The sequence below is a fragment of the Acinonyx jubatus genome, chromosome C1 (assembly GCF_027475565.1).
Source record: "Acinonyx jubatus isolate Ajub_Pintada_27869175 chromosome C1, VMU_Ajub_asm_v1.0, whole genome shotgun sequence".
NCBI lineage: Eukaryota > Metazoa > Chordata > Mammalia > Carnivora > Felidae > Acinonyx > Acinonyx jubatus.
In genome coordinates this window covers 52411320-52664500 of record NC_069381.1, presented here as the reverse complement: position 1 = coordinate 52664500, position 253181 = coordinate 52411320, and the positions used below count along the sequence as shown (strand labels likewise).

At 41.5% G+C, this 253181-nt stretch overlaps 1 protein-coding gene across 2 annotated transcripts; it reads right to left on the bottom strand.

Annotated features, from left to right (window-relative positions):
* Window positions 1-36402: 36402 nt before the first annotated feature.
* Window positions 36403-244913, bottom strand: CACHD1 (cache domain containing 1). Of its 2 annotated transcripts, XM_027058991.2 has the most exons (27): window positions 244276-244913; window positions 158720-158782; window positions 132176-132324; window positions 111433-111539; window positions 93681-93807; window positions 90671-90815; window positions 89564-89780; window positions 82690-82839; window positions 78398-78631; window positions 74008-74157; window positions 72996-73119; window positions 72066-72183; window positions 67239-67407; window positions 63934-64076; window positions 63070-63251; window positions 62485-62595; window positions 56934-57056; window positions 55444-55543; window positions 55235-55351; window positions 52736-52896; window positions 52315-52401; window positions 51382-51498; window positions 49794-49945; window positions 48313-48474; window positions 46928-47005; window positions 46160-46261; window positions 36403-38158 (listed from the first exon to the last, which is right to left on the bottom strand). In XM_027058991.2, exons 1-27 carry the CDS (start codon window positions 244519-244521, stop codon window positions 37920-37922), a joined length of 3873 nt encoding a protein of 1290 aa, XP_026914792.2. In that variant the 5' UTR covers window positions 244522-244913; the 3' UTR covers window positions 36403-37919. The 2 variants fall into 2 exon arrangements, with proteins under 2 accessions (XP_026914792.2, XP_026914793.2); XM_027058992.2 differs by lacking the exons at window positions 132176-132324; window positions 158720-158782; window positions 244276-244913 and adding an exon at window positions 115456-118621.
* Window positions 244914-253181: the final 8268 nt, after the last annotated feature.

Sequence of the window (253181 nt, the reverse complement as noted above, 5' to 3'; positions counted from 1 at the left end):
AGCTTACTATCCAGCTGAAACGCCATCTTGGAAGCAATACTCTGCAAGCACAGGATGACATCATTCAGGATACAGTATATACATTAACTCAAAGACCTCTATATAGCACCCAGTCTCCAAATGAAAGAATACCTGGGCACAAAAACCCAAGGGTAGAAGCAGTTATGGCCCACTTACCATCACTGCTAATGATCCAATGGAAGACATTTTCCTTCTCATCCCTACAACTCTGAGCTCAGAGTGGGTGAGGTTCTCATCCCCAAAAGGAACATACTCTTGCTAGGGGTCAGCAAAGCTTCCATTTAACTCAAACTAGGGCTGCTGCTTGAGCATTTTGGACTCCTTGTATCCATAACCAGCAGCAGGAAGACAAGTCACCATCATTGTTAGGGTAACAGACCCAGAACAGCAGGAGGAGGCAAGGTTGCATTTCCACACGTGATCCATTGGGGTATCTCTTAGTACTCCCTCGACCAATTTAACCATGAATGGACCCATGTAGCAATGTTAGCCTGAAAAAGGATGAGTACCAAGGAATCTGGTCTGTCAGGAATGAAGGTTTGGGTCGCACCACCCAGGTAAGCCAAGAGGTACAACAGAGGTGATAGGTAAGGGTGAGGGGAATTTAGAAGGGACAGAGCAGGAAGGAAACAATGCATACCCACCATTTATAGTTCTGAGACCAACTCTAGCATCTGGAGATGTAGTTTCGTTTCCCATTAATCCCCCTCTTTGAGGTTTCCCAGGAACTGTGGAAGAGCTGCTCCCCAGATGTATGTGGAGAAGTATATCTGTGTGGCATTAAGAGTGCACTGTAGCAGCCATACAGGTATGCTACTCAGATTTCTCTTCTAAAGAACTTGCTGTGAGAAGTATAGTTGGCTGACCATCTCCAACTGCTGCTTTTTGTGACCCAACACATCATTCATCACTGAGGCCAGGCTGCCCCCAAACTGCTTCCAGTTAATGACTGAGCACAGTGGTACTCTCAGAGCTGGGCCATTTCTCCCCAGTGCATAAGTGGTCCGGAGTCGGGGTGGGGGAGGGGGAATCGTTCCTAGGGCACTTGCCACTGACCTTGCTGCCATACAGCTCTTTCTACAAGATTCCCCTTCCTTTCCTCTCTCTTTTCACAGAGGTCAGAGCTCTACTGCGGCCTGAGAGCCCACCTCACCCACTCCTGCCTCCTTCCCCCTTTATCCTTCATAGGTATTTCCCTAAATGAATTTCTTGCCTATCTCATTCTATCTTGGTATCTTGCTTCTGAGAGGACCCAAGATGAGACAAATTGTTCTCTGAATTTTGATATTTAGAATTCCCCACAAGCTTTGACATATGCTCATTGTTCTTGGTTAGTCTTCTGCCATTTTGCATAATTCCGTCAGTCTCATCCCTTTAGTCTTCAGCCCCTGGCACATTTCCGTGTTATGTTTGTCAATCTTTACTAGAATCTGGCATTTGAGCACATTTTGAAGACCATATCTAATTAGCACAGTCCTGACAACAGTCTTATCACTAATTAGTAATGTATTGCAGTCCTTGGACAATTACTGCTTTTGAAGCCAAATTAACAGGTGCTTCACATCATCAATGCATAAATTATCTGATCTCACTTAGCAGACAGTTAAAAAAAACATATTAAACTTCCCTTCACAGATTCTACATTCCTACCTCTCCTCTGAGCCAACCGAGGTATGGGTTTTCAAGCTAATTCCCCTGGTTCCTTGGCAAATATATTGCTGGATCTAAATTCCTAGGATTCTCTAGTTAAAGGCTAAATTTCTTGTAGAATCATTAGCATTTGAGCGGCCCACTCAAAAGGAGCCTTCCTACAACTGCCTCTGTTTTCAGCTAATTTTACATCCCTCCATTTTGCTGTATTCCAATTCTCTTGCCAGGGCTTCCATTTCTTTTTCAGTTGCAATATTCCATTACCCCTTCTGCTTTTGCACTCAGTTGTCCATTTATGGGCAGCATTTTGCTTTTCTTCATCCAGTAACAGAAACCCAACCTTTGAAGTTGTACTATTCTAGAATAGTTTTCACATGAGCACAGATCTTTTTCCTAATGCACTTTGCAGCTGGTGAACTTATTCTTTACAAAGAAAAAGATCCCAAGATAAGGCATGCTAAAGAAAACCTTAGTAAAGTAGGTTAGTGCTAATTCCATACATACTGTTGAACGCTTCCCAGGTACCCATAATCACAGGAACCTATATGTTTGGTGCACATTTAATGCAATGATAAATATTTCACTTACAGAATGTCCATTCAGAAAGCTCATCAAGTGTCTGCTGAATTGTGTCTAACATAATACAGGTGTATCTATGCCAGCTTCACACTGACCACCTTACAGTCATATGCCTAAAGAAGTTTTACAAATGGGCTCTGTTGTAGTCGGGCAGAATTGTTCATAAATAACCAAGATATGAATGACAAGCACCCAAGAAAGCGTTAATAACCAGTTAACTCTAGTTTAACAATGAGCAGTCAGGAATTGCTTCTTTGAATATTAAAAATCTGTTATAGCTTAAATCCATTTTTAATTATATGCCTTATATAGAGTTTAAAAGACACACATGATTTCTTTTTAAAGAATGAGTAATATATGCCCCAAGTTGTAATTGTTTATTTCTTGTAGTAAACACTTTCATGAAAATGACCACTGTTTTTTTTTAAATAGTGGGTTTTTTTAAGTTTATTTTTTATTTATTTTGAGAAAGAGGGAGAGATGGAGCGAAAGAGAGTAAGAGCAAGGGAGGGGCAGAGAGAGAGATAACTCTAAGCAGGCTCCATGCTGTCAGCACAGAGCCCGACATGGGGCTTAAACACATGAACCGTGAGATCACGACTTGAGTCAAAATCAAGAGTCGGATGCTTAAGCGACTGAGCCACCCAGGTGCCCAGTAAATGACCACTTTCTATTTTAATCAAAGTACAACTCATTCATTCATTCAATAAATAAATACTTCTGAATCTCAAATCATCCTTTTGGCAATATTTTAAATCCCTTATGCCCTTTGTAAATTACCACAGACTCAGGTCTCCTTTGACAGACTCATCTTCCAATTATTGTGATCATTTTTAATATCAAATTTGTCACCTTTGTCCAGTGACTACTCTCCCTTGCCAGGACTGTTTCTAACATTTATTTAGGCATTTGCAAAAACATCTTTAGTTTTTGGGGGGCATCTGGCTAGCTCAGTCAGAAGAGCACATGACTCAATCTTGGCGTCATGAGTTTGAGCCCCACACTGGGTGTAGAGATCACTAAAAATAAATAAACTTAAAAAACACTTTAGTTTCTGACTAAAGATGTCTCAGACTCTTCTTGCTCTCCCCTCCCCTAAGATCTATTACCACATACTTTCCAAGGAGTCCTACTTCTTTACTGAAGAATTTTATAAGGAGAGAAACTATGGACACCAGGGGCTCACGTTCTATTTTTCCTCATTACTAATGTAATCTGAGCTAAGACTGATAGGATAAGTAGGAGTTCGCCAGAGGAAGTAGAGAGGCAAGTATGCTTTAGGCAGCAAGGAAAGATCTAATAACAACAATTAAACAAGAAGTAAAATCACGTATACTAGTTGAAATGAAAAAAGGTTGTATAGGCACAATGGAAGCATATCAAACCAACAGCTTACCTAGAAGTGGCAAGTGTTGTTGAAGAAAGGCTTTCTGAACAAAGCGACTTTGATTTATGTAGTAGACATTACCAATATCCACTTCTCCTTTCCTTCCTCAGCATATGGAAAGCTTCGCTTAAAAAAAAAAGAAAGGAAAAGCTTCACTTCCTGGATCTCCTTTAAATAATATAGGCCATCTGTGGGGTGGCTGGGTGGCTCAACTGGTTAAGTGTCCAACTTCGGCTCAGGTCATGATGTCACTGCTCATGGGTTCGAGCCCCGCGTCGGGCTCTGTGCTGACAGCTCAGAGCCTGAAGCCTGCTTCAGATTCTGTGTCTCCCTCTCTCTCTGCCCCTCCCCTGCTCACACTCTGTTTCTCTCTCTCAAAAATAAATAAACATTAAAAAAATAAAAAAAAATAATATAGGCCATCTAGCTAATATAAGCTAATGTAATGTGAGCAGAAATAATGTTTGTCACTTCCTGGCTGAGGCAGCTGAAAATCCTCCAATAGCTTTCTCTTCCCATGGCAAGCTGGCCAACATTCTAGATGGTGGAATCCCACTACCCGGGTCTGTGAATGACTATGTGGAACGGAACACCTCTTTCTCAGCCTACAACAGCATTGGTGTGAGTGACAAAAAATCTGTTAAGTATTGAGTCACCGATATTTGGAGAATGTTGGCTGTTGGTTGCTGTACAGTGGCTAACACAACCTCGTATCTTCCTTACTTCCCTTGGGGAAGTTTGACACTTCTTGGGTTGCCACCAGCAGGCAGAGCAATCAGGCATCAAGATACAACTTACAAGTGAAGCTAATTCACAAAGCCATCAGGAATGTAAGGTTTTGTGTGACCTAATCCAAGGTTCCTTCTAGGAAGTGATGCTACTAGGCAAATCAGTAGATTTAAAAAACACCTAGTCTGTTTATACTAGTTATGATCAAATCTGCGGGAGACAAAATAGGTCTTCAATCCCCAGAAACTTCTGGAGATAACTCCACTCTAATTATATTCTAATTCATTTGAACGTGGCTCTTCTCACTATGATATCATTAATCTGAGGTAAGGAGAAGAGAGAAATATGAGGACTGTAACAGAGGCAAATGGAAATGGTCCCAACACCATCGAGCTTCAGCAGACTTCTCGTTCCACATTGTCAAATTCCCACTCTTAGTTTGTCTCCCTTGTGTGGTTGCCAAAGTGTGGACAATTGATAGTCTATTAATCTTGTCTAGTCCAAACATATTCTCCTAGACCCACTAAACTGTTATCATTCTCTTAGTGTAACACACACGTAATATATAGACAAGTTCCTAGTATACTTAACTGCGTAATTACAGCTTTTAAAATCCTTTGTTGAGCACTGTTATAGGTCACTTTGCTTGTTTAATATTTGCCTTCCTCCCATGAAACATAAAGTCTCCACAAAGGAAAGACTCTGACTATATTGGGCTCTGCTGCTATATCCAGAGCCTGGCACAGGTCCTGGCACATGGTAGACATGCAATACATAATTGTTGAATGAATGCCTTCTTTTGTAAGGATCATTTTAGCATGATAAAAAGAATACATTGGAATTCAATGAGACTAGAAGCAGAGAGGCCAGATGGAGGCCACTGTGGCTCTTCAGATGAGAGGTGAAGATGCTTCAGACCGATGCAGTTGCAGAGGACGTGGAAAGAAATGAACAGATTTAAGACGTATTGAGAAGACAGAGAGGACAGGACTTGGTGACGGATTGGATATTAGGAGCTGTGCAGGGGGAAAAGTCAAGCTTTCCACCATGGCAATGAAATGAGCAATGGAAACCTGAGGAGGAATGGGTTAGGAGGGCATAAGGCAGATGGTGATGAGGTCAGGTAGTATAGGTTCTTATAAGCTATCTGAGTGTCAGTGCCTAGTGAGCAATCATGTATCTCAGTTTTATAACTCAGGAGAGTAGCTTCTATCTGAAAAACAGGTTTGGGGAAAAAGCATAGCCATAGAATTTTTCAGCCATGTAAATATATGAAAGTAGAGTATGAGAACAGGACTTAGAATAAAACCCTGAGAATTACCCACAATTAAGATCATTTAAGATTTTTTTAAAAAAGGAATCTGAGTGTGTTCAGGGAGCCTGGGTGGCTCAGTGGGTTGAGCATCTGACTTTGGCTCAGGTCATGATCTCACGGTTTGTGAGTTCAAGCCTTGGATTGGGCTCTGTGTGGACAGCTCAGAGCCTGGAGCCTGCTTTGGATTCTCTCTGCCTCTCCCCCTCTTGCTCTCTCTCTCTCTCTCTCTCAAAAATGAATAAACATTAAAAAAAATTTTTTAAGGAATCTGAGTGTTTATTGAATTAGTTGGACTGGGTAAAATGCACTCAGATAATAGCTTCATTTTCCCCCATCATTACTTTTAAGCCATTCTACTCAGGGGCACCGGGGGGACTCAGTGAATTAGGCATCCATCTCTTAATTTTGGCTCAGGTCATGATCTCAAGATTCTTGTGTTTGAGCCCCATGTTGGGTTCTGCATTGGCAGCATGGAGCCTGCTTGGGGTTCTCTCTCTCTCTCTCTCTCTCTCTCTCTCTCTCTCTCCCCCGACCCTTCTCCCACTCATGCTCTTTCTCTCTCTCAAAATAAACATTAAAAAAACCTATTCTACTCTGGACAATATCTTGAGCATCTTCCATTAGTTTTTGTTAAATTCTTAGTATTCAAATAGTCCTACTTTCATATACTAAAATTCTCAGACCAATCTAAATTATAACTTCCATCTAAAAGCTTCCACCAGTTCAAGCTTGCCTCTGTCCTCCAATTCTAGCTTCACACAGGTTCCTAGTCATGGAGTTGAGAAAGAGTTTTGTCTGTTCTTTTGCTCTTTTTGTGCCATATTTGCCCTATTCCTTCTCTGGCTTTTGGTTCCTTCTAGGTTAATGTAATAAGGTGGAATAAGAACAAAAAGTGGCAAAAATATCTCTTTTGTAGTTGGCTGTCAAGTGCCCTCTCCCATGACAGGTGTTAAAATGCTCTTCCTGCTGCAGGGAACTTTGTGAACTCTCTAAAGGCCATTATCCCTCATCTCCCCGCAAACATCTGGGGGCCTCTACAGAGTACTGTTCCTTGACTCAGAAAATGCATTATCCAACTAACCTGTCACAATTCCTCTCCATGTTCATCTTTTTTTCTGCTGGGGGGTTTTCAACCCCCCACTTCTTGAGTTGGATCCTTGCAAGATCATGCTGCCCTCCCATATTAGTCAAGATAGGTAGGTTATGCTACAGCAGCTTCTAAATCTCAGTAGAAATGTGCTCCTACCCACGTGACGTGTCCATTGTGAGTTAGTAGGGGGCTCTGCTTGTCAGAGCCATTCAGGAGCCCAGAGTGATAAAGACTCCCTCTTGATTCATGCTTCTATGGAGCATGATCACCACAACAAGAGGGAAAAAACATGGCAAATTCTGGGCTGACTCTTCAAGCTCCAACCTAGAAGGGACACCTCTCTTCTGCCCATATTTCTTGGGCCAAAGCAAGGTATATACCCAAGTCTCACTTGAAGGAGAATGAGGATATACAATCCACATGCCCAGATGGAGAGAAGAACAGGAATATTTTTAACCAGCACTAATGACTACCACATCTTCACATGGTCCAGTTGGCCTGGCAGAAATATTCCAAACCCTGGTAGCGTAGGCTGCTCCCACTGTCTCTCCCCATCTTTCCCACTCCCTCTGCTGACGAAGCCTTTCTGTTAGCCAGCTCCTGTTTTATCATGTAGGATCTTAAACTCTTTGAAGCCTATGTCAGACTCTCAAGAAAGAAAGAAAGAAAGAAAGGAAAAGAAAAGAAAAGAAAAGAAAAGAAAAGAAAAGAAAAGAAAAGAAAAGAAAAGAAAAAAAAGAAAAGAAAACTGTGCTTGGCTCTGCTATTGAGCCTGGAAGTGGAACATCCATTGAGCATCCAGTGGAGAACATGAGGCCAGTGTTCGTTTCTGGGACTATTTCACCCTGCATTTCTCTGAGTGTTCACTTACTGCCTCCCTGCATGTCCCTCACCTCCTTCATGGGAGGAGAAAAACTGTTGCCGCATTCTCCAGTTGGCCAGCAACTTCGAAGACATCCTCTTCCTCTAGTGAATCCCTAGATGAGTTAAGGGGCACAGGACAAGGTCTGTCCACTCTTAGCAGGTTATAATACTTGTGTTTTGAATAGGGGGTGCATGTCATTTGTTTTCAGCTTTGGGTTTCGGCTGAAATTTGAGACATTAAGGACAGTCCCATTTAGTATATTATTCCATCTGTAAGTGGACGAGGGACAAACCACCAAAGAGATAGGAGAAAACCAAGAGAATGTATGGTTCTGGTAGCCAAAGGTTGTTCAAAAAGGAAAAAGTGCTCAACGGTTTTGAATCTGTTGAGAAACCAAGAAAAATAAGGACACAAAAATGTCCATTGGATACGAGAGGAAGTGTGATGACCTCACCAAGGATGGTTTGTGAAGGGTGGGGAAGGAGTCACTTAACAGTGGCTGAGGAGGGAGAGGGAAGTGAGGAGGTGGGAACAGTCCTCACAGCAAGCACACATCAAAAAGTGTGGCTGTGGGGTGCCTGGGTGGCTCAGTCGGTTAAGCGACCGACTTCAGCTCAGGTCACCATATCGCGGTCCGTGAGTTCGAGCCCCGCGTCAGGCTCTGGGCTGATGGCTCGGAGCCTGGAGCCTGCTTCCGATTCTGTGTCCCCCTCTCCCTGCCCCTCCCCCATTCATGCTCTGTCTCTCTCCGTCTCAAAAATAAATAAACGTTAAAAAAAATTTAAAAAAAAGTGTGGCTGTGGAGGGAAGAGAGGGGTAAGGTGGTGTTTGGTGGGGGAACACGGGCATAGGAGGAAGGTTCATTTTCTAAAATGAAAGACTTGGTCATGTTTAAGTGCTAATAAAAAAGGAACTAGTTGAGAATGGAGAAGGAGACATTAGGGGTCCCTGGGTGGCTCAGTGTTAAGTGCTGGACTCCTCATTTCAGCTCAGGTCATGATCCCAGGATCATGGGATCGATCCCCACGTCAGGTTCCATGCTGAGTGTGGAGCCTGCTTGAGATTTTCTCCCTCTCTCTACCTCTGCCCCTCCCTGGCTTGGGCGTGCATTCTCCCTCTCAAAAACAAACAAACAAACAAACCAGCACAATCTTTAAAAAGAGAGAGTAAGAAATTAAATGGATGGTGAAATGGTTTTCGATCAGTAATTTTTCATCTTCAAAGGAAAATAAATCCACATCACGGATATTATAATTCATTGTAGAGATGCTGAGAGGCAGTGGGATGCTGTTCTATGTCTTGGTGGTGGTGGCAGGGAAAAGACAAGAAGAACGGGAATGTTTTTTCCGGGTGAAAAATAATGGTACTTGGGCAGCTGTAGCTTTTCATTCAACAGAATAGGTATGTTCACAGGGCTCTAAAATGTTTTAAACTTCTCTGCATCCTCAAATACATACTTTTATTCTCTTGGGGTTGAACAAGAGTCTTAACTTGCTCCTCTGGTGCTGTTTACACAACTCATTAAAGTAAATTTTTATTTATATCATTGTTTATCATAGGAAACCCCCTTAAGGGTTAGCATTTGTAAGGAACTAATCTGCTAAGTGCTTTTATGTCTTCCAGCTCCCACTCAAGTACTTTGCTACAGCAACAACCATCTCTCCCTTCTGGATGTGTAAATCTTTTGATTTCTACACATTTTAAATTATTCATTTTGGGATGAGTTAAAAAAAAAAAAACAACAACCAACTTCCTATGGTATGTGTAAAAAAGAAGTGTTTCCACAGCTCCGTTTCAAACATTTCCAAATTTAGTTATGTGGATTACTAAGTTTTATGTGGAAGTGTTCATAGATCATAATTAAAAACCAGGTCATTACTTTCATCTCAGCCCCTGATATGCCTGTACCACAACCATCTAGTACCTTGCCTGGAAACAGGAGTTCAATCAGTGTCAGATGAAAGAACAAATGAATAGATGAGTGGAAGAATAGATGACAGAATAAGTGAATATTGTGCGAGCCACGGATAATGTAGACCATCTCACTTGATTCCATTCCAATCCCTTTGTAAAGTATCTTGATGGGCAATCGAGTCTAGGAAGCTCAAAACTACATGAACCAGACTTCCTCGCAGATCATTTTCCACATATAACCTCACTTTCACTGTGTAGAAACTTTTATGTAAACATCAGGAGATGGAGGTGACCATTGTGAGATGGAAAGCATATGTCTGCCAATTCTTTCTGAAGCCTTTGATTTTTCTATGGCAAAGGTACCTGAGGTTCTAATATCTGGTCCTTAACTCTGAGAGTATTTGGAGGTTAAGGATGTGCCTTGAAAGCACAAGAAAGAGGGTGTTTCAAAAAGAGTCTGGCTGAGGGAGTGTGGTCCTAGAGTCAGCTGTCATGGATACAGCTTCCCAATCTTGTCAGAGGCAACAGCACTCTCGACTGATAGGTTTTGCAGTGTTTTTCTGAGAGTCATTTGTGGAAGCTCACCTTAGATCCCCCTCCCCCAGTCCTTCCAGTGATTGAGCAATCAAGGAAGTCATTAGTGCTGTTTACCAAATACATTTCTAGTTTTCTGCTTTCTGGGCATGACTGTTCTACCCCACCCTCTTGGAGTTGGGTTTGACTGTGTGACTTGCTTGAGCTGATGCAATAAGAATATTCTTATTAGTATACGAAACTAATAACCATCCCATAATGTTTCACTAAATTATTAACTAATATATTTATAATGACAACAAGACCCTGAGAGGAAAGGCTGATTACTTGGGACCACCAAAACTTTTATTAAAATGCTTAATACAATTCTGATTTCTTATTCTAAGGTTTTAAACCTCAAATCCATCATATGTGAGAAGACAGATGGTGTACTTGCCAGGATTAGGTCCAGCTATCTGTAGCAGAGAAATCCCAAATAACATGGACTTATGCAAGACAGAAATTTGTTCCTCTTTTACACAAAAATTCAAAAAGAAATAGTCCAAAGTAGAGCAGCTTCATGAAACTGTCAGGGCTCTGGGCTCTTATCATCCTCCACATGAGTCCTCCATGTTACAATCCAAAATGGCTGCTCTGATCAAGTCACCATGTCTACTTTCCAGGAAGCAAGAAGGAGAAACAGGGGAGAAGAACATGTTCCTGCCCTTTAACTTCACCCTGTACTTCCGATTATATCTTTTTGGCCAGAACTCAGTCACAAGAGCAGACTCAGCTGTGAGACTAGGAAATGAAGCCTTTATTCTGGACAGTCCTGTGTCTAAAACTTGGATTTTATGTTAAGAAAGAAAGAAAGAAGAGATTTGGGGGATGTTTAGCAATCTATACAAAATCGGTATCAGAACCTCAGAATATGACCTTCTTTGGAAATATAGTCTCTGCAAATGCAGTTAGTTAAGAACCTTGGAATGAAATCATCCTGAGTTTAGGATGGGCCCTAAATCCAATGACTGGACAGAGACACACAGCGGAAGGCTATGTGAAGGCAGAGATTGGAGTTTTGCTACCACAAGCCAAGAAGCACCAGGAGCCACCAGAAGCTCAAGGAAGCTCACCAAAAGGCATAGAAGATATCCCCCTGAGAGCTTTCAGAGGATGAGCGGCCCTGCAAACACCTTCATTTCAGATATCCAGCCTCCAGAACTGTGAGAAAATACATTTCTGTTGTTTCAAGAGAGTAAGTTTTCAGTAATTTGTTACGGCAGCCCTAGGAAACTAATTTGAAATGTTGCTTGTAGCTATTACTGAAGTCAAGGGCTAACAGAGCATAGCTGTAATAGTAATGGTAGTAGGTCCCAAGTGCTTCACAGTCAGGCTGGACTTGTGCTTTGGCAAACAATCCATGGTTCAGTAGGTGGTCTCTTGCTATTCACATCACAGGACCATGATTTTTAGCCCCACACAGAAGAAAATAAAGATGCAGGATAAGCAATTTACATTTATTTAGCACTTCCCATGTAGCAAGCACCTAAGACACATTTTTCTGATTTAATCCTCACAAATATCCTAGATGGTTGGTATCATACCTATTTAACACATGAAGAAGACACAGGATGCTAGATTTTGTATATATATTTATATATATATTATATATATAATATGCATTATACAATATATATAATTTCTATATAATATACAATTATGTAAATATATACATAATATATAATTATATATATACATAATATATAATTATATATATAGATACATATAAAGAGCAGAGCCAATGCTTATACTCAGGTCTGTCTGCTTCTCAAGGACAGGCTCAAAGCAGTGATGAGGCTGGGGAAGATCTGACTCACGTGCCTCACAGAACGTTTTGTGCCAAAGGCCAATTAATTTATACAGGAGATAAAGCTTTCCAGTGACTATGTGTTCACTTCCAGGCATGAGTTCCCACGTCAAAGCAATTCAACTCAAATAAACTCAACAAATCTCATGTGCTGGGGCACTGAAGGGGATATAATGATAGGTAAGACAATCCTTCTTCTCAAGTTGCTTACAATTTTAGCAGTGGCTAAGGACTGGGAGTCTATAATAGGACTATACGAATGTCTTTGTGCACTGGCTTTTATACATGGTTAAACATCAGAAGCAGTTGGGCATACTTTTAGAAATCCAGATTCCTAGGTCCCACCCTGGCCTGTGGAAGCAGAATATTTGAGAGTGGGCCCTGGAACCCTACATTTAAAAAAAAAAAGCTCTTTGGGTTTATCTAGCCATTCCAGTCCTTGTTTTAGGAATAAATACTTTCCTTGTATAGTACCTTAAATACCAGTGGTAAATAAAAACACCAGCTATATCTAATATTAAAATTTTTTTTAATGTTTATTTATTTATAAAAGTTTATTTATTTATTTTGAAAGAGTGAGAGATAGAGAACTTTGAAGGGGCAGAGAGAGAGAGAAAGAGACAGGGAAAGAGAGAGACTACCAAGCAGTCTCTGCACCATCAGCACAGAGCCGGATGTGGGGCTCGAACTCACAAACTGTGAGATCATGACCTGAGCCGAAATCAAGAGTTGGTCGCTTAACTGGCTGAGCCACCCAGGCGCCCCAATGTTCATTTATTTTTGAGAGAAAGAGAGAGACAGACAGAGTATGAGCAGGGAAGGGGCAGAGAGAGAGGGAGACACAGAATCTGAAGCAGGCTCGAGGCTCTGAGCTGTCAGCACAGAGCCTGACACAGGGTTCGAACCCACAAATCGTGAGATCGCGACCTGAGCTAAAGTCAGACACTCAACCGACTGAGCCACCCAGGTGCCCCTAATATATTTTATAATTGTCTTAGTAGTAATTGCATACTACTTATATATCTGAGGAACTCTAATATAGAAGCACTATTTAGGCAATTCCTACATACATGTACTGTGCCTCTCTGGAGAAAGAACAGTGCTTCTAACTGCCTTGATAGATATGAAAATAGATTACAAAGAGGTTGTAGGATCTTATTTACATAGCCTCAAAAGCATCAAGCAATAACCTAGCTCTGTGACATCTAGATATTCCTCATGGATTAAGTATTGAAGTAAGGGAGTTTTTCACTTTCAGCCGGCCTGTGGTGAGTTCAGAATTTGGAGAGGCTCAAAGATCGGCACATCAACTGCTGTCTCGCTCGGATTCTCCACAGAAGAAATTTGAATCACAAAGTTATAATTAGACTTGAAGTTCTTGCTTACTACAATAATATCTATTCACAATGACTCCACAGCATCTTAACTTTCACTTGAATATGTGTAACCTCCTCACTCCCCAGGAGGTTAGATTAGTTTTCTTTAAAATTCTTTCCACTTAGCAGTGAATGGAACGCTCTAAAGATGCACTCTATTTAATAGGCACAACAGCTGCCAAACAAGGCTACTGGCAAACTTATCTAAATTTTTAATCATCTTGGAAGATGAACGCAGAAGGAAAGAACTATATAAATTCTCCCACTTATGTAGCAATGAAAATATCTGAACAGCACTGGAAAGACCAATTTCCATTTTGTGGAAATAAGTTTTGCTGGGCACATTGTATCCCTTTTTCCTCAGAGTCAAAAAATACTTCCAAGGCATATATATTCAATTAGGTATCACAGGATATATATTCAATTGGGTATTCTTATTAACAAAAATATCCATTTTCTTTTCTTTTTTTTTTTTCATTTTTTTTTTCAACGTTTATTTATTTTTGGGACAGAGAGAGACAGAGCATGAACGGGGGAGGGGCAGAGAGAGAGGGAGACACAGAATCGGAAACAGGCTCCAGGCTCCGAGCCATCAGCCCAGAGCCTGACGCGGGGCTCGAACTCACGTCCCACGATCTCGTGACCTGGCTGAAGTCGGACGCTTAACCGAGTGCGCCACCCAGGCGCCCCTCCATTTTCTTTTAAAAGCCATTTTCCCAGGGGTGCCTGGGTGGCTCAGTTGGTTAAGCCACTGACTCTTGATTTCAATTCAGCTCATGATCTCAAGGTTGTGACATCGAGCCCCGTGTTGGGCTCCATGCTGAGCGTGGAACCTGCTTGGGATTTTCTCTCTCCCTCTCTTTCTGCTCCTCCCCAACTTGTATGTGCATGCTCTAAATAAAAAACAAACAGACATAAAAAATCCATGTTCCAATTAATGCAAAAATTATTAAACTGAAGCAGGAATGGGGTGCCTGGGTGGCTCAGTTGGTTAAGTGTCCGACTTCCGCTCAGGTCACGATCTCACAGCTCGTGAGTTCGAGCCCCGCCTCGGCCTCTGTGCTGACGGCTCAGAGCCTGGAGCCTGCTTCAGATTCTGTGTCTCCCTCTCTCTCTGAACCTCTCCCGCTTGCACTCTCTCTCTCTCTCTCTCTCCCAAACATAAATAAACATTAAAAAATTAAAAAAACAAACTGAAGCAAAAATTTGACTTGGGAAAACAATATATTAAAGAAAATATGTGAATAATAGATGGATACTGAAAAAAATAGTTTCTCCCCTCCATCACTAAGATAAAGCAAGGAAATGTTAAAATATAGAAATAAATCTTTACTAACTTGATCTTTTAAAATTTTACAAATGGAAATAAATTCTGATTGATCTCTTAATATTTGGGGGCTGATTTCAAAAGGAGGCCATTTCCACCTTCAGCAAATATTGTTCATGCTACATCTAGCATCGAAAATCATGGACAGGCTCTCTTCCCTCAATGCATGCATTCCTGAGAGATGTAGAGAACAGCTGTGAAGACCACACATTCTGGTTCTAGATTCTTTGGGTTCAAGTGCTAACTCTTACTCTCAGAAGCTGTGTCACACTAAACAGCATCCTTAACCCTCTGTTCCTCAGCTTCCTCCTCTATAATGAGGACAATGATACATCCACCCTCATGGGTTGAAGTGAGAATCCAATGATCTATTGCTGTGATGCCCTTAGAGCAGTGTCTGACCCAGGGGTGCCTGGCTCAGTTGGTTAAGTGCCAACTCTTGGTTTTGGCTCAGGTCACGATCTCACGGTTTCGTGGGTTTGAGCCCTGTGTTGGGCTCTGTGCTGGCACTGCTTTGGATTCTCTCTCTCCCTCTCTGCCTCTCCCCTACTTGCGCTGTCTCTCTCTCTCTCTCTCTCATAATAAATAAACTTAAAAAAATTTTTTTTTAAAAGAACAGTGTCTGGCCCAGAGTAAGCACTCAGTAAATCTTCGCTGTTATCGTTACCCTAACTTACTTGAGGGTTATTATCTTTTTCCGTGTACCAGAAGAACAGGGGTCAGCATGTCGTTGACAAGTTGCTAGGGGGTGTGTATAAAATGCACCCTATTGTAATGAGGTAATTCAACAATAGATATTTACTACAAGCTAGCACCATTCTACGTACCTGCAATATATCAGCGAACAAAAATAAAAATCTCTGCCCTCACTGAGTTTATATTCCAAGAGGTGCAGGTAGAAAAGAAATAATAAACATAGCAAATAAAGAAATTACATAGTATGTTCAAAGATGACAGATATTTGGTAAGAAAAAATAGAGCAGGATACAGGGAATTAAGAGTTTGGAAGGAGGGGCCAGGTGCATTGAGAAGGTGACATGTGAGCAGACATGAAGTGCATAAGCAGAGTTGACATTGCCGGGTATCAGAAGGAAAGGTGTTCAGCAGAGGGACCGGCCAGTGTCAAGACCCCAAGGTAGAGAGCATAGAGCATGCCTGGCATGTTCAAGCCACAGCAAGGCCAGTGTGGCTGAAGGAGAGTGAGTGAGACAGGGAGTAATTGGCCATGAATGATATCAAAGGCTTACCTGGGGGTAGGGTGGTAGCATGTTTGTGGGGAAATAGATTGTGTAGGGTCAGAAAGACACGTCAGGACTTTGCCTTTCACTCAGTGTGATGGGAGTTACCACAGGGTTTGAGGCTGAAGAGTGCCCTCATCTGAGCTGTTTTACACACCCTGGATGCAACACAGGAAATCAACAGGGAAACAAGGAGAGCAGTAAGCAGTTTGTTCAAGTAATCCAGACCAGAAATGATGGTGACTTTGACTCAAGAGAGGGGAAGTGATGAGACGTGATCACATCTGGATGTGCTCTGAAAGCAGAGCCAACAGAACTTCCTGATGAAATGGAAATGGAATGTGAGAGAAAGAGAGAGCAAAGACTTATTTTTGGCCAGAAGATCAAGAAGACTGGAGTAGTCAGCATGGTAATGAAGAACGACTCCTGATGAAGTAAGTTTCAGGTGGCAGATGAGAAGTGCTGCATAATTAATTATTTCACAGTTTCGCTAGGGCAAGATTTGCCACCAGGAGTTCACGTTCAAAGAAAGACACATGCTTGATTTCATTAAAAGATCCACTATAGTGAATTATTGACAAATGATCTGTAAACACACTAAATTAACCCAGAGGTATCCTAGTGTATTAAAAAAAATTGTTTAAAAATATGGTTGCTATAGAAAAGTGACACTTTTATTACTTCTGAAGATAAGAAAACATGATTTTTAAAACCTTTTCCCTGATTATAAATAGAATGTGTATTCAAGACAATAAATTAGGAAGTAGGGAGAGTAACCTGTAGTTTTACCACTCAATTTTGTACATCTTTTCCCTTTCTCTTCCTCACAAATTCATCCACATAGCTATCCACAAATGCATATCTGCACACCTATTACAACAATGGAGTCATATTTACATATAATTTTATATACTGCTTTGTTTCCGCGCCAGTAAACAATTCTTTTATATTCTGTGGGCTCTCAACATTTTTAGATGGGTCCATACTATCTCTTCACCTGGATAACCATGATTTCCTTGTTTCAATCACTTAGTTTTCATCACAAATGAGGATTCTTCTCCCCAGCACTGAGTCCTTGATCATCTCTTCTTTATCTCCTGTTACTCTGAACTGCTCTCATGACTTTAATTATCTATGTGCTGACAGCACTCCAATTTATATTACCAACAGGAGCTTCTCTCTCCTGACCACACTGTACACCCAACTGTCTCCTCATCACAGTCTTTTTCATCTTGGTTGATGACAACTCCATCCTTCTAGTTGTTCAGCCAACATGTTGACACTCTTCTCTTTCACACTTCACGTCCAGTTTGCCAAGAAATTCTGTTGACTCAACCATTCAGATATATCCAAACTCTGATCACCTCTTGCCATCTTCACTGCCATCATCTTAGTCTGAGTGGCCATCATCTTTTGCCTGGGTTATTAAATAGTTGTCCCAATGGCTCCCTTCTTCTACTTTTGTACTCTCTTATGTGTCCTCAGCATGGATCCAGAGTTATCCTTTAAAAATCTAACTAAGGTCATGTCATTCCTCTGCTCAAAATCCTCCAATGGCTCTCCATTTCACTCACAATAAAAGCCAAAGTCCCTAAAATGGGGTGCAAGACCTGACACAGTCTGCCCTTCCCCCACCTCCAACTTCTTACCTTTCTGTCCTTGTCACTCCCTAAACTTATCAATCTTCTCCTTCATTCTTCTGTTCCAGCTGCACTATTCTAGTCTTACTCTTTCTTGAACAGCTGCACAAGATCTCATCTTAGAGCCTTTCACTGGCTATACCTCTACCTAGAAGGTTCTTCCCTTAGATACCCACATAACCCTCCTTCACCTTCAAGTCTTAGATCAAACCTCACCTTCTCAATGAGTCCCACTGGACCAGCCCATTCTTGCAACATTTTTTTCCCTTCGTACTATGTTTTTATATCTACATCATGTTTAAAAAAATTTTTAATTACATTTATTTATTGTTGATAGAGACAGAGCACAAGTTGGGGAGGGGCAGAGAGAGAAGGAGACACAGAATCCGAAGCAGGCTCCAGGCTCTGAGCCGTCAGCACAGAGCCCGACGCGGGGCTCAAACTCACAAACTGAGAGATCATGACCTGAGCCGAAGTCAGATGCTTAACCGACTGAGCCACCCAGGTGCCCCTATACTTCGCGGATTTAAAAAAAAATTTTTTTTTCTCTTTCCCACTAGAATATAAGCTCTACAGCTATCGAACTGAGATGTTTTGTTTACAATTGTATTCAAGTACCAGCACACTGCCTGGCACATGGTATGCTCAACAAATGTGTGCCACTCTATTATGTATGACATTTTTACAAGAAACGTTTTTCAGTGTTTCAAAATATTTTAGACCGTTCTTTTTTCCTAATGCAGCCAAAATATTTTAGTAGCGTGTATATTAATATTTCTCTGGGAAGTATTTATCCTGCCCAAATTTTTCAATTTTGATTATTCTATGACTTGTGAGTTAAGTACTGCTTTAAAATGTACCGGGGATTTTGTTTTTATTCAGGTTTGGTGAGGCCAACAGATCAAGAGATGACTGCCATTTCAAAGGTAATTTGATGGATGTTAACATATTGTAGTAATCATTTTGCAATATGTACATATATCGAGTCATCATTTAGTTGTACACCTAAAACTAATAACAGTGTTATTTGTCAATTATATCTCGGTAAAACGGGGGGAAGGAGGGGAGAAAGTTTGTTGCAGTTCCCAAGAGAGGGGGCTTGCCAGTCTACACAAGACGACTTGGGGAAACACCAAGGTGGGTCAGGAGGCCAAAGGAATGTGGGGAAGAAATGGGCATGAATCTTTATTTTCGTTTCTGTGGAAAAGGCAAGGAAAGGCAGGGTAAGCAGATTTAGGATTGGCTAGTTTGAATAATTTCACAGGCACTAGGCTACAGGGGTGATCCTCAATTGTTCCATGACCTTGGGGGGTTAGGCCAGGATGCCTGGACTGCAGGAGCCTCATAAAAGCAGGTGGGTGGAGATAAGGAAGGACTCAGGATTGGTGGTTTACATATGAAAAGTCATGTTTGCAATCTCTAGGAATTAGCTAATCCGGGGAGTGGCAGTCCCTTCCTGTGTCTGCAAGGCCTCAAGATACCAAAACATCATAAAATACAGAAAATAAAAACTATGATGGGGCACCTGGGTGGCTCAGTCAATTAAGCAGTTAAGCAACTGACTCTTGGTTTTGGCTCAGGTCATGATCTCATGGTTTCATTGGTTTGAGCCCCCCATCAGGCTCTGCGCTGTCAGCACTGAGCCTGCTTGGGATTCTCTGTCTTTGTCTCACTCTGCCCCTCCCCCACTTGCACTGTCTCTCACTCAAAATAAGTTTTAAAAAATCTACTCTAAAAAAAGATAATGAAAACTACGATTAATACAGGTACATTTTTTTTTTTTTTTAACATTTTACTTCTAAGGAATCTCTACACCCAACATGGGGCTTGAACTCACAACCCTGACACTAAGAGCCACATGCTCTACCAACTGAGTCAGCCAGGAGCCCCAACACAGGTACATTTTTAAAACTATAACTTCAGTTTCATTCAAGCCTTCTAATATGCTTGAAGGCTTCCTTGCCTGAACACCTTCCCTTTCCTTGTTCACATGACTATTACTCACCCTTCAGATTCTAACTTGAAGGTCATTTGTCAGGTTGGCCTTATAAGAGCAGAAGTTGTTCTTTTCATTCCTCACCACATCCCCAGTGCTCAGCACAGTGCCTGGCATGTGGTGGAGGCTCCTTGAACATCTTCATGCTTCTAGAGAGGAATTTAACACAAAGTATTAGCCCTCAAATTATATAAGGCTCTGTTTGAGTGAAAATTACAAGTCTATTTCCCGAAGAGTCAAAGCAGAGGCATTTGAAATATTTGGATGGCTGGGATTCAGCTTCTTTTTTCTTGCTGTTGACCCTACCAACTCTTCCCTTCTGGGGTACCAGCTTCTAGAAGCCACAGATGTGGGAGAAGAGTTTTGAATTATCAGTTGAATACGTCAATTAACCGTCTGACGTGGCAATGTGAGGGGAGTGCGTTACACAATTTCTAGAACCTTTTAAACCTCCCGTTTAAATTTAGTAGGTCAGACAACTTCTTAAAGACTTCACACTGGTAACAACATTCAGTAGGTGCTATTAATGCAAGTGCTTTCTCAGCTTTGAAACATATGCTCCTATTTCCAAAGTAGGATTTTGGAGTTGGTAGAAACTTCAGAAATTTGACCTGGTTTCATGATTTCAAAAAACCCCAAACTTTACAAGTCACACTATTTATATACCATACATATTTTGTCCTATTAACTTGGGAGAAAAGACTCAATTCAAATGATTCTGTACTTTCTCCCTCTAACTCACCATAATGTTTAAAATAGAGAATGGCCTGGCAGGAAGTTGCACACTGTGACTGGTCTTAAATGTCTGTCCAAGGAATAATAAATTGTGAAAAGTGCCATTTGATGACATCATACATCAGTTTGCCTTCTTTTCCTTTGATGAGAAACTTTCTGTATTTTCCAAATGAAGCTTTTTGCCCCTGAGCAAGGAAGGAGAAGTTTTTACCTATGCCTAGCCTGTACTTACAAGTGACTTTGAATGCCAATAGAATTATTGTGGAATTTAATAAAAGATGACATTTCCTATACCACATATATTTAGTATTTTTCCCATAGAAAGGAGGGGAGGGGGACTCAGAAATGTCCTTTTCATGACCCCCAATACATTTTGCCAATTATTAAATAGGAATGTGGGGTGAGTGGGAGTAATGAAAGGCAGAGCACATCATTCATTCTTCTAGGCCGCCAGTCAGGAAGCACGCATGCCCAGTGGGCTCAGTGATGGAAACCTGAGCTGAGAAGTGCAGTCCCTGACCTCACAGAAGAGAAGCATCATGAAGCTCTCTTAGAAGCTTGGCTTCTCTTATGCTCTCAAAGATATTTGTTTAGACAGACCTCTAAGTTTCAAGAAACAAAAGATTAAGCAAAAAAGGAAAACATTCTTATAAAGCATATGGATATCTCATGGATGTCTCATGGAATTTAAGGTACTGAGGACCTCAGGAAGAATGGGAAGTGGGACCAGCTCTGTCACGGGAATCAGACAACACCTCTTCCTTCTCTTCCTTTCTGCACCTTGCCAAGGTTCTCTTTTTCTCTGAGACTATTTTTCTCTACTCCTGAGTACAAAAAGTTGGAAAGATGGTCACTTCCCCAGCTCTCAAGTTGATACTTTTTCCATTCAAAAGGACTTGATTTGGGAATCTTTTTAATCTCTAAATTTTTAGAGAATGTATTCTGATTGGACTAGCCTGGGCCAGATGCCCATCCATGGACCAATTGACTGTAGCCAAGAGGACAGGATTATTTTGTACACTCGTGTATGATAGGGAAAAATAGGACAAAATAGTCGGAGGGGAAAAAGTTAGGATCTGAGGTCCCTGTGTAGGGAAAAACACATATTTTGGAACAACGCTTTGAGTGTCTGACCACAGCAAACTCTCTTGGGGCGTAAGATTCCTCCTAAGAGGAGGTGTCCTAACAGACACCACCTACTCCCCCTCAGGTTTCCCTCAGGAATTTGACAAAATACTTGACTAAAAATAAGCAGTAGACCATAAAATGTAAGACCCACAAGGAAGAGTATGGCCATAGACCACCCCTCATACAATGGAATCTAGCCAGTCAGGAATGGACAACCTAGCACCTAGATTATCCAGCCAGTAAGGGTAGAGCCTGAGAAGGAACGAGGGGGAAGGGAAGGGAAGGACTGACCAGAACCTTACAAAACAAGGACCCTTGCTTATTGTCATCGGCATTCACTTTATAATGTCCCCTCTCTGCAAAGAGAGATTTCATACTGTTCTTACTTTATCATTTTATACTCTAATAAACTTTTGCCTGCTGTTCATTTTGTGTCCACCTCTTCATTCTTCAAAGCAGGGAGACAAGGAATCCTGAGTATTGAGGTAAAAAATCCTGCAATATAGAGTCACCTGTATATATAACTTTGTGGACTTAGAACAGGAGTTTGGGGACATTTCCCAGACAAGTATGGCTGTACAAATAACTCAATATGTGTCATAGAAACAGACACTCAGATCAATGGAACAGAATAAAGAACCCAGAAATGGACCCACAAACATATGGCCAACTAATCTCTGAAAAAGCAGGAAAGATTATCCAATGGAATAAAGACAGTCTCTTCAGCAAATGGTGCTGGGAAAACTGGACAGCGACATGCAGAAGAATCAACCTGGACCACTTTGTTACACCAGACACAAAAATAAACAAAATGGATAAAAGACCTAAATGTAAGACAGGAAGCCATCAAAATCCTTGAGAAGAAAGCAGGCAACAACCTCTTTGACCTCGGCCACAGCAACTTCTTACTCAACACATCTCCAGACGCAAGGGAAACAAAAGCAAAAATGAACTATTGGGACCTCATCAAAATAAAAAGCTTCTCACAGCAAAGGAAACAATCAACAAAACTAAAAGGCAACCAACAGAATGGGAGGAGATATTTGCAAATGACATATCAGAGAAAGGGTTAGTATCCAAAGTCTATAAAGAACTTATCAAACTCAACACCCAAAAAACAAATAATCCAGTGAAGAAATGGGCAAAAGACATGAATAGACCCTTCTCCAAAGAAGACATCCAGATGGCCAACTGACACATGAAAAAATGCTCAACATCACTCATCATCAGGGAATTACTCAAAACCACAATGAGATACCACCTTATACCTGTCAAAATGGCTGACATTAACAACTCAGGCAACAAAAGATGTTGGCGAGGATGCGGAGAAAGAGGATCTCTTTTGCATTGCTGGTGGGAATGCAAGCTGGTACAGCCACTCTGAAAAACAGTATGGAGGTTCCTCAAAATATTAAAAATAGAACTACCCTATGACCCAGCAATTGCACTACTAGGTATTTATCCAAGGGATTCAGGTATGCTGTTTCGAAGGGACACTGCACCTCAATGTTTATAGCAGCACTATCAACAATAACCAAAGTATGGAAAGAGCCCAAATGTCCATCAATGGGTGAATGGATAAAGAAGATGTGGTATGTATATACAATGGAGTATTACTCAGCAATCAAAAAGAATGAAATCATGCCATTTGCAACTACGTGGCTGGAACTGGAGGGTATTACTCTAAGTGAAATTAGTCACAGAAAGACAAACATCACATGACTTCACTCATATGAGGACTTTAAGATACAGAACAGATGAACACAAGGGAAGGGAAGCAAAAATAATATAAAAACAGGGAGGGGGATGAAACATAAGAGACTCTTAAATATGGAGCACAAACAGAGGGCTACTGGAGGGGTTGTGGGAGGGGAGATGGGGTAAATGGGTAAGAGGCATTAAGGAATCTACTTCTGAAATCATTGTTGCACTATATGCTAACTAACTTGGATATAAATTTAAAAAAATAAATTAAATTAAATTAAAAAAACACAACTCAATATGTATCCAAAATAACATTACAACCTAATTATTATTATTTTGTAGCCAAGAAAGTAGTAGTCATTGTTAAAAGTTTGGGAAATAAATACAGAGAAAAAATGTAAATATCTGTCATTGTGACATTAAAAAAATCCAGAAATAATATTTTGGCATATTTACTTTAACTCTTTTGTCTATGCAAACTAATCTCTCTATTTTTAAATCTGGTATTAAACACACAATTTTGTATTTTTTTCAAAACATAATACTATTACATTTTGTATATTTATCCACGAAATTATATATTCTTGGGGCACCTGGCTGGCTCAGTCAGTGGACCATGCACTCTTGATGTCGGGGTTGTGAGTTCAAGCCCCACGCTGGGTGTAGTCTACTTAAAAATAAAATCTTAAAAAAGAAATTATATATTGTTAAAATGATTTTAAATGACTGCAATGTATTCTATTGCATAATGTCTTTGATTCTCTATGATTTTTTCACCTTGAATTTTTTTACTACTTAAAAAAAATGAGGGAATACAGTAGTAAATATCCTTGTAAATAAACCTTGATGTACTTCTATAGTTATTACTTTTAGTCATTAAAAAGGGGACACAACATAAGGTTTTAAAGATATCTGTAGTTTTAGGCAAGCGTAGTAAAAGGTTAATTGAGCAACGAGGCTCATCACCAATCCTGAGTAGCATTGCTAATATAGACAAGAGGAGGGTAGAATTGTAGAGTAATAATCACCATCTACCCAACCACTTCCTTCTTTTTCATCCTTTGTTTGTAATCTGTTACTGGTAAACTAGTTTTTTCTAGCACCTGTACCTTTCCCCTGAGCCTGTCAACACTCTCTGCCTGTGTCCTTGGGTTTCACTTGCACTCAGCACCATCCTTCCATAACAGTTACAACACTGTATTTTAGTTGTTGACATGAGCTTGTGAGCTCCTGGAGGTCAAAGGCTGTGTATTCCTATTCTCTGTACGTCCAATATCTAGCACAGAGCCTGGTACACAATACATAGCCAATGAGTTTGTGAATCGGTAGGGCAATGAATAAGTAAAAACGTGATTTGATTGGTCAGTTTCCTAACTTCCCACAAAACGCAAGAATTTTTTCTATAGGCTTTTCTTGAATATCTCCAGTGTTCTAGCCCGTGGAGAAAATGTGGTGGAGTGAATTCATTTATTCACATATTTATTCATGAATCCAATAAAAATGTATCCAGTGTCTATTACATGATCCCGGGGGCTCATATTTCTTGGTGATTCTTACACAGCACACCTGGATTTCTGGAAGTAAAGAGGTCTGAATAATGACTATGGCTTCCAAACATATTTTTCCCCATATAATGTTAAGACATTTTACATACAAATTTAACTCTAAATCTAAAAACTGACAATCTCTGTAGAAATAATGTTAAAGCTGGCTGCCTTAATTTAGATGGGAAGATTTATTAACTTCTTCAGGTTCTCAGATTTATTAATCTCCGTACCCAAGAAACACCTATTGAATGTTTATCTTGAGCCTATAGGTTCTGGTAGGATTTGATATTATGACCTCTGCAATAGACTAATCAGGGTAGCTAGAAATAGTAGAAATAGAATAAATAGGGTGGATGGTAGTAACAACTCCCTGGGGACTGAGCTCCTAAGAATCAAGAAATTGGGTTTGAGTTCAAGTCCTGCCATCTTCTGGCTTTGCAGCCTTGAATAACACACTTATCAGTGTTGATTTCCCCATCTATACAAATGAGACGATTGGAGATAATGCCCAAGGTCCTTCTAGCCCTAATATTGAATTATAGAATTATCATTTCACAATTCAGGGGAGGTAAAAAGTACCCACATACTGGTGTAATGAAAAGTTTTGGAAATAGATCATAGTGATGATGGTTGTACAACATTGTAGATGTACTTAATGTCACTGAATTTTATGCTTACTGTGGTTAAAATGGCAGATTTTATATGTATTTTATCATAATAAAAATATCTTTACATAAAAATAGCCAAAAACATGTATATCAATTGGGCCCAGTCCTCCAATGTTGAAGATCGGCCAGTCCATCCATTAGTGTATGAGATTCATGAAGCATTGAGGAGTGGGGAGAAGAACCTGTAATTCAGCTTTGGCTTAAAATTTAGATGGTTCTGGTGCAAAGGTGCTTTGGTCTCCATGCTTCCCTCAGCCTCTTCCCTCTGTGCTGCTTCACCATGTGCCCCAGTCTCCCTCACGTCAGGGACTGGTTGAGTCTCCAGGCTGTCCACACCCTCCATTTCTAACCCAAAGGAGGAAACTACCACACCCCCTGTCAATCTGGACCAACTTGTAAAAATGTTCTATTTTCTCTCTTGGCTTTTTTCTTCCAACTGAGATAGGTTGAAGTTCTTAAAACTAAAATTAACTAAGACATACTTGCAAAAAAGCCAAAATGGTCTGAATTTCAGTTTGCTTCATATTATTACTGCTGCAGCTGCTGCTGTTCTCTCTAGATCACATTTATGACTGCTCTTAAATGCCAGGAATTGTTCCTGATGCAACCATTCATTTAATCCTCATAACAACTCCCAAGGATTTTACTTTTTAAATCTTTCATTCATTCATTTTGTTGGAAGTATGCCTTCCTTGTCAGGAATCCCAGTCAGCAGCCTGGGAGGAGGGTCTGGCCCCCTCCTTCCCAACCCTCCAGCATAGAGTCCCCTCTTTGCTGCAATTCCACATTTGTGTCCCCCTGCTCGTAAGATCTGAGGAGAAGGCCCTTTAGGGGCCAGCAGAGAATAGCCACTCTAACGCCACACCTTTCTCTTTCAGGAGCACGTGCCCATTTGCTTTGTTTCTTTCCCCTTTCCAACGTTCCCATAATTAAAAGGCTGAACTGCTATCCTTTTCCTACTCATCTGTTCTGCTTCCCATCTCTTGTAAACTGATTCCCAAACACGAAACACATGCTGATCAGGTAGCACAGTAGATGGCTCGAGATTCTTCTCCTCCGTCCCCTCCATGGAGTGGCCACGCTGCACTCACAACACACATTCTTCACAAATAAAACACCTGCCCACCCCCACATGTCACAAATGGAACACATTCTTCTCCTCTTCAAACCAGGCTCCTATGGGGGGTCAGAGTCACCTGGCCATCCTCTTGTGGAGTCTGAGCTGAGCTTGGATGACATAATCAACAGGAGGATGGCAGAGATGGGAAAGAGAATGAGTGTGTTTCAGGAAGAATGCATTAGTGTAACGTGGGGTAAGATGAAAATTTCAGACATTGTATCATGACAATTTTATTAACTTCATTACCTTGAGGTCAACACACTGAAATGCACTGATCGCAACTGTCCAGTTTTAACAGTGGATTCACCCACATGAGCCCCATCTTTCCCTCATCCCACTACCCCTCACCAGTTTGTCTCCCCCACCCTCAGAAGAACCACAGCATTGATTTTTTTCCACTGTAGAATAATTTTGCCTGTTCTTCGTCTTCATGGATTTCATCCACGGAGAGCTTCATCTCCCTGGATTTACTCAGAGCGCACTCTTTAGTGTCTGGCTTCTTTTGGTTAGTGTATCACTAGCTCCTTTCTTCTTATTGCCCAGTAGTGTCTTCCCGTTAAGCATTTAATTTCAAATTATTGTAAAATACAAACAGTATGCAATTATATTTGTTTTGCAAAATTTGGGAACATTATACATAAGAAGTCTAATATTTTTGGGGCGCCTGGGTGGCTCAGTCAGTTAAGCATCTAACTTTGGCTCAGGTCATGATCTCCGGCTGGAGGGTTCGAGCCCTGCTTCCAGCTCTGTGCTGACAGCTCAGATCCTGGGGCCTGCTTTGCATTCTGTGTCTCCCTCCCTCTCTGCCCCTCCCCTGCTCACACTCTTTCTTTCTCTCAAAAAGTAAAAAAATTAAAAAAAAAAGGGCTAAGATTTTTTAGCCACTGTGCCACCCCTTTCTACCTCCAGCTGGAGATAATTTGTTGGAATCTGTTGTGGTTTTTAAACAGGTGTAACATTATATATATTTACCTGCAACTTGCCTTTTTTACTCAATATGTCTTGTAGATACAACCATGTTCATGCACGGAGATCTACCTTATTTTTAAAAGAGCTTCCGGGGTGCCTGGGTGGCTCAGGCAGTTAAGTATTCAACTTCGTCTCAGGTCATGATCTTGTGGTCTGTGGGTTTGAGCCCCACATGGGGCTCTGTGCTGAGGGCTCAGAGCCTGGAGCCTGCTTCGAATACTGGGTCTCCCTCTCTCTCTGCCCCTTCCCTGCTTGCATTCTGTCTCTCTCTCTCTCTCTCTCAAAAATAAACATTAAAAAATTAAAAAAAAGAGCTGCATAGTATTTCATAATACACTTATTCCACACATTATTTATTAATTCCTGAGATGCTTTCCAATTCTTTCCATTTTAACAAATGCTTCAGTAAACATATTTGTCATGTTTCTTTGTGCACACGTTTCTGTAGGATATATGTGGAGAAGTGAAGTCAGAATGTACATTTAAATTTCAATAGATTTACCAAAGTATCTACACCAATTTACATGCTCTCACCAATGCTTAGAGTGTTATACAACTTTGAAAGCTTTGCAATCTATGGATGAAAAAAACTTACCTCATTTTAATTTGTATTTTATTAATTCTAGAAACGTTGAACATTTCTTCATATGATTACTGGCTACTTGTACCTTCTTTTCACTGGAGAGGGTCTGGCTTAAGTTTGTACTGGGTTAATTTCTTATTTCATAGGTTATTCATTATTATTATTAATACATGAATTTTAATACATATTATTGTCAGAACCTTTTGTTCTATTTTCTTTAAGATTTTAAGTAATCTCTATACCCAACATGGGGCTTGAACTTACAACCCTGAGATCAAAAGTCACATGCCACACCGACTGAGCCAGCCAGGCGCCCCACCTTTGTTCTATTTTTGCAGTTAAGTTTTTTTGGTTATTTTTGTAGCATAGAGATTTTAAATTACATCAACCTTTGAGTTATGGCTTTTGCTTTTTTCAGCAGGTCCTATTTAAGAAAGTCTTCCCTACGGGGCGCCTGGGTGGTTCAGTCAGTTAAGCGTCCGACTCCTGATTTCAGCTTGGGTCATGGTCTTGCATGTGTGGAATTGAGCTCTGTGTTGTCAACAGGGAGCCCGCTTGGGATTCTCTCTCTCCCTCTCTCTGTCCCTCCCCTGCTTGTGCTCTCTCAAAATAAATAAATAAACTTAAAAACATGAAAAATCAAGAGAAAAGCCTTCCTTACTCCAAGATCATAAGCACAAGGTTTTATTTCCTTCTGATATTTTTATAGTTGGCAGGTTGATTTTGATGTGCTTATTGGACATTTTGATAAGGCAATTCCAATCTCTTCCAATCGTTTAGCAAGTAAACTTATTCCTATAATTTTAGGCATCTTAAATTTTCAACTATTTTTTCACTCTATTTCCAGTTCAGGGGAGAGAAATAAAAAAATATGAAATTACCCTATTTTACTATATTTTGTTCCTTTTTTTTTTTAATTTTTTTTTAAACGTTTATTTATTTTTGAGACAGAGAGAGACAGAGCATGAACGGGGGAGGGGCAGAGAGAGAGGGAGACACAGAACCGGAAGCAGGCTCCAGGCTCTGAGCCATCAGCCCAGAGCCCGACGTGGGGCTCGAACTCACGGACCCCGAGATCGTGACCTGAGCTGAAGTCGGATGCTTAACCGACTGAACCACCCAGGCGCCCCTATTTTTTTCCTTTCTTAATCCACCTCAAACTCTGGTCAGTACAAAGTTTATTTACTCAGCAAATATCTTTCTGTGCCTGCTTGAGAGAGGCACCAGGACACAGTGCACAGACAGACGGATGCCCGCCGACAGCACCGGGCTCAGTGTGGTGGGAAGGCAGACATAAATAGCTAGGCGTGATGACAGCAAAGAAGGACACGTCTCACGTGGGGCAATGTGATAGACCCCCGTGCCGCTGAGGTCAAACTGTGCTGGGGAATTGAAATAAAAGTGGCTTGGAGCTTTCATCCCATGCCCTGTAGTAAATCCAGTGACCTTCCCAAGACTCCTGTGAATTCCTTGGAGCTTTTGTGGCCTCTGGCCCAGGCATCTGCGTCCCTGGCCTCTTACCCTGGCAACATTACAGTCCTCATCTCTCTGCTCTGTCCTGGCCCATCGCCCTTGGTTTACTCCCCTTGATTGCCTCTGAAGTCACTCACCCAGGGCATGTGTTTGTGAATCTTCAGTGAAGCTGGGGGAGGCATGGCTGCACATGTAGCAGCCAGACAAGTGGATATCTGACACTCCTCTAGCCTCCTTGCCACCTGATGCCTGGCGCGTTCTCACTGGTCACCTTTCTCTGTGGGTCCAGGCCTTTACGTCTGGACTCTTCCTTTTGCCCGGAGACTCCCCACACAAGTCCCCAGCTGCCTGCTTTCCAAGCCCCTTCAGAAGCGTCATCTACCCCTGTTTCTTATGCAGATCAGTTTCACAGGATGAAAAGTCTTATCCTTTCATAGCACAGAAAAACTGGCAGGGGATTCAGTCTCCGTCTATTTTTCCCTCTGTGAGTATAAGGACCAGTATAAAGATGGATTTTCCCATTAAGGATCATGCTACCGTCTCTGTTACCAGCCAAAAGCAGCTACAGCCCGTTTGGGGTGTAAATAACCCTGCAACAGTGGAAGCTAATGCCAGTGGGTGGTCTCCGAGGAAGTGGAGTTGAAGTTGAGATCTGATGCAGGGGGGGCAGTAGTTACCCAGGGGAGGGATGGGGCTGGGAGGGGCCGGCTTGGAGAAGTGTTCCAGGCAGCGAGCAGAGAATGCAAAGCGTATTCGAGAAATGAAGAGAAGACGGCAGCAATGAAGAGAGGGGGGTAAAACGGAGTTAGGTTGACTTTATCCTGAGGGCAGAATGAGGGTGGGGCAATGGCAAAACATTAAAGTGTGTTAAGCAAGGAGCAGGTTTTAATTTTACATTAAAAAAAAAAACTGCTCTGCTACCATGAGATATTACTTCATACCCATGGGGATGATTATCCTTCTTTTTTGAAGGAAAGTAAGTGTTGGAAGGAAATAGAGAAATTGGAACTCTTGCGCGCGGCTGGTAGGAATGTAAAATGGTGCAGCCACTCCAGAAAACAGTCTGGTGGTTCTTCAACACGTTTAACAGAAACACCGTGTGACCGAGCAATACAACCCCCAGGGATATATCCAGAAGAATTAAAAATTAGTATTCCAACAAGCACTTGTACACAAACACTCAAAACAGCACTATATGCAATTGTCAGAAGATGGAAACTACCTAAATGTCCATCAAATGATGAATGATAAACACAATGCAGGATATCCATATAATGGAACAGTACTCAGCCACACAAAGGGATCAATTACTCATTCCTGCTACAATACAGAAGAACCTCAAAAGCATTGTGCCAAGTGAAAGAAGCCACACACACAAGGTCATCTATTGTATTCATATGAAATGGTCATATTAGGTAAATTCACAGAAATCCATAGAAAGTAGATTGGTGGTTGCTAAGGGAAAGGGGAAGTGGGGAATAAGGTTTCTCCTTGGCTGGCCAAAATACTTCAGAACTAAAGGGAGGTGATGGATGGTTGCATAACATTCTGAACGCACACGTCACCGAACTACTACAAAATGACTCATTTTACAGTAGGTGACATTTCCCTCAAAGTGAGGAGTAGGTGGTCTTCTGCCTAGAGGATGAATTGGGTGGGGCAGAAGGGAGATGGGACAACAGCCCGGCAGCTCCCGCAGTAGCCCAGGGGAGAAAGCACAGGGAAGGGATGGTGGGTAACTGGTGCTGGAATGGCCTGCGAAGCCCCCACGCAACTGGACAGGGGATCAAGATTTCAGGGAAAAGAGTGGGAGTGTGGAGGGTCGGTGCAGCCTGTAGGGAGGCGGGTGCCTTGGTAGCTTCCGGATGAAGTCACAGCAACGAATGAGTGCATGGTGTGGGGCGGGGTTGCAGCAGGGGCACAGCAGGAGAGGCCGCTGAGGGCTTGAGTGAACACTGCAGCTTTGTAAAGTGGCCCAGAAAGACAAGGGGAATGTCTAAGAGTCATTGGAGGGGAGAGCCAGGGGAAGGTTTGCATTTGTAGGTGAGAGGGTAATGGAGTATGCTTCAGGCTCAGAGCAAAGGAGCACTCACTAGGGCAGTGGAGCTGAGGATATGCAGATGTGGTGCAGCTTGATTTCCCGCTGGCTCTGGGAAGGAGCTCGAACATTCCTTCCTCTGAGAACAGAGAGGGTGACATCTGAGAGCCATTTTGACATGAAAGGTGTAAAAGTCGTGGGATTTCTACCCAAAATGCCAGGGCAGAATGCAGGCAGCTGCAGAGAGGCTGTGGCATGGGGTGAGAAGACTTTCTGGAACAGTTTTGAGGAGAATGTACTAGAGAACAAACTGGGTCTGGACAAAGGATTGCCAAGGAGCCCTGAAAATCAGGGACATACTTTTGTACGAGAGCCAAGCTTCTTGTTACATAATTTTTTTTTCCCCCAAAAGCACTAGGCTGAAGTAGGAACTAAGGCAGTAATCCTGGTGGGTATATTGTTACATAAAACACTTTAATCAAGTAGCACCCCAAAATAGAATGGGAATAGTGTGAAGGAAACACGAGAAGTCTTACAAGAAGTAGGATTTGGAAAACTTCCATATTTACGTGGCTCCTTCTTCAAAATAAATGCCATTTAAACCTATATTGGATATTGGATAACTATGCATTTATTTTTGAGGGAGCCATCATTGATCTGGATAACTATATATTTAAGTTACACAATAGTAATTTTTTTCCATGTAGATGTATGTATATGTCACATGAATTAAGAGTATTTTAAAGGCATATATATATATATATACACACATATATATATGTATATATATACACACACGTATACAGAAACTGTTTCAGAAAATTGAGGATTTTTATATCAGAGCTAACATTAAAAAGCTGTTAAACATGTAACATTGTGCTAATTCTTAGTACAATGTACTAAAAAGCTGTTGCACACAAAAAAAATCGAAACAGAGTTCACGGTTATAGAGAACAGATCGGAGGTTGTCTGAGGAAGGTGGCGGGGTGGGCAAAACGAAGGTGGTCAAAAGGTACAAATTTCCAGTCACGAGAATGTAATGTACAGTGTAACGACTATCGTTAACAATACTGTACTGTACACTTGCATGTAACTAGGAGAGCAGATCTTTTCTCATCATGAGAAAAAAACCTGCAACTGCGATGGTGATGAATATTCACGGGACTTACTGACGTGATCATTTTGCAATATATACAAATACTGAGTCATTACCTTATATATGTGAAATATAATGTTATGCCAATTATACCTCAATTTAAAAAAAGTACTAATTGATTAAGGAAGTATTTTGGAGAAATAAATTTGCTTCATCTACTACTTTAAGTCGTGTAATATTATCCATTGTAACTAATCACAGTTGACCCTTGAACACCAGTTTGAACTGCATGGGTCGGTCCACTTATACAGATTTTTTAAAAATCAAGTACAGTACTATACATGTGTTTTCTCTTAAGGTTTTGAATATTTTTTCTCTAGCCTACTTTATTGTAATAACAGTAATACATACAAAAAATGTGTTCATCAACGGCTTACATTATTGGTAAGACTTCTTGGCCAACAATAGGCTATTAGAAGTTTTGGGGGGAGTCAAAAGACTGTGGGGAGTCTGGGCCCTTTACCCCTGTGATTTTCAAGGGTCAGCTGTAATTATGACTGCAGCTGACACTCTAGACGTTCAATCTTTTCAACAAACATCGAAGGCCCTCCCTGCAAAGTACAGGGTATGGTACTATGAACACTACAAAGACAATAAGAAACAGTCCTTGCCTCAGGAAGGTAGGATCTAGTTAAGGCTATAAAAAAGCTCATATAGGGGCACCAGGGTGGCTCAGTCTGCTAAGCATCTGACTTCAGTTCAGGTCATGATCTCGAGGTTCGTGGGTTTGAGGCCCAGGTCGGGTTCTGTGCTAATGGCTGAGCCTGGAGCCTGCTTCGGATTCTGTGTCTCCCTCTCTCTCTGCCCCTCCCCCGCTCACACTCACTGCCTCTCTCTCAAAAATAAACATTAAAATTTTTTTTAAAAAACTCACACTCCTAGAAACAGAAAAGTGGCTGCCAGGGGCTACCAGGGAGGGAGAAAGGGAGACGTTGGTAAAAGGGGATAAACTTTCACTCTAAGATGAACAGGTCTGAGGATCCAAGGTTGACAGTACTATATTGTACAACTGAAATCTAAGAGAACTTAAATGTTCTTACCAAAGATAACTCAGTGAAGTGTTAATGGGGGATATCTTTTCACAATGAATACATGTATCAAATCACCATGATGTAAGTTTTAAATATCTTACAATGTATATGGCACTTTAACCTCAATAAACCACACACACACATCCAAAGCATGAATAAAAAGATATAGAAGAAACTGATTTTTGTGTAGCCCTCCAAAGCTCCAACCCATCTAACAAAATCTGATTTGCTAATATCTAACTTGTTAGGGTGAATATAAATCAAAATTTTCTCCTTAGGAGGGTAGCAATGAATTTTAAAAAGACGAGGAAACACTGTAATAAGGGATGGAGAGGCCCTAATTAGCAGTATAGGACAATGAAGGAGGTTAGAGGGAAGCCTAAAAAATGTCAGATTGAAAGGGCGGGCCTACGCCAGCCGACTCCATCTTGTTCTGTGTCCTTCACCTTGACCACACCTCCTCCCCTTGAGTAACCACCCCCCCCCTCACCTGCCTAACAGGACTCGACCCTTCCCCAGGACCCTTCCCCAGCCAATCGGCTGAGGCCATAGCCATTACCTCACCAACTGCCCCCAGGCCCCAATAAAACCTTTGTCCTTTTGAAACTCGCTCTCTTTCCCTGGTATCTCACTGCTGCGTCGGTGCAGGTAGGGGATTGAGCTCGAGCTAGCTCGAATAAAGGCTCTTTGCTTTTGCATCGGACTCGGCTCCCTAGTGGTCTTTGGGGATCATGAATTCTGGGCATAACAAGATGTGTATCTATCTATATATACTGTTATATACACTTTAGCTATTAGACTATCTATCTTATAATAGCCATAGAAACAGACCTTTCAACATAGTGTTCCTTACTGAAAAATCAGAAAAAAATTTGAATACAGCATTGTATTTCAGCCAGGAAAATCACTACTTCTGTGTTCAGAAATAGACCAAAGACAACACAGATGAGAATGCGCTGACGCATTTTGATTTGATTATTCTACCAGAAATAGGTTTTTTGTTTGTTTTTTCCTGAAAGTGTAATCATTACAGCAGTCCATCCCCACAGGGAAATGAGCTCAAGTGATCTTCCGCAATTTCTCTCCATGCACCAGTCACGCTGACGGGCAAAATAAACCTGAGTCAATTTGAAAACATTTTTCACATAAAAATATTAATAAGGCTTAGTTGAGCATTCAAATTAAATCAAGAAGCAGAGGAAAAACAAACAAACAACAACAACGCTTTCTGAAGTATCTATGGGGTGCCTGGGTGGCTCAGTCCCTGGTTAAGCGTCTGCTTTTATCTCAGGTCACGATATCAGTTTGTGAGTTCAGGCCCTGAATCAGGCTCTGTGCTGACAGCTAGGAGCCTGGAGCCTGCTTCGGATTCTGTGTCTCCTTCTCTCTCTACCCCTCCTGGGCTCACGCTCTGTCTCCTTCTCTCTCAAAAATGAATAAACACTAAAAAAAAAAAATCAAAATATCTAAAATAAATATATTAGAAACGCAGATGAATGTACTCAGAGCTACGTGGGTCTGAACCAGTGTTGTTTGGGCCCCAAATAGCAAACTCCCTTTCCTAGAGGTATCAAGTGACCTGGGACACCCTTAGCTGTTGAAACTTGTCAACACTGATGTAAGTATTGGTTATAAGCATTAAGAGGTCTTAGTGAATGGGAAGGCATTGCTAGGACCTCCCCCTCTAGGATTTCAGGGAAGACTCGTGTTTAACAAGCAAAGGTATCTGAGGGGCAAGAAGAACCAACATCGGTCACCAGGATAAAAAAGTTCCTAAGCACTTAATTTTCCTTTGAAACAAGAACACAAACAACAAATGTTCAAACACACTACATGCAATGTCTAGGGAACAAAAGGGAGCTTAGAAGGGCAAAACCTCACAAACCTGTGTGCCACGTTCTACAGGGGGTGTAAAATAGTTCTGTGTTCTTATTCAGCTAGAAGGATTCAATCCCTGCCCCCCTCTCCACCTGTCCCCGTCCCCCCAAGTTCAGGACAGGGGAGATACTTAGCACAAAAGACACAAGGTGCATTTCTGTTCTTACCTTCGAGTAGGCTCTAACATGTTATTAAGCTCTTTGTTTTGTAATTCTTTCCCTGAAAATACCCAGGTTTTCTCCCATCTAGTAGGAATCCCACAAAGCTAGTGCCACCACACAAAGGTTCTCAACTTCGGCAAACAAAATGGAGAGGCTTAATTTTCTGGGAAGACAGGGAAGTCCCCATTCTCCCCAGCAGTTAGAGAATTATTTATTATTAATGGCATGAATGTAGATGCTCAGGAAGAGGGACCTATGTTCTGCACATTTTTTAATATTTGTTATCTATGTTTTTTTCAATTTTTTAAATTTTTGAGTGAGGGAGATGCAGAGCAGGAGCAGGGGAGGGGCAGAGAGAGAGGGAGACACAGAATCAGAAGCAGGCTCCAGGCTGTGAGCTGTCAGCACAGAGCCCAATGAGGGGCTCGAACCCATGAGCTGTGAGATCATGACCTGAACCGAAGTTGGATGCTTAAGTGACTTGAGCCACCCAGGCGCCCCTTAACATTTGTTCTTAATGTTATCCCCTTATATTCTTCAATTTTTTTTGCATCTTCAAGATGTGAAGAACCCCCTGACGTCGACAGTAGCACTGAGAGGAGGCCCACTCAGTTTGGTAACTGATCTGCTGGGTTACAAAGTGAACGGAATCTCCACGAGGCACAAGCAGCAGCACGTGAACGCATCACTATAAACACTAAGACTGTCCGTTCATACAGTTTATTTCACTAGACTGCAAATTTATACACAGTACGAAGGGGTTTCCTGATAGCACGCATACAGTTTACTTTCTGTACTGCTGAAGAACCAATTGTTTTTTTTTTTTTTTTTTTTTACATTATATCGTGATACCCTATCGTTAAAACGTTATTCAGTGAATTTTTTCCAACTACATATAAACGGAGATTTACCACACACATGGTGCAAGAATGTCTTTATAACATATTTGAATCACAAGATGTGAATCTAAAATACATCACTGTAATTAGAACACTACTTTAAAAATACAATGCCCCACGTTATATTAGCCAGATCGGATTAATCTCTGTATACGTCACAAAGCAGTTCAGTGGATAGCTTCTCGGATAACTGGCAGCAGCTTTGAACTAGGATATCAAAAGAAATCTTTAGGAATCAATTTTGAAGTTTAAAAACCTCTTCCTTTATGTACTCAATATTTTCAGAATCAAAATGGGACACTTAAAAATTTATAGTCTCTAACACAAGAAGAAATCCATCCCTCCCTTAGCCGAAAGGCTGGGGTTGTAATACTAGGTTTTGTAAGACATCTGAGAAAAGCATCGTACGGGGAGTGGAAATGAGTGAAAAAGAGACCTAACATTTCTTGAAAAGCATTTTGGATTCCTCTGTCTTCCCTGCCTCTGTCAAACATAAAGAATACTGCATTACAAAAAAAGATAGGTTTCCATAAGATGACGTTCTAAAGAAAATGTATGTAAACAAGTCAGAGAGAAGGATTTCTTCATTTTCCCATTTTGTAGACTGGGGCAGTGGGAGGATATCAGTTAAATAATAGAACTCCTTAGTCAACCACTTCACACACAAGACAGCTAGGGATAATTGCTGACAATTTCTCATGTGTTTCCTTTTCTTTCCCCCAAAGTTTGAGAATGTTTGAAAGTTCAATAAATAGTAGAAAAATAATCCTTTACTTAGAAATTTTGAGATGCATCATTTAGAGCTTAACAGGAGTTCCATACAGCAACTGTGGTATCTAGGTACCGCCAGAAACAAAGCGAGATCTTCCGAAAGCACACATTTCTGTCTGGATGTGCCACGTTCCCAGTCTCCGGCTGGGCACACTTGTCTCTCTTCCAGTTAAGGAGAGCCGAATGTTTCTGGCTCCTTGGGACATTCCTCTGGCTCAGCTTAACGAAGGTTCCCAACGTTTCGTTTATGGGTCTCGCCTCTGTGTTTGGAGGTTTGCCTTCTGCTCCACCCCACTGGTATTATGGCAGGTTCGTTAATCAGGCTTACTTCCCCTCCATTTCAGAACCAGCTTCGCACTTTCACAAACGTGATTTTGTTGTTGTTCCTCCTTCCGAAACACATTTGACAGGCAGCAAGTGAGTTAAACTGCTCTGGACAAAGCACGAACACAAGGGGTCTCTTGCTGTGGATTATCTGATGCTGGCTCTTCTTCCCTCCAGAACATTCTGTACCTCCCAGCTCCCATCTTCTCGTGGAGGTCAGGAGAGTGTTAGCACTCTGCATCGACGGTGTGTACTGTCACGGCCGCCTGCAAGTGGTGGCTGTGGTGCGGCGTGGGGTGGTGGGAGCGGTAGTGGTGGAATTTGTGACTTAGCAGGGCGGCCGTCTGGGGCGGGGCGTCCAGATCCAAGTCCTCGTCGTGGTTCCCCACATCCACCCCAGCTGACAAGGGGTCATTGTTGCACGGGGGGTTTTCACTATCTTCCTGTGGGCTCATGGTGCTGTAACCTAGAAAATGAACAGAACAAGCAGCTGAGAGCTTCCAGACACAGGGAGAGGTGACTGAAGATTTCTAGGGCACGGGGAGATGTTCCTATCTTTGTGTTACATGGGTGCAAACGTCCGCAGGCTGCCAGCAGACGTCAAAGTGGCTTATTTTTGAAGAGATCTTTTGTTAGCTGTTTCTCCACTGTGCCACTGCCCCCCCCCCACAATTACACAATAAAAAATTTTAGACACCTGAGAAAGTACAGATAAGAAAAAAATATATATATATAGGAAGCTTTTTCCCAAATCCCCAAATCAACACAACAAAAACTAAAATCATCGCTCTTCCCACCTGATCCACAGATAACTACCATTGACATTTGGGATTATCCTCCTACACTTTTCCCTGAGATAAGATTAACTTTATTTGAATGAATAAATGAATGAATGAATGAATGAATAAATGAAAGAAAAAAGAGAAAGAAAGAAGGGAGAAAGGGAGAAAAAGAAAAAGTAGGGAGAAAGAAAAATAAAAAAGGCAGCTTCAAAAAAAAAAAAAAGAAAAGAAAAAAGGAACACAAAGTCCTAACAGGATTCAAATCAAGTTGGGGGCTGGTGGAGAAAGCTGGGCTTCAACAGGCCTGCACGTGATCTCACAGCAAGGACAAAAACAAGTGTCTCCGTTGTGTGTATATCTGTTCTACGGCACACACCGGTGTCCTGGAATTCCTACACACAAATTATACAAGTGAGGGAAATGATGATCAGAGGTTAATGAACTTGCCCAAAGTTCCAGTACCTGATGGGGTACGAACTCCACATATACCCATAGCAACTAGCAAAGGAATCAACTATTCTCTGTGTAAGCTGGCTCACTGTATTTAAAGATTAATTTCTTTTGGTATTCTAAGTAATACACGTTTCAAAAGAAAATGCCCTTGCTGATCAAAGGATTCCATTCCAAGAACTCTGGCATGTTTTTAAATATTGCAAAAATCCCCTTTAAAATTTTTGAGAAGTGACAGCTCATTAATATTTCCACTGCATCTACAGTTAGCATCAATCAGAGCTCACCCATGGGTAGTGCTAGTCACATTTGTGGTGCAAAATTGATGTGCTTGCATACAGCCAAGCAAGAATGGGATATGGCTGAAAATGTATGCTGGGTGCAAAAATGAGAAAGGCAATTCTCTGTCCTCAATGAACCATTTTGCAAATGACAGAATTATTTAAGTCAGTCTAACTCCAGAAATATTTATTGGGCACCTACTATGTACAAGATACTGTGTTAGGCATTGCAGGAGACACCAAGGTGAAAATCTGCTCCCGGCACAAGGAGCTTAAAAGCTAGAGTTTGAGAAATAAAATGAATACAAGCATAGATCCGTTCAATTATTCATTCATTGAAGACCATTATGCAGCCAGAGAGGGAGGCTACAAAACATGAATAAGAGATGTCTCTTTTCCTTAAGGATTTCACAACCGAACAGGAGACATATTTGTGAAGCTGGGTTTATTCTAATGCAGATAATGATAAGTGCTATAGTTGAGGTATAACTGGTATCGAGAACATGGAATCACTAATTCCGGCTGGAAGAATGAGAAAGCTCCACAGAAAAACTCCTATTTCACTTGGGCTTAAAAGGATATGTAGGAGTTTGGTAAGTGGATAGGAGCAAGGGAACAGGAGCACAGCCTAGAGGTGTGGAAAGCCAAGGCCACTGCTGTACCATGTGGCTAGGACAGGTGCAGGTAGGCAGTTGGAGAACGTGGCAGGAGAGAGGTGGAAAGGTGAGTTACAGTCAGATTATAAAGGCCAAAGCAGAGAAAATGGAGGAACAATACATTTTGAACAGACTGAAAAAAAAATAGCATGACAATTTCTGTGTTTCAGAGAGAGTTCTCGTGGCAGTTTGGAAGATGAATAAAAAGGAAATAGAGGGGACAGTTGGGAGGTTATTGCAACAGCCCAGATGACAGACTAAGAATTAAAACTAGGGGTATGGGATTAGGCAGATTTAAAAGTATCTCAGAGGTGGAAACAATAGAAGTTGGCAAGCAGTTAAAAGTTAGGGGGGTTTGGGAGTGATGGCTTTGAGTCAGGATGAAAAGACTCGGAGATCCCAAGTGTCAGGGATGAAGGGGGCAGAAGAGGGTGAAGTTCATGGACATAGGCATCTATCATCACTGAGTGTCTCCTTGGTGCCAGGTGGGGGGCTCAATCAAAAAAGGAGTAAGGGGGAAGCTCCAGCTCCCAAGAAGCCCATAGTCAAGAAGGGGAAAAAAAGGTATTCAAACAGAGGCACATGGAGAGGGATACCAAAGCTGATTAACTTGGCTTAGGACACCTTACGAGGACACTTAAAGTGGCCCTCATGGGAGAGAAGGGGTTCATTAGGTAAAGAGCGGGGTGGAAAGGTACTGCAGGCTGGGAGATGAGCAAACGCCAAGACACAACAGCCCGAGAGCCTCTAGGGGCTTTGGGGATGATAACAAGCTCGGTATGGGGGAGAAAGCAGCAGGAGAGGAGACTGAACATGCAGGCTCAGACCAGATCAGGAAGTCTGGCTGAGCTAGGAGCTGGGATTTAGCAACAGGCCAGAGGTAGGGGAGGGTGCAAGGACATAACATGTGCTTGAAGATGATCACTTGTGGCAGTGAGGCGGCTGGAAAGAAGGTGGGACTGAGGCTCAGAGGACAGGAGGCTGTGGTGCTGGCCCAAGGAGATGATGAGGACCTCAAGTGGGCCAGCGGCTGTGTTACGTAGGGCAAGCGGCCGGCTTCAAGACACTGTTTGAGCTCAGAGTAGGTTGCCTTTGGTGGCCCAACTGACTTCCCTGGGGGGAAGATCCAGGTTGACATCCTTGGATAAGGTTGAGGTTTCTAGGTTCAGGGCTGGGGAAACAGTGATGCCTTTCCTCAAGAATCAGGAGCCAGAATGGGATTCTCAGCTTCAGCAGGGCTCGGTCTGGAACGTGAGACTGGATGGTAGACGCTGAAGCCCCAGTTACAGAGTGCTGCGTGTGCTTAAGCTGCCATGTGCTTCACACGTAGGGGACTCAAGTAGAAGACACACTTTTAGCAAAATCTCAGCATCTATGTTGATGATTGTTGGCCAACCTTTAGTGCTAGGCTGTCTTTATCTTGCCTCCAAGTACCTCCTGAAGGGTTTCCCATCTCCACTCATTTACAAGCACCCATAGAAACTGTTAACTCATTTTCACATTCCTGGTGTAAAATTCATGACAGGCCTTCTGCCGGGCTCACCCTCCCCGCTTCCATCATCCGGCTATTGTCCTTCATGCTTCAGTTTTTAAAGGTCTTCTCTGGGAAGCAACCCAAACCCCCAGCACCCCATCCTGCCAGCCCACGTGGGGTCTGTTGCCCCTTCTGTGAGTTTAAATGGCATTCTGTGCACATCTCTAGCTTAGATTTTTACTATGCAATAAAACTTAGGGCTGTTGTGGCCATTAGTGAATTTCCATTTATTTTTGTACTCCTAATATTCAACGCAATGCCTCACACAGAACAGGCACTTCATTTTTCAAAATCACATTACTATGCTCCCAAAGCAACGGTATTAAGAGTTTTTTGGGTATCTGTGGTTTTACCTGGTGTGACATTCTCATCTAACAATGAAGATGTTCCAGGATTCACTGGGCCCTGCCCAGGGGTTCCGACTTAACACGCCAGGGGTGCTCTGGACCTGGCTGGTCATAGGCTCAAGGGTGGTTTTAATGATGGAGCTGTTCCCACAGCACCTCAGGGGCACCCCCATTTCTCCTGCTCTTGCTTTCTGATGAGAACCCAAGCACAGGGTCTTCCAAAGTGAACCCCTTGCTCTGGGACATTCTGTTTTATTTTCTCAGTGTGGCAGTATTGCTCAGCCCCTCTGTAACTTACTCAAGCTTCCTCTTATCTCAATAATTAATGAAAATCTGGAAGGAGGGATAGCAAGCTGTGGAGAAGCAGGAGAAAGCCAAACACATGCTCTCACTTAACAAATTGAGTGTTTACTTAGCACCAGACAATTCTGTTGAGTGCTGGGAACAGTGATGAATAAGACAGATTCAGTATGACTCAAGGCAGAGGAAGCACTATTTAAAACACAAAGGATATCAGCCAATACTTTCAAAGGAAAAGTTTCTTACTATCCAAAGGTGTATGCAGTATAGTCTCTGAAAAGGCGACCTCAAGCAAAAAGTAGGCTCAGGAAGGAGACCAGGCGACCATTGAGAACAGGAGTCAAGATCAGGCTTTTTGGTATTGTGCTTACATATTTAGCTGATGGTTCCTGAAGAAACCTCTCTGGATGGGTGGGGAGGTTAGGTCACTCTGGGGACTCTCCACCTTGTGGTCACAGAGAGTAACTGTGGGAGAATATCCACGCGCCTCCAAAAAACAATGGCCCTAAGTTGCACTCTACAGTTTTTCACCAGGTTTTCAAGGCTCACCATTCACCTTTTAAGCTTTTTGGAATTTGCTTCACTAGGAGGAGGTCTCCCTTTTACAAAGAAAAAAATGTTGCTTAAATACACTTATATCCAGTTTCTAATGAGTTGGTAACTAACACGCAGATTCAAAAGGGACAAATACACATTGGTGGTTTTTAACCTAAAGATAAGCCAGTTGATGGATGGATAGAACATGAGATTTTCAGAAGAAAAAAATGGGCAGACATATAGAATTAAAGCATAAATAGGTAGTAATTGTTTTTAATTGCTACCTGCGAGTGTAACAGTAAATCGTCAAGGGCTGAAAAACAGTCATTCTAAGTGGTCTTAGAATATTGACGAAAATAATTCTACCTTTCAAAAACTATTCTTATTTTAGTATTTTTAAGGTACAAAAATTAAAATAAGATTCCTTTGAAATACAAAACTCTTTTGGCCACATGAAATACCACTGACCCCTGAGCAACTTTGAACTACATGGGTCTACTCGCAGGCTAGTTTTCCATAAATACAGGACAGGGCTGTAAATGTATTTTCTCTTATGATTTTAACATTTTCTTTTCTCTAGCTTCCTTTAAGAAAACATTATATAATACATGTAACATACAAAATGTAGACTAATCCACTGTTTATGTTCTTGGTAAGGCTTCCAGTCAACAGATTATTAGTAAAGTTTTTCTTTTGGCGGGGGTGAGAAGTTAAATGTGGATTTTTTTTAAATATATTTTTTTAATGTTTTATTTTTGAGAGTGAGAGAGAGTGGGAGAGGGGCAGTGAGAGAGGGAGACACAGAATCTGAAGCAGGCTCTAGGCTCTGAGCTGTCAGCACAGAGCCCCGTGCAGGGCTCAAACCCACGAACCGTGAGATCATGACCTGGGCCGAAGTCGGCCGCTTAACCAACTGAGCCAACCAGGCACCCCTAGATGTGGATTTTTGATTGCGCAAGGGTGGGGGTTGGTGTCCCTAATGCCCATGATGTTCAAAGGTCAACTGTATTTCTAAATAAAAATACAGCTTGAAGTCTACAAGTTTGGCCTGGTGACATTCAGTTTTAATTCTAGGTATATCACAATTCTGAACCACATCCTGAAAGTCTAGTCTGTTCAGTACTTATATATTTACGTGTTTTATTCCTTTGAGTTTCCTTTTGTGGATCAGACCCAAGGTAAAAATGCTCACCGGGTTGCAAAGAACCACGGTGGTACAATTTTACCCCGTCAAGGGCCAGCACCAACAGCACCATGATTCTCATGCAGATAAAAGTGAACTAGCTCCCTATCTTCTTTGTTCTGGTCCTTTAAGGAAGCTGTCCTATTCAGTCTTTTATCAGTCTTATGAGTACATGCATTCATTTACAGTTTTCTTCTAGATTGTACATTCCTTGAGGGCAGACTGGGTATGGAGGTGGGTAAGTCACCCTGACCTCCCACCTGCCATATGCTATTTCATTTGGTGCTCACAACTTCACCAGGGAGACATTTCTAATCTCATTTTAATTATTAGGAAACTAAGGTCCAAAGTAGCTTCACTAAGATCTCATTACCTGTGGAGGGGGAGAGGTGGGTTCCAAGTGAGCTGTGCTTGGCCCTATAATATAAGCTCTTCCATAATCACTCGGCCTCACAGAATTGAGGCCGCCCCTTCACAAGGTCCCTCCACTGTGCCTAGCAAACAGCATAAAAGAACACAGAGCTGAGAAAGAAGGGTACTGACAAAACAACGAGATTAGATTTCCTTGTTTTCATGTGAACCTACCCATGGCCTATTCTTGGCATCACAGGGACATTAACCTGATGCCACCACTTTTAGTGACCCACCATTCAGGTTCAGGGATATGACAACATGCAGTTAAATGCTATTGATTTTTGTGGTACATTTGGAATTATGTGGAATGTCAATGTCTTCCATTTCTTTTGGTGTTGCATTCTATCTGCACGAGGAACTATTTTTCATTCCTCGGGGATAACAGGGATCCAATTATTGTGAAAAATGAAAGAAAGCAAGCCCTTAGCTAGATTCCTTAGCTTTCAGATACTGACACTGCATTACTGCTTTCATCTAAGCTGTTGCTTCATACACCATTTTACTAAGACAATGGGAGAGCTAATGGAACATTGGAAATGTCACTCAGAATTCCAATTTCGTATTGAAGCAATTTCTATCTGGGGAGAAGGAAAGAGAGAGAAAGGATTCAGTATTTCTGCTGAATAAGAAATTATTTCTGTTGAACTTTAGTAGCCTCAAACCTGTTTTATTATTCAAAGGAGAAGAGGCACAGAACTGCCTGGCAGAATGAATTTATGCAGGTTCAAAGGTTTTTAGGGGAAAAAACCCCAGAAAGTCAAAGAAACTGAAAAATTTAAGTTGTGCTTTGACTCTGCACAGAAACCTGAAGTTTCTACTTAGTTGGTGGGAACAATGTCATTCAAAGCTCAAATTAGGAACCTCCAATTTACAAATCAGAGTTTTGGCTTCTGTTTTCCAAAGGGAGTTTGAATACCTGGCTGTCATGTAAAAGGCAACACTGGTTGCCTTGACGAATATCCACTCCTGCATGTTTTAGCACAGGGCTGGGAGCTCACTGTTTGTAGACTTCCTTTTTTTTTTTTTTTTTTTTTTTTCCTAGGGTAGATGTGGAGAAAGAGTCAAAAAGGTATAAATGCATTATTTATGCATTAAAAAAAGATCTGATTCTGGGAAGAAAATAAAGTTTTCTAGCAAATTAAACAAGCACATGAAAAACAAAAAGATCTTACAATTACAAAAAGTTCTTATAAGGCCCCACACTCCTGTCATGTTGTTGCGGAACACTGGCAGTGATGGCTGCAGGGCGGGACATGTCTGCTATTCCCTGTGACGACAAGCCATCCGGATGTTGGCAAGGTAAGAAGCTAGGTGGTGGCCAAGTCTTTGGTACAGCATGTGGACTTGATAATTCACAGCCCGCTCAGCCTTAGTGCCGACTCTTTCTGAGCATCTTAGAGGCATCTTCTATAACCTCCATGACTATATACACCAGTCCGCTTGCCTCTAAATCTCCTTTGCCCCAACTTTTCTTTCATCAGCCTTTAAGCCCAGTGCAAACATTGTCTCTTTGGTGAAGGCTTCTCTGAACCTTCCAGGCAAGGCTGGAGGTCAGGATGGGGAATGCCAGAAGGAAGCATGAACTCTTGTCATGTCCAAAGTGTATACGTGGCTGAGAGAGCCCTTGAGGATGCTGGTGTTGGCCAGCTAACAACAGTGGGTAGCAGAACTGATGTGGATGCCAATTACCAAGGATCACATGGAATGGTAAGCAGGTTCCATTCAGACAATGTGAACCTTTATGCATGGAGAACACTTAGATGCAATCTGTGTGCCCAAGGGTCATCTCACTTATTCCTGCAAGTGCTGAGACAAAAATCAAAACTACCCTTGGGCTCCTAGAAATGTGCCATGTTGGAATATGTCCTTTGGAAAACTATGCCCAAGTAATGAATTTGAGCACAGAACAGGAGGGAGAAGAGGGGATGTGAACACTGGCCCACAGGGAGCCCACCAGACTCTTCAGAAGGAGCTAGACCTTACCATGATCGCTTTCTGTTCCTGATCGACCCCAGTAGCGACGCCTCCTCTCTGGACTGTGTGCATGTCGTTCAATGACTGCAGCTATAAACCGAGTATTGCTGACTGTGGGGAGAAGACAGTTAATCACTCTTGTGCCAGTATCCTTATTGTATAGAGTACGTTTGCTCTGGGCAGGTTCATTCACACACTGGGGGGGGGGGGGGGGGAGCTATTCTTTGGAGAAATAGAAGAAGTAAATTATTATTATTATTATTATAATTTTTTTTAATTTTGAGGATTAAGGGCAGTGAGAAGTTCCTCATCACAGGTCTCCAACATGCATTAAGAAGACATGTTCTACACAGTTGTAGGCCAAGGTATGTATCTCACGCTAATTGAATTCTTTTTTGATAAAGAAATGCTCTTCCCCCCTGCAACTGAATTATATACATTTAATCCCCGGAGGGATTAAAACAATGTAGATCACCTGATGATTCTCTTTCTGAAATACTATGCTGGAAAGCAATGAGGAGGAGTAAGAAAAGGTAGGGTGAGGTGTTAGGACAAAGCACTTAACGAGAAAAGGAACATCAAGACTCCTTTTAAGATTTTCTAAAACAAAGCAAACACCTACACTTATTTATTCCTAATGAAAATGGGGGAGGAAAAACCCTCGCCACATTAAGATTCTTAAATCGTAATATACGCCAAAAGGGTAGAAGACAGAACATTTATTCTGGTTTAGCCTCCTGCTGACACGTTCTGCAACAAGGCAGCTTGAATACTCACTGATGCCTCTGTCCTCATGGCTGTCATCGTCCCTTTCATCTCTGTCATTCTCCAGGTTGGACATACGCACTGACATTTCTACCCATCATTAAAGAGAAAGAAACATGACTATTTAATCAAACAAAATCACCCACTTTAATACCCTGTGGAGGCCTCATTTTGACGGCTAGGTGACAGCATTCCATCAAGAACGAGTCCAAACTTGGAAAAGAATAAACTGATGTCCCATGTCCCATCCATTTTTTTTAAAGGAGGAGGTAGCAGGAATCAAATCAGAGAGGACCAGAAATGAATAATCAAGAGAGGCACCTGAAATTAACTTCTGAAGAAAGGAGAGCAAAGAAGTTGATAGAGGCTAATGGATCTTTAATCCTCTACCAATGTACCTCAAACAGAAGGAAGGGGTCTAAAGCCATGGCTGAGTGTGCCCAGAAAATGGTGTTACAAAACCCTATTAAAAGGCCAGGTATAAGGTAACACTGGATGACTGTCACATACTTACCAAGGGGAAATCTGGGTATCCAAATCTTACCACAGGGAAGGAGCTTTGTGATTAGTCCTGTTACTAAATCAGGCAGCATTATCCCAAGATGCCCCCCACACCCACCCCACTGCCCCATCAGGATTGCGGCCACAGTGAACTATTCCAACATCAATCTGTCCTTACTGCTGCAAGGATGAGCAAAGTGGCCCTGACCAAGTCCAGAACAATGAGTGAACCTTATCTCCATAAAGGTCAGGTTAATAAATCCCTGGGGCCTTTTACAAAACATGGGGAAGCCCATTAAATGGTTTCATCCTTGCAAACGGGCACAGATATCCCATTTAACTCTTGGTATGGAAGCCATGATTGCAGATTAATCATTTTGTATCTGGCTCCAATGAATTCTCCTCTTCAAGAGCTGTGATTATTGCTTTGCACATGTTCCTTCACACCACAGGATAACAGCTGCAATAGAACAGACTCATGGTCTTGCCAACAGGGACCCAGGCTATCTTTGCCTCACCTGTCTGAAACAGCAAAGACAACACATCTGAGTTGAGGGAAGAACGAAATTTCTCACTAAGCATCCCAGTTCCCCTGCCTGGCTTATTCAAGAGGCATGCCGTGGGAGGCTAATGTGTGTAAGACAAGAGAGCATTGGGGGATTTTCTGGGGAATCAAAATGAAGCTCACAGGGTTGAGACACTAAAGAATGAGCCACGGGCTAAAGGTGGCAAGTAGGCTTTGGGGACTTCGGAATCACACTCCATGAAAGCGGAAAAGGTAGTGTTCTTAGAATTACTTAGGGGCTTACACAACTGGCCACTGTCTTTTCAGCTCAGGAAGGACACAAGGGAGGCTGCTGCCTCCCAGAGGAGCTTTGGATTCATTTGGGGCTCACCTTGGGCAGCAAGAGGAGACATGTGCTGGTGACTCCGGCGATGAATCTGATGGCGGTAGGCATACACTGCAAGGACGAGGACCATGATGCATCCCATGATGCCTCCGGCCACGGGGCCCACGGGGGCACTTTTAATCATGTTCAACGTGACCACCTCGTCACCTTTATTAAAGCAAACAAATAGATGTCCTTTGTCAAGATCTCCCAAGTGTGGTAGGAAGTGGGGATGGGGGTAGTAAGATGGAGGGGCTAGAGTGGGGTGGGGTGTGTTGAAGAGAAGAGCAGGTGCTTTAAGTTTTGAAAACCTCAAAGAAGATCCACCAGAATGTGGGAGGAGTGGCTTCTGTTAATCCCTGGTTCTCAAATTAAATGTCGGCTGCTCGGCAGAGCAGGAGCATATTTGGCAAGGACTACTAAAACAAGTGAGTAGATGAGAATCACTTAAATATGTGCTGCCCAGTGCTAAGAGCCTAGCTCCCTGGGGTGTGGGCTACTCTTGGAAGAGAAGTCATGTAGCACAGAGGTGAGGGCAGCGTGGGCCTCTTGGCACAAATTTATTGTACCTGGTGTCCTTTATGGCAACGAGTCAGTTGCAGGACTCCTAAACAGGGTCACGCTTCAAAGCTTATAGGTTCCGTTTAAAACACTATTAGCACAGTCACGTAGGAAACTGCAGGTGGGTATATAAAGTGATGTTTAGAACAAGGTCACTTCAACTACGTCCTAAGCTGGTTCAGTAATAATATGTGAGCTCAGGATCCTTCCTCACATAGGAGGAGTTTTTCTTCTATAGACGGGCTAATGTGGGGAGGTGTTTAAAAAAATAAATAAATAAGGGTTTAAATATCTCACCTCCCAGGGAAGCTTTGGGACCTTGTACTAGCTCCAGAAAGATACCGAGAAAATCTCAGAGGAGGTATGCAGGTAGTAAGTATATTTGAGGTCTTGGGGCCTGATCCCAGACACTTTCTTCCCTCCAGTGTCCCTGTCCCCGACCCTAAGCTACCCATTAGATAGCTCTGGCCTCTGCTGACTCCAGGACCTGAAGTACTGACTTGTAGCCACAGAACTTCTGCCTTGCAAATATCATGAGGCAACGTTGCAGCAGGAGAGACCAATGTGCAGTGGTCACTCCACCCATCGCTGGCCCTGTTCTCCCGACAGCTGGGACTCAAATTCAAACAAACTCCATGGTTCAGCCACGCAGAAACCAGGCCTGATATTTCTCAGAACTAGCTTTATGGGAATGAATTCCAGGCGTGTAAACTTTGGCAGGATACATGGCTGCTTACTCTGCATAGAATATCTAAGCCAGCTTTGAAGGTAATTATCTGCCTTGGATTTGTAACTAAAAAACTACTGGCAAAGGAAGGAAACGGGAAACTAGGGTAGAGGATCATTTTAAGATTTTTGTCCTCGCGTAGAGGCAAAAAAAATTCGTATTCAAGAATCCAAATATTCTGGGTTCCCAACAAACATACCTATTGCTCCCAGGTCATCCACATAAGGACTTTTGGCTCCCACGATCCCCCCAAAGCATTCTTTCTGGGGTGCACAGTAGGATTTGTCCAGGTGAGTCTTTCCATCGCTGTCTACCATGCACCATTCACAATCCAGCACACCGAAGCAGTCCCTGCCAGAGAGATAATGCTGAGTGTTCTGGGAAGCTGTGCTGGACAGGGGACAGCATATGGACTTGGGCATCAGACAGCTCTCAGGAGCTCCATTACTTACTGGTGCTGTAAGTCCTTGAGCTCTAGTTTCCTTTCCTTATACAAAGAAGAATAGCAACCATCTGCCAAGACATAGCTGTTTTATGTCTCTCAACAACATGGAAATGAGAGAAATAAAACAGTTCTGTGGATCACACCATAAAATCCACACATCACAGATTAGAAGAGGATTATTCCAAATCATCTCAAAAGACCAAGTGGCCCCAAGGTTCATTAGATTTTAGCCTGACATCCCACATGTGTAGGGTCATTTAAAAAAAAGGGGGGGGGGGGAAGGAAACCTGGTCAAATCAATTTGGGAAACATGAGGCAAGTTAAACAGCTTTCTTTCCTGCCAATTTCTCAGAACTTTTAATATGTTAAGTGCATTAAGACTCTCTAAGAGGATGCGTGCAGTGTTCCTCAAATTTAGTTTTGGGGGCACCTGGGTGGCTCAGTTGGTTGAGCGTCCAACTTTGGCTCAGGTCACGATTTTGCAGTTCGTGAGTTTGAGCCCTGCGTTGGGCTCTGTGCTGACAGCTCAGAGCCTGGAGCCTGCTTCAGATTCTCTGTCTCCTTCTCTCTCTCTGCCCCTTCCCTGCTCATACTCTGTCTCTCTCTGTCTCTCAAAAATGAATAAACGTTAAAAAAAATTTAGTTTTGAGTTAGTGCCTAATATCCCAAATTATTCTATCTGATGCCCTCTCATTCCTTTGCTAAAATATGCACTAAAAGCAGAACTGGCTGCCTGTTCTACCTGCTGACCGTACAACCAAATGGCAATCGGCAGCTGTAATACACAGATTACCCCCACTCCCACCCCTACAGTCCACCACAGCCACTGCTCCCATGATGGCTAAGCCCAAACATCCTAAAGAGGAGGGAGATGCAGCAGGGGACACGTAGTTGTTGGTTTTTTGGTTCTCAAAGCTACCATGAAACCTATCTGCTTTCTAAAAAAGCAGAACTGATCAGCTATAACCCATAGAGCTGGGTTCTGTTTCAGGAACCCAAAAGCCCCTGCCCCTTGCCCTTGGCTTCTGTGTGCCATGTCCCCTCTCATTCCTTTTATCTAAAGAGTAACTTTCCCATCCACAGAGGAGGTGACTAATATATGGTACCAATGCCAAGCAGCTATAAAGAGTGAAAACTGGACAACATTACAACCAGTGGATAAAAGGCATACAGAAATCAATTCTGGGTCTGAAAAATTGGTACATATTTAGAAAACATCAAGAATGAGAGTAATAAATAACAGCTGGCAAAGCTCAATGAGGCTCCAGGTCGCTGTTCCTTACTAGACTCTACTCCTGCAGTGATCGTGTTGATACCAAGGCAAGCAATGGGCAATGCTTACCCACTTTCCATCCTCTGACTGCACCTGCTGTTGACACACTGGTGAAGGGCATCTTGTAGGCCAGGGTCAATAGCTGTGTATGTTACCGGTTCCTGGTGGACCTCGCAGCTTGGGTTTCTATGTAGGAACAAGTCTGGGGGTTAGGACCAATACCACTCATGTTCTAAACTCATCATGTCTCTGGTCCCCGACTGCCTCAGACAGAACTGGGTTTGAATTCTTGCCACCTATATGTAACTATATGTAACCTTGGGTCAGTCACTTAACCACTCTGGGCTTCAATTTGTTTGTCTTTATGTACAATAGAAACAATATATGTATAAAATGAAAATCATAAATATTCAAGTGAATGTTATCTCCCCTGACTCACCACTCTAAATCTTACTTTTCAAAGGTAACCACTATTAACAGTTTAATGAAGGTCCCTTTCGACATTTTCTCTATGACTAAATGAACATTTACTAGTATATCAGTATACACAGCATTCTTTCATTTAAGTTCTAGAGAAGGGACTTACCCCAGTTTATTTAGCTGTCGTCTTAAAACTTGTCGCTAATATAAATAATGCCATATTATGTGTAAGCACATGTGTGTATAAAAGGTAACTATAGATTTATCACAAGGTTAATTTGAAAACCAAGTGACTCAATGTGCATAAAGTATCTGACACATGGCAGACACTTCGCGAATGCTTGTTAACAGTCCCCTACTTTATATGTACAGAGCACATATACTTTGAACATTTTCACAGCGTTTAAATTTAAACCTGAAAGAGGACTTCATTGGAAGGCTTGAAATCTGGCTCAGTGAACAGTTACATCATCAGAATGAATCACTTCTTATACCACAACCCAAAACAAATCTATAAATGAGGCTCCCAGGGTGCATGTATCTGTGTATGCCACACACATTTATGTAATATGTATATTTTACCGGTTCTCTGCATTGGTGAGGTTGCCAGTGCACTCATTGACCTCTAGAGGGCACTCACAGGGACATTCACATTCATTTTGTTCCATTCTGAAAGGCAGTAAGAAAATTACTATGCAGAGGGTCAATAACAAACTATATGCTGTACATGGACCAGAAGAAGTAAAATTGAAAAAAAAATTCTGAGCTAGTTAAAAGGAAGTTATGACCAAAGGTTTACACTATGATTGGCTTCCATCCATTACTTTTGGACAAGGATGCTGCGAACCACACAGCTGTTGATGCCTCTGCTACCCGGCCTTTCCTTTTCTCCATGACACGCCCCTGTGCTTTCTACTTTGCTGATATCACTTCAAAATGACTAGCACCAGTGAGGATATTTAACAGTGTAGTAAACAGAGAATAGGACCCATGGCATTTTTACCGGTGACAGTTGAGACAGAGACGATCGACCATGCTACAAGCACAGAAGGCAAGAGAGTCGCAGGTTTCGTTGACAATGCCAACAAACGCGTTGGTTCCTGGGATCCTCGCCAGTCTGTACTTAGAACAGTGGCTGCCGTGCACAAGGTTCGTCAAATCTCCCTGGAGACGATGCAGGGGTCAGAAGTGACAGACAACAATGCAAAGAGTCAGCCCTATCATGGTGAAAACAACCCTTCAACCACCTGCTGGAAACAGTGTACAATAAAACCTAATTTTTAAAAAAAATTATTTATTGTTTAATTTACATCTAAGTTAGCATATGGTGCAACAATGATTTCAGGAATAGATTCCTTAATGCCCCTTACCCATTTAGCCCATCCCCCCTCCCACAACCCCTCCAGCAACCCTCTATTTGTTCTCTGTATTTAAGAGTCTCTTGTGTTTTGTCCCCCTCCCTGTTTTTATATTATTTTTGCTTCCCTTCCCTTATTAAAACTTTATCTGGCTACAAAATATATAGTTACTGCTGACAACTGGAAAAATAATTTTTTCCTTTTTTTTTTTTTTTAGTTTATTTATTTTGAGAGAGAGAGAGAGAGAGAGCGCAAGAGTGAGAGCCCGAGCAGTGGAGGGGCAGAGAGAGAGGGTGAGAGAGAATCCCAAGTAGGCTCCCCCCGCATCAGCACAGAGCTTGACGCAGGGCTCCATCTCACGAACCATGGGATCATGACTTGAGCCGAAATCAAGAGTTGGGCACTTAACCTACGAGCCACCCTGGCACCCCTAAACAGAATATTTAAATAACTAAAGCAAGCATCCTTTTCTTCATTCTTTACCAAGAAAATGTGATAGCCAGCTTCTTGAAATGCCAGATTTGTCTACCACATATAAAACCAAAGATTCAAAAGCAGCATTGTAAAGCATGCTCATTCTTTTTTGCATGTGTGTCCAATGTAGTAGGCCAACTATGAAATCCCTTGCTTGTTACTGTGCCAGTCGTCCCCCTCCATGTGCATGGTGAGGATAACCTACCTCTGAGACTTGTGGCACTGAATGGATTCTTAGGGGTCTGGATGGATTTTCCAGAGCCTGGAAGATGCCCGACTCTGCTCTATAAGCAATAATATAGGCTTATCATCCCGTTATAGCTCTAATACCCAGAAATGCTCCAGGTTCCATTTTGGAATAACTTGAGCTGTTAAGAAATTATCCTAATTCATATTCCACTAAAATTTGCGTTTCTGAAAAATTTCTCCCAGAGTATGCTGGCTTTGTCTGCCGAAGACTCAGGAAATCATCATACAAGTGGTAGAAGACACAGAGTACATCAGATTTTCATAGAACAACCTTACCCAGAAGCTTCCTTTGGATTATACTCAAGTGTGTCATTATCTGCTTTAAAGAGAGTATTCCTCAGAAGGGTGTGAAGTCTAAAGAGAGTAATAATGACTTCTTTTGCTTTGAATATACTGTCCTATTAATGTATTCAATTTTAAACTCTTCTATTACCCAATTTTTTTTGAGGGTAGGATTTTCTTTTTTTAAAACATATTTCAGAGTGAGAGGCAGAGAGAGAGAGAGAGAGAGAGAGAGAGAGAGAGAGAGAGAGAGAGAGAACGAACATGTGAGTGTAGGAGGGGCAGAGAGAGAGAATCCCAAGCAGGCTCCATGTTGTCAGTGAGGAGGCTGATGCAGGGCTCGAACTTGTGAACCATGAGATTGTGATCTGAGCCAAAATCAAGAGTCAGACAGATGCTTAACCACTGAGCACCCCCAGGTGCCCCGAGTAGGATTTTCAATCAACCAATACATCTTGAAAATTTTTAACTATACATTTAATGATATACATAACTATTCTAAGTAAAAAGCTTACTTCTTGTGAATAACTTTTTCAACATTGGTTCTGTCATTACCCATTTGAGGTTTCCCAGCTAAGATTATTTACAATTTAATAAGAATATTAAGATCTTTGTTTTTTCTTAAGATCTTTAATCTTACCTAGGTAAGTTTGCAGTTAAATCAAATACTTAAGAGTATTCTAAGCTACAAAAAAAGAAATTATTTTTGAATGATCTACATGAAAGCTCCCATGTAACTGGGTGGATGACCAAGAAATGACCTAATTTGGCCTTAGGAATTTAAGGAGGCTGCATGATCTCTAGAAGACAGGAAGAGGGGAACACAGGGCACCACGCATATTTATGTAAGACTGTGGGAAAGGACTTCAGCAGACATTTCAAAGGGTTTCGACTGGGTGAGTCTTTAAACAAACAAAACCAAAACAAAATACCAAGTGTGAGACCTTAAAACATTCACTGCTCCACTCTGGGCTTATTGGCCCACAATGGTCAGGCTGGTGAGCTGGACTAAAGTCCTGTCCTCTCATTCTATAATTCTCAGGCAATGAAAGAGCCAGGAATACCGTTCAGATATTAACTACTATTTCATTTCATATTCCACAGTGGGATGAGATGTGAGAACGTAAGGATCCACTTACCACAAGGCTAGTGTTGAATTTATAAAACCTTTGGACTGTTCGGTCACTGAAGCTGTTGCACAGGTTTTTCTTTACAAAGTTGGGGTGGTTCAGGATATCGTTTGCTACCAAGGGCTCCTAACAAGGCCAAGTGGACAGAAAACATAGGCCACATAATTAATGAGGCATAGGCTGTGGGCGCACTGTGCTATTGGCTTTGCAACAAGTACCTTGTGGGTAATATGCTGTTGTTCCACAGGTGCATGTCCTTTGGGGTCAATGAGGGTTGGATGTGCCACCAGATAACCCCGGTCCTCCATTATGAAGCACCTGTGTCAAAACACGGGACATCCTTCAGTAATATGAGTGGTTTTTCTATACTGTCAGCATTTATCTTGCTAGCCTTGAAACAAATTGCATTTATCTCAGTGAATAGTCCCTGAGACAAATTCACTGAATCTCAGTAAACGGTCCCTGAGAAAATTCACTGAAGGCAGGCTGGCAAACAGGTAGATAGACCCGTTCTTCTTCTTCTTTTTTAAGTTTATTTATTAATTTGAGAGCGAGCAAGCGGGACAGGGGCAGAGAAAGACAGAGAGGGAGAATCTCAAGAGGCTCGGCACCATCAGCAGCACAGAGCCTGATGTGGGGCTCGAGCCCACGAACCGTGAGATCATGACCTGAGCCGAAGTTGGGTACTTAACCAACTGAGCCACCCAGGCGCCCCAACAGATACATTATTCTTGAGGTGGTAGGTTATCTGGTATACAGTTTATGGTAAGAAAGTTACACCTGACTCTGAGGCCACCTACATAGTTCAGACGGAATGTGTCCACTTAGCCAAAGATGGACTCAAAAATCTTTTGCAAGGATATGTAAGGGGCAAGTTTATTCTTTCTTCAGAGGAGGGAGACTCTGAAGGAAGTGGCCTTGGCTATTTAGAGGCACAACGTTTAAGCAAACCATACGATTTCTTCTTTTCATGTTAAATATACATAAAATACAACCTGCAGGGACATACAAAAAATATATCTGATGGAAACACTAAATAAGCAAAGCTGGAATTGCTCTAATCAAGGCTATGTGCTGCTCTATTTTACTCTGCATTTGTTGTAACAGTTTGCTATTACAACATTCCTCATTCCTCATTAAGGGCCAATGTGAAATTTAGCAGTGATGTGAAGCATGGACCATGAGAGTGAAATAAGAAAGCTATTTTTAAAAGTGGCCTGCATTAAATCAAGGGAATACCCTTGCTTTGATGAGACATGTTCTTTTGAAATTAGGAGGTGAAGGCTTTCTTTAGTTCCACGAGACTCTTTCCGGGGAAATGTAAAAGGGAAAAGTCTAAGTGTCTGAAATCCCCACAAAGACTTTGGCTTAATAACTAAGTTGACATCAAAAGTACCCTCTGGTCTTTCTAGCACCCAAGATATGGGAAACCTTTAATTACGGACTCTGAGAGAAACAAGAGCTTTCAGGGAATTCTGTGCCACAGTCTTTCTCCTTGTTATGAGATGAATCTGTTTGTCTAAATCCTAAATGGCATGCATCTTAGAAAACAAAAAGAACAAAAACCTTCTTAATAGAACACCCAGGCGATGGACTCCATTTCTGGTCTTGACCATGACAATGTGGTTGCCATTCAACTAGAGATGTCTGACAGCACTGTCTTTGTATTTTGCGGCTAAACAGGAAATGGTGTTCCCGAAGGGCTTACCTTATTTTGTTGCCACCATCTTGGTTACAGACTGGCAGTAAGTCCATCAGAACCTTGTAGAAGTATCTAAGTGTGAAGTCAATCCCCATCACAGCCACGGTGTGCCCGGAAGACAGCTGGGTACTTCACGTGAAGAAGATCAGTGAGAACAAGAGGCACATATCTTATTTAAAGGAAAGCTATGTTCCATCACGAGGACGTTGTATGATATTAGAAACATATGCCCACTGTCCTGCCACATTTTTCATCCCTATAAAAATGATCAACTAAATGGCTGATTTAGCGTAATGGAGATTTGATAGGAGAAAACTTAAGGATAAAGGTATAACTTTCTAATAAGATGAGCCCCAAACCCAGGCAGCTGTGGAACATGGCTAGCCCTGGCTTTAGATGTTCAGACAGTGACTGGACTATTCTTTGGCAAGAATATGGGGCTGGCAGGAAGAGGCATCAGGTGGGAGGTTGGAAGCATGACTACCATAGTTCCTCCCAACAAGGAACCTGAGTGATCCCTTTAATTATTTCCCTCATTTCATAGATAAGGAAAGTGAGATCTCATGAAAGTTAACTGACTAGTGTAAGGTCAGACAAAACTACGCCTCATTTTCTTTCTAGAACACTAAGTTTGGCTCTATTCCAAACATAGCTCGGATTCTAGAACAAAACTCACTTGGTTCACAGGCCCGCTCCTTCTCCAGTCTAAAATGCTACTCTCAGAAAGAGGAGCACCCAAGAGGATAAAGTTGGGTACTATATGGTGCTTGCTAACTCTTTAGCTCTGGAATCAAGCAGATCTGGAGTCAAATCCTGGCCCTCTTGGTTCCCATCTCTGTGGTTCCTGGGAGGCTACTTAACCTTTCCAAGACCCAGTTTTCTTATGTGAAAATGGGGATAGTCTTACCTACCTTGCAAAGGCTTAAATGAGACAGTGTTTACAATGCTTAGCAAGCTGCCCAACCTATCCAAAATACCCAATAAAAAGAAGTTACTCAAAAGAAAACCCATCAGGGCTTAAAGCTCAGGCCTGGACAGAGAGTGAACTTACTATTCTTCCAGACAAATGCTAGCTATAGAAGAAGCATGGACTTCTCACTTGAAGCCTAGGTTCTTTCTAATCTGTGATCATGGGCAGTTGGAGGGGTTTGGGTTACTTGGCCAATGAGCTCCGGGACCTTTGTGGCTGGGAATTGGGTTTACCCAACTTGGGACATTACAGGTGCCCATCATTACCATCATCCACCCATCCACCCAAACACTGATGTCTTTATAAAAGAAAAATGGTGTTGTTATTGACAAAAATCTTAGAAATTTTAAATGGAAAGCTCAGAAGAAAATTCCCAAAGTAAAATCACCTTTTGGAAAATCAAAACCTGGGAGTGAAATCAGCTTTGCTATGTAGGCAACTGTCCCCCTTCTGGTTACTGTCAACATTGATACTAACTTATATAACCTCCAACTCTCTCCCGAAAAAACCACTAGCAAAAGGGACAGTGAAATTTGTCAAAGCTTTGCTGTCAAAACTGTGTTTGGCATGAGATGGAGGAGGGCCATGCTGTGCGATTATTTGAGAGGCTACTGGCTTAGTAAGAGCCTGGAGTATTGTTACCGAAGTAACTTAAATTCTACCACGGGAGAAATCCAAGACTCAGTTGCCTTACACAGGATTTATGTTTTGTAGCAAATCATGTTTTGAAGTATCAGTCAAAAGAAGTTTAAGCCTCTCTTACTTTTCCAGGAGAGAGTGAGGGATCCAAACCATAGGTACCATTATGATAATATTTACTGAGTGGTCAGAACTGATAGGCACTCTGGTGGGCGTTTCAATACATCATTTCAATTATTTCTCACAAAAACTTTATGAGGCATTATCATTTCCAGAGAACTGAAGCTTGGAAACAAAGTATTTGGCCAAAGTCACACAGCAAATAACTAGTGGAAGCAAGAATGGAAGCTCAGTGTCCTCAACCTCAGAGCACACGCTCCTAACCGGTGTGTTAATACTGCCTCCTTAGAGATGCAGTACATTCAAGAGTTTCCAAGCAATTTCACATGACGTACTCCATTTCCTGTGACAACATCGGAAAGGAATTACAGCTCCCATTCTATAAATGAAAAATTAAGCTTAGAATGGCTAAAAGACTGAAAAAGATTGACCACCTTTTACTTATGACACAGAGACCAGTATGCGATTCTGGTTCGTTCTACAATACTATAGCTGACTCAGTGAAAAATACAACTCAGGTTTTTCAGGACAAGTTGATTTTGTTCCTAAACTTCCCCTATATGATTACCATCGGCTCCGATATGATCAACATGCTGAAGGACAAGCAAGCATGCTGCCCATGTAAGTCTGGTATTCATATTTTTACCTGCATTTCAAAACTGTACAGTTACCATAGCAACACATAAAGAATGCCATAGAAAAATCACACCAAGCCTACATTTCAAGGTTCAAAGGACCATGCTGTTTGCAGCACTTCCAGGAGATTTTCACTGCCAAAGACTCACCTGACCAGTCCTTTAATCCCTGACTATACTTCATCATCTCTGCTAGCATTACCATTCTCCAAAGAATGCACGCGTAGATTCTCAGACCGCTAATAATGCTCATGGAAGAATCCCCAGTGCAGTTACTGTGAGTAACCGATGAGTGAACGCTGAGTTAGAAAAACCCCTCCCCAAATTATCAGCCAAACCAGTTCTGAAAACCAAGGCTGAAGGAGATTGCTTCCTGGCTAGTTGAATACTAGCTTAAATTCTCTTTTCTGACCTATTAAAATGCCAGAAGTTTAAAGCTGGAATAGGACATTAAAAGTAACTGTCATTTATTTGGGACTGCCCATGGTCAAGTGCAGTGCTAGACAGTTCACAGTCATCATAACTGTAATTTCTCATTATATCAGTTCAACCCTGGCATCATCACCCGTTTCATAAATGAGGCTTTGAGAACTCATGGAACATAGTAATATTACAAGTATTTAACATTTATTGAGGCCTTACCATGTGCCAGGCACCATTCTAAGGGCTTTACATATATTATTTCATGTAATCCCTAATCATCTGAGATAGGCCTTAATATCCTTTTTATTTTTGTTATTTTTAAATCTTTTTTTTTTAAGTTTATTTATTTTGAAAGAGAGAGATACAGTGTGAGTGGGAAAGGGGGCAGAGAGAGGGAGGGCAGAGAATCCCAAGCAGGCTCCACACTGTCAGTGCAGAGCCTGAGGCGGGGCTTGAACTCACGATCGTGAGATCATGACCTGAGCAGAAACCAAGAGTCAGACACATAACCAACTGAGTCACCCAGGCACCCCAACCTTAATAACCTTTTTAAAAATATATTTATCGAGAGTGAGCAAGAGACTATGCGTGTGCATGAACAGGGGACGGGCAGAGAGACAGGGAGAGAGAGAATCTCAAGCAGGTTCCAAAACGGGACTTGATTTACAACCACCAGATCATGGCCTGAGCCAAAATCAAGAGTCTGATGCTTAACCAACTGCGACACCCAGGCTATCCCATCCTTCTTTCAGAGATGAGGGAACCAAGGCAAAAAGGAACTCGTTTATAGTCATAGAAGTAGTAAATGGCAAATACACGTTACCAGAGTGGAATCACATCTTAAGAGGAGGTTAGGTTCTCAAGTTGGCCCATGAGACCAAAATCACCGGTAATCGCCTGAACAAAGTACATCCATTAAAGCTACAGTTGCTTTAGTTGAGAACCAGAAGTGGTAGTTGCCCTGTGTTCTCAACTAGGCGGAGTGAAAAATACACAGCTTTAAGTCATAAAAGCATGCTCAGCTAAGGAAGATGTTCAAATGATCAAGTCCACGGGACTGCATATTGATCAAAGCAAGAGCAGATACTCATTCCTGGAATACACTCTCAGTGAATGACTGGTGGGCAGGACCCAGGATTTCAATGGCCACTTTTCACTCTTGTTAAAGTCGAAGAACTAACCTTGGATAGGTTAAGCACATTGTGAAAAGTAGCCAATTAAGGGAATTGAAGGCTTTTCTAACTTGAAATCCCATCATATTTCCATCATGCTTCATTTGGGCTGACATCATAAATATGTATACATTAGCTAAATGAAGCTTCTTTAACCCATTCAAATTTCAACAAAAACATGTACACAAATGTAAAAGAGCATTAAAGTCTGCACCTCTCTGTGGCCACCCCCTCCCCCCGACACACACGAGAATACTGTATAGAAGAGATAATGGCCTAACGAGCAGCAGGTGGCGGAGTCCGATGGAACAGATACCAAGAAAGACACACACAGGCATTCTCTTCCTGCCACCCCTACCCCCAACATCTGAAGCCCAGTGCTGGCCCACTGTCATTGTCATCAAAGACCAAGGTGATTGCTGTCTCCTCAAGCCACCTTGTTTACTTTTTCCCAACTGATTAGAATATATGGGAGATGTCAAGTCTCGTTATTCAGACAATAGTAAGGTATGCCTGACAGATGGTCTGTTAAGGAAAACATTGAAAAGTTCTGTTCTAAATAGGTGTTTACTTGTTCATATGTGACAGAGCCAAAAAGATACCATGCCCTGCAGAACAATCACTGTTTGGCTGGCGGCAGGACCCTGCTTTCCATGGAGACACAGGTCATGATATTGAAATTCCAACACAGTACTGCTTCCCAATTCTTGCTCCCAATGAACTTGCGTTAGAAGAATTCTCCGGAATGTCAATCATTTGATACATAATGAGCACCAGCGAAAAGCATAAAGTTAAGCAAGAAAAATCTGTCTCCCATAAATTTTAAGGCATCATTATAGGTACCAGTCAAAATATGGGCTTTCTTGGTTGCTAGGGAAAAACATCTATTTGTATAATGAAGGGATTAAAACAACGTATGTGACCTGCCTTTCTACCCAATGTTTCACTGACATTTGTCGCTTAAATACTGAAACCTCAAAAGTCCGAAATACAAAGCACCCGGAATGTATTTACAGTCATGCTGACATTTAATAGCATTGTTGGAAAGTCAGTTTTCAAAATGCTTTTTCATTTTTCAAGAGACAGTATAAGGACAAAGTAACAATAACAAAAATAACAAACTCCTATATAATTCTAAGAAGTTAGACCAAAATAAAAGAGGTAATAAAATTGGGGTCTTGATACTTTTTTTTTCCTTCACTACACATGCTCCTTTGCTTGGGAAAGTGCTCTCTGGTAATAACGGTCAGGCTCTTGTTGGGATTTCTTCAATTGGTTAAGATTGGTATTTCTACAAACTGCCCTAGGGATTCTATCTTTTTCTTCTTCTAGAGGATCTTCTTCATAATAGGACTAAGAGCTTTTCATTGACTCAATCACATGATGATCTTGTGAGGTAGGTATTATCCCCATTTTACAGATAACAGGAGGAAGCTCAGGAAATCCATGAGGACACAGCTAGAGAAGACATTCAAACCCCAGACTGCTCACATCAAAGATCATGCTTTTGCCACTAATCCTTGGTTGTCTACTTCCAAATTTTCAAAATATTCTTGAGGTATTTAAAAAAATGACTAAAATATTAATTAAAATATTACCTGGATGAATGTATCGTGTGACTGATGGTTACTACATAACCAGCTCCTCCAACATCCAAATAAGGGCCAGTCAGAGAAATCAAGCCTGGATTAGCCACCGCATGGAGATACCTAACAGACAAGACAAAGTCGTGTTATTTTTAGGGTATGAAAAAACTCTCTAAATTTCAAAGAAAAGTGAACTTGTAAAAAAAATTTTCTGAATTTATATATGTTCATTTTTTCATAGGTCATATATGAGCTATAATTTGATGCCATGATCATGTGCAGTGACATTAAATATCCCCACTATGGGCATATTACATACAAGGTAAGACTGAAACAAAATACCCAAAGGAATAGAAATGGCCAAGTATAAAACATCTCAGTCTCAAAATTTCAATAAGAGATGAAAACACTGTAGACAGAGGAAACCCACAAATCTGTTAATACTGCATTAAAAAAAAAAGATTCAAAAACATGTTTTCACTGTCATAAAAGTATCTTCTTTAATGTGACTGCCTGAAGTTGCTTTATTGTATGTACTTATCATGTCTCTCCAGGATTTGGGGGGAACCTTTGATAATGGAAGCTCCTAAAACTCACCATTGTCTCCTAGTGGGATCAAATGCTTTGTCCATGAGGGAACCAGGATAAATTCTGAGGACGCCATTGGGTGTTGCTATGTAACGGCGGACAATGTACGTGTTCAGGCTACTCATTTCCATTTGTGTCATCCATTCATCTGTGACGTGGCTGGTGGCCATTACTTCATTCCTGACAGAGAACTGGGAAACAAAGGAAGACATGGCAGGGATCCTTTAAGACTCACATGAAAAGAGAGTGGGCTGCTGGCAGGGCTTCCTAAAGCTCTCTTGCAGAGAAGCCAAGCCCAATTACTTCTTAAAAATCTTTCCACAGCAGATGGATACAGCCAAACTTGGTGAAAACAAAAGCTCCCTGAAACATAGTCAGTGGATGTGTGATTTACTCAATTGTTCATCCTAGTGAGGCTTTCTGCATTTAAGAAGAAAGATCCTATAGTGAAGCATCAAACACACACACACACACACACACATGCACGCACACGCACATCCCAGCTAAATCTCTCCTCTTTAAACTTCGTCATGTTTATCTCAACAGACCATAGGGGCACTTTACTTCTTTCCCCTGGGAAAAATGGGGCTGGGAAAGTTCCACTGATCTCTAAGTCACACCCCCCTACCTAGAAAACTCCTAGTGCATCTAAGGCCTGAAAGAGATTCTTCATCTGGCCCACAGGGCTTCTTAATCCCTCGGTAGGGTCATCGCCGACCAGCCTCCCGGGGGCCACACGCTGTCTTTCTGGCTCTCCAGCTGAGAGGCACAGATCCAGAGCTGGGCTTCCCACTTCAAAGGTTCACTGACAGTGCCCCCTCCCAGGCCTGTGGAGGGGGTACGGCAGAAGTGGGGCCCCAGGCCAGCACTCACTTTGAGCCCTGGGTTAGCAATGAGGCGGGTGTTGTCACTGAGATAGGCCGTGTAGTGTTCCACCATTCGCTTTGTCTCTGGCTGGCTGAGGTGTTCGTATGGGGAGGAAAAGCTGCCAGCAGACAGCATGACAGTTGGACTTTCTGAAAGAGAAGCAAACAAAGCCAGGCCTGAGAACACGGAGACTTCATCTCAGGCCCAAACAAAAGCATCGCTAAGGCTCTGCCAATCTGTTAGTTATGGTGGCCTCAAGTCTTCCACAGGGAGAGCAAAGAACTCAACACTAGGAGCTTAGAAGGAAAAAGCCCTCATTCTCTCCCCTCAGGGAGTTTATAGTCATGAGTGAACCATAAGAGATACACGTACAAATAGATACAAGTGCCTAAAATGCAAATGCTCAAAATCTTTTAAGTCTACACATAGTATCTCACACTTACTAGGATTAAGGAACAGCATAGCACATGGAGCCAGACTAGGTAGAGTCTCAGCTCGACCATTTCCTGGCCACGTGATGGTGGGTAAGTTGTAATGTATGTGATGCTTTTGTCATCTGCAAAGTAGGCAATTATAGCACCAATACATCAGTGAATTTATGTAAAGCAAATGAGTTGATAAATGTAAAGCTTGTAGAATGGTGCCAGAGCACGTCACAAATGCCTTGTGAGTGTTAACTATGACTGTCCATATTGGTACCAATATTTCAAAGGAAGGAAAAATGGAATTGTGGAGTCAATGCAAAAAATCAAATAAAAAAATTCTTCACACAGACAGGGATAGCCAAACTTGGCATAAACAAAAGTTTATAGACTGGTTACTGTAGGTATGATTTAATTGTTGGTCCTAAGAGGAAAACCCAGTTTGATCTATTTAAGCCCCAAATCCTCACAGTGAATTACATTATGAAACAAAAACCGACGTTTCTGTGAAATTTCTTACTTCAATTTTACATTTTTAGACTCTTTAGGAAAGCACCAGTCATGTGTCCAATCTCAAATCTGTAGGTCATTTTCCATTCTTTTTGTTAGTTCTCACTCATGGTATCTTGTTTCCTTGTGGCCTGGCTACCTCTGACTGTGCAGGACATGGCATTTAAAAATAAATTTCTGGAAAGAGTTGAATCCTAACAGGATGAGGGAGTCCTTCCTACAGAGAGGACTGTTGTTTGATTCTGCCAGGTGCCACACCCCAAGATGAGGCAGGGTGGGTAGATGGAGACAGTTCTCAATAAGATGACAGGGTACCAGTCTAAGAGCTGCACTATGGGGCTTTGATATTCAACATTCAACTAGTCCATGACTAGTTAATGTGTGAGTTTCCTTAGACCACTCAGATGGTAGGAATCAAGTCAAGGGCTTCTTTAGTTTCAATTCACACTTACCCTAAAGATGGAGGGTAACAGAGGAGGGGCAGAGAGAGAGAGAGGGAGACACAGAATCTGAAGCAGGCTCCAGGCTCTGAGCTGTCAGCACACAGCCTGATGCAGGGTTTGAACTCACAAACTGTGAGATCATGACCTGCACCGAAGTCAGATGCTTAACTGACTAAGACACCCAGGCACCCCCCACTAAAGCACAGCTTAATTTCATAGTTGTTTCTCCTGGATTGGTAAATAGGTGCATTGCAAATGTGGCTTTAACAGTGGCCTCCTTCTCTGGGTTCTTCTTTTCTTCTAGACTTGGATCCAATTTCTAGCTACCATGTTAGTTCTTTGATACTTTTCAGGAAGATTTTTTTTCCCCCTCAAGTTGCTATCCATTTTCGGTTATCCTCAGTAGGACAGGTCAGAATTATGTAGTCTGCTAATATCAAAAGATACTGCTTCCAGTAATGCTAATTCTCATGATACCACCATGGCATAGCCTGGGAGATTAGTGTTATATTCCTATCGAGGAGAAGAAAACAAAAGCTTAAAAAGGTAAGTCTGCCTAGCAGTGTGCTGTGGATTCATGTGCATATGCTCATGAGGTCTTCCGGGCACAGATGCGCCAGAGAGGGAGGACTGTCCTCGAACTCAAAGAACTTAAGAGCCGGTTGGAGAGACCAGAAATTTTTTTAAAAAAGAGAAACAACAAAATAAGAATTATACAATAATAGAAAAAACACCAAAATGCTTCAGGGACAAAAGAGTAGGGCCAAAGGAGAGACACTGAAAGTGGGCCTTTCTTGTAGTGACAGAGACTGGGCATTTGCGCAAAGGCTGACGCACTTTGAGGGAGAAATGCAGATTGAGAGAGAAAACTTAAAAAAGTCCTCTTTGTGTACCGAGAAAGACAATGTCCCTCCTTCAGCCCTCTTGATGGGGGTTCTGACATATATTTAACACTTTGCCTCAAAATCCCTATCATCGATAGGGATTTGCCAGTTGTCTAAGGAGCCTTAGTCACCTTTCTGAATCCAAACAATTTCCAACAGTGAAGAAGAGACTGCTTGTTTCGCAGTACTAGGAGTCCTGCATGAATGTCCAGTATGTGCCTGGCACATGGTGGCATGCAATAAAAGGTGGCACCATGGCACAGAAGGAGCGGGAGTCACATTTCAGCCGTGCTACTTTCTGAGGGAGCTTGGGAAAATTTTGAATTCTGATAAATCCACATGTCCTCATCTACAGGAGCTAATTGCTTCCTTTGAATTATCTGCCTATTTCCTATGCTCTTTTGGAGACAGGGGCCCGCGATAGATACAGGTATGCTATGTAGATATATGGGCGTGCTACCCTTGAATCCCACTTACTATTTCTCCACGTCTTACCCTGTAGCCCTTTATCTCCTTGTCTCCATATCTTTGGGCTGGCCTCTAATGGGCCAGACTGGTGACTATCTGACCGACTGCCTTTGGGCTACAAAAACCTCTCCGCCTAGCATTAGCAGAAAGCTGAAAGATACAAAGGAATATGAAAGTCCAGCTCCCTCTCCTCAGTCTGGGCAAACTCTGCAGTGTAATTTACACTCCAAAGCCCCGCTACGGGATTAGGCTGAGGCTGGGACTTCACCGAAAATCCAACTCTTCTTGCTTTCTCCTCCTTCGCTATCCTGTTTCCCCTCACTTCTTCCCTAGTTTCTTCTTAGAGCCCATCCTTAATAAATCACCAACACACAAATCCTCATCTGCTGGAGAACCGGACCCAAGGCAAGGCCTCATATGGTTTTCACATTTGTATCCCCAAACTAGCACTGCTGTCATTCAACATCCAGGTGTTTTTTCGTTTTTGTTGTTTTAGTTTTTTTCCCTCTAAATTCAAGCAGGTATTTATCGTGAGCTGCTATGAGTAAGCCCACCAAGGAAACTGCAAAGTGCAAAGGCCTCACCTAGAGTCGCCAGCTGTTTGAAGTGAAGGCAGGCGCTAGGCTGGCCCAGGAGGTCCAGCCGGTGGTAGAGCAGCTTGCTGCTGGGGACGGTGTTGAGGTTTTTCAGTTGTTTGACGGGTATTTCCGGTTGTATCACCACAATACAGAGAATAAAGGAAGTGTCTTGTACCTGGAAAAATCAGTAAAGAATTTCTAATCCAGAAAACACAGGTTCCTAGGGGTAGTGACTTCACCTACATTATTTTCTGCTATCTCTGTCTCTATCCCACACAGAAAAATATTTGATGAGTGAATGAAAGCTACGAGGATGGGGTGAGAGAACATATCTCTGGCAAATGACTACATGTTCTATTTTCCTTTCTGATGGAGGGAAAAGAACGTGTGTAACAGAAAATCCTGGAGCTAATGAAGGGATTACAGAATAGTCCCTTTGGAACAGCAACCCTATGGCCTTTTTGCTTATTTAAGCTGACAAATACAAGTTGGAGCATGGCATGAAAATACAGCACTTACTTCTGTTTGGATTTGAAATGTATTTCAAAATATATAGTTGGTTTTGCAATGAGTATTCCAAGAATTGACTACTTCAAAAGCCAATTCTGAATTTATGTACGCAGCCCATATAGAATCTGGTTTATTCATTGTATTCCCGACTAATGCTTTCTCCTTTCCTGGTTGGAGATGGACAGGATCTCAGACTCGTGAAAAGTACAAATCCCATGGCTGCCTCACAAAGCCTGCCTGACTTATCATTTCAGACCAGAATAGGCAAATGTACCGTAGCTCAGCCTAATTTATCAAGCTCCTATGTACAAATAGGAATACTTCCAAACCCATTTGGCTCTTAGAAATGGACACATAAGTAAAGTTCTTGGGAAAAATCATCTACCAACGAATCAAAACCGAGGCAAGCTACTTAATTCTAGTTTCTTAAAGTTAAAAATACAAGACAGCCAAACTTCTGTAAGTCCATTAAAGAAGGAGACAGGCCGAATCTATCTGAAAGATGGTTTGTCAACAAATGGAAAGGGTGATAACCAGAACTAAGTTAAAACCACAGGACAATGAGAAGTAATGCAGCCCAAAGGATTAATTTCATGATCAAAGAGAAATTTAAGTAGGCAGGTTAAAGTATAATTTAGGGTTTATGAAGATGGCTGCAGAATCTCTTTAAACATGGGAGAAATTTGCATCTTCCTGGAACTGCTGTCAAGGATATTCAGTTAGATTAGCAAATTTAATTCTCTTCCTCCACCCACAAATTAGAAAATAACAGTGTTCTCAAGTGGCATTTACTATTTCCCCTCTTCCCAACGCACGCAGTCACCTTTGTGTGCTGTGTTACATGTTCCAAGGAACCAAAAGACAGACCACTTTGCCAGAAGGACCAGAATTGTAGGATCGGGTCTGTTCTATAAGAGAACAATTGGAAGTTACCCTAAGCATCTACACCTGGGTGGCTCAGTTTGTTGAGTGCCCAACTTTGGCTCAGGTCATGATCTCACGGCTCATGAGTTTGAGCCCCATGTCGGGCTCTGTGCTGACAGCTCAGAGCCTGGAGCTTGCTTCAGATTCTGTGTCTCCCTCTCTCTCTCTCTGCCCCTCTCCCACTCACTCTCTCTTTCAAAAATAAATAAAAATGTTTAAAAAAAATTTAAAAAGTTACCCTAAGCATCTAAAAGAAATACTTCAATAGTTCTTAGTTGGAAAGGAAAACCGATTCCAGTACAGGTCTTCTTATTGTGTTCTTAGCTGAAATAGTCTTTGCATTAAGGAACCATAATGTATCTAGAAGGGCTCTCCAGCACCAGGGAGTGTTTTTTTTCACTGATTGCCCACAGGACTCACGTTTTAAAGTGAGCCATTCCTGTGTCACACAGGAACACTGTAATATCTTCTGAAGTCAGTACTTTCTTCTGTCTCAGCATGCAGTCTCCTCAAATGCTCAAAGATGGACTTGAGCTGCACAGTGACAGGGTAGTAATCTCTTAATGCTAACATAATCTCTCACATTCTATTTAAATTAAGTCAGTGAAATATAATCCATAAGTATCTGCTGTATCTATGGATGCTAAGCAGTTCAAATAATTATTCTCAATATAAGCTGAATCTATTTGAATTACATTTAGTAGAAGAATCCATTTTATTCCTGAAGATGGGGGGAGTATATGTTCCCACCCCCCCCCCCAAAGATAACTTAAAATTATATGCTATTTTTGGCCGGGTAACCTGGCAAGCCTTTTTAACTTCAATCTCATTATTTATTATCTCTTTACTTTTTCACATCATAGCGATGTTCTTGACAGTTTCAGAATTCTGAGAAAGCTAACACTTCTACCTGAAGTGACTACATGATTGTATCCATTTGGCTACATAGAATGGCCAGAATTTCTTGATATCACTGAAGAAAAACTATCTTAAGATGATACTTCTTCCCAAAATGTTAACATTGGGTTTATTTACTGTGCAAAAAGGGTCTTAAAAATGCCTGTATCTCCTCCTTTCTCTCTAAAAAAAAAAATTAATTTCTTAAAGATTTTGTTTGTAAGTAATACCCACACATGGGTCTTGAACTCATAATCCCAAGAGCAAGAGTCACACACTCCACCGACTGAGACGGTCAGGTGCCCATCCTCCTTTCTCTCAATGTCAACAAAATAAGGTAGAGATTTTCTCAGGATGCAATGGAGCTGCTTTCAATTAGGATATATTAGTGGTACATAATCTCTGATTTCAAATATAAAAGTATTTTTCAGTGGAGTATTCTGGTGTATGGCTTACTCTTTCTTTAAAAAAATTTTTTTTTGATGTTTATTTATTTTTGAGAGAGACAGACACAGCACGAGCAGGGGAGGGACAGAGAGAGATACACACACACAGAATCTGAAGCAAGCTCCAGGCTCCGAGCTGTCAGCACAGAGCCCAGCATGAGACTGGAACTCATGAACTGCGAGTTCATGACCTGAGCCAAAGTTGGAATGCTTAACTGAGCTATCCAGGTGCCCCATAACTTACCCTTTCTGATGTGAAAATTAAGCCATTCATTCTTATTTACAAATGATGTAACAATAAGGGCATGTGACGCAATCATTCTCAAAAAAAATCCTGAAAATGAGCTAAGAGAATTTCAAAATACTTTGACTATCCTGAACTCTGTATTATCAAACAGTAAAATACCAGAAGAGGGGCCTGGGTGGCTTAGTCAGTTAAGCATCCGACTTCGGCTCAGGTCATGATCTCACAGTTCAAGGGTTCGAGCCCCACATCAGGCTCTGTGCTGACAGCTCAGAGCTGGGAGCCCGCTTCATATTCTGTCTCCCTCTCTCTCTGCCCCTGTCCCTGCTCACGCTCTCTCTCTCTCTCTCTCTCTCTCAAAAATAAACACTAAAACAAAAAAACAAAAAACCACTAGAATCAGGCTTGCAAACTGCGAGTTTCTCAAAAGATTTCATTTATTATTTTGTTTGCTTTTACTTCTGTCATAGAAATCAATGTTGCCACAATGATCCTTTAAGAACGGAACAAGAAGGTCGGAGGACAGTCCTGTCTAAAGGCATGTTGGCTACTTCCAATTCCTATCATTCCTATTCCAGACAGAGACACTGGGTCAAGCTGTCTGTCTGCATCCACCACTGGGCTGGATGCTCTATGAGGGCAGAGAGAGGAGCATTCCTCTATTTCCTTCTTAGCTCACAGTTAGATATTCAGTAAGTCATTCTTAAAGAGATGAATATGTAGATCCATTTAGAGTCAATGGGTTAAACACCAGATATGGCCATGTAAGGGAATTAAAGGTGGTTAAAAAAATGAAAGTCCACTCTACTTTTGGCCAACTGCAATGTCAAGAACCCCATAACAGCATTGATTCTCTGCTGGGAAGAGGTAGTAAAGGGCAGTGACAAGAGTACTGTGGGCACTGTGTGCTTGAACCCCTGACTGAGGGCCTGCTATCTGAATGAAGCTAGTCAAAGGAAGCTGAAGTGGGGGCCACAGGTGATCACTTCACTGTCCATCTGCTGGTGGTGAACATGAATAATCCAGATTCTAATCCGAAAGTTTCTTTGCCTTGGAAAATGTCAGTAGAGGGCATTTATGCTTTCATATCTTTTCTTTTCTAAGTTTATTTACTTATTTTGAGTGAGAGAGAGCATGCACAGGATGGGCAGAGAGAGAGAATCCCAAGCAGGATCCACAATGCCAGTGCAAGGAGCCCCATATGGGGCTCGAACCCACAAACCCGTGACATCATGACCTAAGCTGAAATCAAGAGTCAGATGTTTAACCGACTGCGTCGCCTATATGCCCCTCATATCTCTTTTTCAACTCCTAACTTCCACAACCTGAGTTTAAAATGATTAAACACACACACACACACACACACGCACACACACACCACAAAAAAACCTCACTGGATATAATCTAAATGTATATTGATGGACTTATTTAAAGAAATTTGGTCCATCAATTCAACATTACACTACACAGCCACTAAACGTGCATGCACATGCCCAGATATAGATCCCTGTATGTGAACATCTTCTGGAAGCTGATCAAAGTGGTGACTTCTGGGGGAATGGTAGGTCAAGGGCAGGAGAGAGGGAAGGGCAAAGTTTACTTTTTACTTTATATCCTTTTGTACGGTTTGACTCATTCAACATGAAAAATGATTGCTTTTACAAACAAAAAAGAGGACACCTGTGGAATCTCCTCTTTGTCCAACCCCTTTAAAATTGGTGAGTAACATTATGGGATCTAAGTTCCCTGGAGTTGCTGCATCAGTAGCAATGTAACCCCCAGTTCCCCTGCCAAGACGTCCTGTTAACTCACCATCTTCCAGGCGTAGCTGACATTGTAGGCCTCCTTTCCGGTGGCTCGCAGCTTGTTTATGTGCCAGGACAGGGATGAGTTCACAGGGACGGTGATTATCTGGCTGCCCAGAGGGAGGCTGTGTTGGCAACAGAATGAAATACTTCAGGCAAAAGATAAAATTAAGCTCTTAATTAAAGGCAGAGAAGAAGCTGTGAGTCAATGACCACCTCCTGATTTTGAAAAGCAATGAAGCTCATCACTTTGGAAAGAGATAATGTGAAATTTTCAATTTTGTAAAAGCATGATGTCAGCTCAGCACTAAAAATATTCCTTATGCTCTACCCCTGCCATCCCCCCTCCCATTCTAATTCTTTCCAGAGACAAACTGGTCTCGAATCACTCAGTCATTAATTTACAGCCAATGAGCACAAAGACCCGTTTCTCTATAGGTTACCATCTGCCAAAATAATGTATCACGGTTGGAAAAAATCCAATCTGTTCTTTATTTCAAAAGAAAATGTTGTATATGATTGTGCTGTCAATGGAATGGATGCTGCTTTGCCAAGCTATTTTTTGGCATGCTCTAAAGCTGGTCCTCAACTTAACCTTCTATTTTACCGTTTTTTTTCATTTTAGTACAATTGGGAGTTTTTTTTTTAAATGAGATAACATATCTGATTTTATAAATTAATGGCAATGTGAACAAAGAATCTGATTTACAAGACATTTTCCCTAATAGTTTTAAGAGGCTATCTGTTGTTCTACAAAGTTTTACCTACTATTCTTATGAAAAATTCATGGAGGATACTTTTAATAACATTAATTTTTATACTTGTTTTATATCCTATAATACACACTCATATTGGACCTCAAAAGGTCCTATTTTTTTTTCAGGGAAAAAACCAAAAAACCAAAAAACAACTACTATAACTTTCACCTTTTCCTTACCTTAGGATATTCTGCCGAACCAGCTCAAATTTGGGGATATTTTCGTAATGAATGATGTCAGTATGAAGTGGGGGTTCTGAGAGTAAATATGGCCTGGTGAGAGATGGGTGCATAAGTGTATACCCTGAAATAAAAACAACAAAGACATGAGCTATGGGAAACATGCTGGAAGAAGTGCTGATTCTAATATAAGTGCCTATCACACATCTGAAATGTGGGATACCCCGGGATGACTGCCAATACTCAACATCTGAGTGTGTAACTGGCCAGTCCGATAGAAATGGAACTTGTTTTACGTGTTCTTGTGTAAAACTTGAAGTGTAGAAAGATGCCTTAAGTTATGGAAGAAGAGTCTAATCGAGAATATCTTGGGAGGTACTAGTCACTGGGTTTTTGCTTTTATAAAGATGTTCTATCAGGGCGCCTGGGTGGCTTAGTTGGTTGAGCGTCCGACTTCAGCCCAGGTCACGATCTCGCGGTCCGTGAGTTCGAGCCCCGCGTCGGGCTCTGGGCTGATGGCTCGGAGCCTGGAGCCTGCTTCTGATTCTGTGTCTCCCTCTCTCTCTGCCCCTCCCCCGTTCATGCTCTGTCTCTCTCTGTCTCACAAATAAATAAACGTTAAAAAAAATAAATAAAAAAAAAATAAAGATGTTCTATCACCTAAACCTTAACACAAGTGAATTTAAAGATAAGGATATAGAAAAAATCCAAAGGATCACATTCTATGTGTTACTCAGTCCTGGAGTCTAATTTCCTGATGTTTTAAATAACTGTTACCTACCCCTCAGTGCAATATAGAAACAAATGTGTGTCATTTTCAGGTTCATTCTGCCATGTTTATGGTGTTCCAGAAAGAATTTGTTCCACTGCAAATGAGCAGTTCTAGTCACACTAGTTTTCTGTAAATACTATGATTTTCCTACTTTGTTAGTATCAGAATATCTACAGATTATTTTCTTCAGGTTACAAAACACAAATCATTCTTCCCTCTGATTAATTTTTAGCAGATTACCTTTGTCATCTATGAGAAAAGTATAGGAAGCCAAAGAATCTTGGTAATACGTCACGTCTTCGAGGATGTAAGCCAGGTTCACGTCCACACCTACAATTCCCAGAAGTAGGTTTCCAAAATAACAGGGTTTACTCACAGTCATTATCAAACCTATGGTTTAAAAACAAAACAAATCCAAGGGATAGCAGAGAATGTACCAAACAAAGACTGGAGTTGTGTGCTAGTGAATCCCAAAGGCTAATATCTGCCCTTTAGCATCTTCTCATCTTGAAGTGACCTGTGTGATCCAGTACCCAACCACTGCTTCCACAGATGGCATAAGTGAGCAAGACTTCAGGGGTAAGAGTCTTCTGTGGGGTTCAGACACCCCAAGTTAATTTCAGAGGCAATTTGTACATTTCCCATTATTTCCTCACCTGACCAGCCATTCCAGATCAGTGCAAATTATCAGCAGCACTTACTACATCATTCTATTTCCTCAAGTGGGGAAGATTCAACTGAATGTGAAAGACCACTAGCCAAGGAACTGAAAAATGTGGGTTCTAGCCTAGCTGTGCCCCTTCTGCATTTTCCATATGACATCGGACATAACTTCTCTGGGTCCCGCTTTCCACATCTGCTTAAGTGACACAGTGGTAACTGCTTTACTGATTTTTAGGGATTGTTAGACGAAAAGAGGTTACAAAGGAATGCTTATAAGGTACTTTATTTCATTAATATAACCTAACAAAAGACAAGAAAATGAGGTGAAAAACCTTAGAAAGATACAGAATCTAGTAAGATCTGACCACTGAGAACTCTGAGCAGCTAAGGAAGACGGTGGGTTTCCAAAGTAATGTATTTCTAGTCGTTCGGCTAAGGAGCTCCTCTACTGTTATGTAAAGGGCTAGACAGTCAGTATTTTAGGCTGTGCGGGCCATAAGGTCTCTGTTGCATATTCTGTATTTATTTTTTTAAAAAAGTTTTGAGGGCACCTGGGTGGCTCAATTAAGTATCTGACTCTTGATTTCAGCTCAGGTGATGATCTAACAGTTTGTGAGTTTGAGCCCCGTGTCGGGCTCCAAAACAGCATTGGGATTCTCTTTCTCTCTGCCCTTCCCCCACTCTCTCACTCAAAATAACAAACTTAAAAAATGCTTTAGGGGTGCTTGGGTGGCTCAGTAAGCTGAGTGTCTGACTCTGGCTCAGGTCATGATCTCGCGGTTTGTGAGTTCGAGCCCCACATCAGCCTTGGAGCCTGGAGCCTACTTCAGATTCCATGTCTCTCTCTCTCTCTCTGCTCCTCCCCCACTCATGCTCTTTAATTATAAAAGCCATTCGCAGCTCCAGGCCATATAAAAGCAACAGGATAATCAGGAAAGGGAAAAGCAAAGGCAAAGACAACGTACATGTGTTGGGGGTCAGCGCGTGGCCCTGAGCATCGGAACAGCCAGGAGAGCTCCTCCCAGCTCTCCTACTGAGCTGGGTTAAGTGGCGCCACCTCTGTTCATGTGTTGGAGACAAAATGATCTCTAGCACCCCTAGCAGTTCTACAATCCTATGGTTCCAAGTAAAACGCAAAACAAAAAGACGCATAGTTTCTCTCCATCTTACTCTTGTATTTTCCTGCACTTAATGGCAAGTTCATGCCTTAGCAGCACCATCAAAAAACTATTCTTCTATAAACACCCAGGAAAGGGAATTGGATACTTCAAGTCTTCTACAAAGAATAGACTCCCACATATAGAAACCCGTGTGAGGCCCCTCAAAGTATTAGTGACTTACTTGTGGTCGCAAAGGCCAATTAAATGCATCACGTGGTAGGAGGAAGGGCACACAACACTGAAAAATGTGAGAAGTTGTGCCCAGACATAAGATGAGTAAGTTCTGGGGATGTAATATGTAGCATGGTGACTCTAGTTAACAATGTTGTATTGTAGATTTGAAAGTTGCTAAGAGAATAGATCTTTGAAGTTCTCACTACAAGAAAAAAAAGTCTTAACTATGTGGGGTGATGAATGTTAACTAAGCTTATTACAGTGGTCATTTCACAATATATACACACACCAAATCATTTTGTTGTACACCTAAAATGAATGCAATGTTATATGTCAATTATAAATCAATAAAACAGGAAAAAAGAAAAGTTATGAACTATTATAATTTCCAAAGCAGTCAACAGAAGGTTTTAGCAATGTATCTTAAGGAGATTTTTTGCTTAGGGATCCCTGGACAAAGGGGTTATAAATGATGGGAGCAGTGCATGAGGGCTAGCATGGAGACACAGGTCATAACCTGCACGCCAGGCTCCCCTGGGCTTGTGTCTAAGATTAAAGGCATCTTCATAGAGCAGCAAAGTGCAACAAATATTCTGAGACCATACGCTCACTTCAGAATTCTATCCTCCTCTGGCTATGTTGAGAGCAAGCCTGAAAAAAGAAACACCATCTTACTTTTCAATTATCATCTCGGACAGAAGACTCTTCATTCCATTGTGGCAAATAAAGTATGCTAAGCTCTCGCTATACTTAATGAAATCCCCAAATGCCCTCTCTACTTTAACCTAAAGTACATAGATTTACTTGTTAAAAGAAATATGTCCAGTAACCGATATTTTAATCTGTGGAGGTTTTGAATTAGAGCCAAGTAAACATGGGATTTCCTAGGCTCAGCATCCCCATGTTGTGGAGTTAGCAGAGATGTCACCCAATAATTCTAGGGACTGAAAATATAAACACGAAAGGCACGCTCTAGGAGGGGAATGCAACAGACCAGTAACCCAGTCACTGAAACCCACGGTAGAGGATTCAGAAAACAGGCCCTGAGGACTAAATTTTGGAAAGCATCAGCCAGCACAGAACCAAAGAACTGCCCACAATTTGATTTACAGCCTTTGCATAGCTCTCTGGGTTGTACAGGTGAATTTTAGGAAGGGTCTTACTCTGCCTGATATCACTAACGGTCAAAGGATTTGACTGCATAAACCTCCGTGCTTGTACAGGACTCGGTTTCCACATCTGTCTTTGTTCCTCTGACACAGTATTAAGATGATTCATCGATCTGTCTTTCTCTTATCAGACTTACATGCTTGCTGAGGGTGGGATGTGTGCCTTACCCATCACTGCCTGACACAAGGCTTGGCCGGCACTCAATACTGTGGGTTAGATGCATCAAAAGTCATTTGCATTTAAAACTTGACATTTCCCTATAAAAGGAAATAACTTTATCTAAAGGTGGGAGTTTCTATAGTCTACATATCTGTGGGCCCTGCCAGAAGGAGGAAGGATTAAAAAAAAAAACACAAAAAAACCTGACGTATAGCAGAAGCTACTACATTTCTTCCTTATAGAAAAAACATGTTTACCTAATTTCTAGAAAACATACTCTATTGGCCTGTTACTTTTTATACGTGGGTTTTCTCTAGAGGTATTTGTGAGAGTTATTGGAACGTAAAAATAAGATCTCATGTGGTCATGGTGTCTGGCTAGTCATTAGATTCTTCTTCCATCCTCTCTGTCAGAGAAGAAAGGGGGACAGGTGGGGGAAAGGATAAACAATATGCAGAAGGAATGAAAAAGGTTGTACTTTTAATGAGCATATACTGTCGGCTAGGCGTTATTCTCAGTGCTTCACATATATTAGTGCATGTAATCCTCACAACAGCCTTTACGGAAATATTTTTCCCATTTCGTAGACCAAGAAAGTTAATCATGTGAAGGTTAAACACTTTACCTAATATCACACTGTGGGTAACTTGGGACATCAGGATGATGACAACGATAATGGTAATAATAACAAAAGTAAAATAATAAAGTGACAAGAGCAGTAATTATTACTGAGAGGTACGCCAGGCACCAATAAATCTTCTACTCCTAACAACCTGAAAGATTTATTATGTGGAAGACATTACATTTTTAACAGGTGACCAAATGGGAACTAATGAGATTAAATAAATTGTCAAGGACAACAACTTAAGGGGTGGAGTGGGCCTAAAATCCTCTAATGCCAAACCTGTCTTTGTTTGACTATACCATGTTGCTTTACCTCTCAGGCTAAGTCCTAAACACATCTGAGATTTACCACCTGCTATGCAAAGTTACTCTTTTGTTCCAACTCAGCATACTGGGGAATCCTCAGTAATCCTCCCCAATAGATCCATTATGCTGACTGAGGCTAGGGCAATGTGGAAAAAGTAGGGCTGGGATTTCTGTTTAAAATACAGTGCTACCAGACTGATGGAAGAGACCTACACCACCCTCTGACCAGAGAAAGGGAGGACCACTCCCTTGCCTGTCCAGACCTTCTAATGCTCACAGATGGGTGTTGGGTGACATTTAAAAGTGATTGTTTTGGTGGACCCATGTCTGTTTCTTTTCCCCTTCCTTTAGTAGGAAGTTGTCCCCAGACTCACCATCTCCCATCTCATCAGAGAAGGGAAGGCTAAAGACAGCTTCATCAATCATCCGGTTGGGAAGGTTGGTATAGAATCTGCCAACTGTGGTCTCTAGGTTACTCAGCTGGTTCAGCACCATCATGCTCCCTTTAATCACAGGCAATGCTGTCCGGTCCAGCACACCATACTTCCCGGAGTTCTGCTCAGCCAGATCTCTCAGAAAAGCTAGCTCTTTCAAACCAGTCACCCCATCTGAAACGGAAAACCAAAGGTAGGCAGTGTAAACCAAAATGGTATATAGCCATACAATAACCTTGCCATTTAGATTTAAGAAGGGCATGGATGAAATCTTGCCATGTCTAAGAGGTCTTGCAGAGACAACAGACCCAGGACACTGTTACCAACTCTTGCTGAGGAACAAAGCATGAGGCAGCGTCTTTCCTCAAACAGCCAAGAGGGCAAAGGGATTCTTCAAAAGGCAGCTATGAGAAGCACATGAGTAAATAAAGGAGCCCATTTGGCTTGATGTTTTCCCCTAAAAGTTTAAGCTTTATGCATTTGAAATATTTGAAAACAAAAGTAATGATTAACAAGTTGGCATTTAAATAGTAGATAAAGCTTAAGAGTTTTAAAGGATAGTGATATACCATTTCATTTCTTACCTCTTTGCCTATTAAACACTTGCCAAAGTCTCATGCAACTCAATGGAAGCATTATGGACTGCATTTAGTGATGCCTCCAAACCCGGTGTCTTTAAGCTCACTTTAATTACAAATGTTTTCATGCTTGATACTGTTAGGACAGTACTGGATTTGATTTATTGAATGTACATTTTGTACATCGAGAGGGTTTTAAAAATTTTGTAAAAGATTTAGACATACTGGGATGTACTGTTCTTTAACATCTGTAATCTGTAGCATAAAAATAAATTTAATAAGCCTTTTAAAAAAAATTTTGGTTTGCTATTGTTGTTGGAACATAGTCAAAAGGATTAGTAACTGATCCCATATGGATGCCATTGTAAACAAATTCAAATGATTTCAGTCACTACTGAGATTCAACCAATGAGTCTTAAAAAGGCTTTGCCTCATGTTCAGCTATTTCATTTTAAACAACAACAACAACAGCTGAAAAGTTCATGGTTCATCTGTCTTCTGTGACTTTATCACTTCTAACTAAAGAGTATGTATACTTCTAGCCTTGAAGTCCATTTCTAAAATCACACAAGGATCTAACGGATATAATTTTTCTTAACACATTGTATTTAAATAACTTGGAGTTTGTTCTACTCGAGCAACAATACTAAAAAGGCAGAAGCAAATTATTGTTATCTTACCTTGACATCAAGTTGAGATAGGGGAGATGAGAGGTACGCTCCAAAGAGAAAAAATAATACGAAAGGCATGAAAGGGATGATTAATCCCTGGCCTTACATCCTTGAGAAGTTGACTCAAACATAAAAGCAAAGTAACAAACAGGAGCATCTACTAGGCAAAAAAGAACAGTGTGGGCTGGAAGGTGATCCAAGCGTGGGTATTATATGTACTACATCATGAAATGAGAAGCAAAAGTAGCAGTAGAGTGACAGACTGGTAGGTATGGTGGATGGTTCTATCACCAACAATGGCCATCCTGGAGACTATATTTCCCAGAATCCTTTTCCTGTATGTTTCTAGGTTAAAGGTGGCCCAAAAGTGAAGTGTTGCTGATTGGAGAGGTGGAACAGACACAGAGGGACCAGAATGTTGCAGTTTGTTGTAACCTTCCCTGATCTGCATTCAGTTCCCTTTCTCAGCTGCAGGCTAGCTTGCTCAACAAGGGCAACCCTAGGTTCAGTCCAGATGCTTCACTGAGAACTCACAGGGGTAGAGCAGCCACAGAGGGCCGACAACCTCTCATAGGTTTCTATGCAGACCTCCCAAGTGATCTTCGATGTTCCTAGCTTTCAGACATTCCTACAAGCTCCAACCTATTCACCCACGCCAGGGCTGGTTACTAAATGCTGAGTTGTCCATTTCTCTTTCTGGATCTTTACTTTTCCAGGTTTCCCCTTAATTGCATATACTTTAATTCTGATGATAAATTCATTTTACCAAAATTCTCATAGTGGCTCTGCTTCCCTATCTGAAGCCTGACTGGTAGAGGAAGGGCATGTGTCAATCTTAATGAACAAAGCTCAGAGATGGCATTTGGAGAGACGGAAACCTGGCAGTGATGATGTTGTGTCCAGTTAGATTACAGGGAGAAAAAAGAAGAGTTGAGGTTGATTAGAGGGAAGTAACCAGAGGTTTTTAAAGAGTGGGATTATCAGGGGTATAGCAGGTGCACAAAATACTCTAGTGGGAAGATTTAGCACCACTGAAGACAAGGGTGATAGCGAGGAAGCTTCTTTACTCAGTATCTGCCTGGGCAGACCCTCGAATCTAATGGAAAATAAGTGATCACTTCCTTGTAAGTTTTCTTACCATTGCATTTAATTCATCTGCCTTGTCTGTCGTCTTTCTCAAGAAGTCACAAGCTTCTTGAGGACAGGCACTTTGTACAATACATCTCCAAAACCTCAGTGCACTATGTTATACGTTGTAGGCCCAACCACCTTTATTCTCTTCCCTTCTTCTGTCTCTTCCTTCCTTGCACGAGTCAAAGAAGCTAAACCATAGGAAAAAAGAGTAAATGGCACCCAGAGATAACACTGAAAGATGTGTCCCAGGCAAAAACAGGCCATCCTTGCCCACCTCGGCTGTGCCCAGCCCTGTGCCTGATGCTCAGGATACAAAGAAAACTAAGACACGGCTCATGGCTGAGCAGCTCATTCTTCTGGAAAGTGGAAGGAGACGGGTGAGCACATCATTCAGCGTAATGGACAACACGTTTAACAGAAGCAAGCACAACACTCTGGCGAAAAGGAATACTGAAATACTGAACAGAGAGCTGACCCTGAGCCAGAGTGAGACAGAGGCTCCTTGGCCTTTGAGCTATAACAAGCCAGAAAAAAAATTACACAAACTTTAATTCACTCCTACAACTGGCTTTGAGGACCTGTTATTTATCAGGTACCCGTGTCGGGAACTTCTAACACATTGTATCCTGTTTATTTATTATCACAGCACCTCTAGGCAGATCTTATTATTTTCATTTTACAGATATAACTGAAGCCTAAAAAGATTAAGTAACTTGCCATACACCACCAGCTAACAAATGGAGACCGGAACTCAGAACCTTTAGACCTCACACCCTGAGTTCTTCCATGTAGAGTCCACAAAATATCTGGGAAGGAATCATGCTCACCCACACAGATTCCTGCATTCTGCCTAGGAGGGTCTGAATAAAAATCTGAGGGCACTGCCTGGGAATCTGCATTTAAACAGTTACCTCCAAGTAATCCTTAGCATGTTAAAATGAGAACCACTGTCCCTAAAGCCACGTGGTTCTGCATGGAAATCTGGAAATGGATGGGAGGGATGAAAGACCATATGGGTCAAGACATGGCTTTGCGAATATGGTCGCCATGAACACTGAGGGTAAGGGGTCTGGAGAAGATACTCTGGGGGGAAGGGCAATATGCATTAACAGGTGAAGAGACAGGACAGAGCAGAAAAGTTAGAAAACTGGGCTGAACTCAGACTGGAGGACGCGTTGGAGAGAAGGAAAAATATTATCTCCTCAGATTGGCCGATTTATGAAACCCTTTCACATACTGATCTAATAGCAACAAAATCAACCTTCATGAGTACCCGGAAAGTGACACTCTCCAGGTGTTTACTGTACATTAGAGCTAATCTTCCCAACAACCCTGTCACATAGCTAATTCTTATCTCCATTATATAGTTAAGGAAGCTGAGGTGGAGAGAGTAGCAGAAGAGGCTGTAGGTGGGGATTCTGCAGGGAAACGTGATACTCACTGACTTGGTTATAGAGATGAATCTAGGTCAGTATTTTGGCTTCCTGAAGCTTAAATCAATGAGCTCAGTTAATTACCTCCACGCAGTATCAAAATCCAAGAATATGAAGGAGAACTGAAAAAAATGGAGCTATACAGAATCATTTGCAAGCCCACATAACTGGACAAGGTTTAGAAAGGAGCAGCTGGTTGGAGAGAGCGCTAGAGAGAGGGACATCCTAACACATGCCCTGAATACCAACGTTAGGGAGAGAAAGGCTTGTGCAGGAAGCTGCTTAGCTGTCTCTCCTCATACCCTTCATCAAAGTGCACGCTGTTAGGGCTCTTTTTTACTTTTTTTTTTTTTGGAAAGCAGCATGCACTTAGAGAGAACTTTCATCTGAAAGAAAAATCTCGAAATACTACCTACCATTCATGAGGGCATAGGTGAGAATCATTACAGAGTTGTTTAGAAAGCTATTTTCTTCATTGATGACGCGGAGAGTTGCCTTTTTATCTTCTTCCGAAGAGTCCTTTGATGTGATGCCAGCTGACAGGTAAATTATGACCATGTCTGTATCTAAACAAAAACATACAAATTGAATGTTACATTGGATTCTAGCTAAAGGCAGCAGTTCTGTTTCTTTTTCATTTCCTTTGGACTTTCCCACCTCAAGGACCTGCCTGGCCGGGTATTCAGCCTCCTTCCCTGCCTCTGCTTCCCGTCCATCCTGCCCTTTGTGGGCCAGGAGGCCTCATTTACCCAGTGTTAGCTGAAGAGAAGTTCCTAATAAATTTACCAGATAAAAGGTGATTTCCTTTAGCATTCATGGTGTGGTAATTTAGCCATCCCAGATGGAGATCTCTCTTGCCTTCTGAAACAGAGGATTCAGGACCCGATATATCCTTTCCTCAGTGACTTAGGGGCTTTACCAGGAACAAACAGTTTAGGGGTGACGAGGCTTTAAAATGGATGGTAGTTCTTCCACAGGCTCTTAAAATGTAAGGTTATTTGCCCCTACACTAAGTAGCTCCAGAAAACATTTTTGTTTTTATTTTTATTTTATTTTTTAAAGTTTATTTAATTTTTTTGAGACAGAGAAAGCGCAAGTTGGGGAGGGGCAGAGAGACGGGGGGGTGGGGGGTGGGGGGAGAGGGAATCCCAAGCAGGCTCCACACTGTCAGCATAGAGCACAATCTGGGGCTTGAACCCACGTGATCTGAGCTGAAACCAAGAGTTGGACGCTTAACTGACTGAGCCACCCAAGCGCCCCAAAACATTTTTGTTTTTTAAAACTTATCAGCGTAGAAGAGTAGTAAAAACATCAAGATGAGAGCCAGTAAAAACATTTCACCTGTGTTGAAATCCTAGCTCTGTAACTTATAAGTTGTGCTTGGGTAATTTTAGGCAGATTTTCTAACCTCTCTACACTCGCTCTCTTAACCTGTCTACAAAATGGGGATAATGACAGTACTTTCCTTGCAGGATTGTTGTGAGGACTAACTGGTTAATTCGAGACGAGCGAACCAAAGGCTGATGGCAAACAGAGTAAAAGAGAAAGAAACCTTAACACCCCCCTCCCCCAAACAAAACCCTCCTATCAGTCTGAAGCAGCACCTATCACTCAAGATTAAATTACTTCCCAACTAGGGCTTGTGGGTAGAATGATTGAGGAGGTCATTTTAACTCAGTGTGAAGAATTTCCTTCAAGTGGATTTACTACAAAATAAAAGTAGTGAATTTCCTACCACTGGAGATAAGTAAACAGAGGCTGAATACTGAATGGAGGGAGGGAATTAAGTGAGCTGGACTTCACAGTTTTTCCAATCTGAGATTCTTTGGCTCACTATACATTTTTTTTTTAAACGTTTATTTATTTTTGAGACAGAGAGAGACAGAGCACGAACGGGGGAGGGTCAGAGAGAGAGGGAGACACAGAATCTGAAACAGGCTCCAGGCTCTGAGGGGTCAGCCCAGAGCCCGACGAGGGGCTCGAACTCACGGACTGCGAGATCATAACCTGAGCCGAAGTCGGACGCTTAACCGACTGAGCCACCCAGGCGCCCCGGCTCACTATACATTTTTATTGAGATATCCTATGTGGGAGTTTACCTTTCTATTGAGAAATAAATATTTATATAGTATGTCATATGCTTATTTCTTCAGGTCCTTATTCTTGTCATTTAACTGAGGTTACTTTATAGGTACTGTGGTAGGCAACCTCCAAGTTGGTCTGCCAGTGATCCTATTTCCTGATAGCCATACCCTCGTGTAACTGTCTCCCTCTGAGTGTGGGCTGCATTTCAAGACTTGCTTCTCGGGAATAGAATGCAGGAGGGGTAATGGGGGTGGGGAGGCATTAAGAAATCGATTCGGTTACAAAAAGCCAGTGGCTTCCACTGTGCAGGCTCTCTCTCACTCTGAGTCAGACACTATGTTATGGGCCATAGCATATGGCTCATAGAAGCCTCGTTAGAAGCCAGGCACCGAGGCCCTCAGAATTGAGTCCCTCCAGCAACCACGTGAATGAACTTGGAAGCTGGCCCTTCCCAAGTTGAACTCTGAGATGATATCAACTCTGGCCAACAGTGTGACTAACCTCATGAGACATCTTAAGCCAGAGGCACCCAACTATGATGTATCTAGATTCCTGACCTACAAACACTGAGATAGTAAATGTTTAATGTTTTTTAAGTGACTGAGTGTTGGGGGAATTTGTTACCCAGCAATAGGTAATGAATACAGTTAGTTACCCTTTTAAAAAATTATCCTAACAATGATGAGGATACAAAGATTAGGTTTCCTTCAGTTTATAGATTTCCATTTTAAACTTGGAAGCATTCTTTTTTTTAAATATTTAAATCTTTTAAAGATTTAAAAAAATATTTTTGAGAGAGAGAGAGAGAGAGAGAGAGAGAGAGAGAGAGAGAGAGAAAGAGAGAGAGAGAAAGAGAGAGAAAGAGAGAGAGAGAGAGAGAACAAGCAGGGGAGGGGCAGAGAGAGAGGGAGACACAGAATTGGAAGCAGGCTTCAGGCTCTGAGCTGTCAGCACAGAGCCCAGTGCGGGGCTCAAACTCACAGACCGTGAGATCACGACCTGAGACAAAGTCGGATGCTTAACTGACAGAGCCACCCAAGCGCCCCGCATTCTTTATTACACAGAATTGAATAATTAATGTTGTATCAATGTTGTACATTGAACTGAACGGAGTTTAATAAAATTGACTCAAAGAAGTAAATGCAATCTAAGTTGTTGTCTCTTATTTACTACCAAAACTTAATATACAAGTAAGTGTATTATGATTGTTGAATAATTCTCTAATACTAACTGCAAGTTAAGAAAAAATTAATGTTTATTTATTTTTGAGAGACACAGCATGAGAGGGGAGGGGCAGAGGGAGAGAGGGAGACACAGAATCTAAAGCAGGCTACAGGCTCTGAGCTGTCAGCACAGAGCCCGATGTGGGGCTTGAACCCACCCAGGTGCCCCACTAACTGCAAATTTAATTGTACTATTTTTTCATCAGAAATTAAGAAGTGAAGGCTGACACACACACACAAAATCTCTAAGCTTAGAAATATCCATCTTAAACTTGATGTCAATATTTTTCCAATGATGTAAATACTGTCCTATGAAATATTGTTAGTCCCCAAACTTCTCACTTAAACTTCAGACTGGAAAAAAAATACTACTTGATTCCCTAGTTGGGGGAGTATAGATATACCATGAGGCTGATCTGAAGTATGAGGCAAACAAACCACCACCCCACGGCAAAGGTACCATATGTGATAAATGCCTGGACACACGTAAGACGTACCTAAAAGAGAACTCTCTGAGTTTCCTTACTTAGTTAGCTTTATGACTCTAGATAAAATATGCTGTCACTGAGAGCTGGTGTTAAGGCACAGGCCCACATTTGGAAAGCCAGAAGGCCAGCAGCCTGCAGCCCCTCCTTTAGTAGTCAAGTATTTTTCCTTCCCCTTCCAACAGTAAGACATCCACCCTATAAACATCCTCATTGTCTCTGCCCAGCCTCTCTCCTAGTCCTATCCTTTTTAGATATCGGATCTGCCAAATTTGATATGTTTTTACTTATTTGGATATTCCTTCCCTAGGCACTCAGAGGAATTAAACCTTATAATTAGTAATGTCATGGATGAGTAATTATAAGGGCTTGGGGCGGAGCAAAGACATAGCATGCGCCTGGAAGAAAACACAACAGCTTCCATTTGACAAGTCCCTGTCCAAGCCTTGATACAAGCATGTGTTGAGGTCAATATCAAAGAGGAAAGAGCAACTCAAATTTGGACTTCGCCCAAGCCATTGGATTCCCCACTCCTACCTCACCATTGTATTCCTTCTGCTACAAAATGACCTACGAACCAATCCCACCCTCAACAGGCAACCCAAATATGTCGATGGTATCAGTTACAGATTTGCCATGGGACTGAAAAAGAGCCAGCAATGGGTAAAAGTTTTGGATGTTCTGATTAGTGCAGAACAAATTGGTACAAAGCCACCATGATTTATGGCAGATAGCCTGTGTTCATATAGCTACTCACCTGGGGCAGATACTTTATTATCATGCACAGACTAATCCTTACAACAATCTTACAGGGTAGGTCTTACTCACTAGAACTCCCCCCCACCCTGGGGCTTTAAAACAGTATTAGGCATTCAGCAGAAGCTAAATAATTATCTAGGAAGCAGAAGAGAAGTAATGAGATAGAGTGCGAGCTCCTAAGATGAGTACATCCCTCCCTATGCTGTAGCCAAGTCTATAAAGTGTAGTCCTCAGTCATCTAGGCTTGAGGTCAACTTAGATGTTTGAGGTGTCTGCTCTAGTTTAGCCAGAGCTAGAAGTCCTATGGGAAACTGAGTATCATAATAACCACGGGTAATATTCATTTAATATTTATGATGGAATCCTCGATCTTATTATCACCCTCAGTTTGCAGAAGAGGAAATTAGGCCTGGAGAGATCAAATAATTTACACGAGTTCGCAAGTTTATAAAAATTTCAGAGTAGGAATTTGAACTCACATTGGTTAAAGTCCAAAACCCACATACTTAACCACTATGCTAAATTGCTTGAAAACACCTCAAATCTCTCCCTAATGAGCTGGACAATGCTAATTTCTGATGTGTTTCCTTATGCAATTCACTCTGAGTTCTTTTTCCTCTCAACTGCCAGTAGAAGCTGTCAAGTAAATGCCCATGAGCAAAAATTTAGGAACATCTTACTTGGCTTAAAAAGGACTCCAGTGAGGATTTAAGTAACAGTGCCATCAAAATTCCTCCAAGGCTGTGATGGTCACTCTTCTTGCCATGTTTTTGTTTGCCAACATTAAGAAAAACCAAAAAACCCAGAGGAGAAATGCCTCCCATTAAAGCAGCCTTCTGTTAATGTGTAGTGCAGGGAAGTTTGTAAGAAGAGGTTTAATGAGGTCTCAGTTTTAAAGCTGAAACAAATGTCAACATTTGAAAACCAAGGGGGTTCACATAAAAATCCAGATTTCTGGCTTCTCTTAAAATAGGAGATCTGGCAACCCTGGGCAGGCCCTCCTACGTGGCAATCACAGGCTGCATACAAAAACAGCTGCCTTCTCCATGGGCCATGTGCCCTCTAGTTTACCATGCTCCCCAAAATGATCCTCATTAACTTACTTTGGGCTCCCTTGACTCACAATCACTGCCAGGCCACAGCCAAACATTTCTCTCCATTATTTGAATACCGTAATAATAAAAAATGGACTTAAACTCTGAACATGGCTTAACGACTGAGAAATCAAGTAGAAAAGTCTGGTGAGGAGTGTGGATAGGTAAACAGCAGCTGATAAATGGCATTGACCAACTAGCCAATCTGTCTTGAATACTTGGGAGTCAACCTTGTTCCACTGGCCTTACTGAATTGTGGGGAACTTTACTCTTAGCCGTCCTGTAATATTGGTCTGTGGCTAGTTGATGCTTGACAGGACTGGTAGGCAAAATTCTAAGATGATCCCAATGGCCCACACCCTCACTTCTGTGATTGTACTACATATAGTACATCCATCCAAAGATGGAGAGATTTTGCAGATGTAATTGAGGTTTCTAATAAGTTAATCACAAGGGAGAGAAAACAGATTAATTCAAAAGGGGATGGGTCTGATTAGAACAAATGAGCCCTTTAAAAGAGGGTCCAAGCCATCCCTGAAGTCAGGGGCTCAAAGAAGAGACACTCTCCAGCTGGCTTTGAAGCAACAAGTACATGGGAGTTTTACAGTTGCAAGGAAATGAATTCTGCCAACAGCTGAGCTTGGAAGAAGACTCCAAACTTCAGAGGAGACCACAGACCTAGGTGATATCTAGACTGAGTCTTGTGCAACCCTAAATAAATCCTTTCAACTAGAACGCAGGTAAGCCATGTCTGAACTCCTGACCCACGGAATGATCTGTGTGATAATAAACGTACATTGTTTTAAGCTGTTATTAAATTCGTGGTAATTTGTTATATACAAACATAAACCAAATATGGCATCCACCATCATTAGTTGTAATAATTCCAGTAGCCTCCACTTTTTAAGGGACCACCAGGTGCCAGTTACTATGCTTTGCATTTCTCAATACTATCTTAGTTTTAATGCAGACATACGGAACAACTTGAAAATATATTAAGTTTATCTCAATAGGATATATTCATTAAAAAAAATCCAACAAATAGATATTAGAATATAAAAGGGAAAATGACATAAGATTCCTTTCAGTAGTTTCAAAGCATGTGTCTTATTTCAAATATCTTTTCCTTCAGTTTAGCATGCATCCTAATTCCAGATTTTCTTTAATACATGAAAATTAAATTAGAGTGCCTTTGTACATTTGAAGGGCCGTGCTCATCTAAATGACAGCTGGTTACAAGAAGGAAGGATCAAGGCAAGAATCCTGCAGCCTGTTTATGTGCACATGCGCACAAGCAGACATCCACTCTTAAGTCCACGAGAGGCAAGGCTGACAATTAGCATTAAAAAGGACGTGGATATTCCCCTGGGAAATAAATGGGGCTGTGTTCTTAATAAAGGGGCAGGAAGAAGAGACTCTGTGAAGGAAGAAATCGTGCAGGCTGAGTACCTTTGATTGGAAAAGATGAGAAAACTGAATTAAGATCTTAGTCCTAGATGACGAATAGGACAACACATGAAAATTTTATCCCAGGTCGGTTTTTTAAAAATCCCTCTCGACACATCTGTGTGATCAATTTACAATGTATTCCTATCAACATCCTTGATCTGTTAGTTTCTAAGTCCTCTGAGAGAGCACACTTACTCGCTTGGAACTTTGTGTTATTGTTTGTGCTTCGAATCAGCTGAAATGCCTTTTGAAATCCCACTGCATGCTGGGTAGGACTGTCCAAAGACTTGACGCTGCTGACGAAGGTGGACATTTTCCTTTTTGTCTCACTGGTGGCTGGAGACAGGAACGTCTTATAGCACTGGTCGAGTGAGCACGTCCTGACCGTGTCGGCCACAGTCAGCACAGAGATCTGGAGGACAGAAAAAGAAATCTTGTTATCTTACCATCTGAAAGTTTTTGTTTCTTTGTTTTTTTTTTCTTAATTCTGGAAAAGCCCAAGAACTGAGAAGGCCTACAGAACAGTTTCTGAGAGTTTAAAAAATAAATGTTTGGAGGCATAAATCTATCCAATTTGCAAAGGATTAGTTAAGAATTGGTAACGGGGAGGGACTCTAGAGTTTGTTTTTTTGTTGATTTGTTTGTTTCAAGATGAAGTCATCAGCAGTATGGTGTTCTTCTATAACATTAAGAATAACTGTTGCATGCAGGGAAAAATCTTAGCAAGTACTAACCATCTTGGTTTTCCAATTGGAGGTGGGGGTGAGGGTAAAGCCACAGAGTGTTTTAAGCAACTAGATTAGTCAGTAAAACCTTAGGAGCTGAAAAAGTCAAAATGATGAAGCACAAAACGTCCACACGCAACAGATTATCATTAGCTATAAACACACCTGTCTCTGAGGTATCCTAGAGATTAGGACACCTCTAGAAGCCTTCGCTTATCCCACACTTCTCATAAATGTTGAGATAAAGTTCAGCCATCCACCAGCATCAAGCCCTTGTCCTTTTCCTCCCCTCAGCACACAACTTCCAGTGTGCAAGTCACAGCTTATTGGAAATCTTACCAGAAGCCATGAAGGAAGAAGCACAAGACTTGGCTTGGTGGGGGCAATTGTAAAAGAGATTTGGAAACCAGAGTTGGTAGCTGCTTGCTCAAACAAGAATAAAAACCAAACCAACTCTCTTTTCCCAAAGTCATTTTAAATATGGATTTAAAAATATAGATCATAAAACATAAACTACTTTCTGAAAGGCATTGAAGGAAGATTCAGTTGCCACAGGGGTCACTGGGGTAATGGTCACCTTATCATGTTCATCGATGGCGCTGAGGATGACCCGGGCAGCATCCTTGGCGATCTGAAGCTGGGTGTCCGTGACAGAAGCCCCATGGTCCAGGATCACTACTATGTGCTTTGACTGTGGCCGGACCGTGGAGACGTAGATAGGTCTAGAAGGGGGAGAAGCTCTCTGGGGTCAGTCCTGGTTTAGGTAAAAAGACCTCAACCTACACAGCTGTGAACACTACAGATGTGCAGGCATTTGATGTCCATGTGTTTTTCCAGGGATGGCACAAGGATGGAGAGATCAGCTGGCAAGGAGAAATGGTATTGGTGCACTGAAACACTACCTTGAGACAATAGTAAACATAGAACAGGGACTGGTAACTTAGGTCTTCCAAAGATTAAAGCAACTGGGAGGAGATCTTAAGAAGCAAATTCAGTTGGTGGAGCATGTGACTCTTGATCTTGGGGTTGTGGGTTCAAAGCCCACAATTGGGTATAGAGATTACATAAAAAATAAACTTGAAAAAAAGGGGGGGGGCAGCAAATACTTTGGGGGGCTGGCCTTTTCAACATACTTGAAAGGCAATGCTCTCAGCTGTGTGTGGTGATACTGCTCAAGGTTACCCAGTAGTCAGCTACAGAAAATGGAACTGGTGGCCCTTCGGGCTGCAGAGACCACCCAAGAGGGAGAGGACGGTCCACTCGCCGGTGCCACGTCCTTCTCTGCAGATGTACAGAGTGGGGCTGTGCTAAAAGTGAGGCAGACTGGGATCCGTGAGCACACTGGGCAGCCTTCAATAGCAGGTTTGGTTTGTCTCCACCAGACAAAGCTAACCGCTTAAGAGGGCCCTTTCCTTTCTGTACTAAAGCAATTCACACAGGTCAGCCACCAAAAGGCCCCTTATCTGAGCATTTAAAACCATGCCATCAAATTTGTCCAAGCCTGTGATAGCAGCTCTCCTTGCCAGGTTTTTGTTTGCCAACATTAAGAAAAGGGGGTGGAGGGAGGGTGGGGAAGGTCCAAAGGAGAAATGCCTCCCATCAAAAGCAGGCTTCAGCTAATGTGCAGTACAGGAAGGCTTGTGAGAGAGGTTTAATGAGGTCTCTATTCACAGTTTTAAAGCTGGAACAAATTAGGGGGAGCTTAAGAAAGCAAGTCAGCCTCAAGAGAATTGTTTAGTGACACCCCTAAAACCTAGATTTTTCCATGAAATGTCAGATGCCAGTTGAGTCACAAAAACCTGGGCACAAATTAAGAAATATAGGCAAAGTTCAAAAAAAAAAAAAAAAAAGAATCTTTCAAAATCTGGCCAAGTTTACACTTTTGTTCTCAAGCCAAACGTCCTACATTAACCCTGAAGTACCACCGTACTTTCACTAGTCAGTAACATTAAGCCAGCAGGGAAACGGAATAAAAGAATCCAGGAGAGATGGCTACAGAAATGAAAGAGAAACCAGAAAGGAAGCAAATCTGACTATCCCAACACGGACAACCATGTCAAATACTGAACTCTGCACGTCTTCCAGGCAAGGTGAGTGAATTAAAAAAACAAGAAACAAAAACAAAAACAAAAACAAAAACAAACCTAGCATATCTCCTTTCCTCAACCCATATGAAATGAAAAGCAGAATGTGTTCACACTGTCACAATAAGTTGTTAAAAAACTGTTTTAGAGGGATGTATAAATAGTAACATTAAACGTAAAATCAGGGAATCAGTCCCCACAGCATGATTTGTATCCACGGGTTCCTTTCTTGTGAGCTCTGAAAGCCCATTCCACATTTCAAAGGATGTAGAGAACTTGCAACAGTTAAGTCAAGTAAAGAGCTGGGAACAGCAATCTATGAGGGGAGGAACCTGGATTACTACTTGGCCAAGGGAAGACAGCCTTGAGGGTTGGTTTAATGCAGATTCAGAGTGGATATGCATGAAACCTTCCAAGTGGAGGTGAGTGCTGATGATTTGTGACAAGGCCCTGCTTGTCCTTCTGGACCTTCCCTCATGGGTGATTCATTAACAGCAGCATGCCAGTCAAACTATCTTCTTAGAAGTAAATGCAAATTAGATGGTTCATGGGGTCTCTGGCCTCTCCTTAGATGAGCCAGACTAGACCCAAGGTCATGGCTTCTGGTCTAGTCTCTAAGACACTGAAGTCTTCAACCAGGATGTCTAGAGAGGGAACAGTAGAAACCATACCAACAACACAAAGATCTTTCTAGGAAAAGCACAGAAGAGGTATTTTCCCTGGGGAAAATTTTAGACACAATTTAAAGTAAAGATAAAGAGAGGCTAAAGGGATGGCTAATTCAGACTCCAAAAAATGGCATGAAAAACGAACATCTTGCACTAGCTCCAGATTTTCTGGCATCAAACATCTGACATTGTGAAGGGAAGCTGTAGGGATTCAAAAGGGAAGTGCCTTTGCCTAAGGGGTTCTGTAAATTGATGAGTCTTGTCATACAAATGAGCTCACCATTACCACCCTTCTGGCTAAACGGTACACACTCCACTCATTTCCGTGAGAAGAGCAGGGATGTTAACCATCTTCAATCCAATGTGTTCTGGACACCCTTAAAACTTCTAGTAGCTCAGATTGCATGTAAATTTCAAAAAGATGGCTAAGCGCATTGTCACAGAAAGGAAAGCTGGGAATCACAAAGTCCACTCTGAGACAGGCTATGAAGTCATGTAGGGTGGCACTTTAGAGAAAGGATTATCATTTCTGTCTCATCAAAGATGACTGAAGCTCAAAACAACCTGGGCGCCTCCAACAATTTAATTTCTTTAGTGAATATTTTGTTTTCTTTGGCTTGTTAGACAGCTTATAGACAAACTCTGGGCTTTATCATTTGCCCTTCCTAGAGTTTCCATAGCCACATATGCTCAGTGGTGAAATCATTTCAGAACAAGTTCCTGAAATCACAGCTTCGAGGCAGAACCATGTATGTAAATGAGGAGTCTCTATTTCACACAGATGACTCTTAAGTAGTAATTAAAACCTTAGCATTTAGCAAGCAAGTCAACATACCTACTGCGATGCTCATAGCTGCCCTTACACCGGAACTTGTGTGCTGGGAAAACAGTGAAAATTCCTTCTTCCGAACTGAAATATTGCCACTTAATTCCAGGGTTGGATTTCAGGTTGTCTGCAAGAACTGGAGTGGGGAAAATGAAATATAACCACCAAATCCACAGGTGCAGGCAGGCACCGCTCCTTAGGCATCTGTTTTGCATAAACTGCTTGTAGTATGAAGAAATCCCACTAGATCTAAGGCTGTAAATTTTCCACTAAACATTTTCTTTCTGCTCCTTAAAAAACACCCATGAATAGAGAAATGTAATGAATGCTTCAGTCAAGCGAAGCTATTATTCTTAACACTGCATGGTGACACTCTATGTCCTGGAATATTTTCCCAGCATGAATGATTCATTTGCACTAGCCTCTCCCCTCAGTAGGTTGGTCCCTGTTGGACCAGCATACACTTGCTGGCTTGGGGTACATTCTCTAATTGTGGAAAAGAGTGACATTAAAGGTCTAGTCTCCAGAGGGACTAGACCCATGACCTTGACCCTGTTCACGCCACAATGAGGAAAATAGAACAGATGGTACTTGAAAGGTCAGAACAACCATCATTCAGTAATAGCTTACAGAGTGATTCTAATGTGCCAGTACTGGGATCCAGGCTTTCCTTCATGTTATCTCATTTAACCCCTAAAACAGCTGTATGATGAAGGCAGTATTATTATTCCCTACTTTGGACTTTAGAACATATGCCTAGACGGGCGCCTGGGTGGCTCAGTTGGTTAAGCATCCAACTTTGGCTCAGGTCATGATCTCAACGTTCATGTGTTTGAGCCCCGCATCAGGCTCTGCACTGGTGTTGAAGAGTCTGCTTGGGATTCTCCCTCTCTGCCCATTCCCCACTTGCACACTGTCTATCCCTGTCTCAAAATAAATTAAAAAACTAAAAAGAAAAAAAAAGAAAATGCGCTTAGAGAGCTTAAGTGATTTGTCTAAAGTCTCATCAGTAAAGGATCATGTCGGGATTTAAGCCTGGGTGTCCTGGTTCCTATGTTCTTACCACGCGGTATCGCCTCCCTTCCTATGTACACTATCCCGCCGATGCCACTGACGTGCAGCAGGAATGACAGCTACCTTACCGCATGCAGTCCTGTCCCCAAACCTCCATGAAGCCTTGCTTATCCTCTCCCTTCTCTGATGCCCTTCTGACTCTCTTCCCCACTAAATCAGTTACAAATTATACACTCACTATGTGTACGTTACTGCTTTACGTGCTGCAGGATACACACAGTTGAGCAAAAACCAAGCCCTGTTGCAGCAACTGATCCACCAGAAGACTTACATAGCAGGTCATGGGGCGCAAAGCAAGGGGAGGAGGAGTCTGGGCAAAGGCAAAGAGAAAGTGCGACGCGCATTTGACAAGAATGTATAGAAGCTCTGACCGCCACGCGGCCACCCTGGAGTCTGGTTCAGAGGTCGGCAAACTCTTGCAAAGAGTCGCAGAGTCAAGAACTCTGGCTTTGCAGACCAAGCAGTCTCTGTTGCAATGCATCCGACTCCGCAGCTGTAGTGCCACAGCAGCCAGGACACGGACGGCCGTAAGTGTGAGGGTGTGCCAATTAGAGTTTATTTACAAACAATCAGCGGCAAGCTGGATTTGGTCAGTGGGCCTTCAGTTATAGTGCTGGTCCCCTGACTGCACTGTGTGTGATATGCACTCCACGGAGGGCCTAAAGCATGGTCAGTACCTCACGCTTTCAGCGATTACCCCACCAAACATACACTGAGAAAGTGCAGCGTATTTTATCCTCACAAAAATTCTAGGAGTAACAAATTATTATCCTCAAGTTACAGACCAAGAAGCCCTCTCAGAGTTTCCTGGCCTCCCTGAGGGCTCCCCGCGGACAAGACCGCAGTCAAGCACGCGTGACCACAATGCCTGTGCCCGTCCTACTCTGACAGGCAGAGGTCAAGGTCAACACCTGGACTCAGGCGACCACGCTCTCCCTGGAGACCTATGGCTGAGGTGAGTGCATGTCAACATGGAGGCGGCTCTTTCTCTGGGGGTCTGAAGCCTTCGCCTTGATCTCATGTTAGCACTGGTCTTGAGGCAGCCCTGCCGAGCCGGCAATAAAAAGGCAAACACTGCCTTTGGAAGTAAAGCTCAATGACCTCATTTAAAAGTAACATCTGTAACAATAAACAGGCTACAGTGAGACTATTAAAAGGGGAGCCAAGGAGAGCGAGAATGTTTTAAAAATAAATCAGAATTCATACAGTGCATGATACATTTAGTCTCCCCACAAAAGATCATTTTGGTTCCTTATAATCATTCCGCCACTAGAGTGTAAGTATCAGGCAAGGTTCCTCAAACCCTCCTGCTGAGAACTCCTTTGGCATCTGATTAAATTTCATCCATTATTCGGTACTAGCAGAAGATGATGGATATGATGGTAATGAGGACCCCAGGGCCCAGCAGCAATCTATCACTGTGGTGTGAACCCCAACTGGGCCCCTCTCTGACCAAGATGTGGAGGTGAATAGAGGCCTATTTTCCACACAGGCAACCCAGAGGCAGCTTCCCCCATTCCTAGAAGTTAGTGAGGTGTTGGGGCCACTGGATAACTTGGGCCGGGGTGCTGCATGCTTGCTCTTTCCTCAGAAATGCTGGACACTGTCCAGGAAAAGGCTGGGCATACGTCCAACCTGCCGGCCCATGATGCACAGTGTCAGGTTTTAGGCTATCAACGGGTAGGACCTGTATTCGTCTCAACTGCTCTGCACACCTAACTCAGACAGACACATGTGAAGGTGGCAGTAAATGGTTTCTTCTTCTCTGGAGCTTCTGCCCAATTGGAAGCTACTACAGTCTCTGAAATCCTCCAGCATCTTACCTCTCCCACCTTCTGGTTAGAGTAATTACTTTTCTGGGTAACTTTTCGCTCCTCCATCCCCAGAATCGGAGATCCTTGAGGACAAGTTCTGTATCAGAGTCACCTCTGTGCCTTGAGCAGAGATGCCCAGTTCTCTTCACATCAAGGTGCTCCCTCCGTGAGAGCTGCAGGGTTGAAGTGTGCAGCATACAGGCTGGGAGCCTTTGCTCAGAAGTACTCTTTCTCAGCCATCTGTGACACGTTTGTTTTAACCAACTCTCTTCTAATGCCAAATCCAATTAAAGATCGATATCGTGACTCAATCAATATAGAGCAAGGATAACGATAACGGTTGACACTCTGTTCTCCCAACACCACTGCCAGCATGACAGGCACAGAAATAGGTAATTAGAGAGAGAAAAAGTCTGCTTGTCTGATGATTTCGGGAGATGATACATGTCAAAATATATCAACTGTATGTTCCACTTGTGAAGTTTATGGCCTGTCAATTATGTCTCAATAAGGCTGATTTGATAATAAGACAGTGAGTTTACTGAGCATCATACAGACCAGTTTTACACACAGTGTGCCGATTTTCATAATTACTTTAGGAGTTTGTTATTATATCCATTTTACAGATGCTGAATGAACTTGCTCAAGGGCAGAGTCATGATTTGATCTAGGTGTGTCTGCCTCCAAAGCCACATGCTCTTTCCAGAGCATGACAGTGCCTCTATGAGGTCAGTGAATAGATGCTGAATGCATTGGCAATCAGCAGATTGAAAAGTCTCTTGAGAGGCAGAATATACAAATGTTGGTGTTTCTCAATCAAAATAACCAGCTGCATTAGTGTGTAAATATACAATGTGAATAAATTGCAATTAAGAAGGCACATGACAGAAAGGATAGGACAATGGCAAGAAGACTTAAGCTAATGTGAGCATTTAATCTTGTGAGAAAAAAACAAGTGGCTGAGCTGCTAAAACTGGCCCATGTCAGCTGAGCAGTCCAATGTCACGGGGTTCACCACTGACCCCACAGGCTGGCTTAGCTGGAAAAGGGCACAGACACATACTGTAGCTCAGAAGGCAGAGTCAAGCTAATTATAACACTCAGGACTCTGAGTGACACTAAGCCATTAAAAGCATATTTTAGAGAATAGAGTTTTTATGCCGCTGAGAAACTATATCACTGAGACCTCTTAGTTATTCTGTAGGTGTTCAACAGATTGGAGGGGTCTTTCACTGTCAGTTTGAATAAACATAAGAAAGCCCGTTGGACACAGGCCCAATGCTATTTTGCACTATTTAATTTGGGTTGGCACTTAGGAACTAGAAGAAAGATGCTGATAAATCAGAATGGACTGGGAATAGGAAGCCATGGATTTTGGTCCCATCTCTAAGACTGGCAAGCTCTCTGACCTTAAATCTACTCACTGTACAGCATCCAAAGGCATCTTTCTAAAATGCAAATCAAATCCCAACATTGCTTTGCTGAAAACCCTCCCAAGATTTCCAACTGTGCTACAACTCGCATTGCATCCAAAACTGATAAGGCCCTGCACCATCTGGCCCCTTCCTACTCTCCATACTCACTTTATATATACATATACACATATATATATGTGTATATGTATATATAAAGAGATATGTGTATACATATCTGTGTATATGTATATATAAAGAGATATATATATGTATATGTATATATATGTATATGCATATATATGTATATATAAAGAGAGAGAGAGAGAGAGAGAGAGAGAGAGAGAGAGAGAGAGAGAGAGAAAATGAATCTTAAGCAGGCTCCAGGCTCAGCGTGGCTTCAGCCCCATGACCCTGGGATCATGACCTTAGCCGAAATCAAGAGTCACTCAACTGACCCCACTCCAGGCGCCCCGCTCTAACCTCACTTTTACCCTCTTAAACTCACTACACTGTACGTCAAGAGCTACATCTCTCAGTTCGGCAAACGTGCCAAACTCTCCACACAAGGTGATCCTTAGCCTGGAAGAACTCTTTTACCGTCTTAGAGAGACCTTCCCTGACCGCCCCCCGCCCCCGCCCCCCCACCGCAATTATTATCCTCTCTCATAGCTCCCTGTATTTTCCTTATAGCAAAAGTTAGTAATGGTCAGTGTACTGATTTTGTGGCTATGTTTCAGGTCTCTCAGGCAGACTTGCCACAAGCTTTGTGAGGGCAGGAGCAGAGTCTAGAGCCAAGTTCATCACAGAGCCTGGTGCTTGCCTCGTTTTAGGAAGCACTGAGTCGCTAACTGCTAGATGAACCAGTGAATGATGGCCTTGGCCAAGGCTCTTCACCTCTGCCCCCACTGAACTCTCACAATGTCCTCATCTCTAGTCTCTACGTGATGGATTTGGACGAGGTATTTCCATAGATCCTTTAGAAACCAAAGAGAAGTAAGAAGGGTAACGAATGAGGGTCAATAGGAAGGAAGGAAGCGCAAAGATTTACAACTAGAAAGAGCAAATTTCTAACGGACTTTGATCAAGTTTATGCAAAAAAAAAAAAAAAGGAGGAAAAAATTAGTATTCTTACTTCCTAGTAACTTAGAATAACTTGGTAGTCAGTACTAAGAGATGATTATTATTGACCCAAGAGTAAGGAAAATGTCCAAATAGGACCAAGAAACATTTAGACAGAATGAGAGAGAAAATTCATATTGGCCTTTAACAAATGAGGGGGTTCCCGTGACAACTCCTTGTTCTTTAAAGGCAAGCTCTGTTCCCCAGGTCACTTTCTGTGTAGCTTTCAACAAATTTACTATTTTTCTCTCATAGTTCCTATGTTAATTCTAGCAAAGACAAATTCAAAATACCCAATGGCTTATTTTTCTTGAATCACAACACACAAATCGTTGTCGGAAAAGCAGCTAAAAAATGTTCCTTTCCAGGGTGTCTGGCAGGCTCAGTCGCACAGCATGCAATTCTTGATGTCAGGGTCGTGAGTTTGAGCCTCACGTTAGAGGTAGAGTTTACTTTAAGAAAAATGTGCCATTCCCCTTTATAGGAGTTCTTTATTTCCCATTTATTGAGTCTCAAGATTTGTCTGCATTCAGTGTAGTATGCTGTCTGTGGAGAATTCTAACATATGGGCTCCAGATCCCATGGCCCCCAAATATTTCCCTTCCAATTTCACCATCTACATCTGACCAATTCTTCCATCAGCTTCTCTAGTCAAAATGAAACCATGTCCCCAAACTCCTTGACTGCCCTTTTTAATGCTTAAACCACCAGGCTGATGAGAAATAGATGGATTACAAACTGCTTGTAGTTGGGCTGTGACTTTGGTTTTTCCTGATGGTATTATCCACCAAAGGTAGAAACACAAAGAAATTGCTCTGTAGTAGAAAGCTTGTTGCCTCCCACCTCAGGGAACTCTGGCCTTTCTGATGCCCAGCCCAACACTACTCAGCTAAACACACAAAGCTATCTACCTCCCACAGCTTGCCAAATATAAGATACAAGAGCTGTCCTAAATACACAAATGGCAGGCAGGCAGGCACACACACACACTTCCCCAAAAGACCAGAAATACAGAGCACATTTCAATAATATTCTGTGCAACAGCAATCATTTTGGAGGGGAATAAAACAAACATTTTTAGGACTCCAAACCAAATTTGTGGCATTATACCCTGTATCACACCTTCCAGTTCCTACTCCTAGCTCCCTTCTAGAGCATCATTTTACCACATATTCTGGAGGAGCCATATTTCATGGACCCTCAGACACTGTTTATATGTTCAGGAGTGGTAGGCATATTGAGTATTTGGTCATGTACCAGGCACTTTGCTAAGTCTTTTATACAGATTATCCCAGTTAATTCTCATTACAACCTTTTGAGGTAGGTTTAATTTAGCATTCAGGTAACCAAGGCATATAGAGGTTAATCTTTCAAGTGTCTGACAGCTAAGCAAGAGCCAAACAAGAGTTGAAGGCTTCCTGTGGAGCTTTACCAAAGAGATATTATTATTCCCATTTTAAGCTGAGCATATTCTGCCTCAGGAATGGAAGAGTGACCCTAAGCTCTGACCCCTGAATGGGCTCCAGGCCATGTAGCCCAGTGATTCTTCCACCACAATGACCATGCTAGTAAAAGGCCACTGCCAAACTTAATGACAGCTGACCCAGCTAATCCCACTGTATTTACTTCAGTCTAATATGAAGGAGAGAACATCCTCAAATCTCTGGTTCTGCTCCAAACTCACAGTTCCTTGTATCCATTCTAGGTTATCTACATAATGCAAAACTAACCATTCCACTCTGTCCTTGATTCGGTTAAGACAGCCTGGTCATGGGCTCAGAGAATCCAGAATAAACTTCTGGGGCAATCTAGGATCAGTGTAGGACTTACTACTCTATCCCCTTCCTTTTAATAGACCACACCCAGAGGACCCAAAGGACCAGGTGATCTCCAAACATTCATGGAAAGGGTAGGAGAAACTTTGAACAGAGTTCTCAAAGCCTAGCTGATTGTCACAATCAGCTTTTGCAACCTACGGATTCCCAAGCTTTACCAAGCCACCATTTTGAGTGGCCAGGTCTGGGCTGGGTTTTGTGACAAAGCACTCCAGGTGACTCTGATAACTGGAACAACTGGACCAAGACATGTAACTCCACTGTCCCATCTGTTTCCTTAGTTCTACTTTCTTCCTAGACTGACTGTCCTCAGCATATAAACATTTTCAAGTTTCCCTAACTTAAAAAACAATGAACTTTCCCTAACTTAAATGATTAGCAATAGCAGAAACAATAGAACACTTCCTTCATGCTATCTCTTCCCTAAGTTATCAGGGACCTTTCCCCTTGTTCGCAGCCAAACAACTTGGAAGAGTGAGTGATCTACGAAGATTCTCTGCTTCTTGCCGTCTCATTTATCCCTCATCTAGCCATTTTGCTTATGCCATGGCCATCTCTCGACTGCCCCCTCCCACTTTTCGATAACATGTAATAGTCTAGTCTGGTTTTCTTTTTCTTCCAGGCTAACTACACTTCCGTCCACTCTCCACAAAGCTCTCTGGCTTATGCTGCTTAAAAGTCTGTCAGCTTGTTGACTCCAAGCTAAAAAACAAATCAAAACCAAACCCAACTCCTCAGAGTAATATACAAGTGGTTAAAAACTAGCTTAGTGTTACCTTCACTTCCTGTTACTTACTCCCTCTTATACAATGATACTGATTGTGCTGGCTGCACTTTTTATAGTTTCTAAATGGGAAATGTACTGACCACATGCATATCACCAGGATAATTCCCGTTGTCTTTTGAGACTCAGCTCAATCTTAGAATCTGGGCTCAAGTGCTCCAGGGTACCTTTATCATTATAGCACTTAGCTGTATGGTAACTGTATTGTCTGTTGATCTTCTCCTTCCCTTCACTCCCCTCAATAAATACATATATACAACTGTTTTTAAGCTTTGAGAGTAAAAATTCTGTCTTGATTATCTTGGTGTCTGCCACAGAAACTAGCATATATAGATGCTACCTGAGAGAAGCTCTTTAGGAGGAAGTACAAGGAATGAGTCATAGGTTGGTTCTGGATCTCACGCTTTGGTGACATGTAAAATGAAGCTGCTGTTAACTGACACATGGAACATGGAGAGGGAAGAGGTTGGCTTGGAAGAGTCTAAGACATGGGTTTGATTTTAGACATAAAGAGTGTGAAATGTCAGTAGGCAGATCACAGGGATGGAAAAATCTCATCTTAAGCTGTCTATGGTAGGAAGCCCATTGGATTAGGAGTCAGGACACATAATGTTTAGTCATCTCAATACCAACAATTTGTTTGACTTTAGGTAGATCAATTGGGCCTGTTTCTCATCTATAAAATGGACTGGATACTTGTCTTTGGTATCCATGGTAAGAATAAGATGAAAACATGAGATGGTTTATGAGGTACTAAGAAGCAGAGCAGATTGATTTTCTTGTGTACATTGTGTGTTTGGACTCACCATAGTTAGTATCATGCAAATGTAGGATGATATTATTCATGCGCATAGTCTGTGTCATTCTATATACCTGGGATATTTATGTCTGATTTGCTGTGAAGCTAAAGAAACCAGCGCTACCTTGCAAGCAAATTACAACCACATTCTTTTCTTCACTAAGGTCCTGCAAAAGGCTTGGCTCTTCCATTATAAAAACAACAGCACAAAGAAAATCCTAGTCTCTCCTTCTCTCTTCCTTCCTTCCTTCCTTCCTTCCTTCCTTCCATTCATTCATTCATTCATCAAAAAGCATTTACTGTGTACCTGCTATGGGCAGGTCACTAGATCGGGAACTCAACGAATAAAAACTAAATGAAAAGGAGCAGAGGATCAGGTAAATATTCAAGATAAAAAATTCAATTTCTAAGAATGTACCGTAGAGTAAAATAATAAAGAAGAGTTGTAGCTGGGCCAACATGACTCTGAATGACAGCCCCCCGCCCCCAGCCTGCAAGCTCCCCCTGAGGTGGCTGAGGACTCCACTGAGACTGTATCTCAGCCCAACTTCTCCCACCGCTCAATCCCACTTCTTTCCTTTTCCTGCAGGCTGCCAGTCTCCATGAAGCGTGCCCCTAGTGAACCCAACCTGTACAACCGACAAGGAATTCTACCTATAAGAGTCAGGAAAGATGACAGAGAAGCTGGGCCCTGAGGAATGAGCAATATTTTACAAGTCGGAGAAGGCAGGCACTGTATTTTAGGATAAAAACAATAACATAAGCTAAAGTATGGAAGAGTGAGAGAGATTGGGGATTTGAAGAAATGAAAGTGATTCCCTGAGGGTAGAGGGAAGAGGAGGAGGAGGAAATGGAGATGAAAGGCCTCTACTTTATCTTACAGGTGAGTCATCAGAGGTTTTTGAGAAATGGAGTTACAGCGCAGATGTTTGCAAAATATCTATAGTGTACAGAATATATTGAAAAAGAGAATAAAAGCAGAGAAACCTAATGGGAGGTTTTTTATATTAATTCTGTATTTAATTCTATATTCTATATTAATTTCTATATTAACAGAAAGGTCTATGAAGATCTAAGTTTATTGTCATTAGCAATGGAGAAGACAAAGGGATTCAAGACATATCTTTGAACTATGGATTCTGAGCCAGGTTGCCCCTTCAGTGCAAAGGGGACAATGAGAACTACATCACAAGTCAGCATAATACCCAGGAAGAAGCACACATAGTAAATGCCTAGTGAGGGGTCTTGTACATAGTAAATGCTTAACAATATCCACTCACTCACACTCTCATTTGATCACCAACTCAAGAGGAATCTGTTAAAACCTGGAGAAGTACTAGGTAGAAAAAGGTGAGGAAGAATTCCCAGTGTGACCAGGATGGAGGTGGAACTAATTGTGATAGTGAGCCCAGACTGGGGAGAAGTTTAGAGAAAAGTGAGCTGTTTAATTTTTGAGGTAGCAGGGTGCCTGGGTGGCTCAGTCGCTTAAACATCTGACTCTGTTTCGGCTCAGGTCACAATCTCATGGTTTATGAGTTCGAGCCCCACGTCTGGCTCCAGGCTGACAGCGCAGAGCCTGCTTGAGGTTCTGTCTCTCCCTCTCTCTCTCTCTGCCCCTCCCCCTCTCACTCTGTCTCTCAAAAATAAATAAATAAACTTAAATAAATTTAATTTTTGAGGTAGCTACAGAATAATCACAGAGACATGTGTGTCTTAAATTTGGTTACTCAGTAAAAAAAAAAAACTCAAATAGGCCACAGCTGGAATGAGAGATTTGGAATATTTCATAGCATGTGGTAGGAGCCAAGGTGCTGGCTAAATTGAGAACATTTGGGGAGATAACATTTAGAAGTGAGGAAGGTGAGTAAGAGAGAACATGTGGGGACATCTACCTGAGGAAAAAGGAGCTTAAGAAGAAAAATGAAAAGGACTCAGAAGTAAACAGGTAAATGGTACAGAGTAATTTTATAGAAACCAAAGGATGACAGAACTTCAAAAAAGAAGTTTACCTGTCAACTACTACACAGGGGTCAAGGAAAACTGAAGAGGGGTCACCTGAAATCCCTCCAGGGGAACAATGATACAGTTAAAAAAAATTGGGACATTCTAAATGTTAAACTGGGGCAGACTGGTTAATTCAGGGATTTTTTTTTAAGTTTATTTATTTTATTTTGAGAGAGAGATAAAGAGGGGCAGAGAGAGAGAGAGAGAGAGAGAGAGAGAGAGAGAAAATCCCAAGCAGGCCCTGCACTGTCAACGCAGATCCTAATGTGAAGCTTTATCTTACAAACCATGAGATCATGACTTGAGCCAAAATCAAGGGTTGGACACTTAACCGACTAGGCCACCCAGGTGTCCCTACTTCAAGGATGTTATACAATCATTACCACCATGATCTAGAAGTATATTTATTCACATATATACAAAGAAATGCTCAGGATATATTTGTTAACTAAAACAAAAACAAAACCAGGCTGTATCCATTATGATATGTATTATGAGAGAAGATGCATATGAGAATATATGCGACTAATAAAATCTTCTGCAATCAGTATAAAAGGGTTGTTGTGACAAACTATAAGAAAGACTAGTCTTTGCAGTAGCACCCATTATAGGGCTGGAACTTGAAGGGGAATCAGTGAAGAAAAGAGGCCTCTGTATACTTAATTTTGTATATACGTGTACACACACATGTAAACTGAATCGCATAGCCTCAACAATCTGGATTTCTAAGTGACTGAATAGTTTTTTAATAGTATTTTTTTAATGTTTGCTTACTTTTGAGAGAGAGATAGAGAGAGAGTGGGGTGAGGGCAGAGAGAGTGGGGTGAGGGCAGAGAGAGAGGGAGACAGATGATCCAAAGTGGGCTGTGCACTGACAGCAGTGAGCCCTATGCGGGGCTTGACCCCACGAACCATGAAATCAGGACCTGAGCTGAAACTGGACGCTCAACTGACTGAGCCACCCAGGCACCTCTAGATTTCTAAGTGACTGAACAGTTTTTAGATGTTATGTGAATAATTATCACATCTCTTGTGACGCTAATGCAATCATGAAGCTCGGACAGTTAGGCATAAAAAGAAACGAGAAATTCCTAGTTTGATTTTTATTCTCTTATTTTAGGTTTTTAGATAGAACACAAGCTTTTCATTGCATTGGCATTAGCATACTGAACAGATAATTCCCATGGCATTTTAAAGAAGAGAGAGAGAAGCCTACAACACACAATCTTTGGCATTCACAGAAGGATGCAGTGAAGCCCCTGAAAGTGGCAACACAGGCCCTGGTGCCCACCTATGCCTCCGGCAGCATGTACCGCTGTAACCTGACTTACAGATGCCCTTACGCCCCGTGAATCCCGTTTCTCGATGGAGACTGCGACGCTACCAAGATCGAAGTTTGCAACTTCAAATGAGGTCTTTAAATCAAACACAATATAAAAAAAGTCCAGGCACTTTTTCTTTTGGCAAGAAAGACTAACTCCCCCTCTGCTCACACCTCAATTGCATAACTCAAGGGAGCAAGAGGCAACTTTCCTTGGACTCTTCAAATAAACTCTCTTTAGGGATCAGGCTACGCACAAGAAAATAGCTCAGCAGGAATTTAAAAAAAGAGAGAGACAGGGAGGGAGGGAGGGAGAGAAACTAGGGATAAAAGCAAGAAGGAATCTGAGCAAAACATTACCAGCACCATAATGTAATGCATGAACTGTCAAATGCTGGTTGCCTGAATGGAATCAGGGACAAGGAGTCAGTTTAGAAAGCAGAGATCTGGCAGGGGTAGGTTTAAGAAAAAGAATATACATGTGTGTCGGATGGATGGACACATGACCTAGTTTTGGCTAAATAAAGCTAAGAATGGTTTACAATTTTTGAGAGTCTGTTTCCAGCTAGTCTGAAAGGCAATATGAAACTGTGTTATCAATTAGGGACCCATTGACGGATTATATACAGTCTGAAAGGGCCCGAGGCTGGACATCTTACAGATGTAAATATCAGACATGCGATAGCCTATGAAGTCCATTAATTCTGCTCTGAAAAGGGGCATGAGCTGTAGAGGAGGAAAGGGGGGGGGCCTCTGAGGTCACCCTCCACCACCTACCACTCCTCTTAAATTACAAATGACTGCTCAAGAATGTGGACTTTGGGATGCAGCCACTGCTTGGTGGAATGTCACAAAACTTCAAATACAAGCAAGTCAGTTCTCAAATACCTGAATATTGCCAAAAACTGCTTGTAAATCTAGCTATGTCAACGGTGCCGAGAACAACTCTCCTTAGGGTAGTATGTTACACTTGAGTCATGCTTTTAGAAATATCAGAATTCAAGATCTGATCTTTAACCATACACCTCTGTCCTCACCATCTTCTTCCTCCCCTTCTTGATTTTTTAAACTCCCTCTCCCCTCACTAAGAACTACTGTAATGAAACAGAACTCTGTCAGGATTCCCAATTATGTGTTCAGAGGAGTTCTACTCTAAAACCTCAGTTACAGAAGATAATCTCAACATAACGAAGAGGTCTTCAATACTGCTTCCTCTGGCCTTTCTCTTGGCCAATGATCTTGCTTCCTAAGTCTCTTGAGAAAACAACATCATGAAGAATGGAATGCCCACTACCTTGATCATTATGAGCATCTCTGCACACTTGCTCTTCCTTCCCTCCTCTTATTAAGAATGAACACTGTGCTTTTGGACCCTCTCCTTGGAATCCCACTATCTCTTGCCTAATCAAGGAAAAGACTCCAGCAATTGTCACTCCTCTTGCTTCTGGGTCTTTAGCTTTCCTCTACTGGATCCTCCTCTTTGGCACACAACCATGCTATAACTCCTTTTAATTTAACACTCTCTTGACTCCACATGGCACTCCAGCTTCCCTTCCTTTCAGCAAGCCCTGGCAGTTCATGTACTTACTGTTTCCAGCTCCTCTCCATTTTTAAGAGCTCGAACTAACCAGGATCATCCTATCATTCTAGTCTACTGATCTACCAAACAGCCCTCATTCAAGTTCATTGACGACTCCCCCCCCCGCTAAATCCAAGGTCAGGTTTCTTAGCCTTCATCTTACTGGGCCTACTTAACCCAGTTGACCTCTCCTTGCTTCTTGAAATACTTTGTTCACTTGGCTTCAAGGAGATGGCTCTCTTGGTCTTCTACCAGATTGACTTCCTTTTCAAATTCCTTTACCACTTCCTCTTCATTTCAGTAAACTTTAAGCAGTAAAGTATCCCAAGACTCAGTCCTGGACTTCTTTTCCATTTTATCCACGGCTTCTTGCTGGATGACCTTTTTGGGTCTCATGATTTAAGTATTACCTATACACAATGAATCTCAAATTTCAGTCTCTAGTCTGACCCATTCCCCAGACTCCAGACTTGTATATCCAACTGCTTAGACAACATTTCTATGTGGATATTCTATTTTTTAATTAAAAAAATTTTTTTAGGGATGCCTGGGTGGCTCAGTCAGTTAAGTGGCCGACTTTGGCTCAGGTCATGATTTTGCCATTTGTGGGTTCATGCCCTGCATCAGGCTCTGTGCTTACAGCTCAGAGCCTGGAACCTGCTTCAGATTCTGTGTCTTCCTCTCTCTGCTCCTCCTCTGCTTGCACTCTCTCTCTCAAAAAATAAACACTAAAAATTTTCAAAAAAAATAAAATGAAAAAATTTTAAAAATATTCGTTTTTGAGAGAGAGAGAGAGAAAGAGAGAGAGAAAGAGAGAGAGAGAGAGAGAGAGAGAGAGAGAGAGAGAGAATCTGAAGCAAGCAGGAGAGGTGCAGAAGAGAGAGGGAGACAAAGAATCTGAAGCAGGCTCCAAAGTTCTGAGCTGTCAGCACAGAGCCCGATGCAAGGCTCAAACCCAGGAACTGTGAGATCATGACCTGAGCCAAAGTTGGACGCTTAACTGACTGAGCCACTCAGGCACCTCTCCATGTGGATATCTAATGCACATTTCAAACCCCACTTTTTTCAAACTGAAATGTTGATTCCTTGACTGTCACCAGTATTCTCTATCATAAAAAATGGCAACTGTCATTCTCATTGATAAGGCCAAATACCTTGGAAGTCCTTGCCAGATCTTCTCTTACTCTCTCACACACTCCCCACCCCATCTAATTAATCAGCAAATCCTAATGGTTCTATCTGCAAAACACATTCAGAATCCAACCACTTCTCACCACCTTCACTGTTACTGCACTATTAATGCTATGGCCACCTGCCACCTGGATTTTGGGATAACCTCTTAAATGGTCTCCCTGCTTCCACTTTTGCCTTGCTATTATGTATTCTTGCCACAGCAGTGATAAACCTTTTAACCTAAGCCAAGTCATGACTCTGCATAAACCCTTTGCTCCTTGCCCTCACCTCTCTCCACCAGGACCTCCTATCTTATTCGCAGCAAAATCTGAAGTCCTTATGAGGGCCAGTAAAGTAAGATCCTTGGTGATCTGGCCTGGCCCCAATTGCCTCTTTGGTCTCATCTTCTACTGTCAATCCTCACCCACTGAATCACACTTATAGTGGCCTTCTTGCTGTTACTGAGCACACTAAACATTCTCCTAACTCACACCCTTTGCCTGGGATACGTTTCCTCCAGTTATTCTTACGGTTTTTCAAGCCCACTTACTCAGATCTCACTGATGAGCACTTTTATAAAATAAGAAGACTCCTCCCTCCTCCCCCCCTCCCCTCCCCAGCCCAAAGTACCACTGTGTCTCATCCTTACATTGCTTTTCCTCCATAACATTCATCATCAGACATGTATATTTCCTTGTCCTTTTAAGATTTATGTCCCCCAGCTCCCAGAATATAAGCTTTTTGCTTCGTTTATAGCTGACCTAATACAAAGGAAAAGTGTTTACCCATAGAAGGTGCTCAATAGGTACACACTAGGACTATTAATGATGGAGATAGATCTTAACAATACACTCATTATTAGAAACAATGAAAACATGTAAAATAAGGCAATGAGGATGGAGCCCTGGCTGCAGCATCTTCCAGATCCTCCAAGGTCTGGCCCACTGAGGTGAGAGATCCTGGCAGAAGAGTGTTGTTCTGGCTCCCAAGGGAGCATGCACCACCCTTAGCCTGGCCCCAGCTTGCACTTTCTCAAGTCCCAGTCACCTAGCCAGGAGGGTAATGGAGTTTTGTTTAGAACCTTAGCACCATACTGAGGATCTACTATCAGATATGTATTATGAAAGGTACGGTCTACCAGAAAGGACTGAAAATAACACCGGAAAATAGTGTGTAATTCCTTATTGCTTTATTTTTTCCCTTGTTCTACAAAGCAACGCATGCTTAATTTAAAATTAAGAAAATTAATAAGGAAGTAAACATATCCCACTATTCCAGAACTAAGAGGTTAAGTATTAACATTTATGTGTGAGCCCTTCTGTATCTTATGTATATAAAGAAGTAATGAACTATATTTTTTCCTTATTAATTCAAACAGCCCACAAGTTAACATATATTGTAAAAATTTTTAACAAGATGTGTATTTCTGGGACACATTTATATCCGATCCTATTCAAAAAGTGCTAATTCAAACTCAAATCTTCAGACCCAGCAACATGTCTTGTGTTACTGAGCATATGGGAGGTAAAGAGGTAAGGAGTGAATCTGGAAACTAGAAAATGCAAGTTCCAGCTCTGTGCCCTGTGCCAGCTATGGAATCTTCCATAATTCATTTTCTCTGTCCACTCTATGCTCTTCCCTACTCTTTTTTTTTTTAATGGAAAATATTTTCAGTAAACTTTTTTAAGAATTAACCCCACTTGCTCCAAAAGGCCTCTGACCAAAAAAACCCAAAAACCCCAAAAAACAAAAAAAAACCCCAAAAACAAAACAAAAAACAAAAACAAACAACAACAACAAAAACCAAATCCATTATATATTGCTCTAGACAATATGTGCTTGGCATATTTAGGTTGATCATTTAATTTAGCCAGAAGCTGGAGTTTTAATATCCTTAAGCAACAGAAGGCTTATAGTTCTTCCTTTCCAGGCTTACTTAGATTACTTGGTTTGTGTATACAACAACTCCCAAAGACCACAACTCTCCCCACAGACCATGACTGGATGGGGTCCTAAAAGTAAATATTCTGTTCCTCTATCTTCTCTAGAGTTTTACATATCTGCAAGAGACCTGGAATTTGGGAAATACAGTTCTTCATGTTTAAGGATTAGATCCTTCATCTATCCAATAATAAGGGAAGCCTTAGAATCTCCTGAGCCTCAGATTTTTCTTTGGCAAAATCTGAGGATTGAAGCTGGTAGGTGATGTCTAAATTTTATTTCTAACTCTTAAAAGGGAAGCCTTTAGGTTCTGAAGCCCATCAACAAATGTACATAACAAGACAAATAGGGTGAGAAATATAGACTGGAATGCCAGGACAAGATAGCAGAGACACTATGTGCCTTTGGAACTATATATAACTATATACGCACAGGTACCCTAATAGTTATTACCACTGCATTTGAACAAAGCGCAACTTCGATATATAACATCCTGGCACCATTTCTTAGAAATGCTTCCTCATCATCCTTTCCAAAACACCAAAACAAATTAAAAATTGTAAATAGGGAATATAAATTCAGCACATTCTAATGCAAAGATGGGTCTCTAAAATAACCTTTAAAATAATGAGTGTAAAACTCCTAATAAATGAGACAACAGATTCAAGAGTCTAGCAAGGTATATGCCATATATATACTATACAGTAAACACTCAATACAGTTCAGCTGGATTTTCTTTTTCCTTTCCCTCTTCCAAGTGTCAACTTCCAGAAAGAAATATCCAATTTTAAGTATATGATATTTTCTGTTCAAATCTTAAGGGATAACATCTAAAGCAATACATTTATTCAGTGTGAATGTGGTGAAATACAGTTCACCTTTATAAGCCAAGAGATTACTGACCTGAATTTAAATCTCGTCCTGGATTGAAGGCCCGGCTATTAACAGTAGTAGAAAGTCGATCACAACTAATTGTTCTAGATACATTGGTGTTAAAGTTCCCATCAAATCTGAAACAATAGAATTAGCAATATTTACTTAGTCGTTATTAAATTCAGAAAAACCAACAAGATAATTCATACTGCATATGAACAGTAATAAACAGTATATTGTTTATTGTATTGTTTATTGTATATATCCAGCTCATAAACAGTAAATTGTGATTTAGATTTTAAATATTAAAAAATATCATTTCAGAACAATATGGGAAAAAACATCTGCTTCTAGGAGGCTTTAGAAGTCAAGTTCAATTCTAAGGAGATTAAAAAATAACAATCCTTTGACCCAATTCTCTCCCTAATGAATTTGAATGAGGCACTATTGATAAAATCATACAGAAAACAGATTTGACAAAATCAGACAATAATTTTAAAAATGCAGACTTAAGCTCTGATGTAATATATGAAACAATTCTTTAAATTATCTTATCTGAAAACCAGTGATCAAGAACAAAAATAGTGAGTAATGAAGGAGAAAGAACGTTTGGGGCTTAGGCAACATCTAGACCTGAATCCCTGCTCTGTTCAATTTTCCTGAACCTTGGTTTTCTTATCCAGGGAAGAAAATTAAAAAGAGAGAGAGAGAGAGAGAACAAAGTTCCTCTCCTGGTATAGAACACATAGTTTGTACCTTCTGGACTATAATATAAATAAAGTCAAAGCCTTTTTGATTTCCAGTGGTAGTTCAATGTTAGGGTTAGGGCTAGAACAATGTAAGTACTCCGGCTAGTTGCTGATCAATAAACACTAGTGTAATCAATGACTCATTTGCTACAGCAAACAGCAATCTGCAAGAAAATAAGAGGAAAATGTACCATCTCATTCACATACACTCCCTACAAGTTTTTATTCCCCCCATGAGTATTTTTAAGTGAACTTAATCCAGAAGTAACAAAAGCAAAAAACTTTGAATTTCTAAATAACTCATTTAGGATTTCATATACTGATAAGACTCATGAAATTTCTAAGAGTCCCCCCTCCAAACTAACTGAATCTGAAATTAGAGTTTTTAAAATGTTAAAATGTGTACGTACATCAATTTGTAAATGCCATTAATGAAATTCCATGAACACAGGTAGAGAAACTATATGACCCGGAAGAAACACTCCTAAAAATCAAGATCCACTCAATTATTCATGTGAACTTTGAGGATCTGTCGATCCCATTTCACAATATATAAGAATTATTACGTTAAACTGATTGTATAAGCAAGGGGACTAGGTCTTCACGTGGTGTGTTGGGTTCTAAAACAAAAGTTAAACAGTTTTGTTTGGATACATATCATCTCAAAGGAGAAAGTAACTGGATTTTAAGAGACCTTTAGTTCAGCCTCCAACCCAGTACAGAATTATATCTTATATCAACATTGTCAACTGTGGCTCCAAGGACACAGTTGCTTCACCAACGTGGTTGCTCTTCCTTGGACCTGCTCCAATTTGTCTAGACAAGAGACTGCTGCCTCAAAAGCCACAGATGGAGAGGAAAGAAGAAATTAATACATCGGCAGCTGCCTGTGTGCATGCGGGCAAAGCAACATAATCTCACTAGCCCTCTCTCGTAGCATTTCAACATCTGTGCCACAGGAGTGGCACTATACAAGGAACTCACCTGCTTGCCTTGCTCTAGATAGCCACATAAAATCTATTCCCTCACAAACTTTTTAATAAAAGACATGATAACGTTTTGGGCTCATGGGCTGGCTATACAGTCTCTATCACAACTGCTAAAACTCTGTCACTGTAGTGTGAAAGCAGCCAAAGAGCATTCACAAAGAAGGAGTATGGCTGTGTTCCAAAATACCTTAATTTTCAAAAACAGGCAGGGTGCCAGACTTGTTTCACCCCTGGCCCAGATCAGGGCAGTCCAGGAGAATTCTCTGTAATGATGACAATGTATTATTTTTGCAGTGTCCCTATGGTAGCTACATGTGGTTGCTGAGCATTTGAAATGTGCCTAATGTAACTTAAACACTAAATTTTTAAAGATTTTAATTCCAGTTAACATATGAAATTTTCTATTGTATAATCACTGAGTAGTGGCTACCATTTTGGACAAGTGCAATTATCGAAGTTTCTCTTGATTATTTACCCAGTCTTCCTTCAAGTCTTTATTCACTTATTATTTTCCCAGAAAGTCCTGTCCTAACTGTGGATGGTTTCTCATTCTATGCCAAGTGCCTCCATCTTATCTCAAAGCATGTGCCATAATTAAAAAAAAATATTCTATTTCAGAGAAAGAGAGAGGGCACAAGCTCATTATAACGAGCAAATTATCTTATTTTTAATTTTTATTTTTTTGCCTTTTCCATATATCAAATAAAGACAGGTCAAGTTAGAGGTGAGATGCCAAAGGTTTTGGTATGGAAGGCTTCTTGTGTAAATCCTACCACATGGCACTTGAACTCCCAATTCTTTCTAAAACCTTTTCACATATCTGAGAAGTCTTAGTTCCCCCAATGGGACTCTAAGTTACTTGAGGATTTGTATTTCTCTCTCAGGTCTAACACACTGCTGGCAATGTGTGGTATTCCATAGATTCTTATTGGTGACAAATGAGGAAGGGCAGAGAGGTAGTCACTGGAAAGCTCTGGGTATTTTACCCAGTCATACTCATGGAACATCTATGATGAACAAGGCACTGCCACTGTGGCAAAGCATGGTTATGTCATGGTCAGCAGCATGGACTTGAGCAGTAACCAGACCTGCACTGGACTTTGCATTTAAATTCCATCTTGCACATAACTTACGTTTTCTAAGCCTCTGTTTTTCTCATCTGTAAAATGGTGATAACAATAGCACCTATTTCATAAGGTTGTGTTAAGAATTAAATCAGAAAATGGCTCTTAAAAGCCTGTCACATAGTGAGCATTTAATAAGTAATAAGAACTACGAATGGATGGGTTAGTAATGGTAACAGCAGCTACTAAGTGTTCATCATATGTCAGGCATATTCCAAGTATTTCACACGGATAAACTCAATGTGATCCTCACAAAGCCTAGGAAAAGTACTATTATCATCTCCATTTGAATGCCTGGAAACTGAGGCACAGAAATGTTAAATCAAGAAGCCCAAGGTCGCAGCTGGGAAGCAAACAGAACCAAGATGTAAACATACACTTGAGCTCTCCTTCATAATGAATATGTTACAACATAGCTCAATAAATCAACAAATAAATCATCCTTGACATTATCTAAAATAGCTGAAGTAGAATTCAATTCTCTCAGAGGAAAAGGTTACTCTGAAAGATTGTAGGGCATAGGGGAAATCTTTGCTTTTTACTTAATAGAAAATGACAGTGGCTAAACATAAGGCTTCACAATGCATAGCTACAGAGAAAGAGTTCTCTACTCACAAAGATAAGGATTTAGAGGAAAAGGAAGAAAATATTCAAGGCAGGTGTTCTTTACTAATTGTTGATAAAGTGAATGCTCACTACTGGCATAGCTATGAAATTGGCCATTAGGGAGTTGTTTTTTATTATTTCATTCTAGAAAAGCCTCAAGTTCCCCTCCCAAATCCGAGGGGTTTCAAGAGAGTCAGTGGATAGGAGAGCCAGCATGTACATTCCTTGCACAGAGAAGAGATACAGCAGACCTGGTGCCAGCTCAAACCAGTTTTCTCCTTTTCCTGGTACTAAACTCCTCTGAAAGAAAGACCCTGGCATTCTGAGAACCTTGAACAAATGGCTTATGTACAACAAAGGTAATAGAATGAAGACAATACCAAGAAAAAAAACTGCACCAAATTCTGAAAATTCTCAGGGCAGTTAACATAGGATGCACAATGCCACAACTGTAGTTTTACTGTAAATGTGGACAAGACGTAACACTGAAACACAGCTCAGGAAAGCCCCAACTGATGTGTGCAAACACACAGGCTTCCAGAGACCAAACCTGATCCAGACCTGATCCAATAAAATGTAAAATACCTGAAGAAGTTCTTTTCTCTGAAGGAATCCATAGAACAATCCTGATGTCTTAGCAGTAAATAACCACCTTGCAGGAGAACCCCAGCCAGAGGGCAATCTGACTTGCGTCTTGTTCGCTCAAGGACAAGAGGGTTCTGAAAGTTTAGCAGGAAGGGATGAACAGCTTGTTACCTCATTTTGGAACGTGATTTAATTCTTGCTCCCTGGGTAACCTGAATGAAGTGAATGCTGGTGGTTTTAAGTTAATTTTCTCCTAGTAAGCCCCCACATTCTGATATTTAAAGAATTCAGAGACCTGTCAACCACTCTCTTTCCTCCTGCTTCCTGCTGGATGCTATTCTTTAAGTGGTAACAGTCTCTCAATAGTCTCAGTTGTCTTGAGTTCCTTCACATGTGCTGAACCTCAACCATAGAGCATGCACTCCCCAGCTGGGTTAACACTGAAGTGCCCAGAAATAAACCTCACTCTGCTTCTGTCTCTGCCTAGACTGCTGACCTGCCAGTCAGGTAAGGAAGCAGGTGTCAACAGGGGGCTTAGAGATACAGGAGAACGGTGTGTCCCGAGCTGCTGAGCCAGCTAGGAGAAAAAGCAAGAGCAAAAACCCTGTGATTATCTCTTCACCCTCCACTCGCCCACACTCACTAGTATCTTCTCTTCTGGACTCCAGATTCCTCCTGGACTCTAAACACAGGAGTAAAACATGCTTGGCCGTTATATTAGCCACCTCCAGATCCCAGAGAAACAGTTGCCTTGACTACGATGGGAATGCATTTTATGCACCTGTGCCTCTTGTAAATTCTATTTATAAAAAGAAACATACTATTCACCCTGATTTGGGGACTATGAGAAACATAAAGTTACTGCTTACAATACTTTATAGAAACATGTCAGTTAGCTTAAGGGTTACCTACAAGATTTTTCATTGAGAAGTATATTAGCTGCCAGTCACATTTATAGTATTCCAGCTTTATGGAAAAGGTCAAGTACTGGTAAAATCATAGATTTTCGTATAAAATGAGCAGGGCAATTCAACTTTATATCTGTACTTTAAAAAAGGAATTTATAATAAGAGAATGATCCTATCTAAATCTCCTATAGACCCTCACTTGAAAAAAAGGAGATATTGGATTATGACTGCTTTCTATACTTATTTTCATAAGATAAAACCAGCGCCTGAAATTTAGTTTCAAATAATTCTATCTTTCCTATGCCTGTAAGTTTGAAAAGGAAAGAAAAAAAAAAACTTCCTTCTGGATTTACTTTCATGAACAACTGATCGAAACTGCATCCCGAGGGAGAAAACAGAACTGTGACTCCCACTTTGATCTCTTCCCCATGGAGAAATTCACTCCCTGCCTGGCTTGCAAGATGTTCATTTGATTGACGTTTGCTCTGATGTGCAAACTGCTTTGAACTTCAGACATTTAATTCCCATCAGGCTGCAGTCATTTTTATTCTCCTTCAACAGGATTTACAAGCAGGAGATCAGCAAATGTAGAAGATAAAATAAATTTGCAGAAGCTTTGAATCTTACATCAAAACAGTGTTCAAGTGAGTTCCAATTGGATTTCATTCAGCCACGATTCACAGTGTAAATCAACTTTTCAGTGGAGTCCCAGTTTAGAAAGAAAAAGATATAAAGGAGAGAGACACATACACCAGTTGGGATTTACTTCCTGAGTCTCTTTTTTGGTCTTTGTTTAAATTTCCTATGGAAGGTGATTTGCCAGGCAAATCACTCAGAACCCTGGGTTTTCCTCAACATTTCCAAGGAAGCCTGCCCAATTTATCACTTTGCACACAAAAACCACACCCACAGTGTGGATTCCCAGGGTGGTGGTGAAATGCGGTATTGCTCACGGACACATTTTTAAGGCAGTAATTGAAAAAGCAAATACCCGAGGATCTCTCAGAAGAGCCAGGCTCAAACTGCCAGTTGAGTCCATTAACAAAGCAACTATGATGACAGCTAATGGGCTAGGGAATGTTTTTTACTTGTTTGCTTGTTTTTAATCACTGCTAAAATGCCGAGACAGGTGCAAAAGGTTAAAAACAAAAAATCCCACTATTTCTTCCTGAAGTAGAATCTGGTATTGGATCAGAAGCAGGTGGAACAGACACAGTGAGGCTGCCAATGAATCGACAACACAAGGCTGGCCCTTGCTGCTAGGGCTGTTCAACCACCAAGCTCCACTTTAGGAAGAGCACACATCTTTCTGGTAAGCACGGGAGGCAAAATCCCTTGACCGGTAAGCAGCTGTCAGAGTCTCTCAAAGACCGTCTGGACCCTGGGAAGTGACCATGTCTTCCAGACCCCTTGGTCCTAGTAACAACCTAACAGTGTCTGGTCTGCCATGATAGGGAGACATCATTTCGCCTCCATCCAAACAGGTTCCTGCTCATTCTTTCTGGGAAGTGTCTGCTCTCCAAATATTTGAGCAACACCAGTTGAAAAGAATTAAACAAGAACCCCCTTATCTTCCACTTAACCACCCATGAGAATAAAGTTAAACAAAGAGAGAGCTAAGATAAAAATCAAACATCTGCACTGGCAAATATTTAAACTCTATGAATGGTAGAAGAAAGGGGTAAGAGTAGGATCACTTCAAAAAGGAACTATCACATTTATAAAGTAAATGATACTTGAACGCCCCCAACCGAGTTTACTTATTCAAACACCTAAATTAATGGGCAAACTGAAAAGCTGTCAAATAACGTGTAATCATGGTCCGAGAAATGGTTTTTCCTTCCATCTCTGCAGAGATTGGAGAGATAAGTCACATTCTTTTTGTTCTTATCAGTATTAAGGATTAAACCTTCAGGTTTCAGCAACTCAGCCACAGCAGAAACATGGCCAGTGTCAAACACCCTTGCAAGGTAAGGCTTGCAGAGCAACAAAGTCTCTCTTTCTCTATGAAAGTCTAACTATCATACAAACCAGGCCCATTTCTTTTTCACCATTTTCCCACCACAACAGATCGCTGAGAGAAGGCCCTGCTGTGATTGTATGTCTCCTGGCTAGATTCAAAATGGCAGTATTATTCATTTAATCCACTTTCTCATGCAAGCTTGAAAAATTGCACAGGTGACATCTAGGGGAATTGGAAGTGGATCCATGACCACATTAAACATTTATCCTTATCTTCCTCATCACCAGGTTGTTGCAGGGGTGCATGAAGAAGAAAGAAGGGAACCTGGAGGAAAAAAAAACAAACCCCACCCCCCCCCCAAAAAAAAAAACCCAAAACACAAGCAGGTGGACACAGGCCTGGTGGGACCCAAAGGTTCCCTTCGTGCTATTCTGCAGCCCATGTCCATCCTGCCAACTTGACCTCCAAGAAGGGCTTAAGTTGCTGTACATTTATTTATACACTTCCCTCCCTTGCTAAGAAGACACAAAGAGAGAGCCTTTCCTGTGTTTATCCCCAGAGCCTGTGGCCCAGAGTTGGCTGTGAAGAGCAAGATATTAGTTAATAAATGTCTGCTGGATGAATAAATGCAGGAAACCTAAGAGGTGGAGACTTCCTGGGACTAGAGATTGGAAATTTGTGTGCTTTCTTCCTTTGTAAATAGCAGACAACTGTGAGTGGTAGGACACAGACATCAAAGAGAAGCACTAAGAATCTCCAAGTTAGCAGATGACCTTGTAGATGAACTGGCCTAATCTCTCAGGCACATGGGCCCTGAAGAGGGAAGAGGCCTGTCCAAGTCTCCCTGTGAAAGAAACAGGAAATGTAAGATGTGGAATACTTAGGACTGTGTCCTCAAAAAGAACTACTGACATGATATCAGTAAGTTAATAAAGCTATGTGTGTGCATCACCTTATTAGGAAAGTAGGGTCCCCCCAAACAGATTTTAGAATGGTTTTTAAATCTTGGCGTTCTTTGAAGACACGGTGATATTTTTGCACAATAAACATATAAAAAGCCCAAGGAAAACTTCTAGTCCTTTGTTATCACAGGGTTCATTTCTTAAAGCTAGTAGAGTCCACTAGCTAGTTTCTTTTAGAGATGAGATTTTCTAAAAAGGAAGGAGACAAGGAAGAAAAGAAAATCACAGGATCAACTCTCTCCCTAAAATCCGCAAAAGGCCACTGGTGAAGGTCAGTATTCTAAGCAGAGTGGCAGGTCTCCCTTCTTTTAGTAAAGGTCACACAAGGAAAACTCCAGAAAGCAGGACTTTCAGCAGACCCAGATGCAGGTATGCTTTCTGCTGGGAGGATGTTCATCAACAGTCCTAAATGTACAGGTACCTATCCCCCTGCCGCCACCACCACCACACACATGGACGGAAAGGACATAAATTACCGCAGGAACACGGTTTTAACACTAAGAAACAAACTAACCAGACTATGGGAGATTTACATTCAGCCAATTTAGAAACTTCAGAGGGTCATAAAACAGCCTCTAGTGAAATTCTAAGAAGGAAAACATAGTTTAGCATTTCAATTGGCAGCTAAACCATTCTAATTTTACCACAGGTCAAAATATTGTCATTTAAAAAAATGATGTCAGGGGCGCCTGGGTGGCTCAGTCAGTTAAGCATCTGACTTTGGTTCAGGTCATGATTTCACGGTTCCTGAGTTCGAGCCCTGCATTGGAGACTCTGCTGTCAGTGCAGAGCCCACTTTGGATCCTTGGTCTCTCTCTCTTTCTCTCAAAAATAAACATTTTAAAAAAATGATTTGAAATCAGGCAACCCAGATTCTAAATCCTGCTCCCTGAGCCTGGATACAACCTCTGAGCCTGCTTCTTCATGGGCACAATGGGGGTGGGGAGGAGCAGATAGCTGTTAAGATCATTTGAATAATCTAAGTAAAATAACATTCATTTTTTAATGTTTATTTTTGAGAGAGAAAGAGACAGAATGCAAGTGGGGGAGGGGCGGAGAGAGACAGAGAGAGAGACACAGAATCTGAATCAGGCTCCAGGCTCTGAGCTGTCAGCATAGAGCCCGACTGACACGGGGTTCAAACCCATGAACTAGAAGATCATGACCTGTGAAGTCGGAAGCCCCACCTACTGAGCCACCCAGGCTCCCCAGTAGAACAACACTTATAAGAGTAAAACCCAAGAAAGTATTTTACTGAAGTATAAGCATATGTAAGTAACTCTTACATAAGTTAAATAATGTCACTTAGTTGGCCTTCTGAAATGTAAAACATTCTGTAAAATCTTTGTTGAATTCTGAGCTCAAGTGAAGTCCTTCTGATGCTAATATTCATAAAGACAGTATCTGTAACATTTCACCTGCCTGCAGGTAGTAATCATTTTTAAAAGGACTGGAGATGAAAGTTTGAGATAAGGGAGAACAACTTGAAAGGCTAAGATGGGTCATATAGCACTTTAAGGGCAAAAACACAAAACACACCTTCTTGGGGGAAAGAACAAGATCTGCAATAAAAATTAAACTCAGTTTGTTAAGGACCATGCTTGTCATGTTATTTGACCTTGTGACATGGAAAGAACAAAACAGCAAGAGTCATAAATGGAAAAGCACCTGGCTAAGTCACAATGTTTTATTTTTCTTAAGAACATAATAATTCTTATTATAAGAAAATGTGTACAGGGTTAGATACTTTACATCATTTTTTTTCATGTGTACTACCTTAAAACAAGTGGGGAAAAATAGGAATTGCACACATGTGGTCAGCTACTATGCCTAGAAATCTTATTTTAAACAAAACTTAACTATGTATCAGCACGACATTAAAACTATACAATTTGGGGCACCTGGGTGGCTCAGTTGCTTAAGCATCTGACTTCAGCTCAGGTCATGAAGCATCAGCTTCAGCTCATGATTTTCAGTCCAGTGTCAGGCTCTGTGCCGACAGCTCAGAGCCTGGAGCCCGCTTCGGATTCTGTGTCTACCCCTCCTCGGGCCGGCTCTCTCCCCTTCCCCCACTCACGCTCTCTCTTTCCTTCAAAAATAAACATTAAAGAAAAATCACATACAACTACACATTTCAACCTGGCCCTCTCTCCTGAACTGCCATGGCATATAACATAGTTGTGGGTGGAGGGGGATATTTGTGGGATGAAAATAAAATGATGCTACAGGAGAATCTCAACTCCTCACCAAACACCTCCCCAGAATGATCTGTGTGCAACTCAAAAATCAAAATCAGCATGTTCCAACTGAATTTCATCTTCCTCTTGAAAATCTTTTGCTGGGGCACCTGGCTGGCTCAGTCAGTAAAGCATGCTACACTTGATCTCAGGGTCTGGAGTTCAAGCCCCACATTAGGCATTGAGCCTACCTATTAAAAAAAAATCTTTTGCTCTTATTTTCACTTTCTAATTAATAGATTTCTATCTGCTGAGATGCTCGATTTAAAATTTAAAACCGTCTTTTCAAATCTTTCTCTGCACCTAAATCTCCAATGAAATCTAGCTGACATCTTGAAGTGTCATTACTTTTCTCCTGGATTAGGATGGCCCAACTTGACCAGCAACTTGCCTCTCCACCCCAACTTATCCTTCCTTTGCCAACTAATTAACCTGCCCAAGTCTCAGACTGACAATAGCCTTTCTTTTCTTTAAAATCTACTGTTTACAGAGAAAAAATTTGTCCAGTTGGCCAAGGATTTTGAGCCCAGCCCAGCACAGCTCTTATCCATTACTCCAGCTCTGTCCTCCACTTCTGCATGCTCGGTTCTTTATGATGCTCACGCTCTTTTTCATCTGCAGCATTCTTTCCTAGATCTGTAGGAGTTCCACTCTTCAGGGCCTCAACTACCACCTCTCTACTGAGACTGAGTGCTCACAGGCCTCTGTTCATAATCTCTTTTTCTTCTAAAGGAGACTTTAGATTTTTCATGGCACTTGACACAGTCTGCTTAGCTTACTCTAATGGCCTGTGAGTTCCTGAAAGAATGGACTGTTTTTATTCATCTTTGTCCTTCGGACAGTTTCTAGTACAATGTCTCACACATTAGCTGCCTCGAACAGGATCCAGATGAAGTGAAAATGATATATATGGGTATTTGGAAAATTCACGTTTTTAAATTTACCTTACATATAACCAGTTATTTTTATATAGTAATTATTCATATCTATTATTACTATATTAATGATTAAATCTAACTGGCCAACATCAACTTAAGTTTTCTAACAGAGCTTCTAACAATCAAGTAACACTCAGATGAAAACAACTATTATAAATGGGCATAAAGGTACTTGAATTTCCTGTCTAGAGGTAAAGTAGCTCAATAATTCTGTTATCATCGTTACTACCAGTACTCAAAAACTAAAGACGAAATCAGGCTTGCTGCCATGCACTAACTCCTTCAGCAGATATTTAATGGAGACTTGTTCAAGCAAGGTGTTCAATCTGACTGGGTCCCTGAACTTAAATGTAACTAAAAAGAAAGATGAGAGAGCATACGATGTACAAATATAACTTAGAATCTGGAATCAACCACTCTCACAGTTACTAGAATCAACTTCAGTTGATCGCCTTTAGTTCCTCCCTCTTTCAACACCCAAGAGAGTGGGTGCCCATAGCCATATTCATGCCCCCACTTGTTCCTTGCCTATATAAATGCAATCAAACTAGGTCTTCTACTTGCTACATGGTCGACAGGTAAAATCCCCTTAAAGGGGATCTTCATTTCGTTCCCTTTCTCAAAAATACTTAATTCTCTCATTCAACTGTTACGTACTGAGCATCTACCCTGTGTCAGACAGTAAAGATAAACACAAGAAGAATTGTCCTTGACTTCATTTACAGTGCCTATGGTCTCCTGAATAAAGTTTAATTCTTCAGTCTAGCCTTTGAGAATCTCTATTATCTGATAGTAACCAACTTCTCAGATGGCCCTTTCATCACTTTCCAGACACTATGTACTCTTCAGTGCTCTTGGCCATTTTCAGATGGTCCTTTCTTTCCTGGAAAGCTCTTCTTCCATATTCCTATATGTTCAAATCCCCTTCTTACTTCAATACTAGGCTGAAATGCTTCTTCCATAAATCATTCCATAAATGTTTTTTTTTAAATGATTTAATGAATGAATAATTTAACCTCTATAAGCCTGGCTACATAATGCCACCTTATTTCCCCTAAGTAGTTCTCAAAAAAATGAAAACAAATTCTCTCATGAAATCTAGAATTTACAAATTTGGGCAGTAGGAAAAGTTGCCTATAATGTCAAATGGCTCCAGTTAAAAACAAACCTTCTAAGAAGGCTGAGGGAAATTAATCAATCTTGAGAGCTAGGCCTCTGGAGTATAGTCTGAACTGCTCCTTTTACAGCTGAGGAAAACTGTAAACTAAAAAAGTTACGTGAACTTTGTAAGATGATACAGCAAAGAAGAGCAAAAGTCCATCCAGTCTTAGTACTGTACTACAGTGATATAACTGCCTCACAACTTAAAGGAAAACTGTCTTCACTGTTTGAGGTGTTTCAAGGCAGATTATTTTAAAAATTAACAATTTAAAAAGAGGCTTGCCTCCTTTTAAAAATTAAAAAGGATCATGTCTGAGTTCAGCTTAAAAAAAAAGGCAGGGGCGCCTGGGTGGCTCAGTTGGTTAAGCAGCCAACTTCGGCTCAGGTCATGATCTCATGGTCCATGGGTTTGAGCCCCGCATTGGGCTCTGTGCTGACAGCTCAGAGCCTGGAGCCTGTTTTGGATTCTGTGTCTCCCTCTCTCTGACCCTCCGCCGTCCATGTTCTGTCTCTCTCTGCCTCAAAAATAAATAAACGTTTAAAAAAAAATTAAAAAAAAAAAGGCAAACACAAACCTTGACCTGAAACTAGTAAGTCCCTAAAGAATCCAAAGGATCCTAGCTTAGGAGTCTGAACATTATGGGTCAGCATGTTAACCATCAAAATTAAAAACAACTCTCTAAGTAGCTTATTTCTGGTTCCTATAGTGTCAACAATATTTGAACTTAACATAGGAACATAGAAATTTGCACATCTAATCATACCACAAGATATACAACCAATTTACATGAAAAAAGACTTACTCAGCTGCCTGCACTCCTTTCCAGGCAGCTATTAACATGAGCATTATTAACTTTTTAAAAGAAGCAGTCTAGTAGGACACAATATAACGTTTGAAGAGAGTAATAATCTGGCATCCTCCAATCTAAATGTGAGTGTTAACAAAAAATTTAACTTCAGTAGTAGGCTTTGCCATTCAATTTTCTATCCTTTCTCTAAAAGTGTGTGCTAGTTAATTTTATGTGTCAATTTGGCTGGGCCAGGGTCCTCAGATATTTGGTCAAACATTATTCTGGATTTTTCTGTGAAGGGAGTTTTGGGATGAGATCAACATTTAAGTCAGTGGGCTGTGGGTCCAATTAGGTGAAGGTCCTAATAAAGACTGACCTCCCAAGCAAGAAGGAATTCTGCCAGCAGACTGGAACTGCAACTGTTCCTGGGTCTCCAGACTGCTGGGCTACCCTGCAGATTTTAGACTTGTATCTGCAAAATCATGCCAGCCAATTCCTTAAAATAAATCTCGCCCCCTCTGCCTCTCTTTCACATATCTTCTCCTATTAGTTCTGTTTCTCTGGAGAACTCTAACAGGCTTACAGCAATGGCTATTCATGAGAAATGCAATCATGAGCTTGGACTTCTTGCATCAGAACCTATGCTGGTTGCTTTACCTATAGCACAATATCCCCAACAGATTTGTGGTAAGGCCTGACTCTTGAAATCCTACTGCTCTAGTGGGTGGCAGCCAGAGATGCATTAAATTTGGGTTCTCAGAAAATGAGAGGAGTCTTACCCTGTCTTCCCCAGTGACTACATCAATCCCAGCGGATGCTCCAACTCAAAGAGCTCCTTGAAAAATAGCAGAAATCTAATTTGACAATATTTCCCAGAGTTTCTTCACTTTTTGGAATCAGTGAAGGTTTAAGTCTGCCTTGATAGGTAGGAGAGAATTCTCTATAGAGCTGAAGTCTAGCTTTAGGTGGCTGGCTTCCAAGAGGCTTAGAAACAATTGCTTGCTTATTCTAGCTCATTCTAGTATTGCTTTGCTCATCTCAAACCTGGCCTAGAGGCCTTAACAAGTCCCACCACAATTAACCAATTCACAAGCATTAATTCAGTGAGGTCAAAAGCACTGAACCCCACTTGGAGACACAGAAATAAAAATCTAAGTTCATCTTCCTAGCATTTACTTCCTAGTTTACCCTCACCATTGTTCCCTTCTTTTAAAAATAAGATAAAAGAAAAGAAAAGAAAAGAAAAGAAAAGAAAAGAAAAGAAAAGAAAAGAAACTGGGAGAGGGAGGAGAGAAATGGATTAAAAGACATGGAAGATAAAATTATTGATTGGTTTGTATAATAAAAGCCAAGGGTTGGTCGGTCCTGCTGAGTAAACAACAGGTTCAGATGTGCTCAAGAGAACCCCATCTCTGTGGCAAGCCAGATTTCAGGGACAGATATTCTAAATGTTATGCATAAAGGAGCTATATTCTTTAAATTTGACAGAATGAGTATGGACAGGATATTTTCTTAAGTCAAATTAATTAATATTATATGTTCGTTTTAGAGCAGGAGTTACAAACTCACATATTAGTGTGGGCCAAGCAGGTGATCAAAGTCAGGGGACTGGGTTGGGTGTAACCTACAGGGACCAGCGGGAACAGTATGTCAGGGAGATTGTGGGCCTTGTCCTCAAAGGGGAGCCATTCTTCATGCAAACGGATTGCTGCCCAGTGGGAATGTGGACCCACTATTGCCAGATCTTCTGATTTTAGAGAAGACAGCAATTTGGAGTTTTTAAATGTGTAATCTCCCCAAATTTAAGTGTTGGCAACAGATTTAAAAAATTATAAATTTAAAAACCTTTAAAACATCTTGTGGGGCTAAGGTAAACACATCTGTAGACAGATATTGTCCCTGAGGATAATTACGTGTTTATGTGTCTGTGCACTCCTTGGGGGAGAGCCCAGTCTCTCCTGTGCCCTCATCAGCAACCCAACACAACACAAGGGGAGCTGTTAACTAAATTACATGAGTAACTGAACTCATTCTCAAAATTATTTTAAGTGATACCACTGAAAATGAGTTTGTCTTACATTAAGACATAATTTAACTTTTCTCCATTTTAGAGGAGGTTAATTCTTCAGATCATTCCTTCAGCAAACACTTGACAAAGTACCTAATCTCTATGCAAGGCCTTGTACAAAATAATTAACTTGTAGAACTCCTGAGTAGGAGGAGTTCAGTAGTCTGAGAAGCAAAGTATCAAAATTATCTGAAAAATCAATTTTCTGCTGCTTTGTAGATTCTCTCTGTTGTCAACATAGTATAAACCTTCAGAATCTATGATAGGACACTTTAAAGACCTTCTCTCTTCACAACTGGGCATTTTGTTAAAATATGCATTATCAAGCCCTTATGAGAAAAATAAATGGATTATAAGTCAGCAAAACTGAAATTCTAGGCTTGAAACAAAAAGTGAATATTAGCCATTCATTAAAATCAGTTATAAAAAATATTGTGCTAATACTACCTTATTTTTGATGCTTTTAGAGAAGAAGCAAAGTCAATAGGCACAGGCCTTTAAAATGTTAGTAGCAAATACCTTGAGCACCACTGGCCAGTGCTAGGTGTCAAAAAATGTTTACACAGCCCAGATGTTTAAGAATGGACAAGATCCAGGGGTGCCTGATGGCTCCGTTAGGTAAGCCTCCGACTTCTGCTCAGGTCATGATCTCACAGTTTAGGAGTTTGAGCCCCACGTCAGGCTCTATGCTGACTGCTCAGAGCCTGGAGCCTGCTTTAGATTCTGTGATTCCCCCTCTCTCTGCCCCTCCCCTGCTTGCGCTCTGCCTCTCTCTCAAAAATAAACAAACATTTTAAAAAATTAAAAAAAAAAAAAAAAAAAGAACGGACAAAATCCAGATCTAAGACTGGAGGTCCTTTATCGCAAGTCAATTACTTAAACTTATAATAGCAGTATTAATACATTTGCACGTGGCCAGATATACATCAGGGGCATAAAAAGTCTACTTTATAGAACTGTAAAATCTCACAATTTGGAAGGACTTTGGAAATGACCTTGAATCCATTTTTCAGGAACTTCAGTCATTATCTATCAGCTTCAAGATTTTGGTCACATTCACTTAATATTTTCATTTAGGTTAATTCAGTTTTTAAGTATATTATCTTAAAAAAGACTCTTTTGTTATTGCCATAAGGGAAAAAAAGAGTATGTCCTGACATAGAGAATAATACCCATACTTATAAAATAAGGAAATTACAACCTAAAAACATTTCCTTAAGTGACTCTGTGAGGTATGGACTATCCTTACTGTCAGCTCACTGATGAGGAAATTGAGGCTCAGAATTAAGTGACTCCCCAAAGTCAACTTATGAGTGAAAGAGGTAGGATTCAAAACCAAATCTGCCTACCATTAAAAAAAAAATTGTTTAGTCATGTCCTCAAATGGCTTCTAAAGACTGGGAGTTCTTCCTGTCCGCACTTTACTCCAACATGAACTCCCTGAGATTCAAAATGGAGACATTTTTGGAGGGATTAAAATACACACTGAAAATGTGCTCAATAAGATACCAAAACAAAGTGGTGCAGCGAAGTGTTTTATGAGGGACCGAAACAAAGGCAGCAAAGGATTCCTATCATGGCTCACCCCAACAACTTACTAGTAACTCTTTCCCATTCTTGAATCTTCATTAAAAAGTTAAGTTTCATAACTTTATTTTTTATTTATTTTTGAGAGACAGAGACACAGTGCTAGCAGGGGAAAGGCAGAGAGAGAGGAAGTCAGAATCTGAAGTGGGCTCTAGGCTCTGAGCTGTCAGCACAGAGCCTGACATGTGGCTCAAACTCACAAATCATGAGATCATGGCCTGAGGTGAAGTTGGCTGCTTAAGTGACAAGCACCCAGGCACCTTGAGTCTCATAATTTTAGTAAGTGTTTGTGTTCACCCAATTGCTAGAAAAGCATCAGCTCAGAGTTACTTCAAAAACTCCTAAACACAGATCCCTGGTAAGTGAGCTCTATTCAGAGCCAGGAAGATTCTACCAGGGGTAGTCATCCTCTGCCACTCCCGGCTGTGAAGAGTTTTGATCAGATATCTCTTTAATATGCCTCTTTACTCATCTGTAAATCTTCTGATTACCCAGCTTTGTTGTCAGAACTGCCCTGGTTTTGCAAGATTCACCCCATACAGAGGTTGGTCCTGTCAACTACCCCTAGTGAGGAGGTAAGATTGCATCATGGCTCTTCAGAGTGCCCATGCAACATTCAACGCACAAATCCAACCTCGGAAGGAGGGAAAAGCCTCTCATTCTACCTAACCTGCTTACTCAGCACGTACCCCGCCACGACTACAACTGAAGTCCCTGACGGTAAACTGAACTAGATGAGAAATTCCAGGAGGGCAGAGACTACACTTTATGTGTTGTTATATTCACCAAAAGGCAGACCACTGAATTTTGGCAAATATCTGCCTAGTCTGCATCTCAGACTTCAATCCTTATCTCTGCGTATTCAAAATGGAAATTGCTATCTTTATTCCTATACATTTTGATGTGAGTCCTCCCATTTATTTATTTTTTAGGTGTATTTTAATTAATTAATTAATTAATTTAAATGAGTGAACAGGGGGAGGGGCAGAGACTGAGGGAGAGAGAGAATCCCAAGCAGGCTCTGCACTGACAGCACAGAGCCCGACACAGGGCTTGATCCCACAAACTGTAAGATCATGACCTGAGCCTAAATCAAGAGCCAGACACTTAACCAACTCAGCCACTGAGGTGCCCCCCCTCCCAAACTTTTAATGTGTGTATGTATGTATGGCCATTTTCACAAGTCACCAAATACTCTTCTTGTACAGTGTGGCTGTGCCTTACCAACTCACTTCTTTTCTTTTTTTATTTTTATTTTTTAACATTTATTTATTATTGAGAGACAGACACAGAGCGAGAGCAGGGGAGGGGTAGAGAGAGGTGGGAGACACAGAATCTGAAGTAGGCTCCAGGCTCTGAGCCGTCAGCACAGAGCCTGACATGGGGCTCGGACTCACCATCTGTGAGATCATGACCTGAGCCAAAGTCAGTTGCCTAACCAACTGAGCCACCCAGGCGCCCACCATCTCACTTTCATGGATGGGATACAATTCTCTTGACTAATCAATCCCCTATTAGAAATTTAGGATATTGACAATATTCTCTAACTGGCAGTACAATGACTTTCTTTACAAGCTTCTCTTTATTAACATGTCTTATTGGGGCACCTGGGTGGGTCAGTTGGTTAAGCATCCGACTTCGGCTGAGGTCATGATCTTATGGTCTGTGGGTTTGAGTCCTGCGTCAGGCTCTGTGCTGACAGCTCAGAGCCTGGAGCCTGCTTCAGATTCTGTGTCTCCCTCTCTCTCTTACCCTCCCCTGCTCATGCTCTGTCTCTCTCTCTCTCTCTCAAAAATAAACATTAAAATAATTTTTAAAAAATGTCTTATTTTCTTGTGATATTCCCTCAAATGATATCAAATAACATGCATACTTCTAAAGTACATAAATTTTTTGTGATGCCATCCACCTGGTACATTTCTCTGCTTTGAGGAACCACAGGATCTCTCTGTGTCACATTTTGTGCTATTAATTATGTTCAGTATTCGCCCCCTCACCCCCAGAGTTTTAACACGTGGAGAGTGGACAGCCCCTTACTCAATTCAGATGTTGACAAGTAGTAATTAAATACAATTGCCAGGTGCCGGGGTAAAAAGGGATGAAGTGTAATCCCTGCCCAGAACAGCAGGGGAGGCAGAGTCACAACCAACAACCTGCCATAACATCAAGTTCTATACTGTAATAGAGGCATTTCAAACTTACTATGGGAACAGAGATGAGGGAGAAGGGAATCCCTCCAGGGGCAAAGAGAAGTAAAAAGGGTTGGGGGGAGGAGGTATTTGAAAGCTATGGAAAGAGGCAAACTGTGGAGTTAACTTCTTGAAACATTAATAGAAATTCACAAGGTGGGCCAGTAATGGGAAGAAGACATAGGGGATAGATTTCCAGGTAGAGGGCAATCAATTCCAGCTCGTTTCAACCAGAGCAATAGTTCCACGTAGGAATTTATGAAAACCTCCTATAGCCAGATAATTCTTTGTTCTGGAGGCTCTGTCCTGTGCAATACAGGCCGTATAGACGCATCCCTGACCTCTACACACTAGATGCTAGTAACTGTTCCCCACCTTCCAAGGGTGACAACTGAAAATGTTTCCAGACATTGTCAAACATTCAAGGGGAAAGGGGGAGAAAAAAGGAGGATGGAAATCACCCCCGGTTGACAACCACAGTTTTAAGTGTAATTCTAGCTTCAAGGATTTCTCCCTTACTATACCAGCTTTTCTCCCTGTTCTGAAAATGTTTTCTTTGGTTCAAAACCCAAGTGAGCCCTCCTTTTCTTTTAGGTAAGAGAGAAATTGTCAAAAACACTAAGTTACTGATGTCCCAACTACAAAAAAGGACATCTTCTTTGATTACACCTAATAAAAAAAGAAATGTTCATATGATATGGAAGCATATAAGTAATAGGGCTAATATTTGTTCAGAACTACAGAGAATTTTTCACAATTGATCACACTGAATACTCAAAACACTGTATGAAGTATTCATTATTGTTCCCTTTCTAGAGAGGAAGACAGGGTGGCTGAGACATCAAATACCCAAGACCATCTGAGTATTAGGTAAGATTCATAACCAGACAGTCCCATTCTACACTGTATACATTTTTCCATTTAGTTGAGTAAACGACTAGGAGCCTCTTTAGGCTGCAGAGAGAAAGGCTCATCTTAGTATCACAAAGAAGGAGAATAAAATGACTTAAGGATGTCCTGCTACCTCCATACCCCACCAAGAAACTGTAAGTAAAAAACTGCTGATGGAAGCAAAACATTTAACCACCAAAAACTGCTGTATCTATCCCTTGCGCGGCTCCAAGAGCACTCACTGTACAAACAGGGGAATAATACATACCAATTATGGTAACATTTATACTCATAATCTTTAAAGTATGTTAACAGCTTTTAGCCATTCGAAATAGCCCTAGAAAATAAAGATTATTATCCACTGACAGAAAAGGCACATAATTAATTAAGGTCACACGGCTAGAGACCAAGTAAAAATTAAGTTCTCTTACCTTTAGTTAAGTGTTCTTTCCACTACAAACAATTTCCAGCATCACATGATTCTACACACCCCTCCAAATATAAATATCACTAGGCCAATAAATAAAAATATCCCTAACCATACGGACACTAATTCTGTTTCATTATTATCTGAAGCCACATTTCCCGTTAGTGTAGACGTTATTTTTAAAACTACCAAAGAAAAAAGTGGGAATTTTTGTTACTCTTAAAGACAAAAAGTACTCTCTTAAATTAGGCGAATTACTAGAAGCAATGAGACTAGCTTATTCGTGACCCATTAGTTGACACATGACAAAATGTAATTTTCTAGACTTCATCAACTTTGTACTCAAGTAATATTTGATTCTTCTGAAACTGAATTCCAACATGACAAAAAGGTGAGCAGGGAAGGTCTGGGAATTTCTTGGATACAGTATGTTGAGCCCCACTTCTTTAAAAATTACTCATCTATTTAAAGACAAAAGGCTTATTTAAGATAGAAATACTATTCACTTTGCAATAAACAAGCACAGGCATTTTGAATATGAATGGAAAGCAATTCAATTCCTGGTTTAAACAAGAAAAAAATATTTTTAAAGTCTTACTCCATCATGGAAGGTGGGATCGTACAGCAGTCTTGAATTGCAGTTAGAGGAGAGGTTAGGTGAGCCGTATAAGAAGCTTCTACAACTTGCTTGTTCCGGTTGACCACATCCAAGTAACGATTGAACTTCTCTCGGATTTTTTTGGCTAGCTGGGGGACAAAGGGTAAGCAAAATAAATCGAAAGCCTAACGCAATAACCAACTGTGTTTTTTCTAATAAGCTCGTTAATTTGTGTCACAAGCTGCATGTATTAAACTTCAGGTAAAACTAACCACACATAGGCACATCTCATTCCACTGTGTAAACTGAGGTAAAAATTGCAAAATGCCCAGAAGTCACAGAAGGATACTCAGACAACAAAACAATACCTGCCATCTTGTGATAGCTAATGACACATTACGAACTTCTCATGTGTTTGAATTCAACAGAAAAATACTGATCCATAAAATGTTTTATTAGACAAAGGAAAACAAAGTCTATTGATATTATTGTCAGCATGACAGTGGGCATTAGGTCTTACAAAGCAACAACAGTGACTGTAAGAAAACAATCCACTATTCATGGTTCTGGATTCACACAGATTTTCAAAGGGGAAAATACGTGAAAAAGGGAAAGGACATTCAGTATCTTCTGCTACAAAACTCCAGGGGGCACCATTCACAGTCTTCCATGTGAATGGCAAATCCCTAGAGTTGTACAATGTAGACATCCCTATGAAACAAAATATATAGTTAGAAATATACTCCTGTTTGGTCTGTTACACCGTTAAGATGGACAAATGTCTTTCTTAACTGCTGTGAACAGAACACTTCATCATCATTTACTTTCATGTGAGAAAAACAAAAGCAAATTGATAAGCATACTGCTTTTTCTTCCATTGTTCCCATCAAATATCACAGCTTAATTATAGATCTCCAAGGAAAACAGTGTTGTTTTTCTTCCCCTTCAACAAAATGTTACCCAAATGAAATGACTGATAGAATTATAGCTAATTGGTTTTGTAGAGCTATTCATTATCAGCACACTAGAGGAGAACTAATCATCTCCTTTGGGTCATCAACTCACAGAATCCAATAGCTTACAGGCTGAGAACATGAAGCCAAATCAGGATATCTTCATTTGTTATTTTCAAGCCAATTCCTCAATTCGATCTTGTCCCATCGATATTTGGGAGTTTTCAGAGTGTCAAATAACCTTCTCAGCCTTGCTATATATGGTACAAACTATAAGGTACAAACATTTCTACACGTAACAAGAGTATGAGTGTAACATTTAATTTGATAAAGGGCTGTCCCATTTTGTCTCACCATTTTCAGAGGAGGTATTGTATGCCCCCCTAAATTGACAAATCCACCTGCAATTCTAATCCCTGAGCTAGAATTTATTTTAAAAAATTATGGTTTTTTTGCTGAGGTCTTTGAAACAAAATGTATAGATGCAGTTTAACTTCCCATCTAAAAATTTAGACCACTGGTGATTCTGCCTCCAAGGGGATTTGGCAAAGCTTAGAGATGATTTTGGTTACTAAAATGTGGTACAAAGTGCTACCGAGATGTGGTAGGTGGAGGCCAGGATGCTAAGTAACAATGTGCTTATTAGCAAATGTGCTATTTTTTTCATGTTTATTTATTCGAGAGAGTGAGAGTGTGTGCACAAGCAGAGGAGGGGCAAAGAGAAAGGGAGAGAGAGAGAATCCCAAGCAGGCCTGTGCTGTCAGTGGACTGGACCAGGGGCTCAAACTCACGAACCATGAGATCATGACCCTAGCTGAAATCAAGAGTCCGACACTCAACCGAGGCACCCAGCGCCCCTGTGCTGGTTTTGAAACCACAGTGTGCTCTAATGGAATAATCCTTTTACCTGGACTCTTACAGTCAATGGATAGTTGAGGGTGAGAGATAGGGTAACAGATCCAGCTTGAAAACCTCAAGTATATTCTCACAGTGCCCTGCATTCACCCCTCATAACATACTCTACACTTTAATGCTGTCATCTGTTTAATGTCTGGTTCCCACACTAGACTGTATGCTCTGTAAGAGCGGGTACTACTTGTGTTTTTGTTCATCTCATTATCTTTAGCGCCTGCCTGGCATTGCAGGCAGACAATAAATATTTAATGAATTAATAAAAATTAAAGAAAAAAAAACAACCAGTCACCAACCTTATCCTTTGGTCTATCGACCAACAACCTCTTTAAAAACTTGGACAGGGGCGCCTGGGTGGCTCAGTCGGTTAAGCGTCCGACTTCGGCTCAGGTCATGATCTCACGGTCCATGAGTTCAAGCCCCGCATCAGGCTCTGTGCTGACTGCTCAGAGCCTGGAGCCTGTTTCAGATTCTGTGTCTCCCTCTCTCTGTGACCCTCCCCCGTTCATGCACTGTCTCTGTCTCAAAAATAAATAAACGTTAAAAAAAAAATTAAAAAAAGTAAATAAAAAACATTAAAAGTCTTTAAAAAAAGATTAAAAAAAATAAAAAAATAAAAACTTGGACAACTTATTTAAAAACAACAATATCGACAATATGTATTTCTGGGAACTCCATCAAGAAGAGCACATTTTATCTTTTCTCTTTAGGTTCTGAAATAAATATCATTCATTTTCCACCTACAATATCAAGAATATAGCCCTTCCTTGTCCGTGGCAACAAATGTTCTGTAACAAGATAAAGATAAAGTGTGCTTGAAAAAATGTAAATTCTAGGGGCACCTGGGTGGCTTAGTTGGTTGAGCATCTGATTTCAGCTCAGGTCATGATCTCACAGTTCATGAGTTCAAGCCCCACATCAGGCTCACTGCTCTGTTAGCTCGGAGCCTGCTTTGGATCCCCTGTCTCCCTCTCTCTTCACCCTTCCCCAGCTCACATTCTCTCAAAAATAAAAAATAAAAAGAGGAAATTTTAAATAAGATCTTCACAAACTCACTTCTAAAATGCAGTTTGTGATCATTTTTGTCTTTCTTTCAAACATACACACACACACACACACACACACACACACACACACACAAAACATCTGAGAAATACCTGGTATTTCTTCTACATATTGGGAGAATTCTATCTTTGAACAAAGACAGATCTAATTAAACCTGATATTTTATTTAAAAAAATTTTTTTTAACGTTTACTTATTTTTGAGAGGCTGGGGTAGAGAAAGAGAGTGAGCAGGAGAGGGGCAGAGAGAGAGAGAGAGAGAGAGAGAGATGTAGAATCCGAAGTAGGTTCCAGGCCTTGAGCTAGCAGCCCAGAGCCCCACACGGGGTTCAAATTCATGAACCGTGAGATCATGACCTGAGCCGAAGTTGGATGCTTAACTAACTGAATGACCCAGGCTCCCCAATCAGGATATTTTAATTTGTCTCACTGACTACTTTTATATGAGCTAAAAATGATTTTTATTTTTAAATGTCTTTTTTTAAAAAAGGTATTTTGTTATAGTTAATAATAACTACAGGAAATTCAAATTTCGATGTTCATAAAGTTTTACTGAAATAGTCATTTGTTTACCTGTTTACGGCTGCTTTCATTCTACAGTGACAGAGTCGTTGCAACAGAGACTATGCAGCTTGCTTCCCTATAAGAAGTCAGAAGCCCTAACACATTCCAAGATAGAACCATAATCTTAGTAGTTTTACAAAAATTTGCAGCAATTTTTTTTTAACATTCTACTAAGAGGTGGGGGTCCATGCTCTCTCTCCACCCACTCCTTGAATCTGGGTAGAGTTATGATGGCTTCTACCAGTCAAGTATAGAGAAACTGACACCATGCAACTTCTGAGGCTAGGTCATAAGGGCCATGCAGCTTCCGCAGGTCTCCCTTGGAATGCTCTCAAGCTACCCTGCTGTACCAAGACACATGAAGAGGCCACAGTTAAGTGCTTGGTTGGCAGCTCCAGTTGCTCAAGCCTTCAAGTCACCTCAGCCCAGGTTCCAAAGAGGAGTCAAGAAGCCTCCAGAATATTCCAGCCCCCAGTCTCCTCTGATGAAGCTCCACACATCATGGAACAGAGATAAGCCACCCTTGCTATGCCTGGCCCGAGCTCCTGACCCACAGAATACACAAGCATAAAGAGATTGTTTATGCCACTAAGTTTGGGGTATTTTTTTATGTAGCAACACGTAACTTGAACACCCAAGATAGGCTGAATTCCGTTCCGAGATAAACATATTGAGGCTGAGCTATACAAAGCCATTCAGATCCAACTGTTCCATCTATACCATCAGAACGATCAAGACTGTAGTATCTGTTGCAAAGAGATCTTGGGGTTGTTCACAAAAGTCTAAGAGCTACTGCATAGTGGCAGTTACCACATATTATGCATAAGGATCCTACAATTTAGGGATCATTATTTTCTATCAATGAGGTGGTTTTGTGAAAGCCAGTCACCTAAACTCAGAACCATCCTGTCTATAAAGCCTGTGTGTATTCACTATCTGCTCCACACAAACCAAACTTAAAAGAAGCTTCAGTAGTGACTTGACATTTAAAAATATGACAAATCACACCGATGTGAGGAATGAAACTCTCATTAACATAACCAGCCAAGGCGCAGAGCCAGGGTGCAGAGTCCCCCACTACTGGGCTGTCTGTGGAACTAAACAGTTAGTTCCCTGCAGTGGGGTGTGTGGTGAGGGAAGGAAAGAAGGAAAGGGACAGAGGGAGGCACTGCAAGAAGGAGCAGGGCAGGGGCAAGTTGGGAATGTCTGCCTTCGGCCTCCTCGTTAGCATGGGCTGCATTTTAAATATATATATTTATGGGGGGGGGAGGAAGGGAGAGAGGGAGAGAGAGAGGCAGGCAGAGAGAAGCCCGAGCAGGCTCTGTGCCACCAGCACGGAGCCCAATGCAGGGCTCAAACTCACGAGCTGTAAGATCATGACCTGACCCGAAGTCGGACAGACACTCAACCAAACTGAGCCACCCAAACGCCCCTCAAGCTGCATTTTTCCTCAGTGGATGCAGCAACTTGCACACAGAGCCCAGACACACATGACCCTTAACAAAAGGTCTCAAATGCAAGCCCCCCCCCCCCCACTTTGGTCAGAAGTTCCTGCCTTTTACGTGGTGAAACCCCATCTTGCCTTGTTAAAAAAAAATCATAATTGCCAATGTTTGTTGAGTGCTATGTGGGGGCACTGTTCTCAGCATTTCACAAGCATGTCTCCATTTAGTCTTTCAAAGAACCATGGGAGATACACACATCTGCATTTTTTCCAGAAGCAGAAGCTGAATGTTCAGTAACTTGCTCAAGTTTACAAAGCTAGTAAGCAGTAGAGCTGGGATCCAAACACAGTCCTATTCTAACTTCAGGGCCAAAGGTGCAACCTGTGTGCGACACGGTTTTTCTCTGGAATACCCACAGACTAACAGCCCCCTCTTCCCACTTCTTTTCAAATCCATTTTAACAAATGCTATAAAATCTTGACAGATTACTAAAAGCCATGCACAGTCTCATTACTTTATAATAAAAATTAGACTTCTGAAAATACTTACCTAGAATTCTACATAATTCCTACGGAAGTCAAGACTTTGTGGAGGTTTAGAATTGAATTCTACCACCAGTATAAAAAAAAAAGAGGGCCAGGGCACCTGGGTGGCTCAGTCGGTTAAGCGTCCGACTTCGGCTCAGGTCGTGATCTGATGGTTCCTGAGTTTCAGCCCTGCATCGGGCTCTGTGCTGACAGCTCAGAGCCTGGAGCCTGCTTCGGATTCTGTGTCTCCTCTCTCTCTGTTCCTCCCCTGCTCACGCTCTGTCTCTCAAAAATAAATAAATTAAAAAAAAAAAAAGAGGGCCAAGTTTGAAATAATGTATTCTCCGAAAACAAAACCTGTTATTACCTGTCACTATGAGGTCAGATACATCAAATGGTCTTAAATTGTTTCCAATTACTTAAAAAAAAAAAAATTGCTCCAATTACTTCATGGTGTTTAACTTTGTTCATAACCCGGAAAGAGAAGAGAGTGGATGCCCTGCTCTTTTCCTTTCAGAAGCAAGTTTCATAATTCAATCTAATCTTCCACGCTGGATTTTTATTCAATTTATCTGCCAGCATGAGGCAGTACCATGCAGTTGTTAATTCCCATTTTACAACGGAAGAAACTGAGGCATATGGAACTTAAGGGCCCCTTGACTCCCATGTCGTGCTCCGGCCTCCCTTAACCCCACTGCCTGAGATGACCTCCCTGTGCCCTTCTGACAAGGAAAGGGGATAGTGGCTCACTGTGGAAACTTCAACTCATGCTCCACTGTGGGGCAGTTTTCTCTTTCTCACTCTAAAAGCAAGCTCTTTCAGCATACCAACCAAATCCAGGTTGCTCGGTGAGCACAACAATATCCGTTTGAGTAAAGATAGCCCACAGAGAGATTAAATCCTGAATGTCTCTGTTAAACTAAAGAGGACCAGCTACCAACACAGACCCTTCCAAGAGGCCAGACAGATTCTGGGTCTGTAGCCTGCCATGATCCCTGCAGACAGAAGAAAACAAAGGACTTCTTAACAAAAAGCTACAGGTGGACCCACAATCCTCCTCAGTGTAATTAAAAACATTTTTCTTTCCACAGCCCAGCTTTCATCTTTTATCCTTCTTTATCCTCTCCCCCTTCATCCCTAAGGGGTTCCTGAATGCTGATGAGGCAACGGAACTAAAACCATCTTGTCATCTTTTGGGTCAATTCTTTGGCTAGCCAACATTCAGCCATGGGTCAAATGATCAGTAGGTAGCACGCCGGTCCCCATGGGAACGGATTCTAATTTGTCATCATCTCCAGTGACAACGTTTCATCACAACATCAATGAATTTCTTTCTTGCTGAATTTCACTTCCCTTAATTTTCCCATAGACATTTCTGTCATTTGCATACTTCCCCAGAGCCCCCCGTTTTTAAAGGTCTTTTTTTTTTTTACCTTAGCTTTAAACTTCTAAAGATTGGGGGTGGGGTAGGCACACAGTTCGAAAAAAGGTAAAAGAAAACAAAAATGCAAAGGCACAGTACACACTTTATTTATGTCTTTTCCCTAAAACTCAGAAGGAGTTTTGAATGTTAGGGAAAGCTTTATTTAAAATGCATAACAATGAAGCTGACAGGCACAGACAGGAAAGGTACCCTAGGGGACTGAAGATTCATAGCAAAATTCCTATTGAATGTAGAAGAGTTTAACATTTGACATTCAAAAACCTTTGTGCCGTGATAAGAATTTAATAGCTGATCCCCTTTTCTTTCAATTCCAGCCTTATTACTCAAGAATTATTATTTTTCCCAGCAGTTTCAGGATTTAGTTCTTTAAGAGTATGTGACATAGAAATAATTTTATGTATATGCAAGCACAAATATTTAACATCTCTGAACATCACACTGCCACATTCCAAAGTTCAAGTGGAAAGCATCCTCATTGCTGCATGTTGCACACCGTATGCAGGATATAAAAAAAACGCTCTGCCCTTGCTAGCTATGAGTAATTAGCCATTACTACCAGTAATTATTGGTGACAGTTGTAAGAGCTCTCTCAATTTTCTGCTGGGAATTTGGGCGAGTTGACTTTCCCCTAGACTCAGTTTCCTCATGAGTAAAATGGGAACACTATTCGCCCTTTTCAAGGGTTTACTGTGATGTTCAAATGAAACAGTGAACATAAAAAGCCCATGATAAGCACAAAGGATTTTTATTGTTATAGCTCCGTCTCGACAGCAGCAAATGCACGTGATAGTGATACAGAAATAATGTGGGGTCTAAATTTTCCAATAATCGAGCTCTAAGTGAAGGGAGAAGGGCTACCTGAACATTAACCATTTTATTCACTTAACTCATCCGCATGCTTGATCCTCCACAGGAAACCTGGCACAGTGTCAGCAGGGGAAGGAGGGAACATTTCCCCCCCTTTAGATTAACAGCAAAATGGCACAAAGGGCTTAAGCTTTGGAGTCAAATAAATTGGAGTTAAATCCGGCTCTGTCGCTAACTAGCTAAAGGGAACAGGCACCTTATTTCTCTAAGCTTCAACTTAATTACCTCTGAACTGGGAATAATAACAGGTGCTTCATGATATTGTTTGAGAACTAAAAGGGCTCAGGTCTGTGAAGCAGTCAGCAGAGTAACGACCGTAAGAGCCAAATACTGACTGTTGCTATTGTTACTTAACCATTATTGTAGTTGTTATTGTTTGGGGGACTTGATGTACTGACTCAGGTACTTTGGAGAATCTTGAACAAAGAGTCAGGCTGGATGTGTTAACACTGGGCTATGACCTTGCTAGGGTTGTCAGTGCCTCGTTAAAAGCACTGTGTCCTGCAGGTTACATAATTACAGTCTGAAGTAACTCGGGATCCTTCTAGGATCTTCTTTCTAAACTTAAGGAGCTAATGAGGACTTTTATTCTGGTCTTCTGCCTTTTTTACGTGACTCGTCTTACATATGCCTTCCCACAACCCTAGGAGCTGGGCAGAGCAAGTATTCCCTGTCCTGTTTCTACAGTCAGGAAATCTAGTCTCAGTGGTGTGCCCGGGCTCACACTGAGTGAGTGGAGAAACCAGAGACCACTTCTTCTAATCTCTAGCTCTGTTCTCTCTGTGCTACAAACTCCCCAAATTGCAGAAAACTCAACTTTCCCAGAAAACTCAAATTCAATTCAATTCATTCTTTCAGTCCCAGCCTGATTTTTGTGTCTTTGAATCCTCCTCAGACCCTTCTTTTCCAAAATCGCCTTGAATTAACTGAGCTGGACCCCTCATATCCTGCTTCACATTGTTCATTTTTCCTAGGTAAGGATCCCGCTTTCGCCAACAAACCAGGAGCATCACAACTAGCATTTATCGATTGCTGACCATGTGTTAGGCATTTTGAAAGTGCAACATTATGTGAAGTCTTTTAATTCTTGTAACAGCTCTTAGTAATTGCTATATGCTATTTTTAGTAGATGGTGCTGATAATTTGTCCAAGGTCACTCAGCTAATACTCAAATCCATGTTCATGAACACTACACTGCATTTTTATCTAACGTAGTACCTAGCATCTAGAAGAGACTTAAAAGAGTTCACTCACTACTGTAATCATTTGCCCTCATATAATACAGCATTATTTGCCATATTGGAAAAATCTGCTTCCAGTTCTAGGAAAGGGCAGATAAACTAGGAATACTGTTCATATCTGGTCCAAGGCTATTAGAAACTCTGGGCCTGTCTAGTTCCCGATCCTGGGTAATATCAGCTGCTCTGGAGTAAGTCTTAATGAGAACAAGAACACCAGTTCATAGAAGGGATTCTGACGGCCAATAGCCATGGTTGTGATGTGGCTGCCCATTGACCACTAGGTTTGGGCTTCCTGTAATCACTCAGTAGAGCAAAGCCTGGGCATGGCAGACAATGATACAAGACAAGATAGATAAAGACCTATAGATGGAATAGGGCCAGTCTGACTCTCCAATGGCCCAAAGAGGCTTCAGGGTTGTCTGACGGATGTGTGGGAATAGCACATCCAGCGGAGAAGCAGGGCAGCCGCTGACAGACGAGCTGCAGGTGGACTAGGAAGATTTATTGCAAGGCTGTCTGGGCTCCAGGGTCACATACCCTGATCCTGTGAGAGGTGGGGCCCCTGTGGCTGAGCTGGGGAGGAGTGCAATGGAAAAAACAGAAGGCAAGTGCTGACATGCCAGAGAACCAGAGGCTGAGCTCTGGGAAACAGTTGAGAGTGGCAGCTTCTGTCTAAGCAAAATGCAGGTTTGCTTTAAAGGTTATAATGGGGTTTGCTTTGGGCAGCAGTTTGTGTTAGGTATTTCAGGAGAGTCATGGAAACACACACCCAAGACTCCTGAAAGCCAAGGTTATCAACTCAAGGGCTCAATGGGCTCTTGCCCTGTTTTTCACCCCACTCTGCCCTTAACAACCATATCATAAAAAAAGAAACAATGGGAAGGGTAGGCTTCAACCCACTTCTCACTTCATTCTGTAACAGGAGCCTCTGAGCTGAGGTTCCTTAAAACCAAAATAAGCACGTCCTCAGGCCTTCAAAGTTTACAGCCCATTCCTTTACAAAGGAACAAGAAGTTCAGCCTACTCTTGACCTTAGAAAAAATAGAGAGGCTGAGAAATGGGGAGCAGGAGGGAGAAGCAGGAGCCACAGCAGAGACTAACCTCTAATATTCAATTCATAACTTTTGAGATAAGTTTGCACAGGAAGTTAATTAGGGAAGAAAGGGGGAGAAAGATCTTGGGTTTGTGAACTCAGGAATTCTCTGGTGGCCTATGAAGGACACGCTCAATCGTGAAAATAAAAGAAAACCAGTCCCTTTACTCTTACTTTGTAAAGCCTGTATTTAGAGTACAAATATCTGTGTGTAACTTATCAACAGCAGGTGTAGCTTAGAAGCATTTCAGCTAATAGGAGGCCACCACTACTAGAGCCACTGGGGATCATCTGGGAGGGCTCTGGGACCGTGCAATTCTCCCCACACCCAATACAAACAGCACCTCCTCTCCGACCAACTCTGCAACCTGGGCCAGAGCCTGGCACGCTGCAGGGACTCAGGAAGTCTTTCCCATATAAATGAAAGTCAAAACGTGAGCTAACTCCAGTAACAGGCCAACTGACCACAGTGTTTTAGGGTTTCTTCATGGCCCGTTGAGAGCAGATCGATCAAACACTTGCCAGCAAGTGTCAATTAGCTCAGCAACAAAGTGGAAAGAGGACACTGGCAGGGGAACAAAAATCTACCACTAAACACATTCTTACCCTTGACCTGCCAAGAACTTAGTAAATCCAAACCTTGGGAAGACAATCTTGAGACATAATGGCAGTGGGGGGGAGGAGATGTTTCTATTTCCTCCTTTATTAATATTAACTTGACTTCTCTTTCCAGTGGACTATGTAACATGCCATTTTAGGACTTAATACCTATTTCTTCTAATGACAGTAGAGCTTAATAAAGTAGGAGGTCTCTCCTAGTCCCCCATTACAAGGTAAGTCAGTGCAAGACCGAGCGAATGCACAGCATACTCCGTATGTGGAGTAACCAACTCCCACAACACAGATTCTGTTCAAAATCGAGGGGGGGAAAGCAGTACAGGAAAAAGCATCTTATAAACATTCGATTTCTTCAGCTGTTGAAGACTAGCCTTGAATATTCAAAATCATCGGAGTTTTGACTGCAGTGTGATAACTTTAGGCAGGAGAGCACACTCTCCGGGTCCTACCTTCCAACAGTGAAGCCAGTTTGTAACATACTTATCTCAATAGAGAAATGGTACTTTCAGCTTCAGTTTCCAGATACGGGAGTAGTGGCAAAATAGCTTCTGAGATCTAGCGGCCTTTACAATGCAGGCGTATAGCTGTAATTATTGATACAGAGGCACAGGTTTTTTGCTGTTGCTGTTTTAATTAAGAAACAACCACAACACTCACACAGACCACTTAAATGAGGTGTAAATCCTGGATGCTAGTGGGAAATGCTATTAGGACTTGCTAGAAACAACAAAAAGTAATGTTTCCCATGTGGGTTCCAAACCAGAGGAATGAGGATATTTGCCTCAACCACAACAATTTTATTAGATCCTTCTCTGAACTATTCTGTCTGTTCCCTTGCCAACCTGCATCTGATATCATTCTCCAACTCACAGTTGGATTTGGGAAGGTCTTCTCATCCCCTATCTGATGACAGGGAGGATTGCAAACAGAAGACTTGGGCCATGCCTTGCTCTCCACTGGCTGTTTATTTGCGTAGGATTCACTGCTAACACCTTCCCCCATGTGCCTGACCGCGGTGTCAGACGATGTGACAGTGACCCTTCTCCATGACTTTGCAGAAGAACCAGCATGTACTTTGCAGCATATAAAAGGACAAAAGACTGCTTAAGCAACAACCAGTAAGAATGCCCATGAACAGCTATTTTAGTATGATCCTGACCTGACTGGTCTTCTAATATTAAAACAAAATCGTAGCTCTTGGTAAGATTCCATTTTCATCAATGTGTTATTTCATCAGTCCAGATTTTCAAAATGCTTAGCTAATTCAGAAGCTCTTGATATGAGCAGCAGTTAATTCCTTCACATCATTACCACAAGTATTTCCTATTGCACCAAGGAACAGATTAGGGATGAGGTGGTCCCTACTCTTACGAGTCTCACCAGGTTTTCGAATATACTCTGGGTTGAGTTTCTGTGTGTGCATTCTGCCGGTGGAGATGATTTGAGGTTATTTTTCTAGTAGGAGCAGCAGTTTTTGGGTGGATTCAGAGAAATCTTGGCTGCTACTTTTCTCCCCAGCATTTCTGAGTACTCTCCAACCTACAGATACTGGAAATGTGTGTATAAGGGGCTTAATTGTTTCCATTTTTAGTGCAATGTTCATTTCTCATGGTGAAGTCTTCCTGGCTTCTAGAATGAAGACTTTCACTCAGTCTATTCCCTTCTAATTAAAGGAAGTCTGAGTAAAAAGCCCAGGCTTATACTTTTCAAGGTTCTGCTTTACTGAAAGAAGGCATTTGCACACATACGGATTGCAGGGTTATGTGAAAAGCTGGGGCAGGGAGAGGTGCAGACATGGTGGGAGCTTCGATGTCTTTTCCTGCCCTGCCCCAAAGGCTTCACCCTCGTGCTCCTGGCGACAAAGTACTCTCTCCAGTGATGCCTGCCTGCAACACCTCCTCCCTGCCTTTGCTGCAGGAGAGAGGGTATCCACCCCTTCATTTGCTCTCTCTTCAACAGGGGGAACACAATGTGTGGGAATTAAGGGAACTGAGAAATGGATTATTCTGGGTTTTGCCAGAACTGCAACCAAAAACCTAGAATTAGAATTTTTAAGCCTTAAATATTAGTGTATGGTGGTGGGGGGGGCGGAGAGAGATTTCCATTTTCTATCACTGAGATACAAGTGTATGTACAAATGTAAACATGAACTATAAATATGTGCACAGAACATAATTCACATGTATAAACTACATAGCATTTTTAGGTGTTCAAAGAAAGCACATTATATAAGATGTGTGTGTACCCGTGAGGTGTGTATGTGTGCAAGCGGGATTATCTCAGCTTATCTCAACACCAGGCACATACATTGGCTAAGGTACAGTACGTATGCCTGAAGCCAGCTGGTCTATATTTGGTGCAGGAATTAAATCTTTCATGCATGCATACAGCCATATTTTAACTTCCAAGTATGTACAAGCATATGGAACATATGCTGCATATTTTCCTTAAAATGTAAACAAGATAAATAGTTCAAATTCCAAAATGTTGTTTATTAAGTACTGAGTTATGCAGCCATCAAGCTGCTTTCTCTCTCCGGGGCCATCTTGTTTTACCCTAATAAGCTGAGCAGTTCCCCAAGTATCCCTGATTATTGTCAGAACTTCACACCGGGGGAAAAGCCAGGAGTTCTGAGAGGTAGTGAAGGGCTTGCTACATTCTCCAGGGAAGCTATACTGACAAAAGCTTTACCAACCAAGCTCTACACTGGGAAAGCCATAGAGGTAACCAAGTCCTACTTGTGCGTAACAGAAGAGAAGCTCACTCTGTTAGACTTTAATCCTGAGTGCTAACCTGACAGCTGCAGTTTTTCCACTTACTCCATTAGCTAAAAGGTCTTATTTAGGGGGTACTCATTTACAAAAAACACCACCAACAAAACAAAACAAAAAAAGCCAAAAGCCGAACAGAAATTCCATCATGACACAAATTATAACCAAGGGTCTTAGGGTTATGTTCATAACAGAATAATGATGAATTGTGAACATGAAGAGTCAAAGACTTCATTTATTTTTATATCTTGTTTATGTTCCTGCAGGATGATCCATTAGTAATATAATGCTCTTCCTCATGAGGCTCAAGTTACATCCTTATGATTTATTAGAGTTAAAGGAACTGTCACTAACCATCCAGAAGGCACCCTGTTCATGGTTTTACTCTCATCAACTGAGCATTTTTTTTTTAACATTTTTTTTTGGGGGGGGAGGGGACAGAGAGAGACAGAGCATGAACGGGGGAGGGGCAGAGAGAGAGGGAGACACAGAATCGGAAACAGGCTCCAGGCTCTGAGCCATCAGCCCAGAGCCCGACGCGGGGCTCGAACTCACGGACCGCGAGATCGTGACCTGGCTGAAGTCGGACGCTTAACCGACTGCGCCACCCAGGCGCCCCTCAACTGAGCATTTAAACTCCATCTTTTCCTCATTCAGCAGCTAAGTGTTCATCATAGTCCTTACAATGTTTAGACATACTCCTTCCTTTCTTACTTTGCTTGATATGTAATACTTTTGGGAAAGTATTCCTTTTAAAATATTGAAGACCTACAGAAAACCAGCAGTGGAATTAGTATGAAAAGCAACATCAGAACACATTGATTAAAATCCTGGTCATATCACCTAATTCAAGATCGGTTTGGGGAAATTAATAGCTAAGTCTCAGTTTCCTCAACTCTACAACAGGAAGAGGAATTGTATTTGTATCACCAAGTTTTAGTAAAAATTTAATGAGATAACGCACATTAAGCAGTATTTGTTCAAGGAACACAAATTGTCGTGTCAAATAACCTTTTCCCGAAGGCAACAAAATCTAGGTACATACCGGTTCTTGCACCCACCCCTATTTATTAGAATTCTAGAAAAAATACATAATTTGAATGGAAAGTACTGCCACATTAGATGTGATCCATAATCTATTCAGACCACCGCTCAGTCTCTTATAAATACAATCAGAAAGATATTTCCCAAAGAGGGCATTTCTGTCCTTGGGGCCATCACCTGCAAGAGATTATCAAGATACACCAAATATATGAACACATGTCTCCTGTGATTTAACTGTGTCCTTGAGATAAGCTCTTTGTTTCTCTTCCTACAATGCCAAGGATATAGTAAGTCCTCAACAAATGTTTGCTGAATTCATTAACTGCCTACCACTTACCTGAGGTATGCTCAGAATCTCCCCTTCAAGAGATCATACTCTAGTTTATCCATTCATTTGCAGTATCTATAAAGCACTACACAATTATTCTAACAAGGTCCCTGCACTCAGTTTATTTTTAGAGGAGGTACAAATACCACAAAATTTTCTCTCTGCTATACGAACATTTATTTAATATTTTCTTACCTTTTCCAAAGTTTAGGGAGTATCTCCTAATCACAATATTTTTGCATTTCTTTTAAAACAAATTCAGACTCAACCTTGCACGATTATTTTTGGAAAGCAGAATGAAGTAGTTGAATCGTTTGTAGAGCTTTCCTTTTTTAAAAGGATAGACCATTTTTAAAAATACAACTGTATACTAAACTCCAATATATCAAACAAGGAGGGTGAATTGCTAGAGAAAGAAATGGAGAGAAAAAAGAACTTCATCCCTTACATTCTACAACAGCCTCTCCAGTACTTTTCCCATATCTTAGGAAAACAAAATTTGGAAAATACGTGGTGGAGCACTGGATCTAAATTTACGTGAATTCAAAATCAAGTTCTCTAACCTCTTAAGTGATGTTGGGCAAGGTATTTACCTGTGCATAATTTTCCTTGTCAGTAAACCCTATAGAGTTTGTTTTGAGGATTATTATTTCCCTGCAGCAATTATTACCGAGTACCTACCATATACTACATGTAGATACTTTTTCCTGGTACTGAGGACACATCAAGGAATGAACCAGCTCTGCCCTCATAGGGTTTATATTCTATTAGGAAATCTATACAATAAGGAAAAATAAACATATATAGAAGTCCTAGGTGATAAATTATAAGGAGATAAAACAGAGGTAAGAAGAGGGGTGCAATTAAAAATTTATAAATGGGGCTCCTGGGTGGCTCAGTTGGTTAAGTGTCCAACCTCAGTTCAGGTCATGATCTCACGGTTTGTGAGTTTAAACCCCACGTTGAGCTCTGTGCTGACAGCTCAGAGCTTGGAGCCTGCTTCAGATTCTGTACCCACCCCCCCAGCCCCTCCCCCACTCATGCTCTGTCTCTCTCAAAAAATAATCAGACATTACAATTTTTTTAAATAAAGATATACATTTATAAGTGAATGGCCAAGGAGGGCCTCACTGAGAAGGAACACTGAGCCAAGACTGAAGGACGTAAGGGGGAAAAACCATGTGGCTATACAAAATTTAAGGGTAGTGCTTAATAATAAATATTCAGTAAGTGATGTCAATTATCATAACCAATATAAAGAAAACACTAAACTAGAAAAATTCTGTCATTGCCACTTTAACAACCCTCTCAGACACAGTTGTCTCATATGGGAAATGGGATAATGATACCTGTACTGTTTACGATGTCATTAAGACGATAAAATGAGAAAATATACACGGATATACTAAAAAATACACACATAAATATTACAACTATCACATCCTCTCTTATACCATTTTTCCAAAATGACAGACCGTCATCCCATCTTATTAACAAGGCATAAGTAGCCCAGGAAGAGGGTTTCTAAGATAAAAATGAATTTGTCTTTTGGAAAGTCAGCCTAAGAACAGTAAGAGCTGAAACAGACCTAGATTAGTTTTCCAATCAAGGAAACCTAAACAACCAGCTCAATTTGCTACAACTCTAGTTTGAGAGAGTATCATCTGTTTGCTCTGGGCTTTGGCTGATTCATTATAAATTCCCCATCTGTGTGGCTTCACTAGCTCTCCGCCTTTATTTTACCTTCCTACCAATTTAGTGCCTTCTGTTCACTCATTCAACAAAAATTTAGTGAACACTTACAGTAAACACAGAGCCAAGTGTAGATTTGGGTAAGTGGGTGAACTAAACCAGGGCTCAGCCTAAATAAATCTCCCGGGGACAGATGGGGGAAAGGTGAGGGGCAAAGAAAGGGTGGAATCCATCTACACCACCTCCAGGATTCCTCTACTCTAGACAAGTCTGAGCCTTGAACATACTTCACTAGGTAATGACAAACAAAATGAGAGCCTGCAGGCTACTACCACACTAGGTTATACTTGGCAGGGCAACCCCAAAACAAATCCAGATTCTGGGAATATGAATAATGAGGTGCAAGAGGATATCTGGACACTTCCTTCAACAAATATTCATGAAACGCCTACCCAGTACCAGGCCCGGGAAGTCAGAATTCAAAGACAAGATTCCCAAGTGCTCAGCTCTTCCTTACCTCCTCTTCTTGTCTACCATTGTCCCCTTTCTCCCTGTGTGGTTCAGTGCACAGTTCAACAACATAATCAGATTCTCCTACAGTGGAGAGTTTTTGGCAAGAGAAATATAGAAGTAATACAAATGCAAAGCTGATAGAAACCCATTGTCCAGTCTCTCATTTCTCAACTAGCATGGCTTCTATTTAAGGCTCCCACTAGTCCCTTCCAGGGTCTTTCTGTGGTCATTCTCTCCTAGAAATTGACTTTCTAAAATTTACAGATCTTTTCTTACAGACCTTACCTAAGAGGATTAAGTAACACACCAAGAATAACAATCTTCCATTAGAGTACTCTTATATTCACACTCTACTTCCTTTTAGTATTCTGAAAAGAGAACACAAAATACTGAAATGGCTAGTCTGTGCCAGATGTGTAACTTTTTCAACAATTGTGCAGGACAGACTGCTACCCCCATTTTATAAATAAAGCTGATGTAGACACAGGAAAGGTTAAGTATCATGCCAAAAATCAAACAGATCGTAAATAACAGAACCTGCTTGGAACTCAAGTTTTCCATATCAAAAGGCAAGACTCTTTAGCTTTCCATCCCAAGCAGCCCCATCCAAAAAAAAGTGGAAGAAAGTTTCCTAACCTTTCTGGCCTTGTACCCACGGTCTCTGAGGTCCCTTTCTACTCTAAAATTTGAAAACAGTACACTAGTTAGAACTATTTATTTTAGCACCTGGAGTGCCATCTGTCTAAGATTGACTACTTCTATTCATAATGACTTCGAAGAGCCATTGTGTGTTTGTCCTGCTACAGAGTATTTTTCTTCTCTAATGAATAAAGGATATAATTTTGTGAAAAGATCTAGATCTTGCTAATCAATTGCTTTCACCTAGTCCAAATTCTTCATGACTGGTGCCCTGAGTTTACACTTAGATAAAAGAATAATTTGGAGCAATAGCACCTGCTAAGTATCAATTTCTTATAGAACAAATGTGTTTCTCGTTTACTCCAATAAATTGTATCTGGTGAAATAAAACATCACATTTTAAGTCTTTCAGGTAAGGGGTGCCTGGGTGGTACAGTCAGTGGAGCGTCTGACTCTTGGTCTGAGCTAGGGTCATGATCTCACGGTTCATGAGTTCGGGCCCCACATCAGGCTCTGTGCTGATGGTGTGGAGCCTGCTTGTGATTCTGTCTCCCCTTCTCTCTGACCCTTACCCACTTGTACACTCCCTTTCTCTCTCAAAATAAATGAATAAAAACTGAAAAAAATTTTTTAAATCTTTCAGGTAAAATTTTCAGTATCAAATAACAATTCATAAAAATAACTAAGAACTATAGACTTCTACCAGAATGTATGTTAAATACTAAAATGTTTTGAAACACAAATAACAGACTAGTAGTGTGAGTCCAATCAACCCACTTGCCTGCTAAAACCAATACAAAGAAATCAACTGTCCTAACAGGAATATATCAGAATCCAAAGCTTTCCAGTTTCCAGGATACAATCCAAATTTTTTGACATCAGAAAGAAAACAAAACAAAAAGTGTGACCAATATTCAAGAGAAAAGCGTCAACAAAAATCAAGTTCAAGTATTTGCAGATGTTAGAACCAGCAGACAGGATTCTAAAGCAGCTTTTTTAAATATGCTCAAAGACAGAAAGGAGAATATGCTTACAATGAGTGAAAAGAAAATCTCAGAAAAAAATAGACTTTCTTAAAAAAGAAACAAATGGAGGGGTGCCTGAGTGGCTCAGTCAGTTAAGCATCTGACTTCAGCGCAGGTCATGATCTCACAGTTTGTGGGAGTCAAGTCCTGTCTTGGGCTCTGTGCTGAGGGCTCAGAACCTGGAGGCTGCTTCCAGTTCTCTCTTCCTCTCTCTTTGCCCCTTTCCCTCAAAAATAAACAAACCTTTAAAAAAAAAAAAAGGAAAATGTAGAGTTTAAAAATCTGATATCTGAAGTTTTAAAAATCTATCTGTGGGGGTGCCTGGGTGGCTGAGTAAGCAGAGCATTTGACTTTGGCTCAGGTCATGATCTCATTGTTCATGAGTTTGAGCCCCACATTGGGCTCTGTGCTGTCAGTGCAGGGCCCGCTTGGGATCCTCTGTGCCCCCAACCCCCGTCTCTCCCCTACTCACACTCTCTCAAAAATAAACCATTAAAAAAAAATCTGTGGTGGTCAATAGCAAATTGGGGATAATTGGAGTAAACGTAAAGATAGATTAATAAAAGTTATCTAAAAAAAAATCAGAGGAGAAAAAAATTTAAAAAGGATGAGGAGGAGGCATTATCTGAGGAACTCGTGTAGTAAAATATCAAAAGATCTAGCATACATGTAATCAGAGTCCCAGCAGGAGAAAAGAGAATGAGGTAGAAAAAATATGTGAAGAGACAATGATCAAAAAGTCTCCAAAAGTGATGAAAACCATACATTTATAAGTTCAGAAAACTCAAACATCACAGAGGATAAATAAATATAAAGACTACTATGTCCAGACAGCCATAGTAAAATTGCTGAAAACCAAAGACAGAGGGAAAAATTGTCAAAGCAGCTAGGGGATGTGAGTGGGGCAATATTATATACAAAAACAACTTTAACTGACTTCTCATCAGAAGTGCAGCCCAGTACACAGTGGAACATCATTAGTACACTAAAAGAAAAAAAACAACACTACCAAAAAACCCTGTCTGTCTAGAATCCAGTCTCAAGCAAAAACGTCTTTTAAGAAACAGGCAAATAGATACACTTTCTGAGAACAAGAATAATAAGAAACAAAGAATGTCACCAGAAAATCTTCATTACGAGGCAATACTAAAACAAAGTTCTCAGACTTAGTATCAGTTGATGATCTTTAGAAAGAAATGAAAACTTACTGGAACTGGTAAGTATACAAGATTTATTTTTCTCTTAATTATTAAACACATTGGACAGTTTAAAGCAAAAGATACAACATTCTCTTGTGAAGTTTGCAATAGATATAACTCTAGCATGAAGGATAGCAGTGGGGAAATGGACCTATGAAGTTGTGAGAGTTCTAGATGTTACACCAAGTGACAGAATATTAACTCCAAATAGACTGTAGTAAGTATGTATACGGTAATTTATGGAGTATAAACTTAAAAATACCTAAAGAAATATAAATATAGCTTAAAAAACCTAAAATAGATTAATATGAAATTGAAAAAAAATTTAAAAGAGTGGAAAATGAAAAATCAAACAGTTGACCAAATTCAACAATCAAATTAAATGTTAATTGACTAAACACTCCCAATTAAAAGACAAGTTGTCAGATACAAAAGAAATTTTCTGGGAGCCTGGGTGGCTCAGTTGGTTAAGCCTCTGACTCCTGGTTTCAGCTCAGGTCGTGATCTCATGGTTTGTGAAATTGAGCCCTCCATGGGGTTCTATGCAGACAGCATGGAGCCTGCTTGGATATTCATTCATTCATTCATTCATTCATTCATTCATTCTCTCCCTTTCTTTCTCTCTCTCCCCCCCCACCTCAAAATAAACAAACATTTTTTAAGAAGCCTCAACTATATTCTGTTTAAGAAACACACTGTTAGCAACAGAGGCACTGAAAGTAGATGGTTGTGAAAAGACACGGTGCAAATTGTAAGCCAAGAAAGGCTGGAGTGGCCATATTAATATCAGGTTAAAGAGACAACAAGAAGAAGCATTGTAACCAGAGATAAAGAACAACATTTCATAATGTCAAAACAACAACTCATCAGGAAGACCAAAGAATTTTAAATGCATGTGCCCAATAATGAAGCCTCAAACTATAGAAGGCAAAAACGGGCAGAATTAAAGTAGAAAATATACAACTCCACCAAAACAGATATTAACAATCCTCTTGGCAATGACAGAATTAGAGAAAATAAAAATCAGCCCCAAAGTAAATGATCTGAAATATCAACCTGTTTATAAAGAATGTAACAGCAACTGCAGAACACACATTCTTTTCCAGTTTGTGCGGTATATTTACCAAAACAAATCATATGCTGAGCCATAAAACCCAACCTTCAATAAATTAAGGAACATACAGAATATGTTCTCTGGCCACATTGAAATCAAATTAGAAATTAGTAACAGTTAAGATAGGTAAGAAAACCTTAAATGTTTTGGAACTTGAACAACACACTGTAAAGTAATCCATGGGTCCAAGAAGACATTAGAAAATATTTAAAAACTGAACGATAATGAAACCATGATATCAAACTTTGTGGGATGTAACAAAAGCAGTGCTCAGAGGAAAGTCTATAGTGTAAAATGGTTCTATTTGAAAAAAAGAAAGGTATAAAAACCAATGACCTGAAATTCCAATTTAAGAAGAGAAAGACCAAAATTAACTCACAACACAAGGAAGGAAATAATAAAGAGCTCAAATCTGTGAAACAGAAAATGAAGAAGATTAATGAGGCCAAGTTCAAGTTTAAAAAACTTGGTCATCACCAATTTGCTTTGCCATTTGTCCTCTCTCTCATTCTCTGTTGGTCTAATTTATCCCACTTAATGGAGTTTTTTTTTTTTTTTCAAAGAATGAGCATTTTGTTTTACTGATTTTTCTTTATGTTCTTTTAGCCTACAGATATTAAAAGGACAACACAATATTATACTTTTATGCCAACAAATTTGACAACCTAGACAAAAAAGATAAATTTCTTGAAAAAATCCACTTGCTAAAATTGACACAAAAGGGAACAGAAAATCTGAAAAGGAAAAGAAAAAAATCAAATCTCCTCACTAAATCCCGGCTGCAAAACCCAAAGACCTATAGCTATTAAAGAAACTGATGATCAAAACCCTGCCCACAAAGAGTGCTCCAAGCCCAGATGGTATTCTGGGTGTGTTGTACCACAAACATCAAAGGAAGGAATACTACCAATGCTATATTCTTTTCAAAAGTAAAGGAGGAGGGAATGTTTCCAAACTAGTTTTATAAAGCCAATACCCTAAAACCACAGTGATAAGTAATAAGGGGCTGCTGGGGCAGGGGGAGTAGAATCCAGGTAAAGGAAAATCAGGAGTTTGGCAGGCAGGGTGGGCTGCATTTTTAAATATGGTGGTCCTCTCTTTCAGCAAGTGACGTCTGAGGAAGAAATACTTGAAGCAGGCCAAGGCCCTTGAGGGAGTATGTCTGCACAGCAAAGCCCTAAGGCAGAAATATGCCAAACAACATCAAGGAGGTAAGAGTGGGATCCTGTAGGCAAATGTGTAAGTTATCAACACAATGCAAAGGATGACCTCTTAGTACTAATGTTCATCAAATACAATGAGGACCCTGGATTTAGCAAAGTGGGCATCACCGGTGACCTTAAAGAGAGAGGTTTTGTGGGACTGGTTGGGCTGGAGAAGGTTTCAGAGAGAATGGGAAAACTGGATTTATGGAGTATATAGACACCTCTGGTGATGCTTTGTGCTTCAGAGGGAAAGAAAAAATGGGGCAGTACATGGAGAGAGAAGTGGGGTCAAGGGTTTTTTGTTTGTGTTTAAGACAGGAAAACAGCAGGTTTCTATGCTGAAGAAGAAGATCCTAAAGAGTTAAACGGATACCCTGTAAGAAAAGAGTACTGCTAGAGGCAAGCTCTTGGCCCGAGGTCAGGTTCGTCTCACACAGAAGTGTTGAGCTTACTGTGATCCTGCCTGTCCCCTAAGAATTCTGAGGTCTTCTAAAATCAGCCAGTGACATCAATACTTTATGACATATGGCATTATGAAAATATGTTCGCTATTTCATTGAATGATTAACATAAATAATTACTAGAGCATTGGAGAAAGTTAGACCAAACTCTTGAAACATGTCCAAGGTGCCTGTGATTTCTTCAGTGATCCAAAGGAATGCTCCAAGAGGCTCTTTCTCTTTTGTTTCTTCTTCACTGCTTTGTGTTTCATGGATCGTTTTTGCTCTCTTTGGGGCACTTGACCAAAAATTTCTTTTTCTTGATTCAGGTTCAATTTCATATAATGCCTTTATGGGCTCATACAACTTCATTTCTCAAAGTTTTAAAAAATGGAGTCTATGGCAAATGCTCCCTTTAAGAATGTGTGCATGGGATTTTTATTTTCCTGAGGCTGTTGCCACAGATTTTTGGCACTGATACTACAGATACTGAACTAATTAAAGATTTAAAACACATTGTTAGGCATTTAGAGCCACACTCTGAAGGTTAATTTAAAAGAAATAATTAGAAAACTCAAAGCAAATTCTGTACCATAGAGAGAGTTTTGTGGTAAGAGTCAAGAATCACAAAATGTTTTTATTAGTTTTAATTACTTTGCTCTCCTAACCAGGAAGATATTAACAACACACGAGATTTACTGCCAACTTATATAGTATGCACAAGTCAGATCCAACACTCAATAAGAATTGATTAGTAAGGTAGGAGGGTAAGAACCCATGAGGCTCTAGTTTTCATTACCCCAATGGAGGAATGATGGATAGCAAACTCAAGTCAGGATTCAAGAGCCTACAAAATATACCAAAACATGCACTAAGAAGTGGTTCGCTAAAGACTGAGCTAAAATGGAGTGCAGAAGTTAATAATCTACTTTGAATTAACTAGCCTGTTTTTGGCTTATCAAACAAATCTTATAAGAAGTTATGATTCTTCTAACAATAATAATGACATGATAATTCTCTCCAAATACTGAATGCCAGAGAGGCATAAGATCTATATGTTCAGGGTTCTTCCAGAGGGCAGACTGGAGAGACTGGAGAAAAGTTAAAAGTACATTGTGGGTCAACATAAAAAAGAACTTTCTGAGAATCAGAGGAGACAAAGGACGAGGTGTTAATTCTTCATTTGAATTACTCAGAAACAAAGAAAAATTTAGCAGAGACTCCTATTTTGAACTGGAACTACAAATTTTAAATTTATTAAAGTTTTATTTAGTTTTTTTGAGAGAGAGCAAGCAAGCGAGCAGGTGAAGGGCAGAGAGAGTGAGAGAGAAAGAATCCCAAGCAGGCTCCACACTGTCAGCATGGAGCTCGATGCGGGACTTCAACTCACAAATGTAAGATCATGACCTGAGCCGAATCAAGAGTCAGATGCTTAACTAACTGAGCCACCAAGGTGCCCCTGAAAATACAGATCTTAAAAATAAACCCTTAAAATAAAAATAAAAAACCCTTAAAATAAAAATAAAACCCTTAAAATTAAAATAAAAAATTTTTAATAAAAAATTTAAAAAATATATAACTTTGTGTCAAACTTATTTTGAAAACTAGCTGACTTAATAGTCTAATGACTACAAATAACTTATCTCCTAGAGCTTCACTCTGCTTATCTGTAATAAGGATAGCTTTCCTTCAAGGTTATTTAGGGGAAAAAAAATCAATGTGGTAAGCGTCAGTGTTCCATAAGTGTTCAATCAATTGCTATAATTCTAAAAAGTTATTAAAGGCTTCCAAATTTGTTTTACAGTTAGATAAATAAAGCAATGACATCAGTCCAGGAAAACAAAACAAGTCTCGTGTTTGAAAAGAGCTGACGGAAGGACATGTATCTGTTACTTCAAGGAAAGCACCAAAGCTGAGATCCCTGGTTCAGTTTCTTTAAAATGTTATCAAGTGGCCTTTGGTCTCCCAAAAAGTTCCCTCAGACATGCTTTGTGTAGAAATCTTTCCCCCCTAAAAACCCTTTTCAATGTCATGACCCCTAAAAAGGCACTTTTCAGTTTGCTGGAATAAAAACAAGACCGGAATGATAAAGATAAGACTTGATAGAGCAAACCACATTATATTCACTATAACGCAGGGTCATTAGTTTTTAAAAATATCTAATGCTAAGAAAAAGAATACGTACAGAAGTGCTTATATCCTCTAAATTTAACCTGCAGTAACCAATAAAACATTTTAATGTCTAAACACAGGAAATGCTGAACTTCAAGATTAAACCACAGTAATTTATTATAAATAAATAACTATCCCATAAATAAGTTTACTCTAATGACACAAGGCTTTTTCCTCTTGCCTGGTGCTTCTAAGGTGATCAAGTCAAGCTGTTTTCCATGAAGAAAATAAAGGCAGCATCTCAGAGAGTTTGAATTATTATGTGTTTTACTATAGTTGTCTTTTTAGTCTATGGAAGCACTCTGCTACACTTTGGTTTTTAGCTTGGTCGTGTTTTTTACTTAAGTTTCCAACCTCGCTTCAAATTACCAGTTGACCGTCGCATAGTGTAATGAAGTTGGTGGATTAGTTGAAATTAAAACCCAGAATCCTCTTTACCACCCTTCTTTTCAAGCACAGATCAATTATTTATGACCAAGTTCACCAACACTATGTTTTAATTTACGAAGCAGTCCATTTGAAGGCAGCTATAAATAAAGTAAATAGAATCTGGCCTCAGAACTTTTTGACCCCACACAGCATTGAAAGGAGATGGAAGGAAAGAAGCAAAGGAAGAAATACAAGAGGAGGAAAGAAAAATAAAAGAACAAAAGAGACCAATATCCACTGAGCTGCATCTATGCCAGAATCTTCCACAGAAAAGATTTCATTTATTCTCCACTAACCTGACATTACTTCACTTAATTCTCACTAGCTCATAAAGCAGATACTGTATTCCCCTTATGTAAGACCAAGAAACTATAGATCAAAAAGGCTAAATTGCTTACTGGGGGTCATGGAATCAGTAAGGAAACCAGAATTTGACCTGGGTTATCGGTGTGATTCCAGCACCAGGGCACTTCTTCTATCAGATGAAACAATTTCTACTATTTCTAAATATGAGTAGTTCAGGAATTTTCAAAATAATGAAAATATATTTTAAAAAAAATTTTTAATGTTTATTTTTGAGAGAGAAACAGAGCGTGAGCAGAGGATGGCGGGGGGGGGGGGGGGGGAGGGAGAGAGAAAGGAGAGAGAGAATTCGAAGCAGGCACCAGGCCCTGAGCTGTCAGCACAGAACCCGACACGGGGCTCCAACTCACAAACCACAAGATCATGACCTGAGCCAAAGTCGGACGCCCAACCGTCGGAGCCACACAGGTGCCCCATGATTTTTTTTTTTTAATGTTTATTTTTGAAAGAGAGAGAGGAGAGAGCAAGCGAACATGGGGGAAGGGCAGAGACAGAGGGAGACACAGAAACTGAAGCAGGCTCCGGAGCTCTGAGCTGTCAGCACAGAGCCCGATGCAGGGCTCGAACCCACAAACCGTGAGATATGACCTGAGCCGAGGTCAGATGCTTAACCAACTGAGTCACCCAGGTGCTCCGAAACAATGAAAATGAATTAAATAATATTTCCAAAGTATAACCCAAATAGCAAAACACCATCCATAGAACCATTTTTTCAACTACCTGTAAGAACTGCAAGTGTAAAGTTGGCACCGTTATGCTTTAAGATGTATATGAAATCACATGGAAAACAGCTGGAACCTCACAAGGAAATGGCCTGCAGAGAATACTGAAACCGTAACCAGAAGCAAGATAAAGAGGATGTCCAGTCCTAATAATCTCTTACCTGCTGTACTTCACTTTCTCCATTTGAGATTTTCTCAGTGTAAACAAAGGAGTTGAATATCCGCTGCAACAGAAAGAAAATAAACAAACATTAGTTCTTCTAAAGACAGCCATTTTCTTTTTCTTTTTAATTTTATTTATATCCAAGTTAGTTAACATATAGCGTAATAATGGTTTCGGGAGTAGAACTTAGTGATATAACACTTACATACAACACCGGTGGTCATCCCAGCAAGTGCCCTCCTTAATGTCCATTCTCCCTGCCCCCATCTCCCTCCATCAACTCTCGATTTGTTCTTGGTATTTTAGAGTCTGTAATTGTTTGCCTCCCTATCATCTTTTTCCTTCCTTTCCCCTATGTTCATCTGTTTTGTTTCTTAAATTCCACATTAAAGACAGCCATTTTCTAATGACAGTGTGTGTGCACATGAATAATTTGTTTACAAAACAGAATCAAGCAGAAAAAAATTTAATTAAAATAGTTATTTTACACAAAGAAATCCAAATATCAGCCAAAGTCAATCACACTTACATGAGCAATACCCAGGCACTTCCGTAGTGAAATAAACCAGATGTTACACAATACTTTTCATTTTCAAAAATACATTTAATTATAGATTTCCGGAGCCCATGCCATTTTATCCAAGTGGTATAATCTGACAAAGTTGTGTTTCTCATTTGAATTCTGCACTCCCTGAATGCTGTAATTGTTTACAGACACTAAACTCTAATGCAATAAAGCTCTTTAAAAGGGATTCTTTCCATATCTTCTCATGTCCCTGGGTCCCACCAGTACCTACCCAGTATTATCTATCACCTTCGTTACCCAAGCACCCCCTTGGGAGGGTAACATAATAGGGCTTGCCAAATATGTGCAGCCTTAAGATCCAGTTCTTACATGCCAGGAAATGGGACAGCCGTGCCAGGACATTAGTCCAAACTATGACATACAAGCACACACGCTCTTCCACTGCTCTCTGCCTAGCTAGTACCCACCCCCTCCATATATGGCCTGTGTTTAAAACCTCTCTGCAGACTTAGGACTTTACCAGACCCTACCCATTACTGAGCAATCACTAGAGATTAATATATAACAAACTGAAGAAATTAGAATCCAAGATACGTATCTGTTAGAGGCGCAAAAAAAAAAAAAAAAAAAAAAAAAAGCAGCAGGCTCCTCATTTATCCTAAAACTTTAAAGATACCATTGAACTCTCCAGATGAGTAAGGAGTCAGACCTGGAGATATTAGCCAAAATTTCTCTTTTTCGTTTCTATCCTACGGCCAAGGGTTTGTCAGCATCTGGGACAGCTTCCCAGACAGCCTAACACACCTGCATGGTTGTGGTGAGGAAGACAAGTGCCAAGTTTACCAAGTGCTGTGCAAAAGAGGAAAGATAAGGTGCTGGGGAAGGGGGGGGGGAGGATTGTGACCGAATGGGATGGAATTACAGTCTGCAAATGTCTAATTATGAATTATCATAATTTTACCAGGCACTACTCATTCATTCAACAGATGTCTCTTTTCTCTTTCTTCCCTAAAAACGTCTCTATTGATAGGAAAGTTCTACTAGGTAATGAATGCTTACTATAGGCAGACACTATTCTAAGCATGTTATATCTATTTACTTATTTGAATCTCATAAAACACCTTTGTGACGAGCACTATTATTATCTCCATTACACAGAGAAAAGAAGCAGGTTTGTTGAGTGTCTAGTGCAATGCACATATTGTACCTTATATGTGCATCCTGTTTAATCTTTATAAGAAAATTCCTGCAGCTTTAAAGATGAAAAACTAACACCCTGGGAGGTTAAATAGCTTACCCAGAGTCCCTTGGCAAGGCTGGAATTTGAACCCAAGCAGAGTGACTCGAGATCTGGTGCTCCTAACTCTATGATCTCTTGAGAATTTGCCACATGGTTGCCTGACATATATTAAAAAACACTTCTATCAGGAGCTGGTACCCAAATATACGTACCTTACATGCAATTCCATAACTCAAAAGGCTCTACAAATCAGAAGTTTCACATAACACCTTTGTTAGCAAAATATGACATGACCGGATTTTACTTGGGAGTAAATACTAACCCCAACCAATGGGTACTTATAGTCTTTATTAAGCCTCTTAGTGTGAATGTTCGTTCATTAATTTTGATGCAGATATCTTAATGCATCTGATTACTGGGTTCTGTTAGAGACCTCACTGGCGGTGTTTTATCATGAAGGGGCATTAGGATTCTGAACCCTAAGATCCCGTTTTGGGAAAGGGATTAGAAACTTGTTAACCTCATCCCTACAACCTGAAGTTCTGTTTTCTGATTGCAACAGAAATTATTAGTTTAATAGATTATAACATTTTTAGAAGCTGAGTCTGTGTCACTGCCATCTACTTTCCCAGACCATCTTCCGTATTTTTATGCAATTTGATTTTCAAAACCTACCCAGCACCATGAGAACATTGACTAAAAATGAACACAATTCATGTTGTGTCTCCAGGTCTCGATGAGTGTCGCCAGTTGTCTTATTTCTGGCTGTGATCTTCCAGTTCATACCTTATGTGGCCTGTCCGGGAAGGTGCCCCCCGCCCAAGAGGTGACTGATGGAAGAACACACGAGACAGCCCTGGGAAGCACACCACATCCGCCCACCGACGGCCAAACCTAATGCAGAATAAGATCATATCCTTCTCTTTTTCTTTTTCTTTTTTTGGTTAAAATAAAAATTCCTCACTTGTAAAAAGGCATATATGTCGGGAAGTGTTCACAAGGCTGTGTTTCTGTCCCTGCTTCACTCATTTAGCATTTTAACAATTATCGATAATGATCGTCAATGCTTTCATACAGATCTTTTTATGCCATAGAAGCATTTTTATATTCTCTGCACTTAAATGCTGGATAGGTAAAAGAAAATTTAAAAAGCAAGAAAGATGTTTTAGATATGAACAGCACTAATTCTGTAGACTACCTACTTTATACAACCCTCTAACCTGCAGAAAGTGAAATCACCTGCAAGGGTAATAGTTTGGGGCTATCACCAAAGCCAACAATTTTTGCCCCTCTTTTCCCCCAAGCAGGGGAGGGGTGGTAGAGGCCAAAAGGACCTGGACAAGGAACTTACAACTCAACAGGTCAGCCAGCCATGTCTGGTGCAAGGTTAAAAGTTTGGACTTGTGTGTGTGCACAAGATCTCAAGGTACAGAGTAAGTTTTCACTACTCTGTAGGTCAAGTTCTAGCTTAAAATGCAGGGCCTGCTAAGCCAAGCTCTCAAAGGCTTAGGCTTAGTTCTTTTATAGTTTACCATTTCACATAAAGGATCACATTTGATCTCCACAGTAACCCTATGTGGCAGACAGGGCAAGGATGTGAATCCAAATTTTACAGACTGAAAGCTACAGCTCAAACATTAGAAAATGTATCACAGGTTAAAAAAGAAAAAAAAAATCTAGTGCTGAGGTCTGAACCCAGGGCTTGCATTAAAAACAAGCATTGATTTTAGTGAAGCTATGAAATTTGTTCCCATCACCTTTTCTTCAGAATAATCTAGGAATCCTATACTTGCATGTAGAAAAAATGAGTACTGGGGATTTTTTCCTACCATTTTAAGCAGGATATAATGTGCTGGAATAACAATACATGTATCTAATTATCTGATGTCTGTCTATATACATACATATACACACATATGTATGTGTGTATATACACACACACACACAACCAGTGAGTGGAGTAACTGAGAGTCCCAGCCAAAGGTTTGTTTGGTTACATGAAGTTGTGGAAGGAAGAGAATACAAAGTTGAGTTTCTTGATTGTTACAGGCACTTGAAAAATGAAAATGAAGTTGTCTTAAACCATGAAAATGGTGAGCAACCCTAACAGGTCAGATTGCCCGGTGCTCTTGGATGATTTGCTCACTGTAACAGGGTTAGGGTACGGCTGGGTGGGGTGGACATTCTGTCCTCTGTTTCCAAGGTATCTCCCAATTCCCTGGAGAACAATTCTAGTAATCTGAACTCTTAATTTGAGCACAACCTGGAGGGAGTCTGAAGAAACTCTCCCCAGTGTACAAATCTCTGGAAGGAAAGGCAAAGATGCTGCCTGCCTCTGCCCATTATGCTTTCTCATTCTCAGATACTGTAAGTAAAAACAGGTTTTACTGTAAGGTGAAAAGATCATTAAAAATGGGTGAGGAGTTTTAAAAAGTTATTTTAAGTAAAAATATTTCACCGAATCCTCTTTATCAATTTACTTCCACAATCAAAAGAAAACAAGATACCTCATTTTTATGCTCATGAGAACAGAATACTCTGGACAAAAATGACCTTTCTCTCATTAATACACACTTTGGCAAGCTAGCAGTATCTTCTAGACTTAATTAGATGCATATCCCATGACCCAGCATTTCCCATCTTTGGCATACACTGAGGAGAAATGTGTTCATATATTTATCAAAAGAGAAGCAGAAGAATGCTCATTGCAGTACTACTCATGAGAGCTCCAACCTGGAAAATATCCAAATGCCTATCAGCACCAGAACAAACTGTGGTGTGTTCACACTATGAAATGTTCAGCGATAGCAACGAACACACAACTGCAAACATGCATCGACATGGTGATACTCACAAACATAATATTAAGTGAAAGCAGCCAAACACTACAATGCGAAGTGTACAATTCTATTTACAGCAAATTCAAAACCAAGCAAAGCTCATCTATCTTGTCAGAAGTCAGGATAGTGGTTATCCTTTGTGGGAGAATGAACAGAACAGGGCATGAAGATGGCTTCTCGGATGCTGCAATATTCCATTTCTTGATCCGGGTGCCTGTTATAAGGATGTATTCACTTTTATGAGAATCCATCAGGCACCTCTGTGTACTTTTCTGTATGTATGTTATACTAAAATAAATTTAAACATACATTCTAGGCAGTCTCTTTAAAATAACCCTAGTCAAATGTTTTCCTACGTTTTCAAAATTATTTATGCATAGAAAAGGGAAAAGAATCTATTAACTGGATAGAATACTATAAATACTCAAAAATCTATATATACCCAATCAGTAATCTAGATGAAATTGGGACTGTACCAAGTAGAATCACCTAGTAATTCACAGATAAGGTCTCCGATGAGCCTTCCCTGAGGCTACATATTAATTGCTCCCTCATATTCTAAGTATGTAACATTACTCAGTTCTTGAGCTTCCCATCCAGTGGCACTGTACTAACTTGAATTTTTAGCAAGAAAAAAAAAAGGTGTCTTTATGGGAGTTTCATCCAGCCTGCATATTCTAAACTTACAACACAATTTAATCAAATCTCCTCTTTGCATATTCTGTTCTTTTATTTCCTAAAGCACTGCCTTCCTCCTCCTCCCCCAGAGAGGAAGTTCAACTCATGAAGTTAGAAATGAAAGAGTCATGTAACAATTGAATACAACTCCCCCTACCTCTACTGTAAGAGAAGGAAAAATATCTCGGGATGGGCACGCGTGTGCGTCTATGTCCCCCCCACCTCTTAAGGGTTGCACCTCAGTCATTCTCTGTCCACACTCCACCTACTCCTATCTGCCACCTCTTTCGGTCCCAAATGTATTTAATTGAGCCTGCTTAACAGATGGCAAGAGAACCTGCTTTGCTGGAACAGGAACAATTACATGAGTGTTTAATAAGATGGTCAGTCCAGACAGTTGGTTCCACCTTCACGCCTCCAACAGCTCTGCCAAATCTTAACTAGATATTTAAATGAATGGTATAGCACAACAGCACAGTGAAGAAATGAATACCTCTACAAGCCTAATGAAATTCTGTTGTCTCCCCTCCCTGATCTTTGCTAAGAAAACGCAGAACTGAGTTTTTATTCACAGGCTTATTCTCTTGATGTTTACAGGTCTCTGTTGCAAGCCAATTTGGCTGACAGTTAACTAATAACTTCATTCAGCTCTGGATCTCTTCCTAGGATTCTAGGAATTGTGGCCAAAGGGGAGGAAAATATAGATTACCACCATTATGTCAAGAAGCTGACCAACATTAGTCATTAAAAGACAAAGTGCTGTCGTTACAACAAACTCCAACAATCTCTGGGCAGGGAGTTGTTAACAGCAACCAAATTTAAGTGTTGCAGGAAAAAAAAAACCCAAAAAACAAAAAACATACAATGACTTTATTTTCCCCTACGCACACCTCATGCATAATCTTTCAGTAGGCTTTTAAGGGATCCCTCCTGCCCAGATTAGACATTGTCTGATTTTTACCAGATTGTTTAGCCTCACATTGTTAAACATATGGAAGGTCCAGAAAAATGACCTTATCTGAGGAAGCTCATCATTCTTCATTTTGAAATCATGAATCGGGTGCTACAAATCTTGGTCATTTTCTCAAATCTCTAAACTTGTTCATTCTGGATATAAGTGGCTCAAGAAAATAGTTTTCCAAGAGTACTGAAAAGGTTTCCGCTAAAAAGCACAATAAAAAATAACCTAGAGGCACTTGGCTGGCTTAGTAGGTTGAGCATCTGACTTCGGCTCAGGTCATGATCTCATGGGTTGTGAGTTCAAACCCCGCATTGGGCTCTGCGTGGCCAGCTGGGAGCCTGGAGCCTACTTTAGATTCTGTGTCTCCCTCTTTCTCTACCCCTCCCCCACTTGCACTTTGTCTCTCTCTCTCTCTCTCTCTCTCAAAAATAAACATTAATTTTTTTTTTTCAAATATACAAGTATTGTTCTTATTACATGTGTTGGGGGTGGGGGTATATTACATATAATTATGTTGTCATATTATCAAGGGCCCAGAATGGATTCAGGTGCTTTACAACATATTTCATTTAATACTTACAACAACCCTTCATATAAGTTACTATGTACTCATTTTACAGAGGAGGAAACTGAACTTCTGACACTCTAACTTGTCCACAATTGAACATTACTAAGAAAGTGGCCAAGTCTAGATGTTAAATTTGCCTTACCCTAAAGTTTATGTATTGTCTTCTAAGTAAATACCATTTTTTTTAATGGTTATTTGTGAAAGAGAGAACGCAAGCAGGGGAATGGCAGAGAGGGAAGGGGATAGAGAATCTGAAGCAGGCTCTGTACTGAGAGCAGCAATCCCGATGTGGGGCTCAAACTCATGAACCATGAGACCGTGACCTGCACCTAAGTCGGACCCTCAACCGAGCCACCCAGGTGCCCCTACGTAAATACCATCTTAATAGAGAAAAGTTATTCAAAATCTAGAAAGTGCCCAAAATAGGAATAGGGCTTCCCTGTGAATATTGAATCTAGAATAGATCTTCTTTCCTTCCCACCCCACTCCCATCTCAAAATGGAGCATGTTTCCTTTATAATGGATAAGGACGAACATTCTTCAGAGTAACCACACTCATGAAAAGGGGCATACATTCAGTTACAACTAACTAAACTCCACAAAAAACTAGATCACTACCCTGAGAGCTTTCACTGAAAAAAATAAATACAAGGGCTTATGCTTGATTCTCACCATAAAAATCAGATCCTGAACACCACAGTGACTTGGAAGAAACAGGGCTATTCCCATTTCGTGACAAAGGGCAGTGCGTAGGAAATGAAAAGCATGGCCGAGGAAGAGGAGGGGACTGGGAATTTAAAACTAATCAGCACACAACAGACAACCCTGTGCAAATGGTACACTGGGTACAAATTTCCCAGCCCAACAGATTCCTTATTTTAAGGTTGTATATATAAAAAATGATAACAGCTACCGCTTACTATCTGTCTGGCACTAGGTACTTTTCACATATATTAACTCACTTAACCTCAGGAATGTGAAAAGGCATTTCAATAGACTGCACTAGGGGCGCCTGGGTGGCTCAGTCAATTGAGCATCTGGCCCTCGATTTTGGCTTAGGTGGTGATCTCAGGGTCATAGGATTGAGCCCTGCATCTGGCTCTGTGCTGAGCATGAGGCCTACTTGGGATCCCTGACCCCACCTACCGCCACTTCTCTCTCTGCCCCTCATCCACTCTCACTCAAAAAAAAAAAAAAAAGCACTAAAAACATTATGAATTTATTTCACATGCTATCTTGATATTCTATCATTACTCTATTGTTAATCTGTTAAGAATATTTTCTGAATGATAGTAATTCCATGACAGTTGGAGGTACAGGGGGAGCAAAATTACCTGTATCAAACTGAAGTCCTAGCTCATTCTTAACAGCTTCCCACTGATGGTAATCTCTCCCTTCTCTGACCTTCTGCAGCAAAGACTCTACGCAACAATTTAAAGAATACATTCACTGTCGAAAATTTGAAAATTTGCAAAGGAAGAAGAGGGGAAAAAAATCCATTGTCTGACTACTCAGTAAAAACTACTATTTACATTTTACTTTATTCTCTTCTACTCTTTTGGATTTCTAGGTTCTAACTTCGTTGTAAATTTTTGATAATTGGTCCATGCCATGATTTCTTAGCACAGGGCATTTTACCTAGTGAGCATGAATAAGCATTTGCTTATCCATTAATCTAGGCCTTAAGTCATTCAGATGATTTTGGTTGCTTACTCAACCAGCTAGAACGAACGAACGAATGAATGAATGAATGAATGAATGTTTAAAAATTTAAACAAGGAGGAAGGTATTCTTCCAAGATAAAATATGTTCCTCTTCTTTCAACAGCCTATGAACAAAGTCTCCCTCGCCCCATCTCTGTTTTTCCTTCTTTGTCTTCTTCGGGCTCTAAATACATACACACACAGCCGTTTGCATACTTCAGGTTCAGGGTCGCAAAAGAACTCAAATTATGAATTTCTTAGTCTGATGCCATTTAACTTAACACCCTTCAAGCCAACATGAGCTCTGAATAGTAAAAAGCATGTGGGAAAGTCACAAGTCAGTGACAAGTGTCACCTTTACAAAGAGCTGCCTGTTTTGGTCAACTCTATCCCTCAAAAGAAATTACAGGGGAAAAGGAACAGCCTGTAGTCTGATTTAGCAGGGAAAATCTAAAGCAATAATGTTAGCAAGCAAAATTCCTGGTCTTGATCACTTGATTTCCTGTTGGAGCATTCAAAACCAAAAGAGTGGCTAAGTAAATATGAACCCAGAGAACAAAGACAGGCAAAAGAAGCCGGAAACACTTCCCCCTAAATACAATAAAACTTCTGAAGGGTTACTGGAGTTTTGTTGTTATTTGTTGTTGTTTTGGCTTTCAAAGAGACTAAGAGAGAAAAAGGCAAGCAAATGAGTTCCACATGTTCGAAAGACTCAGCCTTTAGCCAATGTAACTTGATTATAAGTAATATTCATGACAATGCATGGCAACCTCTCAGAAGCAGAAAGTTGAGTTGCCCAAACGCTTTGTAGATGGTGCCAAATTTCCACTCCCCTGCTTCCACTCTTCGAACTCCTAATTCCTCCACTCTCCACCTCCTAGATCTCCATTAAGCCTTTTACTTTTTTGTTTCACCTTGAAAGAAAAAAGAGGGGTTATGTAGTGGCCGTGCATTTATTCTTGGGAGCTGGTGGCACTTTAAGGGTATAGCTTCAATATTCAAGCATTCTGCGTGTGCGTGTGCACAAACCCATTCAAATGCGCAGGTCTTTAGGAATCCAGCCCTCAAGGACAAAGGGAACTGGAAACACTGAAATGCTTAACCTTCCAGACCTAAGCAAAGATGTTTAATTAATAACACAATCAGTCATGTCCTTTCTGAAGGTGTCAGACACCATGTAAGACATGGCCCCATACTCTCGAGGAGCTCACTCTCTAATCAGAAGGAGAAATTAAAAATAAAGAGTGGTCAACAATGCAACACAGACTTGGTGTGAATTTTGTGTTTGCCATAGGCCCAAGGTGCTGGGGGGGGGGGGTGGTTTACGGGAGACAGACTCCAAAGAGACGGGGCTTGAGGTTGAGAGCTTGGGTGAGAGCATTTCAGAACATTCACAGAGAAGGCCTGGCACATAGTACGAAGTATGTGGGGCCAGGCAAGTGTTCTACAAGCTGGGGATGCAAGAATGAGTATAACAGACAAAATCCCTGCCCACATAGACCCTACATTCTAGGTCCCTTGGCTTCAAGATAATCTTTCTGAAGAGCTTACTATCCACTGGCCCCATATACTTGGAAATGCAGTGTCCAAAGATAAAGACATTACTTCTTTCCCAGAAAAGCTCGTATTCTAAAGAGGGACTCTGAAATCAGTAATTATGATACAAAGACAGTTTCACAAGGGGAGCTTTGGGAAATAAAACTGAACTAAATGGAACAGGAATGATAGGGCTAGACTATGGAGGTTTTTCAAGCCAGAAAGAAAAGTTGGATTTTATGCATACGGTAGGCACTTAGTAAATAGTTTTTGAGTGAGTAAATGAATAAATGTATGTTGGCCAAGAAATAAAGAGCTGCTAAAAGGATTTTTAGCTGGGAAGTGACAATGATGAAATAGGTGATTTAAGAATGTTTATATTCCACGTGCTCAGAGCCATGCACCCACTTTCCTAACTTCTCACAAAGGCAAAAAATCTAGGCCATTTAGAAACCAGTTATTATCCCAAGGGCCTGTGACAATCCTAAGAGCCAAATGAACTGGATCATCTAGCATGACACTTGAGGGACCGTGACCTGAAGTTTCCCATGTGTCTTATCTCCTCCGTAAAGTTATAAAAATCCTCCGAGGGACAGTTTTATTCAATTGTGCAATCCCAATAGCACTTACAACAGAGCAATATTAAGGAAGGAGACTGAAAAATACCTGTTTAAAAAAATAATTTAAAAATAACTTAGTGCAAAACAACTGCTGGGGTTTAAAGCACAGTTACATCCTGAGATGAAGATGAGTTTTCGACATTTCAAACTACGCCACCATGGAGGCCATTTGGGCTGTCTCTCGCATAAGATGTTCACTGCTATCCTATCCAAATAAAGAGAATTTTCATAAATGCAATTCTGGCACAGTCTTATTTAAAAGTGATACCTTTTCAGTACAATCATTAAGCACGGGAACTGTAAATTGAAATATCACAAAACCCGAGTAATTAATAACATCAAACTGCAGCTCTGTACAAACTAGTTCTATGGCAGGGGTGGGGGGGTGGTGAGTCATTTAGCCTCCCTAGGTCTAGTGTCCCTCACCTAGAAAATGGAAAACTGAGTTGGATTATAGAAAACTCACTGATCCCAAAATTTCTATTCTACTATTGTGCTAGAATTTTACTGAAATACCAATTTGAGAAGCAACTACTGCTAGGTATTTCTGCCATATGGATGGATGTTTCAAGAAAACTACATTTGCTGAGATCTGAATTGCTATATATATAAATATTATATATATATATATATATATGAACAAACCTATCTCTGAAACTTGCTACAGGAGAAGTAGCCAAGTAGTCAAAGGATTTTTTTTTAAGATGAAAATTTCAATAGACAAAACCAATCTTGAGAATGGTGAGTTTAAATGTGGATGTTTAAGACATGAATCAAAGCAGTTAGCCTTTTCAGAATAAATGTGATGCTAATATGATTACATAAATGTCTCCCAGGTCCAACTGCCTGTATCATTTTTCAGGCTCTCCCAGCAAGGGTGCCTGTCACGCATATCGAATACCATGGTAACAACCCTAGCCTGTGAAGGCTCCCGCACCACATGCCAGGATTCTCAATAATTATTAACTAACATTTTGATGAATGATGGCTCTCTGGGCTCAGATTCACAATGTAATTTTAATGAATAAATAAATGCTGGTTAGAAATGTTCTTCAAATTTTAGGGCTACAAAAATAGTGAGAGGGGAATTAAAAAAAAAAAAAAACACCAAAAATCCTGTTACCAAATGGGTGGTCTCAGAGTTTAGATTTGTCCCCATTTTCTAAGCTGTAAGAAGGAGGTAATAGTCATAGCTACCTCACAGGGGGTTTTGTGAGGTTCAATGCAGATATAGCACTTATTCCATGCATACAATAACAGCTCAATAAATGGTAACTTTTTAAAATCCTCCAAAAGGAACAATGATTCCCAGGAATAATGAGTCATTTGAGGGGCGCCCGGGTCGCTCAGTGTCCGATTCTTGATTTTGGCTCAAGTCATGATCTCACGGTTCACGAGTTCAAGCCCCCATCAGGCTCCATGCTGACAGCGCGGAGGCTGGGTGGGATTCTCTCCTTCTCTCTCTCTGCCCCTCTCCTACTCGTTCTTGCTCTCAAAATAAATAAACTTAAAAAAAAAAAAGTCATTTGAGATTACCCACATCCCTATCCCAACGTCAGAAACTCTCCTACATCAGTTTTTTTGAAGCCTTATATTAAGACAAATTTAAAAGTCCCTATTTCCAGGAAATGTCTTTCACATTAGCTTGCAGTGCCTTTACAAGGTTGGCTCCCAGGCTCAACCTACTGGTTTCCTCAGATTGCTTTACGAATCCACATGCAAGAAGGGTCCTTTGGGAAAATGACTTTTCCCCTTGATTACTGATGGTACCACATAATGGGGTACACACCCGAGGGGCTGCAGGAGAGGAAGAAATGTACGAATCAGCTCTACCTTCAACGGAATCCAAGGGCTCACCTGAGACACCTTCCCAGGCCTACCCCAGAGGCAAAAACGATTAAATCCCTTTTAGTGCTATCACTGAACTTCCATATTATATTGCAGGTAATTGTTTATAGGCACTGGTAGTGACCTCACAGGAGGCCCATGCTCACCTGGAGAGGAATGTGGGGGTGAAGGTCTGGGCTGTGGAATCATCCAGACCTCAACTCTCTCAGCTGTGTAACCAGCACAAGTTATTTAAACTTTCTGGGCCTTTTCCTCATGGAAATTTAAGCGACCTACCTCCAATCCTGCAGGGGCAGGACAGATTGATAATCAGCACCTCCTAGGTGTGCTGTTAGAATTAAATGGGACAGTGTCTGGCATAGTGTTTTTGCCCAATTAAGCATAAGCTGGTAGGAAAATTGTTATCATTTTCCCTAAATATCCAGCATAATCACCAATCGATGTCCAATAAATGCTTACTGAGTAAATTAAAAAAAAAATGAATACAACTCACTCATTTGACAGAAGAGGAAACTAAGTCTCAAGGAAGTCATGTGATAGGTCGCCAAAGAGGGACAGGACACTGTTTGGACACTGGCTTCTCCTAGCTTGCAGTCTGCCGCTATTACATTTTTAATATGCTGATTTCTCATGTAATTTTAAAAATCTGGCTGTACTGCATATGTAACTAAAACACTAAACCCGACTTATTTACCCCAAAATGCCAGTTGGAACAGGAAGGAAAAATATGTTACCGAAAACTACTGAACAAGGACAAAACCAGAACATCACATTATTCTCCCCAAGTAAATATTTAATTTGGACTCAGTTCCTGGAAGGGAGCATGGTATAGTGGAAAGAGTATGGGATCTGGAAGCAAGGAGGTCAGACTCTGCTCCACTACTTACTGTGGGGTTGGAGGCAGGTTGCTTGAAGTGTCCAGAGCCTCAATTTCCCCCTACCTAAAAGAGGGTGTTAGAATATCTACCTTGGGCAGAGACTGCTAATAGTTAATAAGATTTCTTTTATGGGAGGGTGAAAATGTTCCAAAATTCGATTATGCTGATGGATGCACAACTCTGGAAATATTCTAAAAACCACGTAATTGTACACTTTAAATGGGTGACATTACGGAACGCAAACTTATCTCACTAGTATCTGCCTCATCGTCAGAGCTACGAAGACTTACTATCTATGTGAGGGATGCGACAGCACATAGCAGGTGCTCCATATTACATAGATTGAATTCCCATCACTGGAGTAGCGGTTATCCAACTTGAGAGGCACAACACAAATCCTGGTTTGCTTGTTATGAAATGCAGGTTCCTCGGCCCCACCTCCATAGATAAGAAGTCCACAGACCCAAGGGAGGCAAGTGTGAGGATCCTTGAGGTAGTTCTCATGGAGACGGCCTACTAATCACTGGGAAGTTCTACACCAGGGAAGCTTTCAGAACACAATACCTCTACTCTCTCTCTCTCTGAAATGTCAGCATGGTCTCTCTATACTGAATTTCTGTATAAACCCAAATTTCTGTGGAGTGTACTTTAAAGTATGATCTAGCTAAAAGAAATGTCTGTAAAAGAAGGAAAAACAGGGAGGGAGATGGAGAGAGAAATACCCACTACTGCTGGCCTCTTAAATGGGGACCGGGAGGGCATATTCCAAATCTTCAGACTATACAGCTGCTCTCCACCTGCAGTCACCACGTTCAGGATTAGAGATGAAGCAGCTTTGGATGGGGCTTCCCGAGGGGACAGGAGGAAGAAAAGCAGGAAAGCACTTTGATTTGTACCACCTCTGCCTTACCCCCACTCTGACAGGTATGTGAGTATCCTTGTTTTATAAAAGAGGAACTAAGGTTTGCCAGGACCAAGCAGTTTCCTCCAAAGTCACACATCCAACCCACAGCACAATGGAGCTGATCTTCCTACAACTCTGGACTTCCCTAGAGGCTAGGGTTCAAATCTGGGACTGAGGTCTCTCAGTCCCCCAAACTTCTGCGGCAGTGAATAAGCTTCCTTTGTCCTAGCTTTAGCGTCCTTCAGCTAAATGTTCTGGAAATGCTCATCCTCCCCTCGTGGCCCAACTTCGTTTTCTGTTTAGTGAACACAGACTCTGGATTGACTCTGAGGCAGGCTCTAGAAGCCTTAGTATTAAGACTGTCCTATCCTAAAAGCTCCCAATGCCAGGGAGAAAAGGGACGAAGAAGCAGAAGTTGTGGGTAGTGGCCAGCAGGAAGAAGGGACATCTGACCCACTGTGAGACAAAGTTACCTGGAGCCTCGGTCCCAGCAGGAGTTATTAAAGCCTCATATGCAGAGCAGGGGAGATAGCAGGAAGGTTGGTAGTTTTGCTTGCTTTTGATCCGGGATTCACATTTGCCAATAGCCCCTCACCTGCACTTTTGATTTTCTCTACTAATGAGACTTTGTACAAAGTCACAGAGACGAAATGAAAGAGGGGAAAAACGTATCCTATAACTCCCAACTATATTTCATGAATAGATCACACTATGCATGGATAGTATTCTCTAAAGTAATGCTTTAAAAAGCAAATATGGTGACTGGCTTACAAATGGCATGGTTAGACTGCATTCTTGAGCCAAGAGTTAATTTGCTAAATAAAACTATTTACAATAGAACAGTGCAGGTAACTATTTGCCAATTCTTCATTTATTAATACACAGCTTCAAACCTAGAGGCAGGGTAGATGGTGCTGTATCAAGGGTCCAAGAGTTAGTTTGTGGAGCCTGGCTAACTAAGTATTTGCATTATTTTTCAATGGCTGCAAAGCCTCAGAACTCCAACTTCGCAGACTCAAGTAATTGCCTCCCCCCCTCCACCCCGCCATATTCCCCTCTTATTGACACCCTGCCTCTCTCTACAAGAACTGATAATAGAAACAAATCCTCTTCCTGTTACCTTCTGAAGCTGCTGTCTTAACCCTCCTCCTTCTGACACAGCCTTTCAAAGTAAAAATAATAAGCCTCCTTTATAGAGGAGGAATCAGAGCTAGTGAGTGGCAGGGCAAGATCTGAACTCAGACACATTTGACTTCAAGTCCAAGGCTCTTACCACTTGCAGGTCCAAACTCTCCAGCTGATTACCGATCAACTCAGAGTAAAAGCCCACCTCCATACCCTATGTCATGCATGCCTTGACTGCTCTCCTGCCCTCTTCCTGCCTCAATCTGCTCCAGACGCACTGGCCTCCAGGCTGCTACTCAGACTGGCTGAGCACTTTTCAGGCATAGGTCCTTTGCATTTCCTGTTCCCTGTGCCTCGGCATGGACTTGCTCCCTCCTTGCTCAAATGCCATTTTATACAAAATAGCAACCCAGTGTCCCTTCTCATATCTGACATGTCCTAGACTTTATTTAGGTCTTGCTGTCTGTCCCCCCATTTTGGTATGTATGACACATGAGCAAGACTGTTTTGTTCCAACGGTGCCCCAGTACCTAGCACCACCCAATTAACGAACACATGAAAGAGGCACTAACTCATGGTATATATGCCATGCAAGAAACACCCTACTGGGAATTCTTAGAATCCTTCAAAAAGGCTTTTTCCGGGGCGCCTGGGTGGCTCAGTCGGTTAAGCGGCCGACTTCGGCTCAGGTCATGATCTCTCGGTCCATGAGTTCGAGCCCCGCGTCAGGCTCTGTGCTGACAGCTCAGAGCCTGGAGCCTGTTTCGGATTCTGTGTCTCCCTCTCTCCGACCCTCCCCTGTTCATGCTCTGTCTCTCCCTGTCTCAAAAATCAATAAATTAAAAAAAAAAAAAGGCTTCTTCCCCTGCCTAGAACATACTTTGCCTCTAGTTTCCCTGCTAAGTGCACCATTAAGGCTCTTTGGAAAGTCTTTTCTGGTTTTTCTGCAGTGCGGATATCACACTACTGTAACAGAATGCACTGCAATTTGTTTACATATCTACCTCCTACGTCCGCTACCTTGTGAGTTTCTAAAAGACAAAGACCGATTCTTATCTTTGAATTTTCAGTACGTAATAGGCACATCCTTGTTGACTACGTGGTATAAAAGCTACCTTCTAATATGCTCTGCAGAAGTGGTCAGTATTTAGGTTGGCAGAAGAGTCTGGTATTAACCAGAACCATGACATGAAAGATTTTCCAGCCACAGAAACAGTATCATCAACCAAATCAGTCCATGTACAAACATACTAAGCCCGTACTGGTGTAGCAAAATTTTTTCTACGTTTGAGCAACAAAGAGACATCAGTGGGTAATAAGCAAATTAATAAGCGGAAATGCATTCTAAACACATTTCTAGAGATAGGAGTTCTGCCAGAGTTTAATGTGCATGTTGGCCTTGTTTACCTTCCCCAAATAAGTTTCGGGCAGCCTTCTTTGTAACTGTTCTAGTCTGTCCCTCTCTCATGCCTGCATGTGCACACATACCTACGTGACTTTTTGTACCCTGTATATACACTCACATTTACCCTAGTCACTAATGAAAGCAAATGGACAGAAGGCAGAGATATTCACTAGGCATCTCAAGTCCTGGGACTCTGTTCATGACAAATTAAATGTCTGCCTGGATTCCTCCCTTCCCAATCTCTTTAACCCTAATTAAGAATTGGAAGAATCCATAAACACTATGAAAATGCAGGCAGGTGAACATTTTGCTTAATGTCAGCAGAATTGCATCAGACTGCAGTGAACTAGAGTCCCCACAGCTGTCTGATTTTTGGAGCTTGGGAGGATTTCCTTTTAAAGGGTTTTGGGGTGGCATTAAATAAGGGTGCTTTTTGCTTTGTCCACAATGCATTAATACCAAGTTTAAGGAATGAAGCCAGTGGAGAAACATTCCATGTGATGAACAGACTTGCTCTACATTACAGAAATAGTTCAATGTGATATACAATTAACTGCCAATAAGATTTCCTCAGACCATTTTTTTTTAACGAAATTCCTCCTAGAGAATAAGGCTCAAGGAAAAAGTGTTTTATTTCATTCTTCCTCCTTTAAAAAAAAAAGGATGTAATATTGACACACATCTGAGCTCATTCTTGCCAATTAACTGTTCAAGGAAAGAGATGACCCATTAACAGTATTGGGGAAAAACCTAGTACTACTCTTTGACTTAACCAGCTAAATAAAACTAAAAGGTATGTCTCAATATTTTTACTCTTTAAACGTGGTCTTTCCCTAATTAACTCTTCCCCCTACATGTATACATATGGACTTTTAAGATCTTGTCAATGACTTTGATTGTTCAAATGTCCTTTCTTAAAGCTAAGTTTTCCCATATCATTTCAAAGTTGCTAGCCTTTGGGGTGCCTGAGTGGCTCAGTCGGTTAAGCATCCCACTTTGGCTCAGGTCATGATCTTGCGGTTCGTGAGTTCAAGCCCCATGTTGGGCTCTGTGCTGACAGCTCAGAGCCTGGAACCTGTTTCAGATTCTGTGTCTCCCTCTCTCTCTGCCCCTCCCCCCCTTCACGCTCTCTCAAAAATGAGATTTTTTAAAAATTAAACACACACACACACACACACACACACACACACACACACACTGCTAGTCTTCAACCTCTAGGAAGGAAGGTTGAGATTCATTGTGGAGGTGAGATGGGGAAAAAATCGAATGGCCCCAGGAAATGCTAAATTGTTCAGCTGCCAGAAACCCGCACAGAAGCACCCCCAGTTCTTCCAATTAAACTACAGGGTAAAATGCTGAGTGCAATTTTAAGTTCAAAAGTAAGATTCTGTGCTATCAGATCCTGACTACAAAGGATACCCGAATCTCTTTCTGCCAGGCACTGTGCTACTTCAGGGGACACCAAATGACCCTAATTATAGAATCATATCAATGTTAGTCTCAAAGGCATCTTTTTCTCTTTCTGTTTTTACTCTAGCCCATCTTTATCAATCATAGACAACAAGATGAAAAAGATGATTGGGGTAAAATCATGGAGGATATAGAAGCAAGGCTGGGAAGAGTTACAAGTATGAGGGACCCTTTGAAGCAATGTTCTAGAGCAGAGAAATAAACTGATCTGATACAGACCTGAAGTAGGATAATTTGGCAGCGACAGAAGACCCATTATTAGCCAAGTAACACATAAGATACTGTTGAACATGAAGATTAGGGTCAAAGGCTGTTGTGGATTCAAATCCCAGCTCTGCCAATTAGTAGCTGAGTAGCCCAGAGCACATTACTTAACTCCAAGACTCCCCTCTGCCCACAGCTTCTACCTTATAGGACTATTGTTAGTATTAATAAGATATTCCTTTATCTCAGTACTACAGTAGCCAATGTATGTAACTACTCAATAAACGACTTTTGTTGTTGCTATTGTAATAAACCCAAAAAAGGTGGGGGGGGGGGGGCGGGGAAGATGGAAGGTCTACAGCTGAAAGAAAGGGACGGTTACAGGGGCATTTCTGATCTCTCAGTTGTTAATTGGTTGTGAGGGTATTGATAGATGTACCAAAAATGCCTAAGAAGTTTGAAAGCCGGGTAATTACAATTCTAGCAATGATAGATTCCATTTTCACGGCATTAGTTTTACCTAGTCAAAACGAAAAAAAAAAAAAATAGGTAAGAGACGGGCAACGTTCCCTACAGTTACTACAAAGGCAGAAAAAGATAAAAGCAAAGTTCTGAAAGTACCCCCATTCTTCTCAAGCAGATGGGGTACAGGCATTAATAAGCCATTTTCTTAAAAAAATTCATGGAATTAAGAACATTTTTTGGAAATACATGAAACTTATACTCTTACGAAAACAAGCACCAACACTATAGACTCATGAATTCAAATCCCATTTTCCCAATTCAAAACTGATACCTGGGACAGCATGCAACCAGAAGAGGATATAACCCAATGAAAGGGAGGAATATGGTGAGAAAATATAAGTAAAATTTCCGTTTTTAAATGTCAGATGTCAGCACTGTAGAACCATTTCCTTTCCATGCCATTCAATTAGGGGTATCCATCACTTCTTTTAGAATTTTTTTTTAAGCAAAAATACAGATTAGATTAGAAATACCAAGGGCAACAAAATTATTTTTGAATACCAGTAATGATAACGCTTCTTTAGAAATCCCACAAAAATTGTTTAAAGTACTCTAAATCTCATGACTCTACAAAAGTAAAGCACTAGTGTTACCAAAGCAATAAACCTAGGAAAATTTTTTTCCAACAAAGGCATTTTCTCTGGTCAGTTTACGTTACTCTTAGCTTTAAACAAAAAATTACAAGGGAATAGAGTGATCAGCCTCCAGAGACAAAACTAGTAATTTATCCAAAGTAAATCTCTGCTATGCTATTATTCAGAAGGATCCCATTTATATTAACTTCATTATGTGGGATGTCCCCATGCTGATCAAACATATAATGTCATCTTCATTAAACATAATTAAGATTCCCTAGGCAGAGACACTTGAAATGGGGGGAAATCTCAATTTTTTATACCACTGCAAGGTTTTCTAAAACTCATTCATATTTAATTTTTAAGGATGCTTTGCAGCACATTAAATATTTAACAGTCAGAGGAATTTCAAACCAGAATGCTAAATGTCAACCTATTCCTCCAAAATACTTCTTATTTCATTTGCAGTAAATTAGCTGGACCTCCCTTCAGAAACAGGAAAGGAATAAAAAAAAAAAAAGTCTTCAAACTTAACTCACATTAGACAATTGAGATGATAAAATCTACCTACATAATTAGACCATGTAAGAGATTTAGTATCAGGCTTACTGTAAGTATGGTAGAATTCTAAAGTAGTGTGGCTCACATTATAAATGGAGATAATCTTTCAGAAACTCATCCCCCTCTCCTTTCCAGAATTCATTCTGCATCGTGCAACACACATTAACATACAGAATGGATGTGATAAGTCAGCACTAGCAGAAGCATAGACAGTGAGATTCCACAGCACCGGGCCAATTAGTAGTACAAAATGACAACTGAGGGACGTGGCTCACTGTTGGACCCTAATTAAGGGAACTTAGAAAACCCATTTTGATTTTTGCAAGGAGTTAGTATTGTAGAGTCACAGACCATGTGGTAATCAGTAGTCACTGACACCTCCCCTAACAAAAAAACATGCAGTTTTTTTAGGTGTGTATACTCAATTCCAATACTGTAAAAGTGATAATAAAATCTGATTTTTGAATAGAGAAAGGAAATTGGTTTTAAGCCATGATGACTAGGGGAACAGAAAATGTATTTAAAAAAAAAAAAAACAACACCGAAGGACAGGGTGGCTCAGTCGTTTAAGGGTCAACTCTTGGTTTCAGCTCAGGTCATGATCTCATGGTTCCTGAGTTCAAGCCCTGAAGTAGGCTCCACACTGCCATCGGGGTGCCTGCTTGGGATTCATTCATTCATTCTCTCTCTCCCCCTTTCCCGCTCATGCCCTCTCCTACATAAATAAACCTAAAAAAAACGTAAAAATTAAATTAAAAAAAAAAAGGGAAGAACTAAAAATCTCCAAGCCCCAGAGAATTCAGGAGACTGGACCACTTCAGGTCAAAACTCAGTTCTTCCAGACCTTAAAAACTCGGCAAATGCCATGACACAAAATGATTTCAGAACAGCACTGTGTGAAAGTGTGTTCCTACAGCGACTACGCAAAACCTGTGATCACAAGACCTCTGGAGGAAAGGCCTACTCTCTCATCTAAAGTCAGAATGAAGGGCTGTGCACTTGCTGTGATGGTTCAAATCAGGAGGAATCTCTTGGCTTCACAAGTTTCAGTGTTAAAAAGCCAACAGCGCACTTTAGAAATGCCAACAAGAGTACTGTCTAGCTGGCACATGGGTTGCACTCAAAGACTGCAACTTTTGGATAACCTTGATTTACAACAGTTTCTACAGAGTTAGAAGGATAGAAAAGGAAACAACTCCATGCCTTGCATGGAAGGAGATCTGCATCTGTTTCCCACCACCCCCACCCCACATCTCACTAATGCATTTTTTGCCATTTAATAAAAGAATCACACTGTGTTTCTAACTAATTTTGCCAAAGATGTCCTTTAAAAAAAAAAAAAAGGCCATCTCTAACTTCTTATAGTGTTCTTCCCCTCTAACCAACAAGAAAAATCAGGCAGGATCTACAGATTCCAAATTGCTTGCTACACACCAAAGATGTACTAAGTACATAGAAACGTTCCAGTAGGGGCACCTGGGTGGCTCCATCAGCCAATCATCGAACTCTTGATTTCAGCTTAGGTCATGATCTCACCATCACGAGATCAAGCCCCACGTCGGGCTCTGCACAAGCATGCTTGGTATTCTCTCTTTCTCTCTCTCTCTCTCTCTCTCTCTTTCTCGCCCCTTCCCCACTTGTGCTCCCTTTCTCTTAAATAAACTTAAAAAAAAAAAGTTCACTAATTAATCCACTCACAGCCTTCTAGCTAAATGACTCACATGGCTGTCCTTTTCCTAGAGGTTTTATGAAAGAATTGTAGTCATAACACTAAGGCCTAGATTTTACCACTCTGAGATGTAAACTCAAACCAGAGGTTGTCAGATAAAGAAGGGTTCTGGAAGAAATGGTCTCTGCACCAAGGCTCCTGCCATCTACAGGGGAAAGAACAGGTTTCTGACTTACATGGAAAAATTAAATCTGCTGACCTTCTTGCATTAACAGGAATGGCAGATTGCTTCACTTCATCAATTTTGAAACTTTAACTTAATTGCTCCTTTCCCTAATGCTCTCCTCCCACCCCCAGTCTCTTTCAACTTCAGAAGGGTAAAAGAATCCCTGTTACAGAGCAGTCAGCCCTCTCAGAACTATTCAAATTCCAAAACAAGTCATAGCAGGCTGGAACTTTCTTCTGGGAATAACCTTGTTAATGTTATTGACTACTTTTGTTTGTCTCTCCTCAAACAGCTTAAAAACCAAAAAAAAAAAAAAAAAAAAGTCACTGGAGGACCTCATGGTCCCTCCCATGCACATGGGTAGCCATGAATCATTTCTTATAGTTTTTCACCACTGAAAGATGAATGAAAAAGAAAGGGGCAGCTGAGAGGACAGACCACTCATAACTTAGAATCCTGCATGCGTTCAAGTCTGGCTCAAGACCCTATGCCACGCAGAGAGTCTTAAACACAAAGAACAGCTCACACCATGAGAGGTGGACACTATTCCAATTACACCCATTTTCACTAACCAACACTTGTGGGTTCTAAGGGGCTGTGGCTTGTCCAAAGTGAGATGAGCCGGAACTTCGGATTCTAAATCCCAGGGAGATACACAGTTCATTAACCCAATAAAGCAGTGCTGGGCAGGTTTTTATTTGGCCCTAGTTATAGTACTTCACACTGATTCAATTCTTCCCAGTTCCTAGATCATCTGTCCATTTAAAAGCAATACTAATTTTAAAAGCAAGCACACACCCAGAACGAAAAACAAAAACAAACTGGTTGCTTACATTCCCTTAAGATTTTCGTAACTACATGAACACGGAGGAGGCAGCGTCCTTGTCCTCACCTACAGTCGTCTGGGAGAGCGAGAGAGTTAACATTGGTCAGTGGGCTTCTTAGAGAAGCTCTCCTTCCTCCCCTTCCCTCCTGCATAGGGGATCTCTCCACATAACCGCACAGGCAGGCTGAAGCAAGCAGTGTTGCCATTACCCAGTGAAAACCCAGAGTGTCCAGAGTGATCTCACAAGTTAAAGCACACTGCACATGTGAGATCAATTAAGTAGGAATGACCTTTTTTAGGAAAATACTGAAATGCCAGCCAGCCCCCTTAATGTCTGACCTACATCTGAAACTAAAGAACAGCAATAATTCTAAAGATTTAAACACTTCAGACTACTGTATTTGGTCATCGGTAATACAGAAAAACCGCCAGGATAAGGAATTAATGGAGCTGCGTTGAGAACCAGTGCGTCAAAACTGGGCAAGATTTTTCAGAGCAACTAATTTGACACACTCACCTTAAAGAGTACGTAAAGAATGCCCCACCAGGTTACTAGTTTTCAATTCTTAGATAAACACCTAGATGACATTCTTTGATTGTGTATTAATCACTGAGAGATTCTTCACAATCTCTTTCATTTAAAATCCTTGGAGGATCACATTTTTACTCTGTCTCTGGTCGTGAATACTAATTTCTCAATGCCATTCTTGACAGAAGACTGAATACCAAAGTTTGTCTAGATTTACAGGACTTTTAAGAGTTATAAAGCAGAATACCAACTAATGCTATCATTTGATAATACGATATTTGTTTCTGCAAGAGAAATCAGTGGAGAGACGCTGAGACAGTCCACTTGTGATGGTATTATGGATGCACTGGGTATAAACACATGGAGGTATAGTTAAGTCTCTTCATTCACATAAAATTCTAATTATGACTTTCCACGTGCTAGCAATGCAAACTTGGTCTAGTTACTTGGCCATTCTTGCTAAATTTCCTCAGTTAAAAAATAGGAATAATATTCTCTAGCTCATGGGATTGCTGTATTAAAGAAGAACGACAAAAATAAGATATGGAAAGCGGTAAGTAGCCAGGGATATAGTAAGCACAATAAATAAAGCTATAATCACCACTACCACAAGTGTCTTTGTTTCCAGAATTTTCCTGCATTGAACATACAATATTTTTGTACTTTAAAAATATTTTGTACTCTATTTTAAGGAGAATCCCCCACCCCCACCCCAATGCCCAAGTAGCCCCAATTCAATTGTTCTTACAATATAGAAAGTCATCTCTGGAACCAGCCTTATTTTTAGAACTCCTCTTTGGATTTTGGTAATTAACTACTAGCTGTCACTACTCTCAAAATTAGGTAGGCCAGCAAATATAGTGTACTTAAAAGTACTTTTTACACAGTGAGATTCTAAATAGTATATTATTCCTCTTCCCCTCCCATGAACTAGGAAACAGGCAAATAACTCGGGGAATTATCACACAGTCAAGGGTTAAAAACCCAACATATGATGCTATATGAGATCTTGAACCATGAAGCATAAAAGCAGACAAGGTACCACATATGACAAAAAGCTACAATGGGCTATTTCTAGAAAAAGATGAGAATCTTCCTGTATACCAATTATTAACGCAGTGGTCAATATTTGTTCTTATACTTATCATTATTCAAAAATAGGAAAATAGAGCTGCTCAAAGCTGCTTCTCCTTTCTGCTACAAGGGCACAGAGTTTCATCGCAAGTATGTAAAAACAAAAGCAAAAAAGTCAGCAAAACCTTTATAAGCCTTTTCAAAGCCTGGCACCATTTACATCACAAAGTTTAACAATTACGAGAAGTTGGAATGCTCATATTTCATTATGCTAGGAAAACCAAGAATAAAGCATAGAATAATTTCCAGATGGTGTCCCCTTTTTGTACACATTATTCAATTCAACATTGTTCTGAAAGCATTAGTTATCTGAATCACAGAGCTGTAACAATTCTACGCAAGAATCTTGTTTTTGGTTAAAGACTCATATACTCTGTTTATAAAGGTTTCTAGCCATTAGAAACAGAGAACAAAAGCGAGAGTAAAGCACGTAAAGTCTCTTGTACAAACAGCAGGATCGATAATTGGATAAGGATACAGTTCGACCCCCAAGTGACCAAAATTCTCTATGGACTATTTCAGACTTTTTTCTAGTTATCAAACCTGTGTGTGCATGTGTATAAGCGTACATTGTATATACAAACCTCCATTTTAACAAGTGCAAAGATTTATAGAATCAGAAGTTTAAAAAGCTTCAGAAAAATAAACTTACATAACTATGAAACAAAGGGAATTACAGATTAGCATCTATCACCTACAGGGCAAAAAGGGCATTGTAAAAAAACAGATGAATTCTGCCAGGGCTTGTACCAGACCTCAGATGGGTCCAGAAAGCCTCTGTAAACCAAGGTTTGCCTCAGAGAAGTGTATTCCAGTAATTAATTGTGTCTAAGTGCTCTTCCATACCAGTGCGGGCAGGGCATCCAAACATAGAAGACCCACATCTATGTAACACAAACACAGATCCAAGTGGAAATGCTGTATTAACATGTTGTATTAAGGGGCTCCTGGGTGGCTCAGTCGGTTGGGTGTCCGACTTCGGCTCAGGTCACGATCTCACGGCCCGTGAGTTCGAGCCCTGCGTCGGGCTCTGGGCTGATGGCTCAGAGCCTGGGGCCTGTTTCCGATTCTGTGTCTCCCTCTCTCTTTGACCCTCCCCCGTTCATGCTCTCTGTCTCAAAAATAAATAAAAGTTAAAAAAAAAATTTTTAAAAAAGGTTGTATTAAAAGTAAACTCATCCAAAGCTGTTTTTATTACGGAGAAACCTATAAAAGACAAAACATTATAACATATCTCCACATATGCACTACCTAGTTTCAACCATTACCAACTCCCAGTCTTGTTCATCCTCTGCCCACTTTTGCCAGCCTGAGTTATTTCTGAAGCCAATTAAAGATACCCTATAATGTCATCCACAAATAGTTTATATAAAACTCTAAAAGATAAAGATGTTTTTTGTTTAAAACAACAACAAAAACAAAAAAAAAAAACAACTCACGAGGGGCGCCTGGGTGGCTCAGTTGGCTAAGCCCCACTCTTGATTTTTGGCCTCAGTCATGATCTCAGGGTTTGTGAGATGGAGCCCCACATCGGGCTCTGTGCTGACAGTGTGGGGCCTATTTGGGATTCTCTCTGTTCCTCTCTGCCCCTCCACTTGTGCTCTCTCTCAAACTTTAATAAGTTTTTGAAAACCCACGATACTATTTTCACAGTAATAATGATTCATGAATATCATGAAGTATCCAGTCAGGTTCAAATTCAATAGTAGGACTTCACAGATGCTCTGCTGGGAAGAAGGGAAGGAATACTGAGGGGCAGGACATCAGAGTAACTTATGCTTTTAACACTGTGCCGGCACTTAGTGCATAGCATGGTCTAGTGCCTTGGACTCAAATCATTCCAAAGTTTGCTAAGGTTCCTCTCTTGCTCTTGCAGCCAAGAGGCAATGTTCGTTCACTTAAAAAGGAGGCCACCACAGAATAAAACACAGGAAGCCATTTTCCTCACTAGTATTTTCACAATTAAGAGGAAACTATCCAATAAGCTTAAGTCTCTTGAATGTTAACTATGCCTCATTTAAAAAAAAATGTTTTCTTTTGAAAAAATTTCAGACTTACAAGCTTCAAATATAGTATAAAGAGCTCCCATGTACCATTCACCCCCACAATGACATCATCTTTCATAACTTTTAAGAAGCTGCACCCATCTGTAGATTTTCATGAACCTGTATTTAACAAAAGATTCTTAGGTATGAAACTAAAAACCTGAGCAAGAAAACAAGCAATATACTGGACTTCATCAAAATTAAAAACTTTTATGCTTCAAAGAACACCATCAAAGTGAAAAGACAGCCTACAGAATGGGAGAAAATATTTGCAGATCATACATAATAAGGGACTTGTATCTAAAATATATAAAGGATTCTTACAACTCAATAAGAGAAATAATTTTAAAATAGGCAAAGGATCTTAACAGACATTTCTCCAAGGAAGATATACAAATCCTAAGAGCACATGAAAAGATGTTCAACATGGTTACTCAAGGAGGATATGAAAATCAAAACCACTGTGAGATACCACTTACCAACGACTAGGATAGCTAGACAGAAGTCAGGTAACTAGAAGTGTTGATGAGAATATGGAGAAATCAGAACCTTCATATACTGCTGGGCAGCATGTCAAATGGTAAAGCTACTGTGGAAAACAGTCTGATAGTTTCTCAAATGCTTACAGAGTTACCATAAGCCTAGCAATTCCCCTCACACGTATATAACAAAGAAAAATGAAAACATATGTCCACAAAAAAAAAAAAAACTTGTACACAGATCTTTACAGCCAAGATTACTCATGGAAGCCCGAAGGCAGAAACAACCCAACTGCTCATCCACTGAAGAATGCACAAACAAAATGAGGTGGTATATCCATGCAATGGCGTATTATTCAATCACAAAAAGGAATCAAGTACTGATACATGACATAGCATGAATCAATCTTGAAACTATTAGGCTAAGTGAAAAAGTCCAGCCACAAAAGCTCACATATGATTCTATTCACATGAAATGTTCAGAAGAGGGAAATCTATAGAGAAAGTAGAGCACTGGTTGCCTAGGGCTGGAGGAGGGGGCCAGAGGAGGCAGGATGGAGAACAGCAAGGTGATAGTTAAACGGTACAGAGTTTCTTTGTGTGGGGACAAAAAAGTTCCAACATTAACTAGGATGATGGTTGCCAATATTAGTGCATGTACTAAAATTGCACACTTTAAATGGGTGAATTATATGGTATGTGAATTATATATCTCAATAAAGCAGTTTTAAAAAATAAAACCCATGGATACTTTTTTTTAATAATAAGATGCCACACTACTGGCTTTTTAAATACTTAATTCTGTTGTTTTAAGTGGTCTTTCTTGGCTGTGGTCAGGCACACATCACTTCCTTAAAAAAAAGAAGGACAAGGGAAGTACAGATGCTCTGGAGAGGTCAGTGCTTTTCACAATTTCTAAGGAGACAGCCAAAGGGCAACATCAAAACTCCTCATTCACTACATCTGAAGTAAAGCGTCTGGAGCACAAAACACTTTATTCTTTAAATCCTGACCATCAGATATGACGAAAATGCTCTGCAGGGGGAAGAGACCATGCTTTCCCCACTTGCATCAAAATCTGTTTACAAATTATATATATTTGGGGGGAAACAGTTACATGTATTTGTATGTTAACCGGAATTTAAACACTTTTTTTTTAAGTTACATATATGATGGTACTCGATATGGACTCAATGTGTTAGATTTGCTTGATTTAGGAACAAAAAGGACTTGGGAGAGAAAATCACCAATGGGTGCTTCAGAGACTGGCACAAGAAGGCATTCTTGTACCTAGTCTTTAAGAAATGGTCTACTAGGAAGGTCTGGTCCAAGGGTACAGATCTTCTGGAAGCAAGAACACACAATCAGAAATCAGCAATCTGGGTTCTCTTGTCTGCACAGATTAGAAGTTACAAGATCTCCTTCCTCTCCATCTCCTTGTCTTTCTGTGAACAGTGGTACCTCTGGGAAGAGGGATTCACTGGGAAGGAGCACAAAGGAGCCCTCAGAGGTGTTGGAAATGTCCTTTATTCTACCTAGGGTGGCTTACACAAGGATAAACATATATAAAATTTCTTCAGGCTATAGGTTTCAGATTCATGCATCTGACTGTATCTTGTACCTCAAAAATAAAATCAGAAAAAAATATGGGTTCTGTGAAAACATCTGTCTGGTACTATGTAACAGAAAAGTATTATCATTTTAAAAGATTGCTAAAGGGACATCTGGGTGGCTCAGTCAGTTAGGCATCCACCTCTTGATCTCCACTTAGGTCATGATCTCATGATCCTGAGTTCGAGCCCCACATTGGGCTCTGACAGTGTGGAGCCTGCTTGGGATCCTCTCTCCCCTTCTCTCTCTGCCCTTTCCCTGCTCCCACATGTTCTCTTTCTTGCTCAAAAATACACTTTTTTTTTTAAAAAGAGGTTGTTAAAAAAAAAAGTAGTTAAGGTTTCTAAGGTAGAACACATTGAATAAGGAATAAGTAGTCATGCATTCTCCAACAGTCCTCAATTCAATGGTATTTACTGTGAAAAACTGTGTTATGGGTACAGGAAGAGCACTAGAAATACAAAGCTACCATTCACTGTTCTTAGGCAGATACCCTCTTCATAGTATTAATGTTATGGAACAAAATCCATCTCATCTAACTAGGAAATTAAGCCCACTTCCCCAGTTAAGTCTCATTTGGTTCTTGTCTAGACCATATTCTAAGAGCTGTTACTGTATGGTAATTTTTAGAATCAGCTCTAAACAAAAATGATAAAGCACAAAGAACTACCTTTGGGTCCCCATATCTAGGTACCCACAACCTCAGGTTGGTTCCTTCCATTCCTCATAATTAGAGCTCTCATGTAACTGTAACCCTAGGAATAGCATCAGCCCTTTCCCTCCTTCCTTCCTTCCTTCCAGATCAAATTTCTGAGCAGGGTTTGAGAGGCAAAAACATCTAAGATGGTCCCCAAATTTCTGGCCCTTGTTTGTACATGCCCTGCATACTTTCTGAGACTGAGATTTTATTGCCATCATTAGGTTATATCATATGGTACAATGATTTTCAAAAAGGGAGATTAGCCAGTGGGCCTAACCTAATCACACAGACCCTTTCAGAGCACAGCTTTTCTCTGGCTAGTGCCACAAGGGGAATCAGAGACACTCCAGTTGGTGTAGAAGGCAACAACACCCATGTTGTGACTTGTACACGGAAACCATGTAGCAAGGTACTGAGCAACCTCTAGGAACTAAAAGGTCCCCAGCCAGCGGTTAGAAGGAAAATGCGGATCTTGGACCTACAACCACAAGAAATTAATTTTACTTGTAACCAGTGATGTGGGAGGTAACTCCCAAACCCACATGATAATCACAGTCACAGCTATTACCTTAATTTTAGTCCAGTGAGAACCCAGCCATGCCAAGCTCAGAGTTCCGCCCTCAACAAACTACTACACGATAAACTGATGGTATTATCGGGTGCCTGGGTGGCTCAGTCGGTTAAGCATCCGACTTCAGCTCAGGTCATGGTCTCACAGCTTGTGAGTTCAAGCCCCATATCAGGCTCTGTGCTGACAGCTCAGAGCCTGGAGCCTGCTTCAGATTCTGTGTCTTCCTCTCTCTGTGCCCACGTCCGGCTTGCTCCCTCTGTCTCAAAAATAAATAAACATTAAAAAAAAATAATTAAATTTAATAAAATGGTATTGTTTTAAGCCACAAAATTTGTGGTAATTTGTTATGCAGCATTAAGAAACCAATGCAGGGGCTATAGGACAGCCCGACCCATAGAGACTGACCTAGATTTCTATAAGGGCTCTATTCCATCTCCTTTTTAAAAAAATTTTTTTAATCTTTATTTTTGAGAGAGAGAGACAAAGCATGAGCAGGGGAGGGGCAGAGAGACAGGGAGACACAGAATCTGAAGCAGGCTCCAGGCTCTGAGCTGTAAACACAGAGCCCGACATGGGGCTTGAACTCATGAACCACGAGATCCTGACCTGAGCTGAAGTCGGACGCTCAACCAACTCAGCCACCCAGGTGCCCCTACTCCAGTACCCCTACTCTATCTTATGAAATGGAGCCCAGTCTCTACTACACAGGTTGGATGGTAAGTAGAGACAATCTACAGAAATTACTTGACACATAGTAAGCACACAGTAAATGGTTAATATCATTTTCTACCCAGTGACAAGATATGAATATGCAGATGTTAAACACTTTTCGAACACAGAAATCCTGACAAATCATTTCCAAGTCTTAACTCCTATACAGTGCCACTAATAACAGTTGTTCCCACCATGGGGCTCCACAAAAGGCAGTGTTTAAGTAATGACTAATTAGGTTAGCAATAATTCAGTATAGGTAATGTGATATTGTGTGTGATTTAATTACGTTAAACTACAACTCAATTGGCATTACATTCGGGAAGGGTCTCTCCAAGGATAGGCAGTTTGATTTCTAATCACGTAGACGTACTCCAAAAAGAGGCACTGCAAATGTTTCAGTTATCCATTTTAAATCAACACCAGATCCCCGGCCAATTAGCAAAGTGAATAATGTCAGAGGTGTGTGTGTGTGAGTGTGTGTGTGTGTGTGTGTGTGTGTGTGTGTGTGTGAGAGAGAGAGAGAGAGACAGACAGACAGACAGACACAGAGAGACAGAGACAAAAGGGAAGGGATGGCTTATAAACAGCCATTATAAATGTTAGAAATGGGACTTCACTGGTGAAATTAAAGATAGACTTAAGTTATAAAAACTGACCAAAATATTTAGAGACACCCTTACTCTTGCATGAACAAGAATGTAACCTTCCGAAGTTTGTTCCCTAAATGGCCCCAAGACCAGCCATGAGTGGAAGACTGCCAGTTGCTTGATGCCGATTATTAAGGATACCAGAACGCTCCTCTGGAATGCTGTCATGTCTAGGAGTGCAGTTTTCATGCAAGGCAGTGATCAGAGCAACAGAAGAGAGCTGGGACTTCCTCAAATATGCAGGGCAATCTTGCGTGAACTACTTTGTACCTGCTGGCTGATAATCAATGTCTGCACATGTAGCAACATCGCGTCTCAGACTTGCTTTAGTTATAACCCGGTGGCATAGTTGTGGGATAGTAGTTAAACATTACTGACCTCAAATAATTTGGCTGCTACCAAACCCCCAAGCCCCCCTAGGAGTTGTGCATAACCAAACTGGGTTAGGTCAATTTGCAACAGGTGGCAATGACTGAATACTGTTTGCAGCACAGAAAGTCAGAATTATGCTGGTCTTAAGACTAACCAAAATATCAAGTTTTGGAGTCTGCCCTGAAAAAACACCAACTTATAGCTCTGGTTAACTCAAGTTACTCGGAGCATCTGATAGTTAATGTGATGTCACTGATAACTATTTTGCTAGGAGGAAAAAACAAGTTAATTCAGACTTAGTTTGGTAGGTATTTTTAAAATTTTAGAAATAATGATGCACACCCTATTACTGAGTTAGTCGATCCTTTCATTTTAGAGATAAGGAAACAGAGGCCTGGAACAGGCCTATGTTTCCCTTTCTGAAATCAGCCCTCTTTAGAGTATCTGATGTGACTATCTCTTGTAGCAATTCCTGGCTGTGCCTCAAACAAAAAGCTCCATTGCCTCAACCTGCTGGCCCCAGATTACTTAGCATCAGGAACTTTCCCACATTTCCACTGCCGAAGGCAAAAAGTTTATCAGGCCCAAGAAGCTCTTAGTGGCTCTTTGAGACTTTTGAGCAAATTCTTCCATTAAGTCTATTATCAAATGGGTCACAAGGGGTTAATGAGATCCAAAAAAAAAAAAAAAAAATTGTTCCTGCTAATGAGTAACCCTTCAATTGTAAAGCTTTAACTCAATTAAGTGATGCCTATCTCCAAGATTACCTCAAATAATTAACAGAATGAGGGAAAAAAAACTGGGTCTTGTGAGGGGTGAAAAGATATTAGTAGGACCATTAGGTAGAGGACAAGTCTTGTTAGGATGTGAGTCTGAAGGCATAGGCTGATGGTCCTGGCAAGGCCCTTATCTATGGGGTTTTCAAACACAATAGGTTGTAGATAAGCGGAAAGGAAGACAAAAGCTTTACCTCCCAGAGAATGAGGCAGTGGAGAAATTAAAACCCTTGCTTGGCATGCTGGTGTTCTCTATAAAAGATTACACAAAAACCATCACACAGTCTGTTCACAAACATTAGCTTCACTAGAAAAGTGGTTGCCCCTATTTGGGTCACAATACTAGTACATGGGGCTACCCGTATACCTTATTTTGTTCCTATCCTATATGGCAGAAAAGGCAGGTGTGACTTAACCCATTTCAGAGAGGAGAAAACCTGGGCTCAGACGTCACAGCTACTTTGACAAAGGCAGACACGCAGCCTAGGTCCCATGACTTCAATCTCCTCTGATCCTGTGTTAAATTTTTGCATCATGACCTGCTTCCGTCCCATTCATCATTCCCTCATATCACCATGCTCCTGAACATGAATTTAAAAACAAAGTATTTCAAATTAACATGGTTGAGAGGACCTGGACACAAATGCAACAGTGGAAAGACTACCCTGGATGCTGAAAGCCAGGTTTACAGGTCCTTCTTTCTTATTGGAGATATAGCACAGAAACATTTTCCATCCCTATGTGTGATGAGGCTGTATCTGCTGCTGCTACCTTGGCAGAAAGGTCATACGTTGACAAATTACCACACTTAAGCCCTTCCTCTTCCCCCATAATGGATCCTCCTCACTGTAAGGAGATACAAACATTTAAAAACCACTACACCAACCAACACCTACAAGGATCCTCTACTAAAGGTTTCCTGGTTCAGTACGGGGAGCCTGGAAGACATCAAGTCATGTTCAAAGAGGATCACAAGCTGTGCTACCACAGGATTCTACTTTCCTTCCCTCTTAAGATCTAATCATTTCCTTTGTTTCCCAAGGAATACAGCCATTACAGCCACAGGACTACCAGGTTCAATCAATGACAGAGTAGGCAGGGCAGCTACCCTGGGGTGGTTGAATACACTTTCTTCCCCATTTAAAGTAAGCTGATAGGAGAGGGAGAGGAGCAAGGAGCTATACTGTCCAACTCCGTTCTCCTGATGAGAAGCAGCATGGTGGTGATGATCGAGTCACTCCTATGCTCAAGACCTGGCCCCCGTGGCTCTTCGTTCCTCTCACAATGGCCACTGATCCCTCCTAGTCCTCTTGCTAACCCTGGCCTCTTTGCTGTTCATACCCAGGCTCTTCCCAGAGATCCTTACCTCCTTCAAGTCTTCTCTCAAGTATCATTTTCTCAATAAGGCCCAGAGTGAATACTCTATTTAATGGCCATCTCAAGGGCCACCCAGGTCCCCTGCACATACTCTCTTGATCTTCCTTATTCCTCTCCCTTTACTCCTCTTTAATAACACTGACCACTCTCCAACATGCAATTATTCCTGATATTCATTATGTCTACTGTCTCTCTCCTCTGCTGGAATGCAACTAGGATGCAAATTCCATACAGAAAGCCATTTTTGTTGGATTAGTAGGACCTAAGAGTGCCTAGCATATATCATGCACTCAGAAAATATTTCCTGAGTGGGTGAAATGTACCTATGTGCTAATAGCAACAACAGCAGGTACCATTTACTGAGCACTTATTATATCTCAGACATATAGCAGGTGCTTTACCTGCATTATCTCATGTAATCTGCATCAGCCTATGGTCAGAATAGTATCCCCAATTTACACACGACAAAACTGAGGCTTAGATGAGTTATCCAAGGTCACAATGCTAATAAACAGAGAACCCAGAATGAAAAGCCGTATCTTTGGGTTTACTCCAGTTAACTCCAATGCTGCGTTTTCCATTCCAGCAATGCTAGACACATTTTTGTGTTTTTGTTTTTGGTGGAACTCCACCAGCATTTGTTAGGGAGAAGGGTTTGAAATATGAAAAACAACTGCCCTGGCAAATTCAGAGAGACAGGTCTCTAGAAAAAAAGTTTCCCTAGAAATATTTCTATACCATTAAAAAAAATAAACAAAAACAAAAACAAAAAGAACTATTTCTATATTATTTAAAAAAATAAATAACAAAAACAAAAACAACAAGAGAAAATTATCTCTATATTGCAGAAGGTCCTCCTGCGGCATTGTGGTAAGAACAATTAACCAAAAGATAAAAACCTGGGTTCAAATCCAGACTCATTTTCCTAATCAGCTCTGAGATCCATGTGGGGGTAATAATCTATAAAACAGAGATAAGATCGATTGTGCAACATTGTTTTAAGGATTAAATGAGATATATTCATGAAAGCATAAAAAATATATATAGCTTATTATTTGGTCCTTTTTTTGTTTTCAGTGTTGACAACTGCACTGACAGAACGTTGGTTTGTTGATGAATGAGCAAACTTACAAAGCACCCACAGTGTGCCAGGTGCCATGATGGATATTGTGGTTACAAACCCACTAAGATGGTCTATTACACAGTGAGGCTCCCAGTGTGGAGGTGAAGCAAGTCAGCATGAGAACTGCATGAGAAAGGATACAGCAGAGTTAGACACTGGACAACAAGACAATGCTGAAATGAACTCCTTTGGCTAAAATAAAAATGGAGACATACTGATAATTGACTGCAGAATTACCAGGAAAAAAAAAAAAAGAACTGAAAGGATAGGCATATTACAGTAATTGGGACTACCTTGCTGAAGGAAGGGTCCATGTTAGTTTAGAATTAATCTGAAAATGTTCAACATTGATGTCATGTACAAGCCACTGATCAAGAAAAAGACTACTTGAAAAACAATCATTTTCTCAGATATCTGTGGCCTGTCTGTGAGAATCTCATTAACTATCTCTGCCACTTCCTCTCCAATCCTATGAAGCACACCCTCAAATCCAAAACCTTAAAGATCTCAAAATCTCAAGCTTTATACATGCTTTAAGTTCATGAAGTAAAGCAAAGTAATGGAAGGCGTGGGGTAGGGGATTCAATACCCTCCTTAATTTTTTAAATTAAAACCAACAGAGTTGGAACCATGAATCCCAGCCATTTTTTGATAAACACAGATTGCCAGGTTAGTTTAATTTCTGTACACCATTTCAGACCACCTGCATCCCCAAATAGTGTCAGATAACAGGCCTTTCTTCATACATTAATTTTACATTACCCTCTCTCCCAGGCAGCGAGGGAGCTAACAAGAAGTCCCTGCGGCTCAATCTGAACAGAATTGGCATGCATTCAGGCAATGCAACTACAGCTGTTGCATAATAGCATTTTTCATATGAGGAAGCCATATCACCACAAATACTAATCGTCAAAATGATTTAAGAAGGGAAAAAAATGCTTTGAGATACTTTGAATTTGCAAGGATAGAAACATTTTAGTTTTTAATTGCATAAGCTTATATTCCAAAGGTCCTGGACGAATGTCAAACCAATCAGACTGGAAATGCATCTGGTTTGAGGAGACTGGTAGGGTAATTTAAATTCAGCCTCTTGCACAAATCGGGGAGATCTGTATTACTTCCTATCTGTTTTCATTATTACCTGAAAGTCTAACTTCCATAGCATAGTATTTTCCAAAATACATACCAAAGAAATTGTTTTTCAAAAGTAAACTGTTCGATCTAGGTAGACAGAAAAAATAATTGGTAAGTAATCTGTATGAAGGAGTTCAGGATTCACTAGGAAAAACAAAAAAAATTAAGAATTCCTACCATTCAGATATACAACTAGATCCCTAATTTTTATCCCTCTGGGTCATGTGTGTAGGTGTGTGTTCTTCCCAAATCATCCAATACTGTGGCAAAAACCACATGGATACCAACACATCAATGAAGAGATCTGCAGAGCTTGAACACGGGAAATTTCTCCATTATGGCCAAAGGGGAACAGGACCTCTGGAGCCTATGCACTAGTGCACTTCACCCTCTTTCTCAGCATAATTATAGAATAGATTAGTTAATTATCACTACTCAGAGTAAAGATTCTATAAAAACCAGTCAGACCAACTTAAGCCATTTCCTTTACAAGTCAAAATTGTACAAACTTATATGTACGATGCCTCGAGAAAAATCAAAAAAGTGTTTTATGCTTCATCCTTGACAACAAGATGGCACACTGAGCTAGACTGTCAGACATGGAACTTGGACACACCATAAAAAGGTTAACCATCACCAGAAACTTAAAAGAATATAAATCGGGGTCATCACATAGCTTTGCTGGTGAGGTAAATACCAATAATCCTATGGTCAACGATGAGGTCTGCTGCCTATGAACACATTCCTGCCCCACCCCAGAGTTCAGCTTTTTAAAACCTAGAATTCCTTCCTTACAATGTTAAAGCTAAAAGGCTTTTATGTAAAACTACAAAAAAAGAAAATTCACAGTCAAGCTGGCAAGAGTCATTTTTAGCTAGATAGCCATATGGACATCTCTTGAAAAAAGCCATATGGTTGTACTTGTTATTTTTGGCCCCTTTACCTTTAACTTCTTTCTTGTATATAGAGGCCTCCAGTTATTACCACCAAGTGATAAATCACTTTGAATTTCCAAGGCTACAAAAGGCATTTACTGGCAACCATTTCAGGTTTCACTTTTAGCGGAGGACCCTGGAGAATTCTTAAGTGAAAGATGTTCACATTTTCCAAAAATGTTATTTTTATTTAAGCTAGGTCAAAACTTTAGATCTACACTTTATCTTGATAGCTAAAGTTTAAATGGAGAAAGTAAAACATGGGAGGAAGTGAATAGTATACAGTGAGAAGGAACATACCGGTTTAGCTTTTCCTCTAATAGTTTCTAAGAGAAAGGATAGGACAAGGGCCTCCCTAAAAAGATTACCTGGAAGAGGCTGCCAATTGGCAACCTAACTTGACCAGCACAAGGTTACTGCTGTTGTTGTTTAAATAAGAATACACACTGTTTTTAAATTTGAGAGAGAGAAAGAGAGAACGAAAGCAAGCAGGTGGGGGAGAGGGGAACAGGGGGAGGGAGGGAGGGAGGGAGGGAGGGAGAGGGAGAGGGAGAGAGGGGGAGAGAGAGAGAGAGAGAGAGAGAGAGAGAGAGAGAGAGAGAGAATATGAATCTAAAGCAAGCCCCATGCTTTGCATGGAGCCTGACATGCAGCTCGACATCATGACCCTGGGATACAACCTGAGCCGAAATCAAGAGTTGGATGCTCAACCGACTGAGCCACCGAGGCAAACCAAGGTTACTCCTGTTTTAAATTGAGCCAAGGTTTAAAACATGGGAAATTTCACATTTTACAAAAATCTAGATTTTCTATATCTTTCAAAGAACTGAAGGTCTAGCAACACCAGGTAACATTCCCACTGTCAACAATTGGCTTCCAACGGTCTCCTTTAGGCGGGTGATACAATCTCCAGTTTGCCACATGCACTTAAGACCTACTTCACAAATTTGTTTTTCTAAATGGCAACCTATCCAAAAGACTAGAAATGAAGTACTGGTTTCTTCTTGAATTTCTTTGCACCTCTATGGTTTCCTTTAAGGTGGGCCTCAAATGCCACCCTGCCTTTGAACCTTGCAGATTTATCGAATTCTCCCTGTGTCATCTCCCTCCCTCCCCCGCAACCGCAGCTGCTCGGAAGCAGGAAGAGTAACTTACTTGTGGTTATTGCCCCTTCTCTCCACTGCACTTAGCACAGTGCTATGCTTGAAGTAGATATTCAATGAAATGTCTGGTAGTGATCTTATAGCTATTCAGCTTACAGACAGGCTTTTGCATACACAAGCGTTCTAACCTTAGGACAACAGTTCTCAATGGGGCAATTATGTTCCACACTCCCCACAGGCCATCTTTGGTTATCACACTGCTGTGGAGAGTAGAGAGGGTGGAGGAGGTGATGCTGGCATCTACTGGGCAGAAGCCAGAGATGTTAAATATTCCAAACTGCCAGGACAGACTCCCCTCCCCCAATAAATGTCCTTAGTTTCAAGGTTAAGAACACCTGCCTCGGGGGCACCTGGGTGGCTCAGTCAGTTGAGTGTCTGACTTCAGCTCAGAGCATGATCTCACAGTTCATGGATTCAAGGCCCGCATCAGGCTCTGTGCTGACAGCTCAGAGCCTGGAGCCTATTTCGGATTCTGTCTCCCTCTCTCTGCCCCTCCCCCGCTCGCACTCCGTCTCTCAAAACTAAACATTAAAAACAAAAGAAAACCTACCTTAGAACATCCCTGATAAGAAATACTCCAACAAAATTGCAGGTAGAGAATCTCAGACTAGAAGTCAAGTGGCTTACTCAAGGTAAACCAGCCTGCAGTAGAATCAAGAATGGAAAACTAGTGGGGCACCTGGGTGGCTCAGCTGGTGAAGCATAAGACTTCGGCTCATGACCTCATAGCTCATGAGTTCGAGCCCCATGTAGGGCTCTGTGCCGACAGCTCAGAACCTGGAGCCTGCTTTGGATTCTGTGTCTCCCTCTCTCTTTCTCTGCCCCTCTCCTGCCTGTGCTCTGTCTCTCTCTCAAAATAAATTAAAACATTAAAAAAAATTAAAACAACAACAAAAAAGAATGGAAAACTAGTGCCAGGAACTCAGAATCTGAGAATAGCAACTGATAACAGAAACACAGAAATGTCTTCATGATGCAAATGGGTGCCTGTTTGGCATAGACTGGTTACAAAATGTTCACAGGCTAGAGAAGAACATTCAATGAACAAAGTAGATCTTCACATTCATAAAAAGATGGCCTGATTATGATGGAGTCCAGGAGACGCTTAGTGGAAGAACACAACTTAACCAAATCTCCCGTCAAGTTTACACATACATACGCTGGAAAACAAAGTTCCACTCTCCAAAGAGACTTTTTATATAAGCTGTTCCTAACAAATACATGAAGCAACACCTAATCCATGGGCTGACGGGTAGAGTATAAACAACTGAAACAAGTTTCAAAAGGAAATTCTTCTTTAGGAGGAAGAAAAGAGCAAAGCACAGCAATCTGAAGCGTCCAAGTGTTAAATTCAGCCCAAGATGGTCGTATCTGCACGCTCGTGAATTTTGTCTCAGCTACTGCAGTTTGGCCTACAGCAGCCTCCCTCCATTCAGAGCAGGGGAGTGGCGGACAAGCAAAGATGGAAGGACCACAAATTGAATCATTTGCCTTTGAACCTCAGGGCTTCCATTGCCTTCTCAGGCAGACTCCTTCAGGTCCAAGATCTGGAAAATGGGGGTAGTAACTTCTACCTCAAAGAGTTACAGAAAAAAATAATCACCAGTAACTCTATAAAACCTTACAAAAAGTCTCACTATGTACCAGTGACTGCCAAATTGCTATATTCCATTTGGTCCTCTTCAAACTATGAGGCAGTCACCATTTACGGATGGGGAGCCAGGGCTTAGAAAGGGTGACTTGTCCAAGGCCACAGGTAGTAAACAGAGGAGCTGGGATTCAAACCAAAGGAATTTCTAGAGCTGTGGTTCATAACCATTTTAAAGCTGGCTAGTGGACACAAAAATGTGAAGGCAAAGAAGTCCTGGGGTTTGTAGAAAATAACTTCCTAATGCCCAGAGCTGTCCATAGATGAAACAGGCCACCAGTGAAAGAAGAGGGTTCCCATCGCTGTTGCAGGAAGAGGCTGGGCGACCAAACCGATGGAGATTCCTTGTCCTTGGATTTCTCAATAATCTATCTCTGGAACCTGACAGTTGTTTATTTTCCTAGGGTACCTCTATTCCTTTCTCTGTTCTTTCTCTCTTCCACTTCCTTCCTTTTTCTCCTCTGGTCCTACCACGAATAGCACGTAAAGAGCCTGGGCTTTGAAGTCTAAGAGTTCTAGATGTGAAAGCTCAGTCTCCCATATAATAGCTAATCTAGCAAGGGCAAGTTACTATGACTTCCTCTCAAGGAGGATTTCCTCATCTATAAAATAACAGAAGGAACATCAAATAGAAAGAAAGATTGAAATATACTGCCTGCTCTATAGAAGCTCAGTAAATAATAGTCTTCATTTGCAACATCCTCTCAGCCATACCTACCATACTGTCATACTCTATTCTGCTTTTGTGTGCTATAGAGATCTAAGTTACACTAAAAATAAGTACAGTCCCAAAATATCTGTACATTTTATCTACCACATAAGCAAGAGAAAAATGTCCTGCATCCTTTGGCTCAATATGGATTCTCCACTGCAAGGACAAGAACCATTACCGAACCCTGTGCCCTTCTTTGACATTCTAAATCCCAACTGTACCCACAACCATACCAATCTCGTAGATTTTCCCCTCATCAGAACCTCTACAAATAACAAGTTATGAATGGATTGAACTTCCAAGGTCCCACAGCAGTATCTCATCTAGATCATACAACAATCCTGCAAGAAGACTCACAAGGACACTTAGCATTATCTGAATTCATCTGTATCTTAGACCCAGTGGGCCAATGTGTCTGCCAACTGCTGGTTTTTATAGTTTAAAACATATGTAGAGTTGAATGAGGACTACCACCAGAAAAACAGTATATCAAGATAGAAATGAACATAATTGGAAAAGGAATTTGTTAGAAAGACATGAGAAACATGAGAGACAGAATCTTAGCAAAGATAGATAGCTCCCCAAGAGATCAAGTCACTAAAATAGCCTCACTAGAAGGCCACAGTGGACAACTAGCTGTCCCTGTCACTGGAATCTCTTTTCTAGAATTTCAACATCTTGAACTGTCCCTTGTCTATTGCTACCTAAATGTTTAAGATCTCTGGCAGGAGTCTGATCACCTAGTGTAAGTAACACACCCATCAGTCTAGCTGCTATAGAGCAAGGAGACAGATCATCTGCCCTTCTTCAAAAAGGATGACTATGACACAGAGCAACCAAAACAGCAATAAACGTCCCAAGATCCACTGAAACTTTGTTGCAAGCCTGTGGGAGCAACTGTACCGTACCCCCTACTCCTTCGTGATAAGGTATTGACTTGTTCAGGTTCATGCAGTTGGCCAAGTGCCAGCACTAAGAATCCAACCAAGACTCCCGGTTTCTGACTCCCAGCAAAAATTTGTTTAGCAAGTAGATTTAAACAATATCCTAAATCATCCTAAATATAGGTTTTTTTGTTGTTGTTTTTTAAGGAATGTGCTAATCCCTCTTCACTATTCTGTAATAAACAGGACTTTATGTATGTGGAACATGTACTATCCGAGTTGCCAGTTTTTCAACAACTTTTTTTTTTTGGGGGGGAGTCTAGTTGACAGTGTTGCTTTCCGATCTAAGACTTATGATTTGACAAGTCAGCAACTTTTTAAAGATTGTATTTCTCTGAAACCTCTCTTTATGATCCTGAACTTAAAAATCTTCAACAATAGTTATATAAGACTAAATACATCCAGGAGTTTTTGAGAATCACAGTCTCTGACTTCATCTTTCCTATTATTAATAAACTGAGAAAGGATGTAAATGTCATTTATATTAAAACAGGTATATGTATATGCTGAGCTTTGAAAAGAAGATGACTTCATAAAATTCACCTGATAGCCTTAACTTCAGATTTATATATAATGTTGTAGTGTTTTTCTTCTATCCTTGTAGATTTAACCAAACTCCTCTACTTTAAGAAGTCCCCTAGGGCCAATTTCATGGTCAAAGAAAAATAAAGCCTTATAAAATAACTGAATAACTCCATGTTTTACCCTAAGACCCTTTTCCTTCCTCTTTTTTAAGCCAAGAAAGATAAATGAACTAAACCTGTTCATCTTTAGTTGATTCAAATCCACCTTTTTAATAGCAAGTGGCTGATGCCAAAGAAATAATTAGAGATGCTGTTCTTTCAACAATTCCTTATTATGACCTGGGATTTGCTTTGCAATTACTGTCTCTCCTGGACACAGCTGAGGCCCAGTGAATTTATGTTACCCAGTCTGGGAGATACCTAAAAAATGAAAACTGCATTTGCCACAAAGGACAGGTACCACAGGCATGAAAGGCGCCATGGCGGAGGATGTTATAAGGCCTTTGCTAACGACAGTTCAAAGAGGTGATGAGCCCCAACCCTCAGGAATAAAAGCAAAGAGCATTTACCATCCGTACATAGAGTTAGGAATGAGGTAACAGAGAATGATGTATGAACTTCATTAAATTTTGAGTCCTCTCGAAGTTTCAAAGTAATCTCTGCAATGCCCTATTGCTTTCTCTTAAAATTAGCAAGAAAAAAAAAGATCTTTTCCTTAGAACTTGTCTTCTGAGCAAAGATGGGGGAGGAGCTGCCAATCATGGAGGGAGAAGAACCTTGGGATCACAGGGGACACCAAAAGAAAGGCAAGTGGTTGGGAGTCCAGGGCTTTGTTCACAGAAAAAAGGAGAACCAGGGAGACAACCAGGTTGAAGAAGTGGTCTTGGGTTTAAGAGTTTAAAAACAAAAAGAGAAAGGGCACCTGGGTGGCTCAGTCAGGTAAGTATCAGGCTCTTGACTTTGGCTCAGGTCATGGTCTCAAGGTCCATGGTTTTGAGCCCCACGTTGGACTCTGAGCTGGCAGTGCAGAGCCTGCTTGGGGTCCTCTCTCTCCCTCCCCCCCCCTCTCTGCCCCTCCCCCACTGCTGTGCTCTGTTTCTCTCAAAATAAATAAATAAAATTCTAATGAAAACAAAAAAAGAAATCTGCAGAGGTAAACCAGTGTCAGACCCTAGTGTCAGAACACCGATTATGGTTCTCTATATGAGTCACATCTATCTTACCCAGCACAGTATTTTGATTAGTGAGAGAGGCAACCTAGTGGGACCACATCTGCATAAGAGTAACAGCTGTTGGATGTCAATCACTGAAACAGGTTCTCTAGGACAGTCCCAATGCGAGTATGTTCCTTGCCTGGCAGATCCATTACCTGGAAGGCAGGCATCATCACGCCCCTTTTCCACATGAGGAAACTGAGGTTTGGCGAGATTAATTTGCTAATGTGAGGTCACAATTCTAAAAAGTCTCTTGCTCACCCACCTCCACACCAGTATGTGTGCTGTGCTTCACACAGGAGACAAGAAAGCTTTTACAAGCATCCTTCTGTAATTCCTATCAAACATGTTAAGAAGGCGAGATGATAGATCACTCTGCCTATTGTAAACAGAGGTCCCTACTTTAAGTGATTTGGCCAGTCATATACTAGCAAGAACCCAAGTCTTCTGACTCTTGAAGCATGGTGTGCTCTTTCCTGTAAATAGCACTTTTTTTTTGACATATCAAACAAGTTATTTTTTCTGTGCTATTTCCCATAGAGTTCAAGTTCCATTCTCACTCCCAGCTCCTGAAAGCTCACTCTTGTCTTATTTCTGGCTCATCTTCCTAATTCAACCTGAGTTTCCACATTCCCTATCTCTTGGCTGTCAGCAGATTCCTGCCCAGTTCCCCCATACTCCTGCCCCGCCTCTCCCTCCACCACCGCACCCCCCCCCGCCCCCCCGCCCCAGGCCTGCGCTCTCCAAGTCTATGCAATGTGTTCCTTTACTCTCCACAGTGGAAAAAGAACAGCAACAAACACTGAAAACACCACCTTTCATCTCAACATTACCCAGGCAGCCCGTTAGCTTAATTCAATCGGCATGTGCCATGTGCAGTCTCAAACTCACAAGCAAAGATGAGCCAGGCAGTGCCCAGCCTGAGGAGCACCTCACCTGGGGGGCAGGCAGAAGCAGAGAAAGCAGACTGTAGTGCAAGAAGCTGGTAAGTGATATACAGAGGCATACAGAGTAGGCTGCAAAGGAATAGTTTCTGGCCAGGGACATTTAGAGAAGGCTCAGACACGAGAAGTCGGTCCCTGTCTGATCCTTGCGCATTGGTAACAACCTTCAAAACAGGATTCATGAAATACATACCAACTTATAAGTAAGGAGCTTCCAACACTTTACTGCCTAGGACCTCAAAATACAGCTCACAAGAAGAGACAGTAGAGTTACTGTGAACCCCATTTTACAGAGGAGTAAGTTGAAATCCCTGCCTAACCACGGTCATACAAAGAACTGAAAAGCAAATTCAGTTCCTATCAACGGTTTTCAACCACTTTGGAACTAGAACTTTCCTAACTGCTCCAACAAAACATGCTGTGATAGGAGAAGCTATTTCCACAAAGAGCAGACAATTCAAGAAAACTCAAATGAAACTCCTGACCAGCTTTGAAATGTTTTCCGGGTGCCCTCTGAGCTTCATCGATAAATAAGCACAGTGTGTACTGGGCAGGAACACAACCGTGATAAAGTTACACCAGACCCTCAGCATAATGGTCACCTCCTCTTCTTGACACATCACCCTCCACCAAGTAAAAAGAAAACAAAAACATTTCTTCCCACCACACCCTTTCACACCCTGCCTGCCTTTGACTTCCGGCTCTGCAGGTGGCCCTGAAGAAAGTAGTACCATCCTCACCCCACCACATCCTCCTCCGTTTGAGTAACAGTACTATCTCACTGGTGGATGAGAAGAAAATTAATACACGTAAACCTTTTGGAACACTGCCCATCATAAGCACTGGGAACACTGTACCACTTTATTAGTTTCATTTGGTGTGGTGGTTTTGAGTACCTGGGTTTAAATGCTGGCTCTTGCATTCATTAACTGTAATTAGAGGATCAATCATAGCATCTACCCAGTAGCCAAGTTTTCAGGATTATATGAGATAAGGCAGATAAGAAGATTTAGCACTCAGGAAGCACTCAATAAATGATAATTACATGACCTATCTGCATCCACAAAGAGCTCTGGCTGCCTTTGTTTTGTTTTGAATTCCTAGAACCCAGGAGAAGGCACCGAGCACAGCCCCAAGTGCTTATTCTACGCTGAATGAGTGGCAGGCTGCACTTTAGTTCGGACAGGTGAAGCGGGGTCACTGGTTCCTCCTACGGCTTTGTTTGCCCACCAGGGAATCACCGCCACCCAGCACTTAATGCAGGCGAATGAAATAATGACACACCAGTGAGGCGCTGCAATTAGTTACTGCTGCCTCAATCCACTGTCGCGTTTGGGGTGGAAAAACCCCTCCCCACTTAAAAGAACGACGATTCAAAAAAAATTTTTTTTTCCAGTAACTTTGATTAAAAAAAAATAATAATGCATCCCAAAGCAGGCAGGAGTGAAAGGGGCTGGAGGTGCGCCCCAGGCCACGGCCCTCCAGAGGAGCAGTCCCGGGTTAGCCAGGTAAGGCTCGGCAGGCCCCTCTGGAGGAGCAGGCGAGGCCTCAGAGTGGAAGACAAAGATCAGAGCGTGGAAGGGAGGAGCAGGATGGCCCAGAGCACAGGGGGGATCCAACCAAGGAGGGGCACAACGCCCAAGGGAGGGGACAAAGAGCCAGAACGCGACAAGGCAGAATCCACGTGGCAGACGGGGGAGCGGGAGGGGAGAACCGACGTGGGGGAGGGGGGGCGGGGGGCCCCCAGAAGGAGACCACCAGTACCCGGGGAAGGGGTGCGGTCAGGAGAAGGCAGGGAAGAGGTAGCATGGCCAGGAGTGGGTGAGCTGCGGCTTGGGGGAGGGGCGCGGGCAGGAGGGGGAGGGGCGCGGGCAGGAGCGCGGTTAAGGAGCAAGGCTGGGTGCTTGCTCCCCTGGAGCAGGGAATTCCCATCTCGCAGACCCAACCTGGGGCACCTGTTGAGACTTCTGAGATAAGGGACAGCCTTCCCCAGAGCTCCCCGCGGCCCAGGGCAGCTGAGTTTCTAGGGCAGCCACAAAGGAAGCAAGAGGAAGAATCTCCTATACCCTCCCCTCCAGACTCTGCGAACTGTTCGTCGTTGAGAAATAAAAGCTGTAGTAGTGTTGCCTAACTGGACTTTACCACCAGCCCACAAGAGAAAGAGGCAGCCTTCTGCTCTTCCAAAGAGGGGACGGACAGAAGCCCTTTTGAGTGGATTTAGGAAACGGTGTCAGAACCGTGCTTGGTCAAGGTTTAGTCTCACATCTCATGGACACGGGGCAGCATGTGATGTCTGCCTGTGGCTCCCCCAGCTGAGCAGATACCTCCCATGTTCTCAGTGGCTTTTGAATCTCTTCCTGTATCTTATCCTTTCCCTCTGCAGAGGGATGATGACCCTGAGAAGACAATGGCAATTCTTGCATGGACACCCAGAGCTTAAAACCAAGTGGCATTGTAATAAAAAGCTCTAGTTTTGCATCAGTGCAGGTCTAGAAGAAATCGGACCTACAATCAGAAAAGAAACCTTCTTCTGGGTGAACCAAAAACCCTTCCCCCCCACCCCCTGAAAATAACTTGATGGTTACTGTCTCAATACAAAGCACTAAGTTACTTTTTGAGACCAAAAAGACTCATGAAACATCAAATTATGGAAATGACCCTATAAATAAGAGCTCCTACCATTTATTGAACAACTGCCTTGTGCTCCTGATGCACATCTTACTTTGCCTTCACAATCCTTCCATTCAAATACTTAATGACGGTGTCTTTCATGAGACAGGCACTGTGTTAGGTGGCTGGGATTATAAAGGCATCCCAGGCCCCACAGAACTTGCAGTCCACTCAAAGGTGGGTACCATTTGCAAAAGAGAAAAATTACAATAGGGAACTTGCCCTTGGTTATGCCCAGATCAGTCAGTCTTTCCAATTACCACATCCAGCCTGCCTCCTAAACATAGGATTTCAGTGTTAACATCTGTTTTTACCCTTCTACTTAGGGAAAGCAAAATGAAACCAAGGACAAGGTACCTATGCACAAAATGAAAGAATTAGGCCCAACAGGGAAATCCAACAGCTATACAACTGGCAGAGATGGGAATCTGGTACACCCAGACAAGAGAGGTTGAGAATTACTAGAAAATTCGTTGACTCAATGACTGCATTCCTCAATATTCAAATGTAAGGAAAACAGTTCTAACATGTACATTAGTTTCCTGTGATAAGATGCACAGTATCTAAGTAAAATACATGTTTTCTCCATCCTTTTTTTAAAAAAAATTTTTAACATATTTTTGAGACAGAAAGTGCATGCACCTGCGCAGGAGCAGGGAGGTGCAGAGAGAGAGAGAGAGAGACAAAGAATCTGAAGCAGGCTCCAGGCACTGACCTGTCAAGCACAGAGCCCAGCAAGGGGCTCGAATCCACGAACTGTGAGATCATGACCTGAGCTGAAGTCGGACCCTTAACCGACTGAGCCACCCAGGCACCCCTCTCTATCTTTTAATTTTAACCTTTTAACATACATTTCTATTACGCTCATCACTGTTACCTCTAGGTTTAGTTGTCGCAACTTGACCTACATTTCAAAAATACACAGACTGACAGAGCTGTAAGGAAAGGAGAGAGTCCCAGAGAAAAACTCAGGTCACTGGGGGATGACTGGCAAGGCCAGCAATTAGAAGTCCAAGTGTCCCAGCCAAGGATCTTTACGATAGTATACAAGAAATTCTACCTATGAGACTAACAAACCCCTGGCTTATTCACATTCTCCAGAGAAGCGCTTCAGCTGCAAAATATAACTGAAGGATGTTGTGGGGACTGGTCAATAACAACATTTCTAACTGAAGGTCTCAATCTGTTTAACAGAAGTGTATTTTTGATCCCCCCAACAAAACTCATCAGCTTTACCCACTTCACTACACAAAAGCAGATTTAGAAAATGTGGACTGAAAAAGTAATCTAGCGGGTAGTCTCTTTCTTCATATGCAAGAGTGCATGAAGACATCTCTTAACTATAAAATCGTTCCTTGAACGAACAAAGAGGATTCCTAAAAGGCATCACTTAGTATCTTGGCTCTGTAAAAACTGTTTTGGTTTTGTTTTTTGGGGTTTTTTTTGCTTTTCCACATAAATATATGCTGTATTTTCTCTAAAGTAAACCAGTGCTTTGACAGATTTTAGATTTTCCCCCTTAACTAAAGGCACTATTTAATTTCAATGTCCTTGGAGTGTTTTATCTGGGGATTAGACAACTGTACCAAAACACAGCTGTTCCAGTTTTTTCTCCTTTATTTTTCACATTAAAAAACTCCCACTATCAGCCAGTCCAATTAGTTACTCACTATCAAAAGCCGGCTTTGGGCTTTCATCTTCTGGAAAACTGGATCCAAGTGACAGGGTGTCATGGAAACTGTATCTCGGGTCATTTCCTGTTTCAATTGTTTAGCCACAAAAAAAGTTCAGCTCTATCAGATGGAAATTAATGAATACTTGCTGTTGCCTTTTGAAGAGCGTGCAACTAAATAAAAAAAGTAATTATCCTTTTTGAGCAAGTTTTCCCAACACGAAGGAATACGGGGAGATCAGTGAACCCAAAATGAGACAAGAAAAGTACTTGGACTGATATAATGAACCAAAGCCTTTTCCAGTTCAGTTTCCCTAAGTCAGTGGTCAGGTTGAAGGCTGTCACTTGGGTTTGGGAAGACTAACTGTAAGTTAAGTGGTTCTAATTGTAGTTAACTTTGTTCTTTTTCCCTTCCACTTCCGACACATTTTCACCCCTCCTCGTTTGGTGTACTTCACTCTAATTTTGACATTAACTGTACAGAGCAGGTATTCTCCTCTTTCCCCCCAAATCTCTTCAACATAAGGGAATGTGTAATAGAAATAAAAACTGTAATATAACCATTTCTTACTGTACCTGTTCTCTGCAAACAAAACACACACACACATACACACACACACACACACCAGGGAAAAGTAGAGCTTAAGGCCTACAAGCAATACCAGGCAAGCACATGTGTTTAGGAAATGAAGTCCTGGCTGGAATTCAGTAATAATGAGCCCCTTAGTGATCTAATGTACACCAGGGCACACTGTGGATGGAAACAAGAGTGCCAGAGAGGACAATGGGGAACTCAACCCGTGTTTAATATGTTTCAGCTCTGTCTAAATAACTGTTGGCAAAAAAACGTGGAAGCAATACAACAAATCAATTTTAGGGCTCAGGAGGATTTGCTCAAGTAAGACAGCTATGAAGTATACATTACAGGCTAAGTTCACAGCTCCATTGTGAGAAAGGCACCTCCTTGCGATGCTTTCTATCCTGTTTAGGTTGTTATAGGTTTTCTCTATTCAAAACGAGGAAGTATCTGTGCTGCTTTCTCATAGATTTAAAACAGAAAAGCAACTGGGAAAACATCCAAAGACAAATTAACTTTATTATTCACGTAAGCTAAGCCTTTACTTACATTCAACATGCTATTTGGACAATTTCTATAGAAAAAGAACGTGACGGGGAAAAAGCACTGTTTACCAAGGACACCTGAGTTCCAGACCTTTAATCTGTCATTAAATCACTATTTATTCAGTCAGTGCCAGCAAAGAGGCAGCTAGGCCAAACTTGTGCATGACTTCTCCCCTAAGTTGTTTCATACATGCTGCCCCATTTGTCCCTCAAAAACCTATACTTATGCCTCTAAGAAACTGGCTCCGTTTTATTAACACGAAGATGGAGCTGGGGTGCCTAGATGGCTTAGTTGGTAGAGCATGTGATTCTTCATCTCGGGGTTCTAGGTTTGAGCCCCATGTTGCGTGCAGAGATTACTTAGAAAAATCTTGAAAACAAGTAAGATGGAGCTGATGATTTCTAAATGGAAATCGCTTCTATTTCTTTTATGTCAGCCTTTGAAGAAAGTAGAATATCCTTCCTTCTGTACCTTATAGGGATAAACTTTTTAATTTAGGAGAAAGGTAGGCAATCGTTCAAAGTGTTTATTTATATGATACTTATCATCATTTGATGATTACTTCTACTTCTGGTGTCTTGAGCACATAATCTTACCAGAGGCAATTTTTGCCACAAGTAGAAGTAATTTCTAGAAGCCACTCAGATAGTATTTTCTTACCGAAAAACTATTTAAAATATGGAATTAACTGCTGAAGGCATCAACACAAAAAGGCATAAGTCAGTTCAAAGAGGTACTGAACCTAAACGAAAATAAATTCAAGAATATAGCTACCAACCAGACTTGAAGGCCTCTGGTCATGATGAGTGAAGTTGGTTTTATCCCAAGAGAAACAACACATAAAATAAAGATGGAGCTGGGAGAAGGGGTTGTGAACTGTAAGAAAGGCAAGAAATACAATCGGTACATCAGGACAAATCATTTTTATATTCTGGTCATAACTCACCATTTTTCTTTTAATTTCTTTGTCCTAGAAAATGAAACGGTAGTGAGATTGTTGCACTTTCTACCTGATTAAAAGGGAGGGGGAGGAAATAGAGAATCTTGATTTGTAAGTAGCAACTCAATTACAGAAAAATTCTAATAAACTCTATCTACATAGGGATAGGTTAATTCTCATAATTAGTGTATAGAATCATATTGGATTTTACAAAATTTCAATTATGGGTTTTGTTTGGTTTGTTTGTATGCCCAATCAAGGACACTCTTTAGAAGCAGGTATTTATTAGGCATCTTCAGTGTTGAAGATACAATGCTTAACGCTTGTAGCCAATGAAAAGCACACCACTGTGAAACAGACACATATGCCCCTCGCTGTACATCCGAAGCGCTTGCCCACATACCCCAGCTCCCTTGAAGTTAGGTGGGGTCTTCTCACCAAGTATGTTCACTGGGTTGTGATCAGAAGTGACCTGTGACAGCAGACAGACACCCATGACTTCAAGATGGCATGAGTCATACCAGTGAAGGAACAAAAACTCATGGATGTCAAGTAAGGAAGCAGTCAAGCCAGATACTCATGCGGGATTTCACCCCTAAAGGCATTGTTGGAGCATTTCCAAACTGCTCTGATATTACAAGTATGCCAGTGTGAAGAAAGGGAGCATCCTGAGTTTCTAGCATGCTGGCAGCTTCCATGTTTTAACTGCTGCCTTTCTTACAAGGAACTCCAGTGTGAATGGTCACAAAAGTACCACCCAAGAGGAAACCAGCTAAGAGGACTACTCTGGATTCCTGACCATGACCTTCTTTGCCTTGGCATCCCCTCCTTGAGGAACAATCATCACTGAATCATTTCCTATCCCGAGAATTACTGCCTCCTAAATAAAACTGAAATGTGTGAAACAAAGTCAGCTAAAGCCTACAAGAAGGGGAGTTCTCCCTGCCTATCTTGCTTTGTTGAGGGCAACCTGGAAGTCACAAGTTGAGATGCTAACATCTCAAGAAAGGAGAGCCACATCAACGTCTAGAAGACATTAACAAGAAGTACCTTTACACAGAGATGAAGGGATGTGTTCATTACCACAGCCTATCCCAGGCCAGAGATTTTTAGCTTTTTTGTGTCATAGAGCCTAAGACCAATGCAGTGAAGTGTGGGACTCTTGGCTGAGAATCAAGTGCTTAAATGCATAAAATAAAATGTACAGGATTTTAAAGACCAACAATAATCATTTTTTAAAGTTACAGGAGAACAGGTACTTGTTTATTAATACATTAATCATTAAGATCCAGCAGTGTTCGGGGCGCCTGGGTGGCTCAGTCAGTTAAGCGTCCGACTTCGGCTCAGGTCATGATCTTGTGGTCCGTGAGTTCGAGCCCCGCGTCGGGCTCTGTGCTGACTGCTCAGAGCCTGGAGCCTGTTTCAGATTCTGTGTCTCCCTCTCTCTCTGACCCTCCCCTGTTCATGCTCTGTCTCTGTCTCAAAAATAAATAAACGTTAAAATAAAATAAAAAAGAAAAAGATCCAGCAGTGTTCAAAACACTTATTTCAAAGGAGAGCAGATCATATTATTTCAAGTTATTGGTGACACCTACAATAAGTTATGGAGTAACTTTGATTTGTTTTGGCAACAAAGTCCCAGGTACTGCTAATACTCAGGATTTATTGTCTATATCGTGATGAAAAAATGCTAGATTTCCATTAGAGGTGTTATAATTTCTTTGCTTCAAGTTCATGAATTCCCTAAATTCTGTGGGGCCCAGAATAAGAAACCCTGAGATCTACAATCTTCCAGTGCAACCATACTACAAAATCCTCAGCCAGCGTTCTACTGGACTCTCTAGAATTATGTGTGCTGTAGTGTGCATGGCATAGTCTTCTATGGCTTCTCTTCTGATTATTTTTTTGGCATTTTTTGTTCACACCAATTATTTGAATATGATGGCAACCAACTAAGGAAAAGTATCATTCAGGTTGCTAAAATGCAGTTTATTGGAGGCTTGGGTGCCTTGAAGGCAATGATCAAGAAAATAGGATAAAAATCAGCCCATAAGGGTCTCCTCAAAGCTTTTGACATCATAAACAACACCCAGTCTGGAAAAATTGACTAACAATTGTACAAAAGGCAGCTGCTCAAACACACTCTCTAGAGGTTTGTTATGACTTCCAGAAATATGAAGGTACCTAGGGTTGCTGGGTCACCGGGTCAGGATGTGGTCCAGTCCTGAACACGACAGGGCTGCCTCTGGCAGTGGGTACCCCAAACTAATTGGGAAGTCAAGTCTATTTAAGAAGCCTATGAAGGCTGGGTTAAGACAAGAAACAGAAATAATTCTTATTTTATAAGGTATGCCTCCATTCTGTAAGTACAAAGAAACATAAATGATCAATGTACATTAACATAAACCCTTACTGCCCTTTCTTTAATCAGCCTAGCACAGTCGTTGACACCTTAACTCGGGAATATGTGACAGAGTAGATAACCCACCTGTAGCTCTCAGTTCAGTCAGGGAGACATGGGATCAGAGAATCAAAAAAGTGTTTGAAATCAAGTAGTAAGTCTGCAGGCAAGACTTGAGAACCAAGAAGTTGAGTCTTGGGAATCCATCTTGTTTCACATTTCAAATACTAAGAGGCAGTGTAAGGTGGTAGAAATGCCACTGGATGGAAAGGCAACACAGGGCTTTTAATCTAGATCCTATCACCAATTACCTGAGCAAATGTGGGCTAGAAGTCACAGCTCTCCAAGGTTTAGATTCCCCATTCTATTTACTATTTTTATTTTATTTTTTTTTAGAGAGAAAGGGCACGTGCAAGAGTGGGGGAGATGGGTTGAGGGGGGGAGAGAGAATCTGAAGCAGGCTCCAAGCTCAGTGCAGAGCCTGATGCGAGGCTCAACCTCACAACCCTGGGATCATAACCTGAGCTAAAATCAAGAGTAAGATGCTCAACTGAGTCACCCAGGCACCTCTTCTTTAAAGGGGAACCCTAAGGTTCCCCTACTCTAAAAGGAGGAAATTATCCTCAAAAGTCACCTTCCCACACAAAAATAAAGATTTGGTAACTTTTGAAATCTCAAGAATGATTTAAAAAAAAAGTATTAGTAAAAAAATAAAATACAGATTTAAATTGAATGTTTTGCACAACAAAGGACATCTCAGTTTCAAATGGAAAGAAAATAAAGAGGAGAAATGAAAAGTTCCCAATATACTGAACCACCATGCTGGGCCAGGTACCGTATTTGGTCCTGTACACACAGGAGTTCAAAGTTGCACTAGTTGGGGGGTAGGGGGTGGGGAGGGAGAATTGGAGGAAGGTGTTTAAAAGGGTACAAACTTCTGGTTATAAGATAATTAAGTCCTAGCTATGTAATGGACAACATGATGAATACTGCTGTATAGTATATTTGAAAGTTGTTATGAGAGTAAATCCCAAGAGTTCTCATCACAACGGAAAAAAAAATTTTTTTTGTAACTCTATGAGAGGATAGATGTTAACTGAATTTGCAGTCATTAAACTTCCATAGCGTCATATGTCAATTACAGCTCAATAAGACCCAAAAAAGGTTGCAACTCATCAATGTCTAGATGCTGTTGTGAGTCCCCCATGCATTCTTTCTGGTAGCCCTCTCTGTGCTGCACCTAGCCACTGGTTTAATTGTCCATTATCTCCTTGAGGGTGTACTACTGCCTCCTTCAGAGCCATATTCCCCCAGCGTTAGAAGAATCAGACAAGGTTTTCTAGAGAAAAGAATGCCTGAAGACCTGTCAAAGGGTTTTGGATTTCTTCCATGCTCACTCTTGGCCCCTGTAATTTCCCCATGCCCCTTTTTGCTGCCCCTGTGCATCCTCTGTTGTTATTTTTATTATTTTCTCCCAAGGGGCTGACCCATTGACCAGGGGCAGAGGACTCTTCAGACTAGCAGGAGAGTAAGCCAGCATTTAATGTCTGTTGATTCCAGGATCTTTCCCAGGTATTTTTCTTCCTGAACCAACTGACTCTAAATAACTTCAGTTCTCATAACCATCACATTAATTTTACAACAGACTTTGAAACCTCTTTATTCTTCCTAGCTAAGGGTCTCCTTTCCCACCCTTCCCTAACCTCCTTGCCAAGCTGCTGACCAGAATTGTGGAAATGAAATTTCACAGCTGGGAAGGAGTCTAGCCCACTGACTCGGTAACCAGATACAGGGCCTGGGTCCTTTTCTTGGTCTATCCCAGGGCCTCAAGGTACTATGGAGCACATAGTAGGGGCTAAAACATGTTGGCTGAATAAATGTATGATCAAAGGACCACTGCCAGCCCAAGCCCTTGCAGCACTGCAGGCTGACAGAAAAGAAAAAAAAAGCTCTGCCTTTGTATTGAGAGCAGAGGCGCTATAAAACCAGATCATTTTTCCTTCCCACTCTCTCTTTACTGCAGAGTTAATAACTAATCAGTAGCCAATGGGCTGATTGCTCCTTGACTCTCAGCATTTTGGGAGAAAGTAAACCTGCCCCGCCCCCACCCACCCCCCAACGACTAGGAAAGGCTAAATTTCCACCCTGCTTTGAAACATAAATCTTAAGACCCCTCAGATTAAAAATGACAGCTAGAGTCCTTTAATCTTGAAAATTCGCTCTCCATGAAACCTTAAGGACAGGAAACCACTTAGGCAAAGCTTTTTTTTTTTTTTTCAGGCAACTTCTAAGGAAAAGCTAGGTTTTAAAGAAATTGGACTTCCACGCACAACTATCCTGTAGGAAGGTAGTCCATGTCATGTGACTTCATGGATCCATAAATAAAGCCTTCACAGTTTGGTTCAGCTGGAAGAGACAGACTCACTTCACTTTTCTAACAGATTCTCTTTCTCAGTTCCCAGTGTACCATCTCCATCATTCAGATTCTTGTTAGGCAGAACAAGGATTCTGTATGATGGTCCACTCCATTTTTACCCAAATCAGTGAATTTTGCAAGCTGTAATTTTCCATTATGAGAAGCACCTAAATGTGATGTTTCTGGCTACAAAAGACTGGGAAAATTCAGGTTAGCACATAATTCTAGGAAATTAGACCTGGAAGGGTATCTAGTAAGTAGATTACAGGAGGAAACTATAGTGTAGAGAGCTTAAGCAATTAGCTCAAAGCCCTACCAAATGTAGACTATGGTTTCCTACCTCAAAGACTACTACTACATTTCTCCTGACTCCCTAGCACACCACCTCTTAGATATTCCATGCGGGCTAAACTTCAAAATAATAATAATTAGCTAAAAAGCAATAAAAATATTCTCAATAAAAATAGGGTGAAGCAACCAACCATGCAAATTCTCACATCACTTCTAGAATCTTGAGCCTATTAGCAAGAGTGAAATACTCCACATATTTCAAAGGATGGGTTTAAATTAGTTCAAACAAGCACCAAACATCAAGTCACTTTCCCAACCACTCAAGCTCTAGGATGCACTGCCTGGGACATCAGCCAGGTTGGCAAACAAATCATTACAAAATGCAAAGGTATTAAGTGCCCTCATGCCTTTGGCAGTACACTCAAAGCTATTCAAATGTATCATAGTGCAACTAAAATATAGCTACCAAGGTCTCAGCCAACAAAGAGGGAGAGAAGTACATACATGTTTTTTTTGAATTTCTTTTTCAATTTGTTTAGACATTCCAACTTTTGTTCTATTTCCTTGTAAAAGACAAATCTAGGGAAAAGTGGAGAAAGAGGAGATACAACCCTAAGCTTGTAGAAAAAAGAAGAAAAAAAAAAGTAGATTGAGATGATGAATTTGAGGACTTCAGTGCGAGGGGCCCGTTGAAAATTCATTATAGCAACTCAGGTTCAAAATAAGTAAAAAAAAGTGGGGGGGGGGGGGCGGAGGTGCTAATTCTCTTAGGTCTGAGTCAAATAAAAAAGAAATTGTATTGCCTTTCTTTCTGCCCATGTGTAGTTTTCCATTGCTCTCCCAATCAAAAGATGAGGGATAAAGTCCTTCCACCAACTTCAATCCAGGCAGACAGATCACGTACATTGGGAACACACTCTTTAGAAGGGGAAGTCACTTAGAAGACAATGGCGAAGTCTTTTAAGCATATGAAGAGAATGCGTGAACAATGACAGCAGCCACTTTGTCTATTTTAACAAAAGACCAAGAAGAAGTACATTTAAGATTTTATAAGGGAGCTTCCCCTAACAAATTAGGAAGGAATTCTAGAATATAGGATATTCATTGTATTGCATACATTCGGTTCTCAGGTTTCTTTTCCTCTCCTCTCCTGCACCCCTCTCCTCACCCCTGATGAGGACTTTACGTTCACATCCATTTCCACTCTTCATTTTTTTTTAATAGTTTAAGTTTACTTATTTTGAGAGAAAGAACGAGCAGGGGGAGGGGCAGAGAGAGGGGGACAGAGGATCTGAAGCAGGCTCTATGCTGACAGCAGAGAGAGCCTGATGTGGTGGGGCTTGAACTCACGAACCAGGAGATCATGACCTGAGCTGAAATCAAGAGTTGGATGCTTAACCGACTGAGGCACCCAGACACCCCTGGTCTTCATTACTTCTATACACATTCCATTCTCTCTAGGCAGGGTAGGAAGGATTCCCATACAAGCTTACTAGGGACAGAGTAATAAATATGTCTTCCACTGCTGGATCTGTTAACTATTTCCTGTTGGTTGAGGTACAGTAATGCCAGCTTCTCCCTAATCCCGCTCTCTCATACACTCTAGAGCCCCCTACACAAAGGCACACGATTTATGCAGACAGCAAGTATTAAGGAGCTCATTAAATGCTGAATCAATTAATGTAATTAACCTAAGTCTCAGGCAGAAGCTGACATGGATTTGAATTCAACCTCTTTCCCTTTTGACTTTGAACTCTTAAGTTGTTGACTCTCTAGTAACTGTCTGCATTAGAAATACAACTCTACCCCCTTGGCATAAGTCTGGGACATAAAAGCGCCCCTCCAAAAGTATGCTATTTTAAGCCCTATTTACCATTTTTTAAGTGGTTTTTTAATGTTTTATTTATTTTTGAAAGAGAGAACACAAGCTGAGGAGGGGCAGAGAGACAGAGTGGGGGGACAGAGGATCCAAAGCTGGCTCTGTGCTGACAGCAGCGAGCCCGATGCAGGGCTTGAACCCATGAACTGTTAGATCATGACCTGAGCTGAGCCAAAGTCGGACACTCAACCAGCTGAGCCACCCAGGCACTCTGGTCCGTTTTTGTTTTTTGGGTTTTTTTTTTTTTGAGACTTTTTCTGCCCCCCTTTCCTAGCAATTTAAGGAACTTTATCAGGCATAATCCTGGTAGTTTCACTGGTGCATAACAGGTAGTGAATAAAAGCAGCTTCCACCTGGTTAAATTCTAGATTGGAGTTTACACAATAAATTCAAATAAGAAGTATAAATCCTTTAACAAGGCTTTGGGAGGTTGTTGTTTGGGAACTCAAGAATTGCTGCCCTTTATAAGTAAATCCTCTCTGTGACAACTGCTTATGATAGGTTGTTAGTATAGCTTGACTTGTCCACAGATGTGAATGTAAAAAATCCCTTCAGAAATTGAAGAAGATACAAAGAAATGGAAAAACATTCCATGCTCATGGGTTGGAAGAATAAATATTGTTAAAATATCAATGCTACCCAAAGCAATCTACACATTCAATGCAATCCCAATCAAAATTGCACCAGCATTCTTCTCGAAGCTAGAACAAGCAATCCTCAAATTTGTACGGAACCACAAAAGACCCTGAATAGCCAAAGTAATATTGAAAAAGAAAACCAAAGCGGGAGGCATCACAATCCCAGACTTTAGCATCTACTACAAAGCTGTAGTCATCAAACAGCATGGTATTGGCACAAAAACAGACACATAGACCAATGGAATAGAATAGAGACTCCAGAATTGGACCCACAAAAGTATGGCCAACTAATCTTTGACAAAGCAGGAAAGAATATCCAATGGAAAAAAGACAGTCTCTTTAACAAATGGTGCTGGGAGAACAGGACAGCAACATGCAGAAGAATGAAACCAGACCACTTTCTTACACCATTCACAAAAATAAACTCAAAATGGATGAAGGATCTGAATGTGAGACAGGAAACCATCACAACCCTAGAGGAGAAAGCAGGAAAAAACCTCTTTGACCTCAGCCGCAGCAATTTCTTACTTGACACATCCCCAAAGGCAAGGGAATTAAAAGCAGAAATGAACTACTGGGACCTCATCAAGATAAAAAGCTTCTGCACTGCAAAGGAAACAATCAACAAAAGCAAAAGGCAACCGATGGAATGGGAAAACATATTTGCAAATGACATATCAGATAAAGGGCTAGCATCCAAAATCTATAATGAATTCAGCAAACTCCATGCCCGAAAAACAAATAATCCAGTGAAGAAATGGGTAGAAGACATGAATAGAGACTTTTATAAAGACGACATCCAGATGGCCAACAGGCACACGAAAAGTTGCTCAACGTCACTCCTCAGCAGGGAAATACAAATCAAAACCACACTGAGATACCACCTCACGCCAGTCAGAGTGGCTAAAACGAACAAATCAGGAGATTATGGATGCTGGAGAGGATGTGGAGAAACGGGAACCCTCTTGCACTGTTGGTGGGAATGCAAACTGGTGTAGCTGCTCTGGAAAATAGTGTGGAGGTTCTTCAAAAAGTTAAAAATAGATCTACCCTATGACCCAGCAACAACACTGCTAGGAATCTACCCAAGGGATACAGGAGTGCTGATGCACAGGGGCACTTGTACCCCAATGTTTATAGCGGCACTTTCAACAATAGCCAAATTATGGAAAGAGCCTAAATGTCCATCAACTGACGAATGGATAAAGAAGATGTGGTTTGTATATACAATGGACTACTACTTGGCAATGAGAAAGAATGAAATCTGGCCATTTGTAGCAACGTGGATGGAACCGAAGAGTGTTATGCTAAGTGAAATAAGTTAGGCAGAGAAAGACAGATACCATATGTTTTCACTCTTATGTGGATCCTGAGAAACTTAACAGAAGACCAAGGGGGAGCGGAAGGGGGGAAAAAAGTTACAGAGAGGGAAGGAGGCAAACCATAAATACTGAGAACAAACTGAGGGTTGATGGGGGTGGGGAGAGGGGAAAATGGGTGATGGGCATTGAGGAGGGCAACTGTTGGGATGAGCACTGGGTGTTGTATGGAAACCAATCTGACAATAAATTACATATAAATATAAATAAAAATTAAAAATCCCTTCAAGTTAAGAGACATAAGGGGAAAAAGTTAAGGAGAAAAAGAGATCGTTAGACAAGATGAGAAGGTGTCCTGTGTCTTACCAGGCAAAGCCATAGCCACAGCACCGCTTTAGAAACCCCCACCTGATCTAAAAGAAAAGTTATCTAAAAGCGTTAACTAAGAGGATAAGAAGCCACCATTGTTGCCGGCTTAAAGTGATCTACTTTCACTAGAGCTTAGAGTAGTGGGGCCCTCATTGAAAATGCAAAATCCCCAGCTGGGGGTAAGAAGAGGAGAAAATGTTAAGATGCTCAGCTCTGGAGTGCCAAGACCAAGGGTCTCCACATTCCAAAGCTCAGCCGCCTCCTTCCCCTGCTCCAGCTCTCCCTTCCTTTTATTCTGGAGCAGGTCCTTCCCAGCTCGGCCCTTTGGTGTCAGGGAGACTTGGGAAGAGCCTCAGGAACTGCTGAGAGATGGAGAAACACACACAGGCGCTCTGCCACAAAGCCTTCTTTCACAGAGGCAGTCGTGTCTATTAAATACACCCCCTTACATGCATATACTTGTGGAAGGAGAGGAGGAGAACCACGAGCTCACTGAAATGGGTTGGCCCCACAAAATGTGTTTAAACATACTGCAGGGAGGAGAATAGGTGAGGGTGGCACGGGGAGGGAAGACTTAAAATTAGTGACAAGGGGGCCTCCCTCTCCTTAATAATTGGGGGTGGGGGTGGGAGAAGAGCAAAGCTATCCAATAGGGCTGCTGCAGCCCCTGGGTGGAGCTAGTTCACATCCTCACAATCCCCTTCCCTTGCTTACATATTCTCCTATTGCCTAGCTACAGGCCATAACACATTGAAAGTATGCCTTCCCATACACAAGCCACAAGACAACAAGCCTAAGAATTCCCTGCTTGGGAATATGCACTTTTCAAACTGCTCCTCAACTCTTTGGAAATAGGAAGTACAAAGTAGAAAGAATTTTCCAATAAAACTTATACGGTTTAAGATTCTGAGAAAATGCATCATATGTGAGATGCCCAACTATATATTTAAGTCATTAAACCACTCTTAGGCCATCACTGCCTTAACGAATGATTAAGCTTTCATTTCATTATTTCTTCATGATTACTTTTTCCTGGAGGAGAATGGAACAGTCACACAAAGAACAAGTCCACCCACAGGAATAAATGGCATCTTCTATTATTTACCTGGATATATAAAAGATGAAACAAGGAATCTTTCACTCGAAGGGTATTTTTGAACTCTTCTAAGATGTAAATTATTTTATAATTCACAAAGGGATTTTGGAGACAGCTCACATGATAGAACAACGGTTCTGTGAAGTATTATTCCCAGCCCTTCCCTTGCCATGTTATAAGGGAGGAGAGATTAAGGTGGAGCCTCGAATATTTGATTCCAAATCATTCATTCATTCAGAACTTACTGAGGGTCTATGCTTGTCCTAAGCACTATGCAAGGTATTGAGGACTCAGGGAAGGCAGACTTAATTTCTACCTAGAAGTAGCACACAAGGGCAAATACAGAGTCCTAAGGGGTCACAAAGGAGCAATACTCAACCCAAATTTAGGTGTTTAAAAAAAAAAAAAGACGACTTTCTAGGCAATTCTAGGCAATACCAGAGTTGAGCCTTCAAAGATAAGCCCAGTGTTCTCCTCACACCAGGATTCATCTAGGTAACAGAAAACTGGTCCTAGGGTTGCATTTGTTCCAGAAGACAGATAACTGCACCATACGCCTAGGAAGTCCCAGTGGCAGTGAAGTCTTCTATACTTATGTTAACTCTAAAGATAAGGTACCACAGGGCTGTGTACTCCATAAAAGGTAGCTTGTTGCTCCCATGTGGCTTATGATGGAGGATGTCAGAACAGAGGAAGGTACCTCCAAAAAGGGATGTAGTGAGCAGGAAACACTTATTTCTGCAAGATGAGCTTGGTGAGATCTGGAGCCAGGATCCACTTGGTGTTGTCCAAAGGCATTAGATGGATATATGGAGAAAGGCTGGAAAAGGGGACACAGGCCAGAGATGCTGGTCAAAAGCCCATTCCAACAAAACAATGGGAGGACCCAACTCAATGCCATCAGGATAGAGGGCTACCTTTCCCTACATCTTTCTAAAGTTATAAAAATGCTTTCTTCCTCAAGCAACAAAGAATTTTAGTGGCCTTTCACTAAGGATAGAATACCCACCACATATAGGCTATTTATACTCTAGCTATAGAATATCTTCAACCCTTCTCCCTCTCCCAAATGAATAATGTTACCCAGATGAAAAACTTTTTTTTTTTTTAATTCCAGATTTCTAAAAAACAGAGTCCCAGTCTTTTTAAATCATGGAGAAATAATTTGAGAGTTTCAGAGTTTCAAACCATTTTCAGTCACGAAAAGAAAACTAAGGGGGCACCTGAGTGGCTCAGTCCATTAAGTGTCCGACTTCGGCTCAGGTCATGATCTCACAGATCATGGGTCCCAGCCCCGAGTCAGGCTCTGCGCGGACAGCTCAGAGCCTGGAGCCTGCTTCAGATTCTGTCTCCCCTTCTCTCTCTGCCCCTCCCTCTCTCATGCTCACTCTCTCTCAAAAATAAACATTAAAAAAAATTTTTTTAAAGAAAACTAAGGAAAGATCTTTTAAGGAAATTGAACAGGTGATTTCAACACAACAAAGCTAATGTCTCACTATTAATGTTCATTAATAACACAAACAAAAGAGGGTACAGTCCTTGGGGACCTCATTTCCCACTGCCTTTGGTTACTATATACAGGACCTTCTCCTCCATGAACTGAACATTTACATTTTGGACATTTATTTGGAAGCCCTACCCAAGCCCTAGGGCAGAGTAACAAGGCAGTATTGGTATTATATAGTCATCTCCTACTGGTATCTAGACAATGACTTAAAAAGTAAGAAAACCTATTTTATTTAAGTAAAGTTTCTTCTGGATTCCATATTTACGCTTCTACATGAGGACCCCAGAGGGTTGAAGGTTCACTGAAAATTAACGGGCACAAGCTTTCCGTCCTACATTTGAAAGAGAAAACGTTGCTCTGCACCTCTTTTCCCACTGCTGTTTTGCTGACCTCCCCTATGAATAAGGGGTCATGATGGAAAAGCAGAATACAAAGCACTTTTATATACATGCTTCACGTGGTCTTCACCATAGTCCTTTGAGGTAGCTAGTATTCCCACTTTACAGATAAAGAAATTGAGGCTTGGGAGTCAAGTCACTCAGCCTTAGTACAGTTACTTTGTAATTGTTCTCGAAAAGCAAACTCTGAGACTCACTGAATGAGGCACACGATGTAAGGAAAGCACTGTTCCTCCCATCAAGTGCATTCCCTTCCCTCAGATGTCTGAAGGGCACACACATCTTCTGAGGAGATGGAAACTCATCAGCTTGAGGAGAAAATGCCAAGTTTAAAGTGAGCTTGTTAGAGAGGGAGCTATCACAGATTATTAATTTAGCCTGCTCTCCCAGCAAGTGTTTGATGTAAATGGCAAGGGTTCGAAGGTCAAAGAGGAAGAAGTATGTGCTTTAATTTTCCCCCCTAGAGGTGCAGGAGTGTTTTCTATTAACAAAAACCCTGTAGCCAACAAATCCTGGGCTTGGATCAAACGGTCCTCCATCTTTTAAGTTATAACATCACAGGGAGACATTTCAAGAGGAAACCAGGCCCAGTCAGACCTGCGGTACCAGAGAGAGGGCCGTTGTGCCCTTTGGGAATTTGAAAAGCATCTTGCCTTTTGCAGAAACCGCTTAGCCACAGACAAAAATGTGCCTAAATAGTTATTCCTGATATATAGACAGGGGCTAAACTGGATGAAAGAAGGAAAGAAGGAAAGAAGGAAAGAGAGAAAAAGAAAGAGAAAAAGAGAAAAAGAAAAAGAAAGAAAGAGAAAGAGAAAAAGAAAAAGAAAGAGAAAGAGAAAGAGAAAGAGAAAGAGAAAGAGAAAGAGAAAGAAGAAAAAGAAAGAAAGAAAGAAAGAAAGAAAGAAAGAAAGAAAGAAAGAAAGAAAGAAAGAAAAGAAAGAAAGAGAAAGAAAGAAAGAAAAGCAGCAGCGTGCAGGGGCTGAGCTAGAGCCATGTGTACCTAGAAGACCAACTCCTCTGGCCAAAGTTCTTAGGAACAGACATTTTGGCAATAAGCTTGATCTACTGGGCTATGTCTGAGTTAAATGATAACAACCAATACTTAACATGTGCTTGGCACAGTATGCAGTACATAGTAAGTGCTCAATAATGACACATTTCCTTTCTCCCTGCCCTTAATAACAGAAGAGGTTCATCCTATTCAGTTCCTACCCCCACATAAACCCAGGACCCTCTCTGCTGCTCAAAACCTACAAAGTGAGGGGTGGAGCATTAAATTCTGAGGACCCAGCAAAAATTCCCTTCATTAAGAACAGACTAACACTCTGTAAGACCTCTGGCATTAAACATTACACCAGACATTCTTCCCAGACCTTCTCTTAGAACACTACAACCACCATAAGTACATCTCCAACTTTCACAGTAAGGAACTGGAGGCTCAGAAGGATAGGGAGGAAGCTTGGATTAAAACCCTAGTTCCTCTAAACATGCTTTTGTGAGTTGGCCTGGGAACCGGGTCTGCTTTTATAATCCTTCTGGGTAAATGTTGTTCCAAACAACAGACTTCGAAATGAGCTTTGGAAACCAGAGTGTTTGTAAACTGAGGACGGCTGGAACCACTCACATCTCTTGCCACCTTCAGGGACTGTCTCTGCACTGCTTAAAAATGGCTTTTTCTTTGAAGCACATCCACAAAGCATGCAAGAAAATAGGCATCCCTTTCCTGACAGGACAGTCCTAGGGGACTGGAGAATGGAGTTAAGTCTCAGGCAGCTCAGTGATAAAAAAGAAATAAAAATCCAAGTTAAGGGTTTACAGGAAATACAGAGGAAGAGTAAAGCACAGTAACTGTTTACGGCCACTTGTGAATCTTCTAAAAATGTCGTAAGAAAGAACTGTGACTTGTAAGACACTAGCCTGTAAAGAGTTAATCCGTTAGACAATCCCCTGCAGGCCATGTGACCCATCCACATCCATCAAGGAAAAGTCTTGACCATTGCATTGGCATTAATTTCCCTGAACTAACGCTCATCCCCCTGCTGTTCCCAGGCTGCTTTTTAATCTACCCGGGAGAATGTCTGCTCCAGGAAAGCAGGATTACATTTTGTTGACTATTTTCAGCATCTACGAGGACGCCTGGCAAGTAGCAGAAATTATATAGACATGAAATCATCTCCCTGATTTTCCTGGTTATATTGTTTAGACACCTAAGAACCCTCCCTCAAAGTTTTAAAGGTGCTATATAGTGATATGAATGTTTTGAGGAAAAAGGCATTTGGAGAATTCTAATGTGGGTGACAAACTATGAAGAATTAGTCCGGTGTCTGTCTATACCATCTTGATCTTAGGCTCATAACTAAGAGAACTCGTGTTTAAAAATCAATTTCTAATCAATGGGAGATACTTCAAATGAAGGTGTAACACCACACTGCTTGGGATTCAAAGCACGTTCAAAGAACGGATGGAGGGACACTGGCAGTTACATTAGCAGGCTTCTGCTCTCTTCATTCAATGTCAGATGGAGAAATGGCATCACATACCTTTACTTCCATAGTTTAGGAACTGCTCAAAGGAAATTCAACAAGAATTTCACTGTATTACTCCTGTAACTCTTGAATTAGATCAGACAGAAGACAAATTCTTGGAAGGTAAATTAAAAAAGGATACTGATGATACTTTACCTCCTCGATATTTAATGGTGGTGTAAGGAGATTCCCTAAACCATGAATTTGGTAACTCTGTCCAAAATAGATGGCAGTTGTCCTTATAACCATACATCTCTCAAAAATCTTGTATTGAGGGATACCTGGGTGGCTCAGTCAGTTAAGCATCAGACTCTCGGTTTCGGCGCAGGTCATGATCCCCCGTGTTTTATGAGTTTGAACACTGTCATTGCTGAGCCTGTTTGGGATTCTCTCTCTCCACCCCTCCCCTGCTCGTTCTCGCTCTCTCTCTCAAAATGAATAAACAAGATTTTTTTAATCCTGTATTGAAATCCAATAAAATCTGTATTTATTTATTGAAATAGGTAATATTTTCAAATAAATGAATAAACTAAATGCAAGCTGTTTAATAACCACATGCTAAAGTAGCAATTTTCTTTTTGACTTATATCATCAAGAAGTTAGGGATGGGCAAAGAGAGACTGGTCAAAAACCTGAGATGTGCAAAACACAGGTTATAAATTATCTGCCCCCAAGTACTTAGAAACAGGGTTCTGTTCATAAAAGATGGGTTAATATGTATCTATAATACTAGGTTTACAAAATGTAAACCCCACCAGCATGGATAATTCCCAACCATCATCACCTCACACAAAACTAAAATTATATTCTAATATATAAAGTATTCTAACACAAAGTATTGCCTTCTAAACTAATGGATTTGGATTCTTTTGCTAACCAAATCGATTAAGCAGTCCCAGGCTATAACGCTGGCATGAATCAAGTACATCCTATGTTTCACACAGATGCTCAGTGAAGAACTTTAAAGAGAGAGAGGAGAGTCCAGCATTAGGACTCTCAGCATTTGGCTAGTGAGCCAAAACGATCAAAATCACTCCCACATTCTACTGCCACTGGTATGATCACAGTGAATACAGTAGACATTTGTGTGATCTCTCTGCTACCCAAATCACTAGATTGAGCAGGAGTCATGAGATTCAGGTGGAATCAACCAAAACCAGCTCCAGGAGTAGGTCCTGATTAGCACAAACTAATGGAATCCCATTCTCTTGCATTCTATTAACCACAGGAAAGTCCCACCAGGGGAAGTCCAAGGCACTCTACAACACAGCCGAGGAGGGAGGTGCTGGAAGCCGAGCTATCCCAGCCTGATGGCAAGGCCCGGGCTGTGGACGGATTGGTGACTGCAAGGCGGCCTGCCAACAATGAAGCTTCTTGGACTCCCGCTTTTAGGTAATTTGGCCTTAAAACTACCTGGGGTCTGGTCTGTTGGGGAATTGCCCTCAGCAGGCCCCTTGGGAAAAAGAACCACTAGGGAAGAAAATAAGGTTCCGAAAGAAATTGTGTGGCCTTATGTTTAGCCCTTGCCATCCCCTATGGAGACTCCTCTACTTACAGGAAGGATAGCCTCGTGCATTTGCCAGCAAAGAGGGCCTGTAAAGGAGAGACGTATGGATTTGAAAGCCTCACTCCGGCAACTAAGGAGTGTATTTATGGACACAGGTGACTTCAACCCCTAGGCGCACCTGGCCCCCCCGGAGGCATTCCAGATGATGACTGAACCTAGTCGGTTCATTGGTTCCTAGGTACATTGTCTCTGGGAATGTATGAGGCATGGGTTTCTAAGGCTTTTTCAGCCCCTTTCTGGCACCTCAGACCGAGGCAAACACATTGTTCTTCTGGCCTCATGTGGTTAGGAGGTCATGTCCCTGTAACTGTTCCACTTGAGGTGTTGAGAAATGGAGGGCCTTTCACGAGAACAGCAAAGCAAATGCTCTGTAGATTATAGATAAACACAGATGCATAATCGAATAATGTAAGAAATTAATAATCAAAGTGTATGCGGGAAACGGGAAAAATCACCATGTTATTTCTTAAAGGTTGTTTACACATAGGAACATTTTCAAAATTAGGTAATGTTAGAAAAACACAGATGACGTATGCTACAAGGAATTCACTAGCATATATAATGTCACGTTTGCGACAATAAATCGGCCAGTTCAACACACTGCTGTTGTCTGTGTCCATTTTTATTTTAGTTTTACTTTTTTATTTTTCAGTTTTTTATTTTAGTTGTGTTTTATTTTCACCGATGCCTTTCTTCCTTCAGGAACCCCTGGTTGCTGGAGCTGGTCTCCGGCAGGGAGGGGTCTTCTTCTGAAGAGAAGGACGTGCGCCTGAGAACCTGGAATCCAGGTACTCATTTTCCTACACAGGTGAAACCACCCTGAGGATAAGCTAACACGAGGAGGATGACAGAGCCTGGAAAGAAAGGGGGTAGGCAAGATGCAGCCAGGGTTCTGATCAAACGGTGCCTGAAGTTCACTCTATAGAATCCACAGCAGGTTCCACACTTTCAGTGCAGAACCTGACATGGGGCTCAAACTCATGAACCATGAGATCGTGGTGGGAGCTGAAATCAAGGGTCTGATGGTCAACTGACTGAGCCACCCAGGCACCTGTTTTTTCCCCCAGCTATTTAAGCTGACAAGCTTGCTTTATCTTTAAAGGCGGTTTCAGTTAGGATGGGTCATCACTTGCAATTGAAAACATCCTAACAGAATCAGAGATGTTGAGTCTATTACGTATGTACATTGCCACCTTTACAACAATCCAGACTTAAGGCAGGTATTTTTCTCCTAATGAAGGGAGAAAATGGAGGCTGTGGAGAAAAAAGTTACATACTCGGGGCCCCTGGCTGGCTCAATCAGTAGAACAGGAGACTCTTGATCTTGGGGTTTTGAGTTCGAGCCCTATGTTGGGTGGAGAGAGTACTTAAAAATAAAATGTTGGGGCGCCTGGGTGGCTCAGTTGGTTAAGCCTCCAACTTCGGCTCAGGTCATGATCTCATGGTCTGGTAGTTTGAGCCCCGTGTCAGGCTGTCTGCTGACAGCTCAGAGCCTGGAGCCTGCTTCGGATTCTGTCTCCCTCTCCTGTGCCCCTCCCCCACTTGCACTCTGTGTTGGTCTCTCTCACTCTCTCAAAAATAAAGATTAAAAATTTTTATGAAAATAAAATCTTTAAAAAATTGTTTTTTAAAACCACCCAGCTGGTAAGCTAAGGCCTCATGGCCTTTAATGATTAATCATTTGGCAGAGAGTATCTGTAAATATGAACGAGATTACTATGTTGTCTCACATTTTCTACCTGATAAGTCTGATCTGCTTTTATATTCTCTTGCAGCTGTCCTACTTCCTTTTAAATCATAGTGTTGACCCAGTGGGCCTTTGTTGATACATACATCATTAACTACTACAATTTCATCATATTTAAGTGAAATCACAAAAGCAAACAGTACGATGTATTTCCAGGAAGAATAAATACGCTCACTTCTCCCACCTGCACCACATACACATAACCAGAGACCCAGCAGCCAGAGGGAGATTTCTAAAGCAAAAGTCAGCCATGTCACTGTCATGCCTAAAATCCTCCACACATTTCGGGCTTCCCATTTCAGCCAGAATAAAATGAAAACTCTCTGGTCTCCACAATGATCCTACCCTCGGTCATCTTCCAACACTATCTTCCTTCTAAGCCTTCTATTAGCCCCTCAAGTTCGTTCTCCCCTCCATCCCTGAGCCTTCTCTTTCCCCCAGCTTCTGCCAGGCAGCCCCCAATACATCCATGCCGCAGCTCAAATACCAGCTCCTCCAAGAGGCTGCCTTTGAACCCCACATTAACCAACCTTATCTTCACAGAACTAATCAGAGTCCAAGGTCACCTTTATTTGACTATTGCGTATTTAAATATCTATCTTCCTCTTCTAGAACATAAGGCTCTCAAAAGACAGGGACTCTGTTCTGTTCATCACTGTACCCCATAACTTAAGCAGTGCTGGAACACTACAGGAGTGCAATCAACAGTTACTAACCAATTGACTAAATCTAAGAATCTACATAGGCCACATTAATCAAAACTTTTCAGTAAGGCTTTGTTTCTAGCTGAGAACAAGAACTGCAAAATCCACAATTCTCTTTTAAAGATTTTTATCTATCCTGGATTATGGTTTATTCTTTCTAACCCTGGTCATCATTCTTTAATAAAAGCAAATACCTTGTGAGAACAATGTCACTTTAAAAAAAAAGAGAGAGAGAGAGAAGACTGGGGCACCTGGGTGGCTCAAGTCAGTTAAATGTCTGACTTCGGCTCAGGTCATGATCTCGCAATTGGGAGTTCAAGCCCTGCATCAGGCTCTGCTGACAGCTCAGAGCCTGGAGCCTGCTTCAGATGCTGGGTCTCCCTCTCTCTCTGCCCCTCCCCTGCTCATGCTCTCTCAATAATAAAAGCATTAAAAAAATTTTTTTAAAAAGAGAAGATTTACAGAATTTGGCACTCATGAGGAAAATAAGAAGTATGCCTGAATAAAACACACCTCAAAAGTCAATAACAAACAGGTACATAGGAACTTTTGTAATAGAAATGTTCTAAAACTAGACAGCAGTAATCACTTACAAATCTACCAAATTGATAAAACCAGTAAATTGTTTTTAAAATCAACAATAAGGAAACAATCCCATTTAAAAAGTCAAATTTTTGGTATTTCAAATATATATTACACACACACACGTATACACACATACATGTATACACACAGGTACACGCACATACATGTATACACGCACATATGTATACACACACACATATATATACACACACACACTAATGGCAAATAGGCATATTGAAAAATGCTCAGCACCATTATTCATTAGGGAAATGTTCATTAAAACCACACGATTCATTACTTCACACATTTTAACCACGGCTAACATTAAAATGACTGAGCCAATCAGGTTCTGGTGAAGACTTGGAGTAACCAGGATGTTCACGAATTGCTAAGGAGACAACGAAATGATACAGACCCTCTGGAAAACAGACTGGCAGTTTCTTACAAAGTTTAATACAGGACACAGTAATCCTCCCCCCACCTCAGAAATGTGAATACTTATGTTCAAACATGAACTTGTACACAAATGTCTATAGCAGGAATGTTTATGGATTTATGACCTTAAGAAATCCAAATCTTGTCAGTTGGTAAACAGATAAACTGTGGTGTGTTGGTACACACAATGGAATTCTACTCAACAATAAAAAGGAAGGAGTTATTCATGTACACAACATGGATGAATTTCAAATTATGCTGAATTTAAAAACTAAGACTCAAAATGCATATCATAGTGCATTTATAGGACATACTAGAGAAGACAAATCTACAGAGATGGAGAACACGCCAGTGGTTTGCAGGGGCTCCAGGTGGGGTGAAGAGAGGACTGACTGCAAAGGAGAGGCATCAGAGAGTTGTAGGGGGTGATGAAAGTGTTCTGTGTTTGGACTGTGGTGATAGTTGCAGGGCTGTTTGTTTATCAAAATTCATAGAACTCTACACCAAAAAGATTATATTTTCACACCCATTAGGATGACTATTTTACAAAAAAATAAGTCTTGGCAAGGATATAGAGAAATTAGAATTCTTGTGCATTGCTGGTAAGAATATAAAAACGTCAGCTACTATGGAAACTAATAGGACCATAAATAAACAGAGGGGGTGCCTGGGGGGGTCACTTGGTTAGGCATCAGACTCTTGATTTCAGTTCTGGTCATGGTCTCACCATTCATGAAATCGAGCCCTGCGTCGGTTTCCATGCTGACAGCAGGAAGCCTGCTTGGGATTCTCACGCTCTCTGCTCTTCCCCTAGTCATGCACACACAATGCTCATGCTCTATCAAAATAAATAAATAAAACTTAAAATATTAAACAGAAGTATCCTGTGATCCAGCCATTCCACTTCTAGGTATATACGCAAAAGCACTGAAAGCAGGGACTCATTTGTACACCCATGTTTACAGAAGCATGATTTACAGCAGCCAAAAGGTAGAAATAACCCAAGGGTCCACTGGTGGATTAATGGACAAAATGTAGCATATACATACAATGGATAACCATTCAACCTTAAAAAGGATGCGAATTGTGATTCATGCTATAACATGGGTGAACCTGGAAGACATTATAGTAAATAAAGCCACTCACAAAAGGACAAATATTGTATGATTCCACCACTTACATGAGGTATCTAGAGCAGTCAAATTCATAGAGAAAGAAATTAATAGTGGTAGTGAGGGGCCAGGGGAGAGAGGAAAGGAGTTGTTAAATGGGTTACAGAGTTTCAGCCAGGGTAGATGGAAAAAGTTCTGGAGACTGATGACAGTAATAGTCACACAACAATAAAAGTACTTAATGCCCAGAACCAAACAATTAAAAATGGTTCAAATAGGAAATTTAATGTTATGTATGCTTTACCACATTTTTAAAAACAACATGAGAAAATACTTGATGTATCTGAAAGATCTGGTTGTAAAATGTCAAAGCCACACATTAAAAAACGATTATTACTAGGGTGCCTGGGTGGCTCAGTTGGTTAAGTGTCTGACTCTAGATTTCAGTTCAGGTCATGATCTCCTAGTTTGTGAGTTCAAAGCTCCACAATGGGCTCTGCACCAGCAGTGTGGAGCCTGCTTGGGATTCATTCTCTCTCTCTCTCTCTCTCTCTCTTTCCAGCTCACTTTTTCCTCTGAGTAAATACACTTTTTATTTTTTTTAATGTTTATTTCTGGGCAAGAGAGGGAAAGAAAGAGAGCACAAGCAGGGCAGGGGTAGACAGAGAGGGGTACAGAGAATCCGAAGCAGTTTCCAGGCTCTGAGCTGTCAGCACAGAGCCTGACATAGAGCTTGAACTCCTGAACCATGAGATAATGACCTGAGCTGAAGCTGACACTTCAACTGAGCCACCCAGGTGCCCCTAAATACACTTTCTGAAAGAAATGATCATTACTGTTTGCAGGGAGAAAAGAAAACGATTACATTTTCCATATGTAACTAAACGGTAATGCAATTGGGAGTTAAAGTACATCTGCATCATTAATACGGTATTTCATTACTGTATTCAGAGTGGACTCTAAAGTTGTTTGTTTTGGCCAAAAATATAGGAAGCATGTGTATTTTTTAAATTATAAAGGACAACGAATTGACATTTAGATTTTTCTCCATGATGTATCTGGATGAAGCTGCCATCTCCCTTCTCTCTCCTCTCCCTCAGTTGGAAAAAACAGATGGCCAACCACAGATTTTCCCATTTGCAGACCTCTACATATCCAGGGTCTTTTACCCTGCAACCCCACCCTTCCAATGGGTCCTTATCAGGAAAGCCATGACCAAAGAGTCAGTGGGAAACAACTACACTTGCGTTAATGAGGAATAAGAACCCAAATTCTTCACTTGTATCACCCTTCTGCCAGCATGCTAAGTAGGCCCCTGGCTTGATTTCTTTCTTCAAGTACGCCAAAGTCCTGCCTCTCAAGACCTAGATGTAGGCTCCTCCCTCCGTTGGGATGCAAGTCTCCTCTACCCCCCCTACCTTCCCACAACTGCATCAACCCCTCCCTTGATTCTCATTCTCCCTTCTGCAGCTCCCAACTCCTCCCCTGATTGGCTCCTTTTGCAAGACTCCGACTGGCTCTTCCTCCTTTCTACTTGCCCTCCTCAGATTCTTTCCCATACCACCCAGCCCAGTTGTCATTCCCACTCACCCTTGTCCAGTAAGTATTTATTGAGTGATTCTAAGTACCAAGCACCGTTCCACATGAAAACAGAAGTGAACGATACAAAAAGCTACGTGTGGGAGGTTAGGTTACAATAAAGTAAACAAAGTTAGGAGACAGAGTGAGACGCAAGGCAGGGTACTGTTAAAGGTGACCAGGGAGAGCTTCCTGCTATTCCCAGGCAGGGGGAACAGGAACAGCAAGCTTAAAGGCTCTGGGGCAGGTGTGTGCTTGGAGGGCTGGAGGAACCTTGTTATGTGTGTGGGAGGAGGGTGGGAGCTCGGTGGGGTGAGGGAAGACCACAAAGATACCAGGGACTAAGTCACATCTGGCTGTGAAGGCCACTATAATTGGGGTTTTAGGCTGAGTCAGACAGGAACCTTTAGAGAGTCTAAAGCAGAGGAGGAATATTCTAACTTTTTCCCCCCAAAAGATTTTCAGAAGACCTCCTTGGTAATTTTTGGAATAGCCCCTGTTTTGTTCTAATGCTATTCAAAATTTTATAGTTTGTATTTACTTACATGATCATTTCCTTAATGTCTATTTCCCCTAGTAGGTGGTATACTCCATGAGAGTAGGGCTTGTGTGTCTTTTTTAGATCACAAACTGAAATCCAAGCATAGTACCTGGCATATAATACATGCTCAATAAAAAGTTGTTAAGCAAATTAATAAACTCTAGCCTCTAGGATAAAGTAGCTCTAAGTACATAATCCACAAGTACACATATTTTTCTATATATTCCTATATTCAATACATTCTCCACTTTCTCTCACATGAAGAAATTACACATCAGAACCAATCCATACTTAGAGTCCTAAGGTGCTTGATACTCTCTAGACACTTTCACTAATCTCAAACATTTTGAATCTTTAGTAAGTAAAGGCTCAAGACATTTCACTGTAAGCCTTAAGTAATGAAATTGACACATGAAACATAGTAGCTAAACATGAGAATGTTATGAAGTGTGTTTAAAGCTGGCTACTGAATTTCTGTAGTCTAGACATTTTTTGAGTCCTCACCATGTGCCAGAGACAGTGCTAACTCATACAAGGACTATACAGATGAATAGATCTGGGTGTTTTTTAATGGGAGTTCATGCTCTAATAACTCACACCTGTACAAAGCTTTACTGTTTGCAATTCTTGCCCACATTATCTCAATATACATGTATGCAAAAAAAAAATGTCCAGGCTTCCTTGATGGTCATAAATTTACACCATCTCCAGGGATCTTAACCCATAACAAATATGACTGACTGGTTCACAATCAGCACAAAGTCTGGTCGCCTGTCACATGTCCCCTACCTCCTGCCCCAAGACTACAGAGGGGCAAATATCCCCATTTCACCGGGGGGGGGGGGGGCGGTCAATGAAATCAACTCTGGATCCAAGAGCCAAGATTGCCAAAAACTTCAATTCTCCAGGCTTTCTTCAAAACCACCCAGGGCAGCAACAATCCAGTGACACTCCCCTAGTGATAAAAGAGGATAAGAAGCAAAGAGCAAAAAATGGTCTGTCTCCCACAGTGGCCAGGGGTAGAACTCATTCAGGGGGGACACTATCCAAGCAGAACACAGCACATACCCCCACCTCAGCACCTCCTACTTCTGGGCTGCCAAGAGAGGCCTTGGCTTTGGAGAAAGCCAATCCAATAAAAGTGGGTGAAATTAGGACAAAAGGAGTTCGGTATCCTGGCAGGAGTGCAGGGAGCAATCCAAATGGACAAAAACATCCCATACAGTTTCACTCAAGTTAGCAAATAATTGAAGACAGACAAGAAAGCCAACAAAACTTTCTCTAGCTCTTATTTCCTAGGGAAGAATGTGATGATCACAGAAAAACTTTTATGAATATTTAAATACACTCACATATTCTACCAGTAAGGCAATATATCCTCAAATCACTTATAAATATTATAACCTTTTTAGTAGAGAGGTGATGGACTTCAAAATTTCTTCTTCAAATTATCTTTTCAGGGTTAGACACAGCACAGTTGTCGTCAAGGCTTTACGGCATCCCTGTGATTTTTTTTTTTCCTGTATAGAATCCTCACTTTATTTTCAAGATACGTGAAAATACGGAGACTATTTTAAGTTGGTTAACTATTTCATACATGGAGTCAGGACAGACTGAAGAATCTGTACTTCACTGTATTTATGGATCACTCATTTCCAGCCATTCCTCTTTTGAATTGAAGAGAAAGAAAAGAAAAAAAGTTGGCCACATACTAGACTCAGTTTGTCTTGTTTCCTTAACATACGCCTTATCAGCCCTGCCACAGCTGAAGTGATTCCAAATTGCTTTATGACACACTTGGATTTTCTCCCACTAATAATTCCTTCTTCCTGCCCATGACTGGCAGGCTTCTTCCACACTGCAGTAATGTGGGACAGCTAATTATCTACCAATCCACCTTGCTATTCCGCACTTGGCAACTTTTATCTGCACAGGACAGCTGCACTCGCCACGTTTGAAGTAAAATGTCAGTCTCTGCTAACGCAACAAGACTTACATCACTAATGATGTCTCTACACTTTGAAGACACAACTCAAAGCCTAATTAAAAATTCAGATTCATTCTCACTGGCTTCCTGATTTTCACTGCCCTTCCACCAGGGCCTCAAAGTATTTTCTTTTTTAGTACTCCACGCAAAAATAAAACTTAAAAAATATCCAAGGGGGAATGGGGCGGGGGGGGGGGGGGAGTGCTATAGTCTTGGACTTGCACAGAGTCTTTAAAATAACTGTTATGGTTGGAAGAGAATCAAGATGTTATCACACACAACAGATAACAATTTACCCACTGGCTTCTCCTCTACAATTACAATAAAACACACGATTTCCAGGGAAATATGAACCATACGTTGCTTTACAGTGGATTCACTCTGGTATTTAGGGATTGGAATTTTTCTAACTGTAAATTAACTCAGAAATCATTTGACTGTAAATCTGGAGAGGAAAGCTCCTTTTGAACTCAGAACAAAGTGGGGGACGTGGGGCGGGGGGAACTTCATACTCCTAATGACTAGGGAGATACAAGTTCTGGAGGTCCAAAATAGAATTCTGCCTGAAAATTACAGGTGGAATTTCCTTCCGTAGCCTTTACATAAACAAAACCCAAAAAACCAAGGGTTCCTCCCTTAAAGTTTGGTTTTCTTTTTATGCTATATTTTCCTAATAAAAAGATTGGTGGTGGTACAGTTCACAATTATAAATAACTGACCATTTAAATTTGCTCTTAAAAAAAACTAACAATATTATAGTAAGTCTCAGAATCTTTAGGTTTCATCTGTGGCTCACTGACTTCTAGGTATTTTAATAACAGCTTAACAACAAACAAAAAAAACCAAAAATCCAGTCAGCTGTCAAAGTAGACTATCAACTTTACCTTCTCATCCATAAAGGAAAAAAAAAACCAACAAAAAACTAAGCCAAACCTTTTCCCCAAAGAATATAAATACCTTTACATTTCTTTTATATTTTAAGGCAAAATCTCTTGGAAAAATGGAGCCCCCACAGAACAGTATTGTGCGAAGTGTCAAAAAACAAGAGTCCTAAGACCAGCACTTGAGTTTTTTGTTTGGTTTTTATTTGTTTATCTATTTTTGAGAGAGAGAGAGAGAGCGAGAGAGCGAGCGAGAGAGAGAGAGAGCGCGAGCGCATACAAGCAGGGGAGGGGCAGAGAGAGAAGGAGACACGGAATCCGAAGCAGGCTCCAGGCTCTGAGCTGTCAGCACAGAGCCCAATGCAGGACTCAAACCCACAAACTATGGGATCATGACCTGAGCTGCAGTTGGACACTTTACCAACTGAGCCACCCAGGCGCCCCCAGCACTTGAGTTTTAAGTCTACCACTTACTCCTGGGTCTGATCTCCAGAGAGCCACTTCTCCCACTGGGCCTCAGTTTCTCATCTGTAAAAGAAGGGATGCAGATGTGATGTTCTCTCTGGTCCTTCCCAGTCCTCTTGGCGCCCAGTGATCTGAGGAGTTGAAAGGTCGGGGAGAAAAGGTATGCCAAGGGCAGGCCTTCTGAGCCTGGATTTGTGCAACCTCTGAGGGCAGACCACAAGACCACAGTGGAAAGCCAGACAGCCTGCCTTCCAGCCAGAAGTAGGGAGACCACAAAGCAGGCCGTCCCTCCCTGAACCAGACTCAGGGAGGCAGAACCTAGCTATGGAGCAGGCCTCGGCAGCTGGTGTCTAAATCCTAAGTCACTTCAGCTGAGTTTTCTAGATGGCAAGCTTTCTCCAGGTTCCTAGTTCTTTTCCCCTAGAGCACATCTCCAAATATAGGAGACTCAGGCACAAGCAGCAAGTTCCCAACTGCCCACCATGTTGAAACAAAGGGGAGAACCTATTTAAGAAAGTAAGCATGCATGGTATATATATACACAGTGGAGTATTACTCGGCAATCAAAAAGAATGAAACGTTGCCATTTGCAACTATGTGGATGGAACTGGAGGATATTATGCTAAGTGAAATTAGCCGGTCAGAGAAAGACAAATATCATGACTTCACTCATATGAGGACTTTAAGAGACAAAACAGATGAACATAAGGGAAGGGAAACAAAAATAATATAAAAACAGGAAGGGGGACAAAACAGACTCATAAATATGGAGAACAAACTGAGGGTTACTGGAGGGGTTGTGGGAGGGGGGATGGGCTAAACGGGTAAAGGGTACTAAGGAATCTACTCCTGAAATCATTGTTGCACTATATGCTAACTAATTTGGATGTAAATTAAAACAAAACAAAAAAACATAAGCGTGCAGACAGAGAAACTCTACTGGCCACATGGTTTGAGCCTTGATCTAGCACTGCCCAAAGACTGCCCAGGCTGTTCAACTGCTTAAGGCAGTAGCACCTTTCTTGTTCAGCCAATGTAACTGGGTGTTATCTGCCATATAAAAAGTCTTGACTGACATGAAGGATCCGAGGATCCCACAACCTGGCCTCTACTTCTCTGATCTCTTCCTACACCCTTCCTTCCCTCTGGCTTTCCTAACTCCAAACCTTAGTGCCAGCTTTCCATTCCTCAAAGGTGCCATCACAAAAGAGCCTTCTGAAAACTCCACTCTTTGACTAACCAACTCATTCATTCCACCTTTTCTGGGAAGCCTTCCAGAATCCCTCTCCACCCCCAAATACATTAACATCCCTGACATCCTTTCCCCAAGCATCTGGAAATCCCTTTCTCACTCACTGGATCAGAAATTAACTGATGGAGACCTCAGACGTAACCCAGTACCTGACACCAAACATTCAATAACTACTTAATTATAACAGAGTTCACCTCCCAAAGCAATCCAATGTAGAACTTTTCTATCAGAAAGTTTTCCTTCCTTTTATACGGAAAGTGGTTTCCCTATAACCTTTATATAAAAAGCACTGATTTTTACCTCCTGGAGCCCACTGAGTAATTTTAGTCCAGGACTGCAAATCGGTGGCCTCTGGCCTAATCCAGCCCACAGACATGGTTGGTTTGGCCCACACAGTTTTTGTGTTTGTTTTGTTTACATCTGAATTAGTTGCCCACACTTTTAAGAATCTTGAGTTTCATCTGAAAACCAGATATCCACCCTCTCCTGAAAAGCAGTCATGTGTCAACACTGGACCCACACTACTACTGCCACTCGGGCAACAACTGGAGGACAGTACTACCCTTCAGTTGACAAGGGCCAACACCATTCTCCATTCTCTACCCCAGGTGTGATCTAGATCTCATACTCCAACGTTTCTTTCTATCCTGTCTTGACCCATAGAAACCAGTTTAGTCTCAGATGAACATAAGGGAAGGGAAGCAAAAATAATATAAAAACAGGGAGGGGGACAAAACAGAAGAGACTCATAAATATGGAGAACAAACTGAGGGTTACTGGAGGGGTTGTGGGAGGGGGGGATGGGCTAAATGGGTAAGGGGCATTAAGGAATCTACTCCTGAAATCATTGTTGCACTATATGCTAACTAATTTGGATGTAAATTAAAAAAGAAGAGAGAAGAGAGAAGAGAGGAGGGGGGAGGGAGGAGAGAGGAGGGGGGAGGGAGGAGAGAGGAGGGGGGAGGGAGGAGAGAGGAGGGGGGAGGGAGGAGAGAGGAGGGGGGAGGGAGGAGAGAGGAGGGGGGAGGGAGGAGAGAGGAGGGGGGAGGGAGGAGAGAGGAGGGGGGAGGGAGGAGAGAGGAGGGGGGAGGGAGGAGAGAGGAGGGGGGAGGGAGGAGAGAGGAGGGGGGAGGGAGGAGAGAGGAGGGGGGAGGGAGGAGAGAGGAGGGGGGAGGGAGGAGAGAGGAGGGGGGAGGGAGGAGAGAGGAGGGGGGAGGGAGGAGAGAGGAGGGGGGAGGGAGGAGAGAGGAGGAGAGAGGAGGAGAGAGGAGGAGAGAGGAGGAGAGAGGAGGAGAGAGGAGGAGAGAGGAGGAGAGAGGAGAGAGGCCATTCTCTGCCCATCCCTGCTTGCTCTCTCTCAAAATAAATAAACGTTAAAAAGAAAAGTAAACATTGACTATTAACGACAGGGTTAGTATTTTCTCCATAAACCCCAAAGGATGGTTTTGCACCATATCCCTAGGTCTGTGCACCTCACTTCAGTAAACCCCAGAACAAAGGACTGACCACACTGAAATCTGCAGGTTCTAAAGATTTGATTTTTATTTCATTCAGGATTCAGGAGCTGTTCACTGCCTTCTAGGTTCCATGCCCTGGCACTAAAAAGATCGTCCCATACTTCTGCTTACTGACTACTGCCACATTGGACCTTGTGCTAGACTCTCATCTTTTAAAATCTATTCCCCTTCATTAACACAGTCAAGCCCGAAAGACCCTAACATTCAGAGCAATTTTAACAATATGCTGGAAGTTAACAGTTAATAACTTAGCTGTGTCAAAATTGTTGCCTCTGTTGTCCCTTCCTATTTTGAATTTCAGTATTCTTACACCCGGTCCAAGGAGTTCCAAAGTAAATCCCACTGCACATAATACCCAACTTCCAGAGTTCTTCCAGGTTCCTGTCTGCTCATCCACTTAAGCTCAAGGAAGGAACTCCTCAAGCAGCAACCAGAAATAGCACCAAGTTACAAAGTGTGAAACCATCTCCTTCCCCTCCCCCAGACACCTCCAGACTCCAGCAGGACTGGCAGAAAAAAACAGAAGCACAGGCGCCAATGCCAACTAAGACAGGTATTAGTGGAGAGGAAGTGGAGGGAGTATGAAGCACAACAGGGAGAGTCCACCAGAAGTCATTCAACATGCTTTTCTTTGGCTCACTCTTACCAAGTTCAACTGAGAGTTATCCATCAATGGGCAATTTTCTTCTGCTCCAAATACTTTATTTCAGAAGAGAGCAAGGCAGCAATTTTTCCCACTAGGACTTACATTGTATACAGAGTATAGAATAAAAATCACATTTTTTGCAAATATGGGGGAGGAGGAATCACCCCTAACACATTCGGTATTGCTTCAGTACACAAATTATCCTAAAACATGCCATTCCTAGTATGCTAGATCTGATTTAGGACAAAATACAAACCTTACCTAAACCTAACTGCAAATCAGCATGCACTTACGATAGAGCTACCAAGATGTTGGTGTGCATAACCACAAAAGCCCCAGAGTGATGGCCATGGAGAGAAGACTTGAGGCCATGTGAAGAAGTACAAGAGTCACAGCCACATCCCTACCAAGGGCTTGAAGATATACTATTTTGTCCAGTGCCACCAAAGGGGATTAGAAATGTTCGATGAACTACTGATTTGGTCAGACTTTGGGTTTGAGGCTGCTGCTGCTTCCAGGATTGACCTGTGTTCACAGTTCACTGAAAAAACGGAGGAAGCAGTAACCAACTTCCAGGACAGACCTCCCCACATGGGCTTGGGCAGCCCTCCTTATCCTCCCATAATGCCCTGCTCCGGGTTCCACCACCACACCACCCACTGCATTCTACTGCTGCTTGCCAGCCCCCTGGGTTATACCTCTTTTTGTACCTGTTTCCATCAAAAGTTCAGAGCTTAAGGCCACAGACCAGGCTTTATTCACCTTGTATTCAGGCCAAATCTAACCAAAGCCCTTGGCCACATAGAAGCACTCCCCTGCCCAACCCTTGCTGAATGTATGCAAAATGAACAATGAACTTCCAAGGCCTTTCTGGTGCATACAAAGGAGGCCTCCCCTCTCACTTTCAGCAGCAGCCACTCATATACAACTTTGCTCTAGATTTTCAGCCAGCACCTCATCCCAGTTGAGCCCTTCAGTTCCTCAAGTCACATCTTTCCTGGCTGCTGCTCTTGCCTGAACTGGAGCTGAAGCTCTTGCTTGGGCTTCTGGTACTTCTTCTGCCTCTACTGGAAGGACCCTCCCCAGCCCCTTTCCAGGCCCCAAACAGCAGCTGTCTGACCAACCTGCTGGTGTGTCTGCCAAGTTCACAGTGACTATGCCCAGCCCAGCAGAGCTGTGTTAGAGCTAACTTCAAGGCGGGCACACTGGCCATGTGCCAGGTCCTTGCTGTTAAAGAGCCTGTATTGTCATATAATGTTAAATGGGCCTTATAAGTGCTTGGTGAAATGGCTGCCAGACCCAGATATGCCTTCTAACAGGCAGACATGGTTATTTAAGCCATTTTACCTGTGCAATCTTCCCTCCTCTTCCAGATTATAAACTTCAGGGGCTATGCTGGAATACCTCCTTGTAAATCCCCTCAACACCTAGCAAAGGGTTCTGTGCACAGTAAGCTTTTCAATTACTATTTTTCCATTTAAGAACCACCATATCCACCAACATTTCCCCAGCCATAGCTTCACATTAACAAGTGCCTTCACATATACTATTTCCATCAAGTCCACAGAGCCAACCTCCAAGAAGAACCAGCACCCTCCAACTTGCAAATGAAGATCACTCAACCTATAAGTGGCAGGGCTGGAACCCAGGTCTCCAAACACTCAATGTCAAAGTTCTTTCCACTCCACAAGGCTGCTTGATATTAAATAAATAAACAAACAAACCAAAACCAAAACAAACCAAAAAATAAATTTCTTGCACGAATTAAATAGGCAGAAACAAGTCTTCTGGCCACAGCTACTCTCTGCTCCCCACCTCTCAATGTTGTTGAAGGTTTCACTCTACCAGACCCCTGAGGAAACCATGATTAGGTTTTTGACTTTTACCCATGAAGTAGGAGGTCGGCTGCCAGGTGGGGGAGGAGATGGGATGGGGGAGGGGGGGCAATATTCAGTGGCAGCTTTCCCAGGGCACTGGCAAAATTCATTGGTGCAAATCATTTAAAGATTTTTTTTTTTAATTTTGTTACTAAAAACAAAGGACAAAAAAGGAAAAAAAAAAAGCTAGGAGGAGGCAGCCTCCATGAGAAAACCTTTGCAAGAAAATCTTTAGGAGAGCTTTTCAAACCGTCTTGATTTCCAAGCACAGAAAACAAAACCTGTGCATGGGAAACGACAGTGCTGCAGGAAGGCCTGGTTTTTGTTTTTGTGAAATTAGCCCTTGCAACCTTCTGTGTGCCGCATGTGCTGCCATTTGAAATGCTGCAACAGGCAAATTGTCTTTGGAGAATTTCTGCAGCAGAAAGGATTTAGAAGTCTGAAAATGGGCTTTTTACGTATAAACTGACGTACAGAAACTTTCTCATCAATAAGGTGCTCTCCTGAAAGCAGTGCTCTGCACAGAGCTCAAAATGCCAAGGTCAAATGAAGAGTCCATCCTTAACAGAGGGGGAATCTTTTTTTTCTCTCAAAGAGACAGAACCTTTCCCTCAACCCCCTCACATCTGCATATGGAAGTCTGACCTTGTTCACCCTAACACCCACAAGGCTACCTACATCTGAATGGCAGGATAACTCTACAGCTATAAAATCCAATATTCCATAAGGGAGGACTATATAATCTGCACTTTAACTAAACCCCCATCATTTCAGACCCACTGAACAAATCCCAGAGGTTTGCAGAGGAAAATATGAGGCTCGAAAGCTTTGTACTAAGGGCCAAAAATCTAGCCTGCGTTAGATTTTATTTTACAAGTACCCCCCCCCCCCAAAAGCTGGCAGTGTAACAAAATTAAGAAGAGACTCTTTCCCCAATTTTCCCAGATGGAGGCAAGTGGCAGATCAATGTACAGCTCAAGGAGAGGAATTTAAATACAGTATGTGCTTCTCCTTTCAAAAAAGGAGAGAAGCCACTTCACATTTTGCCAGACAAAACCCTGTCCCCAGGAGGCCAGTTTCCACAATGAGATTGCAAAGGTGCTAGAAAGAGGCCAGTTGGGAGGAGATACAGGGCCATTTGGGCACAAACCCCCCACAGATCAGAGCTTTTTTTCCAAAGTGTCTCCTTTTCAACAGGGAAGCCTTTTAAAAACTACATTTGCTTTGGATCCCTACCTGAATGACAATGTGTTGGGATCCGATTTCACCTTTTGTCAAGGATCGGGTGAGAAACAGTAAAACTGCTGTCAGCATCTTAGAAAAAGCCAAGTCCTTAGCTTATATGGGGAAGGGGGTGGGGAAGAAACTTAAGATCTCTAGCCCAGCCCTTGTGATGGGGTGAAGGTGATAAATGCCTACTAATCTTACCAACACAGCCCAAAACTGCAACATCTTAAATGTCTCTATGCAAAAACACAATTGTTTGTGCTCTGAACTGAAACATTCACCACTGGGGGGGGGGGGGGGGGGGAGGAATCCTAGTTCCTTCCTAACATTTTAGTTCCATTTCCTCTGAAAGTCACTTCACTTCTAAGAACTCTGTCAACAACCATCAGAAATAAGAAAACGCATGCGGAAAAAGTATAACGGAATCTGAACCTGAAAGATCTGCACAGAAAAGGACAACTAAATGATGTATCTTAAAAGCTTGTCTATTGTTAAGCAAATGAAGAAATATCCGACTCTATTGCACTTCACGGCCGGGTGTCTGCAAATAAATACAGAATTACCTTTCAAGCAAACCACCCACTCCTCAATCTCATCTAAAAAACCAAACCAAAACAACAAAACCCCAGCGTCTTTCCACTACAGTGTTAAAGGTCTGCGGGAGTGGCTGTAGGAAAACTATCATCCAGGGTGAAGACTTGGGGTTGGAAGGAGGCGTGGTAGAGCAGAAGATTTTCGGGCGGGGGGGGGGGGGGGAGGGAGACGTCGGTAACCTGAATCCCAAAGTGACTCAAAACACCTCCCCACGGTGGGAGGTGGAAGGGTGGTCACAGTAGAATAGAAATCAGAAACCTATTCCAAGATCACATTCCTGGAAACTTCGCTCTTTCGAAAACCACATTTATCACCATTATTGCTAGAATGCATAAAGGAATGAGGTTATTTTACGGAAGAATGTTATAGCAAAGGTTTCAGACTCTTAATGTTACCTCAACCTCTCCTAATTGACTGGGCCTTTCTGACCAAGAAGATAAAATAATGGCAGGGTATAATCTCCAGGTGGTTGCTGTTTAGCAATTTTTACTACTGTTATTAGGAACACCTTCGGGATTCCTTATACGCCGCCGGCAATCCTTCCATAAGCCCCTTCCTCCACTGAGGAGGACCAACACGGTAAACAATCTAGAGAAATGGGAACCTTATTCACGGTTTCCCCGTTTTTCTCCCCTAAAAAGGCATACACAAAACAAAAATACAGAGGACGGTGCGCTAAAGGACAACAGCAACAGCGGCAAGCAATAAAAAAGTCCCCCACGCGGGACCAGAGTCGGGAATCTACAAGGCCAGCCCCTCCCCCAATGCACCCTGGCGGGGAAAGGGAGCCCAGAGTCCACTCCTCCCGCCCCTCTCCGCCGGGACCCAGGTGGCCCAGGAGCAGCTGGGCACGCTGTGGTGGTGCCTTCCTTTCCGGCGCCCATCCGTGCGCCTCGGTCTGGGGGACACAGGGAGGTGGTCAAGGGGGTGAGGTAGGGGAGGCAAATCGTCCGAGCCAGGCGGGGCCGTCTGCCCCGGGATGGGTACACAAAGAGCAAAGGGGAGTTTGCAGGGGTGGCGGGGTGAAAACAAGACTGCGGGGGAAACTACGTGCAAATTAGGAAAGGAGATTCGAGGGAACCGCAGATTCCTTGCTAAGATAAAGGAGCTGCGGAGGGGGTGGGTTGTAAAGGGGGGGGGGGGTAAAGAGGGTTCCGCGCAAGGGGCAGGAGCCTCTGCGGAAGAGAAAGGGAGAGTACCTGTGTGCATGGAAGAGTTGGTGTGTAGTCGGAGAGGGAGGGGGTCTGTGCAGAGGGCAGAGCTGTCTCGCGGAAAAGGGGGCTCCGTATATGCCAGAGAGGTCTGCCTGGCCAGTGGGACGTGTACTGGGGAACGGGACCGGGCTCTGCGCATAGGAGAGGGGCAGGATGCCTGGCAAGTTCGGGGGGGCGGAAAAGGGGCCACTTACCTGCATGGTGACGACCCCCAGTTCCTCGGCCGCCAGCCTCTGCATCTGGCTCGCCAGCACTTGCGCTTCGTCCAGGATGGAGAAGTCGGCGTCGGCCACGGCGCCCAGCAGCCAGCACGCGCCCAGGCAGAGCAGCCAGAGGGGCGGCCGCCGCGCCCCGGCCCCGGCCGGGCCGGACGAGCCCCGGCAGCGGCGGGCCAGGGCGGCCGCCCCCGCCGTCTCCTCCTCCTCCGGCTCGCGGGCCATGCTGCCTCCCCCCACTCCCCGCCGACGGGCTCAAGGCGCCGAGAAGCGGGGAGGGAGCAACGGGAGGTGCGCCCAGGGCCCGCTCGGCGCACCCCGCAAAACTTTCTTGCCCTTCTTCAGGCGCCTCTGCGCGCCGCGGCGGCGGCGGCGACTCCCAAACTTAGGGGGCGCCCGGCTACAGCGCGGGAGCGCGGGCGGCCACCATCGCCGGGCTCCGGCGGCGGGCGGGAGAGGAAGCGGCCGCCCGTTCGCTCCCAGGGACCCCGGCGCCGGCGCGGCCCCCGCGGCGCGGCGGGCGTCTCGGAGGGTGGCGGCGCTCGCACCGGGTGCGCGGGCCGCGGGGCTGACAGTCGGAGCCGCGGAGCTTTCGCTTCTCCCAAGTCGCGGCGAGGCGGAGGCGGCGAGGGCGGGCGGGCGGCGGCACCGGCAGAGGAGGAGCGGCGCTCGGCTGCGAGGCTGCAGCAGCCACCCGAGCGAGGAGGGAGAGAGGAAGGTTTAAAAAAAAAAAAAAAAAAAAAAAAAAAAAAAAAAAAAAACAACGGAGGGGGGACTGAGTGAGAGAAAGAAAGAAAGCGGCGGGGGGAAAGGGAGGTGTCTGGTGCCACCACGCTGCACTCCGGCTCCGTGCACTTCCCGGCGCGGCCGCCGCCGCGGCTGCGGTGATTTATGGAAGGAGGGAGAGAGGCGGGGAAATTCCCCCAGTCGCCCCTCCTCTTTTCCCCTCGCTCCCGCCTCGGAGTCGGCCCCCCCAGGCGCTGGGGGCTGGAGAGCAGGCTCTCTTTTCGGGTTCTAGCCCTGCCGGGATTGGGGTCACTAGGCCCTTCTTGTGGCCGGCGACAGCGACCCACCCCAGCTCTCCCCGCCTCCGCCAACGCGACGGACCCCGGGATCCCACCCTTTCTAGGTTCCACCCATCCAACGTCCCTTTAAGTTCTGGGAGGCAGGCTTTCTGCCTGGCAGAGTTTGGGGGAGGAGGGGACCGCCGTTTGTGCGTTCACTGCTTCTCTTCGGTGTTATTAATAACAATAGCACTCGTAGGATCAACAGGTTTCTTTCATTAACCAGCTACTGTGTGCCCAGCACTGTGCTCTGGGACTTGTGTACGTTATTATCCTTTAATCCCACCACATCCCTATGAGGTACGTATCTTTATCCTAAATTTTTAGGTAACAGACTGAGGCCTAGGTAAAATAAATTGTCGAGGGTCACCCAGGGGACAAGTGGCAGATCCGGAATTTAAGGCCCTTGCTCTTAAATGTGACATAGTTCTGTCTCTGTTTGGAAATGAACCATCTGATCCCATCAAAAGCAAAACAAAACCCACAAAACTACTGAACGGGAGTTCTCTCCACACATCTGCCAAGCATGGGGAGGCAAGGTTAACCTTCCTCTTTATTCCTGGCTTAGGGTCTCTGAGAAATCACCTGCTGGAAGCACCTGGCACAAGTGGATGGCTGGGGTGGGGGAGGGGTATGGTAAGGCCGCCCTTCCTCCTTCCAAGTGTTGTGAGGTTGCTACTCTAGGTTCCTAGAGAACAGAGCCATGCCCCAGAAGGTGAAGGGCCTTGCCTAGGGGTACCTAGCAGGGGTGGTAGTAGGACTGTGACCTGTACTTAGTGCTCTCTGGACTTTATAGTAAAACCTTCTGTTGTACTTCTTTGACTACACTGTGTTAAACACCCACCTCTTATAAGCTTTCCTTGGCCCAATTCCTCCTTGTGATTATTTCTCTGTTCTGAATTTCCCGATCAGTGTTGTCTCCTATACTATATGTTTTCATTTTGTGACATTCTGCTCTCTATGTCCCCTTGAGACAGGCACATCAGACTCTTGCTGCTTCATCATATCTGTGATGTTTGTTGTATGTAACTCGCACAGGCTACAATGAAGGGAAGTTTGTTGAGGGCAGAGGCCAATCCACCTCCCCATCATCCACATGTAGCTCAGTACCAAGCCCAAAGTAGGTGCTGTAAAAATGAGGCTTTAATTAATGATGGGATAAAAAAAAATCTACCTGTTGTCTTCCATCCCCAGAGTTGGACTGACATTTGGCAGAGAGATGATCCTACAACTTCTTTTTAATTATATATTATTTCACATGACAGTGAAACAAAACATTTTAGCCCACTTGGTAAACAGAAGACAAAAAAACAAAAATAATGGCAGCTAGCATTATTAATGTTTTGTACTGGATTCTTCAAGATTACTGTCATCAAAGTTGTCACACATCTTTAAGCCATCCTTCTGAAACTCCTTCAAAATGGCTTTTCTTTCCTTGCCCATCCCTTGTATATTGGTATTTCCTGGGTCCTGTTTCTTGAAATTCTAATCGTATGTCCCCCGCCCCTTTTTACTCTAAGGTTCTTCTTGAGGAGTCTCATGTATGCTCATGCCTTCAATTATCTCCAAGACATCAGAATTTTGCAAACTTCTAAACAAAGCTTAATCTCTTTTTTGAGCTGAATTTCCATTTTCCCAACTGTTCAATAACTTTTCTAACAACTATACCTAACTAAAACTCATTACTGATTTCTGTCATTCTCCATCTAAATCTGCATCTGATTGCATACTTGGGTGGATGTCACCTGCTCTGTGAGTTAGGCCTCTTACTCCCTGCCTCCGCTGTAGCTCCCTGCACATGTCTGCTGCCCCCCCCCAACCCCGCTTTCCATCTGTATTACTGCATTATGACCACAGTCTCCTCCCCAGTCTCCGTGCAGTCCTTCTTATATCCCATCATTCTGTTCTCCAGGCTGAAACCAAAGTCATCTTTCTAAAAGTCAAATCTGAACTTGTCACTGTAACCTAATCATTTCTGTTGCTTCATCACAGAGAAATAAAGTTAACGCAATAAGCATGGCTCTTTGTGCTGTGGTATGTCTTTCTATGCTTATTGAAGCCACTCTGCTCCCTTCCCCCCAACATATGCCTCACCTCTGCTAGAAAACACCTTTGCTAGCAGTCTTGAAAGCCTTCCCCTTCTTTCCACCTGGCAAGCCCTTATTCAACTGAGATGTCACCTCTGTGAAGCCTTCTCTCACCCCCCAACAGAATTTATTGCTCCTTCTGTCCTGCTCCAAAGCTCTCTCCTGAAATGTCCTCCCACATTTAACAAGCAGCATTATCCATTTGAAAGTCTTGTTTTCTCCATCCTAATGTTTCTCATTAGGTCCATGGCCACCTGTAGCCTTGGGGCACTCTTAAACTGTGAATCCTGTGCTCCACCCCAGGTCTACCGATACTGAAGCAGAATTAGTGGAGGGGGCTGTGTCCTGCAGTAAGCATTTTACAGACCCCCCCCCCACCACCACCACCAAATGAGTCTTAGGAACTGTTTGCTGTTAGACTGCAAACAGAGCTCCCCAGGATGGTAAGTTATTCATCCTGGAGCTCTAGCATTTAGCCCAGTGTCTACACCCAAGGGATTTTTTTTTTAAGTTTATTTATTTATTTTGAGACAGCAGGGGAGATGCAGAGAGAGGGAGAGAGAGAGAATCCCAAGCAGGCTATGCATTGTCAGTGAGGAGCCCAATGCAGGGCTCAAACTCACAAACCTTAAGATCATGACCTGATCTGAAATCAAGAATCAGAAATTTGACTGAGCCACCCAGGACCCCTCCCCCCCCCAAGAGATTCTTAATACTCAGAAAGTGTCACGTGATATATTCTACGTTGCCAATGGGGAAAAGTCTCAGAGAAATAAAGTCATTTGCCTAGGGTACTACAACTTTTGAATAGTGGTACCAGTATGCAAACCTGGGTCTTTAAACACCGAATAGCAAGCTCTGAGGTACTAGTCTGGTGTCAGAGAGAATTTCACACATGTACACTTGTACGTGATAAACCAGTGAAAGGTTTTTTCCTGATAAACTATTAATCCTTAATGTCCCCAGCCCATATAAGTGAAATTGCCCCACCATTGACCCCTGCACAGCATTAGTTGACCGTCTTGGTGGGGGAGGGGGGAGTAGGGGAGGGCGACTGATTGGACCAGGGTAGGTATGTGACATGAAGATAGCCAATGTATCACATGGCAAGGCATGACAAAAAGATTAGCTGGGTCAAACAAAGTTTTACTCTCAAAAATTTTAGGAAATACTAAGAGGAAAAAGCAGTTAGAAAAAGCAGTTAAAACTAAAAGGACATAGGAGTCATAGAAGCCTTGAGTTCCATAATACATATTGCAGGAAATATATAGCCATATATACATACAGAACCATCTGTGTGTGTGTGTGTGTGTGTGTGTGTGTGTGTGTGTGTGTGTGTAAGTACACAACCATATAGCATGATAGCTAACAGCATGAGTAGTGGAATCAGAAAACCTGGGTTCAGATCCCAACGATAATACTTGCTAGTTTAGCTGTGTCATATCTGTAAAGCTTAACTTCTTTAAGCCTCAGTTTCTTCATTTGTACGATACAAACAATAATACCCCGAGTTTTCGTGAAAAGACACTTACCTAGCACCTAGTACTACCTACTAGTACTACCTTAGTACTATCACCCAATAAATAGTGGGTACGATTTTGCATACTGAAGCTAGGAAGGAGCAAACATCACAAATGAGTTAATAAAGCCAACCAGAGAGAAAAGAGAGTGGAGTACATAGAACACATGCCTTGTGAGAGACATCACCAAGAGCTAGAACTTTCTGGTTCCAATTCCAGTCCACATGTTCTATTAATAAGAGACTCCTTTTTCCTCCCCTTTGTCTTCTTTTTAAAATTTTATTTATTTACTTTTGAGAGAGAGGCTGAGAGAGAGTGAGCATGCCCACTCGTCCAAGCAGGGGAGGCGCAGACAGAGGGGGGGAATCCCAAGCAGGGTCTGCACTGTCGCTTTCTCCCTCTCTCTGTTCCTCCCCCACTCGTGTGCATGTGCTCTCTTGCTCTCTCAAAATAAATAAACTTAAAGGATACACTTAAAAAAAATCGGATGCTTAACGAGCTGAGTCACCCAGGCACTCCACCTCCCCTTTGTCTTGATGTAACTCTGAAGATCAAGTTCAATCATCTATATAGTGAAGACACTACTAACTATGTAGCTATTTGAACTAAAAATGTGATGAAAAGAGTGGCCAGTGGGCCACAGCTGTCCCTAGAAGACCGTAGACCACCATGAAACTTGCCTGACGGCTTTACCTTCTCCCCAGAGCCCCCCTGTACTCTTTGCTTGTCACCACGTTGGATACCTGTTCATTACCTGTTTCCTTCCCGGAAGTTCCAGCACTTAACATGTGACCTTCCAATCGCTCATTTGTAAGTCTGTATTCTTCATCTTAATGTTTCTCAAAGTGTGGTCTACAACCACCTAAAGCAGAATCATCTGTCAGGACTGTGTTGGCTTCATTCACGCCACAGAGTCTAGCATGAGTCCAGACCCAGAGTAGAAACCCAAATGATGTTGAAACAAAGAATTGGGGAAAGATTTTAAAGAAAATCCATGAATCATTAACTCTCTTCAAAGAGGGGCACAAACCATTTTGTTCTTTGCTGAAAAAGAACAGACCAAGACTCCTCATCAAACTTGCTGCTCTTCCACACTTGGGGAGGTACAAAGCCACTTCAGTGATAGACCAGCTCATGGTACTCATTTGCCAAGATTCTCACCACAGAAAAACTCCATGTCAAACTGCTTTGAGGAACTCTTGGTCACATTTCCAAAACTGTGGCATGGAGTTTCTAAGCCACCACAATTCCCCTTTGCATGCTCTAAAGTGGAAACAAAACCCAACATAGCAATAAATTCTCAACCTAATGCTGCTGGCACTCCTCCCACTCAAAACAATAATTGGCTGCAAACAGCATGGAACCTGTGAACTCAGGGGGTTCAGGAGAATAGGATAGGTAACTCCAAGCGCAGATTCTAGCACTTGCTCATTAACTTCTACAGGACTTCAGATCTCGGCAAGTGTACTTTACTGTTAAATGAATGGGAATGGCTAATGGTCTAGGCAGAATCCTGGAATACAGAGCCTCCCTGTTTTTTTCATATTCTTCCACTAATTTTAAAAATTGTCAGATTACCCATTCCTCTTCAAAGGAGGAGCTAGCTGGCAAAGGTAGAATCACAGTAATAGATTTAAGTTTCCCAAACCCTACCCTGGGTGGGGGACTATATATGGCACAACATATTTCTTGAACTCTTAGAATGTTTATGTTTTTTCAACTTCAGCATCAAAACAGAGAAGACAAGATTATTATTATGATTTCATACACAGGGAAACTGAGACTCAGAAAGGTTGAGTTGCCCAAGGTTATAGGCTAGTAAGCAGCAGAGCTGGGATAGAAACCCAGCTTGACACCAAATTCTTTTGCCTCTCTATCATGTGCCTTTCTCTGAATGAGAAAATAAAATAAAATAAGAAAGGAAATAATACCTGGCATTCAAAGATCCCTGCCAAGGAAACATTCTTATTTCCAAAGGACAGCTATTTTTTCCTATTAATTTCAGCAAACGTTTATTTGCTAGGTACTAGTAGTTTTACTAGGGATACAAAGATGAGTAAGATTGGCTGTCCTTTCCCCAAGTTACTGGGGAAGTCAGAGAATTTTAAGACAGATAATATCACATCCAGCAAGTGACTCAGGACCTTTCCACTTGCTGTTCCCTGTGTCTTACATGCCTTTCTTCCACATATCTGCATTTCACTGTCAAGAACTGTGAAGAGGCTGAGACTTTAACCTATTTGCAGGCCAACACGTCGGCCAACCGTAATCGCAAGGATGCTGGCGGAAGACAAAAGACTTTATTACTCAGCAACAGCCAGTAGCTGGAGGGTCAGCATTTGTGCCAGTTCTCCAAGCATCAGTTCCCTGGAGACATAGAGAGGGCCAGGTGGCACCTGCACCCTTCAGGTGGCATTGAAGAGGAGGGATCCCAAGCTTAGATAACCCAAATCTTATTTATAAGGAAATGCAAACAGAGCTGCCCTTTGCCCCAGAGGGAGATATCTCTTAACGTATTGGACAGAAGGAAAACTTTCCCTTTGCTTCAAAGAGAGACATGATCTCTACCTGACAAAGCTGTTCACTAAACAAACATCATTGAAAATATAACAGAATAATAGGGCACTTAGTATCTTGCTCACAAAGCATGCAAAAGGCAAGAAACCCATGAAGAATTGTCTCCTCAAATCACCTTTATCTAGTCTAGATTTAAATACGAAGGGAGGCCTACCCTCACCCTTCCATTTAGGACTGTAACCCCTATATCCCTCCTTCCAGGAACTCCCTATACCTTACCTCTCTATTGCATTTACGCCCTCTAACATCATGTATGTTTGCTTACTTTCTGTGTCTACTGTCAGCTCCATGAAGGTGATGATCTTTTTTTTTTTTTTTGTCAACATATCCTCGGTATCTGAAATAATAACTGGCACATAATAAGTACTCAAGAAATAGCTACTGAATTAATGAATGGAATATGGAATACTCTAGAGAAGGAGGTTATATATCAGGTACAATGGAAAAGGCACTTAATCTAACCTGGAAGGAATTCAGAGAAGGCTCCCTACAGGAGATGTTGCCTAAGGAGTATCACCAAGGATAGGTACAGGTTACTCAGGACAAAAGAAAGCATCCTTGGAAGAGAGATAACCATTTAAAAATGTACCAAGACCAGGGCACCTGGGTGGCCAGTTGGTTAAGTGTACAACTTTGGCTCAGGTCATGATCGCACAGTTCATGGGTTTGAGCCCTACATCAGGCTCTGTGTTGACAGCTCAGAGCCTGGAGCCTGCTTTGGATTCTGTGTCTCCCTCTCTCTCTCTGCTCCTCCCCTGCTTGTGCTCTGTCTTTCTGTGTCTCTCAAAAATAAACAAATGTTAAAAAGAATTTTTAAAAAATGTACAAAGACCAGGGGTGCCTGGGTGGCTCAGTCGGTTGAGCATCTGACTTTGGCTCAGGTCATCACCTGACAGTTTGTGAGTTCGAGCCCCACATCGGGCTCTGTGCTAAGAGCTCAGAGCCTGGAGCCTGCTTCAGATTCTGTTTCCTTCTCTTTTCCCCTCCCCCGCTCACACTCTGTCTCTCTCTCTCTCTAAAAAATAAACATTAAAAAATAAATAAAATAAAAATGTACAACACCAAAACAAAATATAAGAAAAAAAGGAACCTAGAAGTTGGGGGTTTCTTTTCTTTTCTTTTCTTTTCTTTTCTTTTTTTTAAGTAGGCTTCATGCCCAATGAGGAGCCCAATGCTGAGCTTAAACTCAGGATCCTGATATCAAGACCTGAGCTTAGATAAGACTCAGAGGCTTAAATGACTGAGCAACCCAGGCACCCCTAGAAGTTAGGGATTTCTATAGCATAGCAGCTAGTGGGAAGGGGCAGCAGACAACGCTGTTGGCAAAGGCACAGGCCTTGATCCTTGGCCAAGGATTTGGACTTTCTCCCATGAAGAATGAGGAATCACAAAAAATTTTTAAGTAGAGGAATCACATTTTAGGAAGATTACACTGGAGTCGTGTGGAGGATGGATTTAAAGCAGGGACAGATTCATTGAACTTGACTCAGATTCATTGAACTAAGTAGCAACTGAAAAGTACCTAATATTTCTAATGAGGATGTTGAAATTTCTTAAGGAAAAGTGTGATCAAGGTTTTCAGTTTAAAAAACAAGAAGGGGTACCTGGGTGACTCGGTTGGTTAAGCATCCAACTCT

Excerpts from the sequence above, each read along its gene's own strand:
- CACHD1 (XM_027058991.2), bottom strand. The coding sequence starts at position 244,521 with ATGGCCCGCGAGCCGGAGGAGGAGGAGACGGCGGGGGCGGCCGCCCTG. Across the intron at positions 93,808-111,432 it reads AGGACGAGATTTAAATTCAG|TTCTTGCAGACAACCTGAAA; the intron begins GTCAGTAATCTC and ends TCCCCACTCCAG. Across the intron at positions 47,006-48,312 it reads GTCTCCTCTTGCTGCCCAAG|AAATGTCAGTGCGTATGTCC; the intron begins GTGAGCCCCAAA and ends AATGATGGGTAG.